Source organism: Bubalus kerabau, chromosome 6 (assembly GCF_029407905.1).
Source record: "Bubalus kerabau isolate K-KA32 ecotype Philippines breed swamp buffalo chromosome 6, PCC_UOA_SB_1v2, whole genome shotgun sequence".
Classification (NCBI taxonomy): Eukaryota; Metazoa; Chordata; class Mammalia; order Artiodactyla; family Bovidae; genus Bubalus; species Bubalus kerabau.
This window is the reverse complement of record NC_073629.1, coordinates 62911761-63200118: the sequence shown is the minus strand read 5'-3', so window position 1 is coordinate 63200118 and position 288358 is coordinate 62911761. Positions and strand designations below refer to the sequence as shown.

Genomic DNA, 288358 nt, shown 5'->3' with positions numbered 1-288358 from the left:
GGAGGGAAACATGAAGTTATTCATGTAACCATCTACAATAATGCTGGTACATAAATGCTCAGTAGATTATTAATGGTTTGATAGAATCCATCAACCCATTGCCTCTAACTTAGATACAAAACCATCAGCTCACTCAAAAAATGCCCTGACCTGAAGCAATGAGAAGGAACCAGGGTAAAGTTTTATTACCTGTTTATATTAAGACATACTGTGAACTAATCTCTTCTCCGGCCCAGACCTACCCCATAGTAGGCAGATTAAAGTAGAAAATGAACCTAACCTGTAAAAGCTGATTGATAACTAATGATTGGTAAACAAAGCAGGTAAAGAGAGCAGAGATATTAGTCTCATCAGAAGTCCTAGAAATATCAGGCTTAGATTCACTCTACTTGAGATACCAAGCAAATCTCAACCAGGTTACCATGTTTCTAAACAAGAGGACACTTCGGGTGAAGTTACTTTAAAGAAAAGAGTGTAGTCAATGCATTTTTCTTCCAAATAATTCTCTGACAAAATTCTTTTTCTTTTTTTTTTCATCTACTAAGCGAGGGTTTATTAAATGCCTACCGAGTATTTAGCACTACTGGCTGCACATTCACTTTACGGACAAAGCACAGTGAGTTTCTGGCATCTTTAAATGGGATTTCTAGTCTATTTAGCAGCCATGTCTGAAGCAACAAATTGTTTTTTTGAGCCCTGAGCAGTAGCCAGTGACACAGTGTAACTTAAAACCAACTTTCTGTTGTCATTTTTGTGAGGCCAAGTCAAACTCCAGGTTTGACAATAATTCTGTTACAACTTGAATAACTTCTGGCCTGAATGACTGCACCGAATGATCCTAACAACGTTGAGACAGGCGCATGGTTTTTCAGACACAGAAAGTGTCCAGACAAACAGAGGGACAAGACTCAAAGTTTTTGAGCCCCCCATAGTGCTTACTCTCTGTACTACACAGACTTACCACTTGGAGTTCCAGCCATTTCAACTCCACATTGAGGAGTTGAAAGTTTCACCATCTGATAGGCATTCTCCCCTTCCTAGATGAAATATCTAGAGAATCAGCTGTGATGAACAGAAGTAGGGGGCTTTTGAGAGGAGAAAGGCATGCAACACAGCAAAAGGGATGAAAGGGATTCAGATCTCAAAGAAAGTAATAGAGAAGGAGGGTCAAAACCTACAAGTTGAATGTAGAAAAGCAGAATGATGGTTTTACAGAATAGAGTGGAAAAAGACACAGTTAAAGGTGTTCATTACCACAAAAAGAAAGGTGTCATATGGAAAAACAGGTATTATAAGCCAGAGCGTTATGTTTTCAGTACACTGATAGTCTCACATCCTTTTGTGTATTAACAACAGAGGCTAATTTGAGGCAAAGATGGGACAAGAGAATCCTAAGTGACAGGTTCTAGAATAAGGGTAAAGAAATCAGGGAGAAGTTGAATGAAGTCAAAATAGATACAGGAAATAGACTTCCCAGGTGGTGCTAGTGATAAAGAACCTGCCCGCCTAAGCAGGAGACTCAAGTGACATGGGTTCAATCCCTCAATCAGAAGATCCCCTGGAGGAGGACATGGCAATCCACTCCAGTATTCTTGCCTGGAGAACCCCATGGACAGAGGAGCCTGGTGGGCTACAGTCCATGGGGTCAGATCCGACTGAAGCAACTTAGCACAGTGATAAAGAAAGGTATATGATAAGGGGGAAAAAAGCATACAAAAAACAACCTTATGATTTCCTTTGAATTTAGACTCATGTTACCTTTGAAAGATAGACATTTTGTACAGTATATTTTAGCATTTTGAGTGCTAAGCATTGGGGCACTTAGTTTAGGGAGATGTAATTATTACATTTCAAGATTTGTATCCTGAAATCAACTTTAACGTAGTAATGATTATATTCATCATATTCAGAACATAATAATTAGATATATTCAATTAAACATTATTAAGTACTACCTTTACTTCTTATATGACCTGTGATCTTTTGCACTCAAAATTTAAATGTACATGTGAATTTTACACAGACCTATCTACTTTTTCTCTAAAAGTTAACACATTAATAGCCCCTGACTGAATTCCCCTTAGAAGCTATATTTTTCTAAGAGAAATCAACTGAAGACAACTTTAAAATATTTCGAACCAAGAGGACTGCAATATTCAATCAAGTTAATGTTATCAGTGTGGTGATTATTTGAATATCTTTGATGTCAGGGCCATGCCTCAGAATTTCAAAATTCACTTTGCTTTGAAATCAAAGTATACATGCTCTCTTCCTACTGTAATATAAAATATATATATTAAAATTTTATCAAAAAATTGGACACACAAAAGGAAAGTGCAAACTTTGCCAAGGATTTTGATAAAAATTTAATTTGTTTTCAAATATCTTATTATCTATGAAATATATAAAACATAAGCTAACTGAATGTGGTATATATTTTCTATTTGCATGACAAAAGACTGAAATTTCACTCCCATGGGTTAACATTAGTATTTGCATTTTTTAAAGACAGACATGTGTTTAATAATGGAAAAATAATTGGGTCAGAATTTGGGAAGCCTATGTTTAAGCCTCAATCCTGCCCTTCTTTGTCTCCTAGCTATGCAACTTGCATCATTTTTTTTTTTTCTCTTTAAAGATGGTTATAATATGTTCCCTACTTAGTTCATTGAACATTAATAAGGTGGTTTCAAACCAAATCTATAAAATCATATGAATCATAATTAGTTATATAAATGCAGTTTTCTTAGGAGTTATAAACAGCTTTCTCATTTAAAGGTTTGTTATTACTTTGCCAACAAAGGTCCATCTAGTCAAGGCTATGGTTTTTCAAGTGGTCATGTATGGATGTGAGAGTTGGACTGTGAAGAAAGCTGAACGCCAAAGAATTGATGCTTTTGAACTGTGGTGTTGGAGAGGACTCCTGAGAGTCCCTTAGACTGCAAGGAGATCCAACCAGTCCATTCTAAAGGAGATCAGCCCTGGATATTCTTCGGAAGGAATGATGCTAAAGCTGAAACTCCAATACTTTGGCCACCTCATGCGAAGAGTTGACTCATTGGAAAAGACTGACGCTGGGAGGGATTGGGGGCAGGAGGAAAAGGGGACGACAGAGTATGAGATGGCTGGATGGCATCACTGACTCGATGGATGTGCGTCTGAGTGCACTCCAGGAGTTGGTGATGGACAGGGAGGCCTGGTGTGCTGCGATTCATGGGGTTGCAAAGAGTCGGACACTGAACCGAACTGAACTGATCCAACATATGACTCTCTCTCCTCTTATTGACAAACACTTATACTTTCTTCTACTAGTGGAAAAAGTAGAAGAGGGAAAAGAAAGATGAAACCATTTCAGTTCCATCCCTTTAGTATCATACTTTAAACCATCCTGGTTGAAGATTTTGAGAGAGGTGGTATTGAATTCAACACTTAAAATCAAATGTTTGATGTCTTGTTTGTAGCTTTTGACTTTGAATGGCTTCAAGTAAAGAGTTAAGAATGGAAGCAAAAAATGCAACAAAAAATAACATTTCATAAATCAATGTTCCAGAAAGAGGATATTTTACTGTTAGAATCACTTTTTATTATTCTAGCCCTAGCATAGCAGGGGATCAGGGATATTTATGGTATGAATGAATAAATGAATGAGTGTCTTTACATTTACAATAAAGAAAAAACTTATACTTAATTATACTTAACTGTTTGCCATGGAGTCACTCTTACCATGAGTTTTTTCTGTCCCCAATTAATTGCTTTTCCCAGGATTTCTGATTTGTTGCCGTTTTGTCAAATGTAGGACCTATAGTCATTTTTAAGTTGCTTGGCAAGTTCAGTAGCAACATTTAATCTCTTCTACTTAATCTAGACGTGAGGTTTCCAGAAGCATCTTTAAGAGAAACTGGGCTTAGAGAAGTTTTTAAAAAAGCCACTGGCCTTGCAAAAGAGTGATGTAAGAGGTAAGGAAGTAAAGAGACAAAATTGAACAAATGAGTTCGGGGAGAAAGCCAGCCTTTTGCAAAATAAAAGGAAACACAAAAATTGAAGTACTTTTGACCAGCCTAATGAAGGGTTTTGAAATTGAGGGTCCTTAGAAGAAACCTGGAATTAGAACAAGTTAAAGAAGTAAAGAATGTAGGAAATGAATGGATAGGGCTTGTTTGTCTAGGGTTGATGCCTTAATAGGAAAAAGGCAGGCCAGTAGCAGCGGCTGCAGCTGATAAATTGCCATGTTTGAGAATGGGGGCAGGAAAGCACAGTGCTAATGACAGTTAGAGATTTTTTTTTAAAGAGCACATGAACTAATCCAAAGGAATTACTTAAAATTATAGTTCACCTTTCTCTCTCTCTCTTTCTCAGAATTCTTTTAAGAGAAGAGGGAGAGGGAAAATAAAGGGGTATTTTATAGGATGTACCTTAGGAACGATTATTACAAGAATAAAAAAGAGAACTGCTGGCAAATGAAAGTGCATTAGAAATGCAGCAATTAAAAGGTTCTATAAGAAAAAGAAAAAAAATCAAAGCTAACAGTCTTCTATTAACCTATTGTGACTTAGAACTCACATTTCACTTTTTTCTATTACAAAGATCCCTGTTACCATGTGTAATACCACATGCAATATTTGTTGTAGTAGCCATGTATATGAAAAGACCTTAATTTGTTTTTGTATATTCCTCTAGCTCATCACTTTTAATTTTAGGTGATGAACCATAGCTACTCTGTTAGCAACTGGTATCTATTTTGGTAATATAACAGTTATCAATAAGTGACAAGGAGAAACAATGAAATGTATAACAACATTGAAGGAAAGAAAAGGACAAGGATAGATGTAACTGGTGCTGAAGTGGACTTATTCTGGGAAAACTGAGATAGTATGTAAATGTTGGAAAGCAGAAAGTTAGAGATTGAAAGGAGTGTGAAGAATCAGTTCTTAAGGAAATTAACCTAAATTCCTGATGGATGTTTAAGCATTCTATGAACACATGAAAGCGCATGTGTTTCTAAATGTTAAATTAAGATTTCATGCTTAAATTAATATTTGAGCATTAAATGCTCAAAATTTCATGAGGAATCAATATCCATTAAAATACTCAGCATGTTTGGCAATGTTCAAAACACTCCTCACATTGTCTCATTTAAAATATTTCTAAATTGTATAAAGTAGGAACTAACAAAAACTCCAGTTTATAAATGAGAAACTGATGAACAGAGTTGTGAAGCAGCTTGCCCAAAGTCACACAGGTAGTTAAGTGGCAGAAATTTCAAATACAGTTTAAGTCTGGGTTTAAACACAGGTTGACTGCTGAGCCAGGGCCTGGTAACCACTGTACCCTCTGTGTCCAGGAGAACCATAAAGATAAAATATTACTCTTGTAAGTGAAATGCTTACCAAAAAACCAGCAATAGTATTTAAGGACTTCATTGAAAAGGCAGCACTTGCTGAGGAGCTAAGAAAGATTTTAGTGTTCTCTGCTCCAGGGCTGAAGATGGTCTCTCCTGGCCTTATTGATGGGCATTGAACCAAATGCCCCTCAAAGATAATGTCTCTAAGTGCCTAAATGATGGCAAGGCAGTGTCTGAAACATTGGTAAAAACAGAGCAGAACTGAAAAATAGAACAATCAGATGTCCCTGTTTAGGTTCCTCTTTCTTCTGTTGTATATACTCTTCCCCTGGTTCCAGCTCAAATTATATCACATGAAATAATGTTTGAAGATTATTTGTGTGCTACTTGAGGGATGGTAATGTTTCATAAATGTTTTACTATTATCCCCAATAACCCTTGCACCTCATTTTTTTTCAGGGACAGCGTAGGAATTAATTTGAGAGCAAAGGAAAGTACTCCAGTACCTTAATCGTTAAACATTGATTTGATAACAGAAAAAGCCAGAGATGGGTGACTGCAAGTCACCCTGTCAGTTCAAAGGGGAAGCATCCCAGAAGATAAGCACAAAAGCCTTTTGTCTTGATAACTAGATGCAGCATTCCCTTTGACTCATGAAAGACCCATTGTGAAGCTGAGACTTCATAATATTAAGAATAAAAGTAGTTTAACTTTTTCAACAATATAAAATTTACAAAGTGCATAGGCAGATATAGTTTCTCTTGATCTAACTCTGAGAAGTAGATACTATGTATCTTTGGGAAAATCACTTATTCTTCCTTGAGTTTCAGCTTCCTCAGTTGTGAGATAGAAAATACAGCGATTCTCCTTAAGCAAGTTACTTAACCTCTGTTTCCTTAGTTTGTAAGATGAGAGAAACAATAGTATTAGGTTGAAATTCAACAGTGTTTCACCTACAGAAATGTGAATTTCATCTGGTTTATGCCAATGGTTACAGCACTGTTATAAAGATTGAATGTATAGATACAATTAAAACAGAGCCCAGCTCTTAGTACACACTCAGTATTAGTTGTGTGAATATGATCTCAGTTCACCCTCATAATAGCCCTGTGAAAGATAATAGGGTTCCCACTTTTGAATATAAATTCATGTGAAAATACTTAAATAGTATTTATGGATTTATAATGAAAGAAAATGTAGCTTTGTCCTGTGGTTTCTAGGCTGCTCAATATTTATATATTGTATAAGATCATGGCATCCGGTCCCACCACTTCATGGGAAATAGATGGGGAAACAGTGGAAACAGTGTCACACTTTATTTTTCTGGGCTCCAAAATCACTGCAGATGGTGACTGCAGCCATGAAATTAAAAGATGCTTACTCCTTGGAAGGAAAGTTATGACCAACCTAGATAGCATATTCAAAAGCAGAGACATTACTTTGCCAACAAAGGTTCGTCTAGTCAAGGCTATGGTTTTTCCTGTGGTCATGTATGGATGTGAGAGTTGGACTGTGAAGCAGGCTGAGCGCCGAAGAATTGATGCTTTTGAAGTGTGGTGTTGGAGAAGACTCCTGAGAGTCCCTTGGAATGCAAGGAGATCCAACCAGTCCATTCTGAAGGAGATCAGCCCTGGGATTTCTTTGGAAGGAATGATGCTAAAGCTGAAACTCCAGTACTTTGGCCACCTCATGCGAAGAGTTGACTCATTGGAAAAGACTCTGATGCTGGGAGAAGGGGACGACAGAGGATGAGATGGCTGGATGGCATCACTGACTCGATGGACGTGAGTCTGAGCGAACTCCGGGAGTTGGTGATGGACAGGGAGGCCTGGCGTGCTGCGATTCATGGGGTCGCAAAGAGTTGGACTCGACTTAGCGACTGATCTGATCTTATCTGATAAGCCAGTTTACAAGGTCTTTGAGCTGCCTCTCTCTCCCATTCAAATTTACTATTCATGGGGGGATGGGCTAGTTTCATACTTGGGGTTTTAATAAATCCTCATGTGACTTTGTTTACCTTATAAAATGGCTTGAGGCCAAAAGAATTCCTATACTCATAAGTTCAGAGAAGGATATAAAAGCATGCCAATATATCAGAGGAAGTTTTTCAATGGATTTAGTAATGCTTGGTTAAAAAGAAATAAAATAAAATACAACTTATTATGTAATATTATAATGCACAGGGATAAATAAACTGAGTTCAGAGTTATTTGTTGGTATATTCTGATTATTTTGTGGAAAGTTTTTCATTTTGATTTTGATTTTTAAAATGCCAGTTGTATGGCTCCTTGCCAGTCGACATTGTGCCTTTGCAAATATATGTGTATATTAAAATTGGCGTGTATTAAAAAGGAATAATTTATTAAATTGAAAGTATAGGATGCTAAATATTATGAAGGCAAAATCTGTAAAAGAAACAAATATTTTTAAAACAATTTAACCTATATTTTATAAAATGCCTTTGAGAATGAACTAGACAAATGATATGCATATTATGGTAAAGTATATTCTACTGTGAATAAATGTACTGTATAAAAGTTAAGATATTATTATAGTTAACAAGTCTTATTATTGGATTATCTTACCAATAATTTAAATAGTATAGAGGTTATTTTTGGCTACTCTTCAAGAATAAGTAAACCAATTCTAACTTGTACTTTGAATATTATTTACTTAAGAAAAAATGTACAAGAATTTTTTCCTGTAAAATATTTTTGGACATATGTGAAATCTAAATCACTAAGATATAGTCATATTTTGTGAACACAATAAAAATATAAAGATCAAAAGAAAAACATACAGTAGCTTTTGCTCCCACCCTTTCTTTTTTCTCAAATTTAATCATTTGAGAGGATTACTGTAATTTTTTATTTTTTTATTTTTTTATTGTAATTTTTTTAAAGATCGAAAGGAACTGCAGTAATCTTAGTGAAAAGGAATTTTAATAATTGAGGATACAAAATATTATCCTATTTGACTGAAAAATAATTTTTTCCTTTAGTAACATACATGTGTGTGTGGTGAAAGAGAAAGTGTGTATGTAGAATTACATAGGACGAATAAATTTATATAGATTTTCTGTTTGTTTTAATTCTAGGGTGTTATTATTTTTTCACTTTATTTCTTAATTGGAATATAACTGCTTTACAGTGTTGTGTTAGTTTCTGCTGTACAACAGCATGAATCAGCTATACATATACATATATCCCCTCCCGCTTTAGCCTCCCTCCCACCCCTACCATCCCACCCCTCTAGATCATCACAGAGCACAAAGCTGAGCTCCCTGTGCTATACAGCAATTTCCCATTAGCTATCTATTTAACACATGGTAGTATGTATGTTTCAACGCTACTCTCAATTTGTCCCACTCTATCCTTCCCCCACTGTGTCTACAAGTCCTTTCTCTATGTCTTTGCCTCTATTCCTGCCCTGCAAATACGTTCATGAGTGTCATTCTAGGATCTTATTTCTAAGTGGTGACTTTAGACACTAGCTAACATCATCTTCATTTTCCCAAGAAGACAGAATAAGAAAGTAGGAGTGATTTGCCCAAAGTTATACAAGAATTAGGAAGAGTTTAATCCAGGATTCAAATTCCCTTGTCCCAGTGCTCTTCCTTTACATACTGACTTCTGATTACTAATCTATCTTAGAATTCAACCATTCCATATTCTTATTTTCTTTCCTCTTAATTGATAATAAAAATTCCTAAATTTATAATGATATTGTTAGAGTAGACGTATACCTATTGAGCTTAGAAATAAAATGCAAATTTTTGCTTGTGACTAATAGAAGACTTTTGGGTCATAGCCACTATCTCAAGGATTAAAATAGGGTCTCTATTGATAAGAATTAGTGAAATATATTTATCTGGAAAGTGGCTAATGAACAACAGGAAGATTTGTAGATTTTGTCTGTCTTGGTTGCTTCAATTTCCATTCATTCTTGTTCAAGGACAATGAACTCAAATAAGCAGACTGAAGAGTTTTTAAGAATGATGAAGATATTGTAACTCGTTTAGAAAATCTAAGCAATATAAGAAAGTTTCTTTTCCATTTTTTTTTTGGCTGTGCAGCTTGTGGGATCTTAGTTCCCTGACCCTGGACAGTGCAGTGCAAATCCTAACCATTCAACCACCAGGGAATTCCCAGAAAGTTGCTTTTTCAATTTAAAAATCCACATGAACTGCTTTCCCAACTAAGCCTTTCTTTTCCTTCTACTTTCCCGATTTGCCATCTTGTTTGATGTTTTTGCAAAGTGATTTAGATGCAACTAAGAATTCACTTTTCATACTGTTCATGGGGTTCTCAAGGAAAGAATACTGAAGTGGACCACATTTTGTCAGACTCTCCACCATGACATGTCCATCTTGGGTGGCCCTACACCCTAGTTTGGGTGTAGTTTCATTGAGTTAGACAAGACTGTGGTCTATGTGATCAGATTGGTTAGTTTTCTTTGATTGTGGTTTTCAGTCTGTCCTCTCTGATGGAGAAGGATAAGAGGCTTATGTAAGCTTCCTGATGGGAGAGACTGACTGAGGGGGAATCTGGGTCTTGTTCCGATGGGCCAGGCCATGCTCTGTAAATCTTTAATGTTGAAGGGTGGGACTGTGTTCCTTCCCTGTTATTTGACCTGAAGCCAAACTATGGTGGAAGTAATAAAAAAAATGACAACCTACTTCCAAAGGTCCCCTGCACTGTACGCTCTGCCACACTCAGTGCCCCCAACCCTGCAGCAGGCCACCACTGATGGAGCAGCAGCCTCCACTGGACACTCCTGGACACTCACGGGCAAGTCTGGGTCAGTCTCTTGTGGGGTCACTGCTCCTTTCTCCTGGGTCCTGGTGTGTACAAGGTTGTTTGTGCCCTCCAAGAGTCTGTTTCCACAGTCCTGTGTAAGTTCTGGTATCTCTATGGTGGGGATAATGGTGACCTTCTCCAAGAGGGCTTATGTGATACCCAGCTCTACAGCATCCAGAGCCCCTGCCCCTGCAGTGGTCCACTGCTGACCCACAGCTCCTCAGGAGATACCCAAACACGGGTATGTCTCAGTCTCTGTGGGGTCTCTGGGTCCTGGTGTGCACAAGGTATGTTTGAGCCCTCTGAGCATCTCTGGCGGGTATGGGGTTTGATTCTAAACATGATTTTGCCCCTCCTATTGTCTTGCTGGGGCTTCTCCTTTGCCCTTAGATGTAGTACAAACAACTGCACAATTGTGCTCATTTCACATGCAGGCAAAGTAATGCTCAAAATTCTCCAAGCCAAGCTTCAACAGTACGTGAATCATGAAATTACAGGTGTTCAAGCTGGATTTAGAAAAGGCAGAGGAACCAGAGATCAAATTGCCAACATCTGCTGGATCATAGAAAAAGTAAGGGAGTTCCAGAAAAACATCTACTTTTGCTTTATTGACTATGCTAAAATCTTTGACTGTGTGGATCACCACAAATGTGGAAAATTCTTCAAGAGATGGGAATACCAGACCACCTGACCTGTCTCCTGAGAAATCTGTATGTAGGTCAAGAAGCAACAGTTAGCACTAGACATGGAATACCAGACTGGCTCCAAATCAGGAAAGGAGTACATCAAGGCTGTATATTGTCACCCTGCTTATTTAACTTATATGCAGAGTACATCATGAAAAACGCTGGGCTGGAGGAAGCACAAGCTGGAATCAAGATTGCCAGGAGAAGTATCAATAACCTCAGATATGCAGATGACACCACCCTTATGGCAGAAAGTGAAGAAGAACAAAAGAATCTCTTGATGAAAGTGAAAGAGGAGAGTGAAAAAGCTGGCTTAAAACTCAACATTCAGAAAACTAAGATCACAGCATCTGGTCCCATCACTTCATGGCAAATAGATGGGGAAACAATGCAAACAGTGAGAGACTTTATTTTGGGGGGGGTTCCAAAATCACTGCAGAATGGTAACTGCAGCCATGAAATTAAAAGATGTTTGCTCCTTGGAAGAAAAATTATGACCAGCCTAGATAGCATATTAAAAAACAGAGACATTATTTTACCAACAAAGGTCCATCTAGTCAAAGCTATGGTTTTTCCAGTAGTCATGTACAGATGTGAGATTTGGTCTATAAATAAAGTTGAGCACCAAAGAATTGATGTTTTTGAACTGTGATGTTAGAGAAGACTCTTGAGAGTCTCTTGGACTGCAAGGAGATCCAACCAGTCCATCCAAAAGGAAATCAGTCCTGAGTATTCATTGGAAGGACTAATGGTGAAGCTGAAACTCCAATACTTTGGCCACCTGATGCGAATAACTAACTCATTGGAAAAAAACCTGATGCTGGGAAAGATTGAAGGCAGGGGGAGAAGGATGACAGAGGATGAGTTGATTGGATGGCATCACCGAATCAATGGACATGAGTTTGAGTAGGCTCTGGGAGTTGGTGATGGACAGGGAAGCCTGGCATGCTGCAGTCCATGGGGTCACAAAGAGTCGGACATGACTGAGCAGTTCTACTGAACTGAACTGAACTGAAGAATTCACTATTTATTTGACCCAAACATAAAAGCAGCAGGCAAATATGAGAATAATTTCTTTCTCATCCTGAGAAAGATAATCTCATTGGATAAAACGACAACCTGATGACAAAAAAGCTAACCATCTGTCTAAGACAGTTGTCTAAAACAACCACCTCCCATTACCTCCACTCACTCATACTCTATTTTCTCATATTTGTTTTTCTTCTTAGCATTTATAATAATCTGCATACCACATATGTTGGTATTGGGTTGGTGTCTTTTTTCCCCTCGCTAGATAGTAAATTCCATGAGAACAGAAAGTTTGATAGATTTTTGTGTGTTTATAATCTGCCTGGTACATATAGATATTTCATAAATATTTGAGTGAATAAACTACAAATTGGTTGTTTGTGGAATTTTGTAGTTAACTGAATAAAACTAACAATATTTGTTAAAAAGATTTCTAAAATCTTTGCAGTGACCATGGTAATATTTCAATTATGATTGAGCTTCATATTATTTTTAGGATCATAGTTCTGAATATCATTTATTATTATATAGTATAACATATAGAATGACATAGGAATTACAGTAAAATCCATATTGACTTCATGAATGACCCTGGTTTGAAAACAGCAATTTTATGATTCCCTTAACCATAAGATCAATATTAACATAACAAGTAATTTGCCAACTTGATAGGATACTACTGGCACATTGGATTTGTTGTCTTTTAGTTGCTAAGGCATGCCTAACTCTTCGCAACTCCATGGACTGCAGCACCCCGGGTTTCCCCATCCCTCACTAACTCCCAGAGTGTGCCCAAGTCCATGTCCGTTGAATTGGTGATGCTATCCAACCATCTCATCCTCTGCCGCCCTCTTCTCCTTTTGCCTTCAGTCTTTCCCAGCATCAGGGTCTTTTCCAATGAATCAACTCTTTGCATCAGGTAGCCAAAGTATTGGGACTTCAGCTTCAGCATCAGTCCTTCCAATGAATACTGAGGGTTGATTTCCTTTAGGATTGACTGGTTTGATCTCCTTGCTCTCGAGTCTCCTTCAACACCACAGTTAAAAAACATCAATTCTTCCAGGCTCAGCCTTCTTTATGGTCCAACTCTCACATCTGTACATGACTACTGGAAAAACCATACTTTGGACTATATGGACCTTTGTCGGCAAAGTGATGTCTCTACTTTTTAATACACTGTCTAGGTTTGTCATAGCTTTTCTTCCAAGAGGCAAGTGTCTTCTAATTTCATGCTGCAGTCACCAGCCAACTGTAATAATATAATCACTAAAAAAGGGAATAAAGAATAATTTTACAATGACCCCCTTAACCATAGGTTCAATATTAACATAACAAGTATTGTGCAAACTGATAGGATACTACTGGAATACTGACTACTTTTCTTTAAAGTAACATATAAAAGTGCATAATTTCAAAAACTATGATATTATAATATCAAATTTGTCAATTGACAATTTAATATTGACAAAGTTAAATTTATCAGTATTAAATATTTAGATTAGAATATTTCACTCATGTAATAGAATGAAATGAAATGATTTACTTGTGTTTAATTTCTAGTTTAGTTAATCAACCAAGTAATAATTGTTACCATATCTGGCACACTTAAACTATCTGGAAGATTGTCATTATTATTCCTATTACAGCAAGAAGTTGTTTAACTTTCCCCAAATGTTAAAAATTTTAATGGAGATTACCTTTAGAAAGCTTTTCCTTTTGGGAGGACTACTCTTTAGTCTGTGGTGTAAGTGGTTAGAATATGACTAGAGAGGTAGGAAGTATGTGGGCCCCAGATTATTTGAGACTCGATGCCATTTTATTCAAAAGATTTTGCCCTATGTCTAAAAGGCTGCCAGCCTGAGGGAGTCACTTTTTGTCAGGCACGGTGGTATGCTAACAGAAGCCAAGAAATAATAACAAGCCTTCTTGGACTTCATGGACTCTTTCTTAGTTTGTGAGAAAACTAACTTTTCACAAATATTGTGATGTGAAGAAATTTATGGTGTTCATTTAAGAAAACACTCAGAATTCCATGTTACTAGGACAAGTTAGACTAAAGTCAACAGCATAGTGTAGTGGGTTCAAAACACAAATCTGCTCTTTAGTTATGGAAACTTAGACAAATTATTTAACCTCTTTATACCTCATTTTCTTATATGTAAAATGAGAATACTAACACCCAAGTTATAGGATTATTATGAGCACTAAATGATACAGCACATGTTATCTCATTGCTTAAAGTAGTATCTGGAATATAGGAAACACTAATTCTATCCATTATCATAATTTTTGGAGATCAGGGAACAAAGACAAAGGTAACATGCAAAATCAGAAGCTACATTAAAAAATCAGTGATTTCTTGGGACTTCCCTGGTGATTTAGTGACTACAACTCCGTACTCCTAATGCAGGGGATCCAGATTCAGTCCCTGGTCAGGGATCTAAATTCCATATGCTGCAACTAAGACCTGGAAGAGTCAAATAAAAAAATCAATCCCTCAATGATTTCTTAGAACACATTTTGATCAATCACTGTCTAAACAAATATATTTATTGTTACATATCTGACATTGTATGATGGCATGCAAGTACTTTTTTCCAATTTGTAAAACTAGAAATGTTAATATCAGTACTCCTCACAGATTTAATTATTAAACTTAGCAAGTTGCCAGGCACTATTAATAAGCACTCAAAAAAATTAGTTCTGCTACTATTCTTATTATTATTATCATTATGATATAGTAAGACCAGAGTTTGAGAGATACATGTGAGGGCAGAATATGAGAGGAACAGAAGAGCTAATACTTCAAGTCTTTTGAAGAATAGTTTTTTTTTTTTCCAGATGGAGAGGAGAGGAAGAATATTCATGGATTCCTCATGTGTTTTTAACCTAAATTTGATTTGTTTTCAAAATGTCTGTGGGCCTACAGTTATTCCACTGAGAAAATGCTTTTGAATTAACCATGTCCACAGAAACTAATCAATCAACAGGTAATTGAGCATTAAATCTGTGAAATATGCAGATAAAGTGTAAGACAGACTTCCAGCTGGTTTTCCTATATCTACATTCTCTCTTCGTTAGCATACTTTTCATGAGGTTGACATACTAATCTTCCTGAATACACTCTTCATCATGCCATCACTGCTAAGAAGCATGGAGTCATTCTCAAATGCCTTCTGTATGCAGCACAAATGACTCTGTCTAGCTTCAAGGATCCTCTACAGCTTTGCACTTCAGGATCTAGCACCAGCACCAATACCATCTGGGAATTTGTTAAAGAATCTCATACCTCAATTTAGACCTACCAAATTAAAATCTGCAGTTTAACCAAGATCCCCAGGTATGGAAATTAAAATTTGAGAAGCACTTCTCTACAATACCTGTTAATCTAAAAAGAACAAAATCACTTATGCATAATATAACTGATGGTCCCATAAAGAAGAATTAAATCCTTTCTGTAATATTTCTGCCTTCAACGCAATTTTTTTTTTGGTAAATTAATTAATTAATTAATTTTGACTGTGCTGGGTCTTCATTTCTGCATGGTCTTTTCTCTAGTTGTGGTACTCAGGCTTCTCATCCCAGTGGTTTGTCTTCTTGTGGAGAACAGATGCTAGATCATGCAGGATTCAGTACTTTTGGCTGCTGGGCTCTAGAGCACAGGCTCAACAGTTGTGGCCCACGGGTTTAGTTGCTCTGCACCACGTGAGGTATTCCCAGATCAGGGATCGATCCCCTGTCTCTGGCATTGGCAAGTGGGTTCCTATACACTGATCTACAAGGGAAGCCCCAAAGCAATTTTTTTGTTCATGTTCCTAAACTCCACTAGAAATACTTTATTTCCCTCCCACCTACTATTTAAATCCCATCCATTCCTGAAGGCCCAGTGGAAAATCTCATATCTTCTGGCAAACTAAAACCATTTTAAGCTACACTAACCTTCCTGAATACTTCTTGCATTTAAGTCAACACCATTTATTCCCTCTTACTATTCATACAATATTCATTGAATAATCATTTTCTCAATGTTTATTGTTTACCAAGCACTTTTGCACTGGCTAGAATGCTGACAAAGATTTAGATTTTTCCCTGCCCTCATTAAGCTCACAATCAGAACAATAATGATTCAGTAGAAATACCTTAAACTCCACAGGCAAGAAGTACCAGCTGGAGGATGTAGGGGTACAGGACCATACATGATTGGTTTTTTTTCTTGGTTAAATTATCTTAAATGAAGGTAGTAATGTTGAAATATATTAAAAGCTTTTGTGTCATGAAATAGATGAACATCTTAACTGACAAAGACAAAACAGATACTGGGCTTTGTTTTGTGTTAAATCCATAACCCTATAGATTATCATAAGGTTTCTTAGGCCAGCCATGTGTTTTTCTTCATTCATTCAACAAATCCCAGAATTTAAAAGTAGATCCTATTTGTCCTTTTGTGGCTCCTTAAGTTTCAGGCATGGCAATCACTAAATAAATACTTGTTGATTGAAGACAGTCTTTGATCTTAAGTTGGGGACAAGGTTTACACACATGGAACAACCATTGCACAAATACGGCCCCTTCTCCTACTGCTACTCATGACATAAGGAAATGCTCATGAATTTGCAATGACATTTTAGTTTATTACTAGTGTCTTTAGGATCAAAAATGTTCCTCCAGAGTGCCATGGAAATTTCTGTTTCTCTGTAACTTATGCTTGTGTTCACCAGAGACTTGTTGGAGCACAGCCAACCAAATGGGATTGGCTAATAAAAGTGTTTGTGGGTGAGCATTTTGGAAACAAGTTTCAAGACCATTTGCTAGCAAACTCTCAGCAGGTGGAATTTTAAACAACATAATGTAAAATTTGATTTACAGAGGCCTAAAGGGGCAGATGACACCACTCTTATGGCAGAAATTGAAGAGGAACTAAAAAGCCTCTTGATGAAAGTGAAAGAGGAGAGTGAAAAAGTTGGCTTAAAGCTGAACATTCAGAAAACGAAGATCATGGCATCTGGTCCCATCACTTCATGGGAAATAGATGGGGAAACAGTGGAAACAGCGTCAGACTTTATTTTGAGGGGCTCCAAAATCACTGCAGATGATGATTGCAGCCATGAAATTAAAAGACGCTTACTCCTTGGAAGGAAAGTTATGTCCAACCTAGATAGCATATTCAAAAGCAGAGACATTACTTTGCCAACAAAGGTCCGTCTAGTCAAGGCAATGGTTTTTCCTGTGGTCATGTATGGATGTGAGAGTTGGACTGTGAAGAAAGCTGAGCACTGAAGAATTGATGCTTTTGAAGTGTGGTGTTGGAGAAGACTCTTGAGAGTCCCTTGGACTGCAAGGAGATCCAACCAGTCCATTCTAAAGATCAGCCCTGGGATTTCTTTGGAAGGAATGATGCTAAAGCTGAAACTCCAGTACTTTGGCCACCTCATGAGAAGAGTTGGCTCATTGGAAAAGACTGATGCTGGGAGGGATTGGGGGCAGAAGAAGAAGGGGACAACAGAGGATGAGATGGCTGGATGGCATCACCGACTCAATGGACATGAGTCTGAGTGAACTGTGAGAGTTGATGATGGACAGGGAGGCCTGGTGTGCTGTGATTCATGGGGTCGCAAAGAGTTGGACACGACTGAACTTAAAGGGGCAGAGGAGATAAAAGACACGATGAAGTTTATAGTATCCATATTCTTTGAGAGTAAAAATACAAGTTAGCATTTCTTGCTGTTGCAAACATCTCATCAGCTCTTTAGGTAGACACATATGCTTCTGGTAGACAGCCTTTCTTCAGTAGATCTCAAGCTCCAAACAACAGCCCTAGAGTACATAAAGTTTAAACACTATGCAAGGTCTTTCTGAGACCCTTGGTTTTTTCAATGTGATTCACAAGTATGATCACACAAGGAAATTTCAAAACCAATCTAAGTAAAAAGACTATTTCCAACTAACATAAACCAGAAATATACAGAACCTAGTATTACACAAATAAAATTATTACACACATTACTTTGACTCAAGAACCATCAATTTCCTTATATTTATAACCTTCAAGTTGGCTTCAGCTTTCCTTTATATTATTTAGGAATTATACTAAAGATGAGCATTCCCACATGGTGTGCAATTTTCTTTTTAGGTTTTAAATTCTCTGGGTAGGTATGGAAGAAAAGCTGTGAACCCTTAATTGAGCAATTATTATTTTCTTAGTGAATATAGAGTTTGAGGATAATGCCAAATCTTCCTTTCATCAAGGAAATAAGTCTCACACAGGCAGTGGTGTACACATTGTCTGGCAAAACCCCATCTTCAGGTGGAAGAGCCAAGTTAAGACTGAAAAGGGAACTCATTCTTCACCTCTAGTCACTTCTTGGTATCTACTGAGGTTCTTGAAGAAATGCCAATTAGGACCAATTTATATGTCTCCTTGTAGATTTTAGATAACTCTTCAGTAAGAACTGTTTGTTTATCTCATTTAGACCATTTTTCCAGAGCAAGAGTTGCAAATTTGCTGCTGAATATGCTGTTTGCAGACCATTGCTAGGTTTCCATGTGGATATAAAGCACTGGTACTTGAAAAATTCATTAAGAAGTGAGTCATTTGAACTCCCAGATCTAAATTTCTGGAGTGGTTCTACCACATTTTTAAAATGCTGTTCAGAATTCAAGCAACAGAAAATAAAGAATTCATATGCAAACAGTACATGAAATATACTTAAACAAGGCATTTGCTGCTTCACAGCTTGTGCCATTGTTTAAGTAATTCTAATTGTTTTTATGTTTTTCTTTAAAAAGAGCTGGAATCTGCTTTTCTGAACTTGTATCATTATTCTTAGTTTTCAGACACTCACTGTCTCCTTTATAATAAAACTTTCAAATATCTGATAGTCCATGCTTGCCTTCCTGTTTAGATTTCTCTTTTTGATTAAACATCTCCTATTTCTGTACCTATTCCTAAGGTTATATAGCTTCCAAACTTCATCATTAATGAGAAATTAGCTTTTCAATAACTATATTTTGAACATAAGCTGCCAATAATCAACTCAAAGTTCAAAATATAGACTTGTATTTTACAGAATATTTTTATGTATAAGGTTTATTTGAATCCCATATTTAGTGAGCTGTAATACATGAGGTGCAGTCTAGCCATTACTGTTGAAATGTTAGACTAGTAGACCCAGGTACTGATAGCATATTTTTTGATTGTCTCAATTAATGAAATTTTTACTAGACACTACTAAGTGATGATTGAAAAAATCATGCTGAAATATTACTGTCAGCTACTGGTGTAAAATTTCTCACCAGAGAACTATCACAACTTCAGAATAAAATGTTTGTTGTCTAAATACAAATTTTAGCAGCCACTAAAATTGTTAGGAAGACCTTAGATCACTTTGCTCCTTAATTATGTTTTAAAACAATTTTTATTACACAATATAAAATTAAAATAGTTACTATTTGCAAAATTCCACTTATTTATATTATTTATTTAGTTATTTATAAAAACATAAGCTAGCACTCTAAATTCGACCTGAAGATAGTTTGAGTTCCTTATCTTCCCACAAAAATTTTTCTAGTCTTTTGCAAAATGCAAAAGTGATTTGTCCAACAATGTAGATGGCTAATAATCACCCAGATGACAACAGCAGTTCAATGCATCATGCTTTCACTTCTCATTAAAATTGCTCTATTACTGAAGCTTAACCAAATTTTCTTCATGCTTGGCCTTCCATTTGAGTCTGATACCCTACAGTTTTCTTTCAATATCAAATTTTGCTTTGTCTTGAATTATTTTCTTTCCTCCTTTAACCTACTTTCAAGAAATAGAAAAAGGCTCTTTGATGTGACAATTCAAAGTGTGTTCGGATAAAAGGTAAATAATTCAATACCCTTTTGAGGAGGGTTGACATTTGAATGTTGGAGGTTGTTTCCTTTACTCATCGGCTCTCCTAGTGAGATCAGGTGACCCATGTTAGTGACTTGCTGGAGTGAGTTTTGAATTTGTGAAAAACTTCTAATAAGAATAGTGATAGAAATAGCAAAGAAGAATCAATGAAGTAGGGAAGTCCAAGTGTATGTTCTTATCAAGTGTTATACTTGTCCAATAGTTACAAACCTCTCTGAAAATATTTATATGTGTGGGTGGAGGCAAGTTGCCCATTAAATTGTGGGAAGTGTTATCAGATTTATCAGGACTTGGTTGTAAATTTGACTACACAGTTTTGGCTCATAGAGAAATGAGGAGGAAATATCTGATAAAAGTGTGCATTGCTGCTGAGGCAACTGAATGTTGCCATAGCAATTGAGATGAAATGTGCAAGAAGTGAGATAATTAAATCTAACCCCTTTAGTAGTTTTGACAGTCAATGCACTGCCAATAGGAAAAGTTATCTACAGTATTAAGATAAAACACATTCCTCATGGAAAGTCTCCTTACTAGTATTTTGTTGTTCCCTTCCTAAATACATTGCTTTAGGTGTCTAATTTGAATGTTCCCTTGTAATAATCAAATACAGTTTTGACCTTGGTCTGCAGTTACCTAGAATTTCGGCTGGCTTATTGTATCATGGGAGCAGACATCTATAAAAAAAAAAACCATTTTTTCCCTCTAGTTCCTAAAAAAAGTATACTAAAGCCAAAGCTGTCATATTTGAGTTTGAAATTCAATAATATCTAGAACGTGCTGCCCTCTTCAGGAACTGATGCTCAAAAATACTTTGAATTTTTTAGCAGTTTAGTAATTATAAATATAAGCTATAACATCAAAAATTATTAATGATTCTTTAGAAATAAGCACTACACAAAATAAAGTATTTCTCAGTCTAAAACTTTCCATTAAAATCTTTCATTGAAATCAATAAATACAAAAAATTGAAATAAAATATTGATATTTATGATTAATATAAAAAACAGTTTTCTTAAACTATGGTCATGGGAGAACTTCTCAATCATTCCAGAATGTCAGATATCCATAATCATAAGCCATATATTTCATTAATATTAAAAATATCTTTAAAAAATGTGAAAAATGAAGTAGGACACCTTTAAAATCTTAATTTTATACTCCAGCAAAAAGTCATTAATTTTGTCAATATTTATCATTTGAAATTTTCACTAGTTTTCATTTACTGAAACATCATCTTTCTTGGAAATAATGATTTCAAGCTACACTAACACATTATAATTTTTATTCAGGATTACTTTATTCAAAAATAACATTGAAAGATCTGAAATGTCATTATCCAAATAGTCAAGTAAACCCCTTTTCTATATATGTTATCTAAAAATTTCTTAAGCTATCACCGTTTTGGCAGAGGGAGATGAACTGTGTGTTTTTCTTTAGATTAAGTTTATGATACATAAAAGAGAATATGACAACTATATAATGACTATATATATCAGGATATGAGAAAAGCATATTTTCTTACAGCTGACATGTTCCTTTATCTTAGAACTATTGACATTGAGAAAGATTATTTTGTGCTAATTATTAAATGTAAGAGTCACTGTTAATTTAAAAATTTTAAAGGACACAATAAATTCAAGAACACATATGCTTTTTCATAATATAATTTATTGTAATTCTTTACCAAGCAATGCAATTAAAACCTGTTTTCAATGAACAGAAAACAATAAGAAAATATATATCTCTTTATTATCACTTATTTAGTGTGTAAAAATAGGAGCATGGGCTCCTAATTTTGTTTTTCAGCTTCTGTATCAGATTTTCAGTTCAAGATTCCACCAAGAAAATGAATTTACATATAAATAGATCTAACAGTCATTAATGCTGACTTCAAGAATGTAAAATGCTCCTCAGTTTTTCCTTAAAGAGTTTTAAGTATGGCTGTCCCATCTGTTTCATTGAAAAATTCAATCGAGCTAAAGGGGATAAAGAACAACAATAACAAAAAAAAATGCTTGACAATGTTCTCTTAATCCAAGAATATTTGTTTAGGAAAAATAAAATGTTTTATCCCTGATTTTGAAAGTAGTTATCACAACAATTGCCTAATCCAAAGGGGCTTCCCAGGTGGCACAGTGGTAAGGAATTCACCTGCCAATGCAGGAGACACAAGAAACGTAGGTTCGATCCCTCAAGAGATGCTGGTTCGATCCCTTGGCCAGGAAGATCCCCTGGAGTAGGAAATGGCAACCTGCTCCAGTATTCTTGCTTGAAAACTCCATGGACAGAAAAGGCTGGCGGGCTACAGTCAATGGGGTCGCAAAGAGGTGGACACAACTGAGCAACTGAGCACACCGTTCTGTCCAAAGGCATGTAACACATGTTTAAAAATTCTTAGAACACTGAATTGTGTTTTCTTAGGCAATGGCACCCCACTCCAGTACTCTTGCCTGGAAAATCCCACGGATGGAGGAGCCTGGTAGGCTGCAGTCCATGGGGTCACTAGGAGTCGGACACGACTGAGCGACTTCACTTTCACTTTTCACTTTCATGCATTTTAGAAGGAAATGGCAACCCACTCCAGTGTTTTTGCCTGGAGAATCCCAGGGACGGGGGAGCCTGGTGGGCTGCCGTCTATGGAGTCGCACAGAGTCGGACACGACTGAAGTGACTTAGCAGTAGCAGTAGCAATAGATTTACTTCATTTTATTTTGCTGCTGATGCATTACATTTGGCAGTTAGGATCCCTATGGATGGAGGTATAATAAATAATAATATTTCTTTGCTTTTCAGGTATTTATGGCACAATGATAAATTTCATCTTTCCCAGAATGGTAAGTAAAGAGCTCTTTCTATATTTGATAACACTGAACACAAACAAGAAAAAGTGAATTGCTATAATAGAAGTGGAATATCATTTGCTAAATGTGTTGAATTATCTGATAATTATAAGGTAGCATATACTCCTCAAATAAATGGATACCACATTCAAATTCTATAAGCATTCCAAAATACTTACCAAAATATGCTACAGGGCTCTTCAGAGGGAATCTAAGGTTTTTGTTTTCTCTGTTGGATTGCATTTGAACATAGTGTATTCCATAGTTAATTTTCTGGGGTAATTTATTTTAAAATATACACAGATATAGAAATAAAAGTGGCTTACATTCTGTGAGAAGAAAGATACATATTGAGAGTGGGTGAGCAAGAGTCCTTTGGAATTTTTACTGTTACATAAAAACTGATTGTAATTTATGTTTGACCAGGGCTTTGCAGCACCTGTGAATTTAAAAATGTTTGTTTTCTAAGAGCATATATCATAACTTCTCCTAGGCAAGCTAGCTACTATATGATTTTGTTTAAACACATAGTGTTGTTGTCTTTCTCTTTTTATGACTTAAAATGGTAATATTTAGTCTTAATCATAACCTCTTTATAATTTAGATAACAATAAAACCAATCTTATTAAAAGGGAAAGGTTACTATAAAATGATACTTCTTAGTAAGCTATTTCTGTCTCCTATAAAGTTCTTCCCCCAGTGGTTCTTGCATATTACCTATAAAAAGAAGGAATTTCTCACTGTAGAAAAAAACACCTTGAAATAAACTAATCATCAAAAAGTGCTATGTTAAGTGAAAAAGCAGAGCACATTATAAATACATTATATATTGTGCTTATGTATTGAGGGAAGAGAGAATTGGGATCATACTATAGGCTTAGGAAAAGGACACAAAAGGTACACAGACAGTGGGAATATGGGTAGTTTGCTGCTGCTGCTAAATAGTCTTCATTTTTTCTTTATTTTCTGAGTTTCCTATAATAAATAGATATTATTCTTATCAGAATAAGAGCATTATTTGAATAGGAGACTGTTCAAAATAGTATACTATTATTAATTAAATGTATATACATAAAGTTGAGGAAATACCTCTGCATCAATTTCATAGCCAAAATGATCTTATACAATTAAAAACAAACAAATAAAAACCTTCCATTTAATCCCATAAGGATGTAAAAATATAAAATGAAGATTAACTGGGTAAAAGTGTACAATAAAATAATTAAATATTTAAAATAAAGTTGAAGCTATTACATTTATTAATTTTACTCTAATACAGAAATACTCCTAGAATTCAGGCATATGTATGAAAAAAATAGTCATTTTTAAACTGAAATAAAAAGATCTGCAGATTCACATTAGTTTTTAGCATATAAGAATTTGGTGTTTTATGAACTTTTTTCAGAAGAAGAAAAGATTAAGGTAGGAAAAGACCAAAACATGAAGGTACAACTTTAAACTCATACTTTAAATCAGTAGTTCGTACTGGTTAATATTAGCAGAAAACTTTGATATAAAATCTACAGTGTGATTTACCCACCTACAACCAATTGTCTTTGCATGTAAGTGCAGACTTATTTTAGGTCCAAGATTAAAACAAAATAAAGTATGTTAGCAAAAAGTGTTGCTTTTAACCTTAAATAATGTTAATAAACCATAAGTTAATAGTAAACATAGTAAATAATGCAACTAATCAAATATTTTTGAGATTAAAGACTTCTTCTCAAGGGTATTTTATTATCCATTGTGAAGTCAGCATTAAAATATCGTCGTTATTTCTCACAACTTATCTGGAAATAGGCCAATAATTTCAGAAGACAGTTGAGGGAGGGAGAGGTACTCCAGAAAGGATATAGTAGAGTTCACATTAACACTTCCCAGGTCTTCACGTTCATCCTACTTGCTCTCATTTTACATAAAATTATGACAGAACTAGTTCTCTAATTGCCTAGCTCACAAATTGGAAGGCACACTATCAAAGTTGGGAGGGACCAGAGAAGAACTTTCAAGTCTATCCACCACCAGTAAGAATTGAGGAATCAAAGATTAGTTATATGATATTGAGTAAGATATACCATAAACTTGGGTTTAAAACTCCTGATCTGTTAAATCAAACAGTCATACTGGAAAATTTTTAATAAAATCTAAATTCTTTTCCAGCCCTGGAATTTTGCAACAAAATATTATATCCTTAAACTTACTACACAGAACATGAGATAATACTGGGAGATTTTGAAGTTGTTACAAAGAAAAAGGTTTTAATGATTAAAAGGGTAAATTTCATTCATCTGCAAAATTCACTTATATTGTTCTAAATTATATTCTGTTAATGAGGGATTAAATATTTTGATGATATTTTCCCCATAATACCATTTTTAAGATGTATCTAAAATTTCAACCTGAATTTTCTCACTTTGCTTTGAATTATAGTATGTGAGAGAAAATCTAACATCAGCTTCTTCTAAAGAATGGAGGGCCAAATTCATACCTATTTGTATATGGAAATATAGATTTCTATAGGTTTATGCTGCCAGAATGCTAATCTGAAATACTGGTTCTAAATCCCTTCGGTTGTGTTTGACTCTGTGCAAACCCATGGACTATATAGCCCACTAAGCTCCTCTGTCCATGGGATTTTCCAGGCAAGAATACTGGAGTGGGTTGCCATTTCCTTCTCCAGAGCAATCTTCTCAACCCAGGGATTGAACCCACGTCTCTTACGTCTCCTGCACTGGCAGGCAGCTTCTTTACCACTAGTGCCACCTGGGAAGCCCTGAAATACTGGGGGAATCAAAAATTTTAATTTATAATTTTATGTTTTTAATCCACTCTAACATCTTTAGCACAATTAACATGACATTTTAGAGAGATGATAAACAAAATCAACTTCTTGCCCATATTCAAAAGCAGAGTCAATGTGAGAAGCTATTAAATAAATACATCTGCTAATTCAAAGTATTTCTAAGTGTGCAAGTTTAAACAGCCAAAGTTCTGAATTACTGTATAAAACGACTTGAAATGTAAACATATACTTTGTTGACATGTATCTGTAAAACTGAACTTTAAAACAGAGTAACTCTTTAATGTTATTAAAAATTTTTAATAGGTTGGAGATAAATGCCAACTATTTATATAAAGCAAATTTATCAGTGTAATTAATCTGTATTTCAAAAAAATAGATCTCCTGTCTCATTCTCAATGAACAAAGATTGAGTGCATATTTCTGTGAATAGTCACAGCATCTAATCTTCAATTAACAATAAAACATACTATATTTCTATGGACATTAGTAAAAATTCATAACTTTATTTCATTAATGATAAAAGTTCCATAATGGATTTAACTATAGACAGTAGTCATTTTGCCATTTATTTTTTAAAATTCCACAACAGTTTCCAAAATACCTAATGTCAATTTTTAGGTCAGATTGATAGTTATATTAAAGCATTGTTAATTGACCAATAGGTTGATTACTTTTAACATTTTGAAAGGAGAAAGATGAAAATAGGCCTCTCCTTTTCTTTCAATTAAAATTGCATGCAATTATTCCTGAAGACTATAGATCTCTTTTGGGATTTCCGGTTTCAAACAACTTTTTGGTTCATTTCACAGGAATAATATTCATCTTAATTAGGAAAAACAATTGATGGGCTTTTTACAAGAGGGAGTTCACTCTGTGCACTGATTACTACCACTAGATTATCCTGTTTAAAGAGAAAAAAAGCCCTTCTTTTAAGCAGTTAGTTGAATATGTTATCTATTAGTAGCCATTGTCTTTGAAGACAGAATGTTTTTCTTGACGAATGGTTAATCCATTTTGCTTTAACCACCAAATTTTCCTAACCACTATTCCAAATTGACTTCTAAAATGTTTTCAAATATGTAAATACACCAATCAAATATATAAACCAAAATTATTAAATAAATAAAAAAACTCATGTGTGGTATATTACTGAATTGTTTTACACAGGTTATAAGGTTAAAACACTTGCGGAGGGGGGTTCAGGATGGCGAACGTGTGTACACCCATGGTGGATGCATGTTGATATATGGCAAAACCAATACAATATTGTAAAGTAAAAAATAAATAAATAAACTAAAAAAAAAATACACTTGCTTCACTTAAAAATTATTTTTTGATATGCAATAACTAAAAAAAAAATTTCAAATACATAATGAGAAGTAACACAAACACTTGAGAAGTAACCACAAATACTTGAGTACCCTGTGACCTTTCAAGCTCTCGACTTTTTTTCTACAATTACTTAATGTCAATTCAAGGTTAAACAAGGTTCGAAATTTTTTCTGTCCCTTGTTTTTCCTTGCGATTTTGTCTCATGTATTTGCATCCCTGCTGCTGCCAAGTCGCTTCAGTCGTGTCTGACTCGGTGCGATCCCATAGACGGCCTCCTACCAGGCTCCTCTATCCCTGGGATTCTCTAGGCAAGAACACTGGAGTGGGTTGCCATTTGCATCCCTAAACATACCATTGTTTGGTTTACATGCCACAGGACTGGAAAAGGTCAGTATTCATTCCAATCCCAAAGAAAGACAATGCCAAAGAATGCTCAAACTACCGCACAATTGCACTCATCTCACACGCTAGTAAAGTAATGCTCAAAATTCTCCAAGCCAGGCTTCAGCAATACATGAACTGTGAACTTCCAGATGCTCAAGCTGGTTTTAGAAAAGGCAGAGGAACCAGAGACCAAAATGCCAACATCCGCTGGATCATCGAAAAAGCAAGAGAGTTCCAGAAAAACACCTATTTCTGCTTTATTGACTATGCTAAAGCCTTTGACTGTGTGGATCACAATAAACTGTGCAAAATTCTTCAAGAGATGGGAATACCAGACCACCTGACCTGCCTCTTGAGAAATGTGTATGCAGGTCAGGAAGCAACAGTTAGAACTGGACATGGAACAACAGTCTGGTTCCAAATAGGAAAAGGAGTACGTCAAGACTGTATATTGTCACCCTGCTTATTTAACTTATATGCAGAGTACATCATGAGAAACACTGGGCTAGAAGAAGCACAAGCTAGAATCAAGATTGCCGGGAGAAATATCACTAACCTCAGATATGCAGATGACACCACCCAAGGCAGAAAGTGAAGAGGAACTCAAAAGCCTCTTGATGAAAGTGAAAGAGGAGAGTGAAAAAGTTGGCTTAAAGCTCAACATTCAGAAAATGAAGATCATGGCATCTGGTCCCATCACTTCACAGCAGATAGATGGGGAAACAGTGTCAGACTTTATTTTTCTGAGCTCCAAAATCACTGCAGATGGTGACTGCAGCCATGAAATTATAAGACGCCTACTCCTTGGAAGGAAAGTTATGACCAACCTAGATAGCATATTCAAAAGCAGAGACATTACTTTGCCAACAAAGGTCCATCTAGTCAAGGCTATGGTTTTTCCAGTGGTCATGTATGGATGTGAGAGTTGGACTGTGAAGAAAGCTGAGTGCCGAAGAATTGATGCTTTTGAACTGTGGTGTTGGAGAAAACTCTTGAGAGTCCTTGTGACTGCAAGGAGATCCAACCAGTCCATCCTAAAGGAGATCAGTCCTGGGTGTTCTTTGGAAGGAATGATGCTAAAGCTGAAACTCCAATACTTTGGCCACCTCATGCAAAGAGTTGATTCATTGGAAAAAACTCTGATGCTGGGAGGGATTGGGGACAAGAGGAGAAGGGGATGACAGAGGATGAGATGGCTGGATGGCATCACTGATTCGATGGACATGAGTCTCTGTGAACTCCGGGAGTTGGTGATGGACAGGGAGGCCTGGCGTGCTGCGATTCATGGGGTCACAAACAGTCGGACATGACTGAGCGACTGAACTGAACTGAACTGAATAATATGTAAATGAAAGTGACTTTTTCATTCAAAAGCAAGTCTTGAGATTCAACCATTTATTGCACATAAGTATAATTCATTAGTTTAGACTGTTGTATAGTATCCACTCTATGACATAATTTGTTTATCCTTTTTAATGCTGATAAATTGTGGGATTGCTTCAGTTCTTTGCTTTTGCTTTTTACTATCATACATAGTGCCACTATGAACATTCTTCACCATGCATAGATGGATAGGTACAAAAATTTCTCTAGGTCATGTAGTTCTCAACCTGGAATGATTTTTTCCCAAGGGAATATTTGGCAATGTGTGGGAACATTCTGGTTTATCATAACTTGAGGTATGGGCTGTCTAGGTGACTAAGTGTTAAAGAATCCACCTGCCAATGCAGGAGACATGGCTTCGATCCCTGGTCCAGGAAGATCCCCTAGAGAAGGAAATGGCAAACCACCTCAGTATTCTTGCCTGAGATTTGGAAAACTCTGCAGTGGCCACAGGATTAGTAAAGGTCAATTTTCATTCCAATCCCAAAGAAGGACAATACCAAAGAATGTTCAAACTATCATACAATTGTGCTCATTTCACATTCTAGCAAGTTTATGCTCAAAATCTTCAAGCTAGTTTTCAACAGTACATGAGCCTAGAAGTTCCAGATGTACAAGCTGGGTTTTGAAGCAGCTTAGGAAACAGAGGTCTTTGTGCCAACATTTGTTGGATCATGAAGAAAACAAGGGAATTCCAGAAAAGGATCTACTTCTGCTTCATTGAATACGTGAAAGCCTTGGACGGTATGGATCATAACAAACTGTGGGAAATTGTTAATGAGATAGGAGTACCAGATCATCTTACCTATCTCCTGAGAAACCTGTATGCAGATCAAGAAGCAACAGTTAGAACTAGACATGGAACAACTGACTGGTTCCAAATTGGGAAAGGAGTATGACAAGGCTGTATATTTTCACCCTGCCTATTGAACTTATATGCAGAGTACATCATGTAAAATGCTGTGCTGGATGAATCATAAGCTGGAATCAAGATTGCTAAGAGAAATATCAACAACCTCAGATATGGAAATGATACCACTCTAATGGCAGAAAGTGAAGAAGAGAAACAAAAGAGCCTCTTGTGAGGGTGAAAGAGGAGAATGAACAAGCTGGCTTGAAACTCAACATTCAAACTAACAGCATGGCATCTGGTCCCATCATTTCATGGCAATTAGAAGGGGAAATAGTGGAAGTAGTGACAGATTTTACTTTCTTGGACTCCAAATTTACTGTGAACAGTGACTGGAGCCATGAAATTAAAAGACACTTGCTCCTGGAAAGAAAAACTGTGACAAACCTTGACAGTGCACTAAAAAGCAGAGACAGCACTTTGTCGACCAAGTTCCATATAGTCAAAGCTATGGTTTTTCCAGTAGTCAGGTATGGATGTTAGAGTTGGACCATAAAGAAGGCTGAGCATGGAAGAATTGATGCCTTTGAACTGTGGTGCTGGAAAACTCTTAAGAGTCCCTTGGACAGCAAGGAGATCAAACCAGTCAATCCTAAAGGAAATCAACCCTGAATACCTATTGGAAGGACTAATGCTGAAGCTGAAGCTCCTATACTTTGGCCACCTGATAAGAAGAGCCAACTCATTGGAAAAGACCCTGATACTGGGAAAGATTGAGGGCAGGAGGAGAAGGGAGAAACAGAGGATGAGATGGTTGGATGGCATCCTCGACTCAATGGATATGAGTTTGAGCAAACTCTGGGAGATAGTGGAGGACAGAGGAGCCAGGCATGCTGCAGTCCACAGGGTCACAAAGAGTCAGACAACTTAGTGACTGAACAACTTGGGGTATACTACTGTTTTTTAGTAGGTAGAGACCAAGGATGCTCTAAATATCCTATAAGGTGCAAGACAGCCCCCACAACAAAGAATTATCTGAACTAAAATGCCAGTAGTACAAGATTGAGAAACTTTGCTCTAGAATATATTCTTGAAAATGAAATTGCTGAGTCATAGACTATGGAAAATTTCATATTTATTGGATAATTGCTGTTGTTCAAAGTATCATTTTATACTCCTACCAAGAGTATAAAGATCAATGTTCCAAAAGATCTGCCTTTTAACACTTAATATAGTCAGATACTTAAAAATTTTATTGATTTTTGTGAAGAAAAAATAAAAAATTCTCATACTTTCAATTCCTGGAGAAGGAAATGGCAATCCACTCCAGTATTCTTGCCTGGAGAATCCCATGGACAGAGGAGTCTGGCAGGGTACAGTCCATGGGGTCACAAGAGTTGCACACGACTTAGTGACTAAACCACCACTACCACTTTCAGTTCCTTGACTACTTTGAACATTTCAACATTAAACTGTAGGTTTTTTATAGTTATCCTCTATCAAGTTAAGAAATTTTATTCTTAATTTCCTTTTTTAAAAATCTTTGAGGATATTTAATTTTACCACGTGTTATTTCTTACATTAATTTAGAGGAAAATATGAGTTTTATTACAAAGGGTTGCTGAGACCTGAAATATCTCACCCTAAGGTTGTTTGCTGAGTGAGGTGAACATGAATTTCATGTCTTTTCTGGCACAAAGGAAAAGTGATGAAACCCAGCATTCAGTGCTAGAATGCAATATAGATATGTCCTCATCAGTAACCTGATCTACAAATAAAACCATCCCATGGAGGGCTGCAAGGAAAACTGCAAGTCTTAAATGCGTTTAAAAAAAAAAAAAAAGAATTCTCCCTTGAAAATTTATAATCAGAAACTAACATTACTGTGTTCCCAGTAAGAAGTTTATAATCTCGTCTAAAGACTCAAAGATAAGAAATTAAGTTTAAACTTGTCCCTAGTTATGCCTTTTGTGCCCATAAGAATCAAAAGAAAATCTCCTCTGGAGAGCCTAACTTTACTCCATGCTGCTGAGAATTTTTACAGAAAAAAAATTCCTTAAGTACAAACCCACAATTAGAAATCACAAAGACACTGCAAAACAATCAAAATCAAAGCCAAAATCAAAAGCAGTGAAAGATAAACAAACAGGAATCAGGTTAAAAAAAAAAAAGATAAAAAGCAGAATCAGACCCACAAAGACTTCAAGTATTGAAATTGCCATTTTCATTCTTTCTTGTCCTGTTCTCTTTTATTCCCATCCCTGTTGCCCATAAAACTACCTCCAAAAATCAAATTTTTTTAGAATTTAATTTCTGCAAAATAACATGTACACCCTCCTATAAACTTAGAAATTAATAATATCACTAAGTTTAACTTGTTAAGCTAAACCTAGTTATACTGAGATGGAATTTGGTCTTGACATTCATGTTTCAAATTATAAGAACTGCAGTGAATAAATAAATAAATAAGAGTAGAAATAAGAATATTTTAGTCAAATGAACAAGTATCATTGTAAATACTGTAGTAGGTTAAAATAATATATTGCTGGCTATAATATAGAAATTTTTTCAGTCTTAGGTTTTTTAAATAGATTTCCTTTAGCTAAATACTCAAACTGATAGATAGATTATAAACTTTTATTTGTGCAGCCTATTTCCACAACATCATGAGGCTAGTAGAATCCTAACTTCCTGATGAGGGATTGAACCTGGGCCTTTCACAGTGAAAGCACTGATTCCCAAGTACTGGCCCACCAAAGAATCCCCAAATATAGTGTTTCTTTTTCAACAACCTTCAAATATCTTTACATTTGGGTTTTGAAATTTTTAAAAAAGGATTTGTTTTCTCACTTAACCTTGCACCACTGATTGGTCTCATGCTGGGCTCTTGGCCAAAGCTGAGCCAATCATTGTCTGTCCTTGTAATTTTATGAACTGGAATCACAAAACAGACTCCTAGGCAAAGAGAGAATATATCACTTGATGAATCCCAGGGAAGACTGATTCTGCACCTTAATTCCTTTATTAAACTTTCTAGGGATCTATGAACCAGTAAATTACCTTTGCTGAAGCTTGAGTTGTTTCTGTAACTTGCAACCAAAACAGTCCTAATACCCTTATATAAAGAAAATTAAATTCTGAGATGGTTTTCCTGCATGCTGATAGTCATAGGAGGCAATGATTGAATAATACTTTTAATACCTTTTTCATCATAAGGGAAGGGAATTGGGAAGAGTTCCTGAGTGAATTTTTTTGAAGCCCTACCTGGATCAGAACATACCTCTCTCCTCTGATTTATTCCAACACAGGTCAAAGTAAAGATCAGTTCAGTTCAGTTCAGTTGCTCAGTTGTGTCCAACTCTTTGTGACCCCATGAATCGCAGCATGCCAGGCCTCCCTGTCCATCACCAACTCCTGGAGTTCACTCAAACTCATGTCCATCAAGTCGGTGATGCCATCCAGCCATCTCATCCTCTGTCGTCCCCTTTTCCTCCTGCCCTCAATCCCTCCTAGCATCAGGGTCTTTTTTAATGAGGCAACTCTTCACATCAGATGGCCAAAGTATTGGAGTTTCAGCTTTAGCATCAGTCCTTCCAATGAACACCCAGGACTGATCTCCTTTAAGATTTTTTCTTATGACAAGGTTTAGGGACCACTACTATATATACAAACTTCTGGAATCTAGAGGGCTTCCATCAAGAAGTCATTTCTGGTTGTAATGTTACTTTCCAGTTACTTTCTACCTGAGATTTTACATGGCCTGAATGGAAGAGGAAAGGACTGAAATTTAAGGGATGAGTATAACAATTACTGAGCATTTTATACTATGTTAAGGACCTGGCTGGTGTGTTTTATTTTTAGTTGTTAAGGGCTGCAATGTGTCCCTCCCAAATTCATGTGTTGAAGTTCAAACTCCTTGGGATTCAAAACATGAATATATTTGCAGATAGTCTTTAAATAAGTTATTAAGGTTAAATGAGATCATTGGGAGTGAGCCCTAAACCAATAAGACTGCTGTCCTTTTAAGAAGAGATTAAGTTCCAGACACACAGAGGAATATGACATGAAGACACAGAGAGAAGATGGCCATCTACAAACCTGGGAGAGCTCTCAGAAGAAATAACCCTGTCTCTCAAATCTACCCAGAAAATTTCTTTCAAATGTTGCTCTACTCTTTGTTTTCATTATTACCACCTTAATTAAGGCTATGTTTTTCTTATTTGAAATATTCAAATAACTATCAGTTCCTCATCTTCATCTTCTAATTCAAACATTCATAGTCACACTAGCAAAGTCACTAGATTGTGGATTTGTTGAGAATGAAGTCTGCTCTGTACTTTTTTCTTATCTGCTGTATATAATTTATGGTTCCTAAACCCGGCTGTGCATCAGAACTTGGGTGGCATGTTTTAATAGTCTGGTGTCTCAGACTATATCTGTTGAATCAGAATCTACAGGCTTGTAGGCTAGAAATTGGTATTTTTTGTGTTCCTAAGTTGATCATGTAAGTAATGGGCAATTATTACTTTTATTCACACTTTTTACTAACAGTCATATAACAGCTCCCTCAAAACTTTCTACCTTGACCTTTTTCCTATATTTCTCACTGTGCCTGCCATTATCAAGATATGTTTTGAGTAATAAATCTACTTACGCTTTTTTAAAGTAAAATGGTTATTCATTTACATTGATGATGCATTTCAAGAATTTTCTTGTTGAAGGCCTATATGTATCGTATGTTGTGTCCATATCCTGAGAAGCTACAGAAAAAGTGAGGAAAATACTTTAATATGTATAACAATAAAAATAAATGAAGCCTTTCTAATCTGTTCACTGTGAAACTGATTAAGTAGGTCTTAACACTAGGATGTTCCCTTCAATACTGCCTCCAACTATATGAAAGAGTTGGCAGAAACGCTGACTTCTCTTGTAGTTACTTTGTGGCCTGGCTCTGTTCATATTGATATAAATTGTGTGGTAGGAACACAGAGGAAAAGTGGGTTTAGAGTTCACCCTGGAAAAGGAGGAAGTAATGTCTCAAATTCTTTTCTAGTCCTCCACGTGTTCTCAGTAGCTTCAGTCGAGTCTGACTCTGCAACCCCATGGACTGTAGCCCACCAGGTTTCTCTGTCCATGAGATTCTCCAGGCAACAGTACTGAAGTGGGTTGCCCTGTCTGCCTCCTGGGGATTTTTCTGACTCAGGGATGGAACCTGCGTCTCTTACATTGGCATTGTTCTTTACCACTAGCGCCACCTGGAAGTCCCTAGTTCTCCATATTGTAATCTTAATTTATACACCTATCATACAGAAGGGCTCTGCAAGTGGTGTGCTAGTGGTAAAGAACTAGCCAATGCAGGAAACCTAATAGATGCTGGTTTGATCCCTGGGCGGGAAAGATCCCCTAGAGAGGGAAATGTTAACCTACTCCAGTATTCTTGTCTGGAGAATTCCATGGACAGAGCAGCCTGGCAGGCTACAGTCCATAGGATCACACAATATTTGAAGTGACCTAGCTCATAGCACATATCATATGGAAAAACTTGACAACTTTGTACTCTGAATGGAAAAATCTACTGCTTTTCTTACTTAAACAAAAAGAACAGCTTCAAGACCTAAAGCAGTGGCTCTTTGTATCTACTCACAGACAGAAAACATGAATCTAGAAAAAGATAACAAATGATGGCAATCAGTTCAGTTCAGGTCAGTCGCTCAGTCGTGTCCGACTCTTTGAGACTCTTAGAGACAAACTCTGCTATTAGTCTATACTTAAAATCAAAGGCACTCTTTCTAACCATCCTTAGACAACAAAAGAAAAACTTGCTGAATACATCAGCCGAATTGATTAATTCTACTGATGTTTGTTTTGTGTCTATTATATCAACCATCATATAAGTAGATTAAAACAGACATGATTCCTGACTTTCTGAAGTTTTCAGTTAATAGATGTACTGGTTTAAAAGAAAAAAAAAAAAGAGGGATACTTACAGGAGCCTGGAATGGAGTCAGTGAGGTCAAGTATATGAGAAGAGATCATACCCAAACCAAACTTCCTAGAGGGACCACTTATTTTCTGTTCAGATGTCAACAGCCAGGAGTACCTTGGAACTTGAACAAACAAATGAGCATGACCTTTTTCAGTAGAATCTTTGCAACCTGTGTATACTTTGCAAAAAGCCTGGTACAAAAAATAATATTATCCATGGTCTACTTTCTCTGTTCTAAATGTATAACTTGTGTATTCATTACACAAATATTTTATTAAAAGTATTTATAAAATTAGACCATTTAATCAGACTTAAAGACCTCAGTATGAACTGATATATTAACCAACTACCTAGTCCTTGACTTATTTTTTCCTGGTTTATGTGTCTAACTACACATGAACATCACTGGATGGTCAATACTGAATCAGATTGATTATATTCTTTGCAGCCAAAGATGGAGAAGCTCTATACAGTCAGCAAAAACAAGACTGGGAGCTGACTGTGGCTGAGATAATGAACTCTTTATTGCCAAATTCAGACTTAAATTGAAGAAAGTAGGGAAAACCACTAGACCATTCAGGTATGACCTAAATCAAAACCCTTATGATTATACAGTGGAAGTGACAAATAGGTTCAAGGGGTTAGATCTGATACACAGACTGCCTGAAAAATTATGAATGGAGGTTCATGACATTGTACAGCAGGAAGGGATCAAGACCATCCCCCCAAAAAAGAAAGGCAAAATGGTTGTTTGAGGAGGACTTACAAATAGCTGAGAAAAGAAGAGAAGCTAAAGGCAAAGGATAAAAGGAAAGATATAACCATTTGAATGCAGAGTTCCAAAGAATAGCAAGGAAAGATAAGAAAGACTTCCTCAGTGATCAATGCAAAGAAATAGAGGAAAACAATAGAATGGGAAAGACTAGAGATCTCTTCAAGAAAATTAGAGATACCAAGGGAACATTTCATGCAAAGAAGAGCATGATAAAGGACAAAAATGGTATGGACCTAACAGAAGAAGAAGATATTAAGAAGAGGTGGCAAGTATACACAGAAGAATTATACAAAAAAGATCTTCATGACCCAGATAACCATGATGGTGTGATCGCTGGACTAGAGCAAGACATCCTAGAATGAGAAGACAAGTGGGCCTTAGGAAGCATCACTATGAACAAAGCTAGTGGAGGTGATGGAATTCAAGTTGAGTTATTTCAAATTCTAAAAGATGATGTTATGAAGGTACTGCACTCAAAGAGCCAGCAAATCTGGAAATCTCAGCAGTGGCCACAGGACTGTAAAAGGTCAGTTTTCATTCCAATCCCTAAGAAAGGCAATGCCAAAGAATGTTCAAACTACTGCACATTTGCACTCATCTTACACACTAGCAAAATAATGCTCAAAATTCTCCAAGCCAGGCTTCAACAATACACGAACTATGAACTTCCAGATGTTCAAGCTGGTTTTAGAAAAGACAGAGGAACCAGAGATCAAATTGCTAACATCCGCTGGATCATCAAAAAAGCCAGAGAGTTCCAGAAAAACATCTACTTCTGCTTTATTGACTACGCCAAAGCCTTTGACTGTGTGAATCACAACAAACTGGAAAATTCTTCAAGAGATGGTAATACCAGACCACTTGACCTGTCTCCTGAGAAATTTGTATGCAGGTCAAGAAGCAACAGTTAGAACTGGACATGGAACAACAGACTGGTTCCAAATCGGGAAAGGAGTACATCAAGGCTGTATACTGTCACCCTGCTTATTTAACTTATATGCAGAGTACGTCATGTGCAATGCCGAGCTGGCTGAAGCACAAGCTGGAATCAAGATTTCCAGGAGAAATATCAATAGCCCGAGATATGCAGATGACACCACTCTTATTGCATAAAGCAAAGAAGAACTAAGGAGCCTCTTGTTGAAAGTGAAAGAGGAGTGTGAAAAAGTTGGCTTAAAGCTCAACATTCAGAAAACTAAGATCATGGCATCTGGTCCCATCACTTCATGGCAAATAGATGGGGAAACAGTGGAAACAGTGTCAGACTTTATTTTTTGGGGCTCCAAAATCACTGCAGATGGTGATTGCAGCCATGAAATTAAAAGACACTTACTCCTTGGAAGGAAAGTTATGACCAACCTAGATAAAGCAGAGACATTACTTTGCTAACAAAGATCTGTCTAGTCAAGGCTATGGTTTTTCCAGTGGTCATGTATGGATGTGAGAGTTGGACTGTGAAGAAAGCTGAGCGCCAAAGAATTGATGCTTTTCAACTGTGGTGTTGGAAAAGACTCCTGAGAGTCCCTTGGACTGCAAGGAGATCCAACCAGTCCATTCTGAAGGAGATCAGCCCTGGGATTTCTTTGGAAGGAATGATGCTAAAGCTGAAAGTCCAGTACTTTGGCCACCTCATGCGAAGAGTTGACTCATTGGAAAAGACCCTGATGCTGGGAGGGATTGGGGGCAGGAGGAGAAGGAGACGACAGAGGATGAGATGGCTGGATGGCATCACCGACTCGATGGACCTGAGTTTGAGTGAACTCTGGGAGATGGTGATGGACAGAGAGGCCTGGTGTGCTGCGATTCATGGGGTTGCAAAGAGTCGGACATGACGGAGTGACTGAACTGAACTGATGATGAATAAATGAGTGAATGTATATAAACACTGAGTGCATGATCCCTCATAGCACTTAAGCACTTAAGCACTCAATAAATGTTGCCTGTGTTGTAATCCCTTTACTTGTTGTGTTTTTCCAGTTTTAGCCAGTGTCTAGTGGTCTGATTTTATTCATTAAAAAAATATTTATTGAATAGGGCTTGGTTCATACAAGGCCTGGATATACTGTACTGAACAAATCAAAGTCCTTGCACTCATAGAGCTTACATCCTAATACAGGAGAAAGAAGTAGCTGAAATACGTAAAATAATGGCAGCCAGTGATTAGAGGAATGAAAATTTTAAGGGTTAGAGAATGTCAGAGGGAATTATTTTAGGAAGCGTGATCTGGGTCTTCTCTGAAGAAGTGACATACAAGCAGAGATATGAATGAACCAGCAGGGAAGAATCATAAAGGAGTAAAGACATTTTGCTTTCTCTAGTTCATGAATGATTTTTACTTTTTCAACTTTAGAAAATAGGCTTGCTCCTGTATGAATTTTATACCTCATTTCACGCCAAGGAGATCATTTTTGGTTCTCTTTAGCCTTTTTCACAAGCCCCAGCTTATTTTGTGCTTTAGTCTTGCTGATGTTATTTTTATGGGTCTATGCTACTCTCTAATATCTGTGCTTGATTTCATGTCCCTTTTTACCACCTTTTGCACATGCTGTTTGAAATTCAGAGCCTGACAGTAGGTCCCTGTGCAGCATACTGGTTTCTCTAGTTTCCTCCTCATTTTCTTGCTCATTAGAATCATTTGTGTTTGTATATGCAGAACACTGCTTACATCAAACACCAAGAGCGCATGGCTGCTTTTTCCCAAGGTCCCAATCTTTTCCATTTTACCTACTGGTTTCTGTCAGAATTGGGTCCAGAGTAGAGTTCCCCTTACTACTTACTCTGCCTTCTGGGAAATGAAATTATCAGCAAGGCTGGTCGAGAAATTGTCAGTGTTTTACCTTCAGAGGAATGAAGGTTTCTATAGATACTTTGAGACTAATATCCCTAACACTAAGATGTGTTGCTGCCCTGATAATTTTCTGGTCTGTACTAGAAAAGCATCCTTCTGGCTGAGAAGTCTGTAACACAGTCATGTAATGTTATTTCTTCTCTGTGTCTCCTCATTTTATGTTCGTCTAGATTTTTCTCCAGTGTTCCTCTACCCACTTGAATTTACATGTAGTTTCCTTGCTTCTAACCAGCAAAGATTATTCACCTACATTTTAAATAGCGTGATCGAATTTAAAATAAACTGGATTAAAGATTAAATTGTTTATATCTCCAACCTTTGTAGCACCAGGGACCAATCATGGAAAACAATTTTTCCAGAACTGGGACTGGGAAGGATAATCCAAGAGCATTACATTTATTGTACACTTTATTTCTAATCTGTTGCTGCCACTGATCTCATGGAAGGTGCCAGTATGAGGCCCAGAGCCCTGGGGACACCTGGTTTATATGACCAAACTTTATACCCAGTAAACCAGGAAGTTTTCATACTGTGTTATATTAACAAGCAGAGTGAAATCCTAGAAAACTTTGGAATAGAAAGTAGATTCTATTCTAATGAAGCCATATACTAGCTTGCAGATTTGTTGCAGGAAGGGGGACCCCTTCCAGGGCCCGAAACCAGGCTCTTGTCTAACACTTGGAAATGAATTGTCCGAGGAGACACATGTGTTGACAAAGCAAGAGATTTCACTGGGGAGGGGCACCCGGGTGGAGAGCAGTAGGGTAAGGGAACCCAGGAGAACTGCTCTGCCAGTGTCAGATGGCAAGTGTCAGTTTTCAGTTGGCAGAGCCCCTTTTTGCTCATAAACTTGACCATGATTCTGAGGGGGGCATTTCATGACCATTTTATCCCATGGTGCTGAGAATGTCCATTCTCAGGTTTGGCAAAGATTTTGTTCACAGGCCACTCAATGTGCTGTTACTGGACTAGGCCATAACACAGTACCCAAAATTCTCTGGACCACCAGTCTTACTAGCCTCTTGGTCCAGGAAAACATTTCCTCTTGTTGCTTCTTCCCATATGTAGTGTTACACTGTTACTATCATTAATCTCATGTGGAACTATATAGTATCCTATCAGAGGCCTCAGTCACACATTTGGCAGTCTAAGAAACAGCAATTCTGTAAAACAGGTGAAATACAAATAACATAGCCAGCAGCATTAATAAAGTCACAAGTAAGACTTAAGAGCTTCCATTAGATGTAGCCCAGTATATCATAGGTCACTGGACTTAGTCTACTCTGTACGAATCTTTATCTTCCAGGGAAATTATATATTGGCACTGTCTATAAGGCACATAGCCCAGTTTTCTAGTGTTACTAGACTGATTATCCTTAGTATGATTTAATTGTTTCCAACATCAAGGAGACTTTAAACCTAAATTACCATAGCCTGGTGTTACCTATATAAATCCATCTCTTAATTGTGGGAGATTTTTTTCTCCTTTGTTGAAACTTTGCTTGTTGCTCTGATTGAGCTTGAGTAATAGAAGAAAGCTCAAATTTATGGCCAGAGTCAGAGCAGGCATTATTAATTGGCCTGGTGAGAGGATCCCATCTAGTAATACCACAGTGACATGAATATGACTATAATTTTTTTTTTAAGTAAATTTTCTCAGGGCCAACCAGTTAGAACCTTGTAGAAGGCAATGGCACCCCACTCCAGTACTCTTGCCTGGAAAATCCATGGATGGAGGAGCCTGGAGGGCTGCAGTCCACAGGGTCGCTGAGGGTCAGACACGACTGAGCGACTTCACTTTCTCTTTTCACTTTCATGCATTGGAGAAGGAAATGGCAACCCACTCCAGTGTTCTTGCCTGGAGAATCCCAGGGACGGGGGAGCCTGGTAGGCTGCCGTCTATGGGGTCGCACAGAGTCGGACATGACTGAAGTGACTTAGCAGCAATAGACAAATTTACCAAGCTAACCCAGAACTAGACACAGGTAATTGGCCACAAACCCAACAATTGGATTGATTTCTAAAACCTGCATAGGATCAGGCCTATGATAGAAAAGCATTTGATTTATATGCAAAGGTCTAAGAAGTCAAGAAAACATTATAAGTGATCATACGAATCAGGTCCAGCATCTTGGGCAAGCTGTCTACCTCTGATGTCATCTTCTCATCCTGGTGTAGTGTAGTTTCTCCTCTGTTTGAGCATCATTTTAAGGTGAGATCAGGTCAGCTGTCTTCTCTATAGACCAATCCAGTGTAGGGGCCTTTGGAAGTGGGAATTGATCTAAAAGTTAATTTCCCTTCAGTTTCATGCATGAGCTAGTTAAGAGTACCTGATAAAAAAGTCCTTCCATCCAGGTTGGAGACAGTCCTTTAAATTACGTCTTTTTCCAGTTCTGGTTGCAGGTCATGAGGCATCTGATTTTCATCCAAAGATAGATTACTGAGATAAGCTTCAGAAACAAACTTAGGGTGTTCTTTAAGAATTCAATTAAATTTTACATTAATATCACATAACAGCAAAGAACTATCCAAGAAATGAGTCTTACTAGATGCAGACCTCCATTAAAAAACTGGGATTTAACATTTTTTTGAAATATCTTTTTCTCCCTAAAGTTACCCTCATTTTTATCAAATATAATCAAATTAAGGCTAGTTTGTTTGCAAAATAGGTCTGTTCTCACTAATTTTCATCTGATGATTTATATAACCATAATTGATTATAGACTTTTTATTTTGCTGAAACATTTATAGAGTCTCAGGCTGAACTTTTAAAATAAAACAGGGCTGGGAAACTCACACCAAAGGCTTATCACAGATTTTGCCTAACAAATCTAGGTGAATTCTTTCCTTTTTAAGGTCTCAAAAATTCCTTGAGATTTTTGTACCTGTTAGTAAGATAATCTTCTTAATTCCTTTGCTAAACTTACTGGAAACCTAAGAATTTCCAATTTCTGGAGGAGTCAAATAGAGAGAAAATATAATTGTTTTGTTTATAACATATAATTTTACCAAGTTCAGTTCAGTTCAGTTTAGTTGCTCAGTCGTGTCCGACTCTTTGCAACCCCATGAATTGCAGCACGCCAGGCCTCCCTGTCCATCACCATCTCCCAGAGTTCACTCAAACTCACGTCCATCGAGTCAGTGATGCCATCCAGCCATCTCATCCTCTGTCGTCCCCTTCTCCTCCTGCCCCCAATCCCTCCCAGCATCAGAGTCTTTTCCAGTGAGTCAACTCTTCGCATGAGGTGGCCAAAGTACTGGAGTTTCAGCTTTAGCATCATCCCTTCCAAAGAACACCCAGGACTGATCTCCTTTAGAATGGACTGGTTGGATCTCCTTGCAGTCCAAGGGACTCTCAAGAGTCTTCTCCAAGACCACAGTTCAAAAGCATCAATTCTTTGGCGCTCAGCTTTCTTCACAGTCCAACTCTCACATCCATACATGACCACATAGCCTTGACTAGACGGAGCTTTGTTGGCAAAGTAATGTCTCTGCTTTTGAATATGCTATCTAGGTTGGTCATAACTTTTCTTCCAAGGAGTAAGCGTCTTTTAATTTCATGGCTGCAATCACCATCTGCAGTGATTTTGGAGCCCCCAAAAATAAAGTCTGACACTGTTTCCACTGCATTGTCATAATTAATTTGAGAGGAAGGTTTTCCCTACTCCCAGAAAACATAAGATTCAAACCTGTAATTTTTCAGAGAGAAACCATAAAAATTATAAGCATATTCGCTGGTTCTCTTCAGTCCTTTTGTTAACTTTTGTAAAGTCATCAGGTTTTCCATTAGAATACCAGGACATATGGACAGGGAGGCCTGGTGTGCTGCAACTCATGGGGTCGGAAAGAGTCAGACACGACTGAGCGACTGAACTGAACTGAACTGAACCAGGACATATCAGAATGTTAAGAACTCCATATAATTTATAGGATATTTGTATTAGTAATTTTACCATACATTATAATGAGTAGATTTATTACTCATTTGATAATTTTTAATGTAATTTAACAAACCAAATAAACACAGTTTAATATCTCTCTTTGGGGTGTTTCAGGGGCCCTCTGAAGCACCCCAAAGTTAGCTAGAGGTCAAAAAAACTTTGAAAGAATTCAATTTAGGAAGTTTTATTGAAAAGATCAATTAAAAGGGTTTAGAACATTTGATCAGATTTAGTCAATGGTGATGGGTGTATCCTTCAGCTTGTTGATGTGTCACAATGGGTGTAAATACCAAGGCTCAAGGTCTAGTGAAAGTCAGCTCCACCATCTTGGACCTAGTTGGCTCTAACCAGTTTTCTTATGGCTGTGTCATTCCTAACAAAATCCATTTATTTAACTAATTGTAATCCAATTTTAGAAAATCCTGATCATGCATAACTCTTTTTAGTATTTTTTTCATACCTTTTTTTTTTTTTTTTTTTACTGAAAGCACACTTCCTGCTTTTCTTTAGCAAACAAGAGCTAACTTTTATATTAGCACTTTACAGATTGGTGGGCAGAAATACCAGTGATAATTTCTAAAATCCTTGCTTTCTTAAAATATTTTAGGATGGTACCAAACATTATTCATTTATAGTCCCAAATCTCTTTAGTTTTTCTGTAAAAGGAAATCAGTGTTTAGTAGTAAATGTTTCAAAATCTTATTTTATTTGGAAATGACCTAATTATTCAATAGACTTCCAATATTTAGTTTAGCACAACCCTTAGAAATTCAAGTTACGCCAATCTGGAGAGACTATTTTAGACAGATATTCCTAAAGCATAATTATTCATAATAGAGCTTATCTAAAAGCTCATATCTCATTTACTTTTTTTTTTAGAAGTTTCTTCACTGGAGGCAATTTCCTTGTTGACAAACTTGTAACAGATATGATAATATTTGACTTATATTAAACCTAGGTACAATGAAAATATTTTATTTAATATTAATTACTCTAAGACATGTCTATATCAGATAGGTCAACAAACAAACATTAATATCAGGTATTTAATACTGAATATTTACCAGTTTACATGAACCTGGAATGTATTGTTTAATTTATAATTACTTGATTTTTCAGCACTTACCATTTTTTAAGCCAATTAAATAAAGCTCATTTACAAATTAACCTCAAAAATATTACCCAGAGACAAAGACATACCAAGACATAATTAGGCAGACACAATGCAAGATCTAGCTTCATTTTCTAAGTTTAGTCATGAATTAGATATTACAATATAAAATCTACTAGTTTATAAAAAACAGTTGGAATAAATAAAAAATTTAAAGGCTTTTCCCCATTTTCCCTCAGTCTCAGGTGTTAGAGATGGTTTAGATAAATGTTCCTGAGAGCCCTGGTCTCAAGGCACAGGGAAAGAAAATCAAGTTCTAACAAAATGGCGGCAGGTCCAAACCAAATGGTGGCCAAACAAAACAAAATGGCCATGAAAAATTACAACACAGAACACAGAGTTAAAACACACATATAGAGCTGGCAGTCCTGATCAGACACTCCCTTAAATACAAGAATACAGTCTCTCAGAAAACCTCCTATAAAGACACAGAACTTCAGATCCAAGTACTAACAGTGTAAATGAAAATATCTCAGGTCTTCAAACACTTCAAAGGGAGGAAAGGAAGCCAGGTTGAAAGAAGAAGAGGGAGGAGGCAGGAGAAGGGGTGCGAAAGGGGTAGCCTTACAGATGTCTCCTACCACCTGCAGATACCCAGGCATTATGGGACTTTACCCTGGGCCTCCAGAGAAGGGAGGACTGGAACTCAGCCCTACCAGAAATCAGACCAATACAGAATCAGAATTCGAGTTTTCTACCAAGAGGAGGTGATCAGTCTCCAATCTTCAGCTCAGGCTGAGGCCCTTCAACCAGATTCCTGCGTCCAGGACCAGGGAACTAGAGAAAAAGGGGAAGGATAGGAATGATTAAGGAGAGGAAAGAGAGAGGGAAGGGGAGAGAGGTCAATAAAGTCTCTCATTCCTTACCAGTCAGGGCACTCTGGCCAGTTGTCCACGTCAGGAGAGACCAGGAACAAAAAGGTCCCAGTTGCGGCCGCTGGGTCTGGTCCATTGGCAGGTACTCCACTGAGTACCCCGAGTGGTCAGGATGTCAGTTGCAGCGAAGAAGAGTCCCACCAGAGTCGCCATTTGTGGCAGGAAGGGAGACCCCTCCCAGGGCCTGAAACTGGGCTCTTGTCTAACACTCGGAAATGAATTATTGCCATCAGTGTGCTTCCCCTAACAGATTCATCACATGTCAGAATCAAGAGCCATTCACTTAAAGATGAAAGATCTAGACCCTCTGCTTTTACGATGAACCAATTGTGGCATAAAAAGTTAGTTGACTTTTCCACAGTCTCACAGTTTGTTAGGGATAGTTACTGTGAGAAAAGGTGATTTCTTCCTTAAGTCAGTAAATTTCACCCCTACTATGTTAGCCTCCATTTATAGCCCAGAGGCTTATTCTCCTTCTGTGAAATCCAAATAATAATATCTGCCACCCTTTCTACCTCACACCTTGTTGTGAGAAGGGAAGGAGATAATAGGTGTGTAATAATAGTGGCTGTATAAGGTGGTATTATGATGATACTGATTTTAATGACTTAATCTGTAGGTTTCTCTGGGGCTTTTTTTCCCTTCTTAAGTGATTTGCATTTTTAAATTTAAATCTGTGGTGAAATGTGCTTACTTTGTTAAAGATTCACACCAAATCGTAGGCTGCCTCCCACAGAAGAAAGAGCCTGAGTTCTGGCATGCCTGAGACCAAGATGGTAATCTTTATTTCCTTATTCAAGAGATACATGATAATGTATCCTTTTAACTTCTTTAATTTAGTTTTCTCACCTGTTAAAGGCTACACATTCCTATCTTTTATTGTTATGAAAATTGATACAAAAAGCCTCAATATCACTGATAATTTTTTTTTTCCTGTTTGGTTTTCTCCTTATTCCTCAGATTTTGAGCTTCTTGATGGCATACACAATTTATTTATCCTTGTATTCCTATGGTTTTGCACTTAGGAGCTACACAGTATGTTTGTTAAATGAATTATTTACCAAGGTGAACAACACAGAGTGGGTCTGAGGGTAGCAGCATTTTGTAAGTCAGTGTTTTTCCAACTCTAAACAGCACAACACTGAGTTTTGTAGAGGTACTTCAGGAGCTGCTAAAATTAGTAATGAGGGCATAACTGAGAGTGAACTGTTGGCCTTTATCTTGCTTTAATCAGAACAGAAATATTTGTTTATTAATATATTGGGCTGCAATGTAAGATTGTTTTCAGAGGAAAAGGTTTTTCAGCTAAAAGAAAATTGAAGCAAGGCTTTAGAGTCTTAAAAATCACATCTCCTAATACTTCTTTTACCATTAGGCACCTTAGGCAAGTTAACCTTTCTTCGTCACAATTTCCTCATTTATCATAGGACTTACAGCATTTCAGGCTGGTTATAGATGGGCAGGAAGATATCATATGCATAACAGTTATTTCCCAATGTATTCAGCCAAGAATACCAAAGTAAGGAATTCCCCTGCATCCCAGTGATTATGATTCCACACGCTAACTGCCTGGGTCTAGGTTCAGTCCTTAGTGGGAGAATTAAGATTGCACGAGCCACAGGGTGCAGCCAAAACCAAAACAAACCAAACCAAAGTGGTTCTACCTGGTTCCAGGTGGCCGCTTGCATCAGGAGCAGGTGCATGCAGGCATTGCGTACCATGTCTTGGCTTCTGTCTTCTTTGGTTTCCCTATGAACCACACCACTGCCAAGGACACTGTTGCTGGGTTGAAAACCACAGTTTTCCAAAACTCAAAACTGGCCACTCTAGAAGAATTTATACTCATGGCCTGGGTACTTCTATGTGCAAAAATGCTTTTAAACATCAGGCTCTCCCAGTTCTAGAACCAAACTAGCCCAAGCAAGAAAACCTCCTGTAAGCAGAATGGGGAGGAAATGGCAAAGTCCCTGAATAGTATGTCTGCCTCCAGCTTCAGTGTTCACATCTCCCTGGAAGTTTACTTAGAAAATTAAATGAAGTAGGGGCAAAACTATAATATTTAGTAATGTGTAAATGGTTGGGCTTGGGAACCTATAGATCAGAACAGATGCTGGCCATAAACTACCAGCAAGCCTCGCCAAGGCTTGCCAGCTGAATGAGAGACCTAAAATGAAGCAATATTAAAATGTCTTCATGATATCTGACACAAAGATGGTTCTTGATTAATGTTCATCTCCTATCCTGCTTCCCTTGTCTCTTGAACAAAATCCAGTAAAAATTAAACAAAATGGTAAATCCAAGAAGACATCCCCAAATAACCCAAGAAGTCTAGCTTATTATCTTAGTAGTACAATATATGAATAAGGGGATAATTTCTAACACTGAAATTCACTCTGTGGTCTACAGTAAAATGGGTATATTGAAAAATTAATTGTAAACTATTCCCTGAATCAGAACCCACATGTTAAATAATAGTATAGTATATCTTAGTTATACCCAGTGGGGCCATTGTCTCTCTTCTGAGTTTATCAGTGTCCCTGCTAGGAAGAGTTAATTCATTTAATTTAGTTATATTCTGTCAGTTGCTTTAAGGCAATGTTTCCCAGGGTTGGCAGTAGAAATGGGGAACACCTTCCCAAAGCCACTTGAACCTTTTTCTCCATTCCCTCAAGTCCTTCCAAGATTTTGGTGCCTTTCTTCCTATTAAGAATCTGCCAGAATGAGCCTTTGGAAGTGTGTATACAATACACTAGGTAACTTGGCTCAGGAAAAAGTAAAACTAATCTTTGCAGGGTAGAGGTAAGGGGGTGGAGATGTCTTATTGTTGTTAGAGCAAAAGAGGAAAGAAAGAAGACAGCTATGGAGCAGATGAACTGTATGAACTCAACAGCGGAGAAGACAGGTCGAGGGGGCATGGACCAGAAGTAGAGAAGAGATGGAAGGACAAGTAATTGACCAACTTCACCATTTAGTCAGGCTTCTCTCTAGTCTCCCCATCAGGTCAAACATTTGCTTAGCATTGGGAATCTTATAGCAGTTCTTCTCTTCATGGGGCTGCTAAAAAGACTAAACACAAATTTAAGTGGTGGAGGTGCTCAGTCATGTCCAACTCTGCAACCTCGTGGATTGTAGCCCACCAGGCTTCTCTGTCTATGGAATTTTTCAGGCAAAAATACAGGAGTAGGTTGCCATTTCCTACTCCAGGGGATCTTGCCAACCCAGGGATCGAACCCATGTCTCTGCATCTCTTGCATTGGCAAGTAGATTCTTCACTGCTGTGCCACTTTGGAAGCCCAAATCTAAGGTTATCATACATAAAAGCATATGTTGCCTCTATTGACTTTTCCTGCTCTTTTACTTTCCAATCCTTATTTTCTCTTTGCCTTACCATTCTTAGTTACTTTTTATTTTAATGGAGGTATGAAAGTGAAAAGTGAAAGTAACTCAGTTGTGTCTGACTCTTTGAGATCCCATGGTCTATACAGTCCATGGAATTCTTCCGGCCAGAATACTGGAGTGGGTAGCCTTTCCTTTCTCCAGGGGATCTTCCCAACACAGGGATTGGACCCAGGTCTCCTCATTTCAGGTTGTTCTTTACCAGCTGAGCCACAAGGGAAGCCCTAATGGAGGTATAGTTGATATAAATATTATATATGTTTCATGTGTATAACACACTGATTCACAATTTTTAAAGGTTATATTCCGTGTGTAGTTATATTTTTTTATATTCTGTGTTGTACAATGTATCCTCATGGCTTATTTATACATAGTAGTTTGTATCTCTTAATCCCTTACCTCTATCTTGTCTCTCCCTTCTTCCCTCTCCTCATTGGTAACTACTAGTTTGTTCTTTATGTGTGAGTCTTTTTCTTTTTTGTTATATTGAGTTAATATAAGTGAGTAACTTGTTTTATTTTTTAGATTCCACATATATATGGTATCATACAGTATTTGTCTTTCTCTGTCTGACTGGTTTCACTTTAGCATAATAACCTCTAAGTCCATCCATACTGTTACAAATGGCAAAATTTTATTCTTTTTTATGCCTGAAGAGTATTCTATTGTATATATGTACCATATCTTCTTTGTCATTTCAGCTGTTGATGGACACTTAGGTTGCTTCCATATCATGGCCTTAGTTATAGTTATTATTTGCCTATAAATCTTTGTACATTATTTTTGGACTGTGAAGGGTTATAAGTCAACAAATATGAATTAGGATTTTTATAAGACAATCTTTAATTGTATTTAACTCTTATAAAGTATAAGTTTAACCAGATTATCTTCTTATGGATTTAAGGAAAAACAAACCATTTATACTAATAACAAAAAAAAGAATGGAAATCTTAAGCTATGAACATAACTAAGAGCAAGTGGACTCTTCAAATTGCTTACAAAATAAACCAAAGTACCAACAAGAACACTGACATACATATCATAATACGTTTCTACGTAGTCAATATAAAGCTGTATATTTCAAAATATACTTCTGAAATTCTTTGTTTTAATATAATCCATGTGGAAAAAGATGTAAGAATGTTCAAAATTGTTCCTCATCAGCTCATACAATTTTAGGCATTGATGTAGCAGCATTTTGAATAATTGTCAAAGAAGGAAATGGCAACCCACTCCAGTGTTCTTGCCTTGAGAATCCCAGGGACAGGGGAGCCTGGTCGGCTGCCATCTATGGGTCGTACAGAGTCGGACACGACTGAAGCGACTTAGCAGACTTAGCAGTCTTATGGTATTGATTATATAAAAATAATAGCAAATATTTAAGGACTTACTATGTGCCAGGTACTGACTGTATTAGTTCATATAACACAATACTACTAAGTACATGTAATTATTATTCCCATTTTATAAATAAGGAAAGAAAATAATGGTTAAAGATGAGCTTCTATAACTTATGCAAGGATAGACAGCTTGAAAGTGGTGGAGCTGGGATCTGAACCCAGGTGGCCTGGACCAAATTTTAAACTTTTAAGTTACTTAGCTTTTGTGAAAACAAAAAACAAAAAAATCATTTTTAAAAGACCATCTTAAAGTTAGCATTAACCAAAGTGAACAGTTAAAACTGGATATGGAACAACAGACTGGTTCCAAATAGGAAAAGGAGTATGTTAAGGCTGTATATTGTCACTCTGCTTATTTAACTTATATGCAGAGTACATCATAAGAAACACTGGGCTAGATGAAGCACAAGCTGGAATCAAGATTGCTGGGAGAAATATTAATAACCTCAGATGTGTAAAAGACACCACCCTTATGGCAGAAAGTGAAGAACTAAAGAGCCTCTTGATGAAAGCGAAAGAGGAGAGTGAAAAAGTTGGCTTAAAGCTCAACATTCAGAAAACTAAGATTACTGCATCCGGTCCCATCACTTCATGGCAATAGATGCGGAAACAGCAGAAACAGTGGCTGACTTTATTTTTCTGGGCTCTAAAATCACTGCAGATGGTGACTGCAGCCATGAAATTAAAAGACGCCTACTCCTTGGAAGGAAAGTTATGACCAACCTAGATAGCATATTCAAAAGCAGAGACATTACTTTGCCAACAAAGGTCTGTCTAGTCAAGGCTATGGTTTTTCCAATGGTCATGTATGGATGTGAGATTTGGACTGTGAAGAAAGCTGAGAGCCTAAGAATTGATGCTTTGGAACTGTGGTCTTGGAGAAGACTCTTGCGAGTCCCTTGGACTGCAAGGAAATCCAACCAGTCCCTTCTAAAGGAGATCAGTCCTGGGTGTTCATTGGAAGGACTGATGTTGAAGCTGAAACTCCAATACTTTGGCCACCTGATGCGAAGAGCTGACTCATTTGAAAAGACCCTGATGCTGGGAAAGATTGAGGGCAGGAGGAGAAGGGGACGACGGAGGATGAGATGGTTGGATGGTATCACTGACTCAGTGGACATGAGTTTGGGTGGACTCCCGGAGTTGGTGATGGACAGGGAGGCCTGGAGTGCTGCGGTTCATGGGGTTGCAAAGAGTCAGACATGACTGAGCGGCTGAATTGAACTGAGCTGAAAGTTAATGGAATTTATACTTTATAAGGCCCTTTTCAGATCTTTTTCAGCTGATCTTTTTCAAGGTGAGGGAGAAGAAAAGGTTAATCTTCAATACAGCCTTATTTTTCAAAAGTAACATCTGTGGCTTTTTTTTGAAAGGATAGGTCAAGCACTTCCGTGGCGATGTTTCAAAAACTTTTGCAAAGTGATTGAAAATGGTATTTACCAAATACTTGACTATACCAACTTGTAGAATTTTAAGAAGTGAATATAAATAATTTCACCTAGGAATAGCCTCATGCAATGCTTATTAAGCATCCATAAAAGAAATCTCACTTCTTAATGTATGTATGTTATTAAGAGTCAAAGATAACAGTAAAACTATTTCATACTTTTTAACATGGACACAGACTAAATTAATTGGCCAAATTAATTATTCAATTTTATGAATTAAATATATCTTTTATTTTATAATTTGGAAGGAAAAGTGAAAAGGAAGGAAAGATAAAATTTTTTTAAAAAAGAAATGCTGAAATTACTGGAAATCAATTTTCTTTTCATCATTTAGAAGCACATTGTGTAGTGAAAAACAAAAGAACACTTCTAATATGAAGGAGATTCAATCATATATGCCAATATCTGTTTCTAGGTACAGGAAATGATTTGTGATAATTTTCTTTTAAATGGTGTCTATTCTAACAACTGACTGATCTAACTGTTCTAATAGTCTTAATGGTGAAGCTGCCTAGATAGTTCTTTAATAAAATAAAATGCTAGGCAGGTGTTTGTGCACTTTAAGAAAAGAACAGTTAGTTAAAAATTTTATAAAGCTGTTATGACTTGAGCACAGAAGTCTTTTTAGAATGGATATATTACCTGGGATTTTTAACTGATACAAAGGATATTATGCAAATAATATCATTTTTAGGAATTTTTAAATACAAGCATGTTTAATGCAAGTGATTTTCACTTTGTGGAATAATTTATTATGATCACATTTTCTAGTTTGCATACTTATATAAGTTATATTCCATGGGAAAATGTTTTGACCTATAATCATAATTCATAAATAAAAATACAAAATAAAATAAAAATAATGATAATACAAGTAATACTAAAAATAAGAAACATACATTTGCAATAGTGAAAAAAAAAAGAGATCCTAACTCAGGTTCAATAGATAATCTCAATTCTAAATAAATAGTCTCCTTTGAAAAGTATAACTTTAAGGAAGAATATTTTTTGAATATATTGAGGCCATCAATTACTTTTAATAATTTTTAGTAAAAGCTTAGCTTGTTTGCTTTAAAACATTTCATACTTAATGGTTTCTGCTAAATTAGCATGTCTTAATTATTTGTTTAACTAGCAAGTCTTCTGAACTATATGTATTAGTCCTTAAAAGGGTGTTTATTTTCATTGTTTTGGTTGAAAAAGACTGGTTCCTTTCATTTTTTTCTCCATTGGTGAACTATACTTATGGGATATTAGGTAATACAGAAGAATCAAAACCATCATTTGGTAATGCCAAGGTTTCATCTCATGTAGGGAAACTAGACTGGTCTCAGAAAGAAAATAAAATGCAAGAGTAAACATCAGTGGAAGAGTGGTGGAAAGTGGTTTCAAGTGATGAGTAAAAGAGAAAATTATTACATGTAAACATAAGTAGAGAGGATTAAGCCAATCAGTAAGAATAAGGAGGGCACTATAACTTTATTATTGAGCTATGTAGTAAGTGCACAGATGAGTTAGTGTACATGCAAAACCTCACAAAAAAGGACTATGACTACTATTTAATACATTTCCTCATAACTTAAAATGCATATTAACAGTATATGCATATCACACATTTGTTTACATATAAATTACTGGTCACTGCAGCTCAAAAATTAAAATATTTAATGTGAGTCAATAAAAAAAATGTTAGTAAGTGAAGGGCAGTTGGGTGAAATATATAGTCCTCTTTATCTATGATTCCATTTCCCACTTAACAGAGATAATAGGTGAAGATACATTTAACTTTTTTTTGAATGCCACTGTTAAAGGAGAACATAAAAAAACAAAAAAAATCACAAATTGGTTGACTCATGGCACAAGATACTGCCTTGGTTCTAAGAAGGTAATAAGGAATAGTGGACAGTGTGGTGAGTCCAAGAGTGAACCTTTTGTTTGAAAGAGAACGCTTCTCCTGCTGAGGGTTGCTATGAGGTATTCTATATCAAGAGGAGAGTAAAAAAGCTGGCTTAAAACTCAACATTCAAAAAACTAAGATCATGGCATCTGGCCCCATCACTTCATGGTAAATAGATGGGAAAACAATGAAAACAGTGAAAGACTTTATTTTCTTAGGCTCCAAAATCACAGTGGATGGCGACTGCAGCCATGAAATTAAAAGATGCTTTCTCCTTGCAAGGAAACCTATGACAAACCTCGACAGCATATGAAAAAGCAGAGACATTACTTTGCTGACAAAGGTCCGTCTAGTCAAAGCTATGGTTTTTCCAGTAGTCATGTACAGATGTGAGAGCTGGACCATAGCAAAGGCTGAACACCAAAGAATTGATGCTTTCAAACTGTGGTGTTGGAGAAGACTCTTGAGAGTGCCTTGGACTGCAAGGAGATCCAACGAGTCCATCTGAAAGGAAATCAACCCTGAATACTCATTGGAAGGACTGATGCTGAAGCTGAAGCTCCAATACTTTGGCCACCTGATGGGAAGAGCCGACTCATTGGAAAAGACCTTGATGCTGGGAAAGACTGAAGGCAGGAGGAGAAGGGGATGATCAAGGAAGAGATGGCTGGATGGCATCACCAACTCAATGGACCTGAGCTTGAGCAAACTCCAGGAGATAGTGAAGGTCTGGGAAACCTGGTGTGCTGCAGTCCATGGAGTCACAAAGAGTTGACACAACTGAGTGACTGAACAACAATTCTATGTCAAAAGTTGCTGGACCTACCCCTGCTCCCCTCATGCCCTTCCCAACCACCCTCCCCCAGCCCACACAAGCTGAAAATCCAACTTTAACTGAAGCCTTTCAATTTTTAAAAGTTGACAAAAAGTAGATTAAAAATAAAACCCTGTGTGGCCCAACACCTATGGGGCTAATAAATTACTTTTGTGGTTAGATTTTACATAAAATCGGTTATATAAATAGATTTATTTAAAAGATTTTATATAATATATGACCTCTATTATGTGCTGTGCTAAGAGCTGGGCATATAAACTTTAGTGTGATTTTAAGGAGCTTACTATTTGGTAGGGGAGGAATAAATCAATAAATACAGTGATGTGTGTAATAAGTGCTATGATAATCAATGGTCAATTGATGGTTCTTCAACACTGAAAAATTCTATGTCATCAAAGAAAGATAAAATAATATTCAATATGATTTTCTTAGATAAAAAAGTACTATCCTAATATATTTTGGAAAGGTCAAAAAAGAAAATGGAATGTAAACAAAAAGAAACAATATTTAAAGTATCAGTGGGAAGTCAGAACATCTTACTTGATAATTTTGATTAATTAATATACTCTTAAATTGCTGGTGATGAAGGAAAAAATTGATAAAAATTCTTTTTGGCTCTTGAATATAGGGTTCCAGTGTTTGCTTAGTGAATCATAAGTGAACTAAAATGGAAGTATGGTACCTTTTACCATAATGTAGAAGATGTCAGGGATTTTGCTTTTAAATAAGACCAAAGTGCCAGGGTGCAAAATATAACCCTTGAAAAGTTCCATGTAAGCCTTTTGATTCAAATTTATGAGGTTCCCTAGAAACATCTTTACCTTATATAAGTTGTTGAGACAGAAGCATTTGAAGGGAGAAGAGGTGTTCTAGGTAAAATGGAACAATCAACTTTACAACTTCTCTGAATTTAAAAACTCAAGTGCAATAATTATTTTTCTGTCTTTCTTGATATACTTCCTATCTCCCCAATATACATAGACACAAACACACACAAAGATAATCTATGGTGCTAGAAACTCCTTGAACATTTAATCTATATTTGTGTTTCTCTTTACTTAAAAGCACACATACACACAAACATTATTATCAAATTAATTTTTGGAAAACATTTAAATTTCATTTTAATCACTAATTTGTGTAGATATTAAAATATTTACATATGATCTATAAAAATATTTCAATAAATTGGCTAAACAAATTTGTTAAGATTTATGTGCATATTGTTTATATGTACACTTGTGATAAGTACATTTGTACAAGATTTCTAGATTGTTTGACTTATAATATCTGTATCAGCAAAGCAGTGCTTTAATGTTTGTACAACAAGCAGCTGCCTTATTAAACTAAATATTATAACAGTATTTATGATTATAGGATTCTAACTCATTTATTCCATAAATGCTTTCCAACAACCAATTATAGCTCAGGCTCTTTGTTAAACAGTAAAAAAGACACTATTCTTAAAAAATTGAGAGTTGGAGAAATGATTAAAAAAAAAAACAAAACTGCTTCGATTGGTACATACACTTCTAAGCAGTATGATATCACTTACTGAATCCTACAACTTGGAGGTATTTGGGGGAATATTTACATTTTCTAGATACAAGAACATGGGTAGGGAAGAAAGTGCTTCCAGAGAAATTCAGAAAGCAGTTTTACACAGAACATTTAAAAGACTACTGTCTCCCCAAGAGTTCATGGTGCTACTTTGGTATATCAGGGACTTTATAAAAGTTGTATGAGAGTGCTGAGGGATTCTATCCTCTTTACTAAGGTTTTGCTTCCCTGGTGGCTCAGAGGTTAAAGTGTCTGCCTGCAATATGGGAGATCTGAGTTCAATCCCTGGGTTGGGAAGATCCCCTGGAGAAGGAAATGGCAACCCACTCCAGTATTCTTGCCTGGAGAATCCCATGGACGGAGGAGCCTGGTGGGCTACAGTCCACAGGTCGCAAAGAGTCGGACAGGACTGAGCGACTTCACTTCACTTACTAAGGTTTGAGTAGTGTAAGGGGCATACAATGGGTTTCTCTGATAGCTCAGTTGGTAAAGAATTCACCTGCATGGCAGGAGACACTGGTTCAATTCCTGGGTTGGGAAGATCCACCGAAGAAGTGATAGGCTACCCACTCCAGTATTCTGGCCTAGAGAATTCCATGGGTACAAGATGGTATGGTGATATATATGGATGGTTGGACAAGTGGGAGAATCTGGAGAAGACCAAGGCTTTACATTTTACTACACGTCACGAGCACAGATTGAGATTTTCACTTGTGTAAAGTTAGTACCGTCCTGGTAAATTAAAGTTATATGAAATTTGTTGAAAAGATGGGTCACAAAATTAAAATAAAACCCAAATGAACCCACAAAAACCTAACAGAGAGGAGAACACTGCTGCAAAGAATAAACTGGATGAAGTCCAATAAAAAGTTGACTTAGATAAAAACAACATATATATATGATAGAAAACTTGTTCTGTTGTGTGCAGGAGATAAGCAACTGAAACTTATTTTCTGGCATGTTTAAAAATAAAATTGAAGATAACTTGTGGCAAATTTATTCCATAACTTCACTAAAGTTGGGGGAAAATCCAGTGGTTCCATTATTTTTTATAAGTAAAAATGCATATTCAAAGGAAAAAAATAATAATAAGATCTATTTGAGAGAAAATGTTGTGAAGTACCAGTCTGAAGAAATAGTATATAGTTAAAATTCCTGAATGCCATGCATATTAAACATATTATTTAAATCTTTATGTCCTAATTAGTTTTGTGTATTTGCTTATAAATTTTTATGTATATTCTTATTTATTTTCCATGTGAATTTGCCCTTTGTTTCCACAGATGATATATTTCTCTGGGGAGGGAGTATAGTAGCACCTAGAGCACCGAATGGGGGAAAGCAGATTTTCTTAGCGTTGAATAATTGCTTTTATTATCCTTACAGTTTGAAAAATATGTCAGCCTAATATCTCAGTAAAAATGCAAAATTAAAAATGAATATAGAAAATAACATGCATGTTTCTCTGACATTAAATCACCCTTTTGTACCAAATGCAGCACAAATGGCCCTTAAAGGGCGGGGCAGGGGGATGTCCTGTGCGAATAGTGGATGATCAAAGAACACATGGGCAGCTACACTCAGTGACACTGGCCGTGTCAAGGACAATGTATTCTGAATTCTATTTTGTATTTCTTCTGTGATGTTGTGCCAGAACACAAATATATAGACACAGATATATACATATATGCGCTCATATATATATATATTTTACAGAATTTAAATAATTCACTCAAATAAATTATTTAAATGATTTAAAAATTCTTTTGTCAAACAGATTAATGGAACCTTCCTATTCAAAAGATAAATCATTTTATATGAAGTGGCAAAGACTTCAGGGGCTAATAAAGGTTTTATGAGAGATAAACTTTTAATGAATTAATATTCTTGCATGTAGTTATTTTTTATAAACACAAATATACACACAAATGCTTACAATGATATATCAACCTCTTTGACTGATTTTTAAGGAACCAGTATCCACAGTGTTAAAAATAATGTATTTTTATAGATTTGATTTTTAGAAACTGATGGATTATAAATCACAAAACAAAGTAGAAGGAAATTTAAATAACAGTGCTATACATGTTATTATTTGTGGAATGAGATAAAATAAACCTCTTTCTATTTGTAACCAAATGAATCCAGTAATCATTTGTTTTGAGCAATTTTATATATGCCGTTTTCTAGGGCTTGAAATGTGTTTGGCACTTAAGTCTTTTTGCTGTGTAGGTCTTAATCAGAAATATATTTTGCTCTAGAAAATTATGGTGAACTAGTATTTGTATAACAAGACCTTAAGACCCTGGGAAAATTTTTAAGGATTTTTATGAATCTCAGTACACATTCTTCAGCTAAATTTTGGCATAGTTTCAATTGAGACTCCAGTGAAATTCAATTGGTTTATTTTATAATTAAAAACAAGGAAATCATAGTAACAAAAATATATAATGTATAGCACTCGTGTTTATAATAGAAACATCCATAAAGAAAGAAACATGTTCTAACTTTTCTCATTATTCCAAAGGGAATTGCATCTTTAATCACACAAAGCACAACTGCTTTCTAATTTTGTTTAAAGTGTTTCAGTACTTACAAAAACCAGATCAGGTTATTGTAAATCTAGAGCAAATTAGAATCCCTGGCCTCTGCTCAGCTCTATGTAAGGGTTCTATGTAAATCATAAATTTAATGGCATACTAAGACACACATCTGTTTCAGTTTTGTAGAAGTTAATAATCTAACTACAGAGTATTTAAACACTTCTTTCATTAACTGGAAAACTGAGTCAAAGATAGATTTCCCTCAGTGATAAGGGGTAACAAGTTACCTCCAAATTTTGATAAGCTATAAATTTACCTAAACAGTTAAAGAGTTCTCTAAAGATTGAATTTAGTGTCTATTTTGACATCACATGATTTCCTCCTGTATAGAAATATTCAACATAAACAAACTGGTCAGCATTATCATCTCAAATCTACATCTGCATAAATTTTTTTGATTTATATAAATCATATTTAAAATCATTTTGTTATAGGGCACCGGAGAGAAAGTAAATATTGAGCAATTATATGAAATGTCAAAAATAATTTTTAAAAATATTTTTCAGATTCCTTATTTGATTATCCATAAGCTTATTTTAACATGATAAACGATAGTCTTCTGGGGATCCATATTATTTAAAAATAGGTTACATTCTTTGATTTCTGGAATATTTACATTTTATAGCTGGAAGTCTTTTCTCTGATTTTATTTTAACAAATTCAATTATTTTCTCTGATTTTAACAAACTATAAATATTTTTCATGTTATTTCCATGACATCTTCCTTGAGATATGCCACTTCATATATAGCAGTAACAGCATATTTGCATAAATTATTGCGTTTCAATTATCATTATATAATAAACAGGAAATTAGCTTTTCTTGCAGTGTAGTCCACATTGTCTGAACAAGAAATATATGTGGTTTGAATTTGGGTCATTAAATTCAGGTAGTAAAGACACAGTACTAATTAAATTGGTGTCATAAATTACATTCCCATAATGAGGGGGAACACTCTTTTAATGCAATAATACTCCTCTTAAGTTATATTGTAGATATGTGATTTTTGGTAACCAGTACAGTTGGATAAGAGATGTGTTCAGTACAGCACATCCCTATCACTGAATCAAAATCATTCAAAGAATATATTATCCACCTGATGGTTTGACAACTTTTTAATGTAGAACAGCTGGAGAGATTATTTATATATTTTTATTGTTTCACCTAAACCAAAATTTCTTCATTAAATATCACGCAACAAAACCTTATCATTACCAAATCATTCAGTACTTCTTTGAGATGCAGACTACATTTTAATGTGATTCTAAATTTGGATACTGATTAAAAAAAAAAGATTCTTTTCTAATGCACTTTACTTATCACAAAAACATATGCCTATTACATCATTGTTTGGTCTAGGACCTAAGTGATGGATTTCATAGTGACTTTAAGAATGCATTGTAAAAGAGTTACAATAAGTTGAAAACCTAATTATAAAGATTTAAATTATTCTTGAAAATAGAGATGGCAACATTGAATTATCTTATCAAGAAACTAAGATGAGAACTAGGTTGAGAATAAAAACCTTTGCAAATTGCTGTTCTAGTTTCCATATGCTCAAACTTATTTTTATTAAAATATATACAACAAATAAAGGTCTTTTTAAAATAAAAAAGATGAGTTAAAAAAATAACCACCATATTAATTAGAGAACAAAATAATAAATAATGTTAGTAACAGCTAATATATATGATCAGAAAAATCAAAAAGTCCAGGTCAAACATTTCCTGTTACATAATTGTAGATGATCAAATATTTTCAAAACTGAAACAATTTTGTGTTTAAAAAATACTAAAATGACATATTAAATTATTATTTTATGCTGTATCATTAAGATACCTTTAATGTGTTCTAATATGAAATATTATAAGTTTTATATAATTATATTTTTGACTCACTCTCTGAAATGCAAAGAGGGCATTTGTGAGTTTGTTTCCTGACTCTTAAAAGCATTTTGCAAGTTTTGCCATATACAATACAATGAACTATGACATGAATAATCAAAGTCATATTCTCAGAGGCACTAAAAATTCAATTTAGACTTCTGTGAATTGCTATTTGGTTATCTTTGAGGGTTTAGATTCAATCAAAGTGGAGTTGCCTCTACTATTAACCACTGCCTTGCTCTTGTTCTCATCCAATGCATACTGCTTTACTAAGAACTGCCCACTTTATACGCTTTATATTTAAAACAGAGTTGTGATTTTAGGTTACTTTTAGTTTTAGAATTTTTCAAAAAATTTAAAGAAGTTTCATCTGTATTGTTGATAGAGGTTTGCATATATAGAAAAGAGATGAGAATTTATGATAAAAAATATTATAAGACGTCATAGGCAGCTTTCTATAAAGAGAGTGTTCTTATACTTACACTTCCTGGTTCGACAGACACATTTATAGAAGATCTTTAGGACATGATTACAAAAAATCCTCAAGGTGCAGAGATTACCCAACAGTTATGAGAATAATCTATGGAAAGAAAGATTAACTTTGAGTTTGGTAAGACTCAGTGGAGCAATGATTATGAGGGGTATCTTTTTTAACTTGCTTACTTTTGAGTATCATAATGGTAAAAAAAAAAAAGGTATAATCTTTTGTACACAGTTAGACAAATATAAATACTTTAGGTGCACAGAAAGAGTCAAGCTACCGGTTATTTTGGTAGATATTTAAAGATGGGGTTTCCCTGGTGGCTCGTAAAGAATCTGCCTGCAATGTAGGAGACATGGGTTCGATACTTGGGTCAGGAAGATCCCCTGGAAAAGGAAATGGTAACCCACTCCAGGATTCTTGCCTGGGAAATCTCATGAACAGAAGAACTTAGAGGGCTACAGTTCATGGGGTAGCAGAGTCAGACATCACTTAGCAACTAAGCAACAATAACAGTTACAAAATAATATGTATTTAATAAAGGATGTGATTATATACTTCTAAATAATATCATTAAGCACAGTACACCAGAATCACATTTATAATACAGTTGAAACTATCATTAGTTTTGGAGACTGCATCTCTACATTTTAGATAGGGTTTGTCCTTCTTGGACCAAGATTTACTCAGCCTGGAGAGAACCGGGAGAAGAGTTAAAAGCTTATTGGCTTTGGCAAGTGCTTTCATATGTTTCTGCTTTCATGGAAAATGAGTTTTGATTTCTTTTCAGCCTACATGCATGGCAAAGTTAAGATGAAAAACAAAGCTAGGAACTTTCAACCAGCTCTAGTTTAGTTTGGGTATTTATATATGGCTTTGATTTGCTCTAGAGCTTTAAAAGATTTATTTTCTAGAGTAGGGAAAACTAGTTTCAGCACTAAGCATCATTGAGCAGTGACAATGAAGAAAAGGGAACACAGAGTTCAGGATGAAATCTAGCTAATTTTATTTCTATTTCTATGTTAGAAACCAGACCAGTTTCACCTGTTTTTTGCTTAATTTTAGAACTCTCACAGAGCTCTCTCATCACAGGCAAAAATAATGAATACAATCTAGTCTCATTGGTCTCTACAGAGTGTAGCTCAAACTTCATATAATTTTTGGCCCACTATCAAGATCTGGATCTTCTCCCTGTACCACCCTAGTCTTCCTCTGTGTCCCCTTTTAGAATTGGCTTACCTATATCCAATTTTGCTGGAGTTGGGTGTTGAACAGGTTACTCCCAGTGTTCTGCTGGCTTAGACTAACCACAATATTTTGCAACCCTGCTCATTTTCCTACTTTTTCAGATTCTTTAAATTGGTACCTATATTATTAGTATTCACACTTGTATTTTGACATGTACCTCATCACTTTGCTCTAAAGAAAGATGCCTGGATGGTAAATAGCTTTAAAAGTTAGCATAATTTCTGTATCAGAAATATGTGAACCCATTGAATAAAATAATCTTTAGTTTCTTAAAGATGTTTAAATTAAAAACACGAGTTTCTACAGTTGGAAAAAACATGTATGGTTAAAATGTTTGAAGCCCATCAATCTCTCAAACCACATAAACTAATGAGTTCCTTCTGTTTTCTTTGAATGAAATCACCATGAGTGGTTAGATGTTGATTTAACATAAAACAAATGGGAATGGGTGTTTCCTTTGTCCTTTGTAGGATTTATTTTTAAAAACAATTAGCAAGTATTATGAATAAGTCAATGATTTTGCCATTACTTAAAGAATAATATAGATTGAGTAGTTAAATTGATTGGATTGCAGAGAATGCATAACATACTCCAACTCTCCTTAGCTTGCTAACATCTGCAGACATTATTAAGCTTCTCATTTCATTTTTTTCTTACCATAACACCTGTATTGTTATAAATTATGTTTTGAATTGTCATGAAGTGTCAGGCAAATTATGTTGTCTGGATATGTGTGTGTGTCATTTAAGTGTTCCTTTGTAATGCAGGTTTGTGGCTAACAGCTTAATCTTGAATATATCAATGCAATTAAAAAGCTCTGTTTCAGTCCTTTGTGAATACAGAGAAGGATGAAGCATTATTATGTTTGAAGTGTAAGGAAAGAATTAAAAATTCCTTAATATTTAAAACATTACCTCCTAGAGAATGAATACATTTAGATATAATTTTAAAAACACCAAGCTTATTATATTCTCAGGAAAAAAAGCACTGAACCCTTTGAACTCTATAAAATACATATCCTATTGAATTAAAATTAAAAACCTGTGTGAGGCATTTCCCACTCCCTATAGTTTTAACCCACTTCTGACAATGTCTTCCCCCTCCCATGCATCCTCCTTTTTTTATAGTCTCTTCAGGAACATAGTGGAGAGTGACTCACTTATGTCTTGAACATCAAAGTACGTCAGACCTAAGAAATGTAGACAGTGAGTTCTTCCTGAGATTCTTTCTGAGAGAGTTAAATAAATAAGTAAATGGGCAACAACATGGGCAGCTTAAATTAGGCAAAAATTTCTACTGATTACTTACTAACCTTACTAAATAAAAACTTCAGCCCAAGTTTTGCCTGCCCAAAGAAAATAGGATTAGACTGATCTATGCATTCACTGGGAATCATTCCTGGATAAATGAAAAATCTTCAAAGATGAACAAAAGAAAGGGCTAAAATTTTTCAGTAAATGCAAATTTTTATCTGTTTGAAAAATTTTGGTTTATAATCGTGAATAAAATAATTTTAAGTTCCAAAAGGAGACCATGATATAAATGACCTCTGAGGTCTGAGAGTTCTGTAAGTTTACCTTCTTTTTGACTAAATTGTGACAGATGTAAGAATGAAATATGGTTTCACACTAGTTCTGCATAACTGTGTTTTGTTCCTAAACTTGTTTATATCCTGCATCAACAATATTTGAATTATGTTATGCAAATGGAAGTGTTTATGTAGTTTAAAGCACCAATGCTTTAAGTGGCTCCTCTTATCTTTTTTTTTTTTTTTTTCCTCTTATCTTTAATATTGGTGAGAATATTAAAACATCAACACAGTGAGTAGAAAAAAAATTGATCATCAAGGATTCTTGTTTGAATCTGAGAAAATTAAAATGAATCAACCAAAAGAGCATGTTTCAGTTATTTACACATATGTACTTTTAACTTGATTTTTTACAAGTTGAGAGAAAACTTGACCAATAGTTGTATTTACTTTAGTACTACAAATATCTGGCTTTGTGACAAAATATAGGTATTTAGAGTCTTCATGTCTTTAGAAAAATCTGCTGTTGACATTTTAATAACACTGTTATTTGAAATGATTTCTGAAGTATGATGACTGCAGCATACCCACAGCAACAAACAGTATATATTGTTTCTGAAAGCAAAGAATCTCGTTTCATTCTATTTTCTAGAGGTTTTAAATCTTGGAATATCAGTTTTTCCTGAAAACCAATGCAAACATGCTTCTTTAATTGATGTCTGCATTCATTAGCATAAACAGTGATTTCGAAATACATCTGAAAATGTAGGCACTTTCAGTTCAGAAATTTTGTAATTAAAAAAAAAAATCCAGGTTTGATTTTATTCATATGCAAAGGACACAACTGGGTTTCAAACATTTTTCAAGCACGATTTTCTCCGTCGTGGTCTGTTATCTTCAGTTTGGGTCCATCGTAGGCGCTGCCTGGCTGTTTGCTGACACTACCAACAGAGAGGTGCAAGGAAGTGTGGTCAGAGGACAAGAGCAAACGCAGTTTCAATGTAAGGAAATGAGGGAAACAGACCTAAATAGCGCGATGAATGCACTTGCGAGAAAAGAGCCTTGTAGTCTCCTTTCCTTCCTTTGCTTATCCTGGTGGATTTAATCAAAAACAAACAAAACGCTCTTGTGAAATACAGTCAATAAAGTCAAACTTTGGCTAGCTCTCTGTAACTACAAAGAAAAAGTCATCGCAATTAAAAAAAAATGTAACTTTCATTAACAAGCCCGCCGGAAATCTCAGGTATCAAAGACGCATTAACCCTGGAGCGTCCCCCGCGCGCCGCAGCCGGACGGAGGCAGCCGAGGCGAACAGACGTTCTTTCTCCTCCGAACAGTCACACAAAAGAAGGGCCGCGGAAACTAAAAGTTTCGGGGCCTCCGGCTCGCTGCGCGGAGAAAAGAGAAAACCTGGAGACGGGGTGGGTAAAAGACGCATCCTGGGCGCCTCTCAGAAGTGCAGGCAAGGAGAGAGCTCCCGAGCCTGGAGGGAAGCGGGGAGGGGACCCCCGAGCTGCAGGCCAGCCCCCAGCGCCCCGCCTCGGAGGCCGGAGTTTCGCGGTCTCCCAAATACCTTTCACCCCGTTCCAGAAATAAAATAAATGTTTTTAAAGTGCGTGTGTGTAGACAGGATGGACAGCGCGCGCTGCAGGAGCGCGCGGAGGATCGAGCGCGCAGTGAGTGGAGTTTGGAGAGGTGGGGGGATCAGCATGGAATGGGTGTGTTGATGCAGAGGGGCGGTGGGGGGTGGACTGAATGCGGAGCCCCGGGACCGAGGGGAGGGCGAGTCGACGGGGAGGGGAAAGGAGGGGCGCTAGCCACCACTGGCCGCCTCCGGGGCGCGTTCCGCGTCCGTGCGCGCGCGTCCCTCGCCGCCGCCGCCGCCGCCCGGACAGCCCTGCGGCCGCCGGGCCGGCGGAGCAGGGGCCGGCCAGTTCTCTGGCGGCTGCTGGGCCACCGCCGCCGCCACCCGAACCTCTCGAGCCCGTAAGTGTCCCCTTTCGCTCCCCTTCCCCTTGCTCGGGTGCACCACCGCTGCAGCTGCTCAAATGGAGTGGAAAATGGCTATTGGGCAGCAATGAGTTATAGATTATCTGCTCCACGTTTTGTACTTAGCAGCCTGTAATCTTTTGAGTTTGCCTGAGCCCTTTGCTGGAAAAATCAGGAGGGAGAGATTTATCCTTTGTCGCTGTACACGCTAATATGTTTATATGATTAGCCGAACTCGCGGGGCTGGGGAGGTGGGGATTTGGGGTGGAGGAGGAGGAGGCCGAGGAGGAGGAGGAGGCTGGAGGTGACTCCAGTTCAGACCTCGCGGAGAGTCTGTGTCAGGACTTCGCGCTCCCCCGTCTCGCTCCTTCTCTCTCCCTCTCTCTCTTCTCTCACACACACACGCAGAGGTACCGGAGCGAAATCGGGAGCTTACCGGAGAATTCCTCGGGATCGTCGGAGTCGGGAGGCGGGGGGGGGGGAAACCTCCCCTCCGTTGCTGGCGTGACTCGTCCCTACACCTCTCCGCTTCCCCAAGCCCCAGCCCTCGCCTTCACCCAGTCTTGGGGGGGGCAGCGGTCACCGTTCCACCTCGGCCTAGGGACCCGAAATGTGAGGAGGGGCCGCTGCCGTTTCCCTCCCCAGGCCGCAGGGTCGGCTCGAGGATGCCAGCCCGGCCGGCGCGGACGGCGGGCTGAGTGGCTTCGCCTGACGAACTGAGTTGGCCTCGCGCCGCCGGCGTCTGCTCGCCCCTCCCGCGTCTGCCGCTCGGAGGGGACACTCAAGTCTGCGCACCTCTGTCGGTTCTTTCCTCCGTCACCCCTTTCCCTCCGCTTCCCGAATTTCTGATCTTTCTGAAGGAGCGTGCGGTCTGGGGGCGCGCGCGCGTGTGCCAAAGACCCCTCTCGCTGAGTGGTGTGTGGGAAACTGCAGGAAAATGTTGACCTAACCCCAGGAGCCGCCCGGCGCTGGCTGCTTGGCTGGAGGAGGAGGAGGCGGCGGCGGCGGCCAAGCAGGAGGACGAGCCGAGCCGAGCCGCGGCGCTGTGTCCGGCCGGCGAGTCGCGGCGCTGCCTCCCGCGCGGACTCGGCGGCCGGCCTCGGCCCTCGCCGGCCCGAGTGGCCGCAGCCCTCTGCGCCTCTCCCCGCGCGGCCCCTGCGCCAGACGGCCCGCCCCCGGGGCGCGCTCGCAGACCGAGGTAAGAGCCGCGGGAGCGAACAATGTGCCTCTGTGCCGGGCTTTGGAAACCTGTTTGCTTTGCTCCTCCCGCACAGGGGTGGATGCTGAAGGTGTAGGGAGCCGAGGGTGAGTTGGCACTCCGCTGTTAAAGTTCGGCGGGGGCAAGAGGGAGAACAGCGCGGGCTCGGGGTACTCGCCCCCACCCCCACCTCCCCCTCCTCGGAAATCCATCCGCAGAACTCCCCTTCCTGTCCAGCCTGCTGCTGCTTCGCCCTGCCAGTGTCGTGAAGTCCTCTTGGTTACAGCCTAGTTGAAGGGGACTCCGGGGGGGGGGGGGGATAGGGGAGTGTTTTTTGATTTACTGAGAGCCTGGGTCAGAAGGTGCCGTTCGCTTTTTCACAGCCTGTCTGGGGAGGCAGAAAGTGGGGCGCGCCCCCGCCGGAGGCCCGGCGGGGAGCTCTTCCCTGTCCCCCCCGCCCCTCCTACTTGCAGATCCGTCCGGGGCTGTGAGTGCAGCCGGGAGGCCCCGGAGGGGAGCTCGCCCCTGTCCCCCACGCCCCTCCTACTTGCAGATCTGTCCGGGGCTGTGAGTGGAGCCGGGAGGCCGAACGCTGGGAGCGAGTTCGGGGCAAGTGGGCGGGGGGTGAGGGGCCGATGGGATGAGTTGTTGTGGGTGGTTGTTTCTTTTTGTCGGTGGTTAGGTGGTGTGGAGAGGCGAGGATGACAGCAAAGCGCAGCCAGATGTGGCCAGGCCGGCACGGGGGCTGGCAACGATTAAGGGCGGCGGGGCCGGGCGGGCGGCGGGGCCGAGCACCCAGCGGGCCCCAGGAAGGCCAAGTGCCTCCCGCACCGGCAGTGAGAGGGCAGCAGCGGGCTGCGCTGGGCCTGAGGGCGAAGTTACGGGGTGTGGGCTTCTGGGCTTGGCGCTGGGGCTGCGAACTTCTGGAAACCTGGCTTGTGGGACCAGGGTGCCGGGTGGGGAGCTGACGGGGAAAAGGCGTGGGAGGGGCGCGAGGCAAGGGAGACCCCCCCCACCCCCCCGTCCCTGACTCCCCGCTCCCTTAAACGAGCGTGGGCTCCTTGCTTGGCTGGGGCCACCCGGCTCTCCTGTGGAGAGGCGAGGGCGAGGGGAGCGACAGAAGCGCCTCAGCAGTGGGAGGCACTCCTGTAAGACTCTTTGGCTAGGAATCTAGAAAGTTTGTTCCTTTCGCCAAACTACGGGGCTTGGGTTAGGAGAAATCGTTGGAAGCTTTATTCTGTGCCAAAGCGGCAATGAGCGGCTGCTAAGGCACGGTTTTCTTTATCCCTAAATATTTTTTTATCCCCTACTCAGTCTGTCCTCGGAAAGCATGGTTGGAGGGACAAGTCCTGCGGTGTCCATCTCCTTTCCCCACCTTCTATGGACTCCTCCCCCCCCCCCCATCCTTTCCCCCTTCGCTGGCCCCCTCATTCCGTTCTTCCCGATGCAAACTGTTTTGTCTCAGATTCAGACCGAGGAAATGTTTTCCTCCTGTTTCTTGAAAGGTGTCAGGCTGCTTAGCAGCTTCTCCAAGCAGCCTGGGAGCGTCTGAGCCGCAGCCACCAACCATATGGTTGCCGTTACAAAGGCCAGGTTCTTAGGCACTCTCCTCCGCGCCCCGCCCCCAATTCTTAAATTTTCTTCTGCATTCTTTACACGATGTGTACTTCTCTCTTTCAGAGACGTACATTTCACGAACGTGGTTGGTCCATTCATTTTCCTGTCAATGTTTGTGTCTGGAACGGGCCCCACCGAGTTTGTTCTTTGCTCAACTCAAGAGTTACACAATGAAGAAAAGTCACATCCGTTTGGTAAATAATTGCCTGTTGGGATGTCGTTTATTAAATCAAGTTTGCTCTTGGGCAGACCTTAAAAGATGGGCACCAAGGAGGCAATCTGCCTCCATAGCCGAAAAATAGAATGGTTTGTGTGGTGTCTTTGGCAACATTCCCAGTTGTGATGGAACTCTTGACCTAGGTAAAGGGTAACTTTGTAACTTAAATTTAGTATCTTTGTAATACTTGAGAAACCCTTTATAAGCAAATATACTTCTGTTCAGGTGTGTTGTGGAACTTTTTGTAGTCCCTCGCCTCCATCCTCCAGTACGTTTATGCATGATAGAATGCTGCAGAACAAATGTTGTGTTGTTTAGTTTCTTCAGACATTCCGATTCTCTCCTTTTGTTGCTTGCTTCTAAAAGAGGTGCCATTTCACATCATTCTGCACAAATTGTTTGAATTAATGCAAGTGTGAATTCTTACCGTTTGAAGGGGACTATTAGCATATCAAAGGTTTCTTAGCTTCAGCTCAATTGAGAAAACTTCAGCCTGTCTTCCATTTGCTTCCAAGTGGAGGCCCAAAGGGCAATGAGAATTGTAAAGGGTAAAAATAGGGAGGTGGATTCAGGCTGTGTTTCTGAACTTTTACTGTTTTGTAATTATGTGAGCTAAAAACATTGTCTGTTGCTGTGGAGCCCTTGCAAATGGAAAGACAATTATTTTCTATTGATAAATGGTTTGTTCCTAGAAAAAGAGTGACCTTTTATTTTATGAGAGTCACTGTTGCCTGTCTTTTGGGGTCCCTTCAGTGGAAGAGAGAATGAGAAAGCTTTTCCTGTTAACTTAATATTTTTCTAAGGTCTGCACTTTGTTATATTAGTAAAATGGCTGAGAAAGTCTTTTAATTAATGTATAAAGCAGTAGAATCTTGTGATGAAAGGACACTCATTTGTATACTCAGGAAACTTTAATAGACTTGCTAAATTTATAGGTTAAAAAAGTCCGTGGAGAGTTTTGAGTATTAAAAGCAACATAAACCTGGTTAATGCAACTTCTGTTGCAAGTATAAGTTTGAAAAAGATTTCGAAGTGATACTCAGATTTTACATGAATTGTATATGGAGATAATTGCTTAAATATTGATTTGTTTTGTCTCAAATTTTTGTATTTTATTGAATAGTGAACTCTGGAAGTCAGCTTAGAGATTTTTCTTCATATGTATATAGCATATACTAATGGCTTTTTTTTGCACTTGCAGAGAAATATGTTCTCTGAATTTTTTAAACAACTCAATATCCATGAATAAAGAAATAAATAACAGGTACTTAGGTCATTTGGATTATTTTATGGCAAGCAGATGGGCCAAGGGAGAAATACTATCTTCAACTTCTGGGGAAATATTGGTTTTATTTATTTAGCTTTAGATTTTCTAAAACCTAGTTTTAGGATGAAAATAAATCTCAGGGATGGTTTGGAGATTTGTAAGCACATATCTCTTATAGTTCTACCTTTGATGGTTGGTTGATTTTGAACATGAACTGATACCCCTTCATTAGAGGGGGCTTTTTTTTTTTTAAAAAAGGACACATTCAGAAGTCCTTGTTTTCCTTTTAAAAGTGAAAATTAATAACAAGTTTTGGAGAGAAAAATAACCATTAATCACCTAATACTGTAAGTCTAAAGTGAAATAGGATAATTTTTTTTCAGATTAAGATGAAATTTTTTTTAGTGGCAAATTGTATATTATTACCCTGAAATCATTTTATGATAGTTTATTTATCTGATCTCTTCAGTTGTCTGGGAAGTACTTTTGAGGTAAAAAAGCCCACATTGATGTAATTGCTATTATTGCACTTAAGTTGCTGTTAACTAGTCTGCTTTGAATGCAGAGTGCTATAAAGAAAACACATTATCCTTTAAAGCTATTAGTGATAATCTAAAAATTGTCTTGAAAACATTGCTCTTCATTTTATATGATGGTGAGCCTGAACTCAACAAAAATCTAAAGGTGTAAAATGCAGTGAAAAGATTTTTCAACATTTAGATGACAAAATTGGACTACTTAGAGAAAAATTAATGTGTTGTAGAAGCACTTCAGCTGCCATTTTCAATCACTGAGTTACTATGTGTTGGCAACAAAACAAATTTAGAAATGCAGATAGCTCTGGGAGCAGGTAGTTGGGGAAATCAGAATATTGAATCATGTGGGGTAGAACAAACCAATTACTTGAGGTTTGGACTTGAAGATTTCCAATAAATATAATTTTTCCAGGCTTTTGATTCTCTGCTTTATTAGTGGACTAATATCAAAAACAGACAACAAAACTTACAGATGTTATAAAAACTAGTATAAATATACAGATCTCACATGGAGTACTCAAGTCTTAATTTAAGACAAACAGTTGGGGTTTTTATTGCTACACATTTCAAAATGAGCAGAAACATTAACACCAAGCTTCTGGGCGTTTCCTTTCTTAAAATTAGCAAGAGGATCGCTTTAAAAGCCAGGTTTACTTAAGGTTAGAACTTTGTTTGATCTTTATTTGAGCTTTGTGTGTTTTATTAAAATTTTTAAAATAATATTTTAATGTCTTAAGTAATATAGGAATATGTGAGTTAAGACAAATGTTGGAAAGGTCAGAAGATCACTAGAAGCACACCATAGTGATAAAATGTTATTGCTCTGTTTTCTATCAAAATATTTATTTGACCTAACTTTTGTGAATAAATACTCAATAACACTGAGTTTACTGACAAGTGTAGTATGAAATGAAGAGAGTTTTACAGTCTATTTTTCAAGGAATGAGCCGAACCCTACCTGGTAGAAATCTGTTCTCATATTAATAGAAGCCATACCACTCGCACAGATTAACTGCATATAGATTTAGTTTTGGAAATTTGAAGAATTTAGTATCCTATAGGATTGCTATTTAAAAACAATAACTTTAGCTGCTAGACCTGGAAAGGACTTAAAATCCTGTTTTGGTCATATCAGTTACTAAGGTAATTTGTTTAAGTATTAGTTCACATTACCTTAACAGGTACAGGTTTAGGTTTTGTAACTATTTACAAGAAAGAAGAAAGCATTTCTATTTTAAAGATAGACTAAAATCGTAGCTTTGTTAAATTCCTTCTTATATAACACTAAATAGTCTATAGGCCCACCCAAATATTCATCTCTTCAAATAATTCTTGATTGAATTATTTGAATCAGGAAAGATTGAAAAGTATTTGATCATCTGGATTATTATAATTAGGCTTAATGTTATCAGAAAAATTGAAACTGTTATTAAAATCTTTTTGCTACCTAAGATGGGTAAAGTAGTGGTTATTATTATTTTTTAATGCTTTCAGAAAAAAGGACATTTATTAATTTAGAGATAGTTACTACTTATTAGAATTATGGAATTAGAATATTAAAATAATATCATTTTTCTTGACCTGATGTTATAACTTTTAAAAGAGTAACTACAACTAGGATCTGATTCGTAAATTTTATTCAAGACTTCAGGGTGGTCTATTAAGTTTAATATATAGGTTTTGTTAATTATATGTTATAAAGTATGAGGGCTTCCCTGATGGTTCAGATGGTAAAGAATCCACCTGCAGTGCAGGAAACCTGAGTTCCATCACTGGGTTGAGAAGATCCCCTGGAGAAGGGAATAGCTTACCCACCGCAGTATTCTTGGCTGGAGAATTCCATGGACAGAGAAGCCTGCTGGTTATAGTTGATGGGGCGCCCATGGGGTCACAGGCTCAGACACAAACGGGCGACTGAGTAGGCACATACTCATAAATTATGAAAATCCCTTAAATGCTGTTTTGATGTAAGTAGGTATTTTTTAAGTGGATCCTGGTGTAATGTAAGAAAAAGTCCTAAATGATAAAAATTATTAAAACAAATTTTAGGTCATTTATCTGATGTATTAAATGTAGGCAATAATTTACACTTTCCAATAGATTCTTACCAACAGTTTTTTAAAAGCTATTTTTACCAGAAAAATTCTTGGATTTTGTAAAGATTATCTTTCAAAAAAGGTAGAGCAAATGAAGAAACCACTTAACACCTGCAAGTAAAGTGTAGCTTATAGCAAAATGCTATTGCTTGCTTTGGAAGCACAGAGCAAGTTTAAATACAATTTGTTTAATTACAACAAAAATGCAGTTTTATAAAGTAATATAGTTTGTCTTTGTAAAGGATTTTATGCATTGTGTGGTGGTAAGTAAAATCCCATCACAGTTGTATAAATTTGTTCAATTACCAGACGGCTAAAAGAAAAAATCAATTTACTTTGAAAAGCAACAGAAATTAGATTACCTTGGTTAGTAGGAACTTGCCAGCAGTGTCTAAATTGCTTAATAATATCAAAAGTTACCATGTTTCACAGTGTAAGAATATTGGCGCCAGTTTATATACACATACATCTTGTTTACTTGGGGACTTTTGTTATGGGAACATTTTTTCTGTTTGCTTTCCTTTTTTTTTTTTTTTTTTTAATGGAAGCTATTCCATGACATTGTTGCTTTTCTGGATTTCCAGAATTTGTAATCCGTTGATATTTCAAATCATTGTAGTGAAAAATCAGATGTAATTTTATGAATCAAAAGACACTAGTCCATCAGTAGTAATAGCTAGGTTATTATCAGCCAAAGAAACACATATTCAAAATATTTAGTGACTCCAGAATTCCACTGAAGTCTAAGTCTTAAATTCTTGTAGCAGTAAAGTGGGATGGGATTCATCTGTGCAGTAGCTGGGCACCTGTTTTATTACCACCTGGATTCATTCTGGCGCCCAGATTTACTGAAGTGCAAGGACAGGCACAACTGCTCTTCACAGCCACCCGGTGGTTTTTAGGTCATGAAGTCAACTTCCTGGAATTTCTGGGGAAACCAGTTGAAAAGGGAGGACAAATGTCACTTTAAATAGAGATGTTTAAATCAGAATTCTGCCTGAGGGTAAAATTTAGGACTGTTTTAGCCCGGATGTAATGTCTCCCTCTACAGAGCACAGCATTAATCACAACCTGACAAGAAAACGTATGCTGAGCAAAACGGGCCCCTGTTGGTCTTGCCATTGATTTTTTCCAATCTGTGAGGAGCCCATTATAAACATTAAAATTCACACCCAGAGATTACACCTTAATCTTTGAATTTCAATATTTCAAAATGAGTTCTTTAAAAGAAGCTTACTTAAAGCTGAAAATTCTTTGGGAGACTTTTTAATGGATAGATTCAGGACTTTAATAAACATAGAAATGCAAGATTAAAAAGCAGGCAGGTTGAACAGAAGTTAACTTCCTGAAATAATCAGATCTTAATTCTGTTTTAAGATGCATGAAGTAACTTTGAAATTTTTTTCATCAGGTAGCTGTGAAAAGAAACATGGATAAAAACAGGTTTGAATGTGAGAGAGAGAAGAAGTTGAAAAAATGGTTAACTTTAGACTCAGATCAATTCGGTCACATATTACTTTGTTAGAACAAAACCAGGTACAACCCTGTATCTTTTTCTGGATGAATAACAAAAACATTAGCCATTGTAGTAGCAAAGAAGAATGCATTGTGAGATATATAATAAAAGAGGAAGGATTTAATTTTGTTCTTTCAGTTACTAGATAATACTCTAAATCCTTTCTTGGTCAAATATATACAAACATGTAGGTACATAAGCATACATTTTCCATTTTGTTCCTTTGTATACATCAGTGTTAATTGACAGTTATTGGCTAAAAATTAGCACAGAGGCAAGTTTAAAATGTAAAATGATTAAGATATCTGTTTTTAAACTGACTTTGAAAATGATATGACTTTACTTGATCTGTGTTTTGTTCTCAAAGATATTTCCTGCCTTTGGACCATTAAATTCTTGTGCTATGCACACTTTGCCTCATTTTGTAGGTGTTTTTACATCAGTCCACACCCCAAACAGATTATTGCACTGGATTTAGGTGAGAGAATAATCTAACCCCCATACTGTCAAAGATGGTTCTTGGCCGTCGGGGGCGGTCTGCGTGACCTTGCATTTGACTCATGCTTTCTCTAGTAGAGGATAGTAAGTAGGGTATATCTGTAGAGAGGAAAAAGAGAATTCTTTCTGGTTTGTTTATAAAGTGAGCTTTAATTTTAATCATTTATTCTTAAAATTAAATACTGTGACATCATTTCTTCACGTAATGGGTAAGTTTACAAGATTTTTGACAAGGTCTTTAGTTGATAGATTATTTCTGTTTTATGTAGATTATATTTACTTAGCTGTCAACTACAAGTTACTACATAAAAAAAATCATGTTGAAAACTATTTTCCCTGTGTCTTTACTTAGAAGCAAGGATTTCTTCTTGGAATTTTAATTTTTTTATTCTACTGTAAGAATAGAAATTTTATTCCTGTGCTTTAAAAGCTTACCATTTTTTACTGTTTACTGTTGTTGTTATTGATTAGGTATTACAGAATGCATTTTTTATATAACATTTTCTTCACTCATCTTTTTAGTCTCAGGATGCTTACGGTGTATTTTAAATCTTAAAATTCTTGACTTTTCTATGGTTTAAAATGTTCAAGACAGCTTGGGAATCATTAATTTTGATGAGGTAAGCTTATGTACCTATATCCCAGTGACTGCACATATTTTCATAGAATTTGATAAAGGTGTAGTGTATTGAATGAAGAATTGATCCATTTTACATATCTTGTTCCATTTTGAAAAAGATGGGCGTAATCCTAAAACACTTGATTTTGCTTCATATGCACCAGCAAATAAAAATTATACTAAAATTATAATATCCTGGATATTTTCACCTTTACTAAGGACACAGTTGTTTTTGTCCTTTTCCAAGTTCTGCCTGCTGTGTGAAAGATTTTTACTATTTAGGTGCTTTCTCTTGATAGTGCTCTCGATGAGGTATAATATGGGGAAGGCCCCTCCTTTGTTTTTTTCTGCTGCAAATGCTTTGTCACCCATAGCCTTTGGAACCCACTTTTTATATTGCCTTTGATTTTAAACTAGGTCTGCAGTCTGAATATTTAAAAATATAAGTGAAACAATTTTATTTCTTTCTGTTAAGCAAAAATCTCACTAAAAACTCTGCTTATTATAAGTTGCTTTTCCTATTAACCTTATTTTCTTTTTTAATTGGAAAAAAATATAATTGATATCTATATTTCTGTATGTTTTAGCATGAAAGTTAGCATATCTTTCATAATAGTTTAATAATCTTAGTTTTTAAAAAAATCACTTTTGATAAGCTTGTCAATTCATTTATAGGTAAGTCAAACAATTTGCATCAAATTTACAAACACTGCTTATACCTTATAAAGGTGGGGTATGCCAAAAATCTTAAAGGAGAGAGGAATCAAAACGAAACATTTTTTTGGCAACACCTTGTCCCAAGAATTTGAAATGGTTTTTAACCTGGTTTTTTTTTTTCTTCATTGACAAGGATCTGTCTTATCTCCGTATACCTGGGCAAAGGAACGTGGCAAAAAAGGAGAATGTGTAAACAGAAATCTAAAACAGATTCTAAAAAAAATATTATGGAGAGATAAAGAAAATTTTTGGAAAGCAATTGAATTTCTTTTTCTTTCTATTGAATTAATGAAAATACATTTAGTTTTCAAAAGAAGATATTCACTGGGTTAAATTTATGAGTTATTCTAAATAAAAATAAAATGTGGTTGTAACTGGAGTCGTTTAAATATGACTTTTTATCTTTGACTGTGAGTCAGTCCTAAGAAGCCACTTTGGATTGCTTTCTTTGCGTTTAGTAGACGCACCAGGTAAATGTCTTGGGCAGCTTTGGTTTGGGTGAATTGCCAGTTTCACGCTGGTGCTGTGTAAGCAAGGTAATGCTTTCTTTTCCTTGAAATACACTGTGCGAGTACCTCTGGGTGAAATATGAAAAGTTTGTGTATCCTGACTGCTCTAGCTGTGTTCTTAACCAAGATGTTGGGCAAGAGTAATCATGCTGAACCACAGATTTTCAGGAGCAGTTATTTATCAAGTAATTGGTAAGGAGGAGGAACAATGCTAGATAATAGTATTTTTATACAATTATGTTCTGCATCTTTACCACACAATTGCCTACATGTTTCAAATATTTTTGCCAACCTTTGTTATTACCTGTAGAGGGAGCTTGCATATGAGATAAAATAATCAAGGCAGTATAAATTGATCATTTCCCTTTTGAAAATGATATTTTATTAACATTGTTTTTGTTTGAGAAAAATTATTCTAAGGAAAATAAAGCATTTTGAGATTAGGCAAATTCTAGTGAAGTTTACAGTAATAAATGCCAGGTTTTTATGATTTTCTGTATTTACAGATTACAGATATACTTTTTACTTTTTCTTAATTAGTAAAATTTCCTAGAAAGACAATGAAGATAGTGAATCAGGTTCATCTTGAGATTCTGCTTTTTTTAAATGATTGGCCAAAGCTCTGGGAGGATGGCTGCAGACATCTTCTGCTTTAATACTTAACTGTTAAAAGATTCAAAAATTTTAGATAATTTTCCGGATTATGCAAAATATAAAACAATCAGTTAATGATAAGGACTAAATTGCATTCCTCTACATTTAATTAGTAGATCAGATTAGATTTGTTGCATGTGTTCTTTTCTAAAAACAAAAACAATCACGTGGATTAGTGATTTTTACTTGCAAAGATGGATTGATTTGTGCAGTGACACTTAAAACGGGTAAACTACTAATAAGGACCTTTTATTAAGTAGGTTAGAAAACTGCTTTCTAGCTTGGTAAAAAATGAATGCAGATATGAAAGACTGCTTGATTAGAAACAGAATTTTGTTTGTGAACTCCGAGTCAACTAATTTCTAAAAAATTTTTAACCAGATACTCAGAAATAATAGAGAGTTTTGCAAGCAGGTGTTTTGATAATCTAAATGTAAAGCCTGTAGGAGCATTTGGATCAAATTTTTAGTGAGCAGATTTTTCAAATTACCTGTGTATATTTAATTGTGACAGGAAATTTAAGGATAGGATATCATGTTAAATTCTACTAAAAATGAATCATTTTATTTTAATTTTTACATTTTGGTATGGTAGCATTATAAGAATTTGCCCGTTAGGAGGAAGAAAGGTTATCTACTTAAGAATACTTGAAAAGAGATACAATAGTTCATTTTTTCCTTAGTTTACCAAGGGATGAGATGACAAAAATATTTATTTTGTATTTTAAAAGACTGTTTCTTGATGAAATTTGCTCTTGTGGGTTTATTATATTATTAGCTAATCTTTACTAATGTGAAAAGTTGAGTTATTCACTATTATACTGAATGCCTCTCTAAGTATGAAAACTGTTGTCTAATAAGGAGATTTATGGTAGTGGCATGGGCTTTTGTATAAGTATTACCTTCTCAGCATGGTCATGTATTATCTTAACAAGTCTGTGCTACATTGATGCAGAACATATTCATATCAGGGTAAGAATATTAGCAACAGCAATTATGTTTCAATAGGATTACATGCTATGTTTTACAAACATATCCACATGTTCCTTTCCATAAAATTATCGATAGATATCCTGTACTGCCAACTTTGCTTCATTGCCTTAAATAATATACAAAGAGATTTCTTATCATACCATGTCATAGTTGGTGCTAAATATGATAGGGATTGGAATATGGAATCTGATATTATAGTTCATTACTCTTTTCCCTTAAATGCCACACCTCTCTTCACAGTGAGCTAAGGGTTACTAGAGAGAATTCATTCCAGGAAAATTATTACATGAGGAACAGTAACTGTCACAGAGTACATAACTTCTGTGAGGTTATTGAAAGGCACAGCTAGGGTAAGTTCTACCTGTTTTGTCTTTAATCTAAAGGTAGACTACTGAGCAACTTTTAAAATAATGAAATTTGAATTAATTGTGAAGAAAATGTGCTAGTGAAAAGTTAAATTATTGCTGTAGAAAGATTATTGTTATTTTATTATATTGAGGATGTTTATGATGAGAAAGTTAATTGGCATCTGCTTTTCCATTTAAAATAACCCTGGCATTCTTAGTAAATAACCAAAAAATTTCTATTAAACATTCAGGAATGAACAGTAAAAAAGAATATGAATTATGATAAGACATCATGTCATTTGTATTAATGTTGGGTATGTATTAATTGTTTCTGCATCTATATGAGCAGATTGCTTTTTTAAATATTATGAATAGACTACAATATAAAGAAAAATTCTCCAGATAAGGGTAATACTGTTATGAATATATATTTGAAATAATAAAAATAGAAATTCTAACTGTTTGAACTCAGAGGTAAATATTTTAACGTTTAACATCTTAAACACATTAACAAAACTATATCTAAATAATAAACTCAAAGTAAACTCTAAATAGTATTTATCCAGAATTTTATATATATCTATTTGAAGAGTCTGGAAATGCAAAACTGTGAACTGTATGTTTTAGTAACTATATCAGAAAATAATTTAAAAATATATTTTAAATTGCCTTATTACCAGAATTTAAAAACTATACCTTTCATTTTAATTGTAAAAATGAACAGTGTCTTTTTGCCTTCACGTTTCAAAGGCATTTCTGATTATCTATTTGGTAGATTTATTCAAATTGAAATCTAACAGAAGTTTAAAAAGATTACATTTTATTATGTACACTTTGTATGGTATGATTTTGTGACATTCTAATATTGCTAATTCAAAGCTATATTAAAGTGAAAATGTTTAAGACCTTAGAATATCAAATTTCTATTCATTTTAAAAAATATTAAATTTTAAGATATTAGGTATTTTTAATAAAAAGTATGCTATTTTTATCAACGAAGATATTACAAATTACCAGTAATTTAGACATAATTGATTTACCTTATAAACATCCAACACCAAAGCAAATACCTGAAATTTAAAAATACTTATGATTTTTACTTATGGACAATTTTGTCTCTTAAATTTGGTTTTCGTATTTCAATGTAAATGTGATCATTAATCATACAAATGATTTATATTTTGAGATTTATATTTCTGTTTAATAGATACTTTTTTTTTTAAAGATATCTTGTCTTAAAAGGTATCTATTGTCATTTAATTAAATCAGTTATAAGAAGGAAAGGAAAACCCATTGAATCAATGAATTTTTGTGTAATTAAAAAAAAACTTTTTATTTAATGCTCTTTTAGCCAGTTTATGGATTCAGAAGGCATTTTTGTTTTGACCAAATGTAAGTCAAAGCAAGGTAGTTATTATTACTCATTTGAGAGGCCCTAAGTAAGAGTTGATTTAGGTTCAAGGAAAAGGTTTAGCCATGCATTTTACTCCTTGTTAGAGCATCATAACAAATGCTTTGTTATCTCTTAGAGTAATTAATTAATCAGGTCCACAATACCTGATATAAAAATAAATACTGGATCTTTGAAATTAAATTGCACTTCAAAAAAGTCTTTGTTTTAACTCTTTGCTATGTGGGATTCGCTTAACAGCTGCAACACACTAATGTATTTAAGAACACAGTTCTCAAAGCACTTTTCTATCTTTATAATGTGTATAGGAGTTTATGGTTGAATAGTGCTTACAAAATATTTTGCAGAATTGTGGTGATGTAGAATTACAATAAACTTGATGGTCAATCATAACTTTTATACTTGGCTGTTTTAATAATGCAGTTGCTCTCCCTCTGCCGCGTCTCCCATTTAAAAAAAAAAATTTTTTTTTTGTGTTGTGTTACTAATATATTAAGTACTTAAGTTCTTTAGATATTTCAGCCTGGAAACCTATAATTGATTTCATTAAATGAGAATAGATATCTTTTAAGACAGTTATTATTCAGTTAATAATATATGATTAAAAAACACAAGAACAAACCTTTAGTATCTTCAAATTCACATTTTCTAGAGTTCAATTTTTCAAAAACATATAGATTGTTTTTTAATAGTATAAGAATATCCTATAAAGAAATTAGAGAACAAGAATTAGAGCTGTTTAAAACAGTACTAAATTGAAAACTATACTACAACTATTGCCTAAGTATTTTAAGAATATTGAGAATCATACACTAATAGCTTCATTCTCTATATTGCCTGCTAATTCTGTGAAAACCAAGAAGAGCCTATCAAGAGGGTTGCAGTTAGCTCACCAAGATGTTAAGTTTTAGTTGGAAATAAGCTAAAATATAGTTTTAATTTGTTAGCTTACTTTATTAAAGCTTATTTTGCCTGTTTTTTTAAAAAGTAAGTTATCACAGATCTTATTTATATTTATAAAATTGATGATAATATCAGGTATTTCTTGCATTCTTCTTAAGAATGTCATTTTGGTATTTTGTGTATTGCTTTTGTATTTTTGGCATTCCCTCTGATAGAGTGTTTTCTTCAGGCATTTTTTAAATAATTTGATATCATTCATTTCTGAATTTATGGCTGAGGGCCTTATTTCTCCTTTAAAAAACTTAAATCATGTTTTTCATTTGACTTCCCAAAGAAGCTGCAGTTTGACCTCCTAAAGAGAGCTAAGATAAAAACTGAGTGATTAGTAATCAATGTTTTTTGTTTTATTTAATGTGAAATAGTTTTTGTTTTATTTAATATGAAATCTCATTATTTGTTGGTGACCTTCAAAGTTTTTCCATATGACTTAGTATATATTGAGTCCCCATAATTTGTTATACTTTCATGCTTGTCATTCAACTCTTGTAAAACATTCTTTTAATGTTAGTTCTGACAATTCATTGTAACATAAGAGGGATCTTTTTATACTTTGCATACTTTTATTCAACCTACAAAATAAAAACTCTGTTGCATATATTTTTTTCTCATAGAAAATAAGTTTTTCATTGAAGCATCATAAATGACTGAGGAGTGCATGTGTACTTCCATCCTATAATTAAATTTGTGTTATGAATAAAATTATTTAAAAGAAAAAAAAAGTAGTTTGTGTATAAAAAGGATTGATATGGGCAGCTACATTGCACAGTCGATGCCTTTGATTGGCCTGCCATCCTACTTTATTTAGATTTGTTTCAGCCAAAATATGGTAAGGAAAGTGTATGTATTATATACTATCATATCTTTGCCAGGATTTACCATTGTTTTAATCTTATTTTTTGGCTGAAAATTAGGCTGTATTATCTAAACTTATAAATTATTGCATTATGCATAAGACAAGTTTCTGCTGATTTTCTCTTATCTTTTCTCTTAGAATTTATGACTTAGCTAAACTTTGTGGCACTTTTACTGTTTTAACTTGTTGACATTAATTTGTATTTATTGCGTGAAAGAGATCTAAAAAGAGTAGAAAGTTTATGCAGCCCTGTATAAGGATAGGCTTTAAGATAGGGAGCTATAACAGGATCAATAATTAGAAAATCAAACTAAAACTATTAGAAAGAATTCCAGGAAACAGTATGTAGTTTTAGCTACGTAGTTAAATTTTTCATTAACACTGCTAATGAAAATTAACTTTTGGACAGTATCACAACTAGACCATTCAGAATTTTTAAAGCTCCACTTATCTGTTTGAGCATTCATTCCTTACTTACCAAATTGACTTTTTAATGCTGAACTCTTATTAAAGCTTTAATATTTTACATCATTTTAACACACAATCAAAAATTGATGAAATTTAAGTGTTTGACATCTAGGTTAAAATCACCTATTACGATGGTATAGAAACCGTTGACTTTTTTGCCTCTATTGCAACAATTATGAATAGATTGAAAATTATTTTTACAAACAATTCAGTGGAAATTAGAAGCTCCCTATCTTCAGTAGTGAAATTCCTTTATATGTACTTTGAGTTTTATTGATTCTATGCAAGCACAACGGGTGAAGAAGTTGAATAATAATAAATCTAGAACAGCAGAGCTTTTGATTTAATGTGTATATAATTTACTAGAAATTGTAAAAAATTGAAAATTGTTCTAGTGTGTGTGTGTACCTGTTTGTGACATAATAATCATAAACTTGTCTTTGTCTTTCACCGTATGATACAAACACCTAGTGGTGTATTTGGTTGTTTAGCTGAAAGGCCGATGTTTCCATTTTTGAAATTAGCTTATATTTCAGACTGTTAATCTAATTAAAACTCCTTACACGAACTTTTAATGTAAAGGGACATTTGTAGGGTACAAATAAGGTCATAAAGGTAAATTTGAAAGAAAGAAATCTTAATTTTTAGGTCAACCTTGTCACCATTCTGTGTTGTGCAATTTATAGGTTTCTCAAAGTCAGAAGATGTCACTTATCCAGTGCCATCCATCTTTGGCAATTATCCTACAACTTACTCCCAATTTTGATAAGTTAAATTGTATTACGATACACAGTAGTGGCCAATTTTTACTATAATAAATAATTTTTGAGAGTTTAATTAAAGTAAAAGTCATACCTAAATTGTCTTTTGAAAAGTAGGATGTTTCATATGCAGGTATGTTCTCAAAGTACAGTTAACTCTTCTGTAGTTCACAGTAACCTTTCCAGGCAATGTTGTATATGTATAAATGACAGTTAACGACGTGGATTTACTTTAATAATTCACAGTATTTGTAATGCTTTGGATTTTACTTTCAGGGTGTTATTTTTGGTTTCCTACAATTGCCACAGAGGTTATTATGGCTGCACATGTGGTTTTAAAAATGTGACTGTACTTACAGTATCGAATTTGTCCAAATTGCCGTACCAAAAGTATGCACTCACTTTCATTGGTCTTAAAGTCTATATTTTAAAATATTGTTTGTTTTTACTGTTTACAAGTGCAGTTTTTCCTACTAGCACATTTCATCTACTTATCCATTAACTTCAGAGCTTTAATTGTTTTTATATTAAACCAACAGCCATTTATTGAGGCCCTGCCTGAAAAAATGTACTGTATAAGGACTGTGCTCTCTAGGTGCTTAAAATCTCATCAGAGAAACAGATATTTCCGCAAATAACTATAATTATACTGTAATATTCCAACCTGAAGCGTAGAGGAAGGGCTGTGGAAATACAGGGTAGCAGGAGTGAATTTAAAATGAATAACATGGAAAAAAGAGAATCCATTTAAACAGATCTGAAGACAGAGGAGGGTTTTTGCAGATGAAGGCTTTTTGAGGAGGAGGAGAAGTCAGAGACAGATCAGGGCGAAAAAAAGGCTGATGGTACCTTAGTAAGGTGCCTTAAGGAAGTATGGAAGATATGGATTGCCCAGAAAGTAGAGGGAGATGACACTGGGATCTTAGGGGCATGTTTACAAAGAGTCTTATATGCTCAGGTTAGACATTATCATGAAGGCCATAAAAAGCTGTTAATATTTTCAGTTAAGCAAGTGTTATATTTAATTGCTGTCATCATGGTGTAACTAATGAACTAGAGTACAGAAATACTGGAGTAAACAGAAACCTAGTTAGAAGGTGTAGATGACAGTCCAGATGAGAGGCAATGGCAATAGACAAACTGGAAAAGTTTTTAAATGATGGGATAGAATTTGGCCACTGGTTGAATTCGGGGTAGAGGTAGAGCTAGGAATCAAAACCTAGGTTCTATACGAGTCGTTCATTCCTGCCATTAGCCTATTGAGAGCGAGAGAGGAGGAACGAACCCATTTTTCTGACATTATTTTGAGGTGTGTGTATTATGCCTAAAGAATATCAGCTGTGCAAAAATTGCTTCAAGTTGATATGTATATTTTTAATATGATTTGTGAAATATTATTATTTTGCTTCCTTTAGATGTCTCTAAAAATATTCTTGAGTATATACCTGCATATCTTTAAGAGATATTCATGTTTTATCAAGTGCTGATTAAAGTGAGAACTTACTATGTGGATTTGAAACTATTGGTTTAGGTTTTTGGTTAATTTGTGTTCTACTTAGGTTTGTAGTTTCCTTCAGATTTTTTAAAAATTATTTTTTGTTTTATATGGGAGTATAGTTGATTAACGTCATGTTAGTTTAGGTGTATATTTGTGTTTTTATGAGGTGCCTTCAAGATAGTGAAGATTATAAAATTCAGCAATTATAATTTGGTTAGGGAGAAGTCTTCATTTAATAGTGAAAGAGCTCTTTTGTCATGATTAGACTTGTTGAGATACTCTTTGTTTCATTGCATTTTAGTAACATTCTTAGTACCTCCTTAACCAACTAATTCGATACTCTTAGGTTTCCTTAGCTATCAGCCTGCCTCCCCCCTTTTTAATTCATTGCAATTTATCTTTATTTTAGCTTTCTCTTTTTCTAAATCATGAACTTAGATATTTATTCTGTTGGTACATAGGAAATTTCCCAGCTACGTCTTGTTCATTATAAGAAGAATGAAATCATTTCCTCAGTAGCTTTCTGTTATTTAGACCCAGCAGTAACATTCAGGTTTTGTAGCTGATCCTTTATATCTTGTTAATTATGGGTGACAAGGCTGAACAACAACCAGAACCACCTATCAGCCCCAATTATTAGCAATTAACTTGGAGTAGCCTTCAATATATTTTTGAATAAACATTTATCATGGATGATAATGAAGATCACAATAAATTGCACTAGAACTTAACCAGTTTCTGATTCCTCTTAAATATAGGAATTATAAGGATAATAATAAATGTATTAAGTATAGGCTTGGTCTTTTGACATCTATTATCATTCTTTAAATTTTATTTTTTCTCTCACTTTTCTTTGGTATGTTCCCTCTTACTCTTTTTCTTAAATCTGCCCAGAGGTTTTGAATATTTTTTATGATTGGTATTCTATTATTCTTGCTATCTTCCTGAATCTGGTATGTCACTAACTGACCTGACTTTTATCATAATTGATGTTCTCATACTGAAAACAGGAAGTATTGATGTATACCCATCCGTCTACCTGTGAATATAAATTGTCTTTCTCATTTTACTCTTACAGTAAAGATGCCTGATTGAATTACCATATGAAAACCATCCCAAGTAAGGTTTTTTTGGTAGTTCTTCCTGACCTATAATCATAGCTTCAAAATCCCTGCCCCCCAATCATCCTAAAGATTAGGTTCCTCCCATGTATTCACAGTTTTAAAAGGAAGTCAGTGGAGGGTATTTGTCAGAATTGTATCCTGGTATGAAGGCTGGCTTCTAACCCTTTTTCTACTGCTGGATCAGTTATGCTGAAAACAGATTCACATTAAGGTAATCAACCTGAAATAAAGGGAGGTTAACTAAATGTGGTTATTGATACTGTATTGTGAATTTTAAGATAAAATAGAAATGTTTAAAAAGACATCTTTAAAAGAATTTTTTTAAAAGACATTTTTAATGGTCATAAGATATGTAAGAAATTTTAACAAAATATTCTAACAAATCCATGGTGTAACCATCTACTCACTTAGTAACCTGTGAACAATAGCATTTAATATTTTATATAATCTTTTAGCAGAGGTGGCCCAAATTTTGGCATCAGATATTTTGTAGTATTCAAAGAGTCATTCTTCTGCAATTTCTTTCTTCAGTGGGTAATTAGATATCATAGGTGGATTATCTTTACCTTTAATTTGAAGTGATAGGTTTTTAGGGGGTGGTAGTGGTTGTCTGCTTTCCAAAATGTTTTCTAGTGACTAATACTAAAATCTGATTAAAATCTCATTGTGTTCTGGTATTCACAGCAGAAAACTACTCTAAATTGCATTATATGAAGCTGAATAATAACTATGGTTTGATTAAAAATATTAATAAAATTAAATTTGTAAATTGTAGCTGTAGGGTTTCAAGATTTAAGTTAGTGAAACGCCAGAATGTGTTTTTATATTTAGTGTGATTAGTATTATGTGAGAAGCTCATCTTCCCAAATTAGGACAGACGTATATATAGTACCATTTACAGAGTCTAATTATTAAAACTTGTTAAATTTCATATTTGACATTCAGACATCTTTCTGCAAAGAAGCTGCTTAGATTTATTGTCAACGTTGTTTGACTTGTATATTAGTCAATTTAATTGCAAATGCTGTTCTGTGGAAGGGTAGAAAGTTAGGATTTAGAAGTAGCCATGGTTTTTCAACAGCTGCAGTAAATCAAAAATACTAAAAAGAAAGAAATCTGCAGTGCCGACCTGTGTGCATTATAGGCAATGTCAGATACCTTAATTGCAAACTAAGGCTGAAGTTTAATTCCCAGTGTGAAATTTACTGTTTTTTCATATAGAGGTGAGATATAAGCCCAAGATTGGTGTTGGATTAGAATGCTAATATCAGTCCTGTAATTTTGGAGCAGAAACGAGGTGTGGGTTTTAATTTTTTCATTCTTTGTTCTGAATGGTGATTAAGTATATTATTGTACCTTTATATTGATCTTTATTTTTAAAAAAATGGACTTGTAAGAGGATTTCACTTTGGAAACAGTGTTTTCTCATTCAAAACATTGCTGGGAGAATATGTAGATGTGGAAGCCCATTTTGTCAAAAATTTTTGCCAGAGAAAATTATCTTGCCTGTTTTTAGCGTACTTTGAAAATAAATGTCAGATTTGTTTATTTACCCTGTACTGTTTTATTTAAAAGCAGATCTCTCAGATATACTTAATATAGTTTTATGTAATTGCGCATTTTGTAGTACTTTTTAAAGTTTTAAGTTATTTTCAGTATTTTAATTACTGAATTTTCAAATACAGATGGTCCTTAATTTACAGTGGTTTAACTTTAGATTTTTTGACTTTACCTTTACGATGGTTTGACTTAAGATTTTTCGACTTAACCTTTACAATGGTTTGACTTAAGATTTTTCGACTTTACCATGGTGTGAAAGTGGTATGTGTTCACCAGAAGCCGTACTTCAAATTTTTGAATTGTGACTCTTTACTGGCTAGCTGTAGGCCCTACAATATTCTCTTGATGGTGGGCCATGGCAGCGATTTGCAGCTCTTAACCACAATGACAAATATCTGTTCCTATGCAATCATTCTGTTTTTCACCTTCAGTACAGTATTTAATAAATTATATGAGATATTCGACATTTTATTATGAAATAGTATTTGTGTTACATGATTTTGCCCAACCGTGGACTACAGTGAGTGTTCTGAGCACATTTTAGATAAGCTAGGTTTTTGTGTGTTTGTCGCTCAGTTGTGTAGCCTGCCAGGCACCTCTGTCCATGGGATTTCCCAGGCAAGACTACTGGACTCTGTCCATGGAATTCTTCAAACAAGAATACTCGAGTGGGTAGCCATTCCCTTCTCCAGAGGATCTTCCCGATACAGGCATTGAACCCCAGGTCTTCTGCACTGCAGACAGATTCTTTGCCATGCGAGCTACCAAGGAAGCTAGTTTAGACTAGGCTAATATATGATGCTTGGTAGGTTAGATGCATTAAATGTATTTTTGACTTAGATATTTTCAACTCATATGTGTTTATAGAGATTTAAGTAACCCCATCATAAGTTGAAGGAAATCTGAAGTTTTAAAGAAAAACTTCATCAGGGGATTATTCTACTTGAGTTTGGTTGGGCCTAAGTTGTAGGTTTAGTTTCCTGACTAATAGTGGACCTTTTTGCTACCTCTCTCTTACAGTGAGGAGGCTTGGTGGTTTTTAAAACTTCCTTGAGGGAGTTTATTTGACTTCTATAAATGATAACAGAAACTTATTTTATGCCAAACAGTGATAAATTCAACTTCTGAAAAAAAGCTATTTTTATTTTTTTGTGTCTTAAATTGGCAGTTCTTCAATATTAAAGTATTTCAAAAAATGCTTAAAATTCCCTATTTTAGGAGATCTCTAAATTTGTTTCTCATTTAAAAATGTTGTTTTTCAACTTGATACTTCAGTTTCTGAGTTCATTTACTTTTCTTTGTCTTTTTCAAATTGATTCCTGAACATTCAGTTTATTCATTCACCCCTTCCTTCCTCTCTCCTTTCTATTTACCTAATTTCTTTACTTCTTTTTTTGTTGAAAATATTTATTATATGCTATTTGCCAGGCATTACTCAAGGGTACCCGAACTGAGGTTATAGATGTGAAAGCCATGTGTTCTGTTTTCATTTAACGCACGATTTTGAAAAAACTTCAGAATCCTGTGTTAGTGGTAGGCATATTGTATTTTGTACACAAATGGCCATACTCCTCTGTTATGTGACATGGAGGCTGAGGGAAGGACAGAGTAAGATAGTTAAGTGATCGGCTTAAAATGAGTCTTGGAAGAGGAAGAGCAGTTAGCAGAAGGGATTCTAGACAGAGGGAATAGCAGAAATATGCCAAGAAAGGTGCAGAGGAGAGGATAAGCCTCCCATGCTCCAAAAATTGAATTACTTTAATTGTTAAAGAGGAAGAGTAGGAAATAAAGGATGTTTGTTCTTAGGTTTAGTTGTTAGCCTAAAAAGAAATCCATTAAAAATTATAGTAATTAACATCCATTAAAAGTTATAATAATCTTCCACATCATTGTATTGTACAGTACCAGATTCAATGCCTTGAACAGAGTATGTATCCTGGACATTTTTCTTTTTTTTTTTTGTTTGGTTTGAAGAGACATTGAAGAAAAATAAATATTGAAAATGTTTACAAAAGAGGTTTTTATGATAGTTTAAAAGCTTAATTGAAGAGGAGTTATAAGCTAATCATCCCAATCACAGTTATACAAATGGTACACATAGTGATTGAAGGAATTTTAGGAAAGAGGTTTTTTTTTTCTTTTTTTTCAGTTGGAGGGGATCTTGTTGGCTTTATGGCATAGGTGGAAGTTTGTAAAGAATTTCCTTAGGTGGAAAGGAGGGGGAATGTCTTCTATATGGGTAAAAATAAATCTTAACTAGAATTTGAAGGGCATATTCAAAATCAAGTTCGACAGAAATGGAGGGTTGAATTATTTTTGAAGTTAGATCTCTTTGGGCTCTATTCCTGTTTTTTACTTTTTGCCAATTTTTTAAAAAACATTTTCCTTTTACCACTGCCCCTCCAGTCCCTCTATTGTTAAAACTGAGATACTAGGTTTGTTGTGATACTTAAATTACAGTGAGATAATAATATATTATTATTACTAAGAGAGAATTTGCAAATCAGCACTTCTGAGATCTGCCTTTGTTAAGTCACAACCCTAAGCGTTTTTGTCTTATGTATAAAGTGATTTCTAGGATTAGTTCCAGTTTTACACATTTTTATGGTTTAGAGTGAAATTAGGAAGATTAATCTAATAGAAGTCGGCAAGTTGGTTGGAGGGCCAGAAATTAGCCAAGAAATTTTATACAAGTTGATAAAGAAGTAAGGGCAGAGGGAATGAAAGGAATGAAAGGGGATTATGACATCTCAGGGAAAGAATCAATGAAACTGTGAGTGAATGCGTACTACCTGAAAATGAAGTAACTTTCATCTTCACAGCAGTGTATTTTATCCAAACTTACAATTAATTCTTCAGAGGACTTTTTTGGTTTTAAAAACTTTTAGAGACTGAGCTAATTTTGTGTGTGTATGTATCTGTGCATGTACTGGTATACTTAGTAAGCTTAGGTCAAAGGAAATCTGTTACTCCATAGTGGGTGTGATTTTTTTTTTTTTTAATTTTACCATTTCACATTAATGTGTTTCTTTGTTACTGTGAAGCATAAATGCATAATTCATGCTAAATCAGTATATTGGTCTAGAAGGATTTTTAGGAGACTAATAATGGTATAGAGTCCTCTTTAATACATGTGACTATATAAAACATTATTAATGTTAACAGATGTTGCACTTTAATCCCCTAGAATGATTGTTTGGTACCAGCAGGAGATTTATTAAGCCTGAATTGTGTGAAATTGTGTGTGCATAAGCTGCTACTTAGATTGTAAAAATGCTATCGAAAACTGTTAAAAAGTTTTAGCTATAATTGGCAGAGAAGTATTAGCTGTGCTAAAAGAAGTATGATATATAGCTGACCCATGAGCCTTAACCTTTTTATCATTTATCTTCTTGTATTAATGTCACTAAATTATTAATTCATGAGTCAGGGTGGGAAGTGTGAAGGCACCATTTAAATGTGTGGCAAATTTATCCTTATCGCTAGAGACATGAAAAAAAGTCATTTTGTGTTATCTGTAAAACTGAAAGGACATTTTCAGGACTGAAATTTCATTTACAGTAATCCACTTCACTTCCAGTAAAACACCTAGATTATTACTACCATAATATAATGCTCTTATTAAAAATTTGTAACCTTCTCCGCTCTTTTGTCTTATATATAATATTGATAGAAAAGTTTAGCCTTCGTGTATTTTAAATGTGATACCTATTAATTGTAGCTTAGAAATATTATTCTTGTGGTATGTTACAGTGTGGCTGTTCAATTTCAAGAAATATTAGATTGCAGAAAATAAAAGTATTTACTATAATAGTAGCAGTCAAATATTGACTGGGAAGAGACTAGATATAAGGAATTGGAAAATTCTAAAAATACTTTTGTTCTAAAAGAAATGTATGTATTTATTGTGACATCATAATTTTTTGGAGTAATATTGGTGATTTTGGTTTTGTAGAATTTTTAGCTTTATAGCAGAAATTGAAGAAACTAGAATTTAGTAGTTTCCTTTTGAATACAGTATGTGGGACTGAGATATATCCAGTATTTCATATGAGTGAATAACAGTGCTGACAGAAATTTCACAAGTTTGAATCCACTTTTACTGACAGCTATTTGAAACCATCATACTAGTGGTAGAATACCTCAAGGGTCCTTGTCTAAACCTCATTATTTTTCAGCCTCCCATTACTTACTGTTTTGATTGGTTTTACCTTCTACCCTGCCAAAGTAGTAAGATATAGCTTCTGTGGTAATGCCTTTTATTTTCTTTTCTGGAGTTTCCCCAATCACTGTATGCTGTCCATCTGGCTCTGTTACACACACACTGAAACACTAATTTGTTATGGTCAATATAATGCTGCTTTATTTTGTTTTTCTTGTTCCAACATGGTTAATTTATCTTTAACATTTAAATATTTCTTCAAATAATAGACTGAAGTCGGTTTGAATATTTTGGTAGACATTGATATTGATCAGTTCATTATTTGACTGAAGTGCATTCAGTTGTCCCCGTCTTGTATGGGAGCAAGAGTTGGTAAACTGGCTGGCAGTTTTTATAGTAAAGTTTATTGGCACTCAGCCATGCCTATTCATTACGCATTGTCTATGGCAGCTTTGTACTATAGAGGCAGAATTGTATAGTTGTGATGGAGATGCTGTGTCCTTGAAGCCTAAAATATTTACTTCTCTATTCCTCTACAGAAAAACTTTTCCTGATCTCTATAATATCAGTCTGTATAATTTCTTGCTTTTAATCTTTCTAAACATAATGGGATATTATTGATAATTTTTAGATAAAGAGATTTGAAGAATTACTTGTTATCTTTGGTAATTATTAAGGACAGTGTTTTGATTTTTATGTGGAGGAGTGACAGGGGGTATATTTTTCGCAAATATTAGTATTCTGATTAGGAAGATTTATTTAAAAATTGCTGAAATGCTGCAGAAATGCATGTTTTACCAGATAAGAGTCTTGACAGGTAATTCAAGCTTCTAGTCAGTTTTTCTCAGCCTTTTATAAGCAATATTTCTTTTTATTAAATAGTTTTGTTCCCACTTTAATGTTACCTGAAATTTTAATAGAGATTATAAAATTATATTTTAAAGTTGAAAATCCTTCTTCTAAAAACCACATACCTCCCTCACTCCATGAGTTTAGTAATTAAGAAGCACTGAAACATAAAGTTGTATTTTAATTTTATAATGAACTACAGTTTATGTTTTTAATTTTTTAAAATATTTAACAGTCATTCAAAATAATTCAGTCCATGCTCTTTCTTAATCGTGTCTATAAATATTTTTCTTTCCTTCCCCTACAAGTCTTTGAATGGTCTTTAAAGAATCAAACCTGTAGACCACATAGAATCTCAGTCTAACACTGAAAGTAAGAGTCTGTTCTGTTCATTAACTTAAGCTACAGCTTTATTTCTAATGTTGTTAATGAAGTTAGTTTTCAAAAGTAGTGATGGAGAAGGCAATGGCAACCCACTCCAGTACTCCTGCCTGGAAAATCCCGTGGATGGAGGAGCCTGGTAGGCTGCCGTCTATGGGGTCGCACAGAGTTGGACACGACTGAAATGACTTAGCAGCAATAAAATACTGTTATTTTGAGTTTTGCTTGTAGACACAGAACATAGAGTATGGAATGCGGGGTTTCATGAAGAATGACCTTGGTTAAGGCACAGGAACTTGCCTCTTTTGGAGGAAGTCCCTTATGTCATCTTGCTGTTTGATCATGTGTAGTTTTCCCGCAAAGGCGATGATATTGGTTGACCTAAGTCTGCAAGGTACACAAGGTTTTCAAGGGAAACACAAGTTCATAAATTTTATTTCTCTTCTCTTTCATAATTTTAGTGTAAAGTATCTTTATTACCATTAAATTTTGGGGAGTTTAGCAGTTATTAATGCATATTTGGGGTCTTAATCATTTTCTAATGTATTTAATTATCCTTAGAAGACTTAATTTTTTGAAAGTGGCAATCATATCTTCATCTGTTTCATAATCCTTTTAGAACCTAACATAGGACCAATACATAAATATAATAATTAATAGGTAACACTCACTTCAGTATCAAAAATATCTAGAATGTAATCACTAATCATTGGCTTAAATTGACATACATGCAATTTTATTGTTAACATTATTTATTTTATTTTAGAATTGCAAGTTGAGATGACACTATATATACTGACATAGCTTCCAGCTGAATTTTATCATTTATTGATTACAAAAGGCAATGTGCTATATACTTCACAAAATTTTCTTCAGCTTCTCATCACGTATTCTCTATAGTTAATTTTTCATTTTTAAGTTCATTTGACGTACTTTACTCAGATTACCTCATTACATTTAAGAAACCCCTGATGGTGATATTGATGATCTAATATATGGCAGATCCTGGGTCATTATTATTTCATTTAGTGGTTATATATATAGACCAAGAGGGAATCTGAATATTGATTCAGAGAATGGCTAGTAACAATGATTTATGAACAAAGGATCCGGTATAGTTAGCTGAGTATAAGATTGCATCTCATGAGCAACATTGAATTTTTTATTTTCTGTTTACATGAACAGTGATGAGACCATAATATCATAGATGTTAACATTAAAACGTTCTTTCCATGACTATTATGATTCATTGTTAATTCTATTTGATGAAATACTTAGGTTTGTAATTTGACTCATAACCAACTTCACAGGTATTTTGGTTCATAAGATTCATCTGTCCAGAATAATTTGTTAATTTATAACATATATTGTGAGTACTTAAACTAGCACTAAAAATGAATAAAATTATGATGGCTCACTGCAAATACTAAAAATTAACATTTAGCTATCATTACCTGAGGGATGTTAGTTTTACTTATGTAAACATTTTGAAAATCAACTCATTATTCTTTTGGTATTTCTTCACTTTCATAATCCCAGAATGACTTTGTTCTGTTTATATTTTTGATTCCAAAGGGAAAGATAATGAAACACACAAAGTGAGTAGGTTTATCTGAACTACTTAATTAGTGACAATAGTGATTGTAGACCATGGTCTTATATCCCAGTCCTGTTACTATTTACTGTCCTTGAACAGGTTAAGTATTCTCATTTTAAGGGAAATTGGGGATGATACTTTGTATTTCCTCAGGATGTTGTGAAGATTTCATGAAATAATGTAAGTAAACTATTTAGTTTATCTGTGTAGTCTATCATTTTGGATGAACCTAGCTATGTGCCAATGGCACCCCACTGCAGTACTCTTGCCTGGAAAATCCCATGGACGGAGGAGCCTGGTAGGCTGCAGTCCATGGGGTCGAGAAGAGTCGGACACGACTGAGCGACTTCACTTTCTTTTCACTTTCATGCATTGGAGAAGGAAATGGCAACTCACTCCAGTGTTCTTGCCTGGAGAATCCCAGGGACGGGGGAACCTGGTGGGCTGCTGTTGCTGTCTCTGGGGTCTCACAGAGTCGGACACGACTGAAGCGACTTAGCAGCAGCAGCTATGTGCCAGGCAATTGTAGCATTTTATTTAGAAAAGGTTATTATTGAGCTAAAATGTAATCTCCCTTAGGGTTAGGAGTTTTGTCTCTTTGGTTTCTTAGCGCTTATCATGTGGTATATCCTGTTAATGTTTGCTGAGTGAATAGTTTAGCACCTAAGGAAAAATGTCCTTGTAATTAGCCTTGATTGGAATTCAGGCTCTGCTACTTGCTAGCTGAGTGACTTCCAGTAATGGAATTTCTTTTCTGAGCCTCAGACTTCTGGCTCTGACCTTTAAATATTGACCTTTATATAAGGGTTAATGATATGTGTCTGGTACAGTATTTCTTTTGCATATGAGCATAGTATGTGCTCACAGAATATTTCTGTCCATAGTACCTGTAGTTTATATTCAATTCAAAAAAGTTGCATGAAATTTCCAGATAATTAGAAAGTTAAAAAATAAAATGTCAATTTTGGAGAGAACTGCTGTTTAAAAATAGCTTTCCCATTCCCCCAGATTGGGGAAAACACTAAATTCTACATTGTAGGTATACTATAATTTAACAATAAATACAAAATATTTTAAACAAATGGATTTATAGTTTTTTTTTTTTGGTGGGGGAAGCCATCAACTTTCATGTTATATAAGGTAATATTTTGAACTGGGTTTGTAGCTTCATTTTTTCCCCTCTTCTTTTGAAACTTCATTTGCAATTTTATGTTCAGTCATAAAATGTCCCCTGCATTGGTTTGAAAATGACAGCCATTTGTTTTTATTATTTCAACTGGAAGCATTTTAATGAGAATGGCAGACTGCCCTGGTCTGTGCCTCCCAAGTGTCCTCAGGTACAAGCCTCTTTTGCCTGCTCAGCATGACTCCTAGATATTATAGCAGATAGCAGGTGTAATTTACTGGAGGATTCCTGAACTCTTTTCTGCTGCTCCTTTGAGTCCTCTCATAGGAGAATCTGTGTCTTCACAATGCAGAAGACTCAATAAAGACCAAAAATGAATGTTAAGGGTACTTTAAAATAAATAGTTTAATGCAAGTACTGTATATTTGATACCAATATGTGCAGAAATGAATCAGAGAAAGATAGTGGCAACTAGTGTTTGGCCACATGGTTTTTATATCCCTGTTAGCATTTCCAGCCCAGCCCTATCCTTGTGAAAGGAAAGAAAATAAACTCAAATGGAAAAGAATGTCAAAGGTCTGGAGTTAAAAAAAGACTTTCTGATGAGTGATAACAGGGGTTTACTTCTACAGCTTACTGAAAGAAAACTCCCAAGGGTGTCCATGTTTTCTCCTCTATTCAGAAGAAGGGGAATTTCTGTAATTTATTTTTCATTTTCTAAGTCTTTTCAGTGGGGGCAGAGTGGGGTTGGTATCATCCTGTTGTTTTGGTAACTATAGTTTTTAGAAGAGCAGCTTTTATTTGCTAGTAAATTCTGTCCCATAATGATTATAATTTTATAGCACAAATTAGATCAGAAAGACTGATTTTGTGCAGAAATCTTTAGCTCTCATTTAGAGTTGACATACATTTAGTGCTTAGAATTTTATGCTTACCCAAAGCATTAATGTTTCATTTTACACAGCATTAGTACATGATATCAAGGATGGGTAACTTTGTTAGGTCTCCCGCTTAGATGGCTCTTTTTCCTGTTCTCATGCTTTTGGTTGTTCGGGCTTAATATCCAGTGTTCACAGTAGTTCAGTGTCCATGAGAAGAAATCAAAGATAAAGCTTTAGATATGAATCTTTATAGTGGCTGTGCACTTAATAGGATATCAACCTCAGTTAACCATTTTTAGAAAAATTTAAGTTATCTTTTTTTTCCTCATTGATTTGAAGCGTGCTATATCCTGCTTCTGTCATTGAGCTTTTCAACAAATGGGTTTTATTTGTTCTATTTTTGCTAAATAGATGTCAACATATATAAAGTTAAGTATGATTTTTTTAGTAATGTAACATAAATACAGAGATACTAAAACTGATTAGTAGGATTTCTTAAATTTGCTGACAATTTAAGGCATAGGATGTTTAATGCAGCTAATAAATATAAGCAGGTTACTGTTACATGGCTATGGCTAACTATACATTTTAAGTAGTGTATAAAACATTGAGGACTGTTGGGATATAAACAGTGCTGAGGTGTGCTCCTGGAAGTTGTTGTTGAGCTTTGGAAGGTTTAGTAGTAATGATGCATTAATTGACTTTTTACATGACAGAGTAGTAGGATACTTATAAAAAAAATCTTGACAGAGGTTGGCTAGACAGTGTCATGTAGTTATAGAAACAGGGTTAGGATGAAATTGTTTGAATCTGAATTTGAAAGGATAAGGATAAGAAAAGAGTCATTCATAATTTAAGTAGAAATGTTCTGTTTCAGTTTTTATTAAGAAATGTACTGCTGCTTAGCATTATGAGGGGTTTCATCTGTGCGCTGTGCCTTCATACTCCCAATTTTTCCCTGAAGTTCTAGGAGAGGGTAATAAAAAATTGTTTTTTAATGTGAGGAATCCCTTAATCTTTTCTGTTTGTTCAAAGTGTAATAGCCTTTTCCTGGTTTTGTTCCTTGTTTTTGTTTTGCGTTGTGGGACACTGAGCTGCCTTTTGCAGGTAATTATAGAGTTTGAAGGACAAGTCTGTTGGCTCCATCTATGCCAGTAAGAATCTTGTGGCTCCAGTTTGATTTAGGAGCAGTGTTTTCTTGGGACTAATTTCATTATGTTTGATTATTTGACAAACATTATATGACTAATGTTTGATTATTCATTCTGTCCTTAGCCAATTATGGTCTGCTAAGTATTTCAATTTTCATTAACATTTTAAAATGGAAGGTTGTTTTTCATTTGAATCACAGCAGTAAAATCTTTTGATTGTTTTCAAAATTGCATTTAAAGCTTGAACTTTTGAAAATAATTTTATTTGATGTGAAAGTGGCTGTACGTAGTAGAATGAGAATAATCAATTTGATATTCTTTTACTCATTGAACAGACAGACGGATGGACTTAAGCTTTATTTGTGTGGGGAAAAAAAGCCATGAATTTGTTACATTTTGGAATCTCTTTCTATTAGAAACAGTCATTTATACTGTCTTATAATTCACTAGAGTGTATTTTTAAAATTGTGTTTCACATTTAAACCTCAAAAATACACTGAAGTTTTAGTATAGTTAAATCAGTTCATAAAATGTTCTATCCTGGCCAGAGACCACAAAAGAGGTCTGGCTTGTGTGGTTTCCTCCACCTTTTCCCTTAACTAACAGAGGTTTTCCTATCTTGGCAGCTGTTTCCTACAGAGCAGTCATCAGTCCCTGATTTCTTCCTTCTGTTTCTTCCCACAAACAAGGACTCTTTCAAATAGCCAGTGACCAAAGACACACTGATCTTGAGTTGCTTGAAGAAAGTGGAAAGTTGTTCAAGAGTTGTGCATGTAGGAAAGCAGTCCATATGCATTAGTTCATTGAGATAAAAGTACCTATTACAGCCAAAATCTGGATAGTCAGAATTCTTTGCTTGAACTGGGAGCATTCCAAAGGCTGACTTAATTACTGCAAGTAACATTAATGAACCTCTTCCACATATTAATGTTATTCTAATTGCTTGATACAATCATTGAGGAGTCTGTGGGATTTAAGAAACTGTTCATGATTGGCCTTTTAAATGTGACAGGCCATGAAATTATCTGACTTCTCTCTGTGCTTTATATAAAATAGCTTGCAGTTTTAAGGCAGGTACTTTGTACAGCAATTGTAAACGAAACATTTACTTTTGATTTTGTCTTTTGAATATTCTTTGGGAGCTCAGAGTGAAAAATGAATAGAGAGCCAGCCGGTTTTGCAGGGTTGTATGCCATGTGTTCTCTATCAGATTAATTTTTGATGTATCTTTTTTCTTTGTGTATTTTTGGCATATTGAGGAGGAAGCTTGCTTTTCCTTTTGTTATTGTTTTATTTCTAAGAACATCTGAGGTGTTCTTAGAACTAGGTAAGCCAGTTCTGATTCCTTTCATTATGATGCCTAATTTTGTCTTCACAGATTTTAGAGAGAGCTGAAAAAATAGGTTGGTTATGGATCATGGAGTATATATAGGGAAACAGCTTTATCTCAAACTATAGGCATGATAAAATAAACTCATTATAGACTGTCTTGCTAATTCCTTTTGTAGTTCTATGAATCTTCATATATAAACACTAGATAATAGCTTCAGATTAGTTTTTTATGTTCTTTCTGATATGTTTGTTGCCAAAGCAAGATAGTGACTTTATAGCTTGATCAGTGTTCCAAACCATTTAGAATCTGACTTTTTTTCCATTGAAGTTACATTGTAGGAAACTGATACTATAATATAGTGACCTGCTATTATAGAATCACATATGGTGCATTAAAGGGTTTCCCAGGTAGCTCAGCTGGTAAAGAATCTCCCTGCAATTCAGGAGACCCTGGTTCGATTCCTGGGTGGGGAAGTTCCTTTGGAGAAGGGATAGGCAACCCACTCCAGTATTCTTGGGTTTCCCTGGTGGCTCAGATGGTAAAAAATCCACCTGTAATGCGGGAGACCTGGGTTAGATTCCTGGGTTGGAAAGATACGCTGGAGGAGGACATGGCAACCCACTGAGTATTCTTGCCTGGAGAATCCCCATGGCCAGAGGAGCCTGGAGGGCTGCAGTCCTTGGGGTTGCAAAGAGCTGGACACAACTGAGCGACTAAGCACAGCAGCATGATGCATTAAGCATGTAGCAAATTCAGAATATCTTAACTGCTGTGAAATAAAAAGCTCAACATTATCTAGGGGAAATTTGGTGTTTTACATTTTCTTTATGCTTTAGAGATAGCATCTAAATTATCTAAGAGTTCATTTTGAGTTATAGACATGACCTCATAATGTGGGTAGGTATACCCATCACTGCTTCACTTTAAAAAACTATTTGCAAAAGGTTAAGGAGAGCTTGGGAAGACTTTACAGAAAGAATTTGTAATTTCTTTCCGCTCAGACGCTAGATGAGGAGGCTGGCTCTGTTTGGGAACTGCCTTTCATAGTGTGTATATTGTAAGGCTGGTATTTATGGTATTTACTCTGACTCCTCTTGCTATGCTGCTACTTCTACTGCTAAGTCACTTCAGTCGTGTCCGACGCTGTGCAGCCCCATAGACGGCAGCCCACCAGGCTCCCCCGTCCCTGGGATTCTCCAGGCAAGAACACTGAAGTGGGGTGCCATTTCCTTCTCCAATGCGTGAAAGTGAAAAGTGAAAGTGAAGTCGCTCAGTCGTGTCCAACTCTTCATGCTATGCTAGAAAGGAGTAAAACACTGCAGTAGAACCTAGCAAAGAATCTGGTTTCATGTGACCCTGGGAATGTAGACATGCTGATTAAATCACACCTGACTAAACCACACCTGAGTTGGTTTTTTCCTCTTCAGTTGAAGAACTGGGCACTTAAAGGCTAGTCAGAATTAGACTTGGCTCTTCGTTTTAGTGATGGTGATGCAAATTTGGAGATATATAACCATTATGGTCTAGATTTTTATTTGGGTCCAGTGGATGGGTTAATCTACTCAAGGACATGGGTTTGACCTTACTAAGTTTTGCTGTAAGAAAAACTCATATATGAAAATCTAAAACCTTAAATATTTAAGAGACAATCACATTATTAAATGATTTCTATGAATAGCAGTCAGATAAATAACAGTCTGCAGTGTAGTGTTTGGAATGCCATAATTATAAAAGCTACAACCATATATTAAAAATTGTATACCCTTGAGTAGAAAAATAAACTGTTTCATTATATCTGTAATCTACTTTACTAGATAATAGGATAAAATAGTAGATAATACTGCTGTTACCATCACTAGAAGCAAAGTATATGTATTTATGAAATTTTGTTGCAGGTATTGTATTAATATATTAAAGCCGGTAAAATGACTACTATATGACATTGAAAGACAGTTATTTATTCTGGAATAACTTTAATCTTTCCAAGAAAAGTTCATCTTTGGGAATTTATATAACTACTATGTGCATTCATATGTTTTGATTACCTTTAATTTGGGGGGCTTTGTTTTCAGAATGCTGTTGAATATAGAATCAAAATATATGGCTTTTTTATGCTTCAGAGAAGGAGGGAAGAAAGGTTGGAAAGAGGGGAGTTGTGGCTATTGTTTTTTCATTTTTTGTGACATTGTAGGACCATAGAGTAAATGATGGATTTGTTTGTTTTTCAGATATGAGGATCAATGATGCAGACTGCTGGGTTCGATGAAGCTGGGCATTTATAACTAGATTCATTAAGGAATACAAAGAAAATATTTAAAGGGATCAATAATGGTGTCTTCTGGTTGCAGAATGCGAAGTCTGTGGTTTATCATTATAATCAGCTTCTTACCGAATACAGAAGGTAAGATACAGTTTAAATTTTTACTTTTTAAGTTCAGGAGAACTTAAAATAGTCAATCTTTTTTTATATATATAGGAGTGACTAGAATGAATATTTTTTATTATTTTAGAATTAAGCATTAAATAGATTTCCTGAATATCATATTCTTTTTCTGATGATTGAATTAGTTTTTTACATAGCTGTGTATTATAGAAAGTGCTAGAAGTCTAAATTTATATTTTACATATATTTATAAATATAACCATTATAAATAGCCCTGAGAGAAGTAACCAAAAGCTTTGCTTTGGTATATATTTTACATTTATTGACTAAATTTTTCCAGTAAAATTGAAAATATTTCATGATAACTCTTTCATTTCATCTTTAGTTCTGTCTGCTTCTTAAGTGTGTGGTCATTGTTCTAAAACTTATAAATAATTTTTTTTTTAATTTTCTGGAAAAAGATGTTTTTTATGAGTTCTTCCTTTCTCATGTTATCTTTTTGAAGACAGACTTGATTTTTGAAGAAAAGAATACACTTAGAGGGTTAATTAACTAATTGAAACCATAGTTACTATATGGATTTTCTGGTATCCATTATTTTTGTAATCTTACATATTATTTCCATGTGAAAATGACATTCTTTCAGGTGCTTTTTTACAGAGTAGGTCTGAAGTTAATGTGGCGCTAAAATATGTTAATTTTATGGCTAGTTGGTAGTGGTAGTCATTGTATTCAGTATGGAAAATCTGTGAAAGAAATGTACAATCTCTGAGAAATGTATGTAAAATATAATGGATTTTTTGTCACAATTAAGTATTCTTGAAGAAAATGTCTTAGAATTTAAAAATTGGCTTTATATGTAGTACATACTTAATGGTCCCATCCCATTTATACCTATTAACAAAATAGTAGGTGGGAAAAAAAGAGGCATACTATCAACTAATAGATAGTAGATTATAATTCCAGTGTCTTTGTAATAAGCTTCAAAATGTTACCAGTTTTCTGTTCTAGCCCCTGCTTTCAATATATAGATATAACTTAAAAATATAATTTAGATAAATAACAAGTTGAGAAAATTTTTAAAATAAGAACTTTTGTGGTCAGGAAGTAAATAATGCTCACCTGGGTTTAAGTCACACATGAAAGTTGCAAATGGGTTAGTATTTTATTTTCAGAAGATATTGCTCTTTACATCAGAATTGAAAGATACATCAAATCTAACATTAAAATGTAGTGTCTGAATGAATAGTACTGTAATGATAAACAATGAGCAGAAACTGAGTTAATATCAATCTCTGGCTTGAAATTATGAAAATCTTGTGTGTCGTGTATAATTTTGCATCTGTTTTTGGGGGGGGGACTAACTGAATTCGTGCTGTTATATTTGAATGTTTTTATACATTTAAAAAGTGTGGATCAATGGCTCATTAGTCCACATAATAAAAAAACTTCCAATCAAAATAGAGACCACTTTACTGACACAGTTGGTTAACTTAGCAGGGGGCTAGCAAACTAGTGACTTTTTCATGAGATACTGCAGTTTTATTCCTAGTGTCACCTATTAGGTCAGGATTCATATCTGCTGTTAAGAGAATTTCATTTTTTGGCACATGAGGCCAGGGGGTGTTACTTTTGAAGCAGTTCCCTCCTACAGGTAAAAAGAACCTGGGAGGAACCCACACTGCTAGCTGTGAGAGTACACACGGTTACTGCGCACCGCACCATTAATAACATTGTTCAGGTGTCACATGGTTTTGTCTTAGAAAAAGTTTTATGTGACGTGATAGACCTGTATTGCCAGCCAGCAGATAATGCTCTATGAACACTTTGATAGAGAAAACCTATCAAAGTTAGGTATGAAAGCACAGGAAAGAAGATATACAATTAACCTTTTAGCCGTTGAGTTTCTTTGGGTCCCTTACGTGATTGTTACCTTTTAGATCTTACAGAAATGAGCACTTTTTGTGTCAGCTCCTGAATCTTTGCTGATAAACTCAGATAAGGCTTTTAGGTGGTTTCTTTCCTCCTTCCTCATTTATTGCATGACTAAATCTGAGCCAGTTGTTTAGGGTTCAGACATGTGCAAGGCACGGTCCCTTCTCTTGAGGAGTTTGTGGTCTTGTGCGGAGGTCTAAACCTCAAATAACTACTGGAGGTCTGCAGCAGGCAGGAAAGTGCTTGCCGGGGGACCCATGATTGCCTTTCCAGTATTTAGCCTGCTTTTGCCAATCTTCTGATTTTTCAGTAGAAACCAGACATTAGATTTTTAAGTAGTAGCAACTAATTTAGACTAAAAAAAAAAAGCCTGTGTATTGTGTTCAGCCAGGGACCGTGCCTTCCTTTTCAAGGCTTTCTTTTCTTCTGTTTAGAGAAGTGTTTTACCTTAGTATTTGATTTTAAAGACTTAACATACTTTTAGATTTGTTTTACATGTCTGTATATGAAAGGTTAATTTCCACATATGCAAGAAGGAATTACATATTTGTTCTCAGTCCAGGCGTATATTATAGTTACGTCATGTTTTGTGGGCATGTTAAAGAACAGATCACTAAGCTTATTTTTGTGTGTTTTACCATGGTAAAAGCTAATTGTATAAAGGTTTAATTGTTAGAATTAGCTTATCTTACATTGCTATCTGCCTCCATTTTTTTATAAGCTACTATTTAATAGAATAAAGTTTCATCCATTGAAATTTACTGATTTTTGCAAAGTAGGAACAATATTTTATTGTTTATCCTTGCAATTCTTTCCTGTGTATTTTTGAAAGTTATGTTTAAAATTTTCAAGAAAAATGATTATTTAAAAAAAAAACAGAGAATACTCTAAGTTTTTTTTAGAATTTATTTTACTCCCAGAGAACTAACCTCAAGCCTTTCAAAAATCAGTTTTGTTGTGCTTTGGTTCTTTTGGCCAGTTTTTATAAGACTAGTAACCCACTGTGGAATCATGTATCAGTAAGTAGGAAAGTAAATTGAATTTTTGTGTCCTGGAGAATTAAATTATGCTATATAATGGAGCCCTAGCAAGTATAAGTCAAGATATATGAAGGCGTGCCAAAGTGACAAGTTACAAATAATAGCAGTTCTTCAGCAAAGTAGGCAATATGGATATCAGGTTGAGTTCTTTATGCAGTGAGTATGTAATTAGATTTTATTAGTTGAAATTTTAGTTAATTAACTCAGATTAAATTGTTGCTTATCCTTATTTCAAAGAAACTATTATGCCAGGTATAAATGCCAGATATGCCAGATAGAGCTTCAAATATTTATATACATACATATATGTATGTATATATAGACACACACATTAAGAAAATTTAAGAACATAGCTGTAGAAGTAGTATCTTAGAAGCTTTTATATTTTAAATTTTCTAAGAACATTTTACAGTGACTTTTGTGTTAATGATGCCTCAGTAAAAAATGTTTGGCTGTAGGATGTAGTTAGGTGGCAGGAAAAAAGTTGATCTAGGGGTCACATATGAATTTTAAAAACCTGTTTTGGCCCATAAATATTTTTTCAGACCTCTATTTATTTATTCCTTTTAATCTTTAATTCTTTTATTGGTTGTTGCTGCTGCTAAGTCACTTCAGTCATGTCTGACTCTGTGCGACCCCATAGAGGGCAGCCCAACAGGCTCCCCGTCCCTGGGATTCTCCAGGCAAGAACACTGGAGTGGGTTGCCATTTCCTTCTCCAGTGCATGAAAGTGAAAAGTGAAAGTGAAGTCACTCAGTGGTGTCCGACCCTCAGTGACCCCATGGACTGCAGCCTTCCAGGCTCCTCTGTCCATGGGATTGTCCAGGCAAGAGTACTGGAGTGGGGTGCCATTGCCTTCTACATACATATAATGAGCTGTTCAGAATTTATATTTACACACACACAGAAAAGTCACCTTCACAAAGGCAAGGATCTTTTTTGTTGTTCATCGACATGCAAGTGACTAGAACAATGCCTGACTTACGGTAAGCACTCTATATCCATCACATGAATAGCATAAATCTTTAAAGAGGGTCAGAGTCTAAATAGTTGAAAGCTTTAAACAGTTGTAATAACAGAGTGATAAGTGCCATGATGGTGATATTTCAGAAGCATTGGGATAAAGGGTAGTTGAGTGAGTATGTATGTGTCTGGAAATGCTTCTAGCCTGAAGTGATGTTGATTCTCGAACTGGATCTCAATTTGGGCTGAACAAGCTTGGTAAAGACAGTCGTGAGCATGGCAGTAGAGAAAAACAACATAGAGAATAGCATGGATGAGGAATAGAGTACTGTAGTGGTGCTTAAACTTGAGGAGCAGATGAATCACCTACAAGTTCTTGGGTGGGGCCCACGTATTTGCACTTCTGACAAATTTCTGGGATGAGGCTGATGTTGCTCAGCATCACAGTTAAGAACCACTGTGATAGTATATGTGTATGGGTGGTTGAGGTGAGGTATATGGCAACATGGGTGTGGATATAAACTAACTTTAAAAGGTTTTTTCAGAAAAAGTTATGATTTAATTCACTGTGATTCAGAAGTGGTAACCAGTTATCTATACATTTTCATATGATTCTTTATCCCTCTGATCAGGCTCCTTGGGCATAATTTTAGGCTTCAAAAGGGGATTTTTTTTTTTTTTTCTCTCTTTTTAAACTTTGTACTGAGAAAGAAAACAAGTGGAAAATTGACTTGAGATTGAAAAAAATAGAACATATTTTCTGTTGAGGGTGAATGTTATATTTCCAACATTTCTAACCCCTTGCTTCAGTTTGTCTCTTCTCATTGTTATAACTTTTTTCTTTTTTGTTGTTGTTGGGATTCACTACATAGCCATTGCCATGATAATACTGAATTGACTTACTGTAGGGACTTTAGATTTCCCAGTGTAGCAAAATTGACTACTTTTGTTCATTTCAGAATATATAATTAGTTTAAAGCTAGGAGGTAAATTTTCAGCAAGGTACATGGGGATTTGGCTGTATCACTCCTATTAAACTAACTCCCATTAAATTAATAGGAATTGTACAGCATATCTCTGTTCACTGCATGGCAAATATCATCTTATTTTTTTAATTTGCAAATTATGTAAATTAACACTGATTTGAAACAAAGCATTTTTTAAAATGATTTTATTTATATTTTTAGTGCAGATGAATGTGATTTTATTCTTTAAGAAAGTATCTAGCTATATTGTATATTGGTCTTAGGACACTTTAAATATTCTTCATTGTGTTATATGTGTGCAGGGTTAATTTATTTGCAGCAGATTTCTTCTACATAAGTAGTGATATAATTCTGTATCAAAAATATAAATATAATTAATGCCACTTACATACTATATTAAGTTCCTCCGATCTTTAAAAAACCAAATGCTGCAGAGTACTCCTACTAGGATTTTACCAGTTCTGATTGTGACTCAAAATTTAAAAAAAAAAAAAAAAAAAAAGATTAATCTATTTGTTGGAAACAGTAGCATCTTTAAGAAAGTTAATTTGGAATATCCTTTGGTGATTTTAGATACCAATGTTCAGTGTCCAAATATGCATATTTAATATACATGGAGATTAAGTTCTAGTGCTCGGTTGTTGATTTTTTTTCTTCTTACATTTTCTTCTCTTTTTCCACTTTAAGATTAATCCTCTCTTGCTTCTTTTTCCAGTATTTGGAAAAGGTTAGTTTGTCCATGATCTCTGTTGATTCACTAATAAGTCTGTTGCTGGTGGAAAAGTGTTATAAGTCAGTGTGTTACACACAACAGCCACGCAACATACCTCTATAAAACTCTATTGCTTGGCTGTTTAATTTTTTTAAACTTTTGTGTTCCGACTGGAAAGACTGCATCAAAGATTTATTTGTTTAATTTAGTTAATAAATCTTTAAATTTATTTAATAAATCTTTAATTTATTTAATAAATGTATTATGAAGTAATTTGCTAAAGTAAAGTGGTCATAAATTTGTCCATACAAAAGTGAATTTTTGTAATATTGATTTTATATTCACATTAGACATTTATCACAGTTATTGTTATAGTTTGAAATAATCAATAGTATATTAAAGGCGGCTTAATTAAAAGCATAGGAGGCATATAGAGCACCTTAATTTTGCTGAATGGTAATTGTGTTCATTACTCTGAAGTAATTTCAGTTTTGATGAATCTCTTGCCTCATTTTTGGAATTAATACACCTTTTCACTTTTTTATGTACTGTGGTATTAGAGAATAAGATAATATAAATGATTGAGCACATATGAGTATTAATGTAGAGCCACTGTTTCTCTAAGAACTATTTATCTGACACGTTACTAAGGGAGTGTCTTACTGAAACATATGCTTGGTACCCTATGGTACTCTTTATTTTCTTTTCACCTCCTACAATGACAGAGAATGACATATGACAGCCATGCAGTCTACATTTATTAGACATCAATGTGGATTAGTGAATATCTCATGACATCTTTCAACCCTTTTCTTGAACTCCTTTGTCAACTTGAGAGAAGTGATTCCAGGAGAATACCTAGCCTTGGCCCTGGGATCTTTTGGTAAGGCTGAGAAGGGAATTCCATATCGGAGCTTTAGAGCTTTAGGAACCAAAACAACATTTATAATCCTTCCTTAGCGGCATGGGACTCTACTGAATTTGACTTTTATGTTCACCATTATTCTTGCTTTGAGGGTTTATTTTTCTTAAAAGTTTTCCCCTTCTCCTGAATACATTCTCATTGAGAAAGGATAGAAAATAAGAAAATTAAGAATTTAAAACTGTTCATAATTCTAGGACCTAAATATAACTAACCACCATACATTTCCCTTTGTTTCCCCCAACACATATGATAAAACAAAATTACAATGTATAAAACAAAATTAGGTTCTTCCTTTCCATATACTGATTTTCTACTTTATTATCATAATTTGTATTACCTTGTCATTATATATTTAGATAAAAGATTTTAACAGCTGTGTTGTAATTTATCATGTATATGTCAAAACAGGTTTAATACTCCCTCTCTATCTGTTGGCCATTTGAATGAAATTTCTTTTAAGTAAATTAAATATCTATATAAATCTTTTTCATCATATTTGCTCATTTTCTGGGAGTGAATTTCTAGAACTCTGATTATTATATCAGGCGTGTGTACATATTCCAAACTAGTTTTTGGAAAGGTTATACCCATGTTCACTTTGATTACTAATCTATGAAATATCAGTTTATGTGCTTTACTGGCATTGATTTCACATTTTTAAAAGAATTAACAGTCATGTAAAAAAAAGAAATATCTTATTGTAAGTTAAATTTGCAATTTGAGAGATAATTGTGAGGACAAAAACATTTTATATGTTTTTTTCCATTTTTATATGGATTTACTTATTGACCGATTGTAATTTTGATGTAAATTTTTTGTTCATTACCTTTACCAATTTTTCTATTTATGTTGTTATAGGTATTCTTATTTTTTAAACTCTTTGATGATATCATTTTGTCATTTTTATTATAAAAATTATATTTGCCTTTTAGTTCATATTGCTTAATTTTAAAAGAAAATTTCAAATAGAAGAATTTTATAAAATAACACTAGCCACAGATTTAACAGTTATCAATATTTTACTTGATTTGCTTTATTTATCCCCTTTTCCAGCTTTTTGATGTTTAGCTCTTTTCTTCTGTGAAGTCTTACATAATTTTCCCACTTAAAAATCTTGAGATTAAATGTTTATTCACTTGCATGTCCCTGTGTTTCTTAAATGCTTTTATTTAAAATTTTAATCATTAGGAAATAACTTTGTTATAAGGTGAGAGCTAAGGTTTCAGTTAATTTTGAAGGGAATAGACTAAAATTAAATCATTTGAAATGAATCAGATTTTAACTAACAAAGTAGATGAATTTGGGACATACCCAAATTAAAAAATGGTAATGGAAAATAGTTTTTTAAAAAAGAAGGGAATTGTACTATGGATGAAAATGTTACTATTCTGATTCCAATAATAATGCTACTGAAATGATTTGTTTTTGCATAGTCTGTTTAATAAAGTTTGTTTTTAAGGAATTTTTACTGTTAAATTGAGAGAAAGAGAGACTGGCAAGCAAAAAATAGGACATTAGTAATTAAAATACTTTTTGAAATGCCCTGTAGTGATAATCTTTATTTTGAGAATTTTAGAATATCAAGAAACACAACAATTTTATGGAAACAATAGAGGGATTCAGATAAAGTAGAGTTTTGTTTTGCATATAAGGATTTAATCAAAAAAGATTAAGTAAAATTCTCTTTTATTTTGCTGGCTATTTATAGAGTATTTCTTATATCGCTTTATACCTGTCTATCTAATGTGTGTGTGTGTCTGTGTTAATCATTAGTTCTCTCTCCACTTACTGATTTTTCTTTTTCTCTTTGTAGTACTAAAATCTAAACCAGGCAGTACATATGCCTGATATTAAATTTAGGTTTTGATTAGAATCAATATAATATGTTAGTAAGATTGTCCAGGACTTAATAACTTAGTCAAACACAGTAAAAAGGGTTGATGGGGCATTGCTGTTGGTAGTGGGGAGAGAGCTCTTTGTTGGATTTTAAGCGACCCACTTTTATATGACAGAATGCTGTGGTGAGGTGGTTGATGGTGGCAGATTGATTCAAAAGTTGTAAGTAAAGTGAAAGAGACATGTGGTGCAGGTTAAGTGCATTCTATTGTTTAAAGAAAGTACTTTTTATAATTTTCTTTTTTGACTGTTTGTAGTGAAAGTGCAATTCACTCAATTGTGTCTGACTCTTTGTAACCCCGTGGACTATACACAGTCCATGGAATTCTCTAGCTAGAATCCTGGAGTGGGTAGCCTTTCCCTTAAGGGGATCTTCCCAACCCAGGGATAGAACCCAGATCTCCCTAGCAGAAAGAAGGGAAATGGGATTCAGTGCTAGGACAGGAAGACTCATCTAGGAAAGGAGAATGTATATTTTGATACAGGGAGAGGAAGGTTCAGGAAGGGATGTGTACAGGAGAAGAAATGTAAGGGAGGTCTTGCTGGATGTTTTTAATCTTCTTTATACTAGTGCTCCTCAAAATTTAAATCTACATATAATTCACTTTGTTGTTTTGTTGATCAGTTGTGTCTGATTATTTATGTGTGATGTCTTAGTTGCTCAGTTGTGTCCAACTCTTTACCACCCCATGAACCATAGCCCACCAGGCTCCTCTGTCCCTGGGGATTCTCCAGGCAAGAATAATGGGGTGGGTTGCCATGCCCTTCTCTAGTCTAGGGGATCTTCTCAACGCAGGGGTTGAACCCAAGTCTCCCACATTGCAGGCTGATTCTTTACCATTGAGCCAGCAGGAAATTCCTTAATTCACTTGGAGAAACTGTTAATATGTAGATTCTGATTCAGGAATCTGGAATGGTCCTTGAAATCTGCATTTCTAATAACCTCCCAGGTGATCTTGAGGCTGCTGATCTGTGAGAGGACATCTGGATCAAGGAGTTTTAGGTATTAAAATATTTAGTCTAGAGAATCAGGTTTTGCATGACAGTGATTTCTACCTTTGCAAATTGAAGTTTGTTTCTTACCTTACTTAACAGCACAGTTGAAATATTAAAATATTATCACTTTCAGTTTTATAATTCATTTTATTTAAAAAAGGAACTAAGCTACCTTGGAACTTTCTACTGAACTTTTCTGCATTTTGTTACACTTTTAGACCTATTTTGTATGCTTTCTACTGACCTTTTATCTGATGATTTGTATTGAAAAATCCCTGAGTAACAATGCAGTTTGACCCTTTCTCCCTCATATTTTTCTCTGTTCCCCATTGATCTGGCCTACTTTCATTCTGTTACATGGAAGCATCATTTTAATAGCATTTTACTATAATTGTTATTACTTAAAGTAGCATTATAAAGTCATGTATTACAAAGTGTATATTATTAATTCATTTAGGAAAATTTTATACTTTACTAACTTTTCAAAGTCAACATGTTTCAAAAACTAAGAATTGTCATTTTCACGTCAATATTATTACCTTGACATGTTAATACCACAAAAGTAAGGATGTAAACCTATTGAAAAGAGTATTGAATGTAAACCTGTTATCAAAAACAGCTCTATTTCAGATCATCTAATGGTTTTTCCATTTTGTAGTATTAAGTATAATCAAAGCTTTTATTTCTTTATTATAATTTTATTTTCTTTTCCTGTCAGAGATAAAGTTACTCATCTAATTTATTTTGGCTTTATGATAATACAGATCACAAATTACATTTATTCATGACGTTCATTAGGTTCATTAGCTTTTTAAAGCCAGATAAAAGGTAAGTGCACAGCAAATTTTTAACGAAGAGAATTCTATATAGGATTTTAGAGATCAAAATAGTTTTATAAAATTTTTTGGTGGAATTGAGGAATTTTAGACTTAAAATCACAACTTGGAAATTAGTTAGTAGTGTAAATGTTTTCAGTTTGCTAATGAAGAAACAATCCTGCCAAGATTGTTCTTTTGCCAAACTCTAGTTATTGCCACTCCATTTTTCTTTTTGTGGAACTTAATATTTAGCCTCAGATCATTGGTGTATTTTTTTAACTCATGAGGTTGTCATTCAGAATATTTCAGAAATACCTGAAAGTATATTGCCTAACATTGTTTAACTTGATGAAGATTAAAAAAAAATCGCTTATTTCAGAGTTCTTCAAATTGTTACTATTGCACATTAAAACCTGTACTGATTGACTTTATTTTGAAATATAAATAACATATTACAGAAGGACCAATCTTGCTAACTCTCTGCAACTTTTAGATAATCCTCAGAAGTTACACAGCCACAGGCATACTTTTCTTATAAAAATGTCATTATTTCTGTTTAAAAGTAGAAACGATTATTGAAAATGATTAACTACCCAGAGCTCTGAAAAACTGAAAAAGCACAGTAATAATTTAAACTTTCGCTGTATTTATCACTTGACACTGATTAGCAGTCATTTGGAAAGCTGAGGCATGCCTTTGTAGCCCCTCCTTCAGGTATGGGTTTTAGACCTTATCTTTTCCCTTTTGTTTCCTTAGGACAGGAAGCTCATTTAATCCTTAGCTTTGTTTTAGAGTTTAGGCAAATAGAGACTATCCCTGTTAGCTTTCAAAAGCTCTTACTTTTGTTGCAGTAATGGCACTCAGTGTAGATTCTGGGATCCTGCGTTATTTACCAGAAAGCTTACCTTTGAGAGCTGCCACATCATTCTTTCAAATTGTGTTGTTAATTGACTGATAGCAAAGATTGAGTGGAAAACCTTTAGTGACAAAAGATTGGATATAGGTGTGACTGTAGTCTAAAGGCTGGTGAATCTTTGCTTCTTGATCCCATTTCTATTTGTACTAAAATACTAAATACAGACTAAAAGAACAAAGTACATTTAAAAGCATTCAGAAATGTTAAGCAACAATAAAACTCCATAACCATTTAAATGGCAGCAGCGGACTATTTGAATTAACTTTGTGTTTGGCTTAATTTGGGGCCATAATTATTCCTAACTTACAAGTGAGTAGATTTCAATTATAATATCCTATAGGGATTTGTAGCTAAGGCAACTAAAAGAATCATTTTACATAAAGTACTTTTGTTCAACTGATTAGGCAGGTTAAAACGTAATGATGTAAAATTGAAACCCTTCTGACAAGGTCCAAACAAATGTTTCTAGAAAATTTGTTAAAAAAAAATAACTAATTTTAATTTTAAATAATATTTTGGTCTTTTGGGAAGATAGGCTTCATTGTAAAACATATAGACAGACACTAATGTGTCTTAAGATTACATGTTTTATGAAGTAGTGAAGAATGGAAGACATGGACAGATATGTCAATGGAAATATTCCTAAGTAATGTTTATTTGCTTTATAATCCTTGACATGTAGTTCGACAGCTTGAAATACATAGATTTAGAAGAAAAAATACAAATAAATAACTTAAATGACCAGCACCTCTTCTGTATCTTGGAATGCATTTCAAGATGCATTTCAGATCGGAGACTCATTTATAAATTTGAAATGCTATATACAAGAAGTGCAAGGGTTCAGGGAGAGTTGACATTGTGCTGCAGTTATAGATACAACCCATATTTAACTTCTCTTTTTAAATACATTCCTTACTGCAGAGCTCACAGTAATTTTGAACACTTTTTCCAGACTGAAACCACTTTATGACTGTTAATGCTAGATGATACTTTGGATCCTTACTAATCTATATTGTAGAGCAAAGTATTAAGAAAGTGTTTGTTGGCATCAATAAGATAATTTTGAAGCTTAACAATTAACATTTCATTAGTCTCAGCTGTTTAATGTTAGTCTAGCATAGTGAAGAGAGTTTAGAACCAGCAGCTCTGTTCTCATTCTATCTTCTCAGGTTCTCTGTGTCATTTATCCTCCAAGCCCTCAATTCCTCTTTATCCTGTCTCTCCTCCCCTTCTTTACCCTTTCTTTCAGTTTATGGCACCCGCTGCCGTAAAAAAAAAAAAAAAATCATTGTCAGTGTATCTTAATGTATATAGTGTGATACTTTTCAGCTGCCAAAACCATAAAAGCACACATTTCTACTATATATAGAGTTTACTCACTTGTTTTTCTAAATTGACAAGAGAAAGCAAAGGAAAGAGAGGGAGGGAGACACACAGAGACAGCAGAGTAAACTTGGAAATGCTAAATAAAAAAGAAAGAAATTTAAATCTAGGCAGGTTATTTTCCATATACTTTTATATGACCATATTTTGAAGAACTATTGATACTATATATAGGCAATTAAGTTAAATGTTATATTATTATTATTTTCATATTTACATAAGAAATATAGGAACTGTGCTTATGAAGTACCATTGTCCTGGAGAATTCCATGGACAGAGCAGCCTGGCCCGCTACAGTTCATAGGGCTGCAGATTCAGACACAATTGAGCAACTAACATTTTCAGTTTTTGAACATCTATGTTAGTTGTTGTCTTTACATGCTATATGTGTATTATTCAGTTGTCAATTCTATGACCAGTTTTTCACGGAGTTAAAATCTAAAAAGTGTAGCATATAATTTAGACTTTGACTTCAGAGTGCAGTTTTCCTCCTGTAGCTTCAGCCAATCTATATTACTAATAATTCCTTAACAACAATGCCAAGATATTCCAGCCTCCTGCCTGTTCGTTCTCATTTGTTCTTTAGGGAACTTTTGGAAGCTAGTACCTTTAAAAGGAGACTTTTTCTAATTTAAACAGGAATTCTCTGAATTTATATAGCAGCACAGTTCGGTAGACTAAGTCACTAGTTACAAGTCGTTATTGAGCCCCTGAATGATTAATATGAATAATGTGTCTGGAAAGATACATTTTTATTTTATTTAAATGTTTGTTAATTTAAAATAGCCCCAAGTGGCTAGTGGCTACTATACTGCACAGAACAGTTTATAGTTCTTTTCTTTGTTCACATATGGGTTTTTTTTTGGGCGGGCGCGGGGCGGGGAGGGGGGGGGTCATTTCTTACATTTTTTATGTTTTGGAGAATTCCTTGAAGTCAAGGACAATATTTTACCTATGTATTACTTATTTTCCATAGTGGAAAAATATTTCAGCTAGTTGGGAAGTAGTCAGGGAATGTTTGTACTAAAGTAGTATTTAAAAAACATGCTTCATGCATGGTATAGCAGTTTTACTATTTATCACTGAAACCAGTGTGGTGAGTTTGTGAATATGGCAAAGAATTACATAGCTGTACCCATAGTATGTGGCTTGTAGGAATGAAGTTTTTGGGATTAACAGCTGAGTATAAATCCTAGTTGCTCACAGAACCCTCAGTTCTTAGATGATTTTGATACTTCTTAAATTATCTGGATAGTAATAACTTTCATCTAAGTCAGCTCATGGTGGCCTCTCTTCTCTAAATGGAGCATCCCTCTCAAAATCCGGGGATTCCTTGATAGCTCAGGTGGTAAAGAGTTTGCCTGCAATGTTGGAGACCTGGGTTTGATCCCTGGGTCAGGAAGATCCCCTGCAGAAGGAAATGGCAGCCCACTCCAGTATTCTTGCCTAGAAGATCCCGTGGATGGTAGAGCCTGGTAGGCTACATACCATGGGGTCGCAGAGTTGGACATTACTGAGCAACTTCACATTCACTTTTCACTTTCACTTCTCAAAATCCATTGATGAACCCAGCTAATATTGCCATTTGCTTTCTATGGTTTGAGAGCTTTCAGTTCAGTTCAGTCTCTCAGTCATGTACAACTCTTTGCGACCCCACGGACTGTAGCACACCAGGCCTCTGTGTGCGTCACCAACTCCCAGAGTTTACTCTACTCATGTCCATTGAGTCAGAGATGCCATCCAACCATCTCATCCTTTGTTGTCCCCTTCTCTTCCCATCTTCAATCTTTCCCTGCATCAGGGTCTTTTCCAATGAGTCAGTTCTTTGCATCAGGTGGCCAAAGTACTGGAGTTTCAGCTTCAACATCAGTCCTTCCAATGAACACCCAGGACTGATCTCCTTTAGGACAGACTGGTTGGATCTCCTTGAAGTCCAAGGGACTTTCAAAAGTCTTCTCCAACATCACAGTTCAAAAGTCTCAATTCTTCAGCTCTCAGCTTTCTTTATAGTCCCAACTTTCACATCCATACATGACTACTGGAAAAACCACAGCCTTGACTAGATGGACCTTTGTTGGCAAAGTAATGTCTCTGCTTCTTAATATGCTATCTAGGTTGGTCATAACTTTGCTTCCAAGGAGTAAACGTCTTTTAATTTCATGGCTGCAATCACCATCTGCAGTGATTTTTGGAGCCCCCAAAAAATAAAATCTGCCACTATTTCCCCATCTATTTGCCATGAAGTGATGGAACCAGATGCCATGATCTTAGTTTTCTGAATGTTGAGCTTTAAGCCAACTTCTTCACTCTCCTCATTCACTTTCATCAAGAGGCTCTTTAGTTCTTCTTTGCTTTCTGCCATAAGGGTGGTGTCATCTGCATATCTGAGGTTATTATTATTTCAGCAATCTTGATTCCTCCAGCTTGTGCTTCCTCCAGCTCAGCATTTCTCATGATGTACTCTGCATATAAGTTAAATAAGCAGGGTGAAAATATACAGCCTTGATGTACTCCTTTTCCTATTTGGATCCAGTCTGTTTCCATGTTCAGTTCTAACCGTTGCTTCCTGACCTGCATACAAATTTCTCAAGATGCAGGTCAGGTGGTCTGGTATTCCCATCTCTTAAGAATTTTCCACAGTTTATTGTGATCCACACAGTCAAAGGCTTTGGCATAGTCAATAAAGCAGAAATAGATGTTTTGCTGGAACTCTCTTGCTTTTTCGATGATCCAGCGGATGTTGGGAATTTGATCTCTGGTTCCTCTGCCTTTTCTAAAACCAGCTTGAACATCTGGAAGTTCACGATTCACGTATTGAAGCCTGGCTTGGAGAATTTTGAGCATTACTTTACTAGTGTGTGAGATGAGTGGAGTTGTGCGGTAGTTTGAGCATTCTTTGGGATTGGAATGAAAACGGACCTTTTCCAGTCCTGTGGCCACTGCTGACTTTACCATATTTGCTGGCATATTGAGTGCAACACTTTCACTGCATCATCTTTTAGGATTTGAAATAGCTCAATTGGAATTCAGTCTCCTCCACTAGCTTTGTTCATAGTGATGCTTCCTAAGGTGCACTTGACTTCACATTCCATGATGTCTGGCTCTAGGTGAGTGATCACTCTGTGATTATCTTGGTCATGAAGATCTTTTTTGTACAGTTCTTCTGTGTATTCTTGCCAACTTAATGTCTTCTGCTTCTGTTAGGTCCATACCATTTCTGTCCTTTATTGAGCCCATCTTTGCATGAAATGTTCCCTTGGTGGCCCTGATGACTCACTGGTAAAGAACCCACCTGCCAATTCAGGAGACTTGGGTTTGATCCCTGGGTTGGGAAGATCCCCTGGAGAAGGAAATGGCAACTCACTCCAGTAATCTTGCTTGGAAACTTTGATGGACAGAGGAGCCTGGTGTACTGCAATCCATAGGGTGACAAAAGAGCTGGGCATGACTTAGCAACTCAGCAACAACAACAATTGTGAAGGCATCAGTTAAAAAGTGATGAGTGATGAATATCTCATCATTTAGAACATTCTGGTGAGTTTGGCTTGTGCATTTCTTCTTCTAGTAACCAAATAGATATCTGGTTTAACATGCTATCTCTGTCTGTTTCTAACATTGGGGGAAAATAAAAGACAAAATCTTTGTTTAGTAGAAATTGTGGTAAACATACAGGGTACTGAATGTGTTTTCTGTACTCATTAATTTTGGAAAAGAAACCATTTGGCTTAGACTTGGGAGTTATAAAACACTGAAGTTATACTAAATGGTGTAGCTGTAAATACTTTGTAATTAAAAGATTTGCCTAGAAAATTAAGGAATTTTCATTAATATTTTCAGCATTCATTTCTGGTTTCAGAAATGTTAGTTTCTGAGGCTAACATCTAGTAGTTGATTATCACCTCTTGTTTTATAACGATAAAGATGTCTCTTGAATTGAAACATTATTTTATCAACTTTATTCCTGACTGATTTATATTAGTAAGTCACTCCATTCTTAAGATGTAAGTTCGGAATTAAAAAAAAAAAAAAAAAGAATTTTGTTGCCGTTTCAATGGTAGATGTAATAGGAAAGTTCCAGAAATGGTTGAGCTGTACCATGGCTTCATTACTGGGACAGGTGATTAATCATCCAAGTGATGACGTGGAAGGAAAAAGGTATAGATTGTTAAGGGAAGAGATACTTACATATATAACCTAGTATATATGTAGGAGAAAAAAAAAACACCCAAAACCATAGTACTTTATAAGCACAGTTCATATATTTCTCATTTAAATATGAAGGTAATTAAAATATAACGTTTAACTTAATTACCTGTGTATGGTATCAATAGTTTGTCAAAATATGGTCGGATGAAAGCATCTGGAAAATAAACTTGCCTAGATTTAAGTTAAATTTCTCTTTCTTTTTCATTTAGCATTTGCTGGTTTACTCTGCTGTCTCTGTGTCTCTCTCCCTCTCTTGCTTTGTCTCTGTTAATTTAGAGAAAAAGTTAGTAAACTCTATATATATAGTAGAAAGGTGTACTTTTATGATTTTCCAGCTGAAAAGTATCACACTATATACATTAAGATACACTGACACAGTGAATTTTTGTTTTTTTTTTTAACCACTTCATTAAATTACTTTTCTTAATGGTACATAAGAAAACTTTATTGGTGTTTGTTCTGCAGGAAGATCTACTACTTACTTCAGTTTTTCTGTTGGTGGAGTTGAAAAAAGTGCCCAACTGTCAGTCCATTGCAAATGTGTGGAAAGCAGATGTAGCTGGTCCAGAGGATAGAGGGTCTAGTTGGTGCATAAAAAATTCATGTCAGCATTTCGACACTGCATTCTTTTGGGGTATCTGTTATCACTGAATAGGAAACTGTTTCAAATTGACAGGCAGACAGAATGTTGTGCTGAATGTGTAAATTGGAATTATCACATATAGCAGTTCCCTTCACCAGGTGCCGATTTGGAGCTCAGTTCTACACTCATGTCGAGGGAGTGCCAGGAATAGTTTTATTTGCTAATTATCCCTCATCTCTTCCAATGTCTCATGTTTTTGGTAAACAGCTTGCCCAGGTGTTTTAGGAATGCCTAGCAGGACAATGCAAGGCTGCAGGTGCTTATGTGGCAAGGAGATGCCTTACAGAACACTGAAAACATCTATATCCACGTCTGTGAAGAAGATTATTGCTGTCCAGGGTTTTACTCCCTAAAGCAGTGAAAGCAATACTTGTCAGTATTTTGTTGGCCCGGAGATAAAGGCTAAGGCAAAAAACTGGGGGTGGTTTTAGGTTAGAACATTTAATGAGACTTTGTGTTTGAGTCTCTGAAAATAACTAAACAGTGAAGTTTTCCAAGATTGTAAAAAAATGAAATAAAATCAAGTGTTAAAGAAATACTAAAAATATTTTTGTTTCTTCAGACGTTTTGATCTTACTGGAAGATTTACTATTACATGATATAATACTTGTTTTATTTTATTTATTTAGAAAAAAATCTTGTATAGTATTCTAATGTTGAAAGCAAAATAGAGAATTTTTCATGCTTTATGAATTTATATCACAAGCTATTGCTAAGTACTGCTCAAATTAATTTGTGCTTGAAGCATTTACAATAGTGTTACTTTTCTTGAAATTTAATAACTTGGATCACAAAATTATTCTTAAATTAGTTCTGTTAATTGTGTTTTTGATTGTCATAAATAATTTCTAAAAAGAGTTTATGATCTATCCTTTGGGCATTGAATTTTCTTAATACATTTTCCATTGTAGATTGCTTTTTCATTTTCTTTTTTCTAATCATTTTCCCATTATGGTAAGATAATGAAGTACTAAGTACTCAAAATGTGAAGATTTTTATGAAATTTCTTCTAGTTTGCCTAGAACTGTGAAAGTTATCATGGCTTTTTGACAGCCAGTCACATTTCAGTGATACTGCTGAACAATTCACAGGATTTATCCTGTCAGCTTTGATTTAGGATTAGATATTACTGTCTTTTGTATTGACTTTGTCTCTGTTTTTCCTTTCACTGACATCCCATAGTGAAATTACATTTATACCAGAGTTTCCCATAGAAGTGAGAAAGGGTATATATTCAAAAGCAGAACATTTTGGTCATTTGTTCAAATTCTGACTTTTATTAGCTATGTGAATTTGTGTGAATTATTTCACTTGAGTTTACATTTTCATTAATTATAAAATTAGAGAAATACCTGCTTTTTATAACTGTTGACACTTACAAAAGTGATGTTTAAAAATCATGTATTCATTAGTAACTATTGAACACCTGCCACATGCCAGGACTATGCTGTGTGTGAGGCATGGCTCTTGCTGTTAATAAACCTTACAAAAAACTGTAGTACCTTATGATACCTATAAGGGAACTAGAGAGAACTAAAGGTTTTCTGGCAGAGACACTTGAACACATAAGAACTGACCTGCTGAAGAATGAAGCATTCTGGGAGAGGGACTAGCATGTGTAAAACATTGCCACTGAAAGTGGTTCAATGTGTTTCCAAGCTGAGAGGTGACAGGAGATAGCATTGGATGAAGAATATGGGATATGGGTCAGATCATGTGAAAGAGTTAGGATTTTATCAGATAGGTAACAGATAATTTCAAAGGTGATTTTGTCATATAGGTAACAGATAATTTGAAAGGTAATAGATTTTTGTTTTAGAAGTATTTAGGTTGAATGGGTTGACTGCTGAAAAGCAGAGAAAACTTTGAATAAGTTCCTATAGAGTCATGCAATTAACTTGAAAAGTGAAGTAGGTAGAGTATAAACAAATGAAATAAAACTGGAAAATGCATACTTGTCTAAAGTAGACAGAGGCTACTCAGCTTCAGGTGATTAATTTGTTATTATTCGGTATTTTGTCAAAGTGAGTATGTCAGTTGAACTTTTTTTTTCCCCGAAGAAAACTCAGGTTGGTTTTACATGTTACATCTATGTATTGATGTATTGTTGGCAGTACAACTTTGAATTGTTGACAGTTAATTCAGACTCTGAGGGGGTAAATGAAATGTACCTGTGAACTAGATTCATCCTATGGTCTGCCCATTTGTATCCTTTGTCTTATGATCATTTAGATGACAGTGATTTAGGTGAGAAAGAATGAGACAGTGGCAAAATTTCCAGTGGAATTCAATAAAAAGGAATGAATTGAGATTTCAGAAGGAGAATTGATGAGATTTGGTAAATCACTGATGAGGAAAAGAGTTATCTCTTCAAGTTTGCTGGTAGTAAAGAATGGAGAATAATGGGTGTGTGGGAATAAAATAAACTGGACTGAATTCAGGGAGACTGCCTGTCTGGCTTGCCCTGTGGGATTTAGAAGATGGAAGAAAACTGGTCATCATATCCAGCACAGATCCAAGATGTGGTGTAGCAGGAGTCTGTGGCAGTCTGCTCATTTGCAGTAGGTTTCCTTTGTACTGCCTGCTCTTCTCATAACTACCCATGGGATTTCTTTCCCTCTGCTCATTCTTTTCCTTATCTTTTTTCTCTTTGTCTTACTCATAGTTTCTGTTCCCTCACATTTTATCTGAGGATGGTATCTTGTGTAATCCATTCAGCCTTGATCCATCATGCATCTTCAGCTTTTTCATTAATCCTGAAATTGCCTCTTGTTTCCAAATTCAATTCTTGAAAAAGAGGGAAACTCATTAGCCTCACTCCTATCTATTCATGGAGCCATATCATACACTGTTCTTGGGATCATGTCTGGCTGCCCTTGAGTTGAAGACCCACATCTTGATCAATTGTGTCGGGTTGTTGGTATGATCTCAGAGTTGGGTTGGTTTGCCTTCTCACCAGTGCCTATGCACCAGACTGTTTTCAGTTAGAGCAAACTCAGTGCTCACAGAAATAGCTGTTTATATTAAGGAACGATGAGAGATAAATGTGGGGAGTCTAGTTGCATTCAGAATTCATCAAGATAGGAAATATATAAAGAGAGATAGATTTGATGGACAATTTATATAGTCAGTTTAATGAAGTTACCACCATTAAAAATGTTAGCAATAATAGTGGGCTCAGACCTTGACAAACTTATCAGTGGGGCATAAATACAGAATTTAAAACATATAAGAATTAGAAATTTACAATTAACCTTTCATATGGTCTTATGAGTCAGCTCTTCACATCAGTACTTTGGCCACCTGATGGGAACAGCTGACTCATCAGAAAAGAACTTGATGCTGGGAAAGATTGGAGGCAGGAAGAGAAGGGGATGACAGAGGACGAGATGTTTAGATGGCATCATGGACTCAATGGACATAAATTTGAGCAAGCTCTGGGAGATGGTGAAGGAGAGGGAAGCCTGGCCTGCTACAGTCTATGGGGTCACAAAGAGTTGGACATGACTGAGCAACTGATCAACAGTGGTCTTGTTAATGGGCTTCCCTGGTGGCCCAGTGGTAAAGAATCCGCCTACAATGCAGGAGAGGTAGGTTTGGTCTCTGGATTGGGAAGATCCCCTGGAGAAGGAAATGGCAGCCCACTCCAGTATTCTTGCCTTGGAAATCGCATGGGCTGAGGGGCCTGGTGGAGTATAGTCCATGGGGTCACAAAGAGTTGGACACAGCTACTAAACACACATGTGGTCTTAATATTCCATAAGCCTACTATATGAAGATTGCTTTAATTATAAAATAATAAACATGGATAATCCAAGTCTATGCCCTGACCAGTAATGCTGAAGAAGCTGAAGTTAACAGTTCTATGAAAACCTACAAGACCTTCTAGAACTAACACCCCAAAAAGATGTCCTTTTCATTATAGGGGACTGGAATGCAAAAGTAGGAAGTCAAGAAACACCTGGATAACAGGCAGATTTGGCCTTGGAGTACAGAATGAAGCAGGGCAAAGGCTAATAGAGTTCTGCCAAGAGAAGGCACTGGTCTTAGCAAACACCCTCTTCCAACAACACTAGAGAAGACTCTACCCATGGACACCCCCAGATGGTCAACACTGAAATCAGATTGATTATATTCTTTGCAGCCAAAGATGGAAAAGCTCTGTATAGTCTTGCTGACTGTATAGTCAGCAAAAACAAGACCAGGAGCTGACTGGCTCAGATCATGAACTCCTTATTGCCAAATTCAGACTTAAATTGAAGAAAGTAGGGAAAACCACTAGACCATTCAGGTATGACCTAACTCAAATCCCTTATGACTATACAGTGGAAGTGAGAAATCGATTTCAGGAACTAGATCTGATAGAGTGACTGATGAGCTATGGATGGAGGTTCATGACACTGTACAGGAGACAGGAATCAAGACTGTCCCCAAGAAAAAGAAATGTAAAAAAGCAAAATGGCTGTCTGAGGAGGCCTTAAAATAACTGTGAAAAGAAGAGAAGCGAAAAGCAAAGGAGAAAAGGAAAGATATTCCCATATGAATGCAGAGTTACAAAGAATACCAAGGAGAGATAAGAAAGCCTTCCTTAGCAATCAATGCAATGAAATAGAGGAAAACAATAGAATGGAAATGATTAGAGATCTCTTCAAGAAACTTAGAGATACCAAGGGAACATTTCATGCAAAGATGGGCTCAATAAAGGACAGAAATGGTAGGGACCTAACAGAAGCAGAAGGTATTAAGAAGAGGTGGCAAGAATACGCAGAAGAACTGTACAAAAAAGATCTTCACGACCCAGATAATCACAATGGTGTGTTCACTCACCTAGAGCCAGACATCCTGGAATGTGAAGTCAAGTGGACCTTAGAAAGCATCACTAAGAACAGGGCTAGTGGAGGTGATGGAATTCCAGTTGAGCTATTCCAAATCCTGGAAAATGATGCTGTGAAAGTGCTGCACTCAATATGCCAGCAAATTTGGAAAACTCAGCAGTGGCCACAGGACTGGAAAAGGTCAGTTTTCATTCCAATCCCAAAGAAAGGCAATTCCCAATAATACTCAAACTACTGCACAATTGCACTCATCTCACATGCTAGTAAAGTAATGCTCAAAATTCTCCAAGCCAGGCTTCAGCAATACGTGAACTGTGAACTTCCAGGTGTTCGAGCTTGTATTAGAAAACGCAGAGGAACCAGAGATCAAAATCTAACATCTGCTGGATCGTCGGAAAAGGAAGAAAGTTCCAGCAAAATGTCTTTTTCTGCTTTATTGACTATGCCAAAGCCTTTGACTGTGTGGATCACAATAAACTGGAAAATTCCGAAAGAGATGGATATACCAGACCACCTTACCTGCCTCTTGAGAAACCTATATGCAGGTCAGGAAGCAACAGTTAGAACTGGACATGGAACAACAGACTGGTTCCAAATAGGAAAAGGAGTATGTCAAGCCTGTATATTGTCACCCTGCTTATTTAACTTATATGCAGAGTACATCATGAGAAACGCTGGGCTGGAGGAAGCACAAGCTGGAATCAAGATTGCCGGGAGAAATATCAACCACCTCAGATATGCAGATGACACCACCCTTATGGCAGAAAGCGAAGAAGAGCTAAAGAGCCTCTTGATGAAAGTGAAAGAGAAGAGTGAAGAAGTTGGCTTAAAGCTCAACATTCAGAAAACTAAGATCCTGGCATCTGGTTCCATCACTTCATGGCAAATAGATGGAAAAACAGTGGAAACAGTGGCAGACTTTATTCTTTTGGGCTCCAGAATTCCTGCAGATGGTGATTGCAGCCATGAAATTAAAAGATGCTTACTCCTTGGAAGGGAAGTTATGACCAACCTACATAGCTTATTAAAAAGCACAGACACTACTTTGTCAACAAAGGTCCGTCTAGTCAAGGTTGTGGTTTTTCCAGTAGTCATGTATGGACTAGAGAGTTGAACTATAAAGAAAGCTGAGCACAGAAGAATTGATGCTTTTGAACTGTGGTTTTAGAGAAGACTGTTGAGAGTCCCTTGGACTGCAAGGGTATTCACCCTGTCTGTCCTAAAGGAGATCAGTCCTGGGTGTTCATTGGCAGGACTGATGTTGAAGCTGAAACTCCAGTACTTTGGCCACCTCATGCGAAGAGCTGACTCATTTGAAAAGACCCTGATGCTGGGAAAGATTGAGGGCAGGAGGAGAAGGGGACAACAGAGGATGAGATGGTTGGATGGTATCACTGACACAATGGACATGGGTTTGGGTAGACTCCGGGAGTTGGTGATGGACAGGGAGGCCTGGCGTGCTCCGGTTCATGGGGTCGCAAAGAGTTGGACACGACTAAGTGACTGAACTGAACTGAACTGAAGACACGGATAAAGTTTGGAAAGCTATTATTATAGATATACAGACAAATAGTATTGAATCTCTGTCCTTAACTTGTACTTGTAACTTAAAACTAAAAGAAATGGCTGCCCTTTGTTGGACCTATACTAGATATCAAGGACTATGATAGGTGTTTTCTCATGATTGTCCTGGGTAATACTTCCAGCAGCTGTGTGGAGTCAGTATTATTTTCTCAATTTTGTACCTGAGGAAACTTATGTGTATTAAATCAATAGCATTAAATCAGTAGTAAAGGCAGAGGTGAGATTCATTCATCCCTATGATTGATAGAACATTCTTGATGCTCTTTAATTTGTGTAATAATGAAAATTCACTTCTTGTTTAGTTGCAGTGTCATGTCCGACTCTTGCAACCCCATGGACTTTAGTTATGGAATTTCCCAGTCAGGAATACTGGAGTGGGTTGCCATTTTCTCCTCCAGGGGATAAACTGCAGTTTTGGAATATTTCTAGATGTATATAGCATGGTGCCTACAATTTAGCCATCCATAATTTAAGCAGTGCATATGTGTAAAAAGGAAATGGCTTTTAAAAAGGTTTATAAATGAACAAACACTATTCACACTCAGGCTATGTGTGTTTTGATGCCTGACAGTCTATTGAGAACGTGGATGATGTTGGCATTCACCATATGCTTTCTGTCTCTGGTGCCAGACATCTTACTGAGCTCTATTTTTTCACTGCATTGACTGCATATTCAGGCATTATGTCAATAGAAGAGCCTCTATCAGCCCACAGATGCTTCCTTCTGGTGGCAACTTTCTTAACTCAGATTCACTATCCATTGACAGCTTCTGCACTGTGCTTTTGTTCCTAATCAATAAATAGAAAGTGAAAGATTATATTTGAGTGGAAGATACTGTTATTTTTTAATTTTAATATTTGCCCTCTGGATATATGAGCATATTTAAATAGTTATTGAATAAAGAAATTAAAATTAAAAAACCCATTTTGTGACATATTTATAGAGAATATCAGTGGCCAAATATGCCATTGGTATAACCATCTGTGGACCCCTTAGGAGGACTTTTCTTATGTTTATACAGCAATCAATCTTTTCCAGTCTCACTGCTGTTGTCTAAATCTTTACTATTGCATTGGGATTTTGAGACTGATTGTTGATAATGCATTGGAATGGTAAAATTAATGGTTAGTTTGGAAGAGGGAAATAAGGAAATGTAATGATCAAGATAACTATGTTTAGACTTAAGGAGATGAAACTGGAAATCAGGGAGGATGGAAGTTGAATATTCTAATACTCTAACTCTCTGAGGTATAAGCAGTTATTCTAGCCACTGAAACATTATTATTTTACTCAGTTAATAGCAATGTTGGTTTAAATGAGGCTGCATATAAGAATTTTTAAATTCTATATATGACATGTCAGAATGGAGAAAACCAGATCTAATTATACTTCAGTTCAGTTCACTCGCTCAGTCATGTCTGATTCTTTGCATCCCCATGTACTGCAGCATGCCAGGCCTCTCTGTCCATCCCCAGCTCCTGGGGTTTCCTCAAACTCATGTCCACTGAGTCAGTGATGCCATCCAACCATCTCATCCTCTGTCGTCCCCTTCTCTTCCCACCTTCAATCTTTCTCAGCATCAGGACCTTTTCCAATGAGTCAGTTCTTTGCATCAGGTGGCCAAAGTATTGGAGTTTCAGCTTCAGCATCAGTCCTTCCAACGAATATTTGGGACTGATTTCCTTTAGGATGGACTGAATGGATCTCCTTGCAGTCCAAGGGACTCTCGAGTCTTCTCCAACACCACAGTTTGGAAGCATCAGTTTTTCGGCGCTGTTTTCTTTATAGTCCAACTCTCACATCCATACATGACTACTGGGAAAACCATAGCTTTGACTAGACCAACCTGTCTTAGGACATATAACAAATACCATTGAGCTAATAATAGTACTACTACTCCTTGACTTGATTTATTCATAAAATCATTTTTTATTTCTTTCAGCAAATTCTGTATTTGTTGAGTTCTTACTATGTGCAATGTACTTTTGTAGTTGGTGTGAGGAACTGAAGCTAAGAATAAACATCATTTTTCCTGTTTTTATAAATGTCCTCTTAGAGCAAGAACAAATATATTATAAAAATACTTAGAAAAAAAAATACTTAGAGATAAGACTTAAGGCTATATATTCCTTACTCTTATCTTCGCTGCCTTTCAAAGCACGGTGCATCCTCATGCCTTTTGAGATTCAGCTTCAATAGATTGATTCAAGGCCAGTATTTGACTTAGTGTTCTATTTCTGAAAATTGTCAGAAATGGGGATGATTACTTACATCAGGGCTAGTGAAATTTTAGTACCTTTAAAAATGATAGCAAGTGTACAAAGATCTGGAAAAAAAAAAAACACTTACAAAATTTAACAACAAAAAGAAGAAATAAACTGTAGACACATTTAACATTTTTCCCTGAATAAGAGTGCTTACTCTTTAATTGGATATGACTTATTTTCAGTCTGCTATGAAGCTTTTATTTTAATATGACATGCAGTTTATAGTCACATATTCATGCCATTATTTATTTTCTACATGTTGGAATATAGTTTTGATACACACCTCTATGAAATTAATTGTCTAGGGTTTATTAATTATGTTTGAACATTCACATTTTGGAAGTTAGTAAGAACAGAGATGAGGTTACCAAAGGAACTGTAAATAATGGACACAGGTTAAGAAAATAAAGTAAAATATAATGACTTAGTTTTAGGATATTTTAATAAATCAAGCATCAAATTATTAACATTTGCCACTTCAATTCTGACAATATTGTATATAACAGTTCTTTTATTTTTTGAAAAGATACTGTGTTTTAATCATTTGCGTCCATTGAACAGTATTATTTTTGTTTCTGTTGTATAGAATTTTTGAAGTATTTCATCTTTCTACTCTATGTGATTAGAAATTCTCTTATTAGTAAAAGTGATAGCATAAACAACACTTAATGATATTTAATTGAGGCTAATTATTTTGGTAGTTGATTTTTGGTCTGTAATACTGTGAGAAGCTTTTAAAAATATAAAAGTAGTTTAATGTCTTTATTGAATTCTAAGAAATTCAAACATAGAATACAATAAAGAAAAAATAAAAAGGATTTGAAATCTTGACATCCAGACGCCAACATTTTCTTGGAATATCTCTTACTTATTTTTTTTTTATAAAGTAAAAAAAAATACTTCGTTTTCTGTATTTTAAAGAGCAAATGATATGCCATTACTCTGAATTCTTTCTCTAAGTACAAAGTGTTAAATGTGCAATATATCTGGCACGTTTTACAATCATATATTGTATGGCTTTAATCACTAGGATCTTTATATGAAAAAATGTTCTGTGGTAACATGACAGAAGAGGTACTTTGTGTGTATCATCAAAAATGATTTCTAGGAATCCAAGATTTTTGATCTTGTATCAGTGTCTATTAGTTAATTTTCCTGGTTCAATTTCCTTATCTTAATAATTTGGGAAATTGTTAGATGGAAGGAGCTGAATATCTATGAAATATCTAAACTATGAAGTAAAGGTGCTTACTTGGAACAAAGTATATGTTTGCAACTTAAAAAGTCTGCTTGCCTTTAGTGTACTTCTTACTCTTTTTTTAAATTTTGTTGTAACAGTACTGCTTTCAACATGTGATTGTTAAATGCATGATTGCTTTCCAGTTGAAAGCAACTTCCAGTTGCCTTCATTAATTTTAGAACATATGCACATTTCACTGACATTTTAATAGGATGATAAAGTATCAAAGTATTATACTGTAGCTAATTTTGCATAGAATTTAATGTTTTCAGTAATGTTCCACATGTTTGACTAAAGGTGTTGCTATGCAGTGTTATACCCAGAAAAATTTACATTTTATTAATTCTGTCAATATTTTAAACTGTATTTTAACATTTTATATTTTTTAATCAAATAAATGAATATATCATTTACATCTTAAAGATTTTCTATCATGAGTTATTTTGTTATAAAAGAATTTAGACTTAGTGTTTTTGCCCTACATCAGTCTTATGTCATAGAATATAGCGGGAAGTAATTTATAGAAGAAATTTTATATTTAAGCTGTACTTTTATTTCACATGGCTAAAGTTAAAACCTTTGTCATAGAGTATCAGAGGAAGTAATTTATAGAAAAAATTTATTTTTAAGCTGGAATTTTATTTCACATGCTAAAGTTAAAACTAGCAATGTTTGTACATTAAGAGAAAAGAAAATTATGTGTATTGATCATATTATGTTAAATACCAAGAAATTTAAATTTAAAACGAAAACAGAAATAGATGAGAGAAAAACTTTTTAAAGTTTGAAAAGTAAGTATGTAAAAAAGAAATAGATTAGTCATTATATTTTCACATTATCCCTATTGGTAAATTTGCCAGAAAAAAAAATCAACTGACTAATAATGAGCTAATTAATACTCCTTTTAGTAACTTTTGTTTCCTTTTTAGTTTGCTGTCACTAATTTTTGAGCTATATTTTAGACTCTTTGTCTTCCTGTAGACTTCACTATTCTTATCTGACAGTTACTAGATAACTGTTCCTTTCATGTACAAAATAGATCTTGATTCAAAGCTAGTTTTTTGAGTGTTTATTGTAGCTTCCCAAGGGGAGGGACCATGCCTTCTGATAGTTTGTATTCTTAGAATTAAGTAAAATGCAAGACACAGTACATATTTTTAAATGAATAAATATTTGATGAATGGATAGATTAATGAACAAATGAATTTTCCAGTAGATGACTATATTAATAGAACATGAGTAAGCCTTTTATACAAAGCTGGATTGTTTTTTATAAACTGTAGAAAGAAGAGAATATTAAATTTTTCATAGCAGTTTTTATTTTTGACCAACCAGGACCTGTTTCTTCTTTCTTCTATTGGTGTCTCCAATGCAAGCAGAACTGAGTATACATAGTTGTTGTTCAGTTGCTCAGTTGTGTCTGACTCTTTGCGACCCCATGGACTGCAGCACGCCAGGCTTCCCTGTCCATCACCAACCCCCAGAACCTACACAAACTCATGTCCATTGCATTGGTGATGCCATCCAACCATCTCATCCTTTGTCATCCCCTTCTCCTCCTGCCTTCAATCTTTCCCAACATCAGGTCTTTTCTGAGTCAGGTCTTCACATCAGGTGGCCCAAGTATTGGAGCTTTAGCATGAGTCTTTTCAGTGAATATTCAGGGTTGATTTCCTTTAGGATTAGCTGTTTTGATCTCCTTGCAGTCCAAGGGACTCTCAACCGTCTTCTCCAACACCACAGTTCAAAAGCATCAATTCTTCAGTGCTCAGCTTTCTTTATGGTCCAACTCTCACATCCATACATGACTACTGGAAAAACCATAGCTCTGACTAGATGGACTTTTGTAGACAAAGTAATGTCTCTGCTTTTTAATACACTGTTTAGCTTTGTCATACCTTTTCTTCCAAGGAGTAAAGAAAGAAATGAAGAAAGTGAAGTCGCTCGGTCATGTCTGACTCTTTGCCAAACCATAGACTGTAGCCCGACCAAGCTCCTCTGTCCATGGGGATATTCCAGGCAAGAATACTGGAGTGGGTTGCCATTTCCTTCTCCAGGGGAACCTTCCTGACTCAGAGATTGAACCCAGGCCTCCCGCACTGCAGGAGATGCTTTACCATTTGAGCCACCAGGGAAGTTTCCAAGGAGCAAGTGTCTTTTAATTTCATGGCTGCGGTCATTGTCCCTGTGTTTTTGGAGCTCAAGAAAATGAAGTCTTCCACTGTTTCCATTGTTTCCCCATCTATTTGCCATGAAGTGTTGGGACCAGATGCCATGATCTTAGTTTTCTAAATATTGGGTTTTAAGCAAGCTTTCCCACTGTCCTCATTCACCTTCATTAAGAGTTTCTTTAGTTCCTCTTCACTTTCTGCCATAAGTGTGCTCTCATGTGCATATCTGAGATTATTGATATTTCTCTGGGCAATCTTGATTCCAGTTTCTGATTCATCTAGCCAGGCATTTTGCATGATTTTGCTGCCTGGCATTTTACATGATTCATCCAGCCCAGCACCCTGCTTAAGTTAAATAAGCAGGGTGACAGTATACAGCCTTGACATACTCCTTTCCCAATATTGAAACAGTCAGTTGTTTCATGTTTGGTTCTAACGTTGTTGATCTGCATACAGGTTTCTCTAGAGGCAGGTAAGGTGTTCTGTTATTCCCATCTCTTCAAGAACTTTCCATAATTTGTTGTGATCCACACAGTCAAAGGCTTTAGCGTAGTCAGTGAAGCAGAAGTAGATATTTTTCTGGAATTCTCTTGCTTTCTCTATGATCCAGTGGATGTTGGCCAGAGGAAATGCTGCTGCTGATACTGCTAAGTTGCTTCAGTCATGTCCAACTCTGTGTGACCCCATAGACGGAAGCCCACCAGGCTCCCCCATCCCTGGGATTCTCCAGGCAAGAACACTGGAGTGGGTTGCCATTTCCTCCTTCAATGCATGAAAGTGAAAAGTGAAAGGGAAGTCGCTTAGTTGTGTCCGCCTCTTGGTAACCCCACGGACTACGGCCTACCAGGCTCCTCCATCCATGGGATTTTCCAGGCAAGAGTACTGGAGTGGGGTGCCATTGCCTTCTCCGAGAGGAAATGCTAAATAGATATTTGTTGGAGAAGTGAACATACAAATTATCCTTTTTATATTGATAATTATTGTAAAGAAATTACTAGCCCTTGTTTAGAAAACAAAACAAAAAAAAGTACCCATGAAACCAAATAACATAAAAACCATGCTTGTTTCTAAATACTTAAATCCCAAAGTAAAGTGTGCAAACACTGGAAGGATGGCTATATGGTTTTTAATGTCATGTACTTTCTCATATAGAGAATAGGTTTTACAAAGTCTGGGGTTTCTTCATTTTATGGAGGGTCTAGCAGTGAATTTGAGAAGGAAATGGCAACCCACTCCAGTGTTCTTGCCTGGAGAATCCCAGGGACGGGGGAGCCTGATGGGTTGCCGTCTATGGGGTTGCACAGAGTTGGACACGACTGAAGCCACTTAGCAGCAGCAGCAGCAGCAGCAGTGAATTTAGATGATTTATTTATGATGTACAGGTAGGGTTAGCTGTGTCAGAACATGAATTTGGGATTAACATACACACACTGCTGCTGCTGCTGCTAAGTCGCTTCAGTCATGGCCGACTCTGTGCGACCCCATAGACGGCAGCCCACCAGGCTCCCCTGTCCCTGGGATTCTCCAGGCAAGAACACTGGAGTGGGTTGTCATTTCCTTCTCCAATGCATGAAAGTGAAAAGTGAAAGTGAATTCACTCAGTCGTGTCCGACTCCCAGCGACCCCATGGACTGCAGCCTACCAGGCTCCTCTGTCCATGGGATTTTCCAGACAAGAGTACTGGAGTGGGGTGCCATTGCCTTCTCCGATACACACACTACTACCTATAAAATAGATAATCAACAACTCCCTACTGTATAGCACCCAGAAGTATACCTAGTATTTTGTAGTAACCTGTGCAACTAAGCTCGCAGTCATAAGGAAAAAGAATCTGAAAGTATGTGTGTCCTCCCTTCTCCAATCCTACAATGTGAGCAATGTGAAATTTTGCTGTAAACACCAGTGACTCTCTCCTGTGATGATTTTTCAGGTTGCTGTGAATGAGTTGTAAGTGAGTAGATTAAGAGATGGCAAGATGAGGAGGAATCCCTCAGTCCTTTGCTGTTATTTAAATTTGATTTAGTGTAAAGTGAGATTTAATTGTTTACATTAGGACTAATTAAGGGGGGAAACCCCAGGAAACCAGCTATCATATGTTGAGAGCCTACAAGAGGATAAAGGAGCATGTTATCCCGTACCAAAAGATTGGTAGTTGAGTTATATACATTAGTTGCAAAAAAAAATAATGAAGTTGTCTGAAAAGATTAGAAGTCAATACATATAACCCAAACTTATTGAATTACATGTCACAAGTGTTAAATCACCTCTAGACTCTTGTAGTTCCTTAGTACCAGGAATTAAATTTATCTGAATAGCAGCAGATACTTTGTTTTTCAACGATTTTAAGTATTTATAAGAACAACCTAAAAATAATTACAATTTTCTGATAGAAGTAGCAGTCTGTTGTGGAGGAAGAGCTAAAAATGCTAGAATTCAATTTTTCTTTATCATAAGTTACTAAAACTATGAAAACAGTGTTACATTTTCAGCATTTCAGATCTTTTAATATTATATTTTACTATGCACTTATTTTGAGAAGGCAGTGGCACCACACTCTAGTACTCTTGCCTGGAAAATCCCACGGATAGAGGAGCCTAGAAGGCTGCAGTCCATGGGGTTGCTAAGAGTTGGACAGACACAACTGAGCGAATTCACTTTCACTTTTCACTTTCATGCATTGGAGAAGGAAATGGCAACCCACTCCAGTGTTCTTGCCTGGAGAATCCCAGGGATGGGGGAGCCTGGTGGGCTGCCGTCTATGGGGTCGCACAGAGTCGGACACGACTGAAGTGACTTAGCAGCAGCATGCACGTATTTATCATACATAGGGGTCAGTGGTAATTTAACCACAATCATAAGCTTCCTGAATAGTAAGTTATTGAATATATTTCATGGTTTAATTTCATATATCCTTCTAACAACAAGGTGTGAGCCCAAGAACTGTCAAGCATGAAGGCTTTGTTGTATGCAAAATTAATTGCTAAGTAACGTGTTTGAAGGCAGCGTATCATTTGGCAAATGTGTACGTATTTAGTGAGGACCTGATTCAGAGGAAATTGAATATGATTCCTATTACACTGATAAAGGGCATAAAACAATTCTTTTTCTTTTTTCTCCAAATAGTGGTCATTGACATATGTAGGATATTGCACCAGAGAATGCATAGACAAATGAATTGACCTGTAGCTTCTCTATTAAGGGTAAACTTTAAAAAAATAAAGTTGTATGGTTATTACACCGTTACTGTTTAATTTTACATTTAGCTTTATTTACATCTTTGTTAAAACAAAATTTTAAATTACTATAAATGTATAGAGAAGTAGAAAAATGAGAATTTTGCATCTCCTTGGATTTGATTGTCTATTTTACTTTATTTCTAAAACATATGAGAGCTCCCACATATTTCTTTACAGGTGGCTGATTCTTCATATGTTAGCATCTCTACCCCCTTTCTCTATTCACTATTTGTTCTAAACAAATGTATTTAAGAGAGACATTAAGTTCACTAAAGTGCTCTTTCTTTCAATTTCCTATCTATATTTCTGAAACTATAACCTTGAATTAATGGTTTTCTAAAATTTAATGTAATTTTAAATTAAAAAAAAACAGTTGTGACACTTGGCAAAATTTTTTTTTTCCATGCCATCATTCAGTTCTAATGCTTTACTAGCTAAAATATGTTGAAATATTGAGAATTGATGAGAGTCGTGTATGATTCATTGTTGTTATAGTCGCTAAGTTGTGTTCAGCTCTGTGACCTCATGGAATGTAGCTCTCCAGGCTTCTCTGTTCTCCACTATCTCCCAGAGTTTGCTCAGATTCATGTCCATTGAGTCTGTGATGCTATCTAACCATTTCATCCTCTGCCACCCCTTCTCCTTGTGCCTTCAATCTTTCCCAGCCTCAGTGTCTTTTCCAATAAATCAGCTCTCTGTTTCAGATAAAGTATTGGAGCTTCAGCTTCAACATCAGTTCTTCCAATGAATATTCACAATTGATTTTCTTTTTCTTTGATCTTCTTGCAGTTGAGGGAACACTGAAGAGTCTTTCCTTCATACTTTTCCTTCCTATAGGAAGAGATCACTTTCCTCTGAGCATGATTATTTAGAATCTACTTGTTCTAGGAATTAATCGCTGATCCTTCATAATTTCTTACATTTTTCTCAAATGTGCGATTAGTAGTTTTTGCTACTAATCTTGAGCTAATGATTCATTTCTCCTGAGAGATACCCACAGATGTGAGGAAGCCTTTATATTATTTAAGTAACCTTTGTTATATGCCCCACAGACAGTACTGAGAAAAGAATTCATCACCCTAAGGGAAGGGGAGAGAGGGCTTACATCATCACTAACCATGAAATCTTGATTATGTTAAGGAACACTGAAAATTTTGTTTTAAGGGACATTTGAAATAATTTTATTTAAAATGTTCTACATAGATTGTAGAATGTCAAGTGAAAATGGTATTTGTTTAAAGTTCAAAAAAGATGAAAGGGACATCAATTTTGGAAGAAACAAGGAAAATTTATTGGGTGTTATTTGTTTATTGAAGATACTTTTGTCAAGAGTCAAAGTATGGATCTTATTTTCTACAACATGTGGATTAGGGAAAAGGGGATTAAAATGTTTCAGTAACTTACTGTCCAAGAGCATACAGTTATTAAACTAGTACAGCCATGATTCAGATCTAAACTTATTTTTTTGCCGAGTCCATGTTCTTACTAAGTCATGCTAATCTTAGAGAAATAGGAAAGAAATGTTAACATTGCATGCATTTGCCTTCTTTCTAGAGAAGAACATGGAACATACTAGACTTTCTCTTTTGCTTGAAAGTCATTCCTGAACTTGTCACATTATTGAGTATTTTCTCATTCTTCAGGCCTTAGCTCTAATTAATGTCAACCCTGAGAGAGGCTTTTCATAGTCATTTTATGGGAAGCAACTTCCAAGTTACATCATCCTATTTATTTTCTTTCTTAATAGTTCTAGTACTTGTAAATACTTTATTTGTGTGTTTTGTTTCCTCAAATTCTGTTTTACAGATTAGTACTTGACACACGTTGGGTGTTGGCATAATTAATAGCTGTTTGTTTAGTGAATGAATACAACTCTTTATGTATTTGGCTTCCTTGTAAATATCTAGACATAAACTTAACAAGTACTATTTCCTCAAAAATTTTCTTAAAGAAATAATTAAAACTGCACTTAGGTTTTAATTTCCAGTTGTTACAGTGGCAGTCAAAAGTTATTTTAAAGAAATAATAAGTTATATATAAATTTCCATGAAAATCATTGGGAGTTCTTAATTGAAACTGGTTTACTGATACTAGTCATTTCTGTAATTCTTACATTCATTTCCCACACAAGACCCACTTTTGCAAGCATATCTTAATGATTGAATTATTACGTAGATTGTACCTTACGCAAAAACATGGTAATCTCTCACTGATTTGGAGAATTTATATGATTTTAGTTTTTGCATGAAATAGGTTCTGAGGACTGTGTATAGTATGCATTGGAATAATACATATGTTAACATTAACCAAGGGTGAAGTTAAAGTACAGAATTGTTAGTGGCAACAAAATGCTTTCATTGCTAGAATACAAAATGCTATCTGTGGCTATAAATATACAAAGTTATTTAAGAACTGAATTATGCTTCCAGATAGAAGAATTTGAGATCTATTTTATATAAAATAGTGATTACATTTTCAACTTTGAGAAGCAGAAAAATATTCCACTAATTTAAGTAGTTTTTCTTAAGTAATTTTAAGTGGGAACTTTCTCCCTTTTAGACTCTCTATCTGTTGTTTGAAAGGATAGATGAGAGAAAATAAACCTAGTAAAATATTTCTAGTGATCTAGTAGTAGCCAATTGATTCTGCTTTAACAATTACAGTATTTACTGTCAGAATCCTAATTTGTCTTGGCAATAAATAACTATTATTATTAGTGTTTGATGATTACTAAAAGCACAGTGTTTTAAAATGTCTACTTTCTAAAAATAACAAAAAATAGCCTGGATGTAATAGTGTTTTGTTATAATAGTGGACACGGTAGCATTGTTGCTGAGCCCTTGGGGAGAGGGGAGCTCTCTTTTGGGGTCTCTCAAAACAAACCAAACTTCTTCCCTGGGGGTTCTGACTTCCCTTTCTCTGTGCATGTGGGCCAGTGCCATGTATCCCTTTTTAGATCTGTATTAAAAAAGTCAGAGGCAGAGGCAGTTCTATTCATGTATAAGAGAGGAAAAAAAAAATCTACATTGGAAAGTAACTAGTTTGTAAAAACTTTCTGTTTATATACAGATTAATTTTTATCCACAGACACTTTTTGAAAGGTATGATTGTACTCTGCTTTTCCTTATTTGGAATTGCTAATATCCAGCAAAGGTCCATCTAGTCAAGGCTATGGTTTTTCCAGTAGTCATGTATGGATGTGAGAGTTGGACTATAAAGAAAGCTGAGCACCGAGGAATTGATGCTTTTGAATAGTGGTGTTGGAGAAGACTCTTGAAGAGTCCCTTGGACTGCAAGGAGATCCAACCAGTCCATCCTAAAGGAGATCAGTCCTGGGTGTTCATTGGAGGGACTGATGCTGAAGCTGAAACTCCAGTACTTTGGCCACCTGATGTGGAGAGCTGACTCATTTGAAAAGACCCTGATGCTGGGAAAGATTGAGGGCAGGAGGAGAAGGGGATGACAGAGGATGAGATGGTTGGAAGGTGTTATGGACACAATGGACATAGGTTTGGGTGGACTCCGGGAGTTGGTGATGGACAGGGAGGCCTGGCGTGCTGCAGTTCATGGGGTCACAAAGAGTTGGACACAACTGAGCAACTGAACTGGAACTGGGACTAGAATACTAAGTATTCAAATGAAATACAATTATAAAGTTCAAATATTTAATTGAAAAGTAAAGAATAAGCAATGCTTTAAAAAATTTTTAATCCATATGATATTTGCACTTCATTTGAGTGAATGTCAGGAATTAATTTATTATCTATAAAGAACCAAGATTCTATTTCATTTACTGTTTATTATAGATTGTTATCTCTCTCTGTTTTGTGACCACCCTACCTTCTAGATTTATTGTGAGATGGAGGCTTTAGTGGTTCTTAAAATTTTGGAGCTTGGAGACTCCAAACGAACTTTGGAGACTTCGTAGAGAACCTGGTAAAAGCTGGGCAACAAGTCCCAGATAAATGTGAAGGTTTGCATAGACACAAAGTGTATTTGTGAAATCTACTTAATAATAAAGTTCAGCTTTGGATAGGAGTGTGAGTATGTGTGTGTTATAAAAATTACCAACTTCTTTGTTTTACTCTTTAAGGGTTTCCTTGGTAATATTGATCTCTGCCACTGCTATATCTGAGAAACTGGTGATTTTCTTTTTCATAATTTAATTTTTTTATTTTAGTGAACTTTTATGTGGAAAGAATTTCAGGTGTACAGAAAAGTTGCAGAATAGTACAAATGTTTCCCTTATAGCATTAACCAAGACGTCCCAATTGTCAACATTTTACCACATTTGTTTTTCTCATTCTTTTAGAATTGTACTATTCTTATGTTGGAGAACATCCTTGTTTTTAGAAAATGCACAAAATTATTTATTCACATCTGCAACTTACTCTCAACTGTTGCATATATAAGAGAATAGCACAATTAAGTTTTTAAAAAGGATAAAGAGTCAGAAATCAGAAAATGCTAAAATGAAATCCCAAATCTCAGTATTTATAACCTAGGACAAGTCACTGTCTCTGAGGTTCAATTTCTGCATCTGCAAAATCAGAGTAATAATATCTACCATGCGGGGTTAATGAAACATTAAATATAAGCTATTCTTAAAGCACCTACCCTAGCATAAAGAAGTTGTTTAGTGTGAGTTCCTTTTATTGCCCTAGAAACCATAAGCAAAGTAGGAACTTATTCTTCCTTAAAAAAATATTTTAAACTGGTGATATTGTTGAAGAAAAACTAGACAGGTTTTAATTTGCACTTAGTTAAAATGTGGGGGAGACCTGCATTAACTAAAAAAATGATAAATGGGGTTTGTTTTACAGTTACGGTTCTTGGTGCAGTGGTTATACACTTCTATCCTTGTCCCCCACTTTCTTCATTTATTCTCCACAGTTTGGCAAAAGTGAACTCAGTAAAAAGTAAATTGGGTCCTTTTCTTTCTCTATTAAGAAAGCTTTGGTGGCCTCAATTAGTATAAACCCCTAAGTGATCTAACTTATGATTCTCTCTCCAACTGGCATGGAGCCAGTATTCAGTAGGGTTCCTTGACTTTAGGCATGCTAGACGTCATATAGTTTCTGCGAACACCTGAGAGCTTTTACACTGTGGTTTGTTTACTCTAAATCATTCGTCTCTCCCTTGCTCACAACTGCTTTTTTTTTTTCTTCTATTTTAAAATTTAAATGTTCTTATTTCAGAGAAATTACCTGCCCAATTAAAACCCTTGATATCTTTGAGTTACATTACTTTAAAATACAATATAAAGATACACAGATCAGTTTTTTTTTTTTTTAAATGAAGACTAATCTTGCTATTGCTTTCTTAACAAAATCCAATTATGGTTGGCTACCCCTATTATTAATATTAGATATCTATGTATAATGACTCTACCATGTCCAAATTGGACAAGTAGGAAATGTATATTTTCCTTTATGAAATGATAGCAAAAAATTTGTGGCATTCATTATGAGATTTGTATGAAATTAATGACTTGGCTTGTGCCAGACAGTTATTCAGAGTTAATGTCATACATATTGGTGTGTGTATCTCCACATAAAACTTTTTATCCACATTCATGAGAGTTTTTATAAGAGGAGAATAAAATGAGGTTAATTTATTAAAAATACATTTTGGTAACCTAACAGTTGTTCAAATGGAAGGCTTGTACAAAAACTTATATTTACTCCTAATTATCTAAATTTGGAGTATTTGGATTCCTTAGATCTTTTTTAGCATACGTACTTAATCCATAAACAAGGAATAACTAGTGTTCCTTTTCCATTTGTACTTGAAATGTTCTAAGAGAAAAACTGAACACTCCTATTTATCCTTTCTTGAAACATTTTGGTATATGAACAAGTGACTTTATAAAATAATATTTCTAATTGTAAGAATCAGTCTTCAAGTAAAAGAAAGGTGCAAATGGGTTTTTCTTAGTCATTTCAAATAATAGTTTTATATTTTAGAAAGTACCATAATGATAATCTAGTTTTAGCTTATTTGAAAATTATGGACTATGAGGTTATTTTCAAGATACAAGAATATAAACTGCATTTCAAGTTGCCAGAACTAGTTCCAATGAAGACATTTTTGCTTTTATATGCAGACAAAGAATGTTATTAAATGATCAAGGTTTGGGTTTTTACTGCTGTTTTTTTTTGTTGTTGTTGTGGTGGTGGTGGTGGTTTAGTTGCTAAACCATGTTGGACTCTTGAGACCCCATGGATTGTAGCCCACCAGACTACTCTGTCCATGGAATTTCTCAGGCAAAAATATTGGAGTGGGTTGCCCTTTCCTTGTTAGCAGAGGTAAAACAACCAAAAACATACTTAAATTTGGGGAGGTGGTGTTTTTCCTTTTTCTACTCATGAAAATTTTTATGTTTATATTGGTTGGCATTTATGTAAAACTACCTTTCAGAAAACTTATTACCCCTTAACTAGTTAGAGCATTAGTAAATGATAATCTTCTTAATCTTTTTGGAAGGCATTGTTTTTATTGTCTGATCAGGTGAATGATAAATCACAAATGAGTATGTTGTTGATGGAGATCGAAAAATAAATAAAACTGTACTTTTCAAGTTACATTTCAATAGATCTTACTTTATTTCCCATTAACTTTAAATATTAATTTGTCCCTGGACACTGATACCCAGAGAAGTTAGAATTGTTTAGATATGTAACATCTATTTTTAAGATTAGAATGTAGATTGGTTTGTTTCCTTCCTATCTGTTTTGTAACTTCAGAGGAAATGCAGGTGGCCACAGGGGTAAAGAAAAACGTAAGTCAGATCACACCCTGCTGAATTTTAGGTTTTCATGGATATGGAGACAGTGTTTTTTAAAAGGCTGATTTAGTCTGAAAATTTTCAAGTGGTAGAATCACCTCGTCTCCCTGAAAAGATTTTTATCAACTTATAAAACATGTTAGGTTAGTATTTAGTATTTTTATTTTGAAAATGCTTGTGATGCTGATGATTTATTGAATATTTTCTGTATTCTTTTCTGTTGACAAAGACTCTCACAAAGACTTAATTTATTCACATTGTATTAAGTATTCATTCTGACTGAGTTTTGTGTTTCAGTCTGGTTCTTGCAATACTTATGTCAAATTAGGTTGAAGGAGGTATATGTCTCTGGAAATTATATTAAATACTAAGTATTTTTATTTCTGGAAAATTGCCAACAGAAGATGCGAAGATATTTTTATACGTATATCTACATAGATATATTTTGTACAATGTAGGGCTAGTATACAGCTAATATAATAATGACTTTCCCATTGTAATGGTTTAAAAAATATTTTAGCATTCATTAGTGTAAAGGAATGCTGACAAGTCTATGGTGTGCAAAAATAAAATAAGAATATAAGGAACATTTATAGTTCCTTGCTAGATCATTTGTCAGCTTTATTAGCTTGAATGCTCAAGTTTTCAGAGAACATGCAGGGTTAAAATAAGCAAATTTGTGGTGTGAAAACAGTATGTGGAGTATGGATTAAAATAAGAACAAACTAAGTACTATATTTATTCTGTATTACTGCATCTTGTAGAGAAAATGATGAAGTTAGAGCTCAAGTTTATTTTTAATTCAGGGTCTTGACTGAAAAGTAGAGGCATTTTCAGCCACCTACCTATTTCTAAGGTGGGATGGATAGACACCTGCTGTTAACATGCTTTAAGGAAAATGAAGGGATGTAAATGAGTTTTGGTGATTTGCCTGCCTCTGAATATAAATGAAGCTGAAAATCTGTCCTGTGCTTTTAATAGTGAACTACTAGAGTGTTCAAACCTTTGTGTAAAAAGTAAAGGATGTTTTAAGGGATTACTATTAGTGTATTTTAATTATTTATTATGTGAATACTTCTTAATATTAGATGATTAAATATAATTCCATTAAAATAAATACTTATATAATCATTAATATTTCTCTATAATTAATAGTGGTGAAAATGCTTTGACACATACTGATTGAAATGTAGAAAAACCTATTTTATTTGAAAATTATAAATAGTAGATCAAGGTTATGACTAAATATTAGAAAGAAAATGGAGTAGCCTTTAAGTAGAAAGTCAACTTAGGTAAAGTAGTAAAAGCATTTTTAGAATTCAGATGCCTTCCACATGACCTAATACTGGTAAAACTTGCCAAGTGTAATTAGATAGCATGAAGCTGGAAATTTTTAAAAACATGGATTATATATTCTATGGATGGTATTGTAATCTCTGAGGAGAGAATGAGGGAACTAGAAATGGTCACATGATTCTTAGTGCCCCCCTCAAAATGGCAATATCTAATTCTCGACAGTGTTCACATCCAAAGTGCCAGTGTTTCTAAAAAGAACTTCAGTTTTGTTTTAGTTATCCTTTAATAAAGTTTACTATGGGTTCACCTTACTTGTAATGGTTGTATGTCAAGATAAGACTAACATTAAAACTCTGTAATTTTAAATATGACTAGAAAGATATGATAGTGAAAATTATATTTGAATACTTATTTAATTCCAAAGTACTGTTATTAGATGTTTGAGTTGTTTAATCTTAAGAATGTATAAAGAGTTTCCTAGATCTTTTCCTACTCATAAACTTTCAAAACCACAAAGTCATGATTCATCTTGTATGATGACTGTTCCAACATGCCTTCTTTGTTTTCATCTGTGGCATTGAAAACTGGCCCTTCCACCCTTTCTGCATGCCTCTGTTTGGAAACAACTTAATTGTATGATATTGTCATAATGTAACTTAAGCCCTTCTGAAGATCATAGGTCAAGCTGAAAATTAAAGGTGCGCCTTGCTTTATAGTATCAATTAGATCTGAAGTTGCTCATTGTGAAACAACAGAGAAGCAACATCTTAGAATTAATTAACGTGCTTAGTTGCTCAGTCATGTTCTACTCTTTGAGACCCCATGGCCTGTAGCCCTCCAGGCTCCTCTGTCCATGGTGATTCTCTGGACAAGAATACTGGAGTGGGTTGCCATGCCCTCCTCCAGGGCATCTCCCCAACCCAGGGATTGAACCCAGGTCTCCCATATTGCAGGCGGATTCTTTGGCATCTGAGCCACCTGCAAAAGCCCTAGTATTTATTAATATGTGCTTGTAAATACCATTTTGTGATTAAATCTGTATTTTATACTATGTCATGTAGATGTAAAGTAAAGAAGATTTAATGGAAAAGTCATTTGCCAGTTAGTTTTAAAGGAAAAATGTTTAAAATACTGAGAGAAAACTTTCAGTCTTGATTTGCTCAAGCTATCAAAAGAAAAATGCTTGCTTGCCTGTGTTCTGAAGTCTTAATTCTATGGGCTGCACACACTTTCTTCTACAAATCTCTGCAGCAAGTGACCTTGTCAAATAGAAGTGGGGACTAATGGGAGGCAGCCTAGGAAAGGTGGCTTATTTACAAGCAGCTGTTGGCTACTGTCAGAACAAAGGCAAATCAGAGTTTCATTAATGGAATATGGCGGGCAGAGTGAACACTGTCCAGCTGCCAGCCCACTTCCCTAAAAATACTTATCTTCTGCTGTTTGGTTGAAAAATTGACTGACTAGGTATTTCTCAGGATATGGGCAAAATTGTATAAAAAAATAAAGATACATTTTTATCATTAAAATTACAGAGTTATTAAGTACAATGAAGTGAAAATGAAAGTCGCTCAGTCGTGTCCGACTCTTTTCAACCCCATGGACTGTACAGTCCATGGACTTCTCCAGGCCAGAATATCCCTTCTCCAGGGCATCTTCCCAACCCAGGGATCGAACCCAGGTCTCCCCTATTGCAGGCGGTTTCTTTACCCACTGAGCCACAGGGGAAGCCCAAGTAAAATTAAAGCACCTAGCTTTTGAGTAACCAAAACATTGTGAATAACATTACTTCCTATAGACTTTTAATTATACTATTACTATTCACTGTTAGGTAGTATTTGTACCATATTTTGATTAGATTATTGATGTACTTTGGGAAAATTGGAATAACAGTTAAATCTTCTTTAAAATAGTAATTGAGTGCAGTACTCTCTTTATGTGTTCACATGGAAAAAGATTTGCATTTTATTTTCAGCTTGATATGTAATTTGCCCTTTTGTTATTGTTTTTGGAGGGGGACTTAGGGTTTACTATGTGACTTATGTGCTGATGTGAAATGAAGAACATTGCCCTTATCCGGCATCTGCATTTTTTAAATATTGCTTTTAAAATGTTCCAGAGAGGTACATTTTCTTCCAACCAGCCTCTTTATTGCACAGTTAATAATATGTCCTTCACTTGAACTTTTTCCCCCATAAATCAATTATTCATTTGCTGTAGTAGTTCAACTTTTTAAAGTGCATAAAGGAGAATACTATATATCAAGTGCTTGTGGAATAAACCCTTATTCATTTGAGTAAGAATCTAGACCTTGAGAATTTTCACATTTTTATGTCTTTGAGGAACGGTTAAGATACTCCACAAAATTGACATTTCTAAAATAAATTAGCATATTTGAGCTAATTTTTAGAATATTGAGAAAAGCCTATCAAAATGCTTTCCACATGTGACTTTATATAACTGCATTCACATTTATGAAAAGGTTTTAGTGCTTCCTTAAAGTGGACTTCAAGTTGATTTTATCATATGCTTTGAATATGTTCCTGAAATATTTTTTAATGAAGATACTTGTATATTGATCTCTTGTCTCAATTACTTCTCAGAGCATTGTATGTAGTCTACTGTGAAATATTTAAAAATCTCAACCTGTTTTTAAGGCTGTACTTATATATATTATTTTCTTATAAAGCTCTTAATAATACTAAAGTGGGTAATATGTGATCTTTTACACTCATTCAAAGTGCTATAAAATTACTTTTTCCATTGCTTAGGCCATTTTACATCATGAGAGAAATCCCTGATTTATTCTTAACACAGCTTTTATGTAATAATAACAAGTAGAGTTACTTGACTGTCAATAAATTCTTGTTTACCTTGAGTGACTAAGTTAAAGTCTGTAGAGGTTTAAAAGGGACTTTGGAGATAATTTGATCCAGCCCCTTCATTTTTGGTTTGAAAACTGGTTCATGACTTGATGTTTATTCAGGTTAACATAGTAAGTTAATGGGAGAATCGAGATAACTCAAACAGAGAGAAAAGTTGTTAAAAATTCTGAACTTAGAGTGTTACTTCCTGCCCTTGGTTTATACAGCTAATCTACTTTTCACTGATTGATAAATTCTCAGCTGTAGTTTCCAAGCTATGGACAAGTGGGATATGTATTACCACAACCAGTCTCTTATGTAGCAGAGTCAAAAGTGCAATTAATTCTTTTCCTGAGACAGGATTCTGTGGGTGCTCATCTTAACCACTCCTGTTCTACACCTCATCCTATAATGTTGAGTCTTAATTCCTATTTCTGTCTCCATAGTCATCACCCTTTATAATAATTTTTTGAGTGCCAGTGAAGTAACAATGTTTTGTTAAGATAGGTATTCTCACGTTAAGATGACATAAAATGGGATGGTTCTCAGCATTCACTTAAAAACTAAAAAATTTTTGCTTTTATCTCTGCATGAAAATGGCTTGCTGCAATTGACATGACTAAGATGGCATCCCATAGTGCTTGAGAGCATAGGGGCCAGAGTGGTTGAATATGAATCTCAACCTGTTCAGCCTTTAATAGGAGTGCTCAACTGTTGGTGACTTTGGCCAGTTAACCTCTTTTGCATTGTTTTACTTATCTTTAAAATGAGGATATAATAGTATTTCTAGGAGGATCCCAAACCAGGGACCTTGCCCTTAGAGGTTGTTGTGTATGGCTGGCTTATCTGCTTAGTATTAATCAAAACTCTTTAAAATGTTTGCCAGGTGTTAGTCATGAGTCAGGCTTGACAAAGGTAGTTTAACTGTGTTTGAAAGAAAAAAAAATCCCATAAATCATATTTACAAATTTAAAAACAGACTAGGAATATTTAGAAGAACTATACTTTTCCATTTGTTTACTGTATTAAAATACTGTGTAATTTCAATGAATAGGCATTTATAGTTCCTGGTTCTAAAATTGTACTATAATTTGGATGGGAGTTTTATTCTCCTTTGGTAAGCATCAAGGGATTCAAGGAAGCCATAGTTTTCCATGTGAGTAAATCTCTTCTGTTCAAAGCCCATCCTTTACTTGCAGGAAGACTAGAAGACTGTCATGGTAGCCTTCTTTGCCCTTCTTCTGTAACATAACCTAGGATGATGGTTTCTCACTAGGTATACAGTTTAAGCACTTGCTATAGGTTCCATATTACACATACATAGAAATTACTTTAATAATTACTAACAGTATAGGTCAGAAATCTATTATTTGATTTGACATATTTATAAATAAACATTTATCTCTTTTCCCAAGTCAGTGAATATGGACAACTTGTATTTTTGGAAAATGTTTCAAAATAGATGAAAATTTAACAATCTATGAAATTTAAGTTACTGTGTATATGTTTTTTAAATTATACATTTATAAGATATTAAGGTTTGGGACATAGCCTGTCTATATGTATGAATAAATTTGAAGACATCACGAGAAGAATTGATAGGAAGTTTGAATTCTAGTCGTCTGCTTTGTTTGCTAACATACTTTTTGACTTAGTGTAAAAGCTAGATTTTCGAAAATTTATTTATACTTTAAAAAAAGCATGTGTTTAAAGATTATTCTTTTGTTTGAAAGTTGTAAATAATAAATGAAGAATGCTTTTTTCATGGCACTGAATCAGTCTGATTCATTTTTCTTTTTCTGAATTTCTGTCATTTAATGGTCTTCTTGGAGTGAAGAAGGACATTTATTCATTACTTTGTCCAAATAATGCAACCGCACTACAGATGGTTATTTTCCAACTTGAATGTCTTCACAAACGGAATTAAAATAGTATCATACCAGAGAGAAATGTTATAATGTGTCCCTTTAAAATTAAGAGGTTATTCTTTTCAACTTGTCTTATTGTCTTATTCTTGAAAACACTAGAAATTATGATTTTCTTAAAAGGATACACATCATATACTATGTGTATTTTGGTTCTACTGGATTCTAGTACAATTAGTTCATATCAAAAGTTTGCAGTTTTAAAGCTTAATACATTCTGAAAGAAGGAACCTCTCCCTAAAACCATTTAATTAAATCGAATCAATGAAATCACAAATAATAAATAACTTACCTGCCTCTTCCTTTTACACACACCTCAACCCACTCAAGATATGATCTGTACCTCTGATTGGCTTTGAGACTTGAATTATCTCCAGTGTAGTACCAGACTGAAGATAGCATTATAGGGTTAGAAATTCAACATATAGATGAATAGATTTGGAGTCAAGTATGATTAGGAAATTCCTGGAGAAAATGAACTATTCTTAAAACACAGAGTCATTATTGAAAAAACTTGGGAGAATTAAGGATACTTAGGAGTAAATGTTTGAAAAACTAGAATCATTACAGTTGCAGGTAAATTTTTTGCTTTGACTTTTCTCTGCCACTAAATGGCCACTAAATATGTATCCGAGGGCAAGAGACTTAGAACTGGGCTATCATTTCTTCACCTAGAACATTAGCCAGTTGGATTAGACAAATCTTAAGGCCATTTTTTAAGCTTTGTAACTAATTGATGGGAGATGAATTTCTCAATTCAGAATGAAAGTTTTGAAATGCATTTGACAAGTGAGCCAGGTATATCTGTAATGAAATGTAAATTTCTTACAATGACTGTTCTTCATACTTCTAGTAAAAAAAAATCAAGTGTTACAGAAAGTAAAACATCAAACAAATAAATTTGATTTGGGGCTCTAATTACTAACATAGAACAAGTCCTTTAAATATGTTTAGATTTGGTCTCTCCTCTGAACAGTGGTAATAATAATACTTTGAGTTCTTCACTGTGTCTGAAGAGATATCCTGATGTTTTGCCCTTTTCCAAGAGTGACTATATGTATATCCTTACAAGTGCCCTTGTTGGAACGCTTTCTAGCATTTTACTTGAGCCTTAGATAATGTTGGAGGATTTATTTCTCAAGTAGTTGGATGTTCTTTGTCTTCTGAAAAGTAAAAGAGATAAAACAACCTAATCTGATTTTTACAGAGATGCACAATTAAGTCAGCATAAGTTCTTAATAGCGGTTTCTCTGGAAAGTTTAAAATCTCTTAGCCCTGCCTCTTCAAATTCTGCCTTTAATTACAAGAGCATCTCTCAGTCTTTAACATTGTGGTGGCGTTACTTACCCCCGGGAACCAACCTCATTTCTTTCTACATTTGTGTGAAATATACTCAAACTGCATATTATGGATACATAGGTTTATATGCTACTGTGAAACTATATATCGTTATGAAATGGTATGGGGATTAATGGATCCAGGCCGCAAAATGATGTGGTAGAACTTTGGGTGGGGGGTGTAAAGCCTTAATTCTGTGTGCTTTGCTTAGAAAATAACCATGTTAACATTTATATTTCTTTCTCAAATTACTTCTGTTATTTTGAAGTGTTACAAATAGCAGTTAGTAATAAGCAAGCAAGCCAGCCATCTTTGAAATTTTTTTTCTTCCTGGTTGTCCATCCTCCTTTGTTATCTATCTTGTTCATCCTTCAGGGTTAAGCTGAAATCTCTCCTACATAACATCATCTTTCCCAGTTCCAGTTCTTATGAATCTGCCTTTATCCCAGTTTTTACACCACACGGTTTGTGCCCCCTAATTATTTACTTATATGTATTTCCTTGGATGGAGTTGTTTATGCAGACACAAGAGATTGTTTTCATCTTGCCCTAAAGCTGCCTTGGACTATGCTAAAGCACCAAGTGGTGGTTGGTAAATATTGATTGATTCATCAGTTTGTTCTTTCTTCTCTTTATCCATTTTCTTTCATTGACGGTGAAAATTTCCTGATGATCAACACCGCCATTTTGCTGGGTCCACCATTTCAACTGATCTCCCTGATTTTCTGCTATGCCAACATAGATGTACTTTGGAAACCTTTAGATTTATATACCATTTGTACAATTTATTTTCTGATTTTAGGTATCTGGGGAGAATTGGGAAGATAAGAGAAATGATGATTCATGATATTTGATCTAGACATTTGAGCTAGCCATGGGAAAGTTGGTTAAACATCCAAACGTCAGGTTGGTGCTCAGTAGTCAGAGGTGGTTTTTTCACATAATCCTTGTGGCTTGCAAGGTTTACTGACTTCTGTTATCACTAAGAGGCACTGATTTCTATTATCACTAAGAGACACTGCTTTCTAGCAAACTTATTCAAAGACTTTGTCATCCACATATACTGCTCATAATTACTCATAGATTCTAAGCTCTTTTGGTATTCATCAGGGTAAAAGTCATTTTTATCTCAAATATTACAATTAAAAAAAAAAAAAAAAGAAACAACCCTTTTTTATTTTGCAGTTAAAAAAAAAAGTCATGCTTTCTGCAAAGTATGTCCAAACAACCAGAGCTGTTTATGTGGATAATGACATAGCAAATGTGAAAGCACTTTGAAAACTTAGAAACATTGTAAATATACAAGTTAACTTTCTGGTTAGAAGATAACCCTGAGGGAGACATTAAATGCCATTTGTATTCATGACATCTTTTAAACTGAAGCCAGTTCTCATAAGATGCTTTACTAGCCCCTTTCAGCTAGTTCCAGGGTATAATTTAGAACTTACATATCCATGGAATGTAATGAATCAGTTTCTCTCCAATGTAGCTAGAAGAGCAGAGTTAGAAAAATAGACCCTGGATCATTTTATGAGCTTTATTCTTTTGTGGAATTCTTGAGAAAAGCTAAAATAAATAAACAAACAAATAAATAACCATCTGATTTAACTTTCATTTATATAAAACTTTATTTCCCCACAAATATGTTTTTATGAGCTTTCCCCTTCTACATTATTATTTGACCCAAATGGTTAGTGGTTAAGATGTATTGACTATACCATGTAGTCCAAATCTGGTTGGCCCATTTCAAAGTTTAAAATGTTGTAGCCATGTTTTATTGACAGCATTTTTTCTACTTAATTATGTCTTTTGTTGGCAGCTCAAACTGTCTCTATTTACTTTTATTTAGAATGCAGCTGGCAACAGCAGTTGGTTTGTGAAACCAAAGCACATAATTAACTTCCCCAGTTAAGGTATGGTGTGTTTCATTGGAGAGTAAGGCTTTTAATGGGGCATGCTGCTTTAGTCTGAGAAGTTATGCAGTTTATTTTCAGCATAATTAGAAGAGAACTTAAGCAGAGAATTTAAAAAAATGTATTACATTCTAATATAACCTGAGTATTAAGTATACTACAAAAGTACTTTAATTTTGTTTTTAAGTTAACAGCTCAATCAAGAAAATCAGATCAGATCAGATCAGATCAGTCATAACTGTAGTTGAGCCAGTAGGAACATTTGGGGACATGTTCTTTTCACATCTATTTGCATTAATAATTAAGGTTTGACTATATTGCTTTGATGGAAGTTTTTGAAGAAACAAATATCTCACTCCCTCTATTTTCAAGGATAGTTTGTAGTTAATAAATAAGTCCATTTAATTGAAACAAGAAATGGAGAGACAATATTTAAGTAATAAATTTCATAGTATAAGATTAATATGTCCTGGCAACTTACTGGTTTTCTACTAATATTTGTACCAAACTTTGATCCTAGATCTTCCTTTTCCAGGTGTCAGACAATTTAGTTTCATTATTTTTCCATTTCTGATACTCTACCTGAATTTCCATAATTATTACACTTTTTTTCATTAGTTTAAACTAGTTACTTTCTTTGCTTAGATGCTTATTCAAGACAGTTTTCTTTGTTTTTTAAAAACTTAGGTACATGGTATTTTTGAGATAAAAATTATAACCACAGTAGTAGTGACACAGTACAAAGATTAAAAGAAAAAGTTTTTAGTTGCTATTTTTTTGTACTCACAAGTGTTTTGATTGTTACACTTTTTGTCTGGTTTCAAATGAAACGATTTTCTCCATCGCTTATCCGAATTAAGCAACCCTGTGTTTGTGAATGATTTGTTAAAGAATTCTGACACCTTTTTCTTTCTGGCAATATATGTTGAGAGAATATAGTTTCGTAAAGGCTACTGCAGAATTTTCTTTTATGTTTTAGCAAACATTCTGACCTGTTCTTCCAAATTGTACAATTTACTTGCCTGATATTTTAATTTTAAATGGAAAATGGAAAAATCGTTAATATTGTTGAAAGCTAAAATTTAATTAAATGCTTTCTGAGTTAACAGTTATTGACCAGAGCTAAACATTATATATGCATTCTTTTATATAATACTGTATAGTCAGTGTTACTATCTTTATTGCTAGTTAAGTGTGATAAGCTCTAGAGAAACATGGTTTGTGAGCCACTATTGAGTTTAAATAAATAAAAGAGAAAAGAATGAATGTGTACATTGAATTTTGGAAGTTTTCCTGCTGATAAGGAAGATAATTTTCATTTCAGTGTAGACTGATAGCATTAAAAAGTATGCAGGTAATTTTACTTTTATACCATTTAATGGTTGAAGTGAGTAGAGAAAGCTTCAAAATTGAGTGATCTAATTGAGCATTCCAGAATACATAGCAATTTGAATTCAAGAAATATATTTGAAAGCACATGAGAATTATATTAAAAAACAAATGGTGATAATAAAATACAGTTAAGGAAGTCAAAATAATTAATAGAAAGCAATAGAAGCAGCATATAGAATTAGAGACATAAAACTGCCCATTTACTTCAGGATTTTATTTTATAATAGTTACTAAAAATGACCGATAAATGAAAATAGACAGAAGGAGGAGAAAGTTAAGTAACCCATTTGAGCTGATAATACATATTTGGCACTGCTTTTACTGTTTTATTTATAATATTTGGTTTATAAATATTAATGCTTAAATGTAAATATTTGTCTTATTAAATGTAATATTTGATCTTTATTTTCAAAGGGATTAAAAATTTGTGTTTACCTCTAAGACATTAATGATTGCTGGTTCACAAACAGATCTTGTGACAGTAAATCAGTTAGTACAAAGTTTCTGCACACACAGCTACTAAAACATGCCATGGAGACATGTTATTGTTATCTAAAGCTTGGTAGAAATATACTGCTGCTTACTAGTTAATTACTGTCTCTATATAGAAAAGGAAAGGCCTTGAATTCAGCGTTTGTATGGTCGCACGGCCCTGTTCAGTCAAGCTCAATGCATGTTACATGATTGCCTGAGAGGAATAGAAAAGCTACTTTCTCAGTCTCTGACCAGAATGTATGATAAGGATTGGTGTCAAAGGGGGCAAGATGGGGATCGCAGCAATTATGGCAAAGGCAAAGTAGTTTCCTTGACAACCCGATTGAGGATTCATTGTGATTTATTATTTACTATTTCAAAACCTCATTCTGTGATTTAGTTAAGCACTGGAATTTCCATAAATTCTGCCCCCTGCCCCCCTAATTTGAATACCCTATTACTGTTGTAAAAGTGTACACTGAAACAGTCCTTAACTGATGTTACTTGAAGACAGGGACAAATTAAGCATGCCTTGTTACTTTGTGAATTTCTAGGCAGGTCACTTAGCAGTTACTTAAACTAAAAGGATCTTATGTTGGAATGTTTGTTAATCAACACTAATTAAAAACTTAACATTTAACAATGCCCCTGGGATCTTCAAAGAAGCATGTTTGCAACAAGTAAATTTTACCTTTTTTTGTTGAAAGCAGTTTAAAATAGTTTGTACATGATTTGTATTTCGTGTATCATTTTAGATGTAAAATATACATGTAATTTCTTTGCAGTTACTTGCATAATTACATACCTTTTATATTGCCCAAACTACAGACTTTTAAATCTGGCAGTAATCAGATAATTCGTTGCTAGAAAGCGAAAGTTCAGATTCTTAGAGCAAGTTAAACATCAGCTTTTGTATTTCCTCTGTCTTCTCTTCCTATGTATTCCTCAGATATTCACTGCCTTGGCCAATGAAGCTCTAAGTTGACTAGTTATTCTACATTATTAATAATCAATGTGATAGGCTTTTAAATGTGTTCTTACTTAAACAACAAAACCTGCCAAATAAGGATAATTTTAAGCCTTTATTGAATTCCTATTCAAAATGAAATATTTGTATGTATTCTTTTTAATTAAAATGGCATCTGCTTAGCTCGTTTACATTCTTTCTGTCAGAATTTCTGCCTGAGGATTCTATATATAATTACTGTAAGAAAAACAAGACAGTAATCCCTTGATAGAAAACTGGTAATGGATTAAAAGACCATAGCTCTGAAATTCCAGGAATGTGACATACTTTCTCAGAAAGATGCACTTAGTCCTGAAGTCTTGTGACGTGAAAAGTGCCCCCTAGTGTAATTAACCAAAGATAGACATTCGGATCATATGTTTTGTATGTTTAATAGGGATTATTAAGTGTATATTCAAATAGATATTAAATGTGATGCGAAGAGGATCATTACTTTATCTTGAATAAAACTTTGTGTCCATTGGAATCTTCAGATTTCTTACCGAACCAATTGATAAAACACAAAGTACATATTGAGAATGTGCAGAACAGTTGCCTAGGCAGTGTAACCAGTCTCTTAGAATATTGTGTTTAACATTAGTTCAGGAGTTTCTGTGAATTCACATAAAGATCCTGGGATCTTATTTCTTTATTTAAGGATTTGGACTAGATTGGTGCTTTTTGAATTGTAAAAGACCACTGCCACCGATTAACAATTGTAAAGATAGTATTTAGTGGGTTATGATCAGCACTTAAAATAGCACATGGATGACATTGTAATGAGTCCATTTTTGAAATTTGTGTTAATTATATGTGAACCCAATAAGAATATTGTTTTGATATATAGTATCATACGTGTGGGTATAGTTTATGTGTGAGTGTGTGTAAAGAAATAATTGGATGGATAATCCTAAAAGGCTCTCCAAGTTCCAACATCCCCAAAGGAAATTTTAGATGTTTAAATTTTTCTTAGATTGAAATTAAAAAAAAAAATGGAACTTATCACTTGCAGATACTTTTAGGAATAAAAAGACAAGTAAGGAAGATGCAACAATTGATATTCTAAGATAGTACCTATAAAAAATATAATTATTCCTAATTACTAAATGTGATAATGTAGGTCTTTCTAAAATCTCTGAGAGCATACAGAACAAGTGATTATTTCAGGTAGTCAAGTTCAGAAAATACCCTGTGATGTTAGTGTATGTTATTGAAAGATGAGTACCATTTTACTTAGTTGGGGTAGAGAATTGAAAGGGGTCTAGATACTTTGAATGTGACTAGAAAGTCAAGAGGTCTGGCATGCCATACTTGGGCTTTTGGAGTTTATCAAGAAGACCTGGAAGTGCTGTCAAATCTATTAAACCTGCTGGAATTAGATCGGCTTTTAGAAGGATAAAGGTAGCAGACTGGTTGTTGAACTGAAGTAGAGAATGACTAAAAGCACAGAGATGATGAGTTATGAGAGAATTTCAGAAGAGCCATTCATGAAATGATGAGGGTGGGGGTGTAAACAGTGAGTCAGAAAGACCTCTTGATAAATAATGAAATAAAAATCAGTTTTACAGTCTTTATACACACACACTAATTGAATTTTATTGAGTTTCTTAGTACACTGAGTTTTATTTTTATATTTTAGAAATACCAAGAATTATTTGATAACTTCAAAATAACCAAGCAAACATATATGAAATGTTGAATCACTGAAATGAGGCTAGCTTTCTTGATTAAACAAAAGCTATAGTGAGAAGAAATGTTTTGATGGGACACTTTCAACTGTGCATTCCATATATTGTAGTTTTTTTTTTTTAATGAATGTTCTTACAATTAAAAATAGTAATAGGTTAATAAGTGACCTTGATGTGGTCTTTATGTCATTTCATTTATGAGCAGAGCCTTACCTGTTTCTTGATACTGGCAATTTTAAAACATTATCTTTCCTAAGGAACCTTCCTGGACACTCTCCTGTTGACATAGTTTTCTATCATCCACCTTTATCTCATTGTATGAGGTGCTCTGTGTCATACTTTTAAGATTGAACTGCTTAAAGGTAGAAACTGAAAATTTTATTTTTAGTATATTGTCTTGCTTATTTAGCACATGGTGGTCACTCATAAATGTTTCAATGATGCCCAAATGACCAAAAAAACAAAATATACAGTAAGAATAGGGCTATTCATAGAAAATGGAATTTAAAAGGTTAAAAATGGAATTATTGCAAGAAATTAAAATTTGATCTGATAGCATTTAGACATATGATAGGTTATATTGGCATGTTAATATATATTTATTAAGTACTCACCTTGTTGGGTGCTGTCATTATGTTGTGAACAGAATAGAATCTATACCATCATACAGACTTTTCCATCTTTAATCTTGAAAGTATATGAATTCACATTATAGTATGATGGCTGCTGGGAAGATATCATAAAGAAATTAGTGGTTGTTGTTCAGTCGCTCAGTCGTTAGCTGACTCTTTGTGACCCCCCCCGCCCCATGAACTGCAGCACGCCAGGTTCCCTGTCCTTCACCATCTCCAGGCATTTACTCAAACTCATGTCCATTGAGTCAGTGATGCTATCCAACCATCTCATCCTCTGTTGTCCTCTTCTCCTCCTGTCTTCAGTCTTTCCCAGCATTAGATTCTTTTCTGGTGAGTCTGCTCTTTGCATCAGGTAGCCAAAATACTGGAGCTGCAGCTTTGGCATCAGTCTTTCCAATGAATATTCAGGGTTGACTTGCTTTAGGATTGACAGGTTTGATCTCCTTGCTGTCTATGTGACTCTCGAGAGCCTTCTCCAGCAACACAGTTCAAAACCATCAGTTCTTTGGTGCTCAGCACGTTTTATTGTCCTGCACTCACATCCATACGTGACTACAGGAAAAGCCATAGCTTTGACTAGATGGACCTTTGTTGGCAGAGTAATGTCTCTGTTTTTTAATATGCTGTCTAGGTTTGTCATTGTTTTTCTTCCAAGGAGCCAGCATCTTTTTATTTCATGTTTGCAGTCACCATCCACAGTGATTCTGGAGCCCAAGAAAATAAAATCTGTCACTGTTGCTATTGTTTCCCCATCTATTTAGCAGGAAGTGATGGGACTGGATGCCATGATCTTTGTTTTTTGAATGTTGAGTTTTAAGCCAACTTTTTCACTCTCCTCTTTCAGGTTCATCAAGAGCCTCTTTAATTCCTCTTCGCTTTCTGCCATAAGGGTGGTGTCATCTGCATATCTGAGGTTATTGATGTTTCTCCCCACAATCTTGATTCTAGCTTGTGATTCATCCAGCCTGGCATTTTGCATGATGTACTTTGCATATAAGTTAAATAAACAGGGTGGCAATATAAAGCCTTGATGTACTCCTTTCCCAATTGTGAACCAGTCTGTTGTTTTGTGTCTGGTTCTAACTGTTGCTTCTTGATCTTCATACAGGTTTCATAGTAGGCAGGTAAGGTGGTCTGGTATTCCCATCTCTTTAAGAAATTTCCAGAATTTGTTGTGATCTACACACTCAGAGGCTTTGGCATAGTCAATGAAGCTAAAGTAGATGTTTTTCTGGAGTTCTCTTGCTTTTTGTATGATCCAGCAGATGTTGGCAGTTTGGTCTCTGGTTCTTCTGCCTTTTCTTAATCCAGCTTCAACATTGGTTCTTGGTTCACATACTAGTGAAGCCTGGGTTGAAGGATTTTTGACATTACTTTACTAGCAAATGAAAATAAGTACAATTGTGTGGTAGTTTGAACATTCTTTGGCATTTCCCTTCTTTGGAGGGTAACTGACCTTTTCCAGGTCTGTGGCCACTGCTGAGTTTTCCAGATTTGCTGGCATATTGAGTGCAGCCCATCACATCATCTTTTCACAACATCATCTTTTAGGATTTAAAATAGCTCAGCTGGAGTTCCATCACCTCCACTAGTGATGCTTCCTAAGGCCCACTTGACTTCACACTCCAGGATGTCTGGATCTAGGTAAAAAGGTAGTGGAGTTGCTGTTAGTTATGTAATTTCCGTTACTGAAGTTACTAGCATTAGATTTTTGACATTATGGTATCTCTCATTCTTGCAGATCATATAACATGGGAAAAAGTGAATGGTAAGAATATTTGGCAACAGTGGGAAACAAATATGTGATTATTTTGGTTTTGATGAAATTGTTAGTGAAATATAGGAGATTAAGATATAAGGGTCTAGGAAAGATGACAACCCTACCTAAAAATATAAGCAATAGTTTTCCAGCTCCAGGAAGCACAGTCTGTGCGAGCTGTATCACTTAGGAATACAACCTTTAGTTCCCCATGTAGAATGATCTCTTTCTTTACAGTTTCCAGAGGGCATACCCATACAAACTTCCAGTAGACACTTATTACAAAAGGATGTGTGGGCAAGCGTGTTTCTCAGACATAATGAAGTTAAATTTTATTAAGAGGTTAATTTATTCAACAAGCTGACTTTGCGCTGGACACCGAAAGCAAAGGTGAACAAGGCAATAGAGCAGAATATAGAACCTTTTTAGTCTATTTCTTTTGAATCCTGCAGAGGTTTTTCTTTTTTTTTTTTTTTACAAGTGCTTGATCATTTAGTTTGGATAATAAAAGATGTTGGCCTCTGAATGCTCAGAAAAAATTATAATAATGTAATGAAGTTTTCATCATTAAAATCTTTGTTGCTAACCTTTGAATGACTTTGAAATTTTGCTCATCAGATTTCCAAATAAAATTTTGGCTTGTGTTATCACACAAAAATGTTACTAGGTAAGGAAATCATATACTCAAACATATAGTTTACAAAACAAGTTTAATGTAACCTCTGGAAAGTCTATGAAAAATTTATTATGTTTCATTTTAATGTGAATCTGATGGATGTATTTTAAACGCCTAGGAAAAGTTGTGAGGGACTTCTTAGAATTGCAGTGATGTCCATGGTAAAATCTGCTGTCCAGGTGCTGATGTGAAGTGGCCTCAAAGCGCAAAAATAACTACTACTTTACAACGTACCATGGTCTAATTAGAGGAGCAATACAGCCAGTCTTCACATTCCTTCTGTAGTAAATTGACCTTGGATAAATAACCCAAAACCTCCCTTTTCTGAGCTGTAAAATTAATGCCACATGTGTACTAAGTGCTTACTATTATTAATAATATAACCAGACACTCTGATAGATGCTTGGGATAAAAACAGGAATAAGTATCCATTTCTGTCTTCAAGGAATTTTTAGTTTTAAAAGGAGAGACATAAATAGATAAGTGTAAAGCCTTGTAATAGTGCAGAGAGTGTCCATTGATGTATTGTCAACATTATGACATAGTTTAGGGAGTGAGGTGGGATAGCTTAGGTTATGGTCAGAGAAAACTCATCCTGTTTCTAATCTTAAAAAAGGATGAGTAAGAATTCGCTAAAAGCCAGAATTCTGTGGATTCAGCCAAGTCATACTGATAATGAGGTGAGATAATGTACGCTGTGTCTAGAATATTCTAAATCTTTGTGTGTCATAACCCCTTTTCCTTACGTATCTGCTAGTGTACTATGCTTGCATGTGCACGTGTATACACACACACACACACACACACACACACAGAGTTGGCAAATGAACTTTCTGCCCTTAAAGAAAGTATATGAGAGACAGATGGAAACAACAGAGACTACCTTATTTCTCATTACCTGTAATTATGATTTCATAATCTTCAAATTGTCTACATATAATGAGTTATTCAGTTTTATCTGAGTTATAATTTAACCATTTAGGCTGTTTCCTTAGTTTACTGGAGATGAAACTGAGAGCTTATACCAGGTATCAAGTGCACCACTTTTTAAGGAAAGTATATTGACTGAATTGAGTATTTTATATTTGTCAAACACTTTTGAATACTTTACATATAGTTACTTATTTAATCCTCACAAAACCCTATGAGATGTAGGAACTATTTTTTGTTGTTATTCAGTCACTTAGTCATGTCCGGCTCTTGGCGAATCCCATGGGCTGCAGCATGCCAGGCTTCCCTGTCCTTCACTGTCTCCTGGAATTTGCTCAAACTCATGTCCATTGAGTCAGTGATGTCATCCAGTCATCTCATCCTCTCTCGCCCGCTTCTTCTCCTGTTTTCAGTTTTTCCTAGAGTCGGGGTCTTTTCCAGTAAGTTGGCTCTTCGCATAAGGTGGCCAAAGTATTGGAGCTTCAGCTTCAGCATCAGTCCTTCCAGTGAATAATCAGGTTGATTTCCTTTAGGAATTATTATCCCAATTTTATAGAGAAGGAAATCTGAAGTACAGATTTTTACTTCTGAGCAATATCACACATCTAGTAAACAGGAGCTAGGTTCAAATCTAGATGTTCTGTGCTAAACAGCGTACATACACATAATTGAATATAGTTAAAAAGTTCCTAGAAATAAATCTTCTCTTTCTGGAATATTAAGACTTTTAAGATATACATGGAGCCAACAACTAGGCTTTAAAGCATACAGGAAGGAAGCAATTAGCCAGCTTATGCGATATAAGTGGATCCTTTTCTACAAGTGATTGTGATTGACAAGCTTACAGAATACTGTTGCAGAGCAGAGCAGACTCTGGATGTCAGAAGTCCACATCACCAGGGAGATGGAAAGAGCCTCTCACTAAAGGGCAGGAGTGGTTCTTTGTCTCTGCATTCTTACAGCATCCTGAGGAATCTGGATATGCTGGCTCTTACTGTTTGCCTTTTTAGGAGGACTCAGAGTAGAAGAATGGTGCATGCAGGGCACTACGATAACCAGGGAACCTTCTTTACTGCTCTTTTCCTTTGTGAATACCTTACCTCTCTTTGAAAAACTTATAAACATTTGTTAACATGACTTGGAGAGTCTTGTGTACATAATTTTTGTAAGTTCAAAAATATCATTCTGTCTCTGATTTTTTGTTAGTTTCATGATAATTGTATGCTGTGTCTTCTGCTAGGGAGAGCTTTAAGAGAAGGGAGATTTTGAGCCCTTAAATAAGAAAGAAGCCTGGAAAATTAACATACATGCAGTAGAAAATTCTGTACGCAGAAGCTTACAAAAGCAGTCATACACAAACTATGTTTTTAGATTATGAATATATTACTGAGTCAGTTCCATATACAAGTAGGTTAACTGTACATTTTAATAAATTGTATGAAAAAATAAATTACTGGACTTTCTTACATAACACCTTGGTGCCACGGGTATCCTTTTCTTCTTTCTTTTTTATAAATAGTTAATTCCATAAAAATAGAGCACTCACTCACCTTTCCGCATGTAAGGGTTAACATGAACAACAGAGTGGCATCCAGGGTATGTACTGGGAAGAAGCCTAGATTGGGTTGGGGAAATTTGAAACAAACAGGGTCATTATGAGCTGGAAGGCGTGGGGAGTAGGAAAAACTCATGTAATCTATAGGAGGCAGGCCTTGCTTTAGCAAAATACTTCTTTCCTTATTGAATCAATATGCTTGGGCACAGACCACCCAAGAAAAATGTATATCTGATGCAATGAGGGAATTACGATGTAAGGAGCAGGGGCATATTCAGTCTTTGGAAAAACCATCTTGTCTGTATAGGCATCTGGGGTACAAAGTCTGGTAGCTAAGAACAAGAAAGGTCTTGGAAACATTTAATTCTCAGGGTGAGAGATGGTATATTTTCAGATCATTCTCCAGAAGGGGAATAGGATTTTCATTATCCTACTTGGCACAGTGCCATTTTGTTCACCCATTCACTTTAACCCAAGTTCTGCTTCTTGGCACTTCTTGTTTGTTGGTTTTCATCACCTCCTTGACAGCTGAGCCCAGTTGGTCTTGAATAGTTGGTCATTCTTATCCCAAAAAAGGATGTCTGCTTTCTGGGTTTCTTTTTCTTCCTACATGTTTATGTGTATTATTATTTTACATAATTCTCTGAAAACACATTCCCAAATCAATAAATATTTCTTAATAAATTCTTATTTATAATATTTATTATCACTTATTAATTATAAAATTGTTTATTAGGATTGCATCATTCTATTTTATCAATGTACTTTTGAGCCATTTTACTATTTTGATTCCTTAGTTTGTGTAACTTTTTCATTGTTACGAGCATCGTTTTATCCAAATCAGTGTCAAATTTTGGGTTCTTTCCAGAACGTATTTTTTGCAAAAGAAATTCATTAGACTGTTTTCAGAAAGATTGTATCAGTTTGTAATCTCAGAAATACATGAGGCTATATGTTTTACAATACTCAAACAAATAGATTTTTGGTAATTTGATAGAAGATTTCATCAGATTTTAATTTTCTGCCTCCTTGTTCTTACCAATTAAATTGATCATTGTATATGTTTATTTGTTACGTTTATTTCATTTTCCTTTGTTTTCCTTCACCTGCTTTTAAATTGATTCTCATGATTTGTAAGCACTTCTTATGTAAAGTATTTAAACCTTGTGGTATTTGTTTAGACAGTTTATCTTGGGAGTTGTAATTTTCTAAAACATGCCTGTTGTCATTATAAGTCAGATTCACCCAAACTTGCTCTCATTTTCTGATAAGAAGTGCTTGTTTCTAAGACCTTTATCAAGCCTTTCTTCTTTTTCTTTTTTTAATAGTAAGGGAGCTTTCTTTATCTGGCAACATTCAGCTTCATAAGGGTGAAATTTAAAAGTATTCGAAGTTTTAAAGGGAAATAAACATTTAAACTACCAGGGAAGGGACATTAGAATAATATACTGAGTCACAGCAATATAGGCTGAAACAGGATTCCTAAGAGCTTTTTCTCCCTACAATTCCTTTTAATTCATTAAAATGTCTGAATATAGAAGTTGGAACTACTGTGTTGCCTCTGTGCTGTTGGTTCATATAGGGCACAAGTATGAAAGATGACACCAGGCTGTGTATGTAAGGGCAGGGTCTATACACAGTTGGATCTGCCACCGTGCTTTTGTTGTTCTCTTTATGTTCCGTTTAGCAGTTAACTACAAGAAAGGACATAATTTTAACTGCAGAAAAGTAGTAGTATTTGTTTTTTAAGGCAGCATTTTCACTGTACGATGTCAGTTTAAATTTATTCTTCCCACCTCCCCCTCCCTCCCTGACTGCTCTGGTGACACAGATTTGAGTATAGTTTGAGTGTGTTCTTTAAAACCTCATCTTTCCGTTAAAAATTGAACAGAGCTCAACATCACAACATAAATAGTAACACGGAAACCAACCATGAATTCAAAGTCTTTATATTGTCAATTAAGGAATTATATGATAAGCTTCATACCTTCATTTTGGGAAGTGGTTTCTGTTTTCACTAAGAGTAGCACAGTAGAATACTTGTGTAAGTTGTCTCTTTGTCAGAGATAAATTTTATCGCTGCATGGGCTTTGTGTGGTTTGTGGAAGTGGTCGAGTTGACTCCAACTTGGGAATTTCGTTTCTTCTTTCCTTTTTTTTTTTTTTGCTTTTGAGAATTGTTAGTTTCTGTGGCTCATATCAGAAGAATAGTCTGGTGGAGAAATTAGAATATCCTGACAACACAAATACTCGTGAATGAATGACTGAGCAATAAATGTGTTTAGGTGGAGGTGCCAAAGATGTTAGTAAAAGATAACTTCAGAAATGATGATTCCCGTTTGGAGGTGGTTTTGATTATTTAAGTTTGCACTTTCAAATGAAGTTCACAAAATGGGCTGAGGACTGGGTTTGGTTTCATTCATTTTATAGCTTTTAACTGGTCCAGGAGCATTGAAAAATATCATGGCACACTACTACGATGTTCACTGGATTAACTTTTTAAAAAACGTTTGTTTTATATATCTCAAAAAACTTGGTTAGTTATTCCAGTTGCTCTGTATATCTTGTATAAATTTAACTTTACAACTTGTTCATGAGATAAAATATAGCCTTTGTTTATAAGGGAGAGTTACATGTTAGTAATAGCTGTCTAGTTTGGGGCTTAAGAAGTTCCATATATGTACTATAACTTATTTATGTATTTATTTTTAAAGACATGGAAGATTTTTTTTTGTGGCACATAGCCTCAGTAGTTGTGGAGCATGGGCTTCATTGCCTCTTGGCATTTTGGCATTTGAGATCTTTTCAAGCCCACTCAGCAGTAGAGACTACCTGCAATGCAGGAGACCAAGGTGATGTGGGTTCGATCCCTGGGTCAAAAAGATCCCCTGCAGGAGGGCATGGCAACCCACTCCAATATTCTTGTCTGGAGAATCCCATGGACAGAGAAGCCTGGCAGGCTACAGTCCATAGGGTCATAGAGTTGGACACGGCTGAAGTGACTGAGTACACACAGCAGACCTGAGATGCAACCTCTGTCCCCTGCGTTGGCAGGTGGATTCTTAACCACTGTACCACCAGGGAAGTGCTGCAATATAATTCATAATAAAATTTTAAGCATTGTTTTGGGGAAAGGGGAGGAAATTAAATGTCAACTTTGATCTCAAGAGGTTTCTTTTTATTAAATAAATTATGTTTTAGGGAAAGAGTCTTTTATGGCATGTTGGAAGAAAGACACAAAATTTTTCCCTTTTTCAGTGAGGAAAAGGTTAAATGCTTGAAACTTTTTTTTTTTTTTTTAATGATCAAAGTGTTAGTGTGGCTAACAGTTTGTGAAAAAGTCAAGATAAGAGTTCAGACTAGTTTCAGGCTGTGTTATCTTTCCTACATGAAGTGAGAAATAAATACCTCATACGAATGTTTGTGGAGATACAATGCCTTTCCCTTCTAGGATACTTGTTTGAGTCAGCAGTAGTGAATGTGATTACCTTTGAATCCCTGTCTGAGAGAGAGAGAGATGAGTGGGTGGTTTCAGTACAGTTTCAGTGTAGTTAACTCAGAATTGGTATTAATTGCCCCTGTTATAGATGCCTTTAGTGAAGAAGCCAGTTGTAACGCTGGTAACTTCTTCACAGCTTTAGAGTTTATTGTTACCAAATAAAAGTTAGTTGACATGAAAGTCTTAGACACATTGTTGTCCTTCTTGTGATTCAACTAAAGTGTACCTTTTCAAAAATGAAATTACGGTTAATAGTTTTTTGTTGGTGTGGGGCTTTTAAATATTGTTTATGTTTAAATAGAAGATATTAACAAAAAGACTTAAAATCTGATTTTGATTCTCTGATATGGGAGAACTTCCTGGGGAATACTTTAAATAAGGTCTTCATCCCTTGGTAGTTGTATTCATCAGACTAATACAGTGATGGGAAAGGAATAGGGTCCTTTAGCTGGTTGGCTTGGGGTGAGTCACTGGATGAAGGAACAAGACTCATATTTTTGCTTTGTTCAAGTGCTTTTAAGAATGTATATTCTGAAGTTGGGTGGGGTGAGGCAAGCTAAAGGAATTTCTGATAATAGGAAGAGTAACAAAAAATAATAGAACTGTTAGAAAACTTTTAGTAAATAATCAATGTGAAAGTAGAAATAAGTTGTATCAAAAGAGATGATAAAATTGTTCTTTTCTTACTTTCTGTGATTATTCTCTAGTTTTTTTGCTGTTGTCAGTGAATAATTCATACAGAATTACGAATTTTGATTTGATAGTTCTAGTCATTCGACTTGAGAAATTGCATTTCTTATAATAACTTTTTAATGTTAAACTGGTTTTAACTAGTAGTTATAAAAATAATAAATATGAAGATTGTTTACTGAGGGAAGAAAAGAGGGAGTGGTAAAGTTGTTCTTCTGGTTTCTTTGATGATTTTACGTGACCAGTGACCACAACTCCTGGGTGATTTTGAACTCTAGCAGGTGATCAGTCATGTAAGGGTGCATTTCATAGTTGAGTCCTATAATTTGGGGACTCTGGTGAGGATGTCATCTTAGTTACATTTATATATATATATGTATGTATGTATTTATTTCCTGACATCTGGATTTCTAAATAAAACATTTTCTGATAATGTACTTAGCTTAAACTTCCAAACTAGGAACTTTAACATATATAAAAAAAAACAATTGTGGTTTGTGTGTTTTCTCCCCCTCTATAAAAACATCTTCATTTTATATTCTTGGGTATATTTGACATATTAAACTGCACAAGAAATTAAAGTATGTTTAATTTCTTCAAATTATGAATAAAATAATGCATAAAATAAAATTAAGCAAAAGTTTAATATTATGTGCCATGCACTGTTTTGGAAACTAAGGATACAAAAATAAATAGGCTTCACTTTTTTCTATTCATCAGCTCAGAGTTTAGTAGGAGAGGAATAAAAGTAAAGAACATGTTGAGTGCTCTGATAGCGGAGCTCATAATTTTTCATTCTCTCATTTCATTCCTACACCTATTTGTTTAACATGTCTTTATTTTATATCCACTATAAAGAGACCACTGTAAGCTGACTCTTTTTTAGGCTTGGCATTATATCGGTGAACCAAATATGTAAGATAACTCCTCAAGGAGAACTCACTCTCTATGGAAGCTGCCCAGACACAGGGATCATTGTTATTTTTTTCACTGTTATATCCCAAGTGTTTGTAAGAGTGCTTAGGCACAGACTAGGTGTTCATAAATATTTATTGGAAGAAAGAAAACGGATGACCCAAACCTGAGCTCAGGTTCTTCTTTCCCTTTTGTTTGGGAATCCTTGAACTGGATTTTGGAGAATAATTGTTTCCTAAGAGAAAAATGACTAGAACATCCTGTGCAGAGGGCTTAGGCCCTAGGTGGTAAGGATAATATTGAGGCTTAATACAATCTTCACTAGTATTTCAAAGTAGATCAGAATGAAAGTATTGTATGTTTATGAACTTTCCAGAAGTTGTAGCTATCAATGTATGCTGAGGCTATTAAAAGCATCTATCTGTAGCATATATTATTCTTATTAGACACACTTATAAGGGATTTTTCTTTTAAAGTTCAGTATTAAACTGATAGTATTGTATAACTTTTAAATTGCTTTGTATTAATAGCACTTGTGAATTATTAATGCTGGATAATTTACAAGATTTAAGTGGGAGAGATTGATTTCTTTCTAATAAGGAATTTAATGTTCAAATGTTTTGAAATGCATACTTTCTCCTTAAATATTGAAAGCCTTTTCTGGAGTAGTCATATTTGAACCTAGAAGCTGATAGCATCTGACAGTATATTTTTACCTTTTAAGTGTCTACAGTGTCCAGAATTTTGTTATTTTAGCAAATCAAACAGTTTTTTTCTTGCTATTTATGTAATTGGAGTTAATTATGCATTATTTTTTATCATATATTTATTAGGAATGTTTGTGTATTCCTATGTAAATCTTAGTATTTTGCATATAAATTGGTTTTACTTGAAACTGTAAACATTCATCTTAAAAAATCCTTGTTCAAAGTACCTTATAATTTAAAATATATCCAAAAGAAAAACAATTGGAAACCAGAACAACATAAGAAGTTAAGTCATATTGCTTATATATAGTGAGTTGACTATTTTGTGGTTGAGTCAGTGAAAGTTGCTCAGTCGTGTCTGACTCTGCGACCTGTTGAACTGTAGCTCACAGGGCTCATCTATCCATGGGATTTCCCATCAAAGAATACTGGAGTGGAGGGAATCTTCCCCACCCAGGAATTGAACCCAGGTCTCCTGAATTGCAAGGAGATTCTTTACTGTCTCAGCCACCCAGGAAGCCCAGTTTTGTGGTTTCATGATCTTAAATATTTTGAACACTTTGTTTTACAAGAAATTTAAATATTTATAAGGATTAGTGTTTCATGCTAACTAAGCTTATTAACACACAAATTGCAACATTTACAAGGCCAGGATGCCGGAAAATGACATTGCATTACTTTATCTTCTCTATTCTTGGCATGAACACAAGTTCAGAGGTGAAAGTAGTGTTTGTTATTGTTTTAAATTCTACATAAGTCGTGGTTTAGACTCTTCACATAATAGTAACAGGTTAAAGAACTATATGTTAATGAACACAAAAATTAGTTATTTTAGGGTTTGATTGATAAAAGTTACTTCTTAAATTGAACTAACAGAGTAAAACAATAGAGTGACATTATGCAAAGTTACATGGAATGAGTTTTTAACACATTGCCTTTAGTATATAAAGATTCAGTTCAGTTCAGTTCAATTTAGTCACTTAGTCATGTCCGACTCTTTGTGACCCCACGGACTGCAGCATGCCAGACTTCCCTGTCCATCACCAACTCCCGAAGCCTGCTCAAACTCATGTCCATTGAGTCGGTGATGCCATCCAACCTTCTCATTCTCTGTCATTCCATTCTCCTCCCACCTTCAACTTTCCCAGCATCAAGGTCTTTTCTAGTGAGTCAGTTCTCCACATCAGGGGGCCAAATTATTGGAGCTTCAGTTTCAGTATCAGTCCTTTCAATGAATATCCAGGACTGATTCCTTTAGGATTGACTGATTGGATCTCCTTGCTATCCAAGGGAATCTCAAGAGTCTTCTCCAATACCGGAGTTAAAAAACATCAATTCTTTGGTGCTCAGCTTTCTTTATAATCCAGATCTCAGATGCATACATGACTACTGGAAAAACCATAGCTTTGACTAAACGGACCTTTGTTGGTAAAGGAATGTCTCTGCTTTTTAATATGCTGTCTAGGTTGGTCAAAGCTTTTCTTCCCAAGAGCAAGTGTCTTTTAATTTCATGGCCGCTGTCACCATCTGCAGTGATTTTGGAGCCCAAAAAGATAAAGTCTGTCACTCTTTCCATAGTTTCTTCATCTTTTTTGCCATGAGGTGATGGGACCAGATGCCATCATCTTTTCTGAATGTTGAATTTTAAGCCAACTTTTTCAGTCTCCTCTTTCACTTTCATCAAAAGGCTCTTTAGTTCTTCTTCAATTTCTGCCATAAGGGTGGTGTTGTCTGCATATCTGAGATTATTGATATTTCTCCCAGCAGTCTTGATTCTAGCTTGTGCTTCATCCAGCCCAGCATTTGGCATGATGTACTCTGCATATAAGTAAATAAGCAGGGTGACAATACACAGCCTTGACGTACTCCTTTTCTGATTGGGAACAAGTCTGTTGTTCCATGTCCAGTTCTAACTGTTGCTTCTGACCTGCACAGATTTCTCAAGAGGTAGGTCAGGTGGTCTGGTATTCCAGTCTCTTTAAGAATTTTCTGCAGTTTGTTGTGATCCACACAAAGGCTCTGGCGTAGTCAATAATGCAGAAGTAGATTTTTTTCCGGAACTATCTTGCTTTCTCGATGATCCAACGGATGTTGGCAATTTGAAAGATTTTCATACAAAGGCAGGTTTTATTACAAATCTTTTATTTTTAAAATTTACTTATAATAATCTCATTAATATGCAGTGATAAACGAAAAAGTTGAGCAAAGTGAAATAACTTACCTTTTAGGTTTACTTTCAACATTCTCTTTTCACCAAATTAAAATGAAATGGAAATAAATTTTCTGGAAGCTTCTAAACTAGAGTTTAGCCTCGTAGAAATCATGCTCCCTCTTCATCAAGTATTTTTCTTATTTCCATTGTAGGAATGAAACTCATTAACATATATAAACAGAATAAATCAAGGATTTCATATGGCAATACTGGTAATAGACTGTGGTCTGCGTTAATGTCTGTAGGGCTTGAAGTCACAGCCTCAGTCCCATAGAGGACCCTGATAATCAAATTAGTGGTGCTTACGGGGGATGATTGAAGGTAGGCGGAGAAGGGGACGACAGAGGATAAGATAATTGGAGGGCGTCACCAACTCAATGGACATGAGTTTGGGTAAACTACGGGAGTTGGTGATGGACAGGGAGGCCTGGCATACTACAGTCCATGGGGTCACAAAGAGTCAGAACTGAACGGGGACCCTAGCTGCCATGAGCAGGAGCATCCATGACAAGGTTTAGTTCAAAGTAAAACCAGCAAAGTTGAAGTTTTGGTTTTATAGCTTAATAAGAAGTCTTTTTAGAAATGTATGATTTTACAGAAATGTCCAAAGACCGGACTGATGGAGACAATGTTAGAAAAGCAAAATGTTCCTAATCAAGATCTTGAAGTCCAAGCTTATCACAGCATACTATTTATTGCCAGAGTAACATATTTTTCATGCAAAAATGCTCATAAATGATGTGAAATCCAGTGTTAGAATTCCAATTCTGGTCTTACAAATTCCCATCTCATAGCAGTACATCTGTTTATTAGGAGTTACCCCTGAATGTGAATGATTTCAGTCCTAAGTCACTGCACCTGTTGCCAGGAGGTATTTATTCCAATCACTGGCCTAAATCACAGAGAGTTACGCTTGACGTTTTATAGCTTGGGGAGGGGGGACTGTCTTTTCAAAATCATTTGTTTATAGTAGAGAAAATGGAGCAAAACAGTTTATTTTACTCCAAGTACCACTATTTGCCACTGTTCACATTTGCACAGCACAGAGCAGCAGCAATATTGATGTTTTGTTCACAGGGCCTCCCATAAGTTTTTTCTTAAATTGTCAGAATTGTAAGATGGATTGGATTATATTTTGTTTGTTGGGATGCTTACTTTTTTCTTTGTTGAAATAGAAATAGATTGAAATACAGCTTAGAATAAATGTCATAGTGTGATTAAAGAGCTTTAATTTGGACATTTCTTTATGCTGTTGATGTTGATTAAGCAAATTCGTTGACTACTTGACCATCAGAGAACAATTTCCTTTCTTGCCCTGCTTGCAGTAGGAGGCACCCAGCGTATCCTAACTATGTTCTTTCCAATGGTGGTCCCCAAACCTGCTGCTAATTGCCATTATCATTTGGATGCTCATTAAAATTACATTGAAGAACATGAATTTGGGAGCTGTAGTACTGGGGTTTCAAACCTTGATTCCATTCTTACTGATGTGTGATTTTGGAAAACATGATTTTTCGGTGCCATAATTTCCTCCTTTGTAAAATAGTAATAATAATACCTATCTTGTTTGGTTGTTTTGAGGATTTGTAGTCAGTAAATATTTGTAAAGTCCTTAAAGGGACTTCTAGTGATGATGGGATGAAGAGAGTAGCAGTTCCTCTTCCTGCAAACAAATATAAACCTGAACGAAATTGTCAACAACCGCATTTTAGGGTTTTAGAAATTAACCAGAGCCAAATAAGAAATCAGGAAGGATTTCTTTATGAAAAGCTGATAGAACTTGCAGTATACACAGTTGAAGTTTAAAGCCTTCTAGCCTTGGGCTGTCCTTACACCCCTTCCCCCTCCCACCCGCTGCCACATTCTTTGGCTACCTCATTGTGGTTAGTTTCATCAGAGAGGGCAGGTCTTGAAAATCTGACTGAACTGCCTGGAAGAGTTGGCTTGATTTAGAGTAGAGGGTGGAAACCCATGCCTAGGGGTAAAAGTAGTAAACACTGTGGAAAACAGATAGGGAAACCCCCTAGCTCTGCTAACCTGAGGTTGGGGTCCCCGTTGGGGAAACTGAGGATCAGTCTGAAGCATAACCAGGAAACCTTGGAAATGAAAGAGCCAAACAGGTTCTGTGCATTCTTGACTGACTAGAAAGCTATACACATAGCAGAGGAGATGTGAGGGGATGTTGCAGAAAGGAAAGAACCAAGACCGACTTGAAAAGCGCTTGAACTTTGAACAGTCTGCCTAACACACAGATCAATCATCAGAGGGTGGCGACCTTATTATGGGTTCATCGATTTTGTGCGGAAGTCTTTGCTCAATCATTGGCTGATCACTAAGCTATTCAGGGACAGTTGTAATCCATAGGAACTCAGGCTAGAAAATAAAAATAAGTTAAAATAACAATGACAGCAATAACAACAATGAACATAGACACAGCACCTTCTAGCTACAGGAGAAGTGTGCGTGTGTGTGTGCTCAGTCACTTCAGTCATGTCCAGCTCTTTGCTACTTTATGGACTGTAGCCCACCATGGGATTCTCCAGGCAAGAAAACTGGAGTGGGTTGCCATGTCCTCCTCCAGAGGATCTTCCAGCCCGGAGATTGAAGGGGATCGAATCCGTGTTTCCTGCATTGGCAGGTGGGTCTTTACTGCTGAGTCACCGGGAAGACAGGAGAAGACAGCAGATTAAATTCTGTCAGAACACTAAAAGGAAAGTAATATTAACAACATCAATTCTCAGGGGAAAGAAATTTAGAGTTGTTAACAGTGTATTATTTAACATGTTTAGTTTTCAAGAAACCCAACAAAATTTACAAGACAGGAGAAACAGGGAAGTTGACCCATACTGCAGAAAAAAAACATTCAATACAAACTACTACCTCTGATGTGGGCCCACACGTTAGATTTAGAAGATAAACATTTCATAGTGGCTATTATGAATATTTTCACAGATCAAAGGAAAACTATATTAGAGAGTTAAGAGGAAATATGATGATGACCTAACAAATATGTAATAAAGAAAACCTATTTTTAAAAAGCCTTGGAGAAATTCTTAACACATCTTAGTTATTATATCAGTGTGTTGCAAATAAATACATTTTCACCAAATACAGATATCCTATCTTCATCTGAACCCAGAGATTCAGATTCAGTAGGACTGGATTAGGGCTTGAAGATCTGTCTTTAAAAAAAAAAATACTTTCCAGGTGACTCTGATGCAAATTCATATTTGGGAGTCAGTCATATACTCCTAGCCAGTTATTTTAAAAATTGTTCTGAAAAATGCTCAATATAAAAAAGTAAAAGAAAGTATTAGTGGCTCAGTCATGTACAGCTCTTTGCAACCCCATGGACTGAACAAAATTGTCAACAACCACATTTTAGGGCTTTAGAAATTAACCAGAGCCAAATAAGAAATCAGGAAGGATTTCTTTATGAAAAGCTGATGGAACTTGCAGTACACACAGTTGAAGTTTAAAGCCAGGCTTTAAACTTACAGGCTCCTCTGTCTATGGAATTCTGCAATAATACTGGACTAGGTAGCCATTCCCATCTCCAGGGGGACTTTATCAACTCAGGGATCAAACCCAGGTCTTCTGCATTGCAAGCAGATAGATTCTTTACCATCTGAGGCACCAGGGAGGCTCCAAAACAACTCTGAACTCAAAGAAAGTGCAATTAAGATAAGGTGGTTACAACTCTGGTGATTTCTTCTTTTGACTCACTAAGTCTTTAGAGAGTGAAAGTCACTCAGTCATGTGCGATTCTTTGCAACCACATGGACTATGCAGTCCCTGGAATTCTCCAGGCCAGAATACTGGAGTGGGTAGCCTTTCCCTTTTCCGGGGGATTTTCCCAACTCAGGGATTGAACCCAGGTCTCCCACATTGCAGGCAGATTCTTTACCAGCTGAACCACAAGGGAAGCCCAAGAATACTGAAGTGGGTAGCCTATTCCTTCTCCAGGAGATCTTCCTGACCCAGGAATCGAACCAGGGTCTCCTGCATTGCAGGCAGATTCTTTACCAACTGAGCTATGAGGGACGTGCCCCTCTAAGTCATTAATGTGATATAAATAGCAATGTAGATACATGTTTTTAGGAGTAAGTTTTGTTCTGCCTTTTCACAAGCTTTACTTAGTGAAAATACTGAATTTTAAAAATTAATGTTAATTGCAATAGTTTTATTTAAGACTTTCCAAACTTCTTTGAAGTTCTTTGCTGGTTGAAAGAGTTTTAAGTTTTAAGCCATACCCCTTGAAGTGTACAGGACAATAGGGAGAAAAGGCCAAAGAAAGAGTAACAATTTACATTTTTCTTAAAAAATATATGCTTTCTGCCGTCCTCTGCCACCATGGTGCCTGTAAAAAAGCATGTGGTGAAGCAGGAAGCAGGTCTTGAAGTTTATTCTTGATGTACCCATCTTATAGAAGATGGAAGCATGGATGCTGCCAATTTCGAGCAATTTCGTCAGGAGAGAATCAAAGTGAATGGAAAAGCTGGGAATCTTGGTGGAGGTATTATAACAATAGAAAAAAGGAAAGCAAGTTCACTGTAACTTCCAAGGTGCCTTTTGGTTATGTGTAGTTGCTAACAACAAAGTTATGAATTGCTTTACTTTTAGATTAATTTTACTTTTGCATTAAAAAGTAAAATTTGCATTACTTTTTAGATTATTTAGAGGAGGAAGATGAGAATTAACACTCATTTATCTGGAATATTTTTATGAGTTCCTGAATAAAATTTAGGAACCCCCCAAAAAATTTATGTACGTTTTTCTTTTCATTTCATAATTGGCCATGTTTATTTTCTCTCTTCCAATAAATTTTTGATTAAAATAGTTAATCCAGAAAGATCTCTGCTTGTGGTTTATGTGTGTATGTGTGTTAGTTGCACGTTCATGTCTGACTCTTTGTGACTCCATGGACTGGGGCCAGCCAGGCTCCTATGTACATGGAATTCTCCAGGCAAGAATACTGGAGTGGGTTGTCATTTCCTTCTCCAGGGGATCTTCCCAACCCAGGGATTGAACCTGTGTCTTCCCACATTGCAGGCAGATTCTTTAGCATTTGAGCTACCTTGGCTAATTCATCTCAGGAGCTTTTGAGAGTTTTCATGGCAGTACATACAATCTACATTATTTGCCATTGTCCATCCTAGCTAACATTCTCATATATGTTTATGAGCAACAAATTTATTCATTAGCATGTATACTTGATTAAAAGGTGTTTGCTTGTTTTGAATCATAGATTGGTGAAATTTGATAGGACTTTGAAATGACTTTCATTCTTCAGAAAAAGAAATTAAAACTCATAAAAATAAAATGACTCAGCCAGGTTCACAAGTCTGACCCAGACACTGGTTCCAGTAGTCATGTATGAATATGACAGTTGGACTATAAAGAAAGCTGAGCGCCAAAGGATTGATGCTTTTGAACTGTGATGTTGGAGAAGACTCTTGACAGTCCCTTGAATTGCACGGAGATCCAACCAGTCCATCCTAAAGGAAATCAGTCCTGAATATTCATTGGAAGGACTGATGTTGAAGCTGAAACTCTAATACTTTGGCCACCTGATGTGGAGAACTGACTCATTTGAAAAGACCCTGATGCTGGGAAAGATTGAAGGTGGAGGAGAAGGGGCAATGGAGATGAGAAGGTTGGATGCCATCACAGACTCAATGGACATGAGTTTGAGCAGGCCCTGGGTGTTGGCGATGGACAGGGAAGCCTGGCGTGCTGCAGTCGATGGTGTTGCCTACTCAGACACACCTGAGTGACTGAACTGAACTGAACTGAACTATATATATGTCTATACTTGAGCAATGTAGATTTTGCTCTCTTGATAAGTTTATGGCACACATCACTGCATTTCCATAAATATAGTTTTCATCATTATCTATATGTTGTGTGAACCTTTAAAATAATTGTTTCCTGTCAGTTCACTAACATTTTTGATGAATTTCAGATGGTATGAAAAATTATAAAATAAATCTTGTTTATATTATCGACATGGAGGCTTGAAAAGTCACAGAATCCCTTTCTGTTCATGGCTGTTACTAAGAGCATGGGCTCTGGAATCTGAGAACCTCACCTGTGTTAAAATCTAACTCACAGTAAATCCTTGAAACCTTGAATGGCCTCCTATTTGATGCCTTAGTTTCATACTCTGTAAATTGGTATTATTATAGTAACTACTCCATTTCTTTTATTGTTGTAATTGTTGATGATGTTGGTGAGCATAAAAAAGGGTGATCCATAAAAAACATTTAGGGCAGTATCTAAACATTGTAATTGCTATATAAATGTTAGCCACTAAATATATTTCTTCAGATTTGTTTTTTATGAATATAAGTGTTTATCCATAGGATTTAAATCAAGTTAAATAAGATAATCTTCATAGACATCTCTCTTTTGAGAAATACTAATGAACCCCAGTAGTACCTAGAAAATAATAAATTGGCAGAATTTAAATATTTTTCTTGTTTTGAGGATACAGATAATTTTATTGATTATAGTTTATTTTTTCTCAATGCACATTCTGTTTTCACTGCCAAAGAAAATAGATTACACACTGTAATTAAAAAAATAGAAAACACATTGTAATTTATATTGTTTTAGACAAATACTAGTTGTTAAGTTTAGCAATTTGTTTTGACAGAATTTATTGGAATTATGTATCATGTACCAATCTAGGCACTAGAATTATAACTATCATCACAGTCTAGCAAGGAAGACATACATTAAAAATGAACGTAAAGCAGCACCATGTGGTAAAAAGTATTTAATACTATGAATAAAAAGTGTTTAATACTATAATATTAATAACATGTTACGTTAATACTATTTTAATAACAAGTAACTAAATAACAAGTATTTAATATTATGATGTCTTAAATCATTGTTCACCTGTTTTTGAGCAAGATTTTAGGAAAGAGAACACTTAACGATTTAGGACAATTAACATTGTAGTATTAAATAAATCAAGATTCACCATGAAGAATTCATTCCGTTCTATGCAGTGAAAGTATAAGTACCATTATCTTTTTTTTTCAGAAGACTCTGTATTGGAAATCTACATTAGTAAATTGTTTACATCTTTCAATTTTTTTCCTTTTCTTTTTCATACTTTACCTTTTTGGATGACTAATATTAAGGCTTAAAAATCTTTTACCTGAACTAACAGCCAGACTTCTGCCATTTTTCAAATATCTTTCAAAAGCAGAATAAAATTCACTTAGAATCATGACTATAATCCTGCAAACTATCATCAACAAAAATTAAAGCTGAACCACAGTGCTTCAGAATGAGTTCTATATTTTTGACAAATACTACAACTTATGAATTTTGACTCCAAGCCAGAATAACACGTTCTTACAATAACACGTTCTCATTTGTAATATTCTCTAAAAATATGATCTACAGGAATTACAATTACAAATCATCTCTGCTTTTAAAATATGCTCTGCTCCCAAATTTTATATGATGTCACTTGTTTGAATTTTCACACAGCATTTTTCGTCACACAAATAAGTGTCAGCTTCTGTCAGCTTCTTCATAGTATTGAATACTATGATGTTCATTGTCTTAAATCATAAGTGTTCGCTTTCCTAAATTCTTGCTCTCCCACCTGATTTTGAGCAAGACTTTAGGAAAGAGAACACTTAAGATTTAAGGCGAAGTGTCATAAGACCATAAATCTTCTTAGTAAAAACCTACTAAGGTTGATGTTTGCCTCAATCCTCTGAAGACTTTTGTGCTCTAAACTGTGTCCTTTTCATGTCTCTCCATTTCAATTACATTTTGTTTTCTCATTAGAACTGAGAACTCAGTCAGGTTTCAGAATTGCTCATTTCCTAAATGATACCAACGTGTGACCCAGTAATCCTTTTGCAGGATTATTTGCATCTTAGAAAGAAGATGCATGTTTGTTTATCCAGGACACTTAGTTTTGTTCATTTAGTGAGAGGTGTTGTACAGTAGTTAAAGCGAACAGATTTTTGAATTGGATTGACCTGGGCAGAACCTAGTTTTTCAACTTGAAGGTTTATGTTTTGGAACACTTTACTTCTTAATATCATTTTAATTTTTTTTCTAGTAAAAAGGGATGTGAGGGAAGGCTTATGTGATGTAAAATAATTTATAGAGATAAAAAATACTAAAATTAATGCTTATCTTTTATAACAGGAATGCTATAGATGGCAACAAGTTAGAGAACTGAAATAAGAAATTGGGTCAATGTAGAAGTTATGGCACCCCACTCCAGTACTCTTGCCTGGAAAATCCCATGGATGGAGGAGCCTGGTAGGCTGCAGTCCATGGGGTCGCTGAGGGTCAGACATGACTGAGCGACTTCACTTTTACTTTTCACTTTCATGCATTGGAGAAGGAAATGGCAACCCACTCCAGTGTTCTTGCCTGGAGAATCCCAGGGATGGGGGAGCCTGCTGGGCTGCCATCTATGGGGTCGCACAGAGTCAGACACGACTGAAGTGACTTAGCAGCTTAGCAGAAGTTTTTGGTGTGAACTGAAGAATGATTAAAATGTGTTCTTAAATGGAAGACTTTGGCCACCTGATGCAAAGAGCTGACTCACCTGAAAAGACCCTGATGTTGGGAAAGTTTGAAGGCAGGAGGAGAAGGGAACGACAGAGAATGAGGTGGTTAGATGGCATCACGGACTCAATGGACATGAGTTTGGGTTAACTCCAGGAGTTCGTGATGGACAGGGAGGCCTGGCGTGCTGCAGTTCATGGGTCGCAAAGAGTTAGACATGACTGAGTGACTGAACTGAACTGAAGACAAATGTATTTTAAGATAATCAACATAACAGCAATTAATATGTGTACATTAGCAACATAATATACACCATTGTCCTTTGTAACACAGCTTTGATTTCATTTATAAATCTAAGTGTTCCTTTATTAAATATTGCATTCTGTATTTGTTAATCTTGTCATTCTTTTTAAATTGATTGATCAAATGTGTTGTTTTGTTTGGATTTACTCAGAAAGAGCCACTTAGTTTCCAAATGTGACTAGGCTAATAAGAAAATACTTTATTAAAGTAATTTAAAATTCTTATAAAATGAATACTCTAGCTAAAGATATATTTTAAAAATCTAGAAATAAATTGCTGATTCATAGTTAAGATCCCAGCAATTAATTAATTAATGTATGAATGGATGGTTTGAAAAACATACTTTGTTTGATACCTCTCAGATATAGATGTGACTAATATTTCTTGAATATAATTTATTAAAATAATATACTTCATACATTAGTTCATTTTAACTTTTTTTTTTCTTTTTTAAGGTTTCAGCAGAGCAGCTTTACCATTTGGGTTAGTTCGTCGAGAATTATCCTGTGAAGGTTATTCTATAGATCTGCGATGTCCAGGCAGTGATGTTATAATGATTGAGAGTGCTAATTATGGTCGGACAGATGACAAGATTTGTGATGCTGACCCATTTCAGATGGAGAATACAGACTGCTACCTCCCAGATGCCTTCAAAATTATGACTCAAAGGTAAACGTTCATGTGTTAATATCCAATTTTAGCTACAACATCCAAATTAGTGAAAGTGTTATCATAATTCCATACTGGATGGATACTGTCCATATCTCAGCCTATTCATTAAACTGAGTTAGGGTTTCCTTACTAATGTTGATTTCCATTTTATATAGATTGACATATTTATACATCGACATAGATAATGACATAGACTCAATTATTATACATTTTTATATATCATACAATAAAGAGTAATCAAAATATAGTCTTGTTTTTTAAGACTTCAAAATTTTGAAATATTTTATAATATCAAGAATGTTTCAGTGTCTCTATCTTTAGCAGTAATTGCTTCTTAATTTTTTTAATGAGTAAACTTCATTTTTCAGCAAAAATTAGCAGAAGGTACACAGAATTATCATATTCCATTTGCACACATGTGCAACTTCCTTAACCATTTACATCCCGACATCCCTTACCACAGTGTTACATTTGTTACAATAGATGAGCTCACATTGACACATCATTATCACCCCAAATCCTCCGTTTGCATTAGGGTTCACTCTTGCTGTTGTACATTCTGTGGGTTTTGAAAAATTTATAGTGACCCTTATCTACCACTATAATATCATACAGAACATTTTGATCTAAAAATCCTGTGTCCCATCTACTCATTCCTCCCTCCATCTGCCCCTAGCAACCTCTGATCTTACTATTTTCTTAAAGTTTTGCCTCTTCTAGAATGTCGTATATATAGTTGGAATCATGCAGTATGTAACCTTTTCAGATTGGTTTCTTTCACATAGTAATATGCACTTAAGTTTCCTCCATGTCTTTTCATGGCTTAAAAGCTCATTTTTTTTAAAGTGTTAAATAATATTCCATAGTCTGGATGTACTCCGTTTATCCATTCACTTACTGAAGGACTTGTTGATTGCTTCCAAGTTTTGGCAATTAGGAATAAAGCTTCTATGAACATCTGTTCAGGTTTTTGTATGGACATAAGTTTTCTGTTCATTTGGGCAAGTACCAAGAAGCATCATTTGTTGGGTCTTATGGTAGGAGTGTATTTAGTTTTGTAAGAAACTGTCAAAATGTCTTTTAAAGTCGCTGTACCGTTTTTCATTCCCGTTGACAATGAATGAAGGGTGCGCCGTAGCTTCACCAACACTTATTGTTGTTAATGTTTTGCATGCAGTGAGTGCTTCCCAGGTGGCTCAGCAGTAAAGAATACACCTGCCAATGTCGGAGACACAGGAGACATAGGTTCTATGCCTGGGTCAGGAAGATAATCTGGAGGAAGAAATGGCAACTCACTCTTAGTATTCTTGCCTGATATTCCATGGACAGATGAGCCTGGCAGGCTGTAGTCCATGGGGTCGCAAAGAGTCAGACATAACTGAAGCCACTTAGCACATATGCATGCAATGACATATCATGTTGAACATCTCTGAATATACATACTCGCCATTTATTTATGTTTATTAGTGAAGTGTCTGTTCTGGTCCTTTCCACTTTTTTAATTGGGTTGTTTTCTTATTGTTTAGCTTTAAGAGATTTTTTATTTTTACTTTTAATTTTTTTTGGCTGTGCTGCAAGGCCTGCAGGACCACAGTTCCCCAACCAGGAATCGAATCCATGCATTCTGCTATGGAAGCATGGAGTGCCAACCGCTGGACCAGCAGAGAATTCCCTTTAAGAGTTTTTTTTTAATAAATATATTTTGGATAAGAATCCTTTATTACATATGTCTTTTGCAAATATTTCCTCTCAACCGATGACTTGTATTAATGCTCAGTTTTAAAAAAAGCAAACAAGATAAAAACAACACATTATGAAAGCTAAGAAAACTCAGTAGTGCTCATTCTCTCTCTCTCTCTTGATTGATAGACAGATAGATAGAAAATGGTGATAGTTTAGTCGTCAGGTCTTATCTGGCTCTTTGTGACTCCATGGACTATAGCCTGCTAAGCCCCTCTGTCCCAGGCAAGAATACGGGAGTGGGTAGCCATTTCCTTCTTCAGGAGATCTTCCTGACCCATGGATTGAACCTGGGTCTTGTATGTTGCAGGTGGATTCTATACTGACTGGGCCACCAGGAAAGCCAAGAGAGAAAATAGATAGAGATAGAGAGAGAATGGAAAGAAGGAAGGAAGGAAGATAGATGGAAAAAGAGAAGGAAAGAAGACAGAAAGACATTTGGGTAATATACAATTGGTTAATTTTGTGTTTTAAGATTGATGTACTGGAAAGTATTATAAACTATAAAACGTATGAATGGTATCTCTTAACTGGAGAGTTACCTTCCTACAAGTAAATGGAATATGAAAAACTGCTGCCAATGTTTATGGACTTTCTCTGCCATAACACAGATTACCTAATTCTTGGCATCTTTTTTTGTTTTGTTTAGTACTCGTGGCATCTTAATTAGAGTTTTCTTATATGTAAGATATTAAAAGAAGATTTAGTTATGATTGAACTAAGACAGTAATATCCAGCATTTCCTGTTATTTAGAACATAAAAGGAGAAGGCAATGGCAACCCACTCCAGTGCTTTTGCCTGGCAAACCCCATGGACAGAGGAGCCTGATGGGCTGCAGTCCATGGGGTCTCTAGGAGTCGGACACGACTGAGCAACTTCACTTTCACTTTCACTTTTATGCATTGGAGAAGGAAATGGCAACCCACTTCAGTGCTCTTGCCTGGAAAATCCCAGGGACAGGGGAGCCTGGTGGGCTGCCGTCTATGGGGTTGCACAGAGTCAGATACAACTGAAGTGACTTAGCAGCAGCAGCAGAACATAAAAACTGATGGAAAACAAGTTTGACAGAGTTTATTATACATTAATGATTTTGGATTTTTTAAGAAAAAATACTAGGAAAGCCCTTTATCTTTCTGTTCAAAGCCTTCACTCTCTCCTCCTGACTCTTCCTCCACTGAAAACAATCTTTTGTCCAGTTTTATAGCTTATATGCTGCTGCTGCTGCTGTGCTAAGTCGCCTCAGTCATGTCCGACTCTGTGTGACCCCATAGACGGCAGCCCACCAGGCTCCCCCATCCCTGGGCTTCTCCAGGCAAGAACACTGGAGTGTGTTTCCATTTCCTTCTCCAATGCATGAAAGTGAAAAGTGAAAGTGGAGTCACTCAGTTGTGTCCGAACTCTAGCGATCCCATAGACTGCAGCCTACTAGGCTCCTCCGCCCATGGGATTTTCCAGACAAGAGTACTGAAGTAGGTTGTCATAGTCTATCTTAAAGTAGAACAGTAGATTTTTGGGGTCTGATGAGTGTAGGCACAATGAAAACATCCAAATGTGATAAGAGCAATGAAGGAAATAACGGAAAAACTATTTTTTAAAAAATCCAGTCCCTAAGAATATGGGTACAAATTGTTGTAAAATCTCTAATTTCATACAGAATACATATTAACATATTTTTATTGATAGCACATTTTAGTAAGTAGGTTTTTTTGTTAATGTTGATACTGATCAAGATATTTTTAATAAACAAGAGAATATATAATACTTCTGAAAGATTTCCATCAAAATGTTTTTATTATTAGTTTGAAAACAGTAGTTATTAAAAAAAGGTAAAATCTTATTTGCAGAAATGGCACTGCATAAATGTTGCTTTTTTTTTTGCACAAAAGTCCTTTATAGACTATGTTAGATTTGAAATCTAGCTTGTGAAACAAACTGCAAAACATAATTTACCTTCTTTGGAGGAATGAATTCTGTGCTCCAATAAGATAGTAATAGAACAATTTGCACATAGCATTTCAAAAATTGGGAACCGCCTATATTAGGTGGACATTTACATGTTGATTCTACTGTTCAGTGGTAGTGATATGAGATGAACATCTAAAATTATGCCAGAGAGAAATAGGAAGTGAAAAATGATTATGTATAATTACATATTTTTATTAGCCTGGCAGGCAAAAAGCAGTGGGAGTTAGTACAAAGAGAATCTGAAAGACCTGGCTCTGAGGAATTGTACATTGTAGGTAACTTTTGTTTATGAGTTTATACATTTAAATACATGGTTGAGTATCTATCACAACACATAAGCCTTATCCTACTTCTAAATATAAATATAATGACATGTTATAGTAAATGTACAAAATAAGATAGCAAGTAATTTTCATTGTTTTATTATATTATAAAAGCAGGGCTACTTTTTTACAGTACTTTTTTTTTTTTTTTTTAATTTTCACTGGGCTGGGTCTTTGTTGCTGGTTGAACTTTTTTCTCTGGTTGTGGCAAGCAGGAGCTACTCTTTAGTTGCAGTGCATGGGCCTCTCATTTCAGTGGCTGCTCTTGTTGCAGAGAACAGGCTCTAGAGCATGGGCTCAGTAGTTGTGGCACATGGATTTAGTTGCCCCATGGCCTGTGGAATCTCCCTGGAACAGAGATCGAACCCATGTCTCCTGCATTAGCAGGCAAATTGTTTACCACTAAGCCACCAGGGAAACCCTGATGACACATTTTAATGAAACTAAAATTTGTGCATATTTAAATCCTGTGAAAGGGTACTGCTGTCTCCTTGTTAGGAAAATTTCTAATCAATTTATGGTATATTAGTGAAAATAAAGAGTTCTAACACTGCCTATAGAAACTCTATTTTTAATTTGTTTTATTATATTAGTGGCTTTGCTGCTGCTGCTGCTAAGTCGCTTCAGTCGTGTCCGACTCTGTGCGACCCCATAGACGGCAGCCTACCAGGCTCCCCATCCCTGGGATTCTCCAGGCAAGAACACTGGAGTGGGTTGCCATGTCCTTCTCCAATGCATGAAAGTGAAAAGTGAAAGTGAAGTCGCGCAGTCATGTCCGACTCTTCACGACCCCATGGACTGCAGCCTACCAGGCTCCTCCATCTATGGGACTTTCCAGGCAAGAGTACTGGAGTGGGTTGCCATTGCCTTCTCCAATTAGTGGCTTTATAACTATGTAATCAACACAGTGACGATTAAAATGTTAACATTTTATTGACAAGGAATACAGTGTTAAGATGACTTAAATAATGAGTTTCACAGTGATAATTTATCTGTACTCCATTCTGTGTTTGTTAGATTAAAAACCCTAAAGGAAGTCTACCATATCTGATTGTTACATAGTTTCAAATAACTGTGAGAAAAATAGGTAGACAATATTTTTGCAACTGAAATATTACAGAATAAGTATTGACTATGTAGAATACTTGTCCCTTTTTAAAGATATTCTTTCAGTATTTACAAATAAAGTAAGAGCTTTTTCACCAAATCCTAATAATTTGGCAAAAATTTTCCACTTATAATCATCAAAAGATATGTTAATAATTTTTAAAATCAGACTTTTTTTCTTTAATGTGGGAAATTCCTTTTTGGAAAGATTTTTTTTTTCTATTGTATTTGAAACTCCCCACTTTTTGCATATAATAATAGATAACACAGGAATTTCAATGCCATGTAAATATGTTTATATTTTACTTCAAGGCTTTCCTACCTGCCTTCCTCACTGTCATCACTTCACCAGTTAAGAGTCAACTAAATAAATACACTTGTAATTCTTTGTGGTAAAAGTATTAATAATTGTTATTTATTCTCCATTTTATATTTCCTGCTTATTTAAAACTATGCAACCAAGGCTTTTTTAGTAACTAATTCTGTTATCTTTTAAGTATATTGAATGGCTTATCCTGAAAAGTAAGAAATAAAACTCTTTCTTAAATGATAAGTGTTTTAATACTGTATAAAATAATCACCATTAGAGATAATTTTAGCACTGTGAAGATAATTGTTGTGAGTTCACTTAAATATGAAATAGTTTCAACACTTTGAATTCATTAAGGCAAATAAAACAAAAACCCTCTTACTACTCATCAAATACTCGAAAGCATTTGGTGAATAAGTAAATTAGAATTTTGCTAAAAATAGTGTTTGTTTGTAGCATTGGGTACAATCTAGTTAAAGCGATGTGCTAAATTTGTTTCTAAGTTACTCTTTTGTTAATTTTTTATAACTGTCTCTGTTCATTTCTTCACTCTAAGAATTTGCCAGTTCTCATCCAGGTAGTCTGTTGCCTTAGATTATGGTTTGCAGTTGCCCTTAACGTTTGTTTTAGCACTCTGGTCAAGAGATCGGAAAGTGAGAAAGCATGTAAATGTTTACTGCATTTAAAAAAAATAATAAATATTGGGTTAATGGGCATGCTGCTGCTGCTGCTAAGTCGCTTCAGTCGTGTCCAACTCTGTGCTACCCCATAGACGGCAGCCCACCAGGCTCCCCTGTCCCTGGGATTCTCCAGGCAAGAACACTGGAGTGTGTTGCCATTTTCTTCTCCAATGTATGAAAGTGAAATGTGAAAGTGAAGTCGTTCAGTCATGTCTGACTCTTAGCGACCTCATGGACTGCAGCCTACCAGGCTCCTCCGTCCATGGGATTTTCCAGGCCAGAGTACTGGAGTGGGGTGCCATTGCCTTCTCCAAATGGGCATAGGTAGGTTCAGTTTTTCAGAATCTGAACTCATACTATTAGATGTACATCAGTGTACCCTTCTCATTGCAGAGAGGTTCTAAAAGTCATCTGTACCGCCCTTGAGAATATGGTAAAAATATTCCTCAGTTTTTCCCTGTGGTGGGAAAGGTATATTTTGGGTAACTGATTCCAAGATAAGTCCTTTTGTTTGTGTGGAAATTACCCAAGGAAAGTAAAATAGTGCCCTAGGCTTAGGGAACTAGCCTGATACTTTTTAAGATTTTAGCCAATTTTTTTAAGCCCACTTATGGATACCAACTGGATAGAATCTCATAGAACAACTTCAGTAGGTCTCTTATTAAATAAAATTGATTATATTTTTGGTTGTTAAACTACCAATTTAAATTCCTCTAAGTTGGGAAACCTGGTGGAATATAAATAAGTAGTTAAGCGATCCATTGTTAATACAGATCTGGCACTCAAAAGAGTGTTGAAAGAAGAACATACATATGAAGCAAACATAAATGTAAGGTTGGTAGTTTTAGCTGAATAGATGACAGTACAGAGGTTATGCAGTTGGTATGTGCAAAAGCTCTAGAGAACCCCTACACTTAAGGGGAAAAGGTAAAGATACCATCTAGGAAACCAGAATGAGAACAGGAGGGTAATGTCTCATAGTGAAGTGAAGTGAAGTCGCTCAGTTGTGTCCAACTCTTCGTGACTCCATGGACTGTTGCCTACCAGGCTCCTCAGGTGACAGTCCATGGAGTTTTTCAGGTAAGAGTACTGGAGTGGGTTGCCATTTCCTTCTCTAGGGGATCTTCCCGACGCAGGGATCGAATCTGGGTCTCCTGCATTGCAGGTAGACGCTTTACCATCTAAGCCACAAGACAGCACTAAAGTGTAAGAGAGATTCATTTTTTCCCCTGTTGATGCTGAAGAATTTTATTCTACTTAAATAAAAGAACATATTAGGATTTTCAGGATAGGAGAGTTTCAGCATGGAAATCGGCAAAGTAGCATTCAGCCTTGCATAGACCAGAAGAATTAGGTACTACTCTACAGTCACAGGCATCCAAGAAAGGAATAAACACTAGATTAATGAAGTAGGAGTACAGTTCAGAGATTCTTAACTTAAGGGAAAAAAGTCTAACTTTTTGAACATGGGAACAATTTAATAAATTAAGTAAGAGACAAAACTGATTTCAGAGCCTAGATCTTGTCTAAAAAGTTTGGGATGATGAAAGTAAGCTTGATGAGTAGGGACCAGATTAATGTATTCCCATCCTGTACTCCATTCAATAACTTCTGTATCCTTGAATTTTCTTCTTTTAAACTTTTCAATGCCCCAACCTATTATCTTTAAATATGATAATTGCATTTTAACATTGTTAATACAATAGCAATTCAAACGGTGATGATTTCTTGTGTGCATGTGCATTTGATAAAAGGTGTCATTTTATATATATGTGCATTACTTTTTTGTTTTCTGTTCCATGATTCTTCAGTTATAGTAGGTCATAGAATGAGACTGAAAAAATGCGCACATTGACTTTTTCACCTCTCTTCTTGCTATGAAGCAGGACAGACAACTAGGGACCCTTTTTATGAAGGAAAAAACGTAGCCCATTGCTTCTATTTTAAGAGAGTTATTGAATAACAGATTGTTGGAACTGCTGAGAAATTTGGGACTCATCATACTGTAGTTCTCTCATTTCACACTGAAAAGTCAACTGTCATTGTAGTCAAAGCACTCATTCACATTTGTAGCACATATATTCTCCTCACTTATTTTTAAAATATCTTTGGGAAGAAATGGGCAATATGATACCCTCTTTTTACTTTGTGAACCTTGAAAAAGGTTGAATTATTCATCTCAGAGGCTAAAACCTCAAAGTATCTATCTATACCTGGAACCTCATTAATATCCTAGTTGCATGAAAATTGATTTTAAATAATATTTAATAATCATTTTAAAATAATTCTGTTATCTAGGATTTGTATATATACTTCTATTTTCAAGTATACTAACAGATACTGTGTATAAAATATTTAAAGAAAGGAGATACTTAAATGCACACATAGTTCCACACAAAACCCTCGTATGACAACTGATGGATGTTAGAAGATTGTCAGAAGTTAAACAAGAAAATTCATTAAATTCCAGTTGCAGTTCTACAAGTGTTCTCTGGCTAACTTCATGATTATAGATTTCAGTGTAGGCATGCTCTCCTTGACATAAAACCCTTTCCAATTTTATACTGATGGTTCAGTCTTTATAAAGAAACTTTATGTGCAAGGCAGAGCTATATGAAGGAGGTTTTATTTCTTTGTTCCCTGATCTCTTTATAGGTATTGATAAACTTAAAACCTGTCTAAGATATTTATATCCCTTTCATATTAATTTTTAGTGGGAAAAATTAGCTAAATCTGCCTTATCTAATTCGATGTTTTATAATATTTTAGGGGTTGGCATATTTTATTTTTGTATTATTATCCATACTTGCTAGTCAGGGGTACCCTTCTCTTGCTTCAGATCAGATCAGTCGCTCAGTGGTGTCCGACTCTTTGCGACCCCATGAATCGCAGCACGCCAGGCCTCCCTGTCCATCACCAACTACCGGAGTTCACACAGACTCATGTCCATCGAGTCAGTGAAGCCATCCAGCCATCTCATCCTCTGTCGTCCCCTTCTCCTCTTGCCCCCAATCCCTCCCAGCATCAGAGTCTTTTCCAATGAGTCAACTCTTCGCATGAGGTGGCCAAAGCACTGGAGTTTCAGCTTTAGCATCATTCCTTCCAAAGAAATCCCAGGGCTGATCTCCTTCAGAATGGACTGGTTGGATCTCCTTGCAGTCCAGGGGACTCTCAAGAGTCTTCTCCAACACCACAGTTCCAAAGCATCAATTCTTCGTGCTCAGCCTTCTTCACAGTCCAACTCTCACATCTATACTTGACCACAGGAAAAACCATAGCCTTGACTAGACGAACCTTTGTTGGCAAAGTAATGTCTCTGCTTTTGAATATGCTATCTAGGTTGGTCATAACTTTCCTTCCAAGGAGTAAGCGTCTTTTAATTTCATGGCTTTCTCTTGCTTAGTATATTTATTCAGTGAACCTATTCATTCTCATAGGGTTTAAGCCTGCATTTCTGAGAAACTGCAGTCTTACCTTTATGCTGTTTATCCTAAGTGTTTTTATCTGTGGTGTCAAGTTTATCAACCGTTTTACATTAAGATAAAATGCATGTGGGGAAAAATAAATTAATACTACTAACTCATCATCTATGTGATGTATTTAGGTTATTTTCTGTTGAGTGATGGATTTGCGCTAATTCTTTCTCTCTTGGCTTAGTTTGTTTTAAGACATCTAAATGGAATTACAAACACCTCTCTTTGTCCAAGGATTGGGAGGTTACAATACAAACTCTTGAACCTTAGTACAGTAAATAACCATTAAAGCTGTTACTGATATATCTAATTGAACACATTCTTTGCATGTCACTTCAGTTCAGTTCAGCTGCTCAGTCGTGTCCAATTCTTTACGACCCCATGAATCGCAGCACGCCAGGCCTCCCTGTCCATCACCAACTCCCAGAGTTCACTCAAACTCCCGTCTGTCGAGTCGGTGATGCCATCCAGCCTTCTCATCCTCTGTTGTCCCCTTCTCCTCCTGCCCCCAATCCCTCCCAGCATCAGAGTCTTTTCCAATGAGTCAACTCTTCGCATGAGGTGGCCAAAGTACTGGAGTTTCAGCTTTAGCATCATTCCTTCCAAAGAAATCCCAGGGCTGATCTCCTTCAGAATGGACTGGTTGGATCTCCTTGCAGTCCAAGGGACTTCTCAAGAGTCTTCTCCAACACCACAGTTCAAAAGTTCTTTGGCGCTCAGCTGTCTATATAGTCCAGCTCTCACATCCATACATGACTACTGGAAAAACCAAGCTTTGACTAGACTGACCTTTGTCGGTAAAGTAATGTCTTTTCTTCCAGGAAGCAAGCATCTTAATTTCATGGCTGCAGTCACCATCTACAGTGATTTTGGAGCCCAAAAAGATAAAGTCTGTCACTGTTTCCATTGTTTCCCCATCTGTTTGTCATGAAGTGATAGAACTGGATGCCATGATCTTAGTTTTCTGAATGTTGAGTTTTAAGTCAAGTTTTTCACTCTCCTCTTTCACTTTCATCAAGAGGCTCTTTGGTGGAAGGTCAGATATCATATTACAATTTGAATGTGTCCTATGGGACATGTAATATATGTCAGGTGGTAGAGGAATAATGTTTAAAATGTATGGAATCGAAAGCTAGAATATAAAATTCTTTTAGTCATTAAATGTGTAAAACTGCAAGCGGGAGATTTGGTTCTTATTGCTAACTAATCAAAACTGAAGTTCTTTTCTGTATATTTTTCCTGGATTATATACAGAACATAGAGAACAGATCAAAGGTAGTATGTACAATTATAAATGCACCATACTGTTCTCTTTTTTTAATGACTATCATATAAAACAAAATCTATCAGAATACCTGTGTTTGTGGAGCACAGACTATTAGCATTTCAATGAATATGAGCACATTGTAGGTGTTTACTTAATGTATCCAAACCATTAATAATGAAAAATAAATTTTGATCCGCAGTTTAGATGGAAAAGAAAAATTATAGAAAGTAATACTATGAAATTGTGAAGAGACGTTCTTGAGATATTTGGTGAAAAAAATATTAAGGAAAGTATTTTAAATGAATGGAAAGCAATTAAATTATTAAAATGTTATTTTAGTTTTCTGTGGTTTGTTACTGTGATACTTGTAGGCTTTTAAAAATTAGTGATGTTTGTTGTGCTTTCCCTTTTTTTCCTAAATAATTATTCACTTTGGTACTGTATTTTCTACTTGTAATTTTTTTCTTAAAGTGGTAACCCTGTTTTATAAGATGTAGACCTTATATATAAACTAGAATCCACTCCTATTTTTATTTATAATGTGTTACTAGAAATTGGCACACTTTTCCACTATACAGTCTTAGGTTAATGTGTGCATTTCAGGATATTTCTTTCTTTTTAATTGTATTTTATTTTGTCTCCTTTATATTCCAAAGATTTAGGGTTTGAAAGGAGAAATTGAAAAGTTACAATTTTAACAAATCAGTTTATTAATTTAATTAAGTAGATAGCAAAATATGTATTCATTCAATAAAAGGGCTGAGATAGGAAAACATTAACATTTTTACATTTTTTGTTAAATGCTTGGTTTGAAGCATTTCTATTATAATATAAACTAAGGGAGTTTTAAGCTATATGAGGTTTAAACAAGCACTCAAGAAATTATACTAATGGGCTTTGTTTTTATATTTTCTTTCCACTGTCCAGTTTCCCAGTTTCGGAAATTTCCTTCACCCCCACTTCCGACCCCTATTAAAACCTTTATGTAACAGAAAACATAATTTTTAAATTATGATGATTTCATAGTAATCATTAAATGATTAATAATGATTTCAGTGGATTTCTATAACATCATCAAAAATCTTTTGATAAATCCAAGGTTTGTTTTTAGTTTTACTCTCAGAACTTTTCAAAACAATACAACAAGAGGATGGAAGAGAATGAATTCTGAATTTTCTATCACATTTAAAAATTTTCTCATTTTATTCCACACATTAAATTATTTTATGACACAGTCCTAAGATGTTATCATTGTTAATTAATGGAATTCTGTGTATATAATCTGAAAGACTGTTTATAAGTAACTTTTGAAGTCTAGCTGCAAGTTATTGTGTGGGTGAGTCTATACCTTTTAAAACTGTATATAATCAGGTATGTTGGGTCGAGATATAGATTATGGTCGTTGCAAATATATTATCTGATGCTTTGGTTTAGAACCTTTATATGTGCATTTCAGTTTCTTTCAACCCTTGACAAGTAGACCTTTATTAAGCTGTGATGATTACTGAATATGAAATGTAACCAAGATTATTTTTATTCAAATATAATTTAAATATTCATCAAAGAGAAGTTATGCTTGAGACTGACAGAGACTGTTAACATCAAAAAATATAATTAACTGCATTGGGTATCATGAAGCAGAGTTAGCCAAATAGCCGAGAGGTGTAATTGCTCTAGAGTTTGAGAAGCATTGGTTTTATTTTATGCTGTAGCTGTGGAATTAATAGTAATGTGGTTTCCTATGTGGGCCAATTAAAAACTGCCTGTTAAGGTTCATTGCTCCATAGGAAACCCATTGAATATCGCTTAGTAAACAGGATTGACATGTCAGTGTGTACAAGAAGATAAAATACAATAAAAACCATGAAAATGAGAAGTGGTAGTAAAAGAACTGTTTTTGCAAACAGTCCATTAAACTCTTTACAGTTACAGCATTGCAGTGGATATTATGGTATGCCCCCTAGATTCCCGCTTCAGACCAGGCCATTTTCCCCCTCAGCTGCCAAGGGAGTTGCCTGCAGAGGGGCTCAAAGTGAGTCCCTGCCCAGGAACTGCCATGGGCTAAAGGGATATAAATCCTTCTCCCTAGAGGAAGTCCACTGAATGCCAGAGTGCCAAAGGTTGGCTTCCTCATTTTTGCTGCATTTTAACACATTCCTGAAGAGCTCTCCCAACCTCAGAGCTCCCACCCTGAGGAATTTGCTAGGCCTTTATTTGCAGCCAAATTGTACTTCTCAGACTACCTAATCCTGCTTCACTTAAGGCTTCACTGATAGTTCTAAGGACATGATAAGCATCTCAGAGACTGTGGCTCAAATTTTGCTTCCCGTGTTACCCAACCTAAGAAAGGTAGTAATAGTAATTATTAAAAACAAGTCCTATTAGTGGTATTGGTTACAGATATTAAAGAAGTCTGACAATTAAAAACTAAAACAGTTTAAACCACATTTTAAAAATGCCCAATTCATGTCTAAAACATGACATTTTACATTCTAAAGTTTATCTTTTGTCATCTTGTCCTTTTTTTTTAATAAAGATAATATTCTGACCTATGTGATGCTATTCTGCGTTTTAGTTGAATACAAAAGGAAAGTATTACTGATTGAACCCAGAAGATTTTTTTGTTGTCCAGGATGTAGGGATGTAAAAGTGGGCAGACATTCTAATGGTATCTTGACAGTAATGAAGGTGCTAAAATGGAAGAGCTAAAGGGTCAAAGATAAGAGCAGTAGCAAGATCTTCCAGTGTTTCTTTTTCATAATAATGACATCAAGTATATTTAATAAACTATTACTTCCAACAAAATATGTAGTGTTATGTGTGAATGTACTATTTTAAGTATTAGACTACTTTTTGTAAATAAAAATAATTCTAAAACTGGCTATAAAATGTGCAACTTCAGATACAGATTTACAGATAATCTTGTATTTAGCTGTATTTTTTGTAAGACATTAAAATCCAAAAATAGCAGTAGATTTTATTTTTTTTAATTTAAATTTATTTATTTTAATTGGAGGCTAATTACTTTACAATATTGTATTGGTTTTGCCATACATCAACATAAATCCGCCACGGGTATACACATGTTCCCCATCCTGAGCCCCCCCTCCCACCTCCCTCCCCGTACCATCCCTCTGGGTCATCCCAGTGCACCAGCCCCAAGCATCCTGTCGAACCTGGACTGGCAATTCCTTTCTTACATGATATTATACATGTTTCAATGCCATTCTCCCAATCATCCCACCCTTTCCCTCTCCCACAGAGTCCAAAAGACTGTTCTATATATCTGTGTCTCTTTTGCTGTCTCGCATACAGGGTTATCATTACCATTTTCTAAATTCCATATATATGCGTTAGTATTACTGTATTGGTATTTTTCTTTCTGGCTTACCTCACTCTGTATAATAGGCTCCAGTTTCATCCACCTCATTTTAATGTGTACAATATAATTAGGTAGATATTTTATCTTTAATCTGCAGTGATAAAGGTGTTTTCCTGGTCATTCATTGTTGAGTATGCTTACCCTGTTTATATCTGTGGCCTAAGAGGGCATGTTAGCTTTCAGAAGAGCAGTGTTGCTGTTTCACAGCACACAGCCCTGTACTCCCAAAGCCTTTACATGGTGTTAGTGGTATTTAAAACTCTTGAGTCTAACATTTTATAGGTCATGATGATCTGAGCTTTCATGATAATCTGAGCTTTCATGATGAACTGAGCTTTCACGATGAACTGAGCTTAGTTACTGATATGAAGCTAATTTAGGCTAGGAATGTTACATGGAATGGAAGCCTTCTGCCTTCAACTGTTAGAAACTTAAGCAAACCATGTAAATCAGAGTTTTACATGGTTATAGAACTATGCTTCACTTCTGAAAATTATCTTTCATTCATTGATTTATGCTTCCAAATAATTACTGAGTTGTGTGGTGGGCAAACTAATGTGTCAAACACGCTAAGATATTTGGGAACAATTGGTAAGAATATATATATTTTTAAGTGTACACACTGGCGTTTCTGAAGTCAGTACATTTTAGAATAAAGCACAGTGCTAGCCATGTGGTTCAAAGATGCTTAAAGCATATGCTCCCCCTTCCAAGATATTGTAATCTGTAAAGAAGATGAGATACATACAGAAATCACTCTGATACCTCAGATAGCACAGTAGATTTCTAAAAACTGATAGAGAAAGGAAAGTGATGTGCAATGTAGTGAGGTAGGAAAATGTTGAGGGAGTACTGAGTAGGTCTATTAAAGGAGTTATACAACTTCTGTCCTCACTTTTTTAAACTTTCTCACACCGCATCTTATTAATGTTCTCCTTCCTTTGGGGTATTCTAAATTCTCTTCTTGCAATTAGACTACAGAGGAAAGGATTTTTCAAAGATTGGGTTCTTTATATATTTCTTAAAATTAAATAGTTACATAAAATATTATATTTAAAATTTTAAACTCTGTAATATAGAAAAATAGCACTAGGGTTTTAAGCCCTTCATATGGACTCTGAGAACAACAAAGTTTCACTTACAGAGAATGGTAAAACATAATTTCATATCCATATGTTTATTTTCTGCTTCTTAGATTTTGTTTGGATGTGGTATAATAAGTGTATAACTGTGCTTTCAAAATTGTAGGTAATTCTGTAACTGGGGTATAGCAGCAGATAATGTCTTGTATTACTGTTTCTAGTACTGGAACCACCAGTGGATATAAAATTATCTTTTCCTTCCTTCCATCCTTTCTTTCTTTCTATCAGTTTAGGTATCTATCATTTATCTATCTGATTTTAGGTAATTTTTTGCCTTTGTGACTGAGATGTAGCAGAGGGCACTTGCCTTGATCTGTGCTTTTTTAAAAAATGAGCACTTTTGGTAATACACTGTAGACTGAATGCTTATGGGTAGGTGTTCGGTTATCGAGAATGCCATCAGCAATGCCTTGTTGCTTTCTTATCAGCTACTTCCTGCTGTCAGCTTGGCACTTCTTTCAATAGAAAAGGATTTGCATCAAATGTAATGCCTTATTATATACAGCTAACATGGGGTTTTTAATTGTGCAAACACAGGAGACTCCTGCAGTGATAGTCAATTTGATAAAAGGATTAGATTATGAATATTTTGTCATGATTAAAGATTAGTTCTGATTTATCAGAAGTAAGCCAGTGAAATTTGCCATATATTTATCAGTTAGGTGAGACTCCATTAATTTTGAGAGTGTATGAACCACAGAGTATCCACCTCTTTATAATTCTCTGATGAATTTGATTGTTTATATTCAGATTATGGGTATTAAAGATTGTTTTTAGCCTTCTGCACCTGCTCTACTGCTGAGTATCCCATGAATCTGTGGTTCCAGGCTTTTGTTTTTATTGTTTTTCATCTCTTGTCTTACAGAATACTTAGGTAAACATCTCTACAAAATTTCTGCAGTTTTTATTAATGTAAATGACATTAGTATGTACCAACAGGAGATATTCAGTTGTTCCTTCAATTAAAAAACCCTCAGTAAAACATAGAGGGATGAGAATTCCAATTTAGGAAGTAGTTACTGAGTGAGCACTTTTTGCCCTAAATAGGACTAGGCATTCCAAGGAATTTAAAAGAAGCCTAACAACATCTAACTGAGGAGATAAGACTAGGGTCCTAGAAACAGCTGAAGGCATTCATGGTATGAGAACTGATACAATGAAGTGCCTAACACTCTTTGGGGGTATTTGAAAAAGAATATAAACAAAAACATAAGGAGTTTACAGCTTAATTTTAAACATGGAAAATACTGGTGAGTTAAATAACAATTTTATACAAAATATAGAATAGAGCCACAAAGCAGAATATGATTAATTGCCAAATTAATTATATAGACAGTTACTGCCATAGGGAAAGGAGAGAAAGATCACTTCAGGTTCGTGTAAATGGGGAAGAATTGAATACTGTTTGGCCAGAATAGTTGATGTGCTAGCCTTTTCTTCCTCTTCCTTAGCAGATGCTTCTTGCAAATGTGTGTTTCTTCTTTGGCTTGCATTAAGGGCATCACTGTGAGTTGGAATATAGGAGATGCTCAGACTATTAGTCTGGTGTCCTCAGTTCAAAAAATGCTCTACCCTCAGAGAAAAGATTCTTCAAATGGTTCTTCCATAAAGGAAAAATAGCTCAAGAAGTGTATAGACAGTGTTTTCTGTGAGAATTCAGTTCAGATGCATCTTTTTAAATTAGAATAACATAAGGATAACAAGATTATGTTTTTTATCAGGCACAAAGTTAGACCACATAATTAATAAAAAAGATTCATGACTTGCAGAATAATTGCATAGCATTTTGTTTTCCGAGAGTTATCCCTTTGTTGACCATTAACACAATGTATTTCCCTGTCCTCCAGCATTAATGTATCAGTTCAGTTCATATTATTAAGATACTGCTCACTTTTGCTTTTTCATCCCCCTTTTACACAATACATTTCTATATACTTTTTATAAGCTTTATAAGTTGCATGAGGAAAATAAATTACTGTAAAATAAAAGTAATAAAAAGTGCATTTAACTGAAAAACAAGTTTGATGAGGAAAGAATGTACTAAAAGTTGTGAAAGATTTCTTACTGAAAGAATTCATTTTGGGTAAAGAACAGCAGTGCTTTCTTGCCTCTTGATTAAAAAAAAAAAATGAGCACTTACAGAATGTAGTCATTTTAATAAAAAACAAAAAAAAATTTCCTGAGTCAATTTTAAATACTTTAACAAAAATTGTATTTTTTGACATTACTTTTGCATAGATAGTAGATTTTTTAAAGCCACATCACCAAAAGTCTTATGAATTTGTTTCTGTGCTTTCATTTTGATTACATAGGAAGTTGTGTGAACATTAGCTGCTGTGCTGTAATCAAAGTGAGGTCTGTAAAAGAAGAAATTTATTAGCTGTCAATTAGACTAGAGATGAATTTCTTTTATATGCAGAGATTTATAATACTGAATAAATGACATCTCATGAAACATCTTAGGAGGCAGAAAAAAATATTTATGGCATAATTTTCCTCTTTGTCAAAATCACATCTAAACCAAGGGTGTTATCTTTAAGGTGAATTTAAAATAGGAACAACAAAAATCTAGTTTACGCAATTTTGCCCTCTAAAACTCCTTTTAGTTGCATGTTCTTTTGCATTATTTCAAACTCTAATCCTCTGAGCGGGCAATTAACAGACCAGAAAAGCCATTTGTGGAAAAGAAGAGCCATAAGGGTGAAAATATTTCTTCACGGAATGATCTTTAAGAAGTAAATAATTACAGAAGGCAAAGATTTTGGATGACCAGTCTAAATCTGAGGATAATTAGAAGGAATAGAGTATGAAAATCAAAATGCTTGAAATATACAACAATTCTCATATCATAACAAGACTAATTAAATATTTAGGAACCAAAAATCCCCTCACAATTTGAGGAAAAATAACCCATGACAAAAGGGTCTGTAACTTTGCAGATAATTAGCAAGGGTTATAGAAAGGAAAAACATCATAGATTGGCTCCAAGGCTCTGCAAGGTCATGTCTTATTATGCTGTGTCTTTTATATGGTCTGGTAACAAGTTTCTTGCTAATTTAATCTAACTAGGTCATCCCATAGTGATTTCCCATTTCCCTTGTTAAAAAAATGTGATAGCTTCTGCACGTACAAACTATAGTAGGTTAACATTTTTATAAATAATTGTTCTTAATTGATACAGGTCATAATTTTTTGAATTATTAAAAGCAGAGGTCTTGAAAATTTGGACTCAGAAGCAGTATTTTTAAAGTACTTCAAATATTTATAGTTTTTATCCTCACTTAAATTATCTTGTTCTTTTCATTAAGTAGTTAGACCTGATGACCCTGTGAATGAACCAGTCTCAGTGGCATGCTTTGTAAATAAATATTTCTTATTTTGCTATTAAAAGCAAGTGCATTTTTGTTGAATATGCATTTCAACAAACAAGAGATTTTATACTGGATTAATAAGGCTCTGAGTCCAGCCTAATTTGCATTAAACTGACCCCAAGGTCCAGTAAAAACTGCAAGGAATTTCAAAGGTTCCTAAAACATAGAGAGTTGTTTTTAGAAAATCAGCATTGCCATTTCAAAAACCTTATTTTAGTAATTAATGTGGAATTTTTGAGGGGTTGTTTTTGAGTTTCGGAGATGCAAATTTAACTATAAATATTAAAGAATGCATACTTTGTGGTTTTAATTCCTAATACAGAATGATTATGGAAGGTATCAGTTTCATGTTATCCCTGTTTTCAACACAGTAAAAACTAGAATGACAACCTTCTGGATAAAAGCCTACACAGGATTTTATATCAAGCTTTTGTTGATTTTCTGTAGGTTACCTGATACTTTTTTTTTTCATTTTCTATTATTACATATTTGTTACATATGATACATTTTTTCAGTCAAATAGGTTTATATTTAAAATTGATAGGCCAGAAAAATAATTTGTAGTTTTGCATATAGTTATTTAAATAATAAATTGACTTTTTCTATATGTTTTTTTCAAATACAATTGCAAAGATTAAATCACAGTCACAATTTTTAAAAAATTAGGACTATATTTCAATTTTTTGAAAATACCAGTATATAGGAAAAGGAATGCAATAAAATTATATATTATTTTTCCAAATTATGTGTCCATGCATGTATCAGTATTCAAATATATTTTCCTAGAGATTAGGGTAGCAACTTCATTTCAATAATTCAGTTTCATTTCAAGGATTTTAGAACACTTTAGAAAGCACAATATATGAGTGTAACATCCTAACATGCCTAAAGAATTAAATACTATATGATGGATAGAAATCTTCTACAATACACAAATTATTAAATAAATTATGAGAACATAGTTATGTGACAAATGGGAACATTACTTTAGGAGACCTCTTTTTTATCATATTAATTACACATCATTTAGCTTCCTAATGTTATGTTTATATAGCAATTAGTTAGGCTCACAAATCATCATTAATAAATATTTAAAGAAAGCAGGACCCACTTTCCTTAGCTGTTCAGAATGGAAGTTTAGGTGATAAAAGAGCATTTCATTATACAGTTTAAAAAAAAGGCTTGATTTAACGTTCAACTCAGTTCCCTCTTTTATCTGTGAGGATCGTTGTAATTTTATATTTTGGATCATAACTTCTTTTTATCCCCTCACTTTATTTGATTGCTTTGTTTGAGAAAATTTATTTGGGAACTTAACTATTCATGTTTTAAGGTTAGCTGCTATGTGTGTAGAAAATATACAGTAAGTATGGACTCAGAAAGACAGGGTCCCAGTGCCTAGAGTACTGCATTCCTTGATCATTTGGAATTGTTAGTGCATGCAAAAGTTATTTGGAAGATAAAAGGTACTTTTTCCTCCATCCTTTAAATTAGATCTGTCTCCCTAGTGTTGTATTATTGGCTTTTGTGATACAAAACTCTATCCAAATTGACAGAATTCTCTGAGAATCAAGTACAGCTGATTGAAGCAGAATTAGATGTTTGATATTTATTTTCTAATAACTTTATTTACAAGCAGCAGTAATCAGATTAACCATTCATCATTATTCATTCAAAAGCAACTACTGAATTGTTATTATGTACCAGGCATATAATCACCTCCAATAAAAATGTATAGCTTGACAGTGACCTTTTTTCTTTATTTTCATTGTATTTTTCTGTCCTCTCTAGTAATGTTTGTAAATTTTAAAAATTATTTGTGTGCTTGAAGATAATAAAATCTACTTTTTGACATATGATAATTTTTTGGTAATTGAGACTCAAGAATGAATATCATTTCTAGTCTGTTAATTAGGGGATGGGTTTATAGTATCAACTGTAGGCATTCTGTCCAGTTAGAAAAGTGCAGATTCCCCATTTGGATGTGGTTTAAACTCTTCCAAAGTACCCCTGTGAATGTGGTGTTTACATTTGGCCCTTTGGAAAGGAATATCATCACATGTTACCCTTGTTCCTTGAAAGCATTTATTTCATCTCCAGAAGGTATCTCAAGAAAGAAAGAGACTTGTTATTACTCGTATTTTATAATTGAATTTAAAAAATAACAGATGCCACTAAGAAATTGAAATTATTGGAGCAATCTACACTACACATACATTCTCAATAAAGAATTGGTCTAATTCTAGAGGGTGACTCCAAATTTCAGCAAACACTAATTTTTAGTTTCTGTCATGATACACTGAGCTTTTCTAGTGAATGCTGGAGTATTTGTTCAAGTCGGTAGATTTTGCATTTTTAATCTTCCTCAGAACTGTGGTGAATAATAGCCCCTGGCAGGAGATAATGAAATTTTCTTAATTTATATTTTCAAGCAGAAGCTTCAATGGAAAATGGCATCCTATGGCCTGGAGACATAGCTCTAGAGCAAGTTTCAGGGGAGATGCAATAATAATGCAGTGCCATCGAAACGGGAGTGATGGGACAGTGAAGAAGTAATTTAAGGAAGAAAAGAGAATGTACCAAAGCTTTTTTGTAGCATATCTAATGATCTGGGAAAGATTCCCAATGGTTTTTGGAGCATGACTGGAGAGACTAATGTTATCTTGCCAAAACAGAAACCCCTGCTTAATCAGCAGAACAAGACTATTGATTAAAACACCTCTCACAATAGATTACACATGGAATCTCATCTCCATACTTTGCACTTGGTAAAGTGTAATAATGAGCAGAAGATAATCAAAAGAAGAGTAAAAGCAATTTGTTGGGCATTGTACAATTCAAAATTAGAGTTGGAAAGGAAACAAATTTGCTGACTACTTCAGCCTGTTTTTAAAGCCATACACAGGAAATCATATGGGAAATACAGGGGATGCTCTGGAAGAACAAAAGATGTTCTGCACCTTTAAGGTTCGCAAATCTATGTCCAGTTTATATAAAGGAGTACTTTATTGATACTTTTGTTGTTATTGGTAATTCATATTTGTTGAGGGATTCTGCAAAGGGTTTACTTACATTATCCTATTTAACCTTAATGACAAACTTCTAAAGGAGGTATTATGGTTTACAGATAAGAAAGCTAAGGTTGAAAGGTTTAGTACATTGCTTATGGACTCACAGTTAAGTAAGCAGAGGGCTGGAACTAAAACCTCAATTCTGTTTTATTCTAAAGCCTCTGCTTTTAAGCACTAATCTCCCCAATTAGCAAATAATTTTGCTTCTGAACAGAGTCAAATGATATGGTATACTGATGATTTTTATATACTTTATTCTCAGATTATAATAAGTAATGTGTCACTGTTCTTCTTTCATTTACAGTTTTAAAAGATTAAGGAAAGCAGCATATTAATAGTTTATTTGCATTATTGATGTTTCATTAGAGATGAAGCACTACTGTCCACAAAATAAAAAGATAATGTTTCTTTAAAATACCACTGTTAATCTGTGCTGATAATTTCTAAGTAATTTCCATATACTAGTATGTAAATTAATGATAATATATATTTATAAAAGACATTTTTATCAATTACACATTTTTCTTGGCAACATTTATCTTAATTTCAAAAAATACTGTAGATATCTTAGAATTTAATTTTGAAACCTGATTACATTGACTATCTCTAAAAAATAAAATAGACTTATAATACTTTGAACTTCTTACCATCTGCTAATTGTGATGGTTAAAAGATACTCTAGATATTCCTGAAAGTATTTTTCTCTTACATACTCTGCACAAACCTAGACAATATCACGGACTTCAAATATCATACTCTAAGTTTTGCTAATAAGCAGGTATACTGGTACACCATTGTACATGGAAAGTATTCTAATAGACCATTAATCTCCAAAACTTTTTGTTTTATTTTCTTCAGCTTTTGAGATGTACATTTAGCTTTATTTTTGAATATAATTTTTCCCACTAGAGTAGAAAGACAGGAATGATTTTCTAAATAATTTTTTAAATTCAGATGTTTTTGCTCCATTTAAAGCAGCTCTCTGGCCATTAAAGCAGGATTTTGGATTTTCCGTGTGGTGGGTTTTATGATTAAAATGTAAATTTTATGAATATTAGTATCAGAAATAACTATATTCTGGTATCTCAACTTGATCATGTTACCAAGTATTTATTATTAGATTTATTTTACTTTACATATGGAATTCTAAGGATGAGTGTTACCTTATTTATATATTTTAGGTTTGAAAATTAGAGGAAGAAATATTTAATATGATAGAAAGTTGTAACCTAAAATAATGTATAGAAATAATACATAGGTGATTTTTTTAATGGTGCTTTTAAACCAGTGATATGAAATAATGCGTAGCCTTTTACCTAAACGTGCCAACTTTGTGAAATTTTTAGAATGTCATTAGAACATTAAACATGACTATATGCTTAAAATTTGAGATTTGAGTACATATGTAGTTTTACATTTACTTATTTGATGATGTTAAATCATATATTATATCCAAGAAATTGCTTAAAGGTAAATTTTTGTAAGGACTGCCTTTACGTCCCTTGAGTTCTTTCTAAAAACAATAAATAGTATGTTTTCCCGTAGTTGAGCTACTTTATTAAAATGTGTTTGAATAGATAAGTCAAAGGTTAAATGTAGAAAAATTTGCAGTGGTTTCATTGGGTTTTGATTTGATTTCTGTTACTTTTAATGACATCTTGTGTCTAGGAAACATAACATATTTTTACAGATTACCAAAAATTTTATTTCCAGGTGTATTTAGTGTTATATATTTTCATTAGCTAGGAAAAGATTACACTTTCCCTCTGTTGTTGAAAATGGGCTCAACATATGATATATACATGTACTTAGAATTTGTACTTACTGAGACCTCTCAGGTTAGGAATCAAGGGATCCTTGATTCTTATGATCAAAATTAGCAATAGAAGATACGTTAACATTGTAAACTGTAGCATGTACTTGCTGCATAAATCATATTCATCACTAAAGGCTTTTCTATGTCACTTGTATTTTATTAAGACTTACAGAGCAAAAGCATGTGTTCCCATATATAATCTAGTCTTTACTAAGGTACCTAAACCTGCCTCTAACCCAGTGGTCCCCATAAATCAGATATCAGTGGAGCTAGTTCAAGCAGATTGCTGGGTACTAGCCTCCAGAGTTTCTGAGGCTGTTAGTCTTTAGTGGGACATGAGAATGAATTTCTAACAAGATCCCAGTTGATGCTCCTTGTCTAACAACCACATTTTGAGAACCAGTGCTTTAACTATCCTAACTCATTGTGTATCCTTACAAACATCTAATAAAATAAGTTCAATTATTTAAAAGCTGAAGTGTTTCTTTATGAGAACAGTAATTCCATTTCCTTCAAGTCATAATTAAAGTCCACCTATTTAAAAAACCCAGTTTATCCTCTTCTGCCTTGTTCTTATTCATACTGAATTTTTATGTTTCACTTTTAAGAAAAGTATAAATTTTTAACAGAATGAGTCCACATGGTATTACTAAATATACTGATACTTTCATTGTTCATATAGCCATACCTTTATGATAAATCTTTTTCTCTGGAGGAAGAGAGAGAAGCTCAAGCCTGGAAATGTTCTTAGGGCTGAGAATGCAAACGGCTGAATGCCTTTCCTTTCTGGGCTTAGTTGTGACTTTTTATTTTCATTAGAATGAAAACTTGAAGCTGAGCAGTTGGTGGGAATTTACTTTGCCTCTGTGGCTAACTAATTGCTTTCTTTTTCCCTGTCTTCTTAAATAATAGCAGTTTGTAGTTTTACAGCCTTACTAACAGCATAATGGTGAAGGAATTTTCGGATTTTTCTTAGTACTAACAGCTCACATAGGGTATTTCCTTTTTCCTTGTTCTCTTACACTTTCTGTATTTGGAAACTTAAGACTACTTGCTTCATTCATAAAAGAATGTACATAGTCTGTAGTTTTATTTCCATCATTTGGTTCTCTAAGATTTTAGGTTTTCTTTCCCATCAATCAAGATCCTGATATGCAAATCTGATATTCTTGCACCATTGTGTTCCTCTTCTTGCTGACCCTTTACTATTTTAGTACCCATATTCCTTTTTTTTTCCCCTCAAGATTATTTTCTTGCACTTCTGATATGTAAAATAAACCTTTTTGACATCATAGGAGGCTGTGAATTCTATAAATCTATATAACTGTATTTGTAGGAACTCCATTAAGTTTCTTAACCTTTTCAATTTTACTTAAACACTTAGCTCTAAAATTAGTACTTCTTGCTGTCTTATGCAATGTGATTATTAAGTGAAATAAAAATTATGTGATATAAATTATTATAATTGCTTGTGACATTAATTTGAACTTGTAATTGTGGTCAAATGACTAATGTAGAGTTATTCAGAAAAAGTAAATATGAGCAATTATTTTTCATTTTATGGTGTTTATCTTCTTTTAAACAAATTAATGGAAGCAAGACTACTTATCTTTTATATACTTCCTGCAAACATATTGTGACATTGATTGTTATTTTATCAGGTTTCTATCATGAGGATATTTTGAATAAATATTAAGATCGTTTTTATAAATATTAAAACATGCAAGAGCTTTGTTGAGTGGCTATAATATGTATATAGATGGGGTATATAAAAGGGGTATCTAACCCACAGGAGTTTAGATTTCTTTGTTTTTGAGAAGTCTGAGGGTGAGATAAAGGGAGGATCTTTGTTGGTATGAATAAGTACAAGCAAGGAAATTAACGATTTTAATTTTTGATGGGGGCTAGGTTAGTGGTTGAGAATTCTTGAGATCAAGAAACTTTAAAAGAAGTGATGAGCTCTTATGAAATTAAGAAGAAAATGAACTGGTTGAAATAATAGACATTGATCTATTGAGAAATCTTAAATCCATTTGTGATTTAAAATTTTAGGATATCAAAATTTTCCATGAGTCACGTTAAAATAATTCATTTACACTAAATGGAGAAGCACTGGCAAATTTCTTTAAATGATTGAACCATTTAAGAGAAGTACTGAATAAAGGGATTTGTGCATTAGTTTAATATTTGTATAAGCAATTTTAGTTATAATTTACTTAATAGTTAAAGCATCCACTTGAAGTTCATTTTATTATACCTTGACCTATAAAATTTGCATAATTGATCCTATAGAAGTTTTTAGGTCTTGCTGCTCTGCAGGGAAAATCAACCTGGTTTGAGCTGAAGTGGCTCTAAGGTTCATGACTTACATACCTACTCCTCTCTGACACAGTTCTCCTTCCCCTTACTTGACTTAGTTGTGCTAAAAACTAGGCTTTCGTTCTTTATTTGCCATTCTATAGTCTAGTAATGCACTATGGAATGTCTAACACTCAAATTATTAAGTAAATTTTGTTAAAATGCTATTGTTCTGCTTGCTTTGTCTTCCTAATTTATATACTGACAGAAAATATGATAAGAACCCTGCAAACATTCCATTGGGTTGTAATCAAGTCAAATTTAAAAGAAATTAAATTAAAATTAAATTTAAAAGAAAGTTAATTTAAAAGAAATAGTTCTTGCCTTTATATAGCTTATAACAAGATCATTGGGACAAATTCATAGAACTTAAATAAATAATCATCTTGCCTAGAATTCTAACTTAATTCTAATAGTCTCAATGACAATGAATCATTGACAACACAAAATAAGAAAATACTGCCAATAGGAATAAATAGGGCATTCCAGGTCTCATGTTAGTGACATTCTTTTTAATGTATTTCAGGGAGTGTTAATTTAGAAAAAGTGACTGTATAATCATGTTGAAAATATAAGTATATTGATCTGTGAAAATAGTGAATGTAATGCAATGCTTAGACACTCAGTATGTACCAGACACTATGCTAAATGCTTTCAATGCATTCTATCATATAGACAGGCCAAAAGCATGGAAGGTGTAATCCATTGGCTTGGTATCTGGTATTCAAGAGTGTATAATATCTGTAATAGAACACAACACAAAAACCTGATTTAGAGAATAAACTTAACAACCTGGCTCTTCTTTTGTTTTAATATGTTTTCAAAATTTATTTCCACGCTGTTCAATTTATGACTCCATCTTTTGTTCAGTTCCATTCTTCTAGGTGCAATATTAATTCTTAAATATAGTAGGAAACCAAGTACGTTTTATTTTCAGTACATGTTGAACATGTCAAAAACTTCAATTAAAATGTATACTAAAATAACAGAAAACTATCAGTGATTTTCTTTTTATTTCCAGTTAAAAATTCATTGTGACCCATGATACAGAGGTATGACAACATAAATAAAATAGGACTTTTTGTATCTCTGTACAGTAAGCTATTATCAGTTGAATTTTTAAAAGTTATGGTACTAGTTGCTTAAAGACAATATGGATCAGTTATCTATTATATTTTTTATTAAGAATAAACAAATACATTGTTATTACACAAGTTTGATTTGTTTTGTTTTCCAGGTGCAACAATCGAACACAGTGTATAGTAGTTACTGGGTCAGATGTATTTCCTGATCCATGTCCTGGAACATACAAATATCTTGAGGTCCAATATGAATGTGTCCCTTACAGTAAGTATGAAGTTTATATTTTTCACTTTCTACAGCATTTCTCATTGATGCTGAAAGAGGACCCATGTGAAAGAAGCATATGTTTATGGCCTACAAAACTATTATGCATGCAGAGCACTAACAGACTTGGGCCTCCAATTAGCTTCATGAAGTGTGGAAGGAAGCCACAGTGTGAAGCTGGCCAAGTGTCTGTCTGTGTTCTTAAGTGTTTGGCTTTTAAGGCTAGTGTTTTTCCAGAAAACAAACTTGAATTAGCTATTCAATAGGGCTGATAGAAATCTGTACTTTTGCCCAATACCAGTTGCTGACAAATTGGTTTGGCTCACAGTTTTCTAAAGAAGAAACTGACTTCAGTTTTAATAGTAAGCTACTCGAATGGCTACCTGCTGTTGTGGTAACTTTAATGCCTGGTGAAAGCTACCACCGCAGTTAACTGAGGCAAGTGCTTTCCTTTTTGTTCCTTGTTCTTAAGGGAGCAGTCCTTTACCAGATTCGGTGATAAAATCTTAACCAAAAAAAAAAATAGATGTAACAAGTATGTAACACATATTTTTAATTTCTCAACATCCATTTTTAGTAATATCCTTTAGCAGGATATTTAAAATTTAATTGGAAACTTCATAATTAGGCTTCAGCTAATAGTGTAATTTTGTGTAGTTTTCCTTCTAACCTCAGAATTCATACTTAGAATTGTATTCTGCATTTTCAGTAGGAAAAAGCACTTTAGATGATTAAAAAGATTAAGTATATTTTGTTTGGTATTGTTCTTATCACCTTTACTTTTTAAATTAAAAAAATATATATATATGTGTCATGTCACCTTAATTCATAGGCATTTGAGTTAAGAATTCTTTAGCAGAAATTTTATTGATTTGCTTTAGGAGGACTTCCCTCCTTAAAAAAACGATGTGTAATAGTTTTTTTCCAGAACCTTAAAAACTAGGTTTCTATGCTTTAACTATCATTTCTGAAAACAAAGGGCCAATTTTAGATAACTATACTATGTCCAATATGGTAGTGATACATTCTTACACATCCCGTGAAGGCGCTGTCTCTCTTCTCTGCCCGCAGTTTTGATAAATTGCCTTTGTGTGGGGAATCAGTTAAAGGCCAAACACAGATTATCTTTTCTTTTCATTCCTGCTCTGTGTTCCTGTGTTACCGTGAAATGGATGCTTTTTATGTTTTCAGTATTTTCTATACCATTTGTAGGATTGGAAGCCTACTGAGTGCACTGATCTTTGTATCATTTCTCTTGTGTGTAGTGTTGGTGGCTCACATAATCATTCTCCTGTGCCACTAGAGGAACATTGTATTCTTTGGAGCTAACCAAAATTTTGTTCCGTAAAGTCACTTTCGCGTGAATTTAGCATGGTCTCTGTCCTCAAGTTAGAAAAGGAATACAGCATCCATTCCCACACAGTGGAATCAGTCAGAGCTGCCAAGAATTGTCTCTCTGGAGCCAGTTCCTGTAACCTAGTCTAAAGATCAAGAACAGTGTTAAGAAAATATTATTTTCAGACTTTTAAGTTATTTCATGTGCTTTTAAAGAAAGGAAAGTGTGGATATCTTCTGGAACATCTAACTTTCAAAATTTTACTTTTTCAGTTCTCCAGAAGTGTTGTACATTGTGCACCAAACTTGCAAATAGCTATTCTCAAGAGAAGTATTTGTTCTTTTTAGTGTGTGTCCTTTAAAAAAAAAAGACAGTAATAAATTTGCTGTTACCTTTCTAGATATTTGCACGAAGCAGAAATAAGTCTGTGGCTTTGTAGAAACTACTCCTTGCTAAAGAATAGAAGTAATTATACTTCCTATATACCGTACAGGGGTGACACACTATGGATTCCAGGACTTTCACTGCCAGTGATCCTTTTAGATAGTTTTGATCTTATTTTGGGTCTGTGTTATCTCCTCAATCTCTTTTCCTCATGCTTCTGTTATAATCATCTCTCATACTTGGTTTAATTTTAATCTCCTAGCTTTCACTTTTCCCTTGTTTTAATAGTGTTTTAGTAGGTTGTAATGTTTGCATACTCCTTTTATCCTTTGCTTAGTTGATAAAAACTGTCACCAACAAATAGCATTTATTATGTGTCTGTTATCATCCGGTTTTATGCCACTGTCTATCCTGAGCAAATGCCTCAGAAACATATCCAACCCAAACTATTTTCTCTTAGTTTAAAAACAAAAATTCAGAAATTTTCCATGATCTCTGAAAATTTTATAGTAAATTTATGCAACAGAGTCCATTACACATGCTGTAGTTTGTTTTACTTTGTATGTTTATAGACAGACACATGTATTATATTTGATTAGTAATTGAATGAATATGTGTTTAAAACAAGTCATAAGGATCCTATGGATAAAGGAGAATAATCAAATCAGAATTTCCGTGTCCCATAGGCATGATTTGTTTTTTATTTTTGAACCCTCTTATTTCAAATTAAGTTTTTAAAATTATACCATAAATTTAGCTATGTTTTAGTTGATGAGTAAAAAAAACCTTTTACTATTGATGTGTCATTATTAATGAATAAACATAAGATTATTCAGACTGAAATAGTGTGTCACTTCAGATACAGAGTATGTAGGTCTTGTTTGGGTCGACTTCTTGTCTTCAAAACTATGTCCTCCACTGTTGTTAGTGAGTCATGTGTTTATGTTTGTTCTATAGCATAGTAAATGTATTGTTATGAATTAATTCGTACAGCCTCTTAAGACAACTTACAGCATATATTTGTGATAAAAATACTAATTTCATTAACTTTATTGTATTTTTCTGGGTTGATGAAATTTTGACTAATTTGACAGAGCTATATATCTTTTAGGTTGTCATAAAAATCATAATGTGAGGCCTTTTGTTTTAAATATCTATATTTTATACACTTTATCAATCATCAAAGGTTTTAATTTATTTTTACTTTTACATTTGGATGTTACTTCTCAGTTTTCATTAAAATTGTAAATTTTATATATAATATATATCCATTTTATTTTTTATATAAATGATACCAGTTAAATCATAAATGAAGTCTTACCTATTTAATATTTTGCATAGTAACTGCACTGTCGATTTAGTGTATCAAGTAATAAAACTAACTCAGCCATTTTCAATTAATAGAAAACAAAATATACTTTCTACATCCTTTATTGAACTTGTTTTAATTTGTTTTAAATGCATAACATTTTTAAATTAATTATTTCCATTCTTTGCATTTAATTGATTTATTTGAGTAAAATCATCCTTTCCTAAAAGGAAAGAATATAGCTGTATATAGAGTTAGTCTCAGCAAACTCACCACTAATGATTTCTTTTATCCTTATTTTCCCACCACGCCCCTTCCATTATTGATTCTATGCAGGTATAATATTGCTCTTCACTGAGCAGTAATTTTAGGACTAGTGGTTAATAAAGAAAAGAATTGTTCCACATCAGTAACACTGAATTTCATTTTTACTGGATGTAGTCAGATTTACTCATTAATGAAGCAAGTATGTTTCCTGAAAGTGGTTAAATAGACCAAGTTGGATTGGGGCAGGGTCTCTTAATGTGGAAGGTTTCCTATGACAAAACTCATTTTTCCCTAAGGTATTTCAGGAGGTCAGTATTTAATCTTGATGAATTATTGCAATTTAAGAAAAATTAATCAAGCTAAGGCATTTAATGAAATGTGCAACTACAGTATCTTTGAGTACCCATTTGGAGTTACAGTATTGGCACACCCTAATGCATTTTAATAAGGGAAGAGGGGGAATCACAGACATTAATCTGATCACTTTTTGAAATTCAGGCAACATACTTCGAAGCCTACATACAATCTAAAATAATATTTTATAGTTCATAATTATTTAAATATTGTTTACCAGCAAGGATATTCTATAGCATACTTCGTAACTTTATAATCTATTTCTTTAAATATCTTGAAGGGAGGATTTTTTCTTCTGTAACTCTACTGATCAGGTTTGTTTTATGAAAGCATTTACCTTTCATGGGGTCTGTGGAAATCGAGGTATTTGCTTTGAATGCTCAGTATGATTGTTGCATGCTAGCTTGCTTTTGTGTAAATTGATGATGGTAGACAATGTCATAATAAGCTAACCATAATTCTTTCTTCCTTTTTCTCCTTGCCTACTGTGCTTGCTTTTTCCTTGTATGTATTTTGCTTACTTTTTTTAAAAATAGATTTTGTATTACAAGTTTGGGAAATGTGATGTAGAGAATTTAATGAGAATTTTATAATATAAAGTAAATATATGTGTAAATAAGTAAAGTTACTCATTATAGTGGGGAGGAAAAGTATATTATCTTACCCCACCCTTCAATATAACTATTGGGATAAAGGGGGAGGCTTATATATTCCTGAAAAGGAGGCTAATTTTTTATAGTTAAGATGGTTTTTTCTAGAAGCAGAATTTAATAGAAAAAATTGAAACATACTGAGCTGCATAATTATATATTTCTTCTTACATACGTAATTTTGAAAAATGTAAAAATACCAGTATTCATTACATTTGACCTGAGCTTCAAAATCGAATTGCCATTTTGTAAACATATATCCTTGTTGTTATGTTTACCTAATTTTAGTCAGCTTAATAATGAGTTCACATGATAAGATAAATGGAAATAACACGCCTATGCATGCAGTTGTGTCTGTAGCATACCTATTTAAAGTAAAACTTATTAAGAATGCTGGAAAGGCAAGAGTCTGTATACCACACATTAGTGAAGAGTCTCATTATTTATTCAGGTACACTAAGTGAAACAACATGCCAACATATTTGTATTGCCTCCTTAATCTACTAAAATGATTGATCCATGTTCTTTTATGTAACTTTAGTATCTTTCTCCTGCTAGGTTTTCCTGTTGTGTGTTTCTCTTTATCCAAAGTAGTGCAGCTCTTATTCTTCCTATATTTAGCATCTATTACAAATTCAGTCTTAGACTAATAGTCAATTTATTTTAATCTTTTTTCTTTTTTCCTTGCACTTTTTTTTTTCTTCCGATGCTTAAAATAGAAGTGGAGCAAAAAGGTAAATAACGTATACAGTTTGAACCCCAGCTCCTTGTTATGTGCCTTATGGATGTTACCTCCTCCCTTCCCTTCCCCCACAACATTCCTGACATTTAAATACAATCAGCAGGATCTCATAAATGCACCTCATAAAGAAGTCAACTGTTTACATTGAAATTATATGACTGCTAAATCTGGTGATGGGGTAAAATTTCTGAAGTCGGCGAGGGGGAGCTGTCCTTTCTCTGTTTCTTTTCACCCTTTATCTCTTTTTCTGACCCCCTTGGATATTTTAGTATTAAAGTGTCATCTTGCCTGGCTTCCAGAACCCTCTCCATAGCATGCCATGGTTACAGGGTCTCCTGGTCGTTTCATCACTGCTTTCCTTGTATTTACTTTTCTCTGCTTCTAATTGCATTTTCTGAATATTTATGTTCCTTCAACTGAAGTACTTTTGTTTTCAGTCTAACTTCCGTAGAAGTTCTAAATAAGCCTTCACACTGGACTTTTTGTTTTATTTGCTTTATTTTGGTGTTTTGCTTTTGGGGGTTATAAGTGGGCTAAGGGAGGGAGGGTACAAAGTTTGGTCTAAAAGTACTTTGTTCACTTTTATGCACAAAGCACAAAGTTTTAAAGCATAAAAGAACTGTAAGATAAAACACATAGCAAAAGTATAAATTGTTAGCTCGATTATGAATGATCTTAAACTTTGGTTTGTATTTGTGAAAATAAACTTGTGCATTGATTATGGCAACTTGAAGAAAGAAAGGTAGTATTTGTCTTAAGTATAAATTTTGGTAAAATTAAATGTTAATAAGGTGAATTTTTCTTTTTTGATCTATAATCATTGAAACTTATGCTTGCTTGTATAATCTTTTAACTTTGCTTAATTCTTGTTTTTTTTCTCTATGAATGTTAGTTTTTGTGTGCCCTGGGACCTTGAAAGCAATTGTGGACTCACCATGTATATATGAAGCTGAACAAAAGGCAGGTGCTTGGTGCAAGGACCCTCTTCAGGCTGCAGATAAAATTTATTTCATGCCCTGGACTCCCTATCGTACTGATACTTTAATAGAATATGCATCTTTAGAAGATTTCCAAAACAGTCGCCAAACAACAACCTATAAACTTCCAAATCGAGTAGATGGTACTGGATTTGTGGTATATGATGGTGCTGTCTTCTTTAACAAAGAAAGAACAAGGAATATTGTGAAATTTGACTTGAGGACTAGAATTAAGAGTGGAGAGGCCATAATTAACTACGCTAACTATCATGATACTTCACCATATAGATGGGGAGGAAAAACTGATATTGACCTAGCAGTTGATGAAAACGGCTTATGGGTCATTTATGCCACTGAGCAGAACAATGGAATGATAGTTATTAGCCAACTGAATCCATACACTCTTCGATTTGAAGCAACGTGGGAGACGGTATATGACAAACGAGCTGCCTCAAATGCTTTTATGATCTGTGGAGTCCTTTATGTGGTCAGGTCAGTTTATCAAGACAATGAGAGTGAAACAGGCAAGAATGCAATTGATTATATTTACAATACCCGATTAAACCGAGGAGAATATGTAGATGTTCCCTTCCCCAACCAGTACCAGTATATTGCTGCAGTGGATTACAATCCAAGAGATAACCAACTCTATGTGTGGAACAATAACTTCATTTTACGATATTCTCTGGAGTTTGGTCCACCTGATCCTGCCCAAGGTAAGAATTTTACTTGCTAATGCTTATATCTTTTATAAACTTTATTTTTAAGACTTAATTTATCCCTCTTTATTTTCTTCCCCTTTTTGTAGTTAAAGGGCAAGTGATAATATTGTGGCATTTCAAATTGTCATATAGTGTGTACATTTTAGCCTTATTTTGGTCCATTTTCTTTTTCTGAATTGCATTTAAATGTTGGTTTCAAAAAATTGTCACATCCTTCGTCAGTTTAGATTTCCATTGCTAAAAATGTATTGCCAACTACAAACCTGTTAGCTTTGTGTGTTTTTTTCCTACCTGACTTCTGAATTGATTAGAATCTGTGTGCAGACCTCTTAACTTCTTGGCGCCAGTGGTTAAAGGAAATGTGTGTTAGGAAGTCCCAGGAGAATTGCTAGGCTTGATGCACAGTGCCAGGCATACGCGTTCTAAAGTTTTGGTGTCTGCTGTTTCTAGATCATCATGGAAAATTACATGCTTTTATTTCCCCATAAATTTGTGATGGTATTAGGTCAATATTTCTGGATTTTAACTGTTACACATGGACTAAGCACTAGATGATCCCAAGTATTGCTTTATGAAGACAGTTCTGCTAGCATTTTTAAAATTTGTGTTCTCTTTAAGTATCTTTATAAAGGATCATTACTTTATAAATCTTTGGAAATATATTTTAGTTTGTCAAGTTACTTCAGTTCTGCAGTAAATAAGTTTTGAGGGTAAATTAAGTTTTGAATTTTCATTAAAATAAGATTACCTCATACTCATGATAAAAGAATGATCTCTTAATATATTGGAGTTTACCTAATTATAAGTCTTCTAGTTGAACAATAATATTTGTGTTTAAAAGATCTGAATTATTTTTTCAATTTTCTGAGTTAATTGAAATTTTCACATTATTGAGTTATTTCAGAATTGTAGGAACCAGAATGTCTTTGGAGTAACTAAATCAATCTCTTCAACAAGGTGGAACAGGAATTAATATCTTTTTCCTCTGTTAAAGCAGTATGTAACCACATGTTTAAACACAGCTACATATACATATACATATTTTAAGGAATAATGTAACTTATTAAGTCAGTTAGTAAGTAAGTGACTTAGTAAGTCACTAAGTCCTAAATATTGTCATAGGGTTAAGACTGCAAAAGCATGAGCCTTTGTAGTTGAATTCTAATTTGAGTTATAGAATATGAAATGTGTGATTTTTCTTCATACCATATGGGTAGTAATGACATGCCTTAGTGCTGTGCTTAGTCACCAGTCATGTTTGACTCTTTGTGACCCCATGGACTGTAGCCCGCCAGGCTCCTCTGTCTATGGCAACTCTCCAGGCAAGAATACTGGAGTGGGTTGCCATGCCCTCTTCCAGGGAATCTTCTCAACCCAGGGATCACACCCAGGTCTCCTGCATGGCAGGCAGATTCTTTATCGTCTGAGCTACCAGTGCAAGCCCTCTTTTTGTTTAATTCATGAATATCTAGAATTTGTTGGTTAAAAATTTTAGTAATGTACCATTGATAAACTTTCAACAATGAAATCTTCCATTAGGTCATGAAAATCTTTACTGATATTATTTTAGTATCCTTTATTTTTAAATTCAGACATATCTTTTTCTCTTGAGGCCAGCAAGGGATAGTTCCTATGTCTCAGCTGTTTTCCTAAAAGTTAGTACCATGGTACTCTCTTATCCTATAGTTTTGTAAAAGGCGAAGTTCAGTAATTGACAGAACTTGACATTGTAAAAGGGTCTTCCCTGGTGGCCGAGTCGGTAAAGAGTTTGCCTGCAATGCAGGAGTCCTGGGTTCAATCCCTGGGTCTGGAAGATGCCCTGGAGAAGGAAATAGCAACCCACTCCAGTATTCTTGCCTGGAGAATATGTATTAATCATTTTTTGTAACCTGTATTGCCCTCACAGTTGTTAAATGTTTCTTGGGTAGCAGTAAATCTCTTCCCCTCCATTAGAAAAAAAAAAGTAAAAAAAAAAAAAATAAAATTAATGCCGATTATAATCATGATGGTGTGATCACTGACCTAGAGCCAGGCATCCTGGAATGTGAAGTCAAGTGGGCCTTAGAAAGCATCACTATGAACAAAGCTAGTGGAGGTGATGGAATTCCAGTGGAGCTATTCCAAATCCTGAAAGATGATGCTGTGAAAGTGCTGCACTCAATATGCCAGCACATTTGGAAAACTCAGCAGTGGCCACAGGACTGGAAAAGGTCAGTTTTCATTCCAATCGCAAAGAAAGGCAATGCCAAAGAATGCTCAAACTACTGCACAATTGCACTCATCTCACACGCTAGTAAAGTAATGCTCAAAATTCTCTAAGCCAGGCTTCAGCAATATGTGAACCGGGAACTTCCTGATGTTCAAGCTTGTTTTAGAAAAGGCAGAGGAACCAGAGATCAAATTGCCAAAACCCGCTGGATCATCAAAAAAGTAAGGGAGTTCCAGAAAAACATCTATTTCTGCTTTATTGACTATGCCAAAGCCTTTGACTGTGTGGATCACAATAAACTGTGGAAAATTCTGAAAGAGATGGGAATACCAGAACACCCGATCTGCCTCTTGAGAAATTTGTATGCAGGTCAGGGAGCAACAGTTCGAACTGGACATGGAACAACAGTCTGGTTCCAAATAGGAAAAGGAGTTCATCAAGGCTGTATATTGTCATCCTGTTTATTTAACTTATATGCAGAGTACATCATGAGAAACACTGGACTGGAAGAAACACAAGCTAGAATCAAGATTGCCGGGAGAAATATCAATAACCTCAGATATGCAGATGACACCACCTTTATGGCAGAAAGTGAAGAGGAACTAAAAAGCCTCTTGATGAAAGTGAAAGTGGAGAGTGAAAAAGTTGGCTTAAAGCTCAACATTCAGAAAACGAAGATCATGGCATCCTGTCCCACCACTTCATGGGAAATAGATGGGGAAACAGTGTCAGACTTTATTTTTCTGGGCTCCAAAATCACTACAGATGGTGACTGCAGCCATGAAATTAAAAGACGCTTACTCCTTGGAAGGAAAGTTTGACCAACCTAGATAGCATATTCAAAAGCAGAGACATTACTTTGCCAACAAAGGTTGGTCTAGTCAAGGCTATGGTTTTTCCTGTGGCCATGTATGGATGTGAGAGTTGGACTGTGAAGAAGCTGAGCGCTAAAGAATTGATGCTTTTGAACTGTGGTGTTGGAGAAGACTCTTGAGAGTCCCTTGGACTGCAAGGAGATCCAACCAGTCCATTCTAAAGGAGATCAGCCCTGGGATTTCTTTGGAAGGAATGATGCTAAAGCTGAAAGTCCAGTACTTTGGCCACCTCATGCGAAGAGTTGACTCATTGGAAAAGACCCTGATGCTGGGAGGGATTGGGGGCAGGAGAAGGGGACAACAGAGGATGAGATGGCTTGATGGCATCACTGACTCGATGGATGTGAGTCTGAGTGAATTCCGGGAGTTAGTGATGGACAGGGAGGCCTGGTGTGCTGCGATTCATGGGGTCGCAAAGAGTTGGACATGACTGAGCGATTGATCTGATAATTAAATAACTCCTAAAGTTGAGTACAGGTTGATTGAGCTCAATAAGGAATCATTGCCCGCCTCCTTGTCACAGAGCACTTTATGGAATACAAGATGAGTAATAATGTCACTTTCCACGTGTGGCATATGTTCTAGTAAATAATTTGACCCATTTCAGATGAAAGAATCTTTGATAATTTTGGGTGCTTTTTGGAAAGAACAGTTACTAGCTTTGAAAATGAGAAACTTTGCCATATGTAGTAGCTTTATTCCTACAGCAGTGTTGTGTTATTCAAAATAGCCATTCTCATATATTCTCAGAAGGTGAAAGTCCATACTGACTTCTTCTTAAACCTTCAGTGGTAAAAAATTTTATCTGACCTAAATTTTTCTTGCTGATGTTTGAAGTATATTCTCTTATTTGCTTGCTCTTCATAACTCATCTTCAGATGCTTTTAGAGAGACTCCTGCCTTGCTCATCCAAGATGTATGCTGATGTCTAACTGCATGTAAATGGGGCCTTGCAGAACTATTCTGGCCCATACATTTAGGTCAAACCAATAAGCCACTGCTAGCAAGACTAAGTACTGGCTTTGCTATCATGTATGTAGCCAAGATACATATTGTGTTGTAAAATGGATAATTTTAATTATGGACTGTTTCACATTGTATTAGCTGCAGTATTTTTCCCTATATAAATCCATGCCTTCCATTCCTAACAGTACAAGTATGTTATTACTTTGCCTTCATAGTGCTTTCAAATACATCTTCCTGTTTTCTTTAAATTTTTAGCTTTCTGTCTTCTCTGCTTAGTTAATTTGCTCCATTATCCTAAACTAGATCTGTTTTTTCTCTTTTGCTTTCTTCCTCTATAATGTTGGCTTAGGGGAAAAAAGCCATTTTGGTCATATATTAACTGTTTTCTGTGTCTTAATCTGAATTGATTTATACTTAATCTGTCTGCAGATTTGATATCCCAAACATTATTGAAAAATATTGTCTTGAGTTCTGATGGTTTCTGAATATCTGACTTAGAGTAATAATGAAGCATGGCAAACAACATGAGGGACATTTTTTTAAGAGAACCAGTTAGATTTATTATTTAAGAAGTGTTTAATATAGAATATTTCTTAAAACATCTTCCCGCTGATAATGAATGGTAATTAAAAGATGATTGGTGTTTTTAGATGTTGAATAAGGGTAAATTTAATAAATCTGCTGCAGCTTTTGCCTTACTAGACTATATTATCACTCTAGCTTGTAATAATGGATGAATTTGGGGACTTGGAAGAGGGAAATAACTACCATCTCATTTATCATAAATACGTATTATCCTCAAAATGTTTTCACATAGGAAAAAGCTGATAATAATTAGCAAGTTCTTAATAAATAACTGGCATAGTAAATTTAACCAGTCTGACTGTGTTTGTTGAGGTTTTCATGGGTACTTATTAATATATATGTTTATTAGCATTAATGTCACTGTTTCTAGGTCTCTGTACTTAAATGATATATTGTAGGTAGAATGCTAAGTCATTTAATCTGTGTGTTGATACGGCACCTGATAACTCTGGGAAGGCTGTGTACAGTAGGGTTTAGATTTACAGTATAATTCTATTGTGACTTGTCATGTTTCCTATTACCATTTACAGGAAGTTCTTGAGTTTTGAGCCTTTTGCCACAAACATTTCATTGTGAAACTTTTTATTATTACTGTTTTAGTACCTTATATTCCCACATTTTTTCTTCTTTTAGAGATTTACACAGAGTACAATGTCAATTAAATGCTCCAAAATAAGGACATATTGCTTTGTGGGGTGTCGTACTTTCTCAGAGTCTATTAAAATCTTTTGTCTAGAAAAGTAAGATCATAACATTTAAGAGCGTTATGGACAAGTGACCTTAAACAAACTGCTTAACCTCCTCCAATGCTTAGTTTTCTGTTCTATAAAAGAAAGATAATCATAGTGCCTACTTCATGGGGTTGTGGTAAGGATTAAATAAGATGATCTGATGATCCATGAGTGATGATTAGCACAGCATCTGGTACATAAATGCTGAGTAAATGAAAGCTTTTATCATCATGGGGTGCCCTGTTGTGACCTGTCTTCATCTAAGGAAAGAAACATTAATTTTTATAAATACCTCCTCATCTCTAGCTTCAGTATTAGAAAATTGCTTTCTCTTGAAGTTCTTAAATCTTGTCCTTGCACAGTTTTGTAGTTGTCCTCCTAAAGGGTTACATTTTGCCACTTAAAGTTGATGTTCATGTTTATTTTCATGATACCCCAATATTTCATTGATTCACAAGTGAAGAATGTGTTGCTTAAAGAAGTTTAACTTCTTTTAATGAACAAAAGATAAAAGATATGAAAATATATTATCAGTGACACATGGAAATGGGCTACAGAATATTTCAGGAAGTTTTGTGCATTTAATAGAGGTCATTTTATTGCCTACCTTCACTCATTTATTTGAATCTTTACTGATGCTTAGCTAACAGATCACTAATTGTATATTGTTAATACATATTTCAGTCATTAAATATGTACTAATTAGTACAGTGTCAAGGGATACATCAGATGGGTAGCACTAAACCATTCTGCTCTGCCCTTTTCTCTTTGCTCCGATTTCCCACCCCCTTTAAGATTTGATTCAACAACATTCATTTAACACTTCTTCAAAAGATTGTGATGCTTTTGACAAATGTTAATTGAGAAAGCACTGAAAGCTTGGCTGCATTGTAATCAAAAGAAAATTATGAGTTTTAACAAGATGTCAGGCAAGTGCTTTACAGAAAAAAGATAAACAGGTTTGAATAGGTTTCTGCAACAGCTGGCTAGGCATGATGCTTGACTAATACACAGGATTCTCTCATATGATTAGTAACCAATGCCTTGGAAATAAACCAGTTGGTTAAGAAGTTTCTCTAGTGAAAAGAGACTGTCAAAAATGTATCTTGCACTTATTGGTAACAAGAAGTTTCTCACAACTAAAGAACTAGAAATAGGTGTACACTGCTTTTTCTGATAAACTTAGCATACTCTGTCATAGAGTCAGAATTATGCAAACTATCTAGGGACCAGAGCTTAAAATACTAATTATGTCAATGATAATATGAACTTGTTTTCTAAGAAGTTTTAATGTTCTAGTCTGGTTCTTATGTGTAGCAAAACCATAAAATAACTTAATGTTTTATAAGATAATCATTAAAAATAGTTACTTTTAATTTGCTCTACTTGATTTAAATTTAAAGCCTCAAAATTATAAAGTCTTAAGATTCGGTAATCTAAATGTTGATAAAACTTTAGTGTGATCACCTAATAGATTTTAAATGATGCCATTAAAGTTTTACTCAGAGAATTTTTTTGTTTTTTAAACTAAGTGGTCATTAATGAAGGAAAACATTAAACTCCATTATTATTTTAACCTAATGGATTTAACAATTTAAAAATAATGTTGGAAGTCCAGAATAACCTTAAATTTTTTTTCTTTTTAAATTTCTGCTTTTAAGTGAGTTAATTGTAAGTCCTTTTAAACTCTCTGTTAATATGTAGAGTTGGTTTTGAATTAGGCATAATTTGGTCCAACTCGTTATCTTGATGAGATTACATATAACCTCTGATCAGAACTAGTTTCTTTTCATATCTACGTTTTCAAAAGTAAAGATGTCAAAGCCTCAGATGTTTCCTTGCTAAAACAGAACAAGCATGCCAAGCTTATCTTCTGTTTGGATCTAATCAGCCATGCTCAAAAATCTTTCAAGCAAGAATGGCTGCTGGGTGGAAAGATGTCACAGTATTTGTTTCCCTGTAAGATGTAGAGTGGGTGACTTGAAATTTTCTATTGTCCTAATTATATGTAATGGTCAGACTTTTGTTGATACTTTGAATTTTATTGTTTCAGAGTATGAACTTATATAATAAATGGCTTTTTCTAAATTATGTATCTGATATGACGCTATATTTGATATGTATATTGAAACTTTATATTAAACTATCCACATTTCCTGTTAGATGATATATGTTGAAATTGTACATAAACTGTATTATCAAATATTTCATTAAGAAGTAAGCCTAAAACACAGTCAGAGAGCAAAATCTAGGGTAGAACCCAAACTGCCAGTCGCTTAGCCAGCAATGTGAGTGAGTTGGAATAAATGAAGAGATTCATTCTTCTTCCTACCCTGTGGATATTCTCAGTGATCCCCATTTTGTTGGTTTGGGATGGTTGTGTTTTTTGTGTGTGTACGTGTGTGTGTGTGTGCCTGTGCAGACGTTCACATGAATATGATGTGTGTTTGAGATTAACATACTCATCTCTTTTCCATAGTGCCTACCACAGCTGTGACAATAACTTCTTCAGCTGAGATGTTCAAAACCACAGTATCAACCACAAGCACTACTTCACAGAAAGGCCCCATGAGCACAACTGTAGCTGGATCGCAGGAAGGAAGCAAAGGGACAAAAGCACCTCCAGCAGTTTCTACAACCAAAATTCCTCCTGTAACAAATATTTTTCCCCTGCCAGAGAGATTCTGCGAAGCATTAGACGCGAGGGGGATAAGGTGGCCTCAGACACAAAGGGGAATGATGGTTGAACGACCGTGTCCCAAGGGAACGAGAGGTATTTCCTGTCAAATATTGATACTACATATACTATTAAAACTTTAAGGAGGTTCTGAATTACACTGAAGTGATTTTATTTGAGGAAAAAGATATTTACAATAGCTAACTTAATTGTTATTTTGTTACTTTGGTAATATAGCATGTGTAGACAACTTAAAAGTTTTGAAACTATAAAAGTCTTTTAAGATCAGGCTTTGAATTCCCGCTCCTTCTTCAAGTCCTAGGTCAAGCCTGAGATTTAGGCCCATGGATTCTCTAGTGAGACTGCCTAACAGCTGTGTTTCTCATTGCAAAGTATCATTTTGGATGAGTCCCAAGAAAAAGGGCTTTTTGTTTGTTTGCTGTAAATGTCTGATATTTCTGTGCCGACTTTATATTTACTGTTTATATTCTGCTTTTTGTCAGTTATTGTCAACTACTTCCATTAGCGTTTATTCAAAATTTAACACATGGAGTAGGATCATCATAGTGGATTTCCCGAATGCATGCAGGAAAAATGGTTTCAATTTCACTGTTGTTTTCTGCATCTGTTGTAGGAACTGCCTCGTATCTCTGTGTGCTTTCCACTGGAACATGGAACCCTAAGGGCCCTGATCTTAGCAACTGTACCTCACACTGGGTAAATCAGCTGGCTCAGAAGGTTGGTTGGAACCTTTTAATATGATACACATTGGTGATTAAGGGCTTTAACTTCTAACATAAATAATTTAGCTTTGTATGTTAAGACCAGCTTCGATGTTCTTTGTTCAGTATGAAAGTAAAAAATTATGCATAGTTTTGTCTGTAAACTATTTATTCAAAGTTACATATGTTTTAGGGCATGCTGTTTTCTATGTGAAGCTTTTTAATGAATACATACTTGCTTAATTTCATTCATATTTAGTTTGTTCTGTTTCTTTTGATGTTCGTAAGACAAATAGTGCACTGGCCTAATAAATCAAATATCATTAAGTTTGCAACTGAACCCACAGAATGCAAGCAGATGTTCATATCACAGCTGATTATGACAGAATAAGTAAAAATGACTTTAAAGGCATTAGTAACTTTAATACAGTGTGATGTAGTGACATTTTAGTTTTACCACCTTTCTGAAAGGCAAGCAGTAGATAATAACCCTCAGTGTTATACTGATTACAGTCTGACTTAAATTTCTGGATCATTGGAATAAAGTAATAAGATTTTTAAGCAGCAGTTTAAAATGGTTGCAGTGAAATGAGAGAGTTGTCTCAAAAATTTTTAAAAGGACTTTTTTTCTCTTTTGTTTCCTTTAAATGCGTGCCTAAGAATTTCTTTTTGAGGATCTAAGAACCTTTAATCATCTGATATAAAGAGAAAGTTATTGGTCTCAGTTAGTTGCAGATTTTGACATGTTTGTGTATATTTTTCTCACCACAACAAAGATCCTAGGGAAAAGAGCAAGAAGCCACAAACAATAAGAAATCTTTACTGAGATAATATAAACTCTCATTTCAGATTAGAAGTGGAGAAAATGCTGCTAGCCTTGCCAATGAACTGGCTAAACATACCAAAGGGCCAGTGTTTGCTGGTGATGTGAGTTCTTCAGTGAGATTGATGGAGCAGTTGGTGGACATTCTTGATGCACAGCTGCAGGAACTGAAACCTAGTGAAAAGGATTCAGCTGGACGGAGTTATAACAAGGTAGGTAGAAGCTTTCTGTTATTTTAAATTAGATGTTTTGTATGTCTGCTCTGGATTCTTCGGCAGTTGACTGCCTAACTTTTGGTCTCCATGACATACAAATAGAAACAAAACTTCTAATTTGGTTCATATCTCAAGAAATAATTGTAGTTGTGAAAGGAGCAACATGCTCTCCCCTTGCTGCCCCCCAGAGGATGCTAATTACCTGAGGGAAATTTAGTCGGTGGTAAACTTCATCTACCTGGTTGTTGTCTGTACTCTCACTTTGGAAGGCATTATCTGCAATTGGAGAGATTGTGTTAAACAACTCATATACTAATACAGGCAACTCATGTGATTGTAACAAAATTGTAATGCATATAGGAGTGTTAGATACTAAAAAGTTGTGTTCAATATTAGGTTTGGGGAGAAGGACAAGTTTTTTTTGGTAGAAATATAGTGTGTTAGTGCTACTAATTTTTCTTACCTTGTCAAAAATTTGATAGTTATTTTAACCATACTATAAAGTGTTTATATGAAATTCATATGAATCTGAAATCTGTGGCTAAAACGACTTTATAGGTTTTTTCTTGCTTTTATCACATATTTTGTCTCTAGTTCTATCAAGATACTTTGCATTATTATATTTAATAAAATAAAGCTAAAAGCTGTGAATACACGGTCTTGGCAGTCAGTATAGACTCACAGAAATCCAGAGGACTACAGTACATAATAAACACTGAGCTCAGGACCACCAATTTAATTTTTGTAGGATTTCTTCTTCTTTCCCCATATGCAACAGATGAAAATCTAACCTCTGATTTTCTTTTCTTTTACTAAAAAGCTCCAAAAACGAGAGAAGACATGCAGGGCTTACCTTAAGGTATCTCTCCTGTGCTGTCACCCTGCTTTCTCCCTTCTTCAGCTTCCTGCTACGCTTTATCATCTTGCTGCATGAACCAATGTATTTCAGTCTTTGATAATTATATAATGTGCCCCATATCAGCTGTACAAATGTTTCTTTTCCCAGGTATATTACTCTCAGAATAAGCAAATAGCTTATTTTTATATTTTTTGCTGTTTTTGCATTCATCCAAACATACAGGAATTTAAATGAAATATCCTCTGAATTGGAAAGTAATCATAAAGTCTTGTTATCCCCTGTTGTCATCTCTGTGGATTAAAAACAACTTCAGTAAAACAGCTATGATATATTCTTGGCAGTTTATCATATCAAAGACTGTATAGTCATAATGTATGTGCATGAAAAAGTCACTGCTTTCTTATCTCTCTGGTGTAATCTTAAATAAAATAGGCTTTGTTTTGAAAATTTTAGGTGTCATTACTAGAATCAGGTTGATATTGGGAGGGGCTACTAGGAATGAAACATAAGTAATGTGACTGTACTATAGATATATATGTTTTTGTGAAGGATAATAGGAACAGAAAGCCACTGTTTGCCTCAGAATCTTTTTCTACTGAAGCCAATTTTCCTCGCTGGTATATGCAAGTAAAATAGGAAACATGGTGAAGCTAACCATAGAATTATGCCAAGCTAACTGTATGATAGATCAAAATAATAATACTACATTGCATTTTGTTTTATTCTATGAAGTTTAGAAGTTCCTTTTGCTGGGTATATTTACTTTCTAACTTTACTCATCTGGGGACCATATTCCTAGTCAATCAAACTTTGAAGAACTTGTTTATATACGAATGAAAACAAAACAAAAGAACTTTGTAAATTTTGTAGAATAGAGATTAGTCAGAAGCTATGACTTCACCACTTTTGGTTGGCAAGATCTGGAGAAATAATAGCATTTCACTACCTAGTAATAGAAATTGTTGGATCTGAGAACTTTAAAAGAAAAAGCAGTGGGAAAGTCTTTTTTTAGGTATTAATATTTTGAAAGTCCCTTATTAGACTGTTTAATGGGGTCAAAGAATTACATGCTGAAATTTATAGAATTTGTCATACTGAAATTTTCAGCTCACCTTTAAGGTATTAGTTAACGTGTGAAATGTAATAATTGGTATGTTGCCCAGGATGTATATCTCAGTGGGAGTAGAACAGCTTTTTTTCTTTGGCAGGGAGACTACTTCAGGAATATGATTAGCGTAATGATCATTTTGATTCCACTAGAAAAATACAAATGATAATAAATAAGGAGCAATTCAAATTAATGAAAGCATGCCATCAGCGAGTTATGTGTATAGGTAGTAAATTTCAGCATGACCTTAATTTCTGACCAGTGTCGTTTTCAGTATGTCTCAAATGAGCTTCTCTGTTCAGATAAGACTAATAAAACACCTTAAATTACAAATTAGAAGCTGACTTACACTATGCAAATGAAACAAATTCCTGCTTTATGACAAAGGATTCATTTGTAGCTTATATTAGAGGCTCCAGTCTGTATTTCTTGGTAACTATTGAATCTGGCCTCAGCAGACCACTTTCTGTTCCACTCCAGTTAATGGATGCAACAGTATCAATGTGAGCATTTTGACAATTTTATCTCCCAGTAGAGTAGAGAAAAGCCTTTGACTCCACTTGCAAGTATCTTCTACCTGCCAGGAAGGTCTTGGTGACTCATATGGCAGACAAAACAAGGATATTAAGATGGATTAAGCTAATTAATCTCACTCTAACAGTAGCCTCAAACAACTTTTCCACCTACTCATTTCAATACAATACCTCAAACAGGCCATTTTTGTTGTGTTTGTACAATGTATGTTCTTTTTTCTCAATGATTGCCAGTAGATCAGAGCAGGTTATATTTGGGCTTAATGATGCACTATGACTTGGTACATGGAGAAATAAACTTAGTGATTTCAGTTATTAAGCCATAGTCAGTGTACAGCTACAGTAAGTATCAGTGCAAAAGCCAACTTTCAATTTCATAACTGACTGGGTTACATTTTTATTTTATATTGTTTTGCATGGTAATACACTAAACCTATATATATGAATATTTATAACATATTTATAAAGACTTTATTTTGCCTTTCTGTTTTTATTAAATTATTAGTCAGGCTTTAAATATTTTGACTGTTTTCCTGATCCCCTTAAAAACAGATCATTGTTTACACATGATGGTATACTCTCTGGTGTTTTTAGCTAGCCAGGGAATTGGAAGAGTGGAAATGTTCACAAATAATTTATAAACTGTGAAGTCATCTTGGTTTTTTCTCAATGATAATAGTAGACAATGTTATAAGGCACAATTTTGGACACTATTTTAGTTCAGGTTCCCAAAACCAACATGATTTAATTTTCAAGCAAATATATTAGGCTACTCTAGAGATACCAATGTTTTCTATTTAGAACATTTAAGTCTTGAGGTTATATGTAGGAGTGACCATGCATGTATGTGTAATACCTCAGATTAAGAGCTGACACTGCTTTTCTTTCTTTTCAATGATTGAGATATGATTAGATAAACAGAAATGGGCTGTCTCTTTATACTTAGTCTTTATAATGAAATAGTAGTTTACTAATCTTCAGTTAGTTCTATTTTGAAAGGGTCAGAGATTAAGTTGGCCAGATAATGTGTTGTCCAGGTATTTTTCCATAAGAGTAAATCATCATATTTTTATCTTGATATAATAAAGTATGTGTAATATGATAAATATTACAAGATAGATAAATACTACAATTTCACTAGTCAGTGATTGAAAATCACCTTGGTGTACTAGAAGCAGTCAATACTAATGATGGTCTTCTAATGGATGCAGGCAATTGTTGATACAGTGGACAATCTTCTGAGACCTGAAGCTTTGGAATCATGGAAACACATGAATTCTTCTGAACAAGCACATACTGCAACGATGTTGCTGGATACATTGGAAGAAGGAGCGTTTGTCCTGGCTGACAATCTCGTAGAACCAACCAGGGTGTCAATGCCCACAGAAAATATTGGTGAGTGAATCTATTGTCAAGTTTAATTTTTATTTAGAAGATAGATGTTTAAGAGAATTATGATTCCATTGTGAATCTTTTGAGTTATTTCCAAGTGCTAAGCTTTTCTTTTGTCAAGTTATGTTTGTCCCTTAATAAGAAATATAACTGATCACATTATCAAATTAATGCAAAAGCCAAAAATCTATGTCTTATGAAAGTTGGTTTGATGTACTTTTTCCCAACTAAAAAATCATTAAAGGAAAGAAGGGTTTAGAGTACTTAAATGCCAGAATATGGATTGCTTAAGTAGTGATAATGCTTGCTATGGAACTAGGGCAAATGCTTTTCCATTTATATGATATGTTCCTAATGAATTTAAATTACTTTCTGGAATGTGTTCTCCCAGTCAAATATTTTAGGCACACAGATATGTGAGCCAAATGTTGATATTAAACACAACTGCTTTCAGGTGAAAATGTGGTCAGTGATGTACATCCCCCATACAGCAGAATATTCATGCTTTACAGATTGCAAAATAGCTGCAGATAGTTTTGGGGGGTCGTTTAGAATTTAAATGCTGGCAGTGAGAAGCAAGAATTCACTTTTGATGATATTTGAAAGAAGTACCATAAGTTCAGTGAAATTATACTAATGAATTAGTATAATTCTATACTGATTATACTATAATATATAAAGTATATATACTAAATATATAATGATTATACTATAACCAGTATAGAATTGACTTGTCAATTCTGTATTGACTTGTCAGTCAGTATAGGCTTGACTGATTTAGAATTGTTATTCAGTGTGGTTGGGCTCAGATAAAATTTATAGTATCCCTTAGTAAAGTAAAGAAATTTCCAAAGCATAAATGTGAAAAAAAACCAAAAGGGAACACAGACTACTCTGTCATTGAAAGAATGTATTGGAGCAGCAGATATTGAATGAAGTTCTGCTATCTAGGATGCCATATCTTATTGCCTTAACATACCTACTGAAACATGGGACTTTATATTTAAAAATGCAGAAAAGCAAGTTGTATGGGAAAAATAGAGATAAATCTAATTACGATACATGGATTTAGATACAAAATTTTAAATAACTGAGTTTTTAGAAAGAGGGTATTATTAAAATCATATTTTTATTTATGAGGTTTTGAAGTGATAAATAACTTCATTTTAAGTCAGAATAATATGGCTTGCTTTGGGAGAGCAGCACAAGGAAAGTGATAGTCTACCATTGCTTAGTAGAAATAGAAAATAAAGGTTCTCTTTTCTGTCTAGAGCTGTTATTTCTGAGTTTAATTTATTTAGTAGTCTAATGAATTTCCTAAGATACACATTAAACAATTCTTCTCAGATGTTTTCAGGGATGTGCCTATAAGGTTAAAGGACTGTAGACTTGATTATCTCAGAAGATAAATCATAAAAAGTATTTGAAGTGTTGTGTTGGGACCTCCATTTGTTTTTTAAATCTTTTGAAGACTATTTTAAAAGCAATGCCCCCCACCCCCCGCAAAAAAAAAAAAGAAAAAAACCCTAAAATTTCCCACTTAAGCTGCTTCCAAGAGTGCAAGAAGTTTTGATAGGCCAGGTTTATTTTTTAATTAAAGAAAGAACGTTATGCATAGATTTCTCATAGTGTATATAGTACATGTTTTACCGACTTCTGAAAAATAATGCCCCGAGAGGGAATTTTGAGGGAAAATCAGTTCAGTTCAGTTGCACAGTTGTGTCTGACTCTTTGCAACCCCATAAACTGCAGCACGCCAGGCCTCCCTATCCATCACCAACTCCCAGAATCTACCCAATCCATCGAGTTGGTGATGCCATCCAACCACTCATCTTCTGTCGTCCCCTTCTCCTTCTGCCCTCAATCCTTCCCAGCATCAGGGTCTTTTCCAATGAGTCAGCTCTTCACATCAGGTGGCCATAGTATTGGAGTTTCAGCTTCAACATCGGTCCTTCCAATGAACACCCAGGACTGATCTCCTTTAGGATGGACTGGGTGGATCTCCTTGCAGTCCAAGGGACTCTCAAGAGTCTTTTCCAACACCACAGTTCAGAAGCATCAATTCTTCGGCACTCAGCTTTTTTTATAGTCCAAGTCTCACATCCATAGATGACCACTGGAAAAACCATAGCCTTGACTAGACAGAACTTGGCTGACAAAGTAATGTCTCTGCTTTATAATATGATATCTAGGTTGGTCATAACTTTCCTTCCAAGGAGTAAGCGTCTTTTAATTTCATGGCTGCAATCACCATCTACAGTGATTTTAGAGCTCAAAAAAATAAGTCAGCCACTGTTTCCACTGTCTCTCCATCTATTTGCCATGAAGTGATGGAACCGGATGCCATGATCTTAGTTTTTTGAATGTTGAGTTTTAAACCAACTTTTTCACTCTCCTCTTTCATTTTCATCCAGAGGCTCTTTAGTTCTTCTTCACTTTCTACCATAAGGGTGGTGTCATCTGCATATCTGAGGTTATTGATATTTCTCCCAGCAATCTTGATTCCAGCTTGTGTTTCTTCCAGCCCAGTGTTTCTCATGATGTACTCTGCATATAAGTTAAATAAACAGGGTGACAATATACAGCCTTGACGTACTCCTTTTCCTATTTGGAACCAGTCTGTTGTTCCATGTCCAGTTCTAACTGTTGCTTCCTGACCTGCATACAAATTTCTCAAGAGGCAGATCAGGTGGTCTGATATTCCCATTTCTTTCAGAATTTTCCACAGTTTATTGTGATCCACACAGTCAAAGGCTTTGGCATAGTCAATAAAGCAGAAATAGATGTTTTTCTGGAACTCTCTTGCTTGCTTTTTCGATGATCCAGTGGGTTTTGGCAATTTGATCTCTGGTTCCTCTGCCTTTTCTAAAACCAGCTTGAACATCCGGATGTTCACATTTCACGTATTGCTGAAACTTGGCTTAGAGAATTTTGAGCATTACTTTACTAGAATGTGCTGCTGCTGCTGCTAAGTCGCTTCAGTCGTGTCTGACTCTGTGCGACCCCATAGACGGCAGCCCACCAGGCTCCCCCGACCCTGGGATTCTCCAGGCAAGAACACTGGAGTGGGTTGCCATTTCCTTCTCCAGTGCATGAAAGTGAAGTCGCTTAGTCGTGTCTGACTCTTAGCGACCCCATGGACTGCAGCCTACCAGGCTCCTCCGTCCATGGGATTTTCCAGGCAAGAGTACTGGAGTGGGGTGCCATTGAGATGAGTGCAATTGTCGGTAGTTTGAGCATTCTTTGGCATTGCCTTTCTTTGGGATTGGAAAGAAAACTGACCTTTTCCAGTCCTGTGGCCACTACTGAGTTTTCCAAATTTGCTGGCATATTGAGTGCAGCACTTTCACAACATCATCTTTTAGGATTTGAAATAGCTCAACTGGAATTCCATCACCCCCACTAGCTTTGTTGGTAGTGATGCTTCCTAAGGCCCACTTGACTTCACATTCCAGGATGTCTGGCTTTAGGTGAGTGTGAGTGATCACAACATCGTGATTATTTGGGTTGTGAAGATCTTTTTTGTACAGTTCTTTATATTCTTGCCACCTCTTCTGCTTCTGTTAGGTCCCTACCATTTCTGTCCTTTATTGAGCCCATCTTTGCATGAAATATTCCCTTGGTATCTGATTTTCTTAAAGAGATCTCTAATCCTTCCCATTCTATTGTTTTCCTCTATTTCTTTGCATTGATTGCTGAGGTAGGCTTTCTTATCTCTCCTTGCTATTCTTTGGAACTCTGCATTCAAATGGGTATATCTTTCCTTTTCTACTTTGCTTTTCACTTCTCTTCTTTCACAGCTATTTGTAAGGTGTCCTCAGACAGCCATTTTGCTTTTTTTGCATTTCTTGGGGATGGTCTTGATTCCTGTCTCCTGTACAGTGTCATGAACCTCCGTCCATAGTTCATCAGGCACTGTCTATCAGATCTAGTTCCTTAAATCTATTTCTCACTTCCACTGTATAGTCATAAGGGATTTGATTTAGGTGAAATAGATGCTTGTATGTGTACGGCTGAGTCCCTTATCTGTTCATCCAAAACCATCACAACATTGTTAATCAGCTATACCTCAATACAAAAAAATAAGGTCCTGATCTTAATGTATTCATCTATTGATTACCCAAGAATTAATGCTATGAGGATCATTTTACATATTCCAATATATTCCTATATCTTTTATTTCACATTTTTTGAAAAATATCATCCATAATTTAATGACATTCAAGATTCAACTTTTTCCTAGGAGTTGTTCTATTTTTAGATATGAGGACTAAAATATCCCATTATCCTTTTATGTCTTCATTCTGTGTTCTTATCTAAATTTATAGTGTGGCTACAGTATCTTTGTTTATTAAGACAATTTGATTCTCCTCCTTAGTGGTTTTTCCTTGAATCCCTATTTTCACTTGATTATATGATTTACCCTTATACATGACCTCATAAAATGGTAAAATTATATGTTATAATTATATCTGAGTATAGCTTTTTTAAATCCACTTTTTGGTATACTTTATATACAATAAAGTTTTAAGTGTACTTTTTGATGAATGTTGACAAATGTACACCCGTTTAACCAACTGCTTGGTCAATATTTCAACTACCTCAAAAGGGTCCTTTATAGTCTTGGATAGTTTTTTTTCATATTCCCAGCCCCAAGCAACCACTGATCTGTTTTATGTCACTATAATTTTGCTTTCTCTAGACCTTCAGTTGATGGAATCATAAACTATATGCTCCTTTTGATCTTGCTTCTTTTACACAGTATAATGTTATTGAGATTCATCTGTTTTGGTGCCAGCATCAGTAATTAAATCATTCTTATTGCTGAATTTCCATTTTAAGGACACAACCCTATTTTTGTATCTACTCACTTGATTGGTCATACATTTAGATTGTTCCCAGTTTTTGACTATTACTAGTCAAGTTGTTATTTTCCCAAGTGGTTGTACCCTTTTATATTCCTAGTAACAATTAGAGTTTTAGTTGCTTCACGTTCTCACCAGCATTTACAATTGTGTTTTCAAATGTCTTTTTCATTTTAGCCATTTTAGTGGTTTGTAATGGAATCTCATTTTGGTTTTACTTTTCATATGTATGGTTGCTAAGTTACATTTTGCCGAAAACTGTTCCAACTTTTCTTGTGCTTTTTGGCTATTCATATATCTTTTTGTAAAGTATCTGCTTATATATTTTGCCCATTTTAGTTATTTGTCTTATTATTGGATTATAGAAAGTGAAAGTGAAAGAAAGTGAAATCGCTCAGTTGTGTCCGACTCTTTGCGACCCCATAGACTATAGCCTACCAGGATCCTCCATCCATGAGATTTTCCAGGCAAGAGTACTGGAGTGGGTTCCCATTTCCTTTCACAGGGGATCTTCCCAACCCAGGGATCAAACCCAATTCTCCCACATTGTAGGCAGATGCTTTACTGTTAGGATTATTTATATATTTCTGATACAAATTTTTTGTCAGTCTATGTATATGCTGAGTGATTTCCCTTAGTTTGTGACTTTCAGTTCTATTTTCTTAATGATATCCTGAGAGAAGGAAAAGTTTTTAATTTTGATAAAAAGTCCTCATTACCCAGCTTCAACAACATCTAGCTAATCTGGTTTCACTTATTCCCTCACCATTGTATTATTAAAGCAAACCCTAATATTACATTATTACTATAAATTATTTAATATGTATCTTAGACTTTAAGAAAAAAGAACACAAGCCATTGCCATACTTTAAAAAATTAAAAAAAAAATTGATTCACATGATAAAAAGGAGATTTCAATTATTTAATTTTTGGAAATTTGTTAGTGCCTAGTTTGTTTACAGAGAAGGCAATGGCACCCCACTTTAGTACTCTTGCCTGGAAAATCCCATGGACGGCAGAGCCTGGTAGGCTGTAGTCCATGGGGTCGGTAAGAGTCAGACACGACTGAGCGACTTCACTTTAACTTTTCACTTTCATGCATTGGAGAAGGAAATGGCCACCCACTCCAGTGTTCTTGCCTGGAGAATCCCAAGGACAGGGGAGCCTGGTGGGCTTCCGTCTGTTGGATCACACAGAGTCAGACATGACTGAAGTGTCTTAGCAGCAGCAGCAGTTTGTTTAACCAGTACACAAACAAGTTCATCTACATCTGACTGATGCATTGCTCCTACAGGAGAGAAAACAATTTTCCTTCTACCTTCTAGGTTCTTTGGCTTATCTAATAACCTCCAATTTAAATTCCACTCTACCTGTCCCCCCCACCAGTAATTTTATTTGCCTCTTATGAAAAGAAACACATACTTGATTGTCTTTCTTTATAATCTTAAGATTGATTAGGTGGTTTCGTTATTATCAGCCTACTCCAGCATTATAAAATTTCCTGTAGTTTATTTTCTCAATGTGCTTAGCAGCCAACTTGATTGTATATATCAATTTAAGCTTAGTTATATTGTGGTAACAAAAACCCCAAGTCACAGCAGCTCTAAACAATAAAGTTTATAACTTCTTAAGTCCATGTCACCTGACCCTCGACTTTGCTCTGCTCCGTACCATCTATTCCATGTTGTTTTTACCCTGGGACTCAAGCTAGTGGAACTTGGTACAATGCTGGTCGGCTGCCAGAGGTCCTAGATTTTCCTATACACTCTCTTACTTTTCTTCCCCTTTCCACTCACTGCAGCCACTACTCAGAAATGAATTTGACAAATATAAGGAGAGATAACTATATTAAAATCCCATCAACACACTGGCTCCAAGTAGTTCTCCTATGGATCAAGTGTATTCACTTTTAGGAAATATGTTGAACAAAGCATATATTATTTGAAGTATACAAGAGTATAGAGAAGATCATAAACATCTGTGTACCAGCCACCCACTGAGCCACATTATAGCATTTCACCATATTTACTTAAAGTTTGGGGGAAAGAAATAGGTATATATAATCTAGAAATCCTCTGGGCCCCTCCTTCCTAATCAGATTAAGAAGGGGGTAGCCATCATTCTTGTAAGCATTAGTAAATTTTTATTTATCTACTTTAGCTTTACAGGTATGTGTGTTTAGCAACTACTTTTCATATTTTAGGGCTTCCCTGTTAGCTCCGTTGGTAAATAATCCACCTGTAATGCAGGAGACCCTGGTTTAATTCCTGGGTTGGGAAGATCCCCTGGAGAAGGGAAAGGCTACCCACTCCAGTATTCTGGCCTGGAGAATGCCAAGGGGTCGCAAACAGTCAGAGACAACTGAGTGACTTTCACTTCACTTTCATATTTTAACATTAATGATTTCACACTAAATATAACTGTACATTTTTCATATTTATGCCCATTGATATGTGCATCTCTTGTTCATTCATTTGTCCTAAGAATGCATAGTTATTTAACTAGATATTTTAGTAGCTTATGCTTCTTGATGATATTAGAAAAACTGAGGGGAAAGTTTTTTTATGTCTCTTGCTCATACTTTATACCTTTCTAGATACATATGCACACATACACATACACGCACACACACAAACCTGGAAATAGTTTTGGAGTGATAGAGCATACCCATGTTTAACTTTACTGCCAAATTGCTTTCTACTGCTTTACCAATTTTACACTCTCATCAGTAATATCACTGTTCCCTATCACTCTCTGCCAAAGTTCTATTATTGATATAAATTTTGTCATTCTAATAGACCTGAATTGATCACATATTTTAATTTGCAGTTCCCTGATTACTTAATGCATTTATTTGGGTATTTTATTTTATTTTAATTTTATTTTATTTTTAAACTTTACAATATTGTATTAGCTCCGCCAAACATCGAAATGAATCCGCCACAGGTACACCCGTGTCCCCCATCCTGAACCCCTCTCCCTCCCCCCTCCCCACACCCTCCCCCTGGGTCATCCCAGTGCACCAGCCCCAAGCATCCAGTATAGTGCATCGAACCTGGACTGGCGACTCGTTTCACACATGATATTATACATGTTTCAATGCCATTCTCCCAAATCTCCCCACCCTCTCCCTCTCCCGCAGAGTCCATAAGACTGTTCTATACATCAGTGTCTCTTTTGCTGTGTCGTACACAGGGTTGTTGTTACCATCTTTCTAAATTCCATATATATGCGTTAGTGTACTATATTTTAATTTTTTCTCCTGTGAATATGTTCTCCACATTTTTTCCTGTTTATTTCTTTCTCTCTAGGTAATGCATTCTGGAACATTCTGGAAACTAATTCTTTGAAGATTACTTTGCAAATGTTTATTTTATCTGTGTCTTCTGTTTTTTACTTTGTATATTAATATTTTGTTTTACAGAATAATAAAATCAAATTATGAGTTTCTTCTTTTAAGATTGATACATTTTTTAAAATTTTTTAATTATTATTATTTTTTTACTTTACAGTATTGTATTGGTTTTGCCATACATCAACATGCATCCACCACGGGTGTACATGTGTTCCCCATCCTGAACCCCCCTCCCACCTCCTTTAATTTATTGACACTTTTGAAATCTTGCTTAATTAAAAATACAGTGTGTTTTTTCTTTTGGTCTCCTGACCAAGAAATTTTTCTCTGCTTTGTTGTGATAAAGATTTTATACTTTATTTAGAAATGAAAAAGCTTTGCCTTTTTGCATTTATGTTTTTAATCCAACCTGAAGTTTATTTTATTTATGATACTAGTGAGGGAACTAATTTTATTTTTTTCTGTATGGATAATCAGTTGTTTCAGCACTTCCAAAACATAATCCATTCCTTTCCCCAATGGTTTGTCAAGATATCTCTGTCATATATCAAGTTTCTGTACATGTTGGGAGTGTCTGTTTTACGTTCTTGCTTTTTTTTTTTTTTTTTTTTAGTAATATTAATATCTGGTGAGTTCTTTCAACCCTGCTCCTTGAGGAATCGAATTCCTCTTAGCTGCTTTTTGGCCTGTCTCTTCCATGTGCATTTTAAAACCAGCCTGTCAAGTTCCACATACTCAAAAATTTTTTGTTGGAGTTTTTATTAGAATTATACTGAGTTTGTAGATAGACTTTGAAAGAAGTGTCACAGATTTATCTCTTGAGTTCTCCCAGATTGGAGAAGGATAGAATTCTCCATCTGTTGTTAGGTTTCCTAGGAAAGTTATATATTTCTCCCAAAAATGTCTTGGGACATCTAGTCTTATTTCTAGGAAATGACACTATTTCTATTGTAAATAGTATTTTAAAAAGTTATATATTCTGATTATTTATTAGTATACAGTTGATTTTGCTGATTGCAGCTTGCTAAATTATGTTCCTTCTGATAGTATAGTCTTCCTCACATTACTGTGTAGTTGACTATATTTTCTGTAAATGATTAACAAATTGCTTTTTCCTCCTAGTCTTTGTACCTTTTTATTATCCTTAAATTACTATCTTAGCTAGGTCTTTTATACAGTGCTAAGTAAAACTTAGTGATAGGGATCAACCTGACTTTTAAAAATATGCTTCTAGTTTTTCATCATTTTTTTCTATAGGTTTGGATACTAACCCTTAACTGATAATTAAGCCTTTATCTGGGCAAGGAATTTTTGTTTTATCCTTCTTGTTTTATAAAGACTTTTTATACTACATGAATATTGAAATTTGTTGAATTCTTTCTTTAATATTTTTCTTGTTTCTTCGTTTGGCTAAAGACATTAATATGTTTTCTAATGCATTAATTTATGTATGCCTTTTTCAGTTAAACTCAATTTGTTTAGGATATACTTAACATGTATATATAATTAAATATTTTACATACTTTAAATAAGTCAGAATATTCTATAATTTTTCTTTTTACTGTTTTATGCATCAAGATTATATATATCTTATGAAATGAGTTGAAAAACATTTTTTTAACGCACACTGGATCAGTTTGTTAAAGATTCAGTGTATATTTAACCATGAGTTCATTTTCTTAAGTGATCATAAACTTGAATTTTTGTTTTAGTCAGTTTTGTTTCTAGGAAATTTCCCCTTTGTCTATCTTTATTTGTAGTATAAAGTTGATTATTGCATCTCTACTAAGATCTATAGTAATGATCCTGTTTTTGAAAATTCAAACAAATTATTTTTACTATCAACATTATTTTAAGCATTATTATATGTTAAATGAAATTAACTCTTTGTTCATATATATTTGGGATATTTCATGAAAGCTTAAAAGATTTCCGTCTACTCTGTCTTATCTTGTTTTAAGAATAATTAATAATTGAGAGCCCCTTTCAGTGTGAAGAAGAGGGAGGTATATCTTCGATGTATATTTTTATCATTCATCTTGTCTCCTTCAAATCATTACCCACACACATGGAAGTGATCATCTACATACCCACCTGCTTAATCTTTCTAAGCAAAGTATCTCAACCAGCTTCTGCAGCAGGTAGAATTCTAAGAGATACAGGTCTGTCATTATAAACTTATATTTCAGGTGCTTGACATGTGGCCTCATAGCTTATAAAAATCTCTGTAATGTTATGATTTCATATTTATAGTTGAATCTATAAATATTTTACAAACGAAAGTTGAGAAAGATTTAAAAAAATAGCATCCAAGAGTTATTCTATAATGGTATGAGTTTGTTTTCCTAAAAGGCAAAGAGTGAATTCATTACTCACATTCATGCACACATTAACTCTGTGTGTATGTGCATGTGCTTGTGTATGCACATACAAACATATGTATACGTGTAATCTAAGTACAGAAATAGCTATTCAGGATATATGCTATCAGAGAGGGTAAAATTTAGAGAAAAGTATGTGGACTGTATTTATTGAATTATGTGTTACTTTTAAAAATTCAAATACCTGAAATGAAAATTTTTCCATCCACTTCCTCTCATTTCATCAGTAAATGGCACATTCTAATTACTAATATGAAATAGTTTACTCTAGTAGAAACAATAATATTTTTTCATTCTTTTTTAATAAATGTATGCTGATATAGAGTATTATAATCTTTATTGGATTTATAGTAGACAACATTTATGTTGAGACTATTACTATTTTATTTTTTAAACAGAGTCTTGCTGATCATGTAAATGTTCTTAATGTTTCTTTATTGACTTGACTTCATTTCCTAACATGTTTCCTTATGTTCCTACCTCATTAGAATTTGTGAACTTTGGATCCTACTGCAATGGTTTGCAAACTTTTTTTATAAAAATCCAAGTAGTACACATTTTAAGCTTTGCAGGCCATGTGGCCTAAGCTGCAAATACTTAACTGCCATAGATAATATGTTAATAGATAATTGAGGCTGTGTCCCAGTAAAACATTATTTACCCAAACAAGTGGCAGACCAGATTGCCCGACTTGAGTATGTAAAAATTGATCAGTACTAGTGAGAATTAATGGGAAGTTTGAACATAATGCCAGACGTAGACGTTTTCTCATAACTAATGCTATGCTGGGCAACTACTTTTAGAAATTATCAAAAACTTATTACTGCAAAATTGACCTATGTAATCTTATGTATTAAAATACATTATGTAGCAATACATAGAAATAGATACCTACATGCAGTAGAGGTATTCAAATTTTATACTTCATATTGTGTTTTACCATTACCAAGTAATGGTCATTGAAAATTACTTTAACCATAGAGCCAAAAAATAATTTTGAAATATTTTTGTTTAACATGATTTCAGTGAAACTTTGATCAATTCAGTTTAGTTCAGTTCAGTCACTCAGGCATGTCTGACTCTTTGCGACCCCATGAACAGCAGCACACCAGGCCTCCCTGTCCATCACCAACTCCCAGAGTTCACTCAAACTCATGTCCATCAAGTTGATGATGCCATCCAACCATCTCATCCTCTGTCATCCCCTTCTCCTCCTGCCCTCAATCCTTCCCAGCATCAGGGTCTTTTCCAATGAGTCAGCTTTTCGCATCAGGTGCCCAAAGTATTGGAGTTTCAGCCTCAACATCAGTCCTTCCAGTGAACACCCAGGACTGATCTCCTTTAGGATGGACTGCTTGGATCTCCTTGCAGTCCAAGGTACTCTCAAGAGTCTTCTCCAACACCACAGTTCAAAAGCATCAATTCTTCTGCACTTAGCTTTCTTTATAGTCCAACTCTCACATCCATACATGACCACTGGAAAAACCATAGCCTTGACTAGATGGACCTTTGTTGACAAAGTAACGTCTCTGCTTTTGAACATGCTATCTAGGTTGTTCATAACTTTCCTTCCAAGGAGTAAGCGTCTTTTAATTTCGTTGCTGGAATTGAAATTTTGATAGTTGTGTGCTATAAATCAGACACTTCATATTCATAGGCCAAAAGACTAGAATTAGTTGACAAAAGATATGTAAAACTCTAAAGAAAATTTTAAAACTATTATACCAAAATTTTTAAAGTAGTAAAGTTTAAGACCTCTTAGAATAATTTAGTTGTTTGTTCATAATTTTGTTGTAATTGAACACTAAAGTTTTTAGAATAGTAAAAATAGAATAATGGTTTATGTGCAATTTGCCTTTTTGTCGGTGAAGATAAAGAATGCCCCTTTGTTCCCCTCCTTTATCTTTTACCTCATCCAGTTCTGGAAGTTGCAGTACTCAGTACAGAAGGACAGGTCCAAGACTTTAAATTTCCTCTGGGCATCAAAGGAGCAGGCAGCTCAATCCAACTCTCTGCAAATACTGTTAAACAGAACAGCAGGAATGGTAAGATGGAGCAAAGTCTTTTAAAAATTGATAGGTTTTTTTGTTCATTTAAACCTGTTAATTCTAAAGTGCTGAGTACTTGACTCCTAATATAACAAATACGGCTTAACATTTAAAAGCAGATTTAAAATAACATCTACTCTTTCCCAGTAAACTTAATCTGAATAAAGATTTCATAAGGATTTCATTTTGTTATTTACTGTGTCTTATCTTATTCATAAGCATATTTTCTGTAAAGACATATGACTGTTTTTACCTTCCTAGGTCTTGCAAAGTTGGTGTTCATCATTTACCGGAGTTTGGGACAGTTCCTTAGTACCGAAAATGCAACCATAAAACTGGGTGCTGACTTTATTGGTCGAAATAGCACCATTGCAGTGAATTCTCACGTCATTTCGGTTTCAATCAATAAAGAATCCAGCCGAGTATACTTGACAGATCCTGTGCTTTTTACCCTACCACACATTGATGTAAGTTATGTACGCTAATGAAGTAGTGGAAGGTTATAAAACCAGTGAGGAAGGCAAGCAAAACTGACATGCTGTGGATTGAGAGAGGAGGAATGGAGAAGTGGCAGAGAGGAAAGAAAAGACTTCCTATTTGAATTTCAAATGTTGGACAGGTCAGAGACACAAGTTTATTTACGTCTGAGAACATAAAATTAAATGAGGCTGGTTCAGTGATTATTAGAATTTAAGTGTATTCTTAATGAAAGCTAATTCAGTAATCAACAGGAAAATGTAAATGCCTGTAATTTGTTTTAGAATGAAAATTAACCCTTACCTTACCAGCATGATAACAGAGTTCCAGGACTCTGCCTTTTTCATGTGGCAGATCTTTTTGGTTTGTTTTACTGATCATATTAACAGAATCATTATCAAGCATTGTGTTTTTAACAATATAGAATTGAAGAGATGTGATTCCTCTGCTATACCGTAGAACGTAAGTTAGTAAATAATTGCACTGTGTTGGAATTTGGCTGTAGTTATAGTAGAGTGAATAAGTGGGCATAGATAGCCATGTAAATCTCCAGAACTGGCAAAGTTCAATACATTTGTGTGGCTTTTTTTTTTTTTAATTTTATTTTATTTTTAAACTTTACGTAATTGTATTAGTTTTGCCAAATATCAAAATGAATCCGCCACAGGTATACATGTGTTCCCCATCCTGAACCCTCCTCCCTCCTCCCTCCCCATTCCATCCCTCTGGGTCGTCCCAGTGCACCAGCCCCAAGCATCCAGTATCGTGCATCGAACCTCGACTGGCAACTCGTTTCATACATGGTGTTTTACATGTTTCAATGCCATTCTCCCAAATCTTCCCACCCTCTCCCTCTCCTTTTGTTCTCATATTTTCTGTAGTTTGCTTCACTCTCTTTAGAGCCTTGACATACTAACTATAGGATTTGAGTCATCTCTATTGTGTCCCTTAGAACAAAAATGGGCCCAAAACAAGATGGATTTTTAAACACTTGGTCCTTATAGAATTTATCAGAGCAACTTTTGTCAGAAAAGAAAAAATGATTCTGATTACCATCAGTATGTAAAATCAGAAGATGGAAATTGTAATTGTGTAAAATGGGTCTTTGGTAATTTAGAGTACATTTTAGAGTGTTTCGGACTATAAAGCCCCTTTTAAGTTAGGTATCTGCCTTGTATAACATAGTCTACAATTTTGCTGATGAAAAACTTTATAGTCCGAAACATGCAAAGTTTAATCTAAATTACCTTTTACACATATTAAACAATTGCTATTGCCATCTTAGAGTATAAAATCCTAATTTTATCTTGTCATTTTATTTCCCAGCCTGACAATTATTTCAATGCAAACTGCTCCTTCTGGAACTACTCAGAGAGAACTATGATGGGATATTGGTCTACCCAGGGCTGCAAGCTGGTTGACACTAATAAAACGCGTACAACGTGTGCATGCAGCCACCTAACCAATTTTGCAATTCTCATGGCCCACAGGGAAATTGCAGTAAGTATTTGCACTTCTAATTAGTAGCAGAGAAAAACCTCAGAGATTCAAAACAGCTTGTGTAATTGTCCCTTCTTTGGGTGCTTATCGTAACTAAAAAGCAAACAAAGTAATGTGGATTTCTAATTGTTTCTCCACTGTCCATATATTTTAAGCAGTTTCGACACTGTATTGTTACTTCTCAAAATCATGTACTTCATAGACTTGTTCTCAGTTTTTCTCCTGTGGTCAGGTGTTAAGCAGAGGCGTCAGGGATTTAAAAAGCTAACAGCAACAATAGATTATAAAAAAGAGACAGAGGGTTCTAAATATTAACCTGCCCTCCCCATCTTAAATGTTTGAATCTCATTTCAAAACTTTTCTATAAGTTCCCAAGCACTTTGCACACTTTGTAAGACTGCAGATTTCGAAAGATCAGAAAGATTTCTGGGATATTTTATAATTCATTTCTTCTTCTGATTAAGAGAACAATAGCCAGAAGATAAAAATATTTTAAGAACTACAGCATGAAAACTCTCAGATCTACTATATACTTAACTCTTAGTAATTAAAATCTCAAGGAGAAAATTAAAACTTAAAATTTGACTTTTTAGTCTGGAAATTCAATAAAATGCCAATTATTTTTAAATAACTAAGTGGTCTTTATTATAAAATGTTTTCTGTGTTTATGTAAGTAATAATTTCAGTCATTTTCTAAGTAGAATCTTCTACTTTCATAGATCATTCTTTGAATATAAAAATCAATAAGATAATATTGGAACTATTACATGATTGAAAAAATTTGTTTTAGCATTGAGCCCCATTTGAACACACATAAATATTCAGAGTTTAGGTAAAAGATGAACTCTCACATGTGTAACTCATCTTATATTTATTTAATGTAACATAGGAATACTAAAGTCCCTCATATTTATTTTTTTTATTTTCAGTACAAAGATGGAGTTCACGAATTACTCCTTACAGTCATCACCTGGGTGGGAATTGTCATTTCCCTTGTTTGTCTGGCTATCTGCATCTTCACTTTCTGCTTTTTCCGTGGTCTACAGAGTGACCGTAATACCATTCACAAGAACCTTTGTATCAACCTTTTTATTGCTGAATTTATTTTCCTAATAGGCATTGATAAGACAAAATACATGGTAAGTACCCCTTCCATTTGTTGACCTTGGATCTCTGAAAATTAATATTATAACAAGTTATCCACGTATGCTGCTATTAATATTTGACCTTATAACTTATAATAACTTATAACTTATAGTTGACATGGCAATACTAAAGGATAATTTGTAATAAAAGACAACCCAATCATTAAGTAATATTGTGGATTAATTCATTTCTTATGTTAAGGTACAGTTGCATTTTTCTGGGTTTTAATAAAACACGTAGTTTGAGTCGAAGAATGCTGGGGACACTAAAATGAAAAGATAATATTAAATTTTTCATTTTGTTTACCTAGTCATTCTGACCAGTGATCATTTCCTCATAACCTGAGCAATTTATTCTTTATCGTGAGGTCTCAATGTAAGAAAGATAACTTAGTTAATGCTTTACACTATAGAATGAATTTGAGAATGCTCCACATATGACAGGAAAATGATGTTAACTAATTAGAGCTAGTATATTTACCATTAAAGCAAAATTTTTAAAATTCTATAATAGAAAAAAATAGAACTTATGTTTTTGGAAACAATTTTTCTAAAGATTTTTAAAACAAATTATCTACAAATAGAATCAGATTTTAAAATATGTAATTCTAGAAGAGAAATTAATGTTTTCTTATTTGCATTTAGTTTTACTAAAAATATAAATATCTTATAGTGATGAGATTTTTAGCGCACCTACCATTACCCTTCAAAAGCATTGAGTCATATTTAGCAGTATTTTCACTTATTAAAAGGTTTTTAAGAAGCAGTCATTTAAATAATGATGTATCTTATAGACATTATCAGTGAATACTGTATAGTTTTGGAGTGGGTTGTTTGTATTCACATGTTCCCTTTTGGGATTTTGCTTCTTTCCTTTATAGATTGCATGCCCAATATTTGCAGGACTATTACACTTTTTCTTTTTGGCTGCTTTTGCTTGGATGTGTCTAGAAGGTGTACAGCTCTATCTAATGTTAGTTGAAGTCTTTGAAAGTGAATATTCAAGAAAGAAATACTACTATGTTGCCGGTTACTTGTTTCCTGCCACAGTGGTTGGAGTTTCAGCTGCTATTGACTATAAGAGCTATGGAACAGAAAAAGCGTAAGTAATTGCAAGTGACCTGAGTGTTTTTCAAGTGAATAATTTTTTTAAAGCCTGTTAGCTGTCAGTGAGGGTCCCTGACAGACTAAAATAGCATCTGAAAGCTTTATTGGTAAGAGAATGGGCATGCCGTGCACAAATTACAATCAAGTCTTTTGTAATTTTCTAGGTTCAGAGGATTTGTACTCTGGTGAGGCAGATTCTAAATTATGGACTTTCTTTTTAACACAAAAGATTGACCTGAAACAAATTGAAAAAGTAAATAACTTTTTAGCCTTAGAAAGATATTAAGCAAAAAATTCTTGTGAACTTAAAGCATCTGACAGGTTTAACTACTGAGTTTTTAAGCTAATGCTTCATTAGCTCTCTTTGTGCAGCCGACCCTCTAGCTAACTCTCGTTTTGAATTGTGACAGTACCACATTCCATCCCATATGTTTTACTTTGATAATATTTTATCAGGCAGTTTGAAAGGATTAAAATAAGTGACTGTCATTCATTTATAAAAAAAAAATACAGATATTTATGGAAAGTGACAGAAGGTAGACATAGCCATGTTTCTAAGGATTTTGTTTGCTAGAGGCATGAATTTGCCTTCCAATTGTTTATTTTTTCCTTTGATAAAATTAGTTATATAAAGATTCTTTGGACTAAAGAAAGCTTTTTGACTACACAGACGATGAAAGACAAAAGAAATTCGTTGGGGATTCAATGTTGTATGAAGAATGAACTACTAAGTAAAGTCTGTCTTAATAAGTTTATGCATCATTTACTCTAATGATGTATGAATTCTGTGCTTGGAATTTTTTCCCCTAGTATTCATCCATTCCCAATTGAGGTGTTATATTTGTGATATACTGTTTTACAACAAACATTACATCTGAACACTTATTTTATTTTTTTTATCCTTTGTGTGCCATAGGGTGAAACATTTTAGCTCAGATGTAGATCCGAAAGGCAAATTTTGAAGATAAGAACTGTAGAACAATGAGACAATTTGGAATGCTGAGTTTCAAGTTTTTCTTAGTAAACTTAGAGGTTTTAACATTTCAGGATTGGGGTGGGAGTTATTGTTTTCCCAACACAATTAATATGTCTTTATCAAATTTAAAACCTGAAATGAAGAACAGTAGTTTGAGGTAAATAATTACTACTCTTTAAGTCAGAGGCAACTCAGTTATTAAATTGTTCTTGTCCATGATAAATTAATTTTTAAAGGCAACTGTAAAGATAGTTTTGCTTGTTAGATTTTTAAAATTCTGTCTTATTTGTGATTTGAGGATCCACTTAATGTTCTTTTCTTTTCATAATAGTTGCTGGCTTCATGTTGATAACTATTTTATATGGAGTTTCATTGGACCTGTTGCCTTCATTATTCTGGTAAGCAGACTCTGCTTTGCTTTCCTTTTTATTCTTGCCTTTTTAGCTGTACAATGGAAGTAGGGATAATTGGTTTTACTGTTTATTTATCTATACATGCAAAGATTTTATCAACATGTCTAGCTTACAAAATAATGTAGTATATTTTACCTATGATATAGTTATTGAGAGTTTATATACATGCTAATTGGTACTATTTCTGAAAACCCTCTTTCTTTTAAGAAGTACTTTTTTCTTCATTTGTAATTTAGTTTGCAGAAATGTGATGTCATAATCTAATCTATGTATATATGTAAGTGTATATATAAAAGCCATGTTAAGATTGTATGATTTGAAAGTAGTTTGAGAATTAGAAAGGGATAATATGTGTAGCATATTCTGTTTTTGACTAGTGGAGTTTTTTACTAAGAGGTTTAGTTTAGGTAGTTATGTCTTCAGAATCTATAGTATTAGCTCTGCACCAAGCCTGTATAGCATTTATGAATTAAATAAATGTTTTATAGAAGTAAAAGAAAATTAAGTTAATGTTTAGTATCATAATTTCTACATAGTAATTTAGTACTTTTAAATAAATTCCACACCCAGATTCTTTTTAAGGGACGAAACAGTTTTTTTTAAGCTTAGAGTAATAAAATAATATTAAATAAATTTTAAATTCATCAGAAATAAAATTATTTTTCTGAGACTTAAAATACCAAATGCACATATTGATTTCTAAGAAACTTAGTTTTAAAATAAACTTAATACAACTTAAGTAAAAGACATTAAAATTTCTTTACTTAAATTATTGCTAATCAAATATTTGAAATATATTTGAAATTTTTATAAAAGCTAAAATATTTGGATTTCAGCATTTCAAAGCTGTTCACTCAGTTTTAACATCATGCTGTTACAAATAATGGTTTCTGACTATTGTAAGATTGAAAATGAAGCATAATCAACTTTACATATCACCTATGTCTTTTTATTTCTATTAAGATTTTTTTTCTATAAAAAGTGACACAGTAAGCTTATTAAGATATTTCCTATGGTTAGTAGTATTATAATTATAGTTACTAGTATTTTAATAAAATTAAGAAAAAATTTTAGTAGTTCAAGGACACTTAAAACTATCTCAAGTGTATATACTTTTGTCATTAAAATGAATTATTTTATACAGTTACTTATAAAAGTAAAATGAAAATTTGAGATGAATGCCTGTAGGAAGCACACCAGTAAAACACTCCTAAGTGTTCCTTGGAAAGTTGATTTCTCATCAGAGTTATTCAATCGAGATGATTGCCCCAGTGTTTGTTCTTGGTTTACTTAAGTTAACACAGCCTGAGCCTGTCTTAATTTAAATGACAAACAGCTGAGTTAAAAAGGTATGGTTCTCAAAAACACAAGCTTCTTTTTTCCCTGAACTGTTGGCCAAACATTGATACCGTGAAAATTGTAAAGACCATTGTAGGGATATTTGATCTATATGTCTGTCTTACTGCAGTTTTTCTTTATTTTTCTTTTTTTTATATCAGAAGATAAATACTGACTTTAGAATGTTAAAAAACCTTTCACTTGGCAAAAGGAGTTAATGTTCATTTATCCTCAGCTTCCAGCAAGAAAAGAAATAAAGGATGTTTTATTATGTTGCCCATTTATAGTGAGAGCCTACTATTATTTTATAGCCTTGTCCTTATTATCCTCTACCAAATTATTTATATTGAGATGTGAAGGGCTTTGGGGAACAGTGTTCTCAACTTAAAAAACAAAACAAAACAGCAGGTTGCAATCACAGTACAGATCCTTGGAGTAATTCTCCTTCAATTTCTTTGCCCTCTAATCGTCCCAACATAGAAAGACAAAGAATTGTATTGAAGTGTAAAACATTATCTCAAATGTAACCTAAAGTGAGATATATGATTTTTCAGCACGTTTGTTTAGTATTAATGTATTTATATATATATATATATATATATATATCTCCTTATAGGAATATATAGGTCATTTGAAAATCAGTTCAGACACAGTTTAGCAAATTACACAAAATAAATTATACTGTACACTACCCTTTTAAGGAGTAACAAAAATTACATATTGATATTCCTAGAAAGCATAGTTTTGTACTTCCAGCTTTCTGAATTGAAATTATGTAACTTTAGTAGTATTAAATAAGTGTACATTTTTAATCATTTTCAATGAAGGGAAAAAAAAAACCATGTTATAGGAGATAAAGCTTGCTACTTCTGTATTTCTATAGGATGTCTTGCCTACAGGCACTAGAGTTATTATATCTATGAGAAAAGTGCTTGTAAGTAATGAGCAGTGGGAAACCATTAGTATGCCTGAAATAGTTTAATGAAAGCTTGGATCATGACACGTCAGGAGCTGTTCTTATCATTTGGACAGCTCCATCTGCATCATTAATAATTAATTCAGTTCAGTAAGAGTTCAGCTCACACACTGATTTAGAAGTCTTCCTCCGAGAACACCTCTCTGGCTGCTAGTCCCAGGGAGAAATAGGTTTCTGCTTGGCTAACAGCAAAGATCTGGAGATACAAGTGCAGTTTTAGAGTTGCATTTGCTAGGTAGCAAAAGCTCTAGGGAGGACAAAAAGGGTCAGAACATGTGCAGTTCAGTTAGGTTACTTCAGAGTGGTGTTTCTGTTCTTCTGTCTTATCATATCCATGTCAGCACTGCAAGCTGTGGAATGAATTTTAAGCTGCTAAGCTCAGACGGATATGATTCAGTTGAGCAGGTGGATGGCTATAAAACAAACCGTGCACTTCTGTAATCTATGGTACCTTTTTCTTTCTTTAAACTTCTTTGTATTTTCATGATCATCAGTGTGAGTGAGAATTAGCTAGGCTATATCATCAAGTAGTGATGAATTCTATCAGCAAATTACACTGGCAGAGTGTTTTAGCAGTAATTTATGAAATATTTTGGGGGGATAGGGAGGAGAGTATTATTTGTTATTAGTAGAGAAAATGCCCTATTTAGTGATTTAACACTTTTTAGCTGAAATTCTTTTCAATTTGCTTTCACTCTTTCACATAGAATTCTATTAAGAGATACCTATCTATTTACCTGTGTACACACACATAGAGAGAGCAGAATTAAAATCTGATTAATTCCTGGATGAGTTGCTTCATCTCCAAACTTAATCTTCATTATGGACATTTAGGCTGGTGAATTAACATAAAACATGTAACACAACTCTTTTGCTTTGTACTTACTAAAGGCTTCTACATGAATGATTACTGACATATATACCAGCTATAGACAAATCTTTATGTACATAGTTGTAACTCCATCTTTTTCGTTTCTCACTGATGCATAACACCTTTCAACTTATCCCAAAATACTATGTTTAAACTTAGTGGCATTTATGTTGGAAAGAAAAAGAACATGAGGTCAAAAAATGGTTTCATTGGACTTGAAGAGATAAGAATAGTGGTTGGATGGTGAAGACAATTCTTCTCATCTTTTTTGCCTGCCTTCCAGTAGAGAAATCCTCATTGATGGTTGTGATTTCTTTTATTTGTTAAATGCATACGAAAGGCAGGAAAATAAGTCAGAAAGAAAAAAGCGAGGAGAAAGAAATCACTTACTCTAAATAGAAAAATAAAAGGCACAAAGGTATATGGCTGGAAAGAGCCATTTATGTCATAGGCAAAATGCTAAGACGAAAACACTCAGTATGTCATTTGAAACTAAGGTTATCAGTCTTCAAGTGACTATTTTGAACAATAGATTTTGTCAAAGATGTTTCTTTTTGCTGCTCTGTTTCTTGTTTTGATTCGCATAGTTATATTTTAAAAGAACAAGAGTAGAAAAGGAAAAAAAATCTATTGAAATGTCTTATTATACAAAATTATGACTTATTTGAATGCATTGTCTCTTGAGAAAGATCATAGGAACAATTTTTATCAATGACACTAAAAATTAGCATTTACAGTTTTAGACACTGGAGAAAATACAAGAACTTTAAACCAAAATTTAAAAAATTTGTTTATACTTCAGTAAATATTTTGTTTAATTTCAGAAAATATTTCACTCATGTATTTGGTGATAATGTATTAAAATGTTCAATTCTTCGACAGTAGACATATTTTTTCAGAAATAATATATATTAGTGATTTTTAATGTGGTGTTGAAGAAAAATATTTCACACTTGGCATTTTTACTTATATGATTCACAATAATTCCTGCATGTCTTTTTTCATAATTTGTCTTAAAATAATGATAATATATCCTAATAAAGATATCATTGTCTCATTAATTGTGTATCATCATAATTCATAGACTAAATGAGTGTCAGATTTAACTAAATTTCTTAGCAACCTGACTGCTAGTGCCTTGGTTAAATTTTTATTTTCAGTTTCTGTAAATTGGAGAATTCACAGGTACTTGTGAAAGAATTTGATACAAGAATTCTACTGTGGTTTTATGATTATTTTTCTAGGATTTTAGATTTTCTTTTTTAAATAGACTCACTTTAAAAACACCTTTTGGAAGCAATTTTAAATAAGTTAGAAACAACAGCTTTTTTCCCCACCAGGATTTTATTGGTTTGTGTGATATTTATCTGTGTGTGCATATAACTAGCACAATCAGGTTTAAGAAAACAAAACTAACTATTCGGTGTACAGTTTGGCTAGTAGGAATAGCATGTGGGCATTTTAGCCATTTGCTGATTATGGATGGTTGTATTTTGCAAAGGGAATGGAGAATTGGTTATTAGGGCAAGTCCATCAAGTGGGAATCATTTGAAGAGCACACCTTCTTATGTCATTCATGCAGGATTTTATGTATTAATTTTATATATTAATATTATATCTTCATTTATCATCTCTTATTGATTTGTAAATTAGATTACTCTATAGAGAAGTGGAACCTTTTTAAAAAATTTACAAAACTCTTTGTATAGTTTATCTTTGTTTTGCTAAAGATTCCTAATTTTCTCAACCAGAATAAACTGGTTTATTTTATTGACAAGATTGGGCCATGGAGCTAGAAGATAGTATATTGAATCTCAGCATTGACGCTATATTAATTGCAGCCAAGTAGTCTTTGGTCATATACTCAACATCACAAATTTGTAAAATAATCAATTCAATGGGTTTCCCAGGTGGCACTAGTGGTAAAGAACCCACCTGCCAGTGCGGGAGACCTAAGAGATGCAGGTTCAATCTTTGGGTCAGGAAGATCCCCTGGAGGAGGGCATGGCAATCCACTCCAATATTCTTGTCTGGAGAATCCCATAGACAGAGGAGCCTGGTGGGCTACAGTCCATAGGGTCTCACAGAGGTGGACACAACTGAAACGACTTAGCACGCACGCACTTCTGGAATAGGATTATAGGTTCATGGTGCTGTTTCTTTTTCCCTGTAATTTTCTGTATTGTCTGAACTTTATGTTTTGCGCATGTTTGCAGCTAGGACGAAACACTGAACATATATATATTAAGAAACTCTCAGTAGGGTAAGGGAAAAGAAGGGGAGATATTTTTTAAGGATTAAATGAAATATGTTTTCTGTGGCAGTTCCAAATTGGTTAGTTCTATCTTAACAAGAAAAAAATGTCCTTGTATCATACTTAAGCTCTAATTTTACATAGGTACACTTCATTTTTATTTCAATTTTATTAGAAAATGAGCTAGTTCTTAAATAACTGATTTTTTTGCTTGGTTTTTCTTCATTGAAAAATATGTTTGGATGGATTCACCCCCACAATTTCACATTTTCTACTCATTTTCTTTTTATGGCATAATACTTGATACATCCATATTTTTTCACATTCACATTCTTTTCTTTCCTTGTATTAGTAGTTTTGACATGACAGTGGATAATATCTTTTCTTTCCTTAAATGTACTACTATTTTATTCCTGAGGGGATAATTAATATGCTTAGAAAATAATTAGTTCCAAACTGTGGCCCTTTGTGCTTTGGAAAATTATTTAAGAAAAAGTGTTAGAGTGGAGGGGCAACCCTAAGTCTGTAAGTTGGTAATAAATAAATGGTTTCATCAGGACCTTCAAAAAGAAGGGTCAAAACGTTTAAATGATTTTAACTTTGAAGCTGTTAAGGCAGCCATTCTTACCTAAGAGTTGTAATCAGTTTGTTTCTTTAAATGGGTTTTGGTTTGTTTGTTTTTAGGATATGTAGAGTACTTGTTTTTAATCATTCCTAAATTGTCCTGGTTAAGGCTTACTGTTACATAAAATAAAAAATAAAAACATTGCTGATTTTGCCTTTACAAAAATTATAGAGGTAAACTGTACCATGACTCCTTAAAAACCAAATTAAATATTTATTGTACTATCAGAAAGATGTCCCTAATTTCTCAAAGGCAAAAAATTGTGTCTTACCCACAATACAATAAGCATGTTCTTGTGTAGAGCAGTAAGGTCAATAAATATTAGTTGAATGAAATGCATGATACTGTAATATCCCTGAAAATGTAAGCTTTTATTTATATATGACTAACTGGACTTTATAACCTCCAGAATACAAAGCTAGAAATTTCTTTTTTTACAAAATTATTTACTTTTTTCTCTAGACCAATATTTTAAGAAATTAATTTTTAAGTGCTTTTTTAAGCAAAGAGCTTCTTTTGTCTTCAAGTAATTAACATCAAACAATGGAATGCAATCTGCCAGCACTTGCAAATTATTCCCATTAACCTCATTTTAGTCCTTAAGAGGAAATTCTACATCTAAGAGAAATAACAAGGCACAGTAGGCAAAATGACTGATATACAGCTTAAATTAAAGCTTTTGCTCTGTTCCTAAATTCATTAGGAAGGACTTGGAAATTTTCTTTATCGCCTTACATCATTTTTCCTAATTATAAAATCGGAAGTAGTGATGTATGAGTAAAATAGTCTTATCACTTTATCAGATGGTTTGTGACTCAGTAAAAATTATGTTACTATAACAGAGTTATGTGGATTATTTAAAACTAAGGAATTGCTTTTGTCTTAACATACTTCTAAATATACCATTTGTGCTTGCACTTAATTACAATGCTCACAAAATAACTTCATTTTGTCTTTTTTAAAGTAGTATTCTCAAGAAATAAAATGTCAAAAAAAAAAAAAATCCAAGAGCAATTTAGCATAGTTTTATTTTTGGAGCATAAAAGTGGAACTGCCTTCACTCAATGTAGCATTCTGCCAGGCTTCCGTAGAAGCAAATGCAAATTACAGATCTCTAACTCTTCTCAGTCAGAACACACCCCTTTTTCTTCTGAAGTTCATTCAAGTTGCCTCCCCAGACTGTTCTTCCATGTCAGGTTCCATCTTCCCTAGTTACTATTCGTTGCATAACTGAGTGTTTAGAGGGACTCGAAACAGCCTTTCTTTAGAATTTACCTACTTCCATTCAGTGTAGAGACATCAGGAAAAAAAGAAATGATGTCCTTTAACACTAAAATAGCAAATACATTTATATTTTTTAAAAGTCTATCTTAGTTTATATAACCAGGGACCATACTTCATATGTTATCTCATTTGATTCTTAACCATTACCTTACAAAAGGATTGTTCAAATGTTATTTTCCTCATTTTATCAGTCAAAATCAAGAACTAGACTCTTAACTAAGATTTAGGGTCCCAAATTCAGAGATATTTCCATTATAAACTGCATAATATAAATGCCCCTTCTAAAGAACTGACTTCATATTTTCATTAGGTGGTTTTTAGGCCCTGGGGTACCTCTAGCTAAAGACACTAGGCTTTCTAATTTATTTAATCATCACCACATGATACTTATTTAATGAGGTTGCAATTTCATGTCAAATGATCTATTAAAAAATCAGTCATACATGGCCAGAAAATTTTTCATGTAGACTCAACTTGATTATTGCATAAGTAATGATAAGTAAACTAAAATTGAGTCAGTTTCTACCACATACTCATGTTTTTGATATTTAATTGCATCAACCCATTAAGTATATTGTAATGATGTATTTAACTTTTTCTCATAGTTATCTAATTCCTTCTTTATTTGTTGTAACAGCTAAATATTATCTTTCTGGTGATCACATTATGCAAAATGGTGAAGCACTCGAACACATTAAAACCAGATTCTAGCAGGTTGGAAAACATTAAGTAAGTATTTTGTATTTTAATTTTAGTGCTTGACAAACTGAGTGAAAGATATTCCCCACAGCAAATTCATGAATACCATCTTTCAACTGTAGAAATTATTCAGAATGAAATTTTACTTATCAAGGTTGAACCTCACTGTTACCATGTCACAGACATTGGTCAGAAATTAGATAATAATTTCTGTCATGATCTAGAGCCAAAAAACTGTTTTAGTGCCTTTATGGAAATTCCATAAACTAGCAATCTCATTTAAATTTAAAATGCAGTTCAAAATGATGTTCCTGTTTGCATGACTGATATGATTATATTAAGTTTGTTTTGTTAAATGACTTTTTGATTTAAGGATTCTGAGCAGTTTCTACTTCTAATCCTGTTTTCCTAAGAGAATTTGCTCCATTACTATTGTTAACTTGGAGATTATCTGTTGCTTTCATGATAATTAAATAAATGTTTACTTTAATTCAGGATTGAAAAAATGGAAATATCAATGGAAAAAGTGCTGTCTAATGAGAAAAAATCGATAGCTGTTGAAAAAAATTGATAGCATTTTCAGAGTTATTTTTTCAAATATGAGTTAATTTAAAATCTGAGGAGATATTGTTCACGTTGGTTACAATGGGGTGTAGAAAATATTTTAAATGTTAAAAATGGCAGATCTTATAGTAAAGGTAATTGTTTTAAATTAGATGTTTTAGATAGGTTAGTGCCAGCTTCATTGCATGTTGCATGGTAAGAGAGAGAGCTAATCTTTAGCATCTCTCTCTTTTCTTCCTTTTCCTCTTTCTGTCTTCTCATCTACACCAGTAATTACCGTGTTTGTGATGGCTACTATAATACGGACTTACCTGGGTAAGGTAGAATCCTACATTAACAAATATATGGCATGATTTATATTTTTACAAATCTGTCAATATCATGAATTGCCCTTAATTTCTATAATTATTTTGGAATATCTTATTTGCTAGAGTATTTTAAACTATAATATGCCTTTATTTTTTAATTGCTTGCCTCTGCATTTTGACTTTCTTAATTTTGACTAATTTTATAAAATATATAAATGCTTTCTTATTACTTTCTATTTTAATTCTGTCTAATAATTTTGTTTCTCTTTTCTGCTTATAATGCTTTCTAGCTATGAAGATAATAAGCCATTTATCAAGTAAGATCATTAGTTAGACATGGAATGCACTGACTTTAAATCCTCTCATTCCGTCCTATTTTCTACAGTTCTTTTCTCCTTAAGCTATTCATGATGAAATCTCTCCAAAATTATTTTATTTTGAAGTTGTTCTCATGTTTTTGTCCCATTTCAGCTAGGCTTCTTCATGCTTTAGTTATAAAACCTTAGGTTCACCTAAGATTAGTTTCCTAGAATCTGAAGTTCAGGTGTTAAGTGATTATCTGCCATTTAACCTTTCTGTATGTATCACATTATTCAGTGTCATGAGTGCACCACAGGAATAAAAATACAGGAGTAAACTAATTAAGGACTCCTTAATTTCTTTTACCACAATGCACATAAAAGACAATAAAGTCATGGGGGTTAATTTACACCTTGTATTTTAATATAGTTTTCATACTTATTTATTCTGAATAAGAAAAGGTCATACCTGCTGTTGCTGTTTTCACTGGAGACTGCAGTACTAAATGCTATTGTTCTTTCTTTAATCAATGGAAGGGTAAAGCCAAAATGCTGTTGAATTTGAATATGAACATAGAGAAAGTCAACTGCTACTAATGATGTGCTAATATTTAAGTGTGATATGTGTTGTTCTCTCATTGAATCTGTTAATAAAACTCACTTTATTTTTTCAGGTCTTGGGTGCTTGGCGCATTCGCTCTTCTCTGTCTTCTTGGCCTAACCTGGTCATTCGGGTTGCTTTTTATTAATGAGGAGACTGTTGTGATGGCATATCTCTTCACCATCTTTAATGCTTTCCAGGGAGTGTTCATTTTCATCTTTCACTGTGCTCTCCAAAAGAAAGTAAGTGAAAACACTTGGAGGCTCTGCTTACTTGTTCTTTGATTTGAAAATAATACATTTAATAGAGATTTTAAGTTACCACTGGCATATTATGAATAGCATCATATTTTACTCATAAATTAATTGTAATGCAAGTCAGGAGGTTCAGGCTTCACATATAAGATATGTCAACACCAGTCATCTCTTGAATCTCAATTTGGCAATATTATAAACTAGATACTTGTAAGATTTTTTCTTCAAAGTCTACAAAAATGCTTTGTGCAGAGGGTATACAAGATAAAAATGAATTTAAATAATCTTGTTCTTTCTCAATATAAGGAATGCAGTAAGTAGTTCAGAACAAAATTTGAGTATAAGGTTAAGTGGTGTAAATTTTAAAAGCATAAGATATATAAATATGAATATTAATGTTGCCTTTTGAGTAATTTTGAAAGAATTTAAAACCCAATAATTTCATATTTCACATCTTATTATTTTGTCCTGATTTAATGTTAAGTGGAGTCCTCAAAAATGATTCAAAAATTAAAGTTGCAGGTGAAAATTTTTAATCTATTGTAAGATGTAAACCTAAGAGAATAAACTAGCTGCCATTTAAGTTTAAAATTTCCATGCCTTTCACTAGGTATCATCCTTTCCCCGTCTGCATATCTAATGTAGTCTTTTTATTCTGTTATTATTAGTTGGTCACTAAATTGAACAGAGAAATAGAATTGTGAAAGTGAAAACTATTAAGTTTTCAGTCCTGACAAGATGATAGTGTTGTTACTTCCATCAGTTCTGAATAAGCTATAATTTTGAGATAATGACAGTGGAATGTGCAATACTGACAGATAATATACATTCATAGCAGTATAGGCATTAGGCAAAACCAACACCAGAGGGTATATTATTTGGATAAAATACCATTGTGATTGCCATTGTCTTGGTTATATAGCATTTCAGAGCAGTTAATAGCCATTAAAGGTGCAAAAATTTTTTTGATGTATCATGTCTTATTTAATAACACTGAACTTTAACTTGCTAAACATTATACAGGTATGACCTTGTAATTACTTTGGCTTTTATATATTTTCTACATAGATGAACAGGTTATATACATGCAGATGATCACATATTCATAACTTCTGTCAGATGTTTCTGATAAAGCATAAACTTAGCAGAAAAAGAAGGACATTGTCATTATTTCCTCATAGGGTTTGCATATTAATTTTGCAGAGATTTTGCTGTGCTTGTTAATTAACAATTATCTCTTTAAGTTATTGTGTTACACTTCATTTGAACAAGTTCTACTTAGTCTTGGATACGTTGTATTGGATATTGCCATGATGAGTTGTTAGAACATAATATAAGATGATTTAGTTAAAATCATGGTTCTGACTGCTTGAGTGAATATATTTAGACAAAGGAAATACTCTGTCTAAAAGTTCAACCACATTGTTATTTGTTCTAATAGCTATAATTAAATAAAGCTAAGAGAATGAAAATGCAAGTGCACTTAGATCTAAAGGGTCATTAGTGACTTTAATTCTCTAATTTCCCAAGTAATAAGTGTCAAGAGTTTTGGTCTTTGCAGTGATAGTGCTCATAGAACTATGATCTGCAGGGAGGGGGTGTGGAGGGTTGTCAGGGGGCTTTGAGTGTTTTTTGAAACCTACCAGAAAAAAATAATTTCATGTGCAGCCTTTCATCCTTCCTTCTTATAATTTCAAAGTCTGGCTCTTAGCTACATGAAGCATATTTGTATGCCAAAATATAGCTGCACAGAATCCAGAAATATCCCCCACTGCTCCCAATTCTTGACCACCTAAGTGGGGCCCTATTATTTAGTATTGCTTGGACTCCACTTTTTAAAGTGTAATCTTTCATTTAGGCCTAAGAACTTTTCTATCTATTCATATATCCAGGCTTCAGGGGAAAAGGGAAATTACGTGGGTAACTCGTTAATGTGAGTGGAAATTGCATAAATAGTTCCCTTATGTGCTAATGAAGTGAATAAGCATCTTAGACTCTCTACACTAAGTGTTATAACAGCTAGACACATCAGAAAATGAGGAAAACATTCCATCCTAATTAATGGCATATGTATCAAAGGACATTATTTCCCCTTTACTCTTATGCCAATGTAGTCTTTCATTATAAAGAAGTTACCCACAACGCTGTGCAGTCCAGTTAAAGTTTATGTATTGACCTACCTAAGAGGACATAAAGCATATGAAACTTAAATGACTGAATTACGAGTGGTTAAATGTAATTAAGCAAGGAAAATACTAAATTTTTATCCTATTTTCTTGGCATGAGATAGAAAATTGGGTTGACTAAGGCTATTGCTAGAATAAGGCTTTTAAAATATTACCATTGTATTAATTAATAACATTTGCACTATAATAACGGGGTAGAAAGCATATATCTACATATTATATCACACTTTAAAATCCTCTTGGACTGTCTAGTGGACAGAGGTGTTTTTCCGATTACCAATTCAATTGAATTTGATTTTGTAATCTCCACGGAAAAGGGTTAGTGGAACTTTTCATCTCCTCTGCTCATTTAATTAGAGAGCAAGAGGAGCAAGTATGTTTATATTAATCCCTTGGTCTCGCGGTTATTCCATGCAGGTACGAAAAGAATATGGCAAGTGCTTCAGACATTCATACTGCTGCGGCGGCCTCCCGACTGAGAGTCCCCACAGCTCAGTGAAGGCATCCACCACCAGAACCAGTGCTCGCTATTCCTCTGGCACACAGGTAACAAAGACTTTGACAGCATCTTTAATTAACCTTCTTTATAGAATGCCTTCTGAGACATGTTCTGTTCAGATGCACTAATTGTCTTCTCAGTATAATATCTAGGTAGAAAATACTTGCCCTCTTAGTTTTTTGGTTTTAATATCTTCTTAAGTATTTCTGCAAGATGTTTCTTTAGGTATAAACATCCTTTTTCGAGAGGTATACTTCTTTAAGAAGTACATCACAATAGTTTGATATCCTAAGCTCACATAATACAGGACTCAGGGAACATTCAATAAACATTTGTTAGTCAGCCATCATCTCCACTTTAAACAAAGACAATAATTGAAAATTTCTTTAAGATTAGAAAATTAAATACTCCTTAATAAAGAAACACAGCAGTATAGACTTCCTTAGTTTAAGAACAGAATCAATACACATTTTTTTTTTAAGTCAAAAGATAATCCTGCACAGATTGTTTAAGGTAAATCTTTGTGTTTCTTTAATGTAAGGTAAGCTTGGGAAAGCTAACATAACATGTGTCTTGCTATTTTATGTTAATAGAGTCGTATAAGAAGGATGTGGAATGACACTGTGAGAAAACAGTCTGAATCTTCTTTTATCTCAGGTGACATCAATAGCACTTCAACACTTAATCAAGGTCAGTTACTAGGAAAATTTGAGTTTACTATATAAATTTTGTGCCTTTTGCCAATTTACAATAATTCTAGAGGAAACACTGACTTTTTCTCTCAAATGAGTTTATATCATAAGCTCTTTCTTAAACCTGCTGAGTCATCTTTTATCCTTTATTAAAGTACATATAAATTCTTTTTATTCAGTAATGTAATGCAAAAAGTATAATTTCAAACTCCACGTTAATAGAATAAGGCTGGAAAATGTAATTTCTGAGAACATACTTTGCCACAGATTAAAATATGTTCCTAGGGATACAAATTATTCCTTTCTAAATGTACATTTATGAAAATTTTCTTCTTAAAAAATTAATATAATTAGAATACTGCTCACATTAAACAGTGCCAGTTTTGTAGTAAAAAATCTTACTTGTAAAATTCTTCTGTTTTTATGTTTCTTTCAAAAAGTAAATGTTAAAACATAGCAACTCTTCATAAATAATTAAAATACATGAGAACTTATGAAGTAATTTTTACATTTGAATTGTTATTTTTAATGTGTCTACAATTATAGCCTTATCACATAATCAGTATAATTCTAACTTAAATTAATATGGCAAATAAAATAATTTAGCAAGATAAGGACACAAGTGCATCTACAGACACATATTCCTGAGTACAAGCTTAGTAAATTTTAATGTATTATGAAAAAAATTTTATATGTTCTTAGAGGTAACTTATCAAGTAATTTCAGTTTTGATGTACTGTTATAATTTAATATATTTTATCACAATGAAATATTAAAGACGTTTTTCATTGTTGGCATTATTCTGATGAGATTCTGTTTTAAAATGAAAAAAGCATATGTATGGCATCAAAGCCAACTTGAATTTTAAAATATTTTTAGCTAAATTACATTAGCTATGCAAAACATATGTTTGATAAGTATTGAAAGGTTTGTAATTTGTCAATTAGAATGAGTGAAATGTGTGTTTATTCCATTGCTCTGATGTTTTACCTAATTCTGTTAAGATGACTATCAAAAAGGAAATGAATTATTCAATGATTCATTTTTGAAACCTGGCAAATAAGATCATAGAAGGCAAAGTCTTGTTACATAGAGTCGGTGAACGGTCTAATAATTCATTATACGCAGTCTCTTTTTTTCCCCTCAGCATGTGTGCTCTTGCATTTACTAAGAGAAGCTTGGTGCAATGCGTCATACTTTTTACATGTTTGTGAAAGTTGTTTTTCCTCCTGCTTGTGTCAAAGTTGGTATTAACACAGATGTTTTCATGAGGGATAATCCCACACCTGTAAATCCTGAAAGTTTGAGATTCCCTCTTCTGGGCTTCAGTGGTTAGGTTTTTAATATTAAGCAGTAACATGTCGAAACATAATGTTGATCTCTGTGCATTTAATTGCCATTTTTGTTTAACAGTGATTTTGTATAAATTAGTAAATGTCATCCTCAGCAGGTGTTTACTTGGGGGACTTACAAAGCACCTGTGAATTATTGAAATTTAACTTTCCTCTCCCCTTTCTCCTTCAAATTAGTAGTTCAAATACAGTCAGAGAATTTCAGCAGATTTTCCTTTGCCAACTTATCCACTACCCTTGATGAATACAAAAAGTACTTTACTGCAACTGTAACACTAAAACAAGAGAACTGATGTATTTTTTTCTGTTTCTTTGCTTTAGGAATGACTGGCAATTACCTACTAACAAACCCTCTTCTTCGACCCCACGGCACTAACAACCCCTATAACACATTGCTCGCTGAAACAGTTGTATGTAATGCCCCTTCAGCTCCTGTGTTTAACTCACCAGGTGTGCTTATACTTACGAATACAACTACCTTTCTTTGCTGCTAAACAGAGCTCTGATCTTTACCCTTTTTCTAGAATACTCAAGTTGCCATATATTTATTATTATATCCTTAATTTCTCAATTAAAAAGAATTATGGTATTGCCCATGCCAGGCTTCTAAAACTGCACTATATTATAGTATAGTAAAAATTCAGTCGTGATAGTATTTACAAATAATTATCCATGTTTTTGACACAGGTGGCATAAATCTTAATATATTATTACAGGACTGACATCACATGGTCCGAGAGCCCATCTTCAAGATTTATATCATTTAGAGGTATCCTATCTATGTAATATACTATTCAGTTGACTCTAAAGCTTGCTGAGAGAGTTTGTTTCTGGCATGACTTAGCTAATAAAGATAATTTGGATGCCTAGGTATAGAAAACTGCATCCAGCATTATCAATCTAACCAAACTATAGTATAGTGCAGCTTTATGGTAGTTTTTCTTTTTTTCTTAAAAAACTCTGAGAATAAAGTTAATATTAGTTAGTTTCTATCTGTAGTTATTTTGGGGGGGAGGAGGAGAGATTGTCACTAACCCATCCTGTATTTTATTATGTTTTCTAATAGCTTATTTATTTTAAAAATATATTTAATATTAACAGAATTTGCAAGATTTGGGGGAAAGTTATTACATAATTACTATTAGTATAAAATTTTTATTTGCAATTGATATTTGTCACTAAATTAAACACAGAACTTCGTTTCCATTTTTTTTCTTGAAATTCTTTTTTAACGTAACTGCAGCTTCTCTTTTCATTCTCTTGTTTTTCTTACTTTCCTTATGCTTTCCTCTAGCAACCTACAGAGAGACAAGTATGGGAGTAAAACTTAACTTTGCCTATCAAATGTAAATTTTTTCAGCATGATTTTTAACCGGCACAATTAAAACATAAGTAGCAGTCATGAAGTAGACTCAGCGGGCAAGTGGTTCACAATTTGCAACTCACATGTTTCCAAATTGAAACAGTACATTTACATGTACTGCCTTTTGTCAGTAATAGAGGTCTGTAGCAAATGCTGTTCATACTTAAGTACATGCAATGCTGAAATAATTTGCTTCTTAAAGCCTGAGGTACTGTCAACCCAAATGCTGAATAATTGACTTATCATTTCTGCATTCCCACAGTAATCTTGCTACAGGCTGTGGAAAGTCTTCCAGTGAATTACCTGAACTTGGGCAGAAAAAGTTGCCTCTTCAAAACCAGCCAAAGATGTGCTTAGATCTGCAGTATATCATAGAAAACACCTTTTGGATTATCCAGTATATATTCTTATATTTATTAAACAATACAAAGAAAGAAAAATGACACTCTATGGAGGAAACAAATGCTAGTGACCGATCCTGTGTCACTGTAATTTAAAACATCAGATGTTTCCTAGTAATAGATCCTCTAAAATTTGTGGCACATATATGAATTTATAAAGCTAGTGAATCATGTCAGCCAGGCTGAAGGAAGCCTTGCAAAGAATTGTCATTACTTCATTTTGTTATATGTGCCACGGAGCATAATACGAACCGAACTGTCAATTTCTCAAATGTAGAAGTTGGATCAGAATTTTTAAAATCGCATGAGTCAACAATATGATCCCTCCTATTTTCTTATTTTCTGCTAATAATTAATTGAGCAATTATGAATTATTTATTGGTTGTGACAATGAGTTTTCTAGGATAATCTGCAGCTTCATAAGTGGAGTGAGCACTAAAAAGGGAAATTTCCTATTTTTTCCAAGAATTATTTTTTTTTTCCTAAACTCCTCCAAGCCTTGCATACAATGCAGCAGCCTCACAGTGGTCAGTTTCATTTCAATAACATCATTTCATTCTTTTTTTTTTCAGACCTATCTGTAGACAAGTGATTTTTTTCTCTAGGATTTTGAGAATGAATAACCTAACTTTCCATGGTACAGACCATTTAATTTTCTCTTAAACTTTTTTTTTTCATCTGCCTGAGAAGCACTGTGATGTCTTAGTTTACATGTTTATGTGTCTAGAAAAATACAAAGAGAGCATGTTATCATATTTTTTTTCCTCCTAAACCTCTTTTCATATCTTCAGCAGATGTATCCAATCTTTCATTCCTTTAGAGATAAAAATATATTAGCCAAGGCTGACACCCTTTTCCCATTCCACAGTTAATACTTACTCTTGGTTTAATTTCTGTGACCCATATTTAAGAAATCTCCTAACATTTCTGCGTTTAACCTCCATGCCCATGGTGTCTGTGGGCCAGTCTCGTACAGTAGACTCTGCTGGTTCATTAGAAGCTGTCACTGTGACTGATGCAGACTGCAGGGCTGCAGGCAAACTTTGACTATTAGAAGCCTGGGGCCGTTGCTATTAGAGTATTAGTACCAAAACAAAAGTTCAAAATCATAAGAAATATTCAATGAAAAAGCAAAAGGCTGCTATTGCTGGTAATCTAATTTGTTGAACCCTTGCTCTGACTAAGTTGCTGAGAAGCTCAGAAATTCTTCATCATGTTACAATAAATCATTTTACTTTTTTTTGTATATCAGCTACTCTTAGGCCAGATAGCCTGAGCAGACAGACATGATGTGAGTTGTCCAAAGTGAGTCATTCCACCTGCTGTCTATCGTGTTGTTGGATGGTGCTTGTGGGCCCCTGGTCCAGTCAGTGTGAGAGATGGCTATCTTTGTTTAACACGAAATCTTTGTGTCTGTCCATTTTTTCATTTTTTTTTTTTTTACTTCATCTCCAGAAAAAGGAAATGTTAGAATGTTGTTTAAAGAGTTGCTTGCCAGTTTTGTGGGTTTATGTTGTACATTTGCCTTCAGTTTTTGTATGTGACTTATTCCCTTTTAATTTAGTGTTGTTTAGGACAAATTCTGTTAATTTTATTTTTATAAACCATAGTCTCGTACTTTAAAATGTAAATGTCACTAATGAATTGCTTTGCATTAACTATGCAAGGGCATGGAGTGAAGTCTTCTTTGTAAGAGTGTCAGAGATTTGACCAAAAATCAATTGATAAATACTGTCTCCTCAAAATTGATAAACCAATATTCTGTATGCCCTCTTCCCTCCCCAGAAAACAGTATTATTTTTTCACACTTGTTCCTGTTATCTAAGGGGTTGCAACTGTTTACAGTTGGGAACGCGGGAAAGCCTGACACTTCCCAAGTGTTAGCTTTCGAATACAACTTTGTCCTGAACGACATTAAAAAGTTTTGTTCTAAAGAAGTAACGATCCTCTCATCAGGAACAGAGACAGTAATGGGATCCCTTGCTTTTCTGTTTCAGGACATTCACTGAACAATGCCAGGGATACAAGTGCCATGGATACTCTACCGCTAAATGGTAATTTTAACAACAGCTACTCACTGCGCAAGGGGGACTATAATGACAGTGTGCAGGTTGTGGACTGTGGACTAAGTCTGAATGATACCGCTTTTGAGAAGATGATCATTTCAGAATTAGTGCACAACAACCTACGGGGCAGCAGCAAGGCTCACAACCTCGAGCTCACACTGCCAGTCAAGCCTGTGATTGGAGGGAGCAGCAGCGAAGATGATGCTATTGTGGCAGATGCTTCATCTCTAATGCATGGTGACAATCCTGGACTGGAGCTCCATCACAAAGAACTCGAGGCCCCGCTCATCCCTCAGAGGACTCACTCCCTTCTGTACCAACCCCAGAAGAAAGCGAAGCCTGAGGGGACTGACAGCTACGTATCCCAGCTGACAGCCGAGGCCGAGGACCATCTCCAGTCCCCCAACAGAGACTCTCTGTACACAAGTATGCCCAACCTTAGGGACTCTCCCTATCAGGAGAGCAGCCCCGACATGGAAGAAGACCTGTCTCCGTCCCGGAGGAGTGAGAATGAGGACATCTACTATAAGAGCATGCCAAACCTTGGAGCTGGCCACCAGCTTCAGATGTGCTACCAGATCAGCAGGGGCAATAGCGATGGTTACATAATCCCCATTAACAAAGAAGGGTGTATTCCAGAAGGAGACGTCAGAGAAGGACAAATGCAGCTGGTGACAAGTCTCTAATAGTGCCACTAAGGAATTCCAGAGGCCACGTGCAAGTAGTGAATACAGACAGACTCCATTGGCCCTATGCAGCTCCCTCAAACTCCGCTTGAAGAGATGGCCCTGTTGACCTGTGGTTCTCCAGTGTAAAAAAAAAAAAGATGACTGAACCTTGCAGTTCTGTGAATTTTTATAAAACATAAAAAAACTTTGTATATACACAGAGTATACTAAAATGAATTATTTGTTACAAAGAAAAGAGATGCCAACCAGGTATTTTAAGATTCTGCTGCTGTTTAGAGAAATTGTGAAACAAGCAAAACAGAACTTTCCAGCCATTTTACTGCAGCAGTTTGTGAACTAAATTTGTAAATATGGCTGCACCATTTTTGTAGGCCTGCATTGTATTATATACAAGACGTAGGCTTTAAAATCCTGTGGGACAAATTTACTGTACCTTACTGTTCCTGACAAGACTTGGAAAAGCAGGAGAGATATTCTGCAGCAGTTTGCAGTTGACTGCAAACCTTTTACATTAAGGCAAAGATTGAAAACATGTTTAACCACTAGCAATCAAGCCACAGGCCTTATTTCATATGTTTCCTCAACTGTACAATGAACTCTTCAAAAATGGCTAAAGAAATTATATTTTGTTCTATTGCTAGGGTAAAATAAATACATTTGTGTCCAACTGAAATAGAATTGTCATTAAAAATAATTTTAAAGAGTTTGAAGAAAATATTGTGAAAAGCTCTTGGTTGCACATATGTTATGAAATGTTTTTCCTTACACTTTGTCATGGTAAGTTCTTCCCATTTTCACTTATTTTCCACTGTATACAGTGTTCTGCTTTGACATGTTAGTCCTTATTCTTACATTTAAATTTCTTATTGCCAAAAGAGCGTGTTTTATGGGGGAAAAAACTCTTTGAAGCCAGTTATGCCATGCCTTGCACAAATGTGGTGAAATCTAGAAAAAGTGGTGTGTCACCCCTCTGTTTGTTCTTGAACAGGGGGCAGCGAGGGCACTGGGCACTTCTCACAAACTTTCTAGTGAACAAAAGGTGCCTATTCTTTTTTAAAAAATGAAATAAAACATAAATATTACTCTTCCATATTCCTTCTGCCTATATTTAGTAATTAATTTATTTTATGATAAAGTTCTAATGAAATGTAAATTGTTTCAGCAAAATTCTGCCTTTCTTTTCATCCCTTTGTGTAAACCTGTTAATAATGAGCCCATCACTAATATCCAGTGTAAAGTTTAACACGGTTTGACAGTAAATAAATGTGAATTTTTTCAAGTAGCTAATGTGCCCTTTTATGTATGACATATAATTGGCTTTAATATATGAATACTTTGCCACCCAGCTCACCTTGGGTATACTAGGTCCTTTCACACTATAACCCACAAATATGCAAAAGAATATACTTCAGCTGCCTGATGGCTCTATATGCTGAAAAGAATATATTTGTATTCTAATTACCAATTACCAATGCACAAAATCTGGCAGATAGATTTCAATAGGGAAGTATACTGAAAGTACTTGTGTTTGTTGCATTGCAACAGAGCCAAAACAAATAAAAATGAAAAAAGATGCTTTGGAAATTCTCCAAATCTTTAAAAAAAACAAAAGAAAAACTTTTCAGCAGTATTGAGAGGAAAATTCTAAAACGTACTTTTAGAGTTTGAAGATTATAAGTATTCCTATAGGCAGCTACAGATGACGATGTTTTTTATCGTGGGAAGGTTCAAAAATCATATAATTGAATCTCATCAAATAGATTTTTCCTGTCTACATCATCAGCGTTTATACCAAATTCTTCTAAACCTTATTGGTTCTCTCAAGTGCTTCCACCAACTTAGAAATCACTTTATTTCATGTGGACACGCTTAGTCATGCCTATTTAAAAAGAGTAATAAGAAAAACATTTTAAAGTATACTTATCTAAATGTGAATGTAGTTAAGGTAGATACTATGTAATAAAATATTATCAGTATTTAGTAGGGTCACAATGGAGGAGTGTATTCACATATGGTTAATTCCTAACAAGTTGGAAATTGACCATAAAAATTATATTAATATTCAAACAGATTTAACAGTCCTCTGAGAAGGGTATTCATAGTTCCTTGGGTAAAACTTTGCAGGAATTTATAAACCTTTATCTGCTAGAAGAGGACATTATATAATCAAGCATTTTAATTTTCTGCTTTGTTATATATTATCCTGTGCAAGTGAAATTTTACAATGTAATATGATCTGTACTTCCTAGTATACAGGCCAACTATGGTTAGGTTGGTTCAGTGATGAGTTGCCAAAAAAAAAGGCAGCACTGATCATTCAATTCATAGTATTTCTCTTGAGGCTGTTTTAAAACTGGTATGACGTGAACTAGTGCAGAAGTACTTGGTACCTAAATGGTTAATGTTCTCTTCAGCATAGGTAATTTACAAGTTTTCATATTAGAGAATACAATTTGGAAGCTATCATTCATCTTTCCTACTGAAAGAATCTCTTTAAAATGAATTTTCTTTTAAAAATATATAAATGTTGCCTTAAATTCTATCCAGGATTCCCCCGTACAGATTAATTTCTTAGGTTTAAAATTATTAATCTGTTGACTGATGTATTATCAACCCAGTAGTTTCTTTGGGTCTGTCCAGACTTAACCTGGATATATAATTTCCACATTCTTGTTTCTCTTTGTGGTAGTAAAAACCGTGAATTTTTATAAAGTTACATTATTATACCTTATCTCAGGGACAGTTACTCAACTGGCCTATTAATAATAAGGAATGGTTTTTATTTATTCTAGATTTGGCATAATAAATGTTAGTCCAGATTGATCGCTTTTATTTTAAAATATAGGCTTGTGTTTGTTCTCTTCACCAATAGACAAAAATTATTGCTTATATATCTGTATATATTCATCTTATAGGCTTTCAAAATTATTTATGTGGAAGACAATCCCTTAAAAGCCCATAAATTAGTTAAATATGTCAGCAGCTTAACTCATCCACATTCATTTGAGCGTAATTATATATATTAACCAGAATAACAGAAGCAACAATTATTTGACAGAAAGTCACTGTCAATATGCTTTCCCCTTGGAAGAAGCATCAGATACAAGTTCACTGCCCAATATTAAGAGAAAAATTCGTGTGCACTTGTTATATGGGTGTATTCAGGATGCCTGATTTATGTATGTATTTAAATGATAAATGAGAAAATGTAATTTTCCATCAATTCAATTTTGAACCTCACGCTTAAGGCTGACCTTTAAGATGTTCTTGTGGGATAGAGTGTTTTGTAAAAAACTTCAACTTAGTAAAATTTTTATTGCAGTTATACCCTTCTAAGTAGAAAAACTTAAAAGAATGCATACAAGTTGAATTTCTGAAATGAAACAGCTCTTCATATTTTGATACTGAAATTTTCTTTAAAGGCAATAATCCCTGCAGTGTTTTAAAAATAAAACTTAGTACCAAGATTTCACATGGTTCTGCGTTCCACATATTTCTCTTTCCATGAAATTGTTGTGTTAAATCTCAAACAGTATGGAAGGTTGAATATAGATGAACATTGCTTCACTGGGTAATACAATCAGTATGCTTTTTGGTGAAAATCACATGCTTCCTGCTAGTGAGTATCACGTTGATTGTGAATAGTCCTTTGATAGCATGTGTTGGCAGCCTGGAGCATTTAGTGCCCAAGGATGAGTGAATACTAGTGGGTTTGGAGGTTAACTTATGACCATCCTAATTATCATTTGAAGGTATAAAATACAAATTTTCTGTCATGTCACTCTTAGTCTTTCTCCAAACGATCGTAGAGACACATTATGTTAGCTAAATGCATCAAACAGAAAAACTTGAATGTTTAAAGATACCACATTTTTGACACCATGTGTTTTGTGTACTTTACTAGTTCAGTTCAGTTCAGTTCAGTCACTCAGTTGTGTCCGACTCTCTGCGACCCCATGAATCACAGCACGCCAGGCCTCCCTGTCCATCACCAACTCCCGGAGTTCACTCAGACTCAGGTCCATCAAGTCAGTGATGCCATCCAGCCATCTCATCCTCTGTCATCCCCTTCTCCTCCTGCCCCCAATCCCTCCCAGCATCAGAGTCTTTTCCAATGAGTCAACTGCTTCGCATGAGGTGGCCAAAGTACTTTACTAGTACTTTGTTCCGAAATGTATGGGGACTAATGGAAATTCCTGGACATTATCCAAGTTCATTTCAAGGCGCTATGGGCACTGAGCTTTCAAGGCCATATATCTCTATCAGAGGGCATTAATAAGAAGCTGTAAGTGCACCATGTAATTAGACTAATTAAATATACTGTAAGTGTTTCTCAAATATTGGCAATAGACCACCCCTCATCTCTTAATAAGGCTTTTTTTTTTAGTCTCCATCCTTCTCCTGGTGGCGTTACTGTTTACTGAGTGTGAAGTTTCTCAGAAAGAAGCCTTCAGATGTCAGTTTGACTTTTAAAGCCTATTGTTTTAACTTGTATATTTTTTTCTGAATTCATGCATTGTGAAATGCTGTTAGGTATGCTGGCACTAACATTATAAATCACTCTATGAAATACGAAACAACAAAACAGGTAACTCAGTATAACAGAGCTAACCAAACCCTTTACTATGGGAAAAAAAATTGCCCCATGAGTCTTTCACACGTTTTTCTACTACGTGTTTATTAAAGCTCTTAGAAATGTTTAAAAGGCATAATTAAGTAAACCAATGTTGGGTGAGAATAAGAGACTAGTGATGAACGATCAATTTTTGAGTGGTTTACTGAATATGTTTTTCATAAGCATTTTTATATTGTATGTCAGAACTAAGCTTTTAAAAAGCATTTTGGCAGTCACAGCAACATGGCTTTTTTTGTTTGATTTTATTAGGCAAAAAATGACTAATCTTTTGTTCTTTTCTTGGAAAACTGACAGCTACTGTATAGAACACCCAGGAACAATGATAGGTATCAGAGATTGATTAGATGAAAGACTCATTTATGTTTCTCTCCTGAAATATCAATCTTAATAAACAGATGGCTTTTAACCAAAACATAGCAGTAGTACATAGTAAAGCCTTTTTAACACTGTAATAAAGAAGCTACAAAACAAAATCGCTGCCTAATTTTTAAAGATATCTCAGACGCAATGATTTTGTTCCATTTAATACTTTTCATAATATTGCAACAAGGTTAAAAGTACTAACACCTACCATTTAATAAATGCTTCATACATGCCACACTCTGAACTAAATACTTTAAATACTAAATACTTTATTGCAGTTAATCCTCTTAACAATCCTCTGAGAAGGGTGCTCATTATCCACTTTTGCAAAAGAAAAGTAATTTGCTCAAGGCCTTGCCAACCTGCACTAGCATCTGTTTGGCTCCAGAGTTTGAGCATTTAACCAACCTGTACCACCTCTGGTTTCACTCAGGGTCCCAAGCATATCTCTTGCACCTCGTGGACTATTTCTCTGCTGGTAGAGAAGTTTGTTTGTTTTGAATCCATAGAGTTATAAAAGAAGTGCAGTAAAAAAAAAAAAAGTTTAAATAGGTCAAAGAGTTTCAGAGGAAGATACCCCGACTAAAAGATAATTATTTACCTCAGATTTTAGAAGTGGGGCTGTTAGCTGGGTGGTAGTCAGATGTAGTTTATTAGTTACTGATTTGCTCCCTGTGGAACTAACTTAGACAGTCATGAAGCAGTTGTAGTAGGGGAAAAAAAAAAATCACAAGATTTTGAGTCAGGATGTTACATTTTTAATCCTTACCTGACCAATAAAATAATACTGATTACCCAATCTGATCAATAACCACAAAAAATGAGAAACAATTTATTCATCTACATGCTTTTTATTTATTTCACAACTGAGCCATAACTATAATGGAAAAGGCATATGAAAATCACAATATTTGATTTCTCTTCAATTCTTTTAAAATTTAATAGTTGTGTTAAATCGTGTGTGTGTTTGAGAGAGAGAGGATGCATATGTGTGCATTTCAAACAGGACGTTTCAAGTTCATAGTCTAACTTTGTCTTTAACATTTGGCCAGAGACCTTTCCTGTGAACAGGGAAGTGTTTGGACTAAAATAGTATATATATATTTTTTTTTTTTTTTTTTCTTTTTTCCAAAAAACTGTTCTGCAGAGCCTTGGAATTAAGTGTTTCGAGCTCAGAAGGACAAGCAGATTAGGGATTCTCTGTGAGTTAAGTTGTTCACTGTCCTTTAAAGACAGGCATTATACTGAGCTTTATGATTTATTGCATTTGTTCTCCCAGCTATGGAGGGTAAGTGTTTTTACAAGTGAGGAAGCTGAGCCCCTACGTATGTCACCTTAACCGACTGCACAGCTGTGGGTGAGAATTGGACCTTAGCTGGGTGCCCAAGCCAGGCTCCTCTGGATTCTGCCTCTGGGGAGCGCCTGGCCCACCCAAGTTCCCTGGGGCTCTCCAACAGTCGGGGCCACAAAGGTGTGTGTTCCCACTTTCTAAGGAACTGCTCATTACCTAGCTGGCTCTGGGGGACAGTGATAAGGGAGGCAGCACGGGGGACAGGAGACCTTGTGCTGTGGGTTTCTACCCCTTGCCCTCACCGCTGCAGCTGAGGACTGTCTTGTCTGCACAGCCTTGCTAGGCCTTACTCCTGTCCCTGGCTCCTTCCTGTCCCCCTTTATTTTTTTCTCTCCTCTGTTTCTTTCCTCAAGGTTTTTATTTTTAATTTTCCCTTGCTTTGTGAGTGTGTGTTATTTACTTGATTTAAAAACATTTTATCTACTTTTATTTAACGTCATTTCATAGATTTTAGCTGTTTTTCTTACTAGAATGTATTTTAGTCTGGATTTCCTCTTTCATCACATTGTCTTCTGGTTCTTTTAAAAATCTAGCTTTTTAAAAATATCCCATGTGTTTTATATTATTTTTTAGTCTTAACCATTACTCTTTATTGGAATATAAGGTCGTTTACATTCAAATTTCTCCTCAATTTTACTTTTCAGTTTCCTTCTAGTTTTCCTCTTACACTTCACATTCTTTAAAAATTTTGAAAATCTTTCTTTTTAATTTTTATTTCCTTTTTTCTTTTTTAATAGTTAGCAAGAGTTATAACCACAAAGATAGTAGCACTGAAAAATTCTGCAGTATTTCAGTCTTACTTGTTACTCATATATTTATCCCAATTTTAGTATTCATTTTATATGGTAAGATATTCATATAAATAATTTAATGAAGTAGAGGTATTAACGGTTATGGAAACTTTGGATTCACACAGACATAGGTTTAAGCCTTTGCTCTCTCTTGGGCAAGTTACTTAACCTCTCTCAAATTGTTTCCTCCTCCGTAAAATTGGAATCAGCCTACCTTGCCAAGGGTTGCTGTGCGGATTAGAAGTAATGTATGTAAAGTGCCTTAGCACAGCTCCTGGCGTGTGATAGGCACTCAATAGATAGTAGCTTTTTTTTTTTTTCTTTCAGAAGATACTGTGAGTAGCATAAACATCTCCTGACTTTGAGTTTTGTAAAAGTAATCAGTTATCAGGACTTCAACTGGATTGTCATTATCTGCCTCAAGCCATGTGGACAGGATGTATCAGTAACACTTTCATGAACAATGCAGATACAGCCACCAGGCTTCCTGCTCTAGGGGATGAATGACTGTAAGGAGCACTCGGGCTGCAGGGATCCAGGTTGATGAGAGCCAAGGGAATGAGTCTCTTGGAATATTATTATATTTTAGTTAATTAAGAAATATTTATCTTATGCAAAGAAGTTAATCATTCAGTTTTTCTACTTCTCCACTTTCTCTTTTGTATTGTCATTCTTTCTTACAAAGTCATAGACAAGTCTCTTGCTTTTCCTTAATAAATACTGATTAAGTATTTACTACATGTTCATGCATAAAAGCAAGTGGTAGAACACAGAAGTGAAGGATGTCCCTGCCCTTAAATTAATGATGTTGATAACTAGTATGTATTGATCTGTACCTACTGTTTGCAAAGTTCTGAATTTAAACCCTTCATGAATATTATTTCATTTAAAATTATAATTTTTATAATAATTCCATGACATAAAAACTATTATTGTCTACATTTTATAAGTGAATAAAGTGAGGCTTAGTACAATGAAGTAACATACTTGAAAATTAAAGGGATATTTAAAAGGATAATTACAACACAGTAAGATAAAGATATAACTATTGTGTACTGAGAAAAGCTTTGTTGAAGAGATAGTACTGGAGGTGTGTTTAGAAGGTTAAGTAGAGTTTGCTAAGAGAACATGGGAGAAAGTGTTCTAGATGGATGGAAAATTATGAAAGGCAAACAGGTTTGAAAAGGCAGGAGATGATTGGAGTGAGAAGTCCAGTGAGGCTGGAAAAGTATAACGCTGTGTACCAAAAGTCTGGGGTGATAGATTAAGGCCAAATTGAGAGGGGCCTGGAGTACCCTGTGGGTGCTGAACCTGAAGTCTGCGATTTTATGCCCATGTTGAAAGAGGGAACGGGGATTAGTACTAGTGTACAGTGAGTTCTCCTATGTGCTTTATTGTATTATTTCATGCCTTATTTATTATACGGTATTTCACGTAATTTTCACAATCATACAAGGAAGTAGTCCATTGTTACCATCATCATCTTTACCTAAAATATACAAATTACAATGGTAGCTCTTTCCAAATTTTCACAAAATGAGCACACCAATGTAATTAATGCCCAGAACAGAAAACAGTATGGAAGAGCAGAAGCTGCCTTGTTTCCTCTTCCAGGCATTAACCCCCCAAGAGTAATGCTACCTGACTTCTCACACCATCGATTAACCTGGACAGTTTTTAAATGTTATAAAGTGGAATATTGCAATATATAATATTTTATGTGGTTTCCTTTGTTCAACACAATGCTTGTGAAGTACATTCATGCAGCTGTAGTCCATTCCTTTTCATTGCTGCATAATGTTCCCTTGATGACTGTATCATAAATTATTCATCCAGCTTAAGAGTAGTTATTTTTATCTGTCTTTCACAAATGATAAAACTTGGAAAGTTAAGTAATGAGTTTTAAATCACGGAGCTAGAAAGTTCCAGAACTAAGAACTGGATCCAGTATCATCTTACTCTAAAGCCCAAAAGGCAATGAAATATGGAATTTGAAACATCCAATCTCTATGCAACAATAATTGATTGAGTGCATTACACAATTTATCATTTTCCAGGTGCTTTTCTAGCTGGTGAGGGCATAGTAAGGAGCAGAGCAGACTCCATCCTAATAAACTTTTAGAGCAGAACATACATCAGCTACCAAAAAGTACTATGAAGAAGATAAACAAATATAGCATGCTGAGTGTCTGTATAGCAGTCCCTGTACTAGGCATTTTGCCTGTATTACTTCATGCAATTTCAAAATACATTCAAGAGTTAGGTACCATAGGTGTTCTCATGACCCTAATTTTACAGATGAGGATGCTGAAGCATGGGCTTCCCAGTGGCTCTGTAGTAAAGAATCCTCCTGTCAATACAGGAGACATGGGTTCCATCCCTGGGTCCGGAAAATCCCCTGGAGGAGGGCATGGCAACCCATTCCAGTATTCTTGTCTGGGAAATCCCATGGACCAAGAAGCCTGGAAGGCTATAGTCCATGAGGTCACAAAAAGATCAGACATGACTTAGCAACTAAACAACAACAATGCTGAAGCATGAAGAGACCAATTACCCTGTCTGTACCCAACAGTTAGTAAACAGAGAAATCAGGGTTCAAATTCAGACAGTTTGGCTCCAGAGCTTGTGCACATAACACAGTGATCTGAGGGGTGAATGACAGAGAACTCTACAGCAAGAAGGCGGGGAGAGGGAGGGTGCTGGGAAAGGCTCCCTGTGAAGGCCCTCCCAATATGAAGACCTGGCTGGTGAGGAGAGGTATTCGGTTGAAGATCTTGAGAGAGACGATCTCACACATAGGAGCAGCAAGTCAAAAGGTTCAGAATGAGGGATGAGTGTGGAGTGTTTAAGTTCAAAAAGGAGGAAAATGAAGAGAACTGAGATCCTGGCCAATTCCAGGCTGGGAACTATAGAGACATGGGTTGAAATATCACCTTCACATTTTTGTAGGTGTTGTTTTTCTATGTTGCTGTTTCCTAATCAACTGCATTGGTCTCTCCTGAAGAATAAATCTAGTGAGTTCAGTTCAGTCACTCAGTCATGTCTGACTCTTTGCGACCCCATGAATTACAGCACACCAGGCCTCCCTGTTCATCACCAACTCCTGGAGTTCACCCAAACTCATGTCCATAGAGTCAGTGATGCCATCCAGCCATCTCATCCTCTGTCGTCCCCTTCTCCTCCTGCCCCCAATCCCTCCCAGCATAAGGGTATTTTCCAATGAGTCAACTCTTCGCATGAGGTGGCCAAAGTACTGGAGTTTCAGCTTTAGTATCAGTCCTTCCAATGAACACCCAGGACTGATCTCCTTGAGGATGGACTGGTTGGACCTCCTTGCAGTCCAAGGGACTCTCAAGAGTCTTCTCCAACACCACAGTTCAAAAGCATCAATTCTTCGGCGTTCAGCTTTCTTCACAGTCCAACTCTCACATCCATACATGACCACTGGAAAAACCATAGCCTTGACTAGACGGACCTTTTTTGGCAAAGTAGTATCTCTGCTTTTTAATATGCTATCTAGGTTGGTCATAACTCTCCTTCCAAGGAGTAAGCGTCTTAATTTCATGGCTGCAATCACCATCTGCAGTGATTTTGGAACCCCCAAAATAAAGTCTGACACGGTTTCCACTGTTTCCCCATCTATTTCCCATGAAGTGATGGGACCAGATGCCATGATCTTAGTATTCTGAATGTTGAGCTTTAAGCCAACTTTTTCACTCTCCTCTTTCACTTGCATCAAGAGGCTCTTTAGTTCCTCTTCACTTTCTAACATAAGGGTGGTGGCATCTGCATATCTGAGGTTATTGATATTTCTCCCGGCAATCTTGATTCCAGCTTGTGCCTCTTCCAGCCCAGCGTTTCTCATGATGTACACTGCATATAAGTTAAATAAGCATGGTGACAATATACAGTCTTGATGTACTCCTTTTCCTATTTGGAACCAGTCTGTTTTTCAATGTCTAGTTCTAACTGTTGCTTCCTGACCTGCATATAGGTTTCTCAAGAGGCAGGTCAGGTGGTCTGGTATTCCCATCTCTTTCAGAATTTTCCACAGTTTGTTGTGATCCACACAGTCAAAGGCTTTGGCATGGTCAATAAAGCAGAAATAAATCTTTTTCTGGAACTCTCTTGCTTTTTCGATGATCCAGCAGATGTTGGCAATTTGATCTCTGGTTGCTCTGCCTTTTCTAAAACCAGCTTGAACATCTGGAAGTTCATGCTTCATGTATTGCTGAAGCCTGGCTTGGAGAATTTTGAGCATTACTTTACTAGCGTGTGAGATGAGTGCAATTGTGCAGTAGTTTGAGCATTCTTTGGCATTGCCTTTCTTTGGGATTGGAATGAAAACTGATCTTTTCCAGTCCTGTGGCCACTGCTGAGTTTTCCAAATGTGCTGGCATATTGAGTGCAGCACTTTCACAACATCATCTTTCAGAATTTGAAATAGCTGAACTGGAATTCCATCACCTCCACTAGCTTTGTTCGTAGTGATGCTTTCTAAGGCCCACTTGACTTCACATTCCAGGATGTCTTTGTGAAGATCTTTTTTGTACAGTTCTTCTGTGTATTCTTTCCACCTCTTCTTAATATCTTATGCTTCTGTTAGGTCCATTCCATTTCTGTCCTTTATTGAGCCCAGCTTTGCATGAAATGTTCCCTTGGTATCTCTAATTTTCTTGAAGAGATCTCTAGTCTTTCCCATTCTGTTGTTTTCCTCTATTTCTTTGCATTGATCCCTGAGGAAGGTTTTCTTATCTCTCCTTGATATTCTTGGAACTCTGCATTCAGATGCTTATATCCTTTCTTTTCTCCCTTGCTTTTTGCTTGTCTTCTTTTCATAGCTATTTGTAAGGCCTCCGCAGACAACCATTTTGCTTTTTTGCATTTCTTTTCCATGGGGATGGTCTTGATCCCTGTCTCCTGTACAGTATCACGAACCAAACCTCCATCCATAGTTCATCAGGCACTATATCTTAAATCTATTTCTCACTTTTAATGTATAATCATAAGAAATTTGATTTAGGTCATATCTGAATGTTCTAGTAGTTTTCCCTACTTTCTTCAATTTAAGTCTGAATTTGGCAATAAGAAGTTTATGATCTGAGCCACAGTCAGCTCCCGGTCTTGTTTTTGCTGACTGTATAGAGCTTGTCCATCTTTGGCTGCAAAGAATATAATCAATCTGATTTCGGTGTTGGCCATCTGGTGAAGTCCATGTGTAGTGTTCTCTTGTGTTGTTGTAAGAGGATGTTTGCTATGACCGTTACATTCTCTTGGCAAAACTCTATTAGGCTTTGCCCTGCTTCATTCCGTATTCCAAGGCCAAATTTGCCTGTTACGCCAGGTGTTTCTTGACTTCCTACTTTTGCATTCCAGTCCCCTATAATGAAAAAGACATCTTTTTGGGGTGTTAGTTCTAAAAGGTCTTTTAGGTCTTCATAGAACCGTTCAGCTTCAGCTTCTTCAGCATTACTGGTTGGGGCATAGACTTGGAGTACCGTGATATTGAATGGTTTGCTTTGGAAACGAACAGAGACCATTCTGTCGTTTTTGAGATTGCATCCAAGTACTGCATTTCGGACTCTTTTGTTGACCGTGATGGCTACTCCATTTCTTCTAAGGGATTCCTGCCTGCAGTAGTAGATATAATGGTCATCTGGGTTAAATTCACTCATTCCAGTCCATTTTAGTTCACTGATTCCTAGAATGTCGGCATTCACTCTTGCCATCTCCTCTTTGACCACTTCCAATTTGCCTTGATTCACGGACCTAACATTCCAGGTTCCTATGCAATATTGCTCTTTACAGTATCAGACCTTGCTTCTATCACCAGTCACATCCACAACTGGGTATTCTTTTTGCTTTGGCTCCATCCCTTCATTCTTTCTGGAGTTATTTCTCCACTGATCTCCAGTAGCATATTGGGCACCTACCAACCTGTGGAGTTCCTCTTTCAGTATCCTATCATTTTGCCTTTTCATACTGTTCATGGGGTTCTCAAGGCAAGAATACTAAAATGGTTTGCCATTCCCTTCTCCATTGGACCACATTCTGTCAGACCTCTCCATCATGACCCGCCCATCTTGGGTGGCCCCACAGGGCATGGCTTAGTTTCATTGAGTTAGACAAGGCTGTGGTCCATGTGATTAGATTGACTAGTTTTCTATGATTATGGTTTGTGTGTCTGCCATCTGATGCCTCTTGCAACACCTACCATCTTACTTAGGTTTCTCTGACCTTGGATGTGGGGTATCTCTTCTCGGCTGCTCCAGGAAAGTGCAGCCGCTGCTCCTTACCTTGGATGAGGGGTATCTCCTCACTGCCGCCACCCCTGACCTCGGGCATGGGGTAACTCCTCACGGCTGCTGCCCCTGACCTTGGGCAAGTGATAACTCCTCTCGGCCATGGCTCTGCGTGGTCCGTCACAGCCGGCGTGCTCCTGCCCCGTGGTAGTAAGACACAAATAGGAAAGGCAGGTTCTTATATTTAATCTCAATCAGTCATTTGCTTAAAGCAATCCAATGACCCATCAATTATTAAAACCTTTGATAAAACAAGTCATAGTCATGGATTCTCTGCTATTTGGTATAGAATTACCTGGAATTATCAAGAAAGAATATCTTTGATGAGGTAAATGTTGAACCATCATATAAAAACTTAGAAGTCTGACAAGACAAGTAGTAAGTGTTCAAAACTTTGTTTTTTCTTGTCCTTGCTCTCCCATGGAAAACAAGAACAGCCATTTCTACACCTACAGAGATGTGCAACCAAGAACTGCTGGACGTGTCAATAGCTTGTGAAAGAATGTGACTGACTCATATTTTCTAGGAATTCCCTGCCTGCTCTTTGTCATTACTGATTGCAAAGCACTAATTTAGATTTGCATCATCACAAAGGGCATCTCAGTTCAGAATCCTTTCCGCCTTCAGGTAGCAGATGTGACAAGGGTCAGAAAGAAAGGAGAGGAGGACAGAAAGAGCAGGAGGCCCAGTGAATCTTTACCAGGACAGGTCTGCAGCCCCAAATTGCTAGGAATCTGTCTGGGTATTTCAAAGGAGAATACTGCCTCTGTTTGGGAGTTCTTACTTTTGAGACAGGATGCACTGTTTCAAGGTGAGACAATGTTATGTGCTGTTCGTTGGGTGAACCTGTTCTAATTATATGCTTCCTTGATTGTTGTTCGGCAGGTTGATTAGAATCATATTCAAGACATTTGTAGATCATAGTTCCTGGACACTTCTGTAAGTTAGCAAATCAAGTGTGATTTATCCCTGGAATTATTGGTTAGGGATGGTTTCTTTTTTTCAATGCATGTTCTCTCTAGCTTATAATTTTAATTAGTGCTTGCTCCCAGTTCACACCGAGAATAGGGATGATTGTCAATCCGGCACTGAAGTACAGCCTGAGCTTGTAATGCAGCTTTGACTTTTGCATTCAGATTCTTTAATCAATGTGGGATGTAGGATAAGGGAAACTGCTGAATTAAAGTCCCAGTGCAATAGGGAAACTCACTAGCCCTTCTATTTAGGAGGTGAACTAGATTCCTGATAGGCAAAGCTGAATTTTACAATCCAGGTTGTAAAAATTTTACAATCCTTATCTACCAGGCCCAATTCTGGGTAGCTCTTCCTCTCCCCACAGTCTAACCCAACTGCACGTGACTAGACCCCCAGCGGGCCCAGTGCCACTGGGGAACTCTGCTGTGAGCCTTTGCTGTTGCTTGCAGCTTCCGAAGAAAGGGAATCGTGGCCATCACTGGAGCAGCTTTTGCTGCATAGATTGCTTCCTTATCTTTCCACCTGCCACACAGAGACATCACATGTTCTCCCTTTTTTCTTTTACACTTGGGGAAGCAAGCAGAGCCTTCCTTGGCATTTCTCTTATCTTTTGTGGCAAATGTCTGGGTAAGAGGGAAGTACAATTTCTTCCTGAAAATAACTACAGAAAACCTCCTTTGAATTTCTGATTATCCTCTTTCTACTCAAGATAATACCATATTGTTTCTTGAAAGACCTAGTATCTTGAACAAGATAATTATATTCTTCCCAATATTCAAGTAGAATTTTCCCTCTGTGAAATACAAGAGAGCTACCTATTTCAGAAAGATTTAAGTTCAAATTTAATCACTCCGTCTCTTAACTTCAAGTGAAATTTAATTATCATCGCCTCAACATACATCGACTAATATACAAACGGTGCCAATGAAAGCGGAAAAGTGAGAATGTATGCTGAAGAAAAATAAAACAGCTGAGAGGAGTTTGATGGAAGTTTGGAAGTTTCAAGAATGCAATCTGTTTCATGGAGTTCAAACTCTTTTCTTCCTGAAAATGCAATTGGTATTAAAATATAATATTGCTTGGCAGTGCAAGTATGAATATTTAACGGTAACAAGTTGATGCACTGTAAATGTTCCTCAACCCAGCTTTAACAGAATTTTGTAAGGAAGACTTTCATGAAATGAAAGATGTTTGAAATGACATAGAATATCCTTGAGGATTTTTAACACCCACTAAATCTTAGAGAAGACTGTTTTATCATAGAGTTGAGCTTTTGATTATCAGAAAACTGGTGTATACTTTTCCCTAAACAAACTGTCCAGGTAAGGAAAGATTTTTTTCTAACTAAAATGAATGCTTTGATATTTGTTGTATTAGGCAAGCCTCTCCAGAGAAATAGAACCAATAGGATGTGTATATAATATACATAGGAAGATATTTATTTTAAGGGATTAGCTCATATGATTGTGGAGGCTGGAAAATCCAAAATCAACAGGGTGGGCAGGCAACCAGGAGACCCAGGGGAAAGCTGATGCTGCACTTTAAGTCAGAAGGTCATCAGGCTCAAAAATTCCCTCTTGCTCCAGAGAGGTCCATTTTTTGCTCTGTTTGCACCTTCAGCTGACGTGGATAGAGCCCACTTCCCTTACTTCTCAGTAACAGCAAAATAAAATTTGAGGGTTAACATTCAAAGGTTTCATGGTCTGACCCCACTCGCCCCAGACAAACTGTTGACATGAGCTCCGTGCCTGCCTCCCACTAGTTTCTAATTAAGTTACTCAGTGTCTCATCCCGAGCCCAGAATGCTGCCTCACCCTAAATCCTGCCCACCATCCTACTTCAGAAGGTTCTCTGACTTCCAGACACCATGATCTACAGTTTAATGAACCCTCCAACCTACTATTATCTGTGCCAGGGATTTTGTTTCAGTATAAGTGAAAATTAAACACTTTAATATCTGTATTTCTTATTTGTGATTTTTAACTCCAATAGAATATGATTTCCATTAGAGCAAGTATCTTGCCTACCTTTCCTTCCTGGTATCCAAGTTTCTAGCAAAGTTCTTGCTGCAAACTGAACACACATTAAATATTTGTATATAAGGAACATGCGTGCTTAGTCACTCAGTCATGTCCAACTTTTTGCAACCCTTTGGATTGTAACCTGCCAGGATCCTCTGTCCATGAAATTTTTTTTCAGGCAAGAATACTGGAGTGGGTTGCCATTTCCTCCTCTAAGGGATCTTCCCAACCCAGGGATTGAACTGTGTTTCCTGTGTCTCCTGAATTGCAGGCAGATTCTATACCAGTTGAGCAATTGAGGAAACCCCATCTATGGAACATATATATTAATAAACTTTGGTCTCTTGCAATGGAGGTCTAGATATCCTAAGATGTTATCTCACTGAACATAGTTCAAAACACTAAACAAAATATTTAAAAATGCATGAATGAGCTAGCCAGAAAGTAAAGCAAAAAACTAAGAGAAAGAATCTATAGAGATAAACTAATCCAAGCTGAATGCTTAAAACATGGGCTAATACTGAACCTGGGCCATTCAGTTGTCATGGTACACTGAGGACAGGCATCAGAGGCAATACCCAAAGGCCTCTCCTTAGAACAAATGCCTGCAAGTTTGATCTTATGTAGGTTTGCACCTCAAGCTTTTATTGGGAAATCTCAAGTCTGAAATTATTTTAGAATGGGTGTGAGTATATAAAATAATGAAAAATTAATACTCTTTAAATATGCATCCCTAAACCACTCAGAACACCAAGGGGCTTATCGTATACTGTTTGGGCCTTGCTTTTGCATGCGGCTTGAGTACTAAATGCACAATTGTTTCTCTTTCCAAATTCATCAAAGAAAGCAAATAGCAAAGAGAATATTGAAATGACCAGTACATTGCATTCTGGGAGGTACAATGCATATGTATATAAGTTATGCACTTTTTATAGCCAGAGTCAGGAAGAACCATATCAGTACATCCTGGAAGCAGTTGCTTTTCATGAATTGCACTGGCTTCCTAGGTGGCGGGAGATGTAAGAGACATGGCTTCGATTCGTGGATCAGGAAGATCTCCTGGAGGAGGGCATGGCAACCCACTCCAATATTCTTGCCTGGAGAATCCCATGGACAGAGAAGCCTGGTGGGCTACAGTCCATGGGGTCACAGAGTTGAACACAACTGAAGTGTGTTTAGCATGCATGCACCAAGCTGAAACAAAAAAGGTCCTGGTAGTACCTAATCTTGCCTCAACTTGGGAGAGTTGTTTCTCAAGAATACATGTAATCATTGGGATTTGGGCTAGGAATTATTTGTATCAACCTGCCCACCAATTGAGGAGCTCAAGAAATGGCTTCTAGAAAGGCAAATGATAGTGGTTGGCAGTCATACATGCCAGTTAGCATATGAGAAGAATAATGTGGCACTATGATAAAATGTTAAAGCAAAAGGAAAAAAAAAACACCCCAAAAAATGGCTTCTCTCTTATTTTCAGGTTTTTAAAAAAAAATAATTTATCTTGGCTGTACTGGGTCTTTGTGGCTGCTCAGGCTTTTCTCTAGTTGTGGCAAGAGGGGCTACCCTCCAGTTGTGGTACATGGGCTTCTCATTGCCATGGCTACATTTGTGGCAGAGAATGGGCTCTAGGGTGCACAGGCTTAAGTAGCTGTGGCACATGGTCTCAATAATTGTGGCTCCCTGGCTCTAGAGCACAAGCTAGCAGTTATAGCCCATGAGCTTAGATGCTCCACTTCATGTGAGATCTTCCTGACCCAGGGATAGAACCCATGTCTGCTGCATTGACAGATGGATTCTTTACCACTGTGCTACCAGGGAAGCCCCTTATTTTCAGTTTTGGAAGATGAGAAAAGTTCTGGAGATGGACGGTGGTGATGATTGTTCAACAATGTGAATCTACTTAATGCCACTGAACTGTATACTTCAAAACGGTGAAAATGATAAAATTTATGTCATGTATATTTTACCATAATTTTCAGAAGTTCTCTGGACTATTGTTCCATGTTTAATTCCCCATTTATTATAAAATATCAATTATTTAATTAAACATTTACCTAACCTATCTACAGATGATATAAAATAGACTCAGAGACCAATTGAAAGAGTTTTTCCTAAAGCAGACTCTTGGTCTATATAGTACTTTAATGTGTAAAAAAAAAATCAAAAAACTGTAGGAAATATTTTTACCTTTGGGGGAAAAATGGATAGCATCTCATCTGGGGTGACATGCACAAAACAAAAGACTGAACATAAAAGAGTTAAGTATAAAAATTAGGATTTTTTAAGTTTAAAAATGTAGATAAAGAGGTTCAGATATAGAAAGACCTTATAAGGGTATGGGAAATACCCTTGGCATCAGTCAGGCTCTCTTGCCCCACGCTTTCACACCCTCTTACCTCAAACCTGTAAACAATGACTTTGCATGGTTATGTAGCAGCTAAGATCACTTATAGCTGAGAAAAGAAAAGATGCAAAAGGCAAAGGAGAAAAGAAAAGATATACGCATTTGAATTCAGAGTTCCAAAGAATAGCAAGGAGAGATAGGAAAGCCTTCCTCAGTGATCAATGCAAAGAAATAGAGGAAAACAATAGAATGGGAAAGACTAGAGAGCTCTTCAAGAAAATTAGAGATAATAAGGGAACATTTCATGCCAAGATGGGCACAGTAAAGGATAGAAATGGTATGGACCTAACAGAAGCAGAAGATATTAAGAAGAGGTGCCAAGAATACACAGAAGAACTATAAAAAAAAGATCTTCATGATCCATATAACCAGGATGGTGTGATCACTCACCTAGAGCCAGACATCCTGGAATGCGAAGTCAAATGGGCCTAAGGAATCATCACTATGAACAAAGGTAGTGGAGCTGATGACATTCCAGCTGAGCTATTTCAAATCCTAAAAGATGATGCTGTGAAAGTGCTGCACTCAATATGCCAGCAGCAGTGGCTGCAGGACTGGAAAAGGTCAGTTTTCATTCCAATCCCAAAGAAAGACAATGCCAAAGAATGTTCAAACTACTGCACAATTGCACTCATCTCACACGCTAGCAGGAGAAGGCAATAGCACCCCACTCCAATACTCTTGCCTGGAAAATCCCATGTACGGAGGAGCCTGGTGGGCTGCAGTCCATGGGGTCGCAGACACAACTGAGTGACTTCACTTTCACTTTTCACTTTCATGCATTGGAGAAGGAAATGACAACCCACTCCAGTGTTCTTGCCTGGAGAATCCCAGGGATGGGGGAGCCTGGTGGGCTGCTGTCTGTGGGGTCACACAGAGTTGGATATGACTGAAGCGATTTAGCAGCAGCAGCAGCAGCTTGATGAAACCAGGTCTCATGCTCTATGCTGAAATAGTCCTGTAATGTTGCAGAGTCCACTTACACATGGGACTTGATTTGTTACAAGATCAAGCAAATGGAGCAAGTTATTCTCTCCACCAAAAGAACTCTCTGGGGTATGAAAATTAAGTTTTCTCTCAGAGTTCTTATGTATGCTCATATAAATTAGATTAAATGAAATAACAATGTTAGTTATTGTTATAACTAATATATATATAATATATATATTATATATATATATATATGCTGCTGCCAAGTCGCTTCAGTCGTGTCCGACTCTGTGCGACCCCATGGACTGCAGAACAGTGCCTAACCCAGGGCCTGATCATGGGGGACATCTCAGCAAATAAAACTCGTTATATAAGCAGAACATATAGTTGAGAATTGGGAAATATATACTCTTACATTCAAATATTCAAAGTTGGGCTTACATAGCACTGTTTGTGAATCCTCAGTCGTTCAGTCATGTCCCACTCTTTGTGACACTAGGGACTGTAACCCTCCAGGTTCCTCTGTCCATACCATTTCCCAGCAAGAATACTGAGTGGGTTGCCATTTCCTCCACCGAGGGATCTTCCCAGCCCAGGGATCCAACTCCCATCTCCTGTGTCTCCTGCATTGGCACATAGATTCTTTACCACTGTGCTACCTGGAAAGCCCCACATTAGTATTACAAATAAAAATATTTAGAGCTTTAATTCAGATAATGCTAATTATGTGCTGGACACTTATTTACTCCTTCAGTGTTGCTGTAAGGGAGGCGCCATTATTATCCAGTACCAAGTAAAAACTAAGGCACAGGAAGATTATAAGCAATGTGGACTGTGAATAGAAGAGGGGGATGATCCTGTTGGGAAACATTCTGAAGACAAATTGTGGGGGATTTAGGATGCTGTAAGAAAATTTGTTTTTTATTCTACAAAGGACTGTGTGTGTTTCTGAGGTGAGGAATGACCAACCACAGGTGTTCGTAGAGCCTTGTGTGTAGTTCTTATTCCAGTGATAAAAGGTGGCAGAGGAGAGAACTTCAGTCTAGAAAGGTTAAAGTGGTTTAGATATTAGGTAGGAGACAGATGAGTGGGAATGAGATTCACAGGACTGGATCACTAATTTTATGTCCTGGAGAAGCAAAGGGAAGTTGAGACTAAGTTTGTCTTCATTAATATATATTTTTAAGTAGAAATTTTCATGAATAGTATCCACACATACTTGACCATAAGTTCTGAAGTGAATTGGTTATACACGTTATTAACTTTTGTAATTTTAATGTTTGTTTAGATTTTAAGATCTTGTCAAAAACCCATCTCTTCAAACATAAAAACCAAAGCCAAGCATATTCTTGAATTTGTGACTAAATGACAAAGATTCAAATAGACTCGGGCAGTTAATCAAATACAGTAGCTCAATAAATGATCCTCAAATGAGCGGGTTAAGCAGGTAAGCTGTCTCTTCCAGACTATTGTGAATTCCTCTAAAGCTAAGGACTTCTTGGCAAATTTTTGAGCTTAATCAAAAGTTCAGACAACAAAAACACTAGTCATAGTGTGTGTACTGTGCTTATAACTGTCAAGAAATTTGAAGAAGAGAAGAAATTGGAGAATCAGTACTTCCAATTATGCACTCAAGGAAACAGCACCATACAAATAGGTGGTGTGAGCAAAGCAATAAAACTCTCAACTTCTTTCATTCATTCTAGTTGTTCTTGGCACCCTCATGCACTCTTCTCTCTCCTCCCATACTAATCTTCTTACCACTCAATTCAGTTTTTCACCCTTCCTTCAGTTCCTGCTCTCCTTCATTCTGGAGACATCTCAATTTTCTTCTAATTGCACACCTTTTTTGCCTTTCCCTCCCTGTGTCTAGAGTGTTTCCCCTGCTTGATCTGCCAAACACTTCCCTTACAGCCTTCAAAGATCTCTTTCATTTTCCTTCCTCCTTGTAGCCCATCGCAACAATAACTTGTGTGTGATATTGAATCTCTCTTTTATTCTACTGTGCCACTCACTCCACAAAAACCACAACTGCTGAACTCAAAACATAATGTAATACTTATTTAGAATGGGTATGCTTTTGCTCTAATATCACCCAGGTTGGATAATTCTATTTTGACCACATTAATATCGTGTGGTCTGAAATGCAGGCATGTAGACAAGAGGAATCGATTCTATTTAATTTGCTTAGAAAAGCATATGCACAGAACAATGAGACTAAATGCACTATTAATAAATGCTGCAGTGGATGGACTTGGAGGCTGTGGGGCTTAGTGAAATGTCAGACAGAGAAAGGCAAATACAGTGTGCTATCACTTATCCATGGAATATGAAAAATGAAACAAACTAGTGAATGTAAAAGAGAGAAGCAGACTCGCAGATATAGAGAACAAACTAGTGGTTTCCATTGCAGGGAGAGAGGGGTGAGGAAAGATAGGAGTGAGGATTTAAAGAAGCAAACTACTACATATATATGTGTGTGTTAGTTACTCAGTCATACATGACTCTTTTCAACCCCACAGGCGATAGCCTGCTAGGCTCCTTTGTGCATGGAATTCTCTAGGCAAGGATACTGGAGTGGGTTGCCATTTCCTTCTCCAGACATTATATATATTTAAGTATGGCAGTGAATACCATTTGTAACACTACTACTAAGAATCAGATGAAGACTATAAGCTGAATGGCCATGTTCTGACTATGTATATTTGTGTTTCATGGTGTAAGGTTTGGACCAATGGCGTAATGATTCTCTTGAATTCAAGGATTAGGGGACAAGAAAAAAGAAAAAAAAAAAGATGAAAATCATGTGTATTTTATGAAACTCCTTACAGTAAGTCAGTCTGGTTTCTATCCCGATGGAAATGTATTAGTTCCCCTACACCCTGGCTTCAGTTCAGTTCAGTCAACTCAGTCACGTCTGACTCTTTGCCTCCCCATGGACTGCAGCACACCAGGCTTCCCTGTCCATCACCAACTCCGAGAGGTTGCTCAAACTCATGTCCATTGAGTTGGTGATGCCATCCAACCATCTCATCCTCTGTCACCCCTTCTCCTCCTGCCTTCAATCTTCCCCAGCATTGGGGTCTTTTCCAATGAGTTAGTTCTTCACATCAGGTGGCCAAAATACACCCTGGCTTGGACTGCTGCTATTATTTCTTCTCATTCACTCCCCCTCCGCTTCATTAGCTAATCATAGAGCAGGAGTTGTTCCACCCGCATGCACTGTTTCTTCTCTCTCTGCAAGTAAAACTAACACTCGCTGCTTAATCACTTTTCTCTCAACAGGTAAGGATAATAAAACAGTGGGAAAAATGACAAAATTTAGTGCGCCATTTTCAGTGTTGGGAGTCATGTACTAACTTTTTCTCTGACATTCAATCACTTATGGTAGCACAGCGAGAAACTCACGCAGGTGGGACCTCAGCATCCTCAGTCTTGAAATAGGAATCGGCAGGATCTTACAGTTCAAACTGCACTTGCAGCGCCTGCAGCACTGCCTGCGAGATGGCAGTAGAGGTCCAACCAAAACTCCTTGGACCATCTCTTCTGTAGCACTTCCGTAGTCCACAGTGCAACCAAAGCAAATACTATGAAATGAAGATCTGGAAGGGACACTTACCAATGGCAACTACTTCAGGGCCTTGTTTATAGTTTAAGGAACCAAGGCCCTTGAGTAGATGTGGCTTGCCCAAGTGACTTTGGAAATTGAGTAAAAATGGGAATTGAGTAACTGACTTCTGTGCTAGATTGCTGGGTTAAGGAGCATCAGTGAACTCCAATAAACATTTCAGGTTTTGATTTATTTTATCCCTATACACACTTTTTTTGCCACATAAAATGTTGACAATCAGTAGCTACTTCATATGTGCAAATTAGAATAGATTAGACATTACCAGTGTTTTTGAATATGAAATTCTCTTCTCTTCCAAAGACCACTGAATAGTACCCTTCTTGCAGTTGAGTGAAACAAAAAGTCCTGTGTGTCTCTTCTGATGTCAGGCAGTGAACATGTGCATAGTTTTTCTATCACACACACTCTCTCTCCCTCATTGTCTAAGGGGAGGCAGTGAGTTGGGGTGGCTGAGCCACAGGACTGAAGCAACTGGGATTCTTTAGTCACCATGGGGGTTATTAGCTACTCTGGAGAATTGTCTGAAGATGAAAAAAGCTGTTTTAAGGAACTGAGATTTTAGGATGGTCTGTTCCTGCAACCCACCCATAGTATTCTTGCTTGGGAAATATCATGGACAGAGGAGGCTGACGGGATACAGTCCATGGGGTTGCAAAGAGGCACATTTTGTATATAATGTCCCTAGCATAGGGCCTGGCACAAACTAACTGATAGTTGGAGGTTAAAAATAAATGTGGTAATAATATAGCTTGCTAAAAATGTATAAGACTTATGCATACTTATTATCCATCATCCTTTTATTAGATTGCTGAGCAGTAGAAAGGGTAGCTCTCATTCCTATTGTACTTTTGGGGAAATAGAGACAACAGGCAGGATTGGATGGTAGAGCTGGGAGACCCAAGAGCAGAAGCCAAATTTCCCAAGACCAATATGTCTGGTTCTCTTTATTTTACACTACCTTCATTCTTAAGTCATGATGATTTTTTCCAGTATTAACATTTTAGTTGAGAACTGAAAGAGCGAGGCAAGCAACAGAAGACCAGCATGACTATTAAGCTAGCGTTTCATCTTTTACCTGACTTGTGGTAGCCATCATGAGCTGAACTTTCCTAAAAAGAAAGAATTCCTTTATTCCTTTAATAACTGAAGAATAGGTGAACCATAGATTTATATCTGATATATAAGGCTGAAGCATTTGGAGAGATTAAAACAATAAATAGTGTAAAAGAGTAAAATTCAGATTTATTTTTGATTCACTTTTTCATGAAAAAAAAAAAAAAAAACTAAAGAAATCAAGAACTATTGTTTTGAACAAGTAAACAGATGGAAATCTTGGTTGTCTGGCAAAATAGGTAATGAGATGTCTGGCACTGTGGACATTTCTAAATAAAAATGTTCATAAAATATAACTGTTTTGGTTATAAGATATTCAAAATATAAGCAAAAAGAAAAGAAATTGACAGTCTCAATAGTGAGAATTAATTTTATCTATCTCAAAATCAATTTTTTTTCCACTCTCCCTCCCTTCCTCCTTTTCTTTTCCTGTCTTCTTCTTCCCCCTCAAGCTCTCCTCCATCCTTGCTTCTTTCCCTTTTTTTCTCTTTCCCATACAAACTATTTTGTTTCTGAAAGTGAAAGTCACGCAGCCATGTCCGACCCTTTTCGACCCCATGGACTGTACCCTGCCAGGCTCCTCCATCCATGGGATTTTACAGGTAAGAATACTGGAGTGGGTTGCTGTTTCCTTCTCCAGGGGATCTCCCCAACTCAGGGATCGAACCTGGGTATCCTGCACTGCAAGCAGACTCTTTACTGTCTGAGCCACTGGGGAAGCCCCCGTAACTGGCATTTTATATTAAACATTATAGTCTCAAATAAAATTTGGAATTCAAAGGAAAATTTACTTTCTACAAATTTCTATTGCTTGGCAATTTTACCAGTCTTTCTCAGAACATTTCCAATTGGAGGATTCCACCTGACAGTTGTACAACCTGCTCGCAGGGCTTATTTTCCCAAAGGCGATATAGTCTGATATCCTAAGGACTCAGCTGAGATTCAGTGAGAATCCTAAGTTCACTTGACTCCCCCTTCCCCATGTGCACCGTGCAGTGACACACAGAGGTGCTGGCCCTTGTCACACATCATTAGGCATTGCCCTGGGAATTTACATTCTTCATGATGAAATGTTGAGTTGCCCAATCACAGTGTTGTAGTTGCAGATGTATCCTTTTTGAAATTTCAGAGATTTCAAGAATGCTCCTAGGAATGAAGCTGTACCATTTGGAATGAGCGAGGTGAAGCAGAGATGTGGATGGACTTAGAGACTGTCATACAGAGTGAAGTAAGTCAGAAAGAGAAAAACGTATTAATGCATATATGTGAAATCTATAAAAATGGTACAGATATGTCAGAAAGCATTTAACAGGAGGCTTCCTGTGTGCTGTTTTGGATCTGTCAGGAATCCTCTGTTCCTTATTAATTCCTGAATATTCAGGAATTAAGAGGAGAGGCAAGTCTCTCCCAGGGCTGAGGGATCCAGGCATT

General features: G+C 35.2%; 1 protein-coding gene across 8 annotated transcripts; it reads left to right on the top strand.

Moving 5' to 3' along the window:
• Positions 1-64519: 64519 nt before the first annotated feature.
• Positions 64520-263692, top strand: ADGRL2 (adhesion G protein-coupled receptor L2). Of its 8 annotated transcripts, XM_055585357.1 has the most exons (24): positions 65568-66409; positions 68090-68220; positions 100341-100513; positions 176817-177030; positions 204277-204386; positions 210321-211121; positions 218973-219266; positions 219805-219908; positions 220742-220927; positions 221751-221789; positions 224642-224825; positions 237343-237468; positions 237733-237938; positions 239275-239448; positions 240378-240587; positions 241475-241695; positions 243008-243074; positions 251075-251166; positions 251971-252015; positions 252982-253150; positions 255766-255894; positions 256441-256537; positions 258213-258341; positions 261653-263692. In XM_055585357.1, exons 3-24 carry the CDS (start codon positions 100441-100443, stop codon positions 262405-262407), a joined length of 4425 nt encoding a protein of 1474 aa, XP_055441332.1. In that variant the 5' UTR covers positions 65568-66409; positions 68090-68220; positions 100341-100440; the 3' UTR covers positions 262408-263692. The 8 variants fall into 8 exon arrangements, with proteins under 8 accessions (XP_055441328.1, XP_055441332.1, XP_055441325.1 ...); XM_055585353.1 differs by lacking the exons at positions 65568-66409; positions 251971-252015 and adding an exon at positions 64520-64643; XM_055585350.1 differs by lacking the exon at positions 251971-252015 and having other exon boundaries at positions 66402-66516.
• The last annotated feature ends 24666 nt before the right edge of the window (positions 263693-288358 follow it).

What these genes read in the sequence shown, in the direction of transcription:
- ADGRL2 (XM_055585357.1), top strand. Translation starts at nt 100,441, where the DNA reads ATGGTGTCTTCTGGTTGCAGAATGCGAAGTCTGTGGTTTATCATTATA. An exon ending in TAAACAGAACAGCAGGAATG is followed by an intron (nt 237,469 to 237,732) that starts GTAAGATGGAGC and finishes TTACCTTCCTAG; the next exon opens with GTCTTGCAAAGTTGGTGTTC. An exon ending in CTGTTGCCTTCATTATTCTG is followed by an intron (nt 243,075 to 251,074) that starts GTAAGCAGACTC and finishes TTGTTGTAACAG; the next exon opens with CTAAATATTATCTTTCTGGT.